Raw genomic sequence first — 288,358 nt, 5'->3', positions numbered from 1 at the left:
GTCGATAGTTGAGCCTATCGGAACACCTTTTCCACCTTCCAGCTACTTCTACCTATCAACACCATGCAAAGATGTAGCTTCGAGTAATTGTGACCATCTTGTAATAAATATAAATAGTCTAGTAATATACAATCCCAAAACAAAATTATAAATGTTTTGCACCTCTGTCTGTTGGGGAAATGTTCAATTGCGAACCTATTCACATGCAATGCGCTTCCAAAAATTTGTGAATTTTCTTTTGTGAAGTACGGTTGCATAAAACATCCATGTTAGACATGGATTTAGGATCATTTTCAATATGAAATGAATAATAAGTCTAAATGTGTTTTAGCATTGGATCCATGATTCTGGATCCAAAAAAAAGGGAAGATTTCTATGCTTCCCCTACAACATAAAACTTATATACTTCCCCTTATCCAACTGTCCATTCTGAATGGAGGGCTAAGATTGCCCCAATCACAATATCATGTCTCTACACTATTTTATTTTTAATTTTATGCTATTAACTATTTTGACATCAAATTTTGGACGTCCATTCCTCTATTAAACTGGCACTAACGAATAATAATAATAATAATAATTTTCAATAAAAATAAAATGACCAAAATACCCTTGAAAGTTTCAAGGGTATTTTGGTCGTTATATTTATCGAAATATTATTTTTAATATTTTTTTATAAATGCGTCCCAATGAGAATATGGCACGTACCAAATCTCATATTCATATAATTTTCATAAAAAAAAACTAAAAATAAAATACTTTGAGACATCAAATCTAATATCAAATGGTGAGTGGCTCGGCTGGATGGTAGGGGGAGGATAGAACTTCTATGCTATAGGAGAAGTATAGAAACCTTTCCCCTAAAAAAAATATTATCAGTTTTGTTATCTGGAAGAATTAAAAGTAACCGTCCAAAACAAAGTTCAAAATAAATTTTATTATTCCCTTTTTTTTTATATTCATGGGCCATAATTAATATTATAAACCTATGAAATTTTCAATCCAAAATTCATCTCTAAGAAAGATCTTCTCATGGAGATTGCATTTAGAAGGAGATGCACTGAAACCTCAAGTTTGCTAAAAAGTTGTTACCATGGACCATAGACCAACTTCAGCTTTACCACACAACGATATATAATTTGTGATGTACGCATGTAAGTTATTATGTCGACAACATACTAAACAATGATCACATCACCCGACACGTATGGACAAGTGCAGGGAACATCAACACAAAGCTCAATTAGGAATGTCGAGGTAATACTAGTCCAAACCGGGGCAGGTTGCAAATATAGACCTAATATTCAACTGCGGCCCAACTTAATAGACCCGACCAAGTGTATTGACTTACATGAAATTCATAAAGATAAAGGTCTGGAAGATCTTGTTTCTCAAACTTCCTTTACATTTGGTGAGAATGATTCAATTGAATCAAGCATACTAGATAGGCCTAAAAGAACTAGAGCTCCACCTACGACTTTAGAAGAGTTTTTTTTGTTTATGAATGAAGATAATTATTCTTTAATGAGTGAGAATACAATAAATGAACCTCAAAGCTATAGTGAAGCTATTAGCTCACATGACTCCGCTGATTGGACTCAAGCCATGAATGATGAACTTGATTCTATTAAAAGAAATCATGTTTGGGAGGTGGTTGATCTCCCCAAAGATAGAAAAGCCATCAGTTGCAAATGGGTCCTAAAGGAAAAGCTTAACGCCAATGAATTCATTGACAATTATAAAGCTAGGTTGGTAGTTAAAGGATTTACCCAAAGGGAGGGTATAGATTATGTACAGACCTATTATCCAGTAGCGAAATTTTCATCTATTAGGATCATCCTAACATTAATTGTATATTATGATCTAGAATTATTTTAGATGGATGTCAAAACAACTTTTTTAAATGGATAATTAAAAGAAAACATATACATAGAACAACCAGAAAGATATTTAATTAAAGGCCAAGAAGACAAGGTAGTAAAGCTTAAGAAATCTTTATATGGTCTAAAACAATCTTCTAGGCAATGGTACTTTACTTTTCATAATGCAATCACTGAAATTGATTATGTAGCCAATAGTTTAGACCATTGTGTATATGTCTAGAATAGTAGGAGCAATTTTGTTATATTATCATTGTATGTAAATGATATTTTGATAGCCGGTAATGCTATTGACATGATTAACAATACCAAATCATGGCTAATTTCCCATTTTGAGATGAAAAATATTAGAAAAGCCTCATATGTATTAGGTATTAAAATAACAAGAGATAAAAGTTCAATACTTCTATGTTTATCTTAAGAAAATTATTTAGAAAGTATTTTAAAGAGATTGAAGATGGAGATTGCAAACTCATAGATGCAACTGTTTGTAAAGGCTTTAAAATTGTAAAAGAAAATATATTCCTTAAATGATAGTGATAAAGCTGAAATGGAAAGAATTTCATATGCTCAAGCTGTAGGATGAAAAATTATGCCATGTTGTGTACAAGACCTGATTTGAGTCATGCATGTGGTCTTGTAAGTATATTTCAGAGTAATCCTGAGATGATTCATTGGCAAGCCGTAAAAATGATACTCATATATATTCAAAAAACTAAAAATTACAGCTTGTGCTTCCAAACTGACAACTTAGAGGTTATTGGGTACTCTGATGCAGACTTTGCAGGAGACCTAGATCATAGAAAATCAACCTTAGGATATGTAATCTTCTTTGGAGGTGGATGTGTTTCTTGGTCTAACAAGAAACATGGTTGTGTAGCTCGGTATACTATGGAAGGCGAGTTATATTGCTTGTAGCATTGCTACAACTTATGTCGTTTGGATTAAATGCTTCATAAATGATTTGAAGCTGGATATAGCCGACGGTCCTGTTAAATTTTTTTGTGATAATCAGGTTGCTATTGCATTTGTCTTCTTTAGATATGATTACAGACCCTTTAATAAAGGGATTGAGTGCAGAAATATTATCAAAGCATGTAGCTTTGATGGGACTTAAAAACATTTAAGTCAGGAATTCCCAAATGGGATATTTTTCTTTGATGTCTTGGTCATGAGAGGAAAAGCTGCATTAGCGTGAAAAACCCATGCTTCAGATATTTTTTTGTTATGAGATGTATAACCGCACTAGCATGAAAAGCCTCATAACAAGGATATGCTCATTAAGTAGTAATATATCATTATATCTGGCCTTCGTGGTCAAGTGGGAGATGTTGGTACGTATGGGTGGCCATAGGGCCCTCATACTTGCCATTTTTTCTCTCTTCAATCTTTATCATAAATATTATATTTATTACTAAATAAAGGCCCTTCTTAGAGAGAGAAAGTGTTGTTATTTAACGGGCAGCAAATAACCACCCACATCCCAGGATTACAGGGCCATGTTTCTCAGAGTTTTAAGGAGAAAGCCAAACGTTGGATAACAGCCTCCCCCATCAGCTATAACTAAGCATTTCATGGTCTTGGAGATGTAACACATAAAGAGTTCTCATTGTTCTGGAAAACCCTACACTCTGTGATCCTCAGTCTCACGACATTGCCAGTAATCTTGGGACAGGGTTCCATCTCTTCCCTATCAACAAAATATACAACTCATATCTAGTAAGTCTTCCTATGTATGAAAAAACACTTAAATAAACTTTATCTAATACGAAGTCTGATCCTAAAGCAGCCTTTCTTATTTTGAACCAAGCAATTTATTTCTTAATCCTTCTTATTTTGAACCAAGCAATTTATTTCTTAATCCTAATCATGCATATTTTTTTTTATCACATATTGATTTTTCTCTCATGGTGTTCTCGTACAACACCTCAATACAAGCCTAAGGAGTGCCTTGCAATGTTAAGAAGGTGGATTGCCAGAGATCCTCTATAATTCATCCATATAAACAAAAATGTATTATATTATAATTTTGATCAAGAAAGATCAAAACCCTAACATTCCTCAGCACCTAATATCAAAACACCTCAAAGAACCAAGTAGAAAATCGCAATTAGCTATTTGCCAGGGTCTAATTTGAAACCATGAATAGTTATTTGGATTTGGCCTTGCAGGCATGCAAAACAGAATCATGTTACATATATTACCTTTCTTATAATAATATTGAAATCTCTCTCTTGCATGCACAGCCAGATTCTGGCTTTTCTTTTTCCAAACACATCTAAAATATCAATTTTTCTCATTTCAACAATCAAATTTTGCCAGCTCAAGTATGTAAAGTTATCAGAGCCTACAATACACCAGTAGGTAGTGCACTCACAAATTTATCTTGTGCAGATAGACATATATATTCTATGAAATTTTTGGGTTTCTTTGTTGTTTTTCAGTTTATTATCATTTGCCATGTTATTTTCAATGTAGCTCACGTCTCCGTATACTCATTGCCATGCTTTTTCCATGGATAAGAGAAGAAGAAAAACAAAGAGTTGAGGATGACTGACTTGTGTAGGTACTTCAACCCTATACAGGTCAATGCACTAGAAAAATCAGCACCCATATTTCTAACTGATTTGAAAGTTTAATAAGAATTCTACAAGAACAACCTTAGAGGTAAGGTAACCATAATAAATGTGAAAAAAGAAAAAGTGATTCTGTTTAAATTTTCAGTTTTTGCAAGGGATTGTATACAATGAGGCAATTTACTTTTGATACAAGGTGATTACAATTACTTATAACCATCCGATTCACTGTAGGGAATTTCCAAGTCTGTGAAAAGCCCCTTTTGAACAATAATTCTTCAAGGGTTTTACATTTTTCAGTGAGTTATCGAGTGAATTAATCGATTGCAGGCTTTTTCATTGAATTATTAGGCATCAATAAGTGTATTTATCAGTGTAAAAGATACTATCAATACATTGAAATCAAGAAATCGAATTTCCGGGATCATTTTTTAAGAAACACTTCACGGCTTCCGCCTTTTTTGCCAAACTATGGATTTCAGGTGATATTTTGATCTATTTTGATTAGTATTAGAGGGGTTTTGGAGACAGGTTTTTTTTCATAAGATTGTGGAAGTTATTTGTGCGATTAAGCAAGGATTGTAGGTTGATTTTCAAGAATCTTGTTCTTCACACGTTCCCAAAAACTGTGATTTCCGATCAACTTATCTTGATTTAAAACGAATTGAGGTATGTGTTTTGATCCTCATTGTTTCAGTTCGTAGATCCAGTAGTCTCATGATTTATCACTTCGTTTTTTTGTATACGAGTTTTTCTTAAATGCTTGGAAAACCTATGCGATTTAGGTCTCGATTATGGCTTTGATTTTGATCCATTTTCTATAAATTTTGGGGCCTTTGGAAGCAACGAATTTTCTGCACAAGATTATGACGTTATTTTGTCTTATTAAACACGAATTCTAGGTCAATTTTGCAAGATACATATCGATACATTATAGGGTCCTTTGAGTAATTACTTTTAGATTATTGTGTTGATTAAAATTAGGGATTTTGATAAATATATGTTTTTGACACATAATTTTCGATTTTTCTTGTAATTATATTCATTTCTATGTTATGAATTTCTGATTTTCATGGAAAAAAAACTTGTATTTTTCAATTTCATTGTCAAATTTTTAATGCAATAAAATGTATGTTCTTGATACCTAATTAAATTATCCTGGATATGTAAATTGTATATATGTTCTTGATACATAATTTATATATATAAAGAGACCATTTACCTTTGGTACAAGGTGGTCACAATTAATCTTGACGATTGAATGTGAAATTGGGTGGCTGCATTTATTTCATTGACCAAGCTCAAAGTTCAAAGGAAATTGTCTCAAACTTTGTGATATACCCAAACTATCAGATTTCACATCGGATGGCTGTAAGTAATTGTGATCTACCTGTACCAAAGGTAAATGGTCTCATTGTATACATTCCCTTAGATTATTTTGATAAATAAAATTACAGATTTTGACAAATATATGTTATTGTTTCAAGAAATCGTGCTCTTCGCACGTTCCTAAAAACCATGATTTTCGATAAAATTAGCTTGATTCAAATCCAATTGAGGTATGTATTTTGACACCTTTTTTGTTTTAATTTGCAGATCCAATAGTATCATGAGTTATTAGTCTTTTTTAGATGATTTTGTTTTTAAATGCTTTGTAGAAAACATATGCGATTTAGGGTTCATCCACCATTCTTTCGACTATGGCCTCAATTTTGATCTATTTTCTGTAAATTTTGGGGAGTTTTGAAGTAAATAACTTTCTTACAAGATATGAACTTAATTCATCTGATTAAACACGAATTCTACGTCGATTTTGGGGAGTTAGTTTCCATTGTTTTTAGATGGACCACATACTTTCATCCATCTTTAAGATAGATGCTTACACTTCTGGACCACATATGTAGAAATGTGGTCCAGCACACATGAAACAATTTTCCCCTGTTCAATCGGCATTCTCATATTTATGATTACAATTACAGCCAAAAGAGAGGAGGGAGGTGAGAATTTGTGTATGAACACCAAGCTAGGCATGCACATGACCGTACTGGTTCGCCAACGGGACCGCAACGTTCCTAACATCGATCAGCTTTCGCTTTTTGGGACAATAATGTCATTATCATTCTTTGTAGTTGGATGGACCGTTGGGTCTCACTAACCCTCATGGACCACATGTACATGTTTCCGTATCTAAATTTTTATGCATTTAGCAATGTTTTAAAATGTCAATCTTAATCGGAATCGGCCGATTCAGATCGAGCATTATTGGACCGAACCGGTTCTCATAATATATCGGGAGTTGACCATTTGCCCTAAGGAATCCGTGATTTTCTATAGCAAATCACATTATAGGCATTTCCCAAAAAGAACCCGGTGGGGTAATATGTGTTATTCAATATTTTTATTTTTTCACTAAGCATATAGGGCCAACCTATCTCGGTCACATGGGTGGCCAACTATATTTTTTTGAAATCAATTTCTTTGACTTTTATTTACCCATTTAAAAGAAGGGAAATGTTTCCATACTTCCCCTACAACATGGATTCTATGCTTCCCCTACCATCCAGCCATCCAATTTTGATCAAGAGAGCCATTCACCTTTTGATCTTAGATTCGATGTCTCAAAGTATTTCATTTTTAGTTTTTTTTATACAAATGGTATGAATATGAAATTTGGTACGTGTTATCTTCTCATTGGGGTGCACCTATAAAAAATATTTAAAAATAAATTTTTGATAAAATATAATAACCAAAATACCCTTTGAAGATTGTAAGAGTATTTTGATCATTTTAATTTATTAGAAATATTATTTTTATATTTTTGGCTGATGCAATTTAATAGAGGATTAGACGTTCAAATTTTTTTGTCAAAATAGTTTATAAATAAATAAAGAAAATAGTATAGAGACATTACATTGTGATTGGGACAATCTTAGCCCGCCATTTAGAATGGACGGCCGAATAAGGGGAAGCATATATGTTTTATCCTGTAGGGGAAGCATAGAAAAGCTTGACCTCAAAGAATTGTAGTATCTATTTACAAAAATAAAGAAGACATACAAAATAGTATGAACTGTCAAGGGATCAAACGTTTAAGCCACACTATGGAGGTGTGGGAAAAAGTGATTGAGCTACGACTAAAGCAAGAAACGTGTGTATCAAATTCAGTTTGTTTTTATACCATAGAGGTCAACATCTGAGGTCATTTTCTTACTTTGGCAACTAATTGAAAAGTTTAAGGAGAATGGAAAAGACCTCAACATTTTTCATATTACCTTATGTACTCTTTATTTTTTGAATGAAGGTTCACGGTTAAAGTTAAAATAATAATAACAATAATAGAAAATACCTCAACGTAGTTTTATTGATTTAGAGAAAGCATAGATATGATACCTAGAGACTTAATTAGGTGCGTATTGGAAAAGAAAGAGTTGGAAAAGAAAGAGTTGGAAAAGAAAGAGAATCTCGAGGTTATATTGATATCGTGAGAGATTTGAACAAGGGAGCACTAGCTAGTGTAAGGACAATTAGTGAAGAGACAAGTTAGTTTTCAATGGCAATAAGCTTACATAAGGAGTCAACGTTGAGACCATATCTCTTTGTTTTGGTTATAGGTGCGTTATTAGGCACTTACAACATGAGGTACCATAGTGTATATTGTTCATAGATGATATAGTTTTGATTGATGAGATTAGAAGTGGCATCACCGCAAATTCATAACTTTAGAAGGACGTTCTATGATAAAAAGGTTTTAAAATTAATCGGTCTAAGACAGAACATATACAGTGCAATTTAGTAACAATAGGAGTAGAAACAAGGAAGTAGTTAAGATTGATGACCAAGAATTATCTAAACGATATTATTTTTGATATCTTGGGTCAATACTCCAGGAGAATGTAGAAATTAAGGAATATATCATGCATAGAATTAAAACTGTGTAGGCGAAGAGGAGATGTGCATCCCGAGTATGATGTGATCATCGTATACTAATGAAACTGAAGAAAAATTTCTATAAGACTAGTCATACTATGTGGGATAGAAGGTTAGGCAATCGAGAAATAATATACCCACAAGGTGTATGCAACGTAGATGAGGATGTTGAGATGGATGTGACAAGATAAAAAAAAAGGGGTGGTTTCTATAAGGTTGCAACCTTAAACAACCCAATTAAGATACACCTCCAAATTCTATCATAACATGTAATTTTAGTGTAAGAAATTATTAGGATTATCTCAAATTCTATTTTTATATCTAATTATAAAATTATAAGCTCCAAAAATAGTTAAAATCAAGTAGATCTACAAACATATTGAAAATGGATGGTCTAGATAATGTGCTGTAAGATGCACTACTTCAGGGACTCAAAATCTATTTTTGATCATATTCATACATCTCTATGTCGAGATAATCAACTAGAGGGTTTTTCAATATTAAAACAATATTTTCCAATGAATTTTTTAAGTGCATCCGTATTTCAACATTTTAAGGATGCAACCTTATATAAACTTTTTCCTAAAAAAAAAATAAAATTCATAATAAATACAATTAAGAAAATTTAAGTATGGCTTCAATAGGAAATAAGATGAGGAAAAGTAGACTTTGAAGGGTTAGTCATGTGTAATGTAGGCCTAATATAACAACAATTAGGGCAAGGGGAAGCCCCAAACAGATATAGATAGAAATAGTGAGAAAAAATATAGTGATTTATAGTCTTATTGAGGGTATGGTCCTTGATAGAATAGAATGACAGAACATGATTCTTATAGCTGCCACCAAATAATTAGGATAAAAATTAGACGATGTTGATGATTTACCCATTGGGCCCAACTGCCACCCATGCATAAGAGGGCTTTGGGCATGCTTATCACTTTCTGGGGCATGAGACTCTTTTTAAACTTGCTTGCCTCTCCTTTCGTTCTGACATTTACGATGTGGCATCATATATCTCTCTCTTTCTCTCTTTCTAATTCCTTAGTATTGAAAAACTTATATTTTACAAAACGAGGCCTATTAAGAAGATGTTACTTATGTAACTTAGTAAAATAAGAAAATTTTAAATCACATATAAAATCTAAGAAGATTTTACCACACATAAAATATTCTTTACCTATGGAACTTTGGAAAATATAATATGAAGATTTTATAGCATGAAGATTTTATAAGACGAAATAATCTTCTAATTTTATAAGGGAAAATATCTTCATACTCCCATTTTTAGGTTTCATTTCACAAAATACCTGAGGTTTTAAAAGATATCTTGGGGCATAAAAATTGTAGATTTTATTTCATCTAACCCCCAGAGCTAATTTAAACGTATTTTTTTAGGCTAAACAAATCTAAAAAGATATGCCTTTTCTAAAAGCCATCATCCCAAACTTCTAGAGAGAGAGAAAGAGAGAGAGAGAGAGAGAGAGAGAGAGAGAGAGAGAGAAGGGCTTCATGGAGGTGAAAATTATCGGAAGGAGAGAGAAGTGTTTGGAGAGATACAGGAGGAGGGAGAGTGAGAGAAACGTAGGAAGAGAGAGAAAAAAAGAAGTTTGGGGTATATAAGTGAAGAGAGAGAAAGGATTGGGTTTAGAAATAACATGTCTTTCTCACATTTGTTTAGGTTAAAAAATGGGTTTAAAGTGGCCAGGGGTTAGAAGATATTTTTTGAAACTTTGGGTTTATCAAGAAATGAAACCTAAAAATATGGGATATGGAGATATGTTCTACATATGCAATACATGAAAATAAGAGGATTTTATAGAAATTAGACTAGAAGAAGTGAAGGAATGGATTAACACTCTAATATTTCTAATTTAAATAAATAAATAAATGAAGTCTCAACCAAAATAGAAGCTATGAAAGAGAGAGAGAGTTCTCCAATATGTTTGTGAGAGAGAGGGGTAGAGAGAGATATCCAATGTGTTTTTATGTGCATTTGTGTGAGTGAGAAAGAGAGAGAGTTGCCCATTATCTTTATATGTGTACGAGAGATAGAGAGAGAGGTTGCACACTTGTGTGTGTATGTATGAGAGAGATGTCAGCCATATGTTTTGTGTATGTATGAGAGAGAGATCCAATGTATATGTGAGAGAAAAATCATGCATAAAAATTGCAATTAGTATCACAAAATTCTTATGAAAAATTACAAAAATCATTTTCTCCCTCATGTCTTCACTAAAAATCACAAAATAAGTAAAAAAGATTTTGTAAAAGGAATTTATCAAAATTAGTATAAAAATAGTATCAAAATTAATATAAATAGACACTCAGATAGGAAACGCATCTCAATTTTCACATATTTTTACAAGATAATTAAAATACATAATGCACCACCACTACTCGAAAAACCGTATTTTTAGGTATTTTTATTGATTTTTAAAATATTTTTAGTCTGGATCCAACGAGTTCTCCAATCCAGACTGCTGATTTGCCAATCTGAAGCTAGTTTTTAGATAAATGCTCTAGGTCACCAATCCATTTTCTAAAACCTTTGTATTTGTCTTAGTTGTTTATTTGTCTTTCGATTTCCATTACACTAAATTGCACGTGCGTAACTCATTCTATCGCATTAATCCAAGGTAGAATGGCAATACAAATTACTATACAGGAAGACCTCTCAATGATAAATACAGGAGGGTAGACCGCTCTTACTTCTCTTTTTCTTGGTAGAGGATCCTTAAAAACGATTGTGAAATTGATGAAATCTTGTTCATCTCTAGCACATGATATTTCTTTTATTTATAGAATTTACTATTCACAAGTTGCTATTCATGAGTTTTGTGAACTTTATTTATAGAATTTACTATTCACAAGGTGCTATTCATGAGTTTTGTTCACAAAGGTATTTATCAAATTTAAAATATTATTAAGGATCATTATTTGCCCATGGTGAGGAGGTGGTGTGAAACTTTAATGATAATCTAATTGAACTTTTGAGTTCTAGAGTAGTGATGCTAGATCAATGCATGTTACGGTCGCCCGCTTTTAAGATTTCTTCACTTTCTTTGATTATCGCTGCACCAAGTGGTATCAGAATAGGTTTCATCACACCGAACCTGAGATCCTCAAAACCTTGGTTGTGCGTAGGTTGGATCAACTGATGGATTTGATGATCTATTGAGCTGCAAACTCTGAAGGCATGTTGGGAGAGTATGAGTTGCATGAGAATCACGTTAACTACCTGACATTACATGGACATTTTCTAAAATCGTCTGAAGAGAATCCCTTTGCAGGTATCATTTCAGATTGCAAGATTGAATCACCACTTATTGACATAATTAGTGAGCTTATATACGATAAGGATCCAAATGAAGAACATAAGATCAAAGAGGTATCTGTTGAAAATCTGCTCCTTTATTGTGAGAATAATTGTAAATATTTAAAATTTATGTTTAGTAACGACCATGAAAACCCGAAGGATTTTCAAATGAATTTCAACTATTATTCATGAAGGATTTTATTCAACCTTATATGCAATATATTATTACACCGAGATCCAATGAAAGAGTGCCAATGTGGTAGGACTATACCACCAACTACCAAAGGTAAATTCAAAAGTATAAAAGGTTTAGTAATCATTAAAAAAAGGGATCTCATAAAGAACAAGAGGGCAAGTTCTTCTTCTAGCCATGGGGGATTGATGTAGTCTCACTGAAGATATCTCCAACATGTAATTTCTATTTTATTTATTTATTTTACAATTCAAAAGCTACTGTTCATGAGTACATTCACAATGATATTTCTAGAATTTTTAATATTATCTAGGTGTATTTTAGAGTTTTAAAATTATTTTGTTAGATCTCAAGTTAATTTTTTGGTTATGCTTATAGATAGACTCTTATATGTCCATTGTGAGGAGGTGGTGTGAAATTTTAGTAATATTCCATTCGAACTTTCGTGTTCTAGAGTTATGATATTGGATTAATGGTTGTTGAGATCTCCCTTTTATGAGAGATTTGTTGTTGCGCTCTCCCTCTTTTGAGAATTTTCTGGTTTCCTTCAATTCAGAAATGCATTTTTTTTGAAGTCCATATGAATCCTTTCTCTAACAGAAATATGCGAGTCACTTCCAATTCCTTATTATACATGAAACACAAAAGCCATGAACATTGTAATAAATCAACGGAGTTGGGCTGAACGTTTGTTTTGGACAAGAATCGGGGTCGCCTTGAACTTACCACCAAATGTTTCAAACATCCATGATTGCATGCATAAGTTCATGGTGAAAAGATATTCCACACTACTGACTAGAAGGAGCATGGCATTGAGAGGGAGACACATTACAAGATAACAACCCACATATAAAATAAAATTTTTGACAGATTTTTTTGAGAAAATGCTTGCTTATATTTACTATTAAGATGTTTATCAAAGTTGGAAATGGATTCCATTATAAAATGGGCAGAGAACAATAACATGGACTTTATGAATTACTAACCCAAATGGATTAAACTTTTTACATATTTATCATTTGCAAGGTGGAGTCCACTTAGAGGTTATTAGCACCGTCAATCCATCGTTGGAAGGCCACCAGTGATTCGTGAGGTGTGTATTCTGCAACAGTGTGCCCAGCACCCTGTTGAATTGGCACACCATGATTTACTTCAATATGTAAGATAACGAGCAAAATATTTATTGAAACTTTGATAGAAGTAAGAACATTGGCATTCAGATCTCATACCTTGAATGTAGCAAATAGTAGATTATGCTCATATTGAACTGTGTATCTGCAATTCAAAACATTGATCACCACCTTGGCTCTAGTTTTGCACACTATCCATCAATATCTCAAGGAAATATACTAAAATGTACGCTTGAGCTAATTTTTATATCATTAGCTCACAATCCAAAAGGGAGATTTGTTTGAGAACAAATTTTGTCAAAGTTCCATAGTCATCCCAATAAACAAGCTCCTACAAAAATGAAGGAAAAAATAAAATGGGTTCTTTGCGGAAAGAGACAATGCAGCAAATATGGGCCATCCATTTTAGGAAACATAAAAATACAATTAGATCTACACCTTAATTTATTTGACCACAATCTTGCAAATGTTATTGTAGTCACCAGATGAACAATTTGACGATTAATGAGATTTCAGTTGAGTTCATGAAAGCTTAGATCTAAAATGGATAGCAAATACTCACCCAATCCTAAAGAAATCCATTTTTTTTTTATTTTTTATTTTTTGGGTATTTTTCACTAGGGTCGAGAGTATCTATGGTCAAGGAAATCCCCCTAGATTAGTTTTGTCAATAGATAATAGATATGAGTTTAAGGGTGTATGCAAGTAGTTCCATCCTATATATATATATATATATATAGAAACATATATCCTATATATATATATATATATCTAGAAACATACTGAGATTATCCCACTAGCTCATATGAACATATGAGCCCAACTGTCCAGATTGAATCTGAGCCGATTTGACGGTCACAACCTCATTTCGTATTTGAATTTTAATTGTTTTTCTACAAAATCCAAATAACTTGAAATTTTAGGCGTTCATTATTCTCATCGAGACGCACCAAATAAAAATATTTAAAAAATAATTCGCAACAAATAAATTGACCAAAATATCCCCGAAACATTTCAAGAGAATTTTGATCAATTTATTTCTTGTAAATTATTTTTTTGATATTTTATTATATTATTCTATTTTTGAAGAATACACGCCTAAAATTTCAGTTATTTTGATTTGTAGAAAAAAATTAAAATTAAAATACGAAATGAGATCGTGATTGTCAGATCGGCCTAGATACAATCCAGGCCGTTGGGCTCATATGTTCATATGAGCTAGTAGGCTAATCTCAGCAATTTTCATATATATATATATATATATATATATATATATATATATATATATATATATATATATATATATATATATATATATATATATATATATATATATATATATATATATATATATATATGGGATGGATCCTATCAGCCTATGGGCTGACAGTCAGCCAATCTGGCGGTTACAACCTCATTTTGTATTTGAATTTTTATTTTTTTTACAGATCAAAATCACTTGAAATTTTAGGCGTACATTCTTCTCATCAAGGAGCACGTAATAAAAATATATAAAAAATAATAATTCGTAAAAATTTATATTGACCTAAATACCCCCAAAATGTTTTCTATTATGGTATTCTGTGAATTATTGTTTTCTGTTTTTATTAGGTTCTACTATTTCTTAAAAATAGACACTTAAAATTTCAAGTAATTTAAATTTGTATTAAAAACATGAAAATTCAAATACGAAATGATGTCATGACCAATGGATTGGGCCCATATTAAATCTAAGTCGTTGGCTGACACTATAGCTATCAGCTCGTGGGCAGACATGAACCTTTCTCTATATATATGGGTGCAGTTTGTATAGAGCCTAGGCCCTAAACAATCAAATTAGAGCCTACCTTCAAATAGTATAAAAAAATGTGGTTTCAATATTGGAAATCTTTGTGAGAGCCTTAAAATATATTTTTACATTTATTTATATAGTTTAAAGCTTCAAAAACAGTGTAGATCGATAGATCTATGAAAAGTTGAAAATCTTGAAAATTGACGGTCCAAAAATGTGTTACAAAGTACACTATTTTCAAAATTTGAATCCATTTTTTTCTCATGTCCATGCTCCTCTTCTAGTGAAAATTTTGAGATAGGCTGAAATTTGATTGTTTAGAGCCTCGACCCTAAATAAACTTTTCTATATATATATATATGGAAAATTATCCTATGAGCCAGAGGGCTCACAAGAAAGAATGAGTCAACGGTTTAGATTCAATCTGGGTCGATCTAACGATCACGTATGTCCGGTAGTGTTTGAATTTTATTTTATATTTTACGAATCGAAATCACTTAAAATTTTAGATGTGTCTTACCCTTATCAATCCGCACCTAATAAAAACTAATAATAATAATCCACAAAAAAACAAATTGACCAAAATACTCTAAACCATTTTTTGGGGCATTTTGGTCAATGTTTTTCATGTAAAATATTTTTTGATATTTTTTTAAGATTCATCTATTTTTTATGAACACACACCTAAAATTTCAAGTGATTTGGATTCTTAAAAAACAAATTAAAATTCAAATACTATTGGGCTTATTTTTACTTGTTAGCCCATTGGCTCACAGGATATATGGAAAAATCTTAAAAACTCCTATAGGTGAAGTACAATAGTTTTGCCCTTGTCATGGACATGTTGTGTCCTTGATCACTTTTCCTAAAAACCACTATAGATGTACGGGAGCCATGGCGGTCCCCCATTTTTTGCTTCAAATTTAGGTGAAAAAAATCTTTTTATAGACTTGCTATGTCCGTGACAAACAGCCACGGATATGCTAGGTCTGTGGCAGTCTTTAATCCTCGCCATCCAAAAAAATCGGACAGCGTTGAGGTTTTGGGCGAAAACACTGTTCATTTTCACTTATAAGCTTTGCCCGTGGCGATCAAACCATCATGGACATTGCAAGTCAGTGGCGGTCAAAAACTCGTGGAGCCATCACAGACCACGCACCGTCCATTGCAGCTCCATTTAGTAAATTGCCACGGGCATAGCATGTCTGTGGCGGGGTGAAACACTGTAGCATTTCGCCTATAGGCGTTTTTAACGCTTTTTCATATATATATATATATATATATATATATATATATATATATATATATATGTAAAAATAGAAACGATAGTTGGGTGCTCATCAAATTGTTTAAACGTATTTAGTTTGTGCAATGTGAGGATAACTATGCCTGTTAAAATGATAATAAAATAAAAATAAAAAGAACATACCCTGCTATCTTATGCCCTATAAACCATGGTCGCCAGCTCTCCAACTCTGTATAATTCAACCTTCTTATCCATTCCAAGGCTCCAATGTATGGAGCGGCCATGTCATGGTCCCCACTAGAACAACAAATGTAAAATAGTTTTTTATTACAATTTCAATCAAGTATTTCCACAACATATAAAAAGGGGATAACCTGACATTAGTGAATTCTAGAAACTTTTGAAAGCATAAAGTTTTGCTTAAATGTCCATTTAGGGAGTTCTAAAGACTTAATTGATGAGCTCTTAAAAATCTGTGACCCTTATCTTTGTGTTTTTTTGTAACTTAAGGCATATGGACTTCAAGTCATGGTTAAAACCTTATTAAAAAGTCAATGATGAATTTTATTCCCTAAGTTTGTTAAGTTTATCTTATGCCATTTTGAGTCCTGGAAACCCTAGAGTGGTGAACTTGTCAATCTTACAAGAAGATCGACATTTTAGAAGGATGAGTGGTTCAAAGATTAGAAAGTGGACAGTCATGATAGTTTTATTAAGTTGTTTCTTTTCCTATTTTACAAGTTAGTCTCTACACTTTGTTTAAAATTTTAGAAATATGCTTTACATATTTTGTGGCGGTCTAGTTTTACCAATTTTGAAAGTAGCAACAAGATAAGGGAGTTTAGAAAATTGAAGGTAGCTTGAGTTTTATGCTGTATGAAAGAAAAATTGATCGAACCTCATGGAATAGCATAATAAGTCTATGGCTGATTCAATCAATTTTACTAATACAATTTAACTTTCTATTCATTACGAGAGGCCACCTTTAACTTATATATTCCTTACGTCGTTAGGTAGAAACATTGATTCTACAACTGAAGCCTGGGTATGCGAGAGTCTCAGGCAAATGCGATCCAAACCTCAGCTAATATACATTATTACAACTAACATCCATCTAACCAAAACCTATATCACTTAGATTTTAGTTAAACCCTAATTTGTCTAATTCAACCCCTTTATGCCTCTTATTATCCACTTCTACTTATTATAGAGGATCTTGATAGGTCCAAAGCCTAGTATCCTATACTTTATAAAGAACCTAAACCCTTTTTAACACCTAAATCTTAACCTAATTAGAACTTCAAAACTTACATCAAGCCTTTTCTTATTAGCCATCCAAACATGTTGCACCCATGTAAAAGCCAAACCTCGTTGGTCGTACTGTAGTGTTGGTAACATAGTAAGTTGTCTGTTGAAACTTATCTTGAATTCATGCATGTCAACTGAATAGGCCATATGGCTCTCATTTCTTCCAGAACCAAATTGATGAGTGTTTATTGTAACTAATGGATTGAAAGAATACCATGTGAGAAATTCTTAATGTATTGGTCGAAGAAGAGCTCATACACGTAGATTGACTAACTAACAATGGGAGCAGATGAGGGCAACAACAATGAAGATAGAGAGCACTCCAATAATTCTCCTCTTATAGAAGGCAATATTTCAATCATCCAACCTTCAAGAGTTGATATCATTCTTAAGACAAATACTACTAACTTTCATAAGGTGGCAAAAGTAAAGGATGACTAAAGCCTCATAGCACTTTGTAATAGTGCATTTGTCATGCTCATGAATATGTGGTCCAAAATCAATTTATTAGTATATTTTTTAGAGTAGGAGTTTGAATTTCCCATTATTAATTTAATAAGTGATCCCATTTATTGATGACATACTTGATGCCAATTTAGTAGAGGAAGAAATTTCCAAGATCATGAAAAGAAGTAAACCTTTGGCCCACAAAGAAGTTGAGGATGTGATTTCCTTAGTGAAGAAAATGTTGAATCACAAGATGAAGATAATGTGGTAGAAAAATTAAGTGAATTAGTTCTTATTTGCTTCAACTCTTTTGTCGACATAAATAGATCATTTCTCCTGATATTTTCAAAAGTGGTAATATTTATAAATGAGGCACACTTTAAAGTGGCATGTGCAACAAAGAATATCACTGAAGGAAAATTGCTTTATGCTAGGCGCCATTTAAGATCATTTTAAAACTCAAAAACAAAATTTCTTTAATAAGTAAAGAGTGATGTAAATCACTTTTGGAAGTATAAGTTTTCATAAGAAAGAAAGTCAATTGATACAAAGCTTGAATCAATTATCCCTTTAAGATTATAAGCCTTATATGTTATATCCTTTGTAATTCATATGTTTTAAGCTTCACTTTCATGTATTCATGTTGAAAACCTTCAAGAAAAATTATTGACAAATTTTATTTTTGAGTGTGTAATAGGAGCTATGAGTGTTATGTTGAGGAAGGTAGAAGACAAAGGTCTCATTAGATATGTTAAAGTTTCAAGTACTACTCCAAGCATTTCTCACCTTCAATATACCAATGATACATTTGATTTTTTGTGGTGTAGATGTTAATTTGATTTTGTTTTTAAGAAGTTTCTTTAGATACTATGAAGTTGTTTTGGAACTCAAAGAAAATTTTGATAAGACTAACATGGTTGGAATTGATTTTAATGGGAAAATGGTTGGTAGCTTAGCTACTTATTTTGGGTGTAAAGTGGATTAATTTCCCATAAAGTACTTCGGTTTGCGCATTTCGAATTGTAGGACTCTTAGATTGGTGTGGGATCCAGTTATCTATGGGTTTTATGAAAAATTGAATTTGTGGAAGGCTAAATATTTGTTGTTGGTAGGGAGGATTACATTGTTGAAGTCTACCTTGTCTAATATGCCAACCTATTATATGTCACTTATGTGCATGCCGAATGGAGTGGTCCACCAGTTGGAGAGACTAATGAAAGTATTTCTTTAGGGAAGTAGCCAAAATAAGAGGAGACATCATTTAGTAGGTTGGAGGAAGATTTATGCTCCTAGAAATGATGCTGGTTGAGAATTGGGAAATTAGAAGTTATGAATAAAGCTCTATTGATAAGTGGTGGTGGAGTACTCTAGAGGAAGATCATTTATGGAGATAGATACTGGTGGCTAAGTATGGCTAGGATGGGAAGAAGTGGTAGGGCATGTTCATCTATACTTCATTTTGAGCCATTTTTAGAGCAGAATGTGAGGTTTGCTATTGGAAATGGGGAAAAAAAAATTGTTTTGGCATCATTGGCGGCTGAGTACAAGTGCATCGAAGTATTAGTACTTCGATCTTTTTCCATATGGGAGTAAATTACCATGTAAAAGTTAAAGATATTGCGTCAGTTAAGGGTCTCAAAGTAAATGGAAGATTAGTTGCAGGTGTAATATGTCTCTGATTTTGTCATTAACAAACTGATTCATTCGCTACAAGAGTTGAAGATGGTGTATTTATGTCCTAAAAGAGTAGATGAATTGCCATGGGACATGAACACTAGGGGTGACTTTGATATCAAATCTCTTTGTTTTTTGTTGTTCAATGATAGTTATAGGTGGAGAAAACCAGGAGTTGCAAAGATTTGGAAGTTGCAAATTCACAAAAAGTACATGCTTTCCTATGGTTATTGTTTCTTGGTAAGCTGTTAACAATGGACAATTTAAGGAAAAGGACTAAGGTTATTGTTAGTATTTGTATGTTATGTAATACGTAATGATGAAGAAACATGTGAATATATGTTCTTAAATTGTCAATGTTCAACGTGGATATGGGTTTTTCGTGTGATGGGGTTACAACTCATTCCTAAACAAGATGGTGATATTGTGGATCATCTTAATCGCCCAAATATTCTTACACTAGGAAACACTATCTAGTAACTACCACTTACACCCTCACTACAAACGTAATTATAAATATATCTGTCAACATCTTGCTATTGCATCGAAACATATAAATATTGACTAATTTGGCTCACATTGAACTTGGTAAATCAAATGGTTCTTTTTGAGCAACACCTTTTGTGGGTAATATGGAAGGAGAAGAATATAAAACTTTTTGATGGGGTGTGCTTGATTATTGATTAACAACACGTGTTCTACAATATGAAGGAGGTTGTGTTGCATAATTACAGCAGGCGGAGAAGTTATGGGGTGTGGAAACCTCCTGCTCAATGATTAACTAAACTCAATTTTAATGATAGTTCTTTAGAAAATCTTGGTCCAACTAGACTGGGAGGATTGTTGAGGAATCATATGAAAAATATTTTGATGACTTTCTATAGACCGTGTAGAGTTGCACTTGCAAAATAAGGAAAATGCTAGCTTCGCTCATGCGCTTGAAAATCATTGAAGAAAACTAGTTGGGTAATGTTATAGGGGTGAAAGGAGATTCTTTTAACATTGTTAAGTGGTGTAAAGTAGAGCAGCAAGTGCCCTAGAATCTGAAATCTTTGTGGTTCAAAGTTTTAGACTATCTTGAAAAGTTGAAAGCCTCCTTTACACATGTTTACCAAGAGTTAAATAAGGAGGCATATGATCTTGCTAAGCAGTGTACACATCTAGATTAGTAGTCAGGGGGTTTGTGTAGGATTGCTTTATACTTTCATATTTTGTTTGATGTAACTTGCTGGATATTAATAAGATTAAATATCACTTTTCAATGATAATAAGGGGGAGGAGGACTTGTCTAAGGAAAATTAAAGTGGGCCTTCAAAATTTAAACAATGGTTAAATTTCAATGCACTAGAATACACAAATTGTTGAAGAGTACCCACTTATCACCTTTTGTTTTCGAACCCCTCCCATCAATCATATACGCAAACACTTCCTAGTACAACTCTAATTGATCATTTGCTATAAGAACTCAAGTGATATATGTAAGCTTGAGTGAGAAACTATAGGCAGACAAATGAATAACCTGTAAATAAAGGCCCGGTAACCTTTCAAAGTAAGATTTAAGTGATGTTGGATCAAGCCTATCTTTTCTTGTCGATAATTGAGCCTATCGGAACACCTTTTCCACCTTCCAGCTACTTCTACCTGTCAACACCTTGCAAAGATGTTAAGTGAACCCAACAAACATCTTGTAAATATTTTATGGGAATGTGTAATGTGAGGCCATTTACTATTTCTACATGAAGGTTGCCATCTTTTCTAGCCATTAGATGTAAAATCCAACAACTTGACATGTATTACAAAGCTAAAAAATAAGCGAGACTTTTGAGTTGAGTCAGAGACACACCCCCACTGTTGAATTTTAGTTGAATTTTACATTTAACAGTTAATAGTGATTCAGGCATCCTTATTCCAAAAATAAGTAATCATATTGTATACTTTCTTATAAAAAACATATGGAAATGTTTTATGTGTGTCAATGGACAAACGAGCCCACTAACCCACAAACCACCTTTAAGATGGACATCGTGTGAAGTGCACTAGCCATAAATAGCATATGTTAAAAAAAAAAAAACCCAAAAAAAACATTTCAAATTTTATTTTATTTTTTATGTTTTAATATTCATGACCATCTTGGCCTAGATCTGGAATCCCTAAAAAATCAAATAAAAAAACATCTATCTTTAAGATTGTTGACTATGTGGCTTTTCAAGACCTTAAAACCAATAATATTACGCTCAATGGGAGTTAGAGAGAGACTGAATCTGGGTACTTGGTGCACTGGGGCCCAGGGGTCCAGATTCATATACCCTGAGTATTTGAGGCATTGAGAGTATACGTTTTGAGAGTGTGAACTCTCAGAGATGTGTGAGGGTCACCTCCGAATCAGGACTATATTGATTGGAATGCCTCATAATTGATGTGATAAGCCAGGGCTTGGAGAATCCAATGGAGAATAATAGGAACCGAGTATTTAAAAGAGCATTCGCCCTGTATGGAATGGTCGGCTCATGGGACATGAGCCCGTATCTTGACATGAGACCGTTCCATGGCATGTACACCTACACTCCTATGGGAAGCCACTCTTCTATAGTATTATCCGACCTAGAAGAGCTAGTGCGCATATGCTTTGAGAGGACCCTGTATTTGAGTAGGAACGTGTTCCACAGGGGTGCACTAGTAATCCATTGAACCCCTAACGAGGGGAAGCTCTGGCTCAACGATTTTAATGTGACCAATTATATATCCCTGCTATAGATTCTATTGGGTCAGCTTGAGACACAGTTAGAACGTCATTCAAGTTAGCCCAATGGAAAACTCCGACTAGTGTTTAAGTCTAGAGATCTCATTTACCTTTGGCCCCATATTAATATAAAATTGATGAGAAAATATTTTATATTGATGAAAAATTGTGTATTAATATTGAGAAATTATTTAGAGAATTTTTTTGATTTTTGGAGATTTTTTCAGATCTTTTTTAAACAATAAAATATGGTTTTCAAATTTGTTTAACATAAATATCAAACAAGGACATTCTATCGGGATGCCACATGGATCCCAAGTGGCCATAGGGATGCCACGTGATACTCCCTACCTCCCCACTCGTAGATGACAGCATGTTGATGTCATATCTATGTGGGGACCCATTTGTCATTAATTCTTTTGTTGGTATTATGTTATAACATGTTATCTTGTTATTTAAAGTGTTATATATTGTTATGACTTAAGTTTGATTAAGTCACATGTTTTTTTTGCTCATATGTGCCATTTTTGGCATGTGTGAAGTCATGAAATTTTGAGAATTAATTTAATTCATATTATTATCCACATATGATTTTGTAGCATGTCAGTATATATTATGTGACACCACCTTATAGGCTTGATCCATATGAAACTTTAGTGTTGGTAAAATCCTATTGGTGGTGTCATAAGATATTTTATTCACATGTGTGGATATCTCATATTACCTTTATGTCCATGTCCTTGTATTTTATTGACTCTCACAAATTATTCACAAACCATGGGCATAAGTGTAAACATGAATTTGGACTTAATGAGAAATAAAACATAGAGTTAAGGGCTTCAAGGTAAAATGATTATAAACCTAGGTTTTAAGGAGTGAAAGGTGTCAAAAGCTTATCTATAGATCTTGGTAATATGATATGGATGAGTGGCTTGGATAAAAGCCTCTCATGTGCCATTGATCTAAGGCATCAAGGATCAAGATCAAATTCATCTTTATGATCTAAGTATAAAAGTAACTTATGAGATCAATTATAACCCTAACTTGAGTATTCACTTCAAAGAGAGAGAGAGCGAGAGAGAGAGAGAGAGAGAGAGAGAGAGGGCCCTTGAAAAAAACGTGGCCCATGAGACTATCTTCTTCCTTGAGCTTTTATTTGAAACCTTTCCATGGAGTAGTCCATCATTTATGTGATCAAGCCCATATTATTACTTCATTAAGATATTGATTTCTCTTCTCATATTTTTATTTCCTACCTTAGTTCCATTTATCAAAACTTGATGTAATTCTTAATTTACAGTAGCTTTCTTCATTTTTGGTCATGAAAACTTGATATTTAAAGAGTCCCAAAGCAATAAATTTCTTAAATTTTTTTAGTTTCCTATATTTTTATGATATTTCATATTAATTTTTATTTTATATAATTTTTCTTATTGTTTTAATTTTTAAATTATGTGAAATGTTCAACTGGTGAATCGGTCAGGCCAGGCCAGGCCTGTTCTCTCACCAGTTTAGTCCTGACAACATTGATTTAAACAATTAATTTTCGTGTCCATATAGAAACTATTTCATAGAGATCGCAATTCCACATATTTTAGTTGAATATTGGTTTCCTTATTTTGGCTTCCAAGATGAGGAAATACACATAGACATCTCCAAGAGAAACCTCTCTAGGTATCCAAATAGGCCATAAAAGGTCTTTTCAATCCCAAGAAATAACAAAGGAAAAAGAAAAAAGAACCATATTTACTCCCAAAATACCTTTCACATATAAAATCACGTTTCTCAGTTTCCATTGGATATGTTACTAAAATCTTCTTTGGTCGTTATAAATTAATTCCACTCATGCATCCTTCTTTATTTTCAGTTGCAGGAAGATCACAATTCCGGCATCAGAAAATTTTAAATCGATCATCTCAGCCTTGGCCATTATGGTAAAAATTAGGATTTCAAGCCCTAAAAATAGTATATATTGTGACAAATTATCTAGACGGATTCATTTTGCCCTAAAAATAAGTGCTCATGGATCCATAAGATCTGTGTCATTTTTTGTGTTTCAAATTTCATAGTCAATATTAGAAATTTATTTTATAGCCATCATAAATATTTTCGGTGCCCAAAGTGATTTTTAGATGAAGATTTGTGGTGAGGCTATACTTTATCTTCATAATGCCTAGGCCTTACAGAAACTGCCTCCAATATATAATTTAGAACGGACTTAGAAACTTAGATTGATTAAGACTACACCTTGTATTAAGATAAAAAAAAAAAGGGCAAGCTTTCTATGCTTCCCCTACAACATAAAACTTATATGCATTCCCTTCCATTTTGAATGGAGGGCTAAGATTGTCCCAATCACAATGTCACGTTTCCACACTATTTTATTTTTACTCTTTTTATATAAATTACTTTCACACCAAATTATGGGTATCCAATCCTCTGTTAAAAACGTACTTGTAAAAAAATATATTAAAATAATGTTCCCAATAAATAAAATAACCAAAATACCCCTAAAAGATTCAAGGGGTATTTTGGTCATTATATTTTATTAAAAAATTATTTTTAATATTTTTTATAGATGCGCCCCAATGAGAAGATGACCCATACCAAATTTTATATTCATACAATTTGTATAAAAAATTAAAAATAAAATACTCCAAGGCATCAGAACTAAAGTCAAACAGAGTGGCTTACTTGATCAAAATTGAACGGCTGGATAGATCTTCTATGCCATAGGAGAAGTATAGAAACCTTTCCCAAAAAATAAAAGAAGATAAAAAATATAATGTAGTTTGAAAGTTGTCACATTTTAAAGCTCAGACATGCTTAATTGTTAAGACTCTAAACTATCAAGTTATTAGTTATTCATTTCCCTATGTTAATATTTCTAATGATATTTCAGGATCAAGTACGGTGGCATTTGTATAACTTCAGTATAGGAATGCCGGTGCCTACAAGCACTTGGAGAGAATGATATGTGAGATTAAAATCTTATGCTTAAATCAATCCCTTCGTTTTCAACATGTTGGAAGATGTCAATACTGACTTAGTAGCTAATGGAGGCATTTTTTTGTAATTTTGTTTTTTGGTAATCCGTTAATGGAGGTATTGAGTATGGTCCTTTGATTTTAGAGTAGTTTCTAATTAAGGTCGCTGAGATACCGCCTTGGCATCTTTTCGACATTGTTGTCCTTCTGTTTTATACTTATATTAATAGAACTTAGAAGAAAAAAAAAAAAAAGGCTACAAGTAGAGAGAGAAAATACCGGTTGCGCATGCAAATCCATCCTTGAAGATTTAGAGCTAAATAACACCATGGGCCGGTTATCATAGTCCTATTAATGCAACATTAAGTTTATACATTCTTAGTTTTGTATAGAATAATTCTAAAAGGACATATAGATATTAACTTGAAAAACATAAGAAGATATTGTTTGGGTAAACCTCAAAAATTTCTAAACATATTAAAAATTACACAATAAACATCTATTCTTTTAGTTAAGGGATATGATATTGTGTTCTACTAGGGCACCATAAATGCGCTTTTGCCACCCCAAAACCACTTTTGAGGTCCTAGGCACCTAAATCATTTGGGGACTCCCTTAGAATTAGGGGATTCTAAGTTTGATTTAAATTACCTTTAAATCTCCTCAAATATATTCCAATAATGGAACTGATAGTTGAAATTTCATTCAGAATTGTAAAAATTTGAGGCATTTATGGGGCTCCAATGGCATGTTTTTCATGAATCTTAAATTTTTTTTTTTTTTTTATCTATGAGAGAGTGTTTTAGAAATATTTTGGGTCCCCTACCTAGCTCAAAAGTGGTATTTGAGGTGGGCAAAGAAATAAGTTTGGTGCCCCAGATGAAACACATTATTATTTCCCTTCAACCACCCAAAAGTGGTTCAAGGAATTGCAACAAAATTTCATTTTTTTTTTGTTTGGATCAATGGGATTATAGGCTCCTATCCATTTTGGAAAGATTCAATATTTTGAAATTGTTAGTGAGAATGGGGGTCGTGACCTCTAATTGGAGGTGGTGCTACCACCCTGACCCCAACCCCATTCTCACTAGTCTACTTCATGCTTCCATCGAAAATCTCTCGTCAATCTAAATATGACTCACATAGCAGTAGATTTCTCGAATGCGATGATATCCATTTGCATTTTTCGAAACTCCGACATCATTTGTTCCAAAACAGTCAACTTTGTACCCATTCTCGTCACAACCGTAATACATTTGAACTCTTTCCTCCGCATTGCGGGTACTTCTGCTGATGCCCATCTCAAAGTGGCAATATGGGAAAAGAACATGTTCAAGATTTATCCCACCAGTATTCTACAACACAATATATGGAAGGGTAACTCCCCTAAATCATGATAAATTTGATCTAAAAATACAAAGTTAAAAATTGTACATTACCTTCTTAAAAGCTTCCATATTCCGCAGACAATCAGGCTGGATGGAGTTCCAATAACTCCCTTGACATGATATTCTTAAATCTTCATATAGTTTATCTGAAATGAGTCCCATTCGATGAGCAAATGGAACCCTAGATTCTAAAAGGATATCATAATCTGTAAGCTCGTTGCCTACAGAGTAGCCCTGGTACACCAACAAACAAGAAAATGAATTAGAACCCAAAATACACTGTAGAATGCTTATATATAACCATCTACTTTTGGTTACTGAATTCTTATTTGTGAGCATTGTAACTAGAAAGGGCGATCATAGTTTCTTTGAAAGACTTATAAATGAAATGGAAACGACACTCATAGTTTAGTTTATTTTAGTATTGCAATGAAATCAAGTGTATTCTCATTAACTTCCATTCAAATGTAAATTTGAAAATTTCAACTACATCTCCATATTGTCTTTTAGGTATCTAGATAATATCATCAACAAAGTCATATCCTTCGTTTGACTAAGGATGAAATTCACAGTTACCTTGAAATTTAAGTTTGGCTTCACCCCTTCCTCTATTCCTGCAATAATAAATTATATGTTTATACATAAATAAAAAGCATAATTTTAACTAAGGAGACATGTCATTGTACCTTGTGGGAAATACACAGAGTTAATTATTAGGCTGATAAGTTCAACTATGAATAATCAAGAATAAAACTTCTATAACGTTAGCTTGGTTTAATTAAGAAAATAATTACACTAACCCAAACTAATTATTAATATAAGTGCTACCTTTCACAATTTCTAGTGACAAAGTTGGGACATAAGCTCCAGCATATGAACATCCAGTAATGTAAAGTGGATTAGACAAGAACTCAGGGTACTCGTGAAACCACTGCATCATAAAACTGTAAGTAAACATCACAAACATATTTTAATTAGGTCCTTTAGCAGAGTATAGGGTGGCTGACCTTTAAAACAAAGTCATATAGATCTGCTATAGTTTTGGAATCATCAGTTTGGTAATCCTCACTGTTATCAGAATATGAGAATCCAGTACCAACAGGTGCATCCATAACAACAAGGCTAGACACCTACAATGCAGAGGAATTTGAAAGAGGAAATTCACTCTTACATTCATATTGTATCCATTCACATGCTAAAAGTCATCTGCTCAATAAGTCAAACTGAAGAGAGTGCATTGGAAGCTCATCATCCTCACATTCCATATATTGGCAAGTATGAAGAGTAGATATAAAACATCAACATGCAGTCACATTTGAAAGATAGAAGGTATGGAAATTTTGTTATGATCCAACCTGGAAAAGCATAGGTGAATCCACTTGATGAATATTACCTTGGTCCAACGGAAAGGATTTAGTTCTACTTTCACACCATTGATGATATAATCCGGATCCTCCTCAATCTTGAAAGGCCCTGAAATACAATAAAGAAACACTTTATATAAAACGTCAAACTTATATCATAAAAGTAAATTTCGCATAAAAAATCTACCCAAAAGGTGTTTCAATGCTAGAAAATCTTCAAATTGAGCATGTCGACCTCAAGTTGTATGGATATGAAATAGAGAAGGATTTCAAGGACTTATAAGGGTTTTAAGTACCAATACTGCACTTTTAGCAAGATTTAGTAGTACGCATGTTTATGGTTGACACCTTATATATACCGCACCAATCAAATAAACTTATAGTTTGTAAACTAAGATTCTAACCATGAAGCAAATAAAACACTCCCCTCCAATTAAGCTGACAATTAAATATAAAAGGTGTTTCAATACTAGAAAATCTTTAAATTGAGCATGTCGACCTCAACTTGTATGGTTATGAAATAGATAAGTATTTCAAGGCCTAATAAGGGTTTTAAGTACCAATACTGCACTTTTAACAAGATTTAGAAGTACACATGTTTATGGTTGACAAGTTATATATACCGCACCCATTAAATAAACTTATGGTTTGTAAACTAAGATTCTAACCATGAAGCAAATAAAAAACTCCCCTCCTATTAAGCTGGCAATTAAATATAAAAGAGACCCTATTTTCATGGTAATTTTCAGATTTAATATTAATGTTCGTGTATTTGCTTTAATCCAATTTTTGTTTGAATGATGAAGAAAATAAATGCTTTTACCATTTTGTGAGAAATCCCCATGTTTCTTTCTTATTAAGTGAGCTAGTATCAAAATGATTTGAAATCGTTACAGAAGTAAGCAAATGGCTTTAAGACAATGTTGCAACACACATGATGTGGTTTACAAGCATACATAAACATTTCACAATTTCTTGCGAAATAGTAAAATGGCTTGAACATCTGTTAGATATTTACATTAAAAATACCATAGTTTGAAGATATAAGTTCACTCTAGTTTGAAGATGTAAGTTCACTCTACGACCAAGATTCCAACAAGATTCTAACATCTTGTTGCTGAAGATCGACACTAAGAAGGAAGTTGTGAATACAATGACAAAGTTGCTTACACTACTAAATTTGAGCTATTTTTGGATTTGATTAATGTCTTTCCAAGATGAGTGCCCTTTTTTCCTTTTGAGGGTGGGAAATTGGGGCCTGTGAAGAAGGTGGTAGAAAGGTAATCTATTTTGTGCACTTGATGGAAGTCAATTAAATGTGGACATTTGTTTGGTCAACTGGCAAGAAGCCCAATGTGGGATGCTAGGTTTCTATCTTATACTTATTAGATTTCCTATTTTATAGAGAAGTGAATCCTACGTTTCTTAAAATTCTTGCTTATTTTTATGGGGATATAAACCCTTGGTTATATGAATGATTATCTCCACATAATTATCTAACTAAAGCGTAGGGTATGGGGAATTCTATCTATCTCTTATAATGAAAGATAGAGAGGAGTCCATGTGATTCTGTCTACAGGGTTTGTGTCTTTTATGAATAGTTGTTTTAGGAAGCTTGTGCAAGGTGTAGAGAGAATATGCAGAGAGCTAACTATGAGATTGAGCTTGAGTTCCCTGGTTCTCTTAGAGCTTCCATACAAAATAGGCATGTCATGGCTCTCTTACCATTCATTAACCTTTGGATGCATAGTGCTAGCTTTGCTACCATGCCAAGGGTCTGATTACCAAACATGAATTAGTCTTGGGTATAGACCTCCCCTAGTATTGCATATCTTCTTCCTCCTCCTCAAATCTAATTTTGTGAATGGTAAACATTGTAGATTGGGTTCTTATTAAGAATTTACTTTGAGTTCCCATATACTTTATTTATTTTCCTAGCAAGGTCTAAGGAAATTTTAACTTTATCTACCATTCCACATGTCTCTTCCACTCCAATTTTAAATTGATCTTTACTCATCTTCCTCATTCTTAGGGGAGGTGCAATGTCCCTATTACCTTATCTTTCAACCAGCGTTTTAAAAAACGCCGAGTCGAACCGGACTCGCCCGGTTCGACTCGGAATTCGCGAAAAGGGATCGGATCGGTTGAAAAATCAGAAATCGTCCGGTTCTAGAGAGAACCGGACGATTCCGTACAGTGACTCGTCGATTCACTGTACGGAATCGGCGAGTCCGAACAGTGAATCGGCGAGTCCGTACGGATTTATTTATTTATTTATTTTATTATTATTATTATTTTTTTTTTTTTTTGTATTCCATGATAGAGTTTTTTGTAATACTTGATCGATTTTTTTGTAATCCATGATCGAATTGTTTTTGTTTTTTTGTAATCCATGATCGAATTTTTTGGTTTTTTGTAACCCATAATAGATTTTTTTGTAATCCATGATCGAAATGTTTGTTTTCTTTTCTTGTAATCCATGATCGCTTTTTTTGTTTTTTTTTTTTTTTGTAACCCATGATAGAATTTTTTGTAATCCATGATCAAATGTTTTGTAATACATGATCGAAATGTTTGTTTTTTTTTTGTAATCCATGATCGAAATGATTGTTTTTTTTTTTGTAATCCATGATTGAATTTTTTTTTTTTTGCTTTTTTTGTAACCCATGATAGAGTTTTTTGTAATCCATGATTGAATTTTTTGTAATCCATGATCGAACTGTTTTTTTCTTTTTTTGTAATCCACGATTGAATTTTTTGTTTTTTTTTGTTTGTTTTTTTTTGTAATCCATGATCGAATTTTATGTAATCCATGATCAAATTTTATGTAATCCATGATCAAATTTTATGTAATCCATGATTGAATTTTTTGAAAATTTGTGATTTATTTTTTTTAATCCATGATCGAATTTTTTTTTGTAATCCATGATAGAATTTTTTGAAATTTTTTTTTTTTTTAATCCATGATCGATTTTTTTGAAAATTTGTTTTTTTTTTTTTTAATCCATATTATTCAAAGAGAAAATGAGAGAGATGATGATTCTGAGGCCACCCTATCCCAGCCATATTATTCACATATCGAGTCCCAACAGCAAAAGTGTAGGGATGAGCACGAAATATTGTAAATTAAATGCTGAATGGCGGTTCATGCAGGGAAAGAACATATCAATATTCGCATATTCATTCAAAAACATGAAAATTCTTAATGGAGTACCCTCATTTTTTATTGAATTCCTAAAAAACAATATTTATAATGAATTTTATTAATTTTTTCGAATTTTTTTTAAGCTTTATTCTGACCGATTCACCCGATTCTCGATCCGGATCGCCGATCCGGATCGGTTTTTTGGAAGCCCGATCCGAGTCACCAATCCGTTTTTTAAACCATTGCTTTCAACAATTAAAATCTAGAGATACTATCCAAGAATTCATGCTTGGAGTTGAGCGGTTAATGTTTTAATGATTGCATATATTCAAATCATATCATTGAACTACCATGTGAAAAGCGAAAGAAAACAAAAAGGAATATGTGCTAACTTATGCATCTATATACTACATTATTAAACCAAAAGCAAGGGATGGACACATGTCACAAACATAAAAATATAATCTATCTCTAGAGAGACGGTTAGAGTACATAAATTCCTAAAAATAATGTGTGGAATGGGAGAGGGGGGTCTTGTTTTGGAGGTAGAAAGACTCAAAGGACTCAACCATCAAATTCTAAGAGTCACTAACTCTTAGTAATTGCTTATGGGGTTAGACCCTATTATTCACATCTATTGTGACTCTTCACCAAAAAATTATGATTTAAACATAGGTGGAAAGGGGCTGGGGTCATGGTGGTAGCACCCCATGTCCTAATCACCGTGTTGTGGATTCCATTTCCACCACTAACACCACCCCACTAATACCTTCAAAAAGCTTACTTCTAATCTACTTGAAAAAACGGGTTGGGGCCTGTCTTTCCCACTGAAATACCCCAAAAAAAAAAAAACCCTTTAATAATTACAAATTTGGGTACAACCTTTTATAAGTGGTGACTCTCTATATCGATCCTGACTCTTCACTAATTACTTATAAGTGAAAATTTTGGAAAGGCATATTGTGAGGGTGCACATTTTTAATGGTTCTCTTTCATACTCTATTTATAACTATTATAATTATTATAATCAATTATTTTAATTATAATGATTATTAATATTGGAAATTATTTTAAAATTAAAAATCATGATTGATATAAATATTATTAATGAAACTCATAATATAATTGTATTATTGTAATGAATATTATAACAATTACACGATCAAGTGGAATTCTAATTATGATGTATATGTTATGTAATATAATCTTTTGATTAGATGATGATGGTGATGATGATAATAGTAATAATAAAATGATAATAAAATTATTATTAATATTATAACAAACTTAAAATATATTATTGTTATTATTATTATGTGAACAATTTTAGTCGTTGATATAATAAAATAATGAACGGAGTAATTTATAATTATAACATTTATCTATTATATGAATATTAAGTATAGTTATTATTGAATTATTATAAACTTAAAATGTTTATATACAATTTTGTTGTTATTATTGCATGAATAATTTTAGTTGTTAATAACATATTGAATCATAATAATAACAATTATTGAAATTTAATTGGACTATTATATGAATACTAAATATAGTTATAATTTAATTAACTATGATATCAAAATTTTCTTTATTTTACTTACTTTTTTATATTAAATTTTGTTTGTTATCTTTAAATAACATAAACAATTTACTCATTTCGCTAAACATATTTGCAATATTTAATTACATACCCTAACATATTCTCATTTATATTATTTCTCGTACTATTGCTACCACTATCAGTTATAGAACCTTTTAATGAGACCTGCACTGCACATGCACCTACTATTCAAAACACACTCAAGCATATAGATATAAACTTTTTGCACATGCTATAGACAGGATTTGTGTGTTGTGATGGGATAGTTTTGTCATGGTACTTCGTGTCATTGTATATGAGATGTCTTTTTGACCTTCAACAACATTCATGAATCATGAATTTAACACTACAATAATTAGTTGAAAGGGACCAAGAAAAGTTTGCAAATTCTTCTTATAATGAAACTGCACAATGATGAAAAGTGGACTTTTTATGAGTAAATTGCTAGTAGTAAATGTAATCTAGAAATACCAACCATGAAAGTACACAATGGCATTCATTCCTGAACAACCAGGACCACCAGTAGTCCAGAATACAATTGCATCTTCTGAAGGACTGCGTTCTGAATTAGCAAAATAGTAATACATGTGCCTTCCATTCCCTTCATTACCTAAAGTGATGTACCTGTAGTCTTAGAAACATTAGCATGTAATATACTTCGCAAACTTCTCTCCATAAGTACAAGAAATAATATTATAAATATAAAAAATTGAAAACTATATATCCTAGAAAGAAATACTTTTAAGTTATGCCATCTTTTTCATGTTTTTGACTTCTTCATTGACCAACATATATGGCTTATTTTCTATATTTATTGAATATTCTCAAAGAGGTGTAAAACTAATTTTTTATTCCTGAGATTTAGAAAAACAAAAATCTATTTTTTATCCCTTATGTATTTTCGAATTGCGAGATACATTAGGTATCATTTTGATAAGCTCTAATTGTAGGGTATGCTCTTCTTCGAATTTTTATCGTGCCTTGTAGGCAAAAGCTTTCCTTTTCCTATCTATTTTTTTTTTTCTTTTCTTTTCTTTTTTGTTATTTTTGTTTGAGGTGTTAATGGTGGGACTGGAGACTGAGGACGATATGTTGAGGCACCTATGTCCCTAACCGCCAATGCCCCAATCCCAATCCCACGAAATGAGAATTATGGTTTCATAGAGGTGGCGATAATAACAAGCCCATGGTTGCTTACTTCCCTTTCTATTTTCTTTCAAATATTTGGGGCTAACTTTTAAACTATTTCTAGTTTAGGGATGGTTTTGAAAAACAATATTAAATTCAAAGGTAAACCTATATTTTATTTAGTATTTTATCCAACTTTGTCTTAAAACTTTGGAGTGATTCTTTAGAGTCAAAAGGTTTCCAGACAAAGATATAGCATATGAATAGAAAGTTGAGAAATATTAAGAGTAGAAACAAGGAATTAGTTATGTTTGACGGCCAAAAAGTACCTAAATAGATTATTGTCAATATTTAGAGTCAATAAACCATTAGAATAGGGAGATTGAGGAAGATGTTGAGCATAGAATTTAAGCTCGGTGGATGAATTGGAGATGTTCTTTTGAAATCTTCTGTGATCGTTGAATACTAAAAAAGATGAAGGGGAAGTTCTACTTGATACCTATAAGACTTACCATGCTTTATGGGATGGAATATTGGGCGGTCAAGATACAATAAATCCATAGACTGAGTGTAGTTGTAATGATAATGTTGAAATGCATGAGTGGTAAGACAAGGATAAGTACATATGGAGGACCTTAGGGTTAGTCCCAATAAACCATAAGATGAGGGCAATTAGATTTGTCTTGCCATATGTAGTGTCAACTTAGAACAACATCAGTTAGGAGGGGTGATTTGGTTCAAGTGGAAGGCTCTAGAAGGGCAAAGGGAAGACCCTAAAGGACATGGATGTAAATAGTAAAAAATGACATAGTGATTTATAATTTAACTGGAGGGATGGCCATTGATAAAGCATAACAATGAAAGATGATTCATGTAGCCAACCCCAAATAGTTATAAAAAGACTCTAGTGATGATGATCATGATTTTTGTTAACTTTGCAATATGCACAAGGTGGTTCCCAAAAGACTAAATATCAAGTCTCTAGGATTATGTGGATAATCCAAGAGTGGCTTCATACATTGGACTTTCTACTAAGGCTAGCAACGGCTTGGGCCAGCCTCTGGCCCTTGCCCCCAAGCGGAACTGGGCAGAGCTACGAACAAATGAATAAAAGAGAAAAAAAAACGAGAGGGCTGGACCGAACCTGGCCCATGGCCTAAGCCCTACTTTTTAGGGCTAGGCCACCTGACTCATTGTCGGGGCACAACTTCCAACAAATGTACCCTAAAACATGTCCACAAAAATACATAACTCCTAAAACATCTCATGGTCAATTACAAAACATTAGAATAGAGGAGTTTTATAGCCAGAGTTTTGATGATTACCCACCCTGCATAATGTTTAGAAGGAAATTGGCCATCAAAGCCCGGAAAGCGCGATACCTCCGCACCATCAGGCACTGTTATCACAGAGTAAAAGCATTGGAAAGCGATGATGATGGTAAGGAAAAAGAAGTGTGATGAAAATTGAGATAGAACAGACATGGCTGTCTCAGTTGTGAAGATTAAAATCTGGCTCCAATCCCCACTTATGTATACCACATGCGCTGATTAGAATGGTGCAATAATGGGGAGTTAATTTTCCTTGGAAGCTCATTTATTATCTTTTCCATGAATAACTTTGCCATGCTTATCTCTTTATTTTCCCCTAAATAGTTTCAACTGACCTTGGATACTTATTAGCAATATTACTCAGTTGGTTCGAGACCTGATCTAGACCTGCATTGGGTCTAGGTCTATCTGGGTCTAGATAGAGAAATATTAATGAATATAAGTCAAGATCTTGGATGATACGAGTTAATTGGTTGTTTCACCGTTGGCCAAGACGAGTTACTAAGCCGAGTGTACTTGCCTGAGTAGGCCAAAACCTATAGATGTATTGAAAAGAGAAAAAAAAATTTTAAAAATAAAATGGAGATACCAAAACTTATATAAAATCAAAGAGAAACTTAAAAAATTCCAAATATTATAAAAGTGTAAAAAAATAAACTCAAACAATTAATTTGTAATTAGGGAAATTTTAAAAATCCAAAAAACAAAATTGTAAAAATAAAGATCATAACAAAAAACTCACAAATCTTTAACCAAAATTGAAAAATTATATATATAAAAAAAATTTAAACAACGTTTTTGGGATTTTTTTGAATATTTTATTTCAAATACTTGATAAACACAAATCAAGATAATACGTACTCTCCTATACTTGCATACCCTACGTCATTTCATACATCATACTCACATAAACATACAATCATCCTCCGATACACCCTAGTCTAGTCTATCTAACCTAACCCACTTAGGCTCACTCACACCCAAACCTAAACCCTACCCTCATGTTGGGGCCCACTTTCAAGAGCATTCAAGGGACTATCAAGGGTGTACCACCTAAGGGTCGACATTGAGCCAAGCCAAAGGCTCGAGCCCTCCCCTCTCTTTCTCTCTTTCTCGAGTGGGTCGACCCTAGGCCATCTCTCTCATTCTCACTCACGTCCCTTATTATTATCTCTTCCTTAATTCTCTCACTCCGGAATTTCCCTGTGTCTCTCTTTTCCCTCTCTCTAATTAATCTCTCCCTTAATCTTTTCAATCTATCTTCATCTCTGTTTTCACGGAATTCTCTGTTTCACAAAACTCTCGTTGCTATCCACGTCTCCCCCAATTCAGAGTAACGCAACTGTCCCCAAGATCTAACCTTTTCTCTTTCTCCTTTCACAGTCACGCTTCTCTCTCCCCAATCTTTCTCTCTCTCTACCTCCCCTATCATACTCCCTCACCCAATCTTTCTCTCTCTTTCTCTCATCCAATCTCTTCCTCTCCCTCACACGAAACTCTCTTTTATTCTCAGTTTCTTTCTCTATCTCCTTTGCAAAACTCTCTCTCTCTCCCTCATGAAACTCTCTTTACCCCAAGGCTATCGCTCATCCACTCATGCCCCATTTCTCATCCCTTGCTCTTCAAATCTGTTTCTTCGCTCTCTCCTATCTCTTTTTTTCTCTTTCTCCCCATCCTTATCTCCTTCCCTCTCTTTCCCTAAACTCTCTCCCCTCATGTACTTCTCTTTTCTTCCACAAATTTCTCTCTCCCCTCATGTACTTCTCTTTTCTTCCACAAATTTCTCTCTCCCCTCATGTACTTCTCTTTTCTTCCACAAATTTCTCTATCTCCCTCCGTCCCTCCCTCATCTTTATCTCTTCCCATCATTATCTCAATCTCTTTTTCTTTCCTCCATCTCGTCTCTATCTTCATCTCTTCTTTTTACCTATTTTTCCCTCGTTTTCAGGTTTTTATTTTGTTTTTCTATTAGATATTATTCGAGGAAACTCATCGATTCTCCCATTATCATTTAAATTTCTCTACCATAAAACTTCATTTTGCTTCTAAAAAGTTCTTATAGATATGCACTTTATCTCTTTTCATCTTTTTTTTAAATATCTTTATTTTACTCTTCTACTCTCTTTCTAAAAATTAGTACATCATTTCTTTATCACGTATTAGCATTCCTTCCGTTTGATTTTGACCTATCTAATATTTCTATTTGCTTTCAATGATTTCTTATCCCTTATTTCCATTCATACATCTCTCTCTCCCTTTCCCTCTCTCTATTTTCCTTTCTCTTTTATCTCTTCTTTTTCATATTTTGTCTTCCTTTCTAACTTAGGACTGCCCTTGCGAGGATCTTCAGGGTCATATTCTCTTGGGTTTATTCTCCTTGGATCCTCCTGAGTTCTCTAGACTTTGTTTGAAATCTAGGGATCTTTACGACGTTCTCGGTTACCTTCTTAGAGAGGGGACATCGGAAAGATGTCTAAAGAATGAGGCGTCTTCTTTTTGCTCTATTCGCCTCTTTCTCTCTATCTTTTTCTAGAAACTCTTGCTTCAAATTTCTTGTTACATATAATTTTTTTAACACACATTTACAATCCATCTTCCCATTTGGATTACTCATACCATTCATAACTACTCACCACTCATGCATGCATAAAATCATTTTTCATTATTATTTGATACCATGCATAAGGGGGATATTCGGAAACTATTCGCGAGGGTTCAACCCTCAAGACTCTGTTCCCCTGAATCCTTCGGGGTACTTCAATCATAAATTGAGCATCTTTCCTCTGTCATTTGGTAATACCTCTCTGGAGAGATGATGCCAGAAGGCTTCTCGTTTTTCATGAACCTCTTTTCTTTTTTAAAAAAATCTTTTTTCCATCTTTTTAGTTATTTGCTTCCCATTGTTTTTCACCATATTTCTCTTTTATCTCTCTTTTAACCTCTTAACCCAGAAACATAATGCCCACCTCTCAAACCTCTCATACCCAGTTGGAGACAAGTCTCAAAACCAATAGATACGTGTGATTCTAGTGTTGTGCAATCAAGCGACGGAGTCAAATTCAAACCACACTGCAATGACAGTCTGAGGGCTTTCTCTAATGATCTAAGAATCTACCCAGACGCGTCCCACTAATCCGTTGACAAGGTAGGCTCATAACGTTCTAATCATTGTACGAAAATTCTCCCATTATTAGTCTCTATCCGCACGCTTCGCTGGTGGTTGTTTGAGAAAGGGTTTTTGCCGAAATCGAGTCCTCGACCCCAGACTTCTTTGGGCTAACAGAAAATCCAACCCACACCGACTAGTGACTCCATTGGGGATGCGCCACCCTATAGTTGTTTCGGTTTGCTTGCAAACCTGCACAAGACTTAACCCACACTTAAAAATGGCTTTGGGATTTTCCAACTCCTATTTTCAAGTCAGGGACTTTATGGTCCCTGCATTAGCGAGCTAGTCCTTTTGAGGTAAGGTCCTTCAACCTATGTCTTCTTCTTTCTTATGCAGAGCAACCAAACTGCTCGCATTTGCATTCCGGCCTAACCGAAAGTGAGAAGGGGGCCCCTAACCCCTCACTACCCCTCTACCGGCATCAACAAAACGTATGTTGTTGCAGAGTGCATAGGTGGTTCTAAAACCATCGCCCCTCATGATCACTCAGTTGCAGGTGGACCCTCCAACAATCTCGAGTCTAATAGTGGGCCTAAAGCTGCTGCCCCTCTTATCGCAACTGGCTCCTCTACAATCGTTGCTTCTGCAAGTAACATAAAGGTTACCCCCAACTCACTCCACACGCGTGACGCCCGTCTCGGCACCGCACATCACACAGCCATCGTAGTCAAAGGGCCACAAGGCCACTCGACACACACTTACACCCAACATGACTAGGGGCTAAGCCGTTAACTCATCATTTCAGGGCAAACAAAAGGCCACCCCAAGTTGCTCACAAGCCCTGGGTCTTTTGGGACCCAAATCCACTGTTAAAAGTGACCCTCATGTCACTCCAATTGTATTGCATACTATTCACTCAGTTCGAGGCAGCTCGAAAGCCATCCCTCAAAGAGCACAAGACCAACGAGCCAGTCGTAGGTCAAGGGCGCACATATATTTGCATGTAAACAATGGTGGCCATAAGGCCACTCCTAGCACCAAGGCCGATAACCCAAGGGCTAAACCTTCTACCTCACTAAGGGTTGGCCCCCATGTCACCTCAAACACGTCTTCAGACTCTGCACATACACACAGGTCTGACATCTCCCCTAGTTTTGAGAGCAAACATGAAAGGAGTCCAGAAGATTTGCTCGCCTTCCGTTGGGGGCAGTTCTACCTGGCCATCAAGAAGGAAAATAAAGGTCAAGCCCAGATATGAGGCCAAGAGACTAAGATGCTAAAGGTCCGACTCAAGGATGAAAAAAGAACGAACATTAAAAATTTCCCTTCCAAAGATCTGAACTCCTTCTCCCCTCGTGCCCTCCTTGATGCGGATGATATTGGGGAAGCATGTCACATGGTGAATATCAAAGAGGTGGCTCGGGCATGATAAGGCTGGTCATCCATAAGGTTCAAAGTCTAGCCCAGGGCAAAGAAGAGCCTACGAATGGAGCAAAGAGCCAGTCTGATACTAACAACCCCATCGAGTCCAAACAACCTTAGCTATCACCCGTTCAAGCCCCTAAGCTAGAATTAGCTCTGCTTGAACTCATTGCAGCTCAGATCTTCAAAGCAGCTCCACCTGAGCCCATTCCAAGCCATGACACTCAAGACAAGGCATTTCTCAAGCCGAAAAGGTCTGAGCATGTCATGATACCGGAACCTAAGTGTAAGGACCAAGACTTTCCGGCATGATGAAGTGCGTTGGGAGGTCATCGGCATGAGTTACACCGCTGTGCATGTGTGGGCAGCCGTGGTGCGCAATAGAGAGTTCAAGCCATCGTGAGTGTAAGGATCAGCCGTCATGCGTGCACAGGATCAACCACCGTGCATGCACAGGATCAGCCATTGTGAGTGTAAGGATCAACCGTCGTGCATGCACAGGATCAGCCACGGTGAGTGTAAGGATCAGCCGCCGTACGTGCACAGGATCAGCCGCTGTACGTGCACAGGATCAGTCACCATGAGTGCACAGGATCAGCCGCCGTGAGTATAACGATCAACCACCATACATGCACAGGATCAGCTGCCATAAGTGTTCTGCCATGAGTGAATGCTTGATGGGAGATTTCTAATGAGTGCCTTGTGGCCCATGTTAGCCACTTGTAAGCCACTTGGGCACCAACTGTATGCCACCTGGGTGCCAAGTGGCACCTACAAGTCTTTGTGGTGACACATGGCTTTCGCATACTGCCACCTCTTCCTTTTTATGATTATAAAACCCCTCTTCTCACCTTCCACAAGCTCTGGCGCTCTCTCTCTCTCTTACTCAAGCAAATGAGGCAAATGCTAGCTTCACTCAGGGGCTTGAAAATCATTGAAGAAAATTAGTTGGGTAATGTTATAGAGGTGAAAGGAGATTCTTTTAACATTGTTAAGTAGTGTAAATTAGAACAGCAAGTGCCCTGGAATCTGAAATCTTTGTGGTTCAAATTTTTAGACTTTTGTGAAAAGTTGAAAGCCTCCTTTACTCATGTTTACCATGAGTTAAATTTTATTATATATTTTATTCTGAAGCATAGGTTGTGTATTTTCTTTGTTAATGAAAAGTGTGGTTTTGAATGGCTTCAATTTCTTGAGATCCTATTGTATTCTTTTCTTTTGTTCTATTTGAAGTTGTAATATTGTAAAAAGGACTTCTTGTGAATGATCTAGATTGTGAAGAAAAGAAAATAATTGAAAAAGAAAGAAAGAAAATTATTATATACTCTGGCTAGGTCACAGTTGTCCTTCATTTTGGAACTCAAAATCACTTTTTTTGTTCCTTTTTAACATTGTTAATCAATTGATAACAAAGCCATATATAGAATTAGAAAAAGGAAAATGTTACTTTAGAGGCTTAGATCTAAGCATCTTACGAAATAAATGGCCTATGTTAGGCGGGTTAAGAAAAATACGTTTGAGCATGCATTTTTCATTTTTATTTATTTATTTTGTGATTGTTCATCAAAATGAAAAAGCTATATATTTAAAAAGTGGGGTCAACCAAATGTCCCTAGCATAGTTTTTGAATATTTTGATGAGTGTATTTATAAAAAATTAACTATTTTTGTTTAAATCTTTTTGAAATTTTCACAAAAGTACAATTGTATTTTAGAAGTTAGTGTAAAATAATTATATTAGTCAAAACTCTTGTCCTCTAGTGAAATTTCAACTTTGCCTTTCTAAAGATCACAAAAATACCCCTTGCCTTGCAATGATAATTACATGTTCACTATTGATTGATGAGCAAACTACTATAAAAAGGTCATTTTTTAAAAAAAACAACCACATAGTAAGTAAATTTTACCATTTATAGCCCATTCTAATATTACTATTTATATTTGAAGGGTTGCAAATGGTAGATTATCTCATATATATATGTATGTGTGTGTGTAAGCAGAGAAGGCAGAACAATGGATAAATGAAAAGCAAAGTTTGCTAAATGGTTGTATATCTACTTGAGTATGCATAAAATTGCCATATAATAGCTAAAAAAGGAAATTGATGTTTGTTGAACAGTTTCAACCAGTATCAAGAAAAATAGATCAGGAGGGTAAGTCCGTCCCTTGCTTGATTGATCTAGATGACTGATCCAGGCTGGTGCATACCGATTCTCTAGTGTGGGAAATGGTAGCAAAATAATTTAATTATTGATTTCAATTTTAAAAAAATTAAAATAAATGTAATACAAAATGAAAAGGGTAGGAACAAGGTGGTTTGGCCTATCCAAAATGTGAGGCTTCCTCATAGACTCATCCAGTTCTCTCATAAAACCAGGTAATTCTATCAAATCAAAATGAGTCCCTATTTGAAATAGGAATCAGGTCAATTACTACTAATTCCTTATCCTAATTGCCGATTCCTAATCCGAATAGGTGAATTCTAGAAAATCCGAATAGGTGAATTCTAGAAAACCCTAGGAAGCAAATAACAACTTGTGTCAATCGTAATTTATACTTGATTTCTTGTCCAAAATTACCTACTCTAACAAGGGTACATTTGGATAACCATAGTTGCTTGTTTCTAGGAGATGACTCCTGGACGAGGCATATCTTGGAATATGGGTGTATGCTACTTGGATAGCATCAATAAATTGTAATCCTAAGAACTCTTTGTTTGGTAGCAACATTTCCTTTGGATCCATGAATACTAGAGAAAGATGGTGAGAGAGTTGCAGGCAGGTTCACCGGTTCTTGGCCGAGGCTAGTCCAATGATGGTAAAAAACAATTGACAATTCCTTCCTTTTTTTTTTTTTTTTTAGGTTTTTTTTTAACCTTTTTGCATGTTTTTGTATTTTCTATTTTTATTAGGGCCATTTCTGACTTTTGATGAAATTGGTAAGATTTGGGGCTTTAAAAACCCTTTTTTAGAGGGAATTGTATACAATGGGACCATTTACTTCTAATGCAAAATGGTCACAATTACTTATAATCATTTGATGAGAAATTTGATAGTTCTGATTTGTCATAAAGTTCGAAAAAATTTCTTTTAAAGTTTGAGTTTGGTCAATAAAATAAATGCAGCCACTCAGTTTCACATTCAGTGGTCAAGATTAATATGACCACTTTGTACCAAAGCTAAATCGTTTCATTCTATACATTCCCTTTTTAGAGAGAGTAAAAACCTTTTACAATTTTTCTCATGCTCTCTACATAAAAACACCCCAACCCTAGCCCTAGTTTTGGGCAACTTTCGTGGTGAATTCTGGCCATCATCCCGATTTCAGTTTTTTTTAGGGTTTTTGCCATATACATTTTTTTTTTCCTTTTTCGAATTAATGGAATTACTTCTTTTTTGGGTTCTTGTTAATGATTTTATCTTTATTAGGTTTATTATTGTATGTTTTTACCTTTTAGGAAGACCTATTAGCATTTTTTAAAACAAGTTTATTATTGTATGTTTTTATCTTATAGGAAGACCTATCAGCATTTTTTAAAACAAATGCTACGATTATAAGGTTTTTATATTCATATATTTTTTATAATTCCTTTTTCAATTTCATTAAGTATGGGAAACATTTGTACTTCATAGATGTTATTGTTTTGTTCCTAGTATATTTCTTAAATTTTTTTAGTTTCCTAGATTTTTATGATATTTCCTATTTAATTTTTATTTTATATAATTTTTCTTATTTTTTAAAATTTTAAATTATGTGAAACATTCAATTGAACTGGTCCGGCCTGGTCAGTTCTCTCACCAGTTTGATCACCAGTTCGGTCCTCACAACATTGATTTAAACAATTAATTTTCGTGTCCATATAAAAACCATTTCATAGAGACCGCAATTCCACCTATTTTAGTTGAATATTGGTTTCCTCATTTTGGCTTCCAAGATGAGAAAATACAAGTAGACATCTCCAAGAGAGGCCTCTCTAGGTATCCAAATAGGCTACAAAAGGTTTTTTCAATCCCAGGAAATAACAAAGGAAAAAGACAAACGAACCACATTTACTCTCAAAATACCTTTCACATATAAAAATCATGTTTCTCAGTTTCCATTGCATATGTTACTAGAATCTTCCTTGGTCGTTATAAATTAATTCCACTCATGCATTCGTTTTTGTTTTCAGTTGCGGGAAATTGGCAATTCCGACATCAGAAAATTTTAAATCGATCATCTCAGTCTTGGCCATTATGGTAAAATTAAGATTTCAAGCCCTAAAAATAGTATATATTGTGACAACTTATCTAGACCGATTCATTTTGCCCTAAAAATAAGTGCCCAAGGATCCATAAGATCTGTGTCATTTTTTTAGTTTCAAATTTCATAGTCAGAATTAGAAATTGATTTTAGAGCCATCATAGATATTTTCGGTGCCCAAAGTGCTTTCTAGATGAAGATTTGAGGTGAGGCTTTGCTTTATTTTCATAATGCCTAGGCCTTACAAAAACTGCCTCCAATATATAGAACAGACCTAGAAACTTAGATTGATTAGGACTTCAAGGGGTATTTTGGACATTATATTTTATTAAAAAATTATTTTTAGTACTTTTTATAGGTGCGCCCCAATGAGAAGATGACCCGTTCCGAATTTTATATTCACACAATTTGTATATAAAAAATTAAAATAAAAATACTCTAAGGCATCAGAACTAAGATTAAGCGTAGTCGCTTACTTGATCAAAATTGGATGGCTGGATAGACCTTTTATGCTATAGGCGAAGTATAGAAACATTTCTCAAAAAATAAAAACGATAAAAAAACATAATGTAGTTTGAAACTTGTCACATTTTAAAGCTCAGGCACGCTTAATTGTTAAGACTTTAAGTTATCAAGTAGTAGTTATTCATTTCCTTATGTTAAAATTTCTAATGATATTTCAGGATCCAAGTACGGTGGCATTTGTATAACTTCAGTATAGGAATGCCGGCGTACTTTAACCTCTACAAGCATTTGGAGAAAATGATATGTGAGATTAAAATCTTATGCTTAAATCAATCCCTGTGTTTTCAACATATTCGAAGATGTCAATACTGACTTACTAGGTAATGGATGTATTTTTTTGTAATTTTGTTTTTTGTAATTCGTTAATGGAGGTATTGAGTATGGTCCTTTGATTTTAGAGGAGTTTCTAATTTAGGTCGTTGAGATACCGCCTTGGTATCTCTTCGACATTGTTGTCCTTCTGTTTTATACTTAAAAAAAAAAAAAAAGCAACAAGTAAAGAGATAATTTACTGGTCGCGCATGCAAATCCTTCCTTGAGATTCTAAGCTAAATAACACCATGGGCCGGTTATCATAGTCCTATTAATACAACATTAAGTTTATACATTCTTAGTTTTTTGTAGAATAATTGTAAAATGATATATAGCTATTCTTGAAAAACATAAGAAGATATTGTTTGGGTAAACCTCAAAAATATTTCTCAGCATATTAAAAATTACACAATAAACATCCCATCTTTTAGTTAAGGGATGCGATATTGTATTCTACTGGGGCACCATAAATACGCACTTGCCACCGCAAAAACCACTTTTGAGGTTCCAGGCACTTAAAACATTTTGGGACTCCCTTAGAATTAGGGGATTCTAAGTTTGATATAGTTTACCTTCAAATCTCTTCAAATATATTCCAATAATGGAACCGATAGTTGAAATTTCATTAAGAATTGTAAAAATTTGAAGCCTTTATGGGGCTCCAAATGCATGTTTTTCAAGAATCTTAGTTTTTTTTTTTCTTCTATGAGAGTGTTTTAAATACATTTTGGGTCCCCTACCTAGCCCAAAAGTGGTATTTGAGGTGGGCAAAAAAATAAGTTTGGTGCCCCAGTTGAATTTTTCTTTTGTGTGGAACAATGGGGATTACAGGCTCCTATCCATTTTGAAAAGATTCAATATTTTGAAATTGTTAGTGAGAATGGGGCCGTGACCTCTAATCGGACATTCTCACTAGTCTACTTCATGCTTCCATTGAAAATCTCTCGTCAATCTAAATATGACTCACATAGTAGTAGATTTCCCGAATGCGTTGATATCCATTTGCATTTTCCGAAACTCCGACATCATTTGTTCCCAAGCAGTCAACTTCGTACCCAATCATAGTTTCTTTGAGAAACTTATAAATCATGTTGGTGACCTGACATGGAAACAACACTCATAGTTTAGTTTATTTTAGTATTACATTGAAATCAAGTGTATTCTAATTGACTTCCATTCAAATGTAAATTTGAAATTTTCAATTACATCTCCATAATGTCTTTTAGGAAACTAGATAATATCATCAACGAAATCATATCCTTCTTTTGAGTAAGGATGAAATTCACAGTTTCCTTGAAATTTAAGTTTGGCTTCACCCCTTCGTCTTTTCTTGCAATAATAAATTATATGTTTATACATAAATAAAAAGCATAATTTTAACTAGGGAATCATGTCATTGTACTTTGTAGGAAATACACAGAATTAATTATTAGGCTGATAAGTTCAACTATCAATAATCAAGAATAAAACTTCTATAAGGTTAGCTACGTTTAATTAAGAAAATAATTATACTAACCAAAAAGAATTATTAATATAAGTGCTACCTTTCACAATTTCTAGTGACAAAGTTTGGACATAAGCTCCAGCATATGGACATCCAGTAATGTAAAGTAGATTAGACAATAACTCAGGGTACTCGTGAAACCACTGCATCATAAAACTGTAAGTGAACATCACAAACAATTTTTAATTAGGTCCTTTAGCAGAGTATAGGGTGGCTGACCTTTAAACCAAAGTCATATAGATCTGCTATAGTTTTGGAATCATTAGTTTGGAAATAAAGTCATATAGATCAGAATATGAGAATCCAGTACCAACAGGTGCATCCATAATAACAAGGCTAGACACCTACACCGCAGAGGAATTTGAAAGAGGAAATTCACTCTTATATTCATATTGTATTCATTCACATGCTAAAAGTCATCTGCTTAACAAGTCATACAGAAGAGAGTGCCTTGGAAGGTCATCATCCTCACATTCCATATATTGGCAAGTATTAAGAGTAGATATAGAACATCAACAAGGAGTCACATTTGAAAGATAGAAGGGATGGAAATTTTATTATGATCCAACCTAGAAAAGCATAAGTGAAGCCACTTGATGAATATTACTTTGGTCCAAAGGAAAGGATTTAGTTCTACTTTCACCCCATTGATGATATAATCCGGATCCTCCTCAATCTTGAAAGGACCTAAAATACAATAAAGAAACACTTTATATAAAACATCAAACTTATATTATAAAAGTTAATTGCACCAAAAATCACCCCAAAAGTCTTTCAATGCTACAAAATCTTCAAATTGAGCATGTCAACCTCAAGTTTTATGGATATGAAATAGAGAAGGATTTCAAGGCCTAATAAGGGTTTCAAGTACCAATACTGCACTTTTAGCAAGATTTAGAAGTACGCATGTTTATGGTTGACACCTTATAAATACTGCACCCATCAAATAAACTTATAGTTTGTAAACTAAGATTCTAAACATGAAGCAAATAAAAATCTCCCTTCCAATTAAGCTGACAATTTAATATAAAAGGAACCCTATTTCCATAGTAATTTTCAAATTTAAAATTATTGTTCACATATTTGCTTGAAATCCAATTTTTGTTTGAATAATGAAGAAAATAAATGCTTTTACCATTTTGTGATAAATCCCCATGTTTCTTTCTTATTAAGTGAACTAGTGTCAAAATGATTTGAAATTGTTACTAAAGTAAGCAAATGCCTTGAAGACATTGTTGCAACACACATGATGTGGTTTACAAAGCTTACATACACATTTCACAATTACTCGCCAAATAGTAAAATGGCTTGAACATCAGTTAGATATTTACATTAAAAATACCATAGTATGAAGTTATAAGTTCACTCTACGACCAAGATTCCAACAACATTCTAACATCTTGTTGCTGAAGATCGACACTAAGAAAGAAGTTGTGAATACAATGACAAAGTTGCTTACACTACTAAATTTGAGCTATTTTTGGACTTGATTAATGTATTTCCAAGATAAGTACCCTTTTTTCCTTTTGGGGGTGGGGGATTGGGGCTTGTGAAGAAGGTGGTAGAAGGGAATCTATTTTGTGCACTTGATGGAAGTCAATTAAATGTGGACATTTGTTTGGTCAACTTGCATTTCAAGAAGCCCTATGAGGGATGTTAGGTTTCTATCATATAGTTATTAGATTTCCTATTTTATAGAGAACTGAATCCTACATTTCTTAAATTTCTTGCCTTTTTTTATTGGGATATAAGCCCTAGGTTTTATGAATGATTATCTTCACATAATTATCTGACTAAAGGGTAGGCTATGCGGGATTCTATCTATCTCTTGTAATGAAAGATAGAGAGGAGTCCATGTGATTCAGTCTACAGGGTTTGTGTCTTTTTATGAATAGTTGTTTTAGGAAGCCTGTGCAGGTGTAGAGAGACTATGTAGAGAGCCAACTATGAGATTGAGCTTAAGTTCCCTGCTTCTCTTAGAACTTCAATGCAAAATAGGCATGTCATGGCTCTGTTACCATTTATTAACCTTTGGATGCATAGTGCTAGCTGTGCTACCATGCCAAGGGTCTGATTACCAAACATGAATTAGTCTTGGGTATAGACCTTTCCTTGTATTGCATATCTTCGTCCTCCACCTTAAATCTAATTTTTTGAATGGTAAACATTTGTAGATTGGGTTCTCATCAAGAATTTCCTTTGAGGTCCCATATACTTTATTTATTTTCCTAGCAAGGTCTACGGAAATTTTAACTTTATCTACCATCCCACATGTCTCTTCCATTCCAATTTTAAATTGATCTTAACTCGTCTTCCTCATTCTTAGGGGAGGTGCAATGTCACTATTACCTTATCTTTCAACAATTAAAATCTAGAGATACTATCCAAGAATTCATGCTTGGAGTTGAGTGGTTAATGTTTTAATGATTGCATATATTCAAATCCTATCATTGAACGACCATGTGAAAAGTGAAAAAAAGCAAAAAGAAATATGTGCTAACTTATGCATCTATATAATAAATTAATAAGCCAAAAGCAACACATGTTGCAAAAATAAACATATAATCTATCTCTAGAGAGACGGTTAGAGTACATAAACTCCTAAAAATAATGTGTGGAATGGGAGAGGGGGGTCTTGTTTTGGAGACAGAAAGACTCAAAGGACTCAACCATCAATTCTAAGAGTCACTAACTCTTAGTAATTGCTAATGGGGTTAGACCCTATTATTCACATCTATTGTGACTTTTCACCAATAAATTATGATTTAAACATAGGTGGAAAGGGGCTGGGGTCATGGTGGTAGCACGCCACATCCTAATCACCATGTTGTGGTTTTCATTTCCACCACTAACACCACCCCACTAATACCTTCAAAAGCTTACTTCTAATCTACTTGAAAAAACGGGTAGGGGCCTGCCTTTCCCACTGAAATACTCCAAATAATTACTTAAAAGTGAAAATTTTGGAAAGGCATATTGCGAGGGTGCACATTTTTAATGGTTCTCTTTCATACTCTATTTACAACTATTATAATTATTATAATTAAATATTATAATTATTTTAATTATAGTGATTATTTATTATGGAAATTCTTTTTAAATTAAAAATCATGATTGATATAAATATTATTAGTGATACTAATAATGAAGTTGTATTATTGTAATGAATATTATAACAATTACACAAATAAGTGGAATTCTAATTATGATGTATATGTTATATAATATAATCTTTTCATTCGATGATGATGGTGATGATGATAATAGTAATAATGAAATGATAATAAAATTATTATTAAAATTATAATAAACTTAGAATATATTATTGTTATTATTATTATGTGACAATTTTAGTCGTTGATATAATAAAATAATGAACGTAATAATTTATAATAATAACAGTTGTCTAAATTTAAATATATTATTATATGAATATTAAGTATAGTTATAATTGAATTATAATAAACTTAAAATGTTTACATACATTATTAATGTTATTATTGCATGAATAATTTTAGTTATTAATATAATTATAAAATAATGAACATATTGAATTATAATAATAACAATTATAGAAATTTAATTGGACTATTTTATGAATACTAAATATAGTTATAATTTAATTAACTATGATATCAAAATTTTCTTTATTTTACTTAATTTTTTATATAAACTTTTGTTTGTTATCTTTAAATAACATAAACAATTTACTCAAGCATATTTGCAATATTTAATTACATACCCTAACATATTCTCATTCAATATATTATTTCTCATACAATTGCTACCACTATCAGTTATAGAACCTTTTAATGAGACCTGCAGATGCACCTACTAGTCAAAACACTCTCACGGATGTAGATATAAACTGTTGCAAATACTGTAGACAGGATTTGTGTGTTGAGATGGGATAGTTTAGTCATGGTACTTCATGTAATTATATATGAGATGTCATTTTGACCTTCAACACAACATTCATGAATTATGAATATAAGACTACAATAATTTGTTGAAAGAGGCCATGAAAATTTTGCAAATTCTTCTTATAGTGAAACTCCACAATGATAATGAGTGAACTTCTTAGGAGTAAATTACAATTAGTAAATGTAATCTAGAAATACCAACCATGAAAGTATATAATGGCATTCATTCCTGAACAACCAGGACCATCGGTAGTCCAGAATACAATTGGATCTTTTGAAGGACTGCTTTCAGAAGAAGCAAAATAGTAATTCACGTGCCTTCCATTTCCTTCATTACCCAAAGTGATGTACCTGTAATCTTAGAAAAATTAGCATGTAATATACTTCGCAAACTTCTCTCCAGTGTACAAGAAATAATACTATAAATATAAAAAATTGAAAACTATATATTTTACAAAGAAATACTTTTAGGTTATGCCATTTTTTTCATGTTTTTGACTTTTTCATTAACCAACATATGTGGCTTATTTTCTATATTTTTTGAATTATCTCAAAGAGGTGTAAAACTAATTTTTTATTCCTGAGATTTAAAAAAAAACGGAAATCTATTTTTTATTCCTTATGTGTTTTCGAATTGCGAGATACATTGGCATCATTTTGAAAAGTTCTAATTGTAGGGTATGCTCGTCTTCGAAATTTTATCGTGCCTTGTAGGCAAAAGTTTTCCTTACCCTGTAAATTTCTTTTCTTTTCTTTTCTTTTCCTTTTTGTCTTTTTTTGTTTGAGGTGTTAATGGTGAGAATGGAGCCTGAGGACGATATGTTGAGGCACCTATCTTTCTAACTGCCATTGCCCCAATCTCGATCCCAAGAAATGAGAATTATGTTTTCATAGAGGTGGCGAGAATAACAAGCCCATGGTTGCTTACTTCCCTTTCTATTTTCTTTCAAATATTTGGGGCCAACTTTTCAAATATTTCTAGTTTAGGGATGGTTATGAAAAAACAATATTAAATTCAAAAGCAAACCTACAACTTTGTCTTAAAACTTTGGACGGATTCTCTAGAGTCAAAAGGTTTCCAGACAAAGATATAACATATGAAATGTAAGTTGAGTAATAATAAAAGTAGAAACAAGGAATTAGTTAAGTTTGATGGCCAAAAAGAACCAAAAATAGATTATTGTCTATATTTAGGGTTAATAATCCATTAGAATAGGGAGATTGAGGAACATGTTGTGCTTAGACTTTGAGCTCGGTGGACGAATTGGAGATGTTCTTTTGGAGTCTTCTGCGATCACTGAATACTACAAAAGACGAAGGGGAAGTTCTATCTGATGCCTGTAAGACCTTCCATGCTTTATGGGATGGAATATTGGGTGGTCAAGAAACAATATATCCATAGACTGAGCATAGTTGTAATGATGATGTTGAAATACATGAGTGGCAAGACAAGGATAAGTACATTTGAAGGAACTTTGGGTTAGCCCCAATAAACGATATAATGAGGGCAAATAGATTTGTCTTGCCATATGTAGTGTCAACTTAGAACAACATCAATTAGGAGGGGTGATTTTGTTCAAATGGAAAGCTCTAAAAGGGAAAAGGGAAGACCCTTAAGGACATGGATGTCAATAGTAAGAAATGACATAGTGATTTATAGTTTAACTGGAGGCATGGCCATTGATAAAGCATAATAATGAAACATGATTCATGTATCCAATCCCAAATAGTTGGAAAAAGATTCTAGTGATAATGATCATGATTTTTGTTAACTTTGCAATATGCACAGAGTGGTTCCCAAAAGACTAAATATCAAGTCTAAATTAAACTCTCATAATCTTTATGTTTGAAATCTTTTATAAATGAATACAAACCCAATTGAGTTTTCTGACCTGCTCAGTGTCATGAGGAAACTCAATACACTTGGTCGGGTCTATTAAGTTGGGCCGCAGTTGATTATTAGGTCTATATTTGCAACCTGACCCGGTTTGGACCAGTATTGCCTCGACATTCCTAACTGAGCTTTGTTTTGATGTCCCCTGCACTTGTCCATACATGTCGGGTGATGTGATCATTGTTTAGTATGTTGTCGACATAATAACTTACATGCATACATCACAAATTATATACAGTTGTGTGGTAAAGCTGAAGTTGGTCTATAGTCCACGGTAACAACTTTTTAGCAAACTTGAGGTTTCAGTGCATCTCCTTCTAAATGCAATCTCCATGAGAAGATCTTTCTTAGAGATGAATTTTGGATTGAAAATTTCATAGATTGATAATATTAATTATGGCCTATGAATATAAAAAAAAAGGGAATAATAAAATTTATTTTGAACTTTGTTTAGGACGGTTCCTTTTAATTCTTTGAGATAACAAAATTGGTAATATCTTTTTTAGGGGCAATGTTTCTATACTTCTCCTACAGTATAGAAGTTTTATCCTCCCCCTACCATCTAGTCGTTCAATTTTGATCAAGAGAGCCACTCACCATTTGATATTAGATGTGATGTCTCAAAGTATTTTATTTTTAGTTTTTTTAATACAAATTGTATGAATATGAGATTTGTTACGTGCCATCTTCTCATTGGGGCGCATTTATAAAAAAATATTAAAAATAATATTTCAATAAAATATAATGACCTAAACACGCTTGAACCTTTCAAGGGTATTTTTGTTATTTTATTTCATTGAAAATTATTATTATTATTCTTTTCACTAGTTTGAGTTTAATAGAGGAATGGACGTCCAAAATTTGATGTCAAAATAGTATATAAAATAAAATTAAAAATAAAATAGTGTAGAGACGTGATATTGTGATTGAGGCAATCTTAGCCCTCCGTTCAAAATGGACAGTTGGATAAGGGGAAATATATAAGTTTTATGTTAGCGTAGAAAGCTTCCCTTTTTTTTAGATCCAGAATTATGAATCCAATGCTAAAGCACATTTAGACTTAAGATTCATTTCAAATTGAAAATGATCCTAAATCCATGTCTAACATGGATGTTTTATGCAACCGTACTTAACAAAAGAACATTTACAAATTTTTGGAAGGGCATTGCATGTGAATAGGTCCGCAAATGAACATTTCCCCAGTAGACAGAGGTGCAAAACATTTTTAATTTTTTTTTTGGATTGTATATTACGAGACTATTTATATTTATTACAAGAAGGCCACAATTACTCGTAGCTACATCTTTGCATGGTGTTGACAGGTAGAAGTAGCTGGAAGGTGGAAAAGGTGTTTCGATAGGCTCAACTATCGACAAGAAAAGATAAGCTTGATCCAACATCACTTAAATATCACCTTGAAAGGTTACCAGGCGTTTATTTACAGGTTATTCATTTGTCTACCTTTTGTTTCTCACTCAATTTTACATATATCACTTGTGATCTTATAACAAACGATCAATTAGAGATGTACTAGGAAGTGTTTGCCTAAATGATTGATGGAAGGGGTTCAAAAGTAAAAGGTGATACGTGGGTACTCTTCAACAATTTGTGTATTCTAATGCATTGAAATTTAAGCATTGTTTAACCTTTGGAGGCCCACCTTACTTTTCCTTAGACAAGTCCTCCTCCCCCTTATTGTAATTGAATAGTGATATTTAATCTTATTAATACGCAGCAAGTTACATCAAACAAAATATGAAAGTATAAAGCAGTCCTACACAAATCCCCTGACTACTAATCAAGATGTGTACCCTGCTTAGCAAGATCATCTACCTCCCCATTTAACTCATGGTAAACATGAATAAAGGAGGCTTTCAACTTTTCACAAAAGTCTAAAATTTGAACCACAAAGATTTCAGGTTTCAGGGCACTTGCTGCTCTAATTTACACCACTTAACAATTTTAAAAGAATGAACCCACCAAATGTCTTGTAAATATTTTATGGAAATGTGTGCTATGAGGCCATTTACTATTTCTACATGAAGGTTCCCATCTTTTCTAGCCATTAGATGAAAAATCTAACAACTTGACATGCATTACATAGCTCAAAAACAATCGAGACTTTTGAGTTCAGTCAGAGGAACACCCCCACTGTTGAATTTTACTTAATAGTGATTCAGGCATCATTATACCAAAAATAAGTAATCATATTATATACTTTCTTATAGAAAACATAAGGAAATGTTTTATGTGAGTCAACGGGACAAACGAGCCCACTGATCCACAAACCAACTTTAAGATGGCCATCGTGTGAAGTGCACTAGCCATAAATAGCATATGTTAAAAAAAAAAACCCCCAAAAAAACATTTCAAATTATTTGTTTTTTTATGTTTTAATATTCATGACCATCTTGGCCTAGATAATGAATCCCTAAAAAATTGAATAAAATAAAATCTATCTTTAAGATGCATTTTAGACAGGGGATGTATGTGTACATATGAGTTGGCTTACTCGTAGAAAACCTATTAAAAAATTATTCTCAAAATATTCGAACTTAAATGGAATAGTGGATTAAAAACAAAATCTATTCTCATACACAATTGACATGAAATCTCATGAGAAGAAAATCAATGATAATTTGTTTTTATTTCTAAGGGATGATTCTGATGTGCACGGAAGCTCTAAACCCAAGGAGTTATTTTTGGCAAATAAAGTACGAAAAAAATAGAACCGGCAAGAAGCAAGAAAAATAAAGCAGGAAAGAAGTAATGCAAAAAGAGAATATTTGGATTTACATGATTTGTCACAGATGTAACAACATCTAAGGGCACGGAAAATTGAAATCCCCTATACTAATGAAAGTTTCATCATAAATTTTGGGACATAGAGTTTCCTCTCTAACCCTCGACAAAATCCAGTTGACCAAACCCTTTAAGACATGGTCTCTCGACTTGCACCATTGCCAATCTCTCATCTCTTTTCCATAACTAGACCACTGTCCAGGAGAAGAACCTCGAAAACAACTGAATTTTCTCTAACTAAAAAGAAAAACGGTCCAAAATCTCCATGAGATCTGCTTCTCTACAAAAAGCAAATCTCTCAATCTATAGGACGCATCATCGCAATGTTTCTCTCGATACGAAACTCTTTTCTCTCTAAGGGGAGGCTTTGCTTCTCATGTACAGGAGGTCCCCACCTCTCCCTCTAGAGGCAGCCATATTTCCCATATGGTGACCCAAATATTCTTTTCTCTTTCATCTCATATATATATATATATATATATATATATATATATATATATATATATGTGTGTGTGTGTGTGTGTGTGTGTGTGTGTGTGTGTGTGGAAAGAAACTCAACCTGCTAATCTAATGGGGATAAGAATATCTACAAAATTTGGGATAAAATAGAGTTCCTTTAAAGCCTAGATCTAATAACACCATCAAATAGAGGATTTATATTCATTGAGTTAAAAAATTACTTTTTAAAATGATTTTTAGAATTTTTGTTTCTTGAATATTATTCATCTCAATGAAAATAGTGTATGTTTAAATATTAGGGGTCCTACAAATGGTTAAAACAAAGTTTTTGATGGTTCTTTCCATTATATTACTATTAAATTACTGCATGAAATCACCACCCACACAAATATCATCATCATCATCTAAGCTTGATTCTACTTATTTGGGATCAGCTACACGAATCTTATCCTACCATTGCACTCTATCAAGGGCCATATCCTCAGTTATACTATAAGTTACCATATTTCTTCTCACTACTTTTGTTCATATCTTTTTGGGCCTTTTGAGCATTTTCCTTACCCTTTTAGAGCCTTCTATTTGAACAAAATTGTCCTACATATCTTGTGCTATTCTAAGTTGACATTGTACCTGGCCAGACCACCTAAGTCTACTTTTCTCATTTTATTGCCTATTGGAGGCACTACTAAGTTCCCTCGAATATATTCTTTCTGAATTCCATAATGATATATTAAAAGTCATTATTAAAATATAAGTTAACAATATTTCTTTGAACTTAGTTTTTAAAATAACACTTTTTCACTTTGATGAATAAGTCCGATAATTGAGAAAGCATCTTTAAAAGTACTTTTTTTCTTTTACCCAACACATAGGGCTCTATTCGATGCATCGAGCTGTGGATTGCATCAGGTTAGGAGGACCTTGGTTTCGTCTCCAAGGGGAGGACCTAAAATCCATATAATGGGACTGCGACCCATTGCCCATTGGCAAGACTTTGGTGACCCACTAATGATCTCCTAGATGGATTGTGAGCCATGGGCAACGCTGGGACTGTTTGAGAAACCATGTGTGGCTCGTAGTTCGCAGTTGGACCTAGAGTACCCCAGTGGATATTTATTCTTAGACTATATAGATCATTTTCCTATCAAAGTATTTAATTTTATTTATTTTAATTATATTTGATTTTTAAAATTTTTATTTGAATTTTTCCAAATCTCTGGATATTTTATTTATCAAATTTGAATTTATAAAAACAGATTTATTGATTTTATAATGATTTAAAGTATAAAAATCCTTAAATTGTATGGGATGCCCAATAGGTCTTTTTAGCCTACCATTGCATATTGGGTGAGGCCCACCATTGCATATTGGGTGGGGCCCATTATGTGACCAAATAGTTGGCAAGCTCCACCTAGAGAAACCTTTTGTTTTGTGGTCAAGCTTTGAAACTTAAGACATGTAGTTATGTTGTTTTAGAAAGTTTAAGCCTTGAGGAAAATTTGAATGATATTTTGGAATGCATTAGAAAGCTCATGCATAAAATAAAAAATGATAATATTATGATATATTAATTCCATATTTGAATTAATTGATGAGAAAATGGTTTAGAAAGTGGAGGATAATGGTCTAGCACCCTCTATAGGATGTTGATGGCCCATTTATAGAATGGAGAGCTCATATCTCTCACCCCACAAGTCACACAAGATCAATTATGCATATTTAATTTTACATGAGTGGCAAGCTGTCACGCCCCAAGAATTTACAATATTGATATTCCTGAGATGTGACAATCAAAACATATATGCATCTCTTTTTAGGACAAATTTACAATGGCAATTTCTTACAAAGTAACAAAAGAAAGTTTAAGCATAATTACAATATCTTCCAGAGTTGATTCTGGCGAGCACTCAAAATGAAACCGTAGTTATCCTGAAAAAAAATGTTTACCATAATTTGATGAGTTTGGCTACTCAGTAAGTGATCATCATAATCTTTAAAATAATCATGGTTGAAAGATATCAATATTTTCAAAAAGGAGATCTATTAACAGAAATGCATCAACAGTTTCACTTTCAAAAATGCATAATTAAGTATAATTCGAATAATTGAAATGCGTATAACATTTTAACGACAGTGCATAATTTAAAAGATTTCACAAAATACCCTACTGGCGTCTCAAGTAGGTCACCTATTTACCCCATCAACGTCTTGATGGGTCCACTTAATCTCTATCGGCGTCCCAGATAGGTCCACTTAATCCCTGCATGTCTACTTATACCTTACCGACATACCGGATGAGTCCACTTGCGTACTTAAAGTGTTTCTAAATCTCTTTAAACATTCGAAAGCAGCAATATCATGTACTCAACATATCACTGAAATTATTAATATAAATTTCACTGAAACCATTAATAACAGTCACTTTCAATAGCATTTCAAAAATAACCAGTCAAATATTTTGGGCTTAAATTTAGAAAGTAGCAGTTGGTAAAGACATTCTAGCATAATTGCCAATCTAATATGTATAGAAAAACTCTTATAGAAATTCAAGAATACGAAATTATCACAATTTATGGGATGTCAATTCGCAAATAAACATTTCACAGACAATGCTATAATCAATTGCAAAAATATCAGTTTTCAAATAATAAAGCAGTCATTTGCAAATAAAATTTACAATGTCTAAATATTGAAAATCAGTAGAAAGAAATCTCACAATTTTACTAAAAGCAGAAATATCACATTTATTTCTAATAATTTTACAGTATCTAAATTTTTTTAACAATAGGCAAGAAAATAAATAAATTTATTTCTAAGAATTTACAACATTTAAAATTTTTAAGATAGATAAAATATCACAATTTTATTAAAAAGATTATTTTTCAAAATAATGAGGTCGCTTGCCCATAAAATTTATCGCGCCTAAAATTCATGATAATAAGCAGAAGTAATTATTTCATTTCATTTTTAAAAAGAACGGATTATTTTTCAAGGTAATGAAGTCACTTACCTAAAATATTTGAGAGGGAGTTTTCGAAAAAATTCTGCTAGAGAGAGAAAGAGCGCACTGCGTTTCGACTAGAAAGAGAAAGATCGCAAAAGTTTTCTACTGTGGGAGTCCTCACCTCTCCGGATTTAAATTCTTAAGACATATTATTATATTATTTTATTAAGCTCCACCTCATACATGAGGTGTGACGATAATGTTATATGTGAAGCTTTTGAGGCCCACGTCAACTAAAAGACGTAGTAAAGGAAAGGAAAAAGTTAACAAAAGTGGTGATGGCCCCTAAGGACCATAATACTTATATGGACCATCACATTATAAAGAATTATTTATTTATTTATTTATTTATTTATTTATTTATTTATTTATTTATTTTTTATTTTTTAAAAAATTTTAGGATTGTTACACAAGTCAAGAAAAACCCTAATAAACTATAATTTTGCTCAAAGTACTATAAAAAAGGATTGATCCCTATCCAAAACTCTACATCTTATCTCATGCACATAGTTTCCATCTCTCTCTCTCTCAACCTACCAAAGGGGGCATGCCCCACTTAGGATATCTCTCTCTCCTATAGAAACTCTCTCTCTCTCTTGAAAGTCATAAAGGGGGGCACACCCCACTCTCTCTCATCTTATGGTTCTCTCTCATGGTGTCTCTCATGATATCTCATCTCTCTTTGGGGTTTAGACTATAAGGTTGTGGTAGAAAAGAGAAACATCTCTCTCTCAAACTAGGTTGTTAAAGGGATTCACTTAGTATTTGAGTTTGTGAACAAAGAGGTTCATGTTCCATTAGTGTGGCTTGTCCAAACTTGCTTCCCCGATTGAGAATGAAGGTTGAAAAGTAGATCCCGCGTTATCGGTAGGTGATGACTCCGTGTGGGGTGTGATAAACCCGGTAGAGATAATCTCCGGCACCCTGTTTTATTTCTTCCATATTATTTATTATGTATTTTATTCTGAAGCATAGGTTGTGTATTTTTTTTGTTAATGAAAAGTGTGGTTTTGAATGGCTTCAAGTTCTTGAGATCCTATTGTATTCTTTTCTTATGTTTTATTTGAAGTTGTAATATTGTAAAAAGGACTTCTTGTGAATGATCTAGACTGTGAGAAAATAATTGAAAAAGAAAGAAAGAAAATTACTATATACTTTGGCTAGATCACCGTTGTCCTTTCATTTTGGAACTCAAAATCACGTTTTTTGTTCCTTTTTAACATTGTTAATCAATTGATAACAAAACCATATATAGAATTAGAAAAAGGAAAAGGTTACGACAGAGGCTTAGATCTAAGCATCTTACGAAATAAATGGCCTATGTTAGGCAGGTTAAGAAAAAAACGATTGAGCATGTATTTTTAATTTTTATTTATTTATTTTGTGATTGTTCATCAAAATAAAAAAGTTATATGTTTAAAAAGTGGGGTCAAACAAATGTCCCTAGCATAGTTTTTGAATATTTTGATGGGTGTATTTATAAAAAAATAATTATTTTTGTCTAAATCTTTTTGAAATTTTCACAAAAGTACAATTGTATTTTAGAAGTTAGTGTCCAATAATTTTATTAGTCAATACACTTGTCCTTTAGTGAAATTTCAACTTTGCCTTTCTAAAGATCACAAAAAAACCCCTTGCCTTGCATTGATAATTACATGTTCACTATTGATTGATGAGCAAACTACTATAAAAAAACAATTTTTTTTAAAAAACAACCACATAATAAGTTAATTTAATATGTATAGCCCATTCTAATAGTGCTGTTTATATTTGAATGGTTGCAAATGGTAGATTATCTCATATATATGTATGTGTGTGTGTAAGCAGAGAAGGCATGACTGATTGAAGAACAAAGGATAATGAAAAGCAAAGTTTGCTAAATGGTTGTATATGTACTTGAGTATGCATAAAATTGCCATATAATAGCTAATAATGGAAATTGATATTTGTTGAACAGTTTCAACCAGTATCTAGAAAAATAGATCAAGAGGGTAAGTTAGTCCCCTGCTTGATTGATCTAGATGACTGATCCAGGCTGGTGCATACCGATTCTCTAGTGTGGGAAATGGTAGAAAAATAATTTAATTATTGATTTTAATTTTAAAAAATTTAAAATAAATGTAATACAAAATGAAATAGGTAGGAACAAATTGATTTGGCCAATCCAAAATGTGAGGCTCCCTTATAGACTCATCCAGTTCTCTCATAAAACCAGGTAAATCTATCAAATCAAAATGAGTCCCTATTTGAAATAGGAATCAAGTCAATTACTACTAATTCCTTATCCAAATCGCCAATTCCTAATCCGGATAGGTGAATTATAGAAAACCTTAAAAAGCAAATAACAACTTGTCAATCGTAATTTGTACTTGATTTCTTGTCCAAAATGACCTATTCTAACAAGGGCACATTTTGATAACCATAGTTGCTTGCTCTTGGGAGATGACTCCTTGAAGTGCCATATCTAGGAATATGGGTGTATGCCACCTGAATAGCATCAATAAATTGTAATCCTAAAAACTTTGTTTGGTAGCAACATTTCCTTTGGATCCATTAATACTAGAGAAAGATGGTGAGAGAGTTGCAGGCAAGTTCACCGGTACTTGGCCGAGGCCAGTCGTACAATGGTAAAAAAAAATTTACATTCCCTTCCCTTCTTTTTTTGCTTTTAAGGTTTTTTTTTTCACCTTTTTGCATATTTTTGTATTTTCTATTTTTATTAGGGCCATTTCTGTCTTTTGATGAAAATAGGTAAGATTTGGGGCTTTAAAAACCATTTTTTAGAGGGAATTATATACAATGAGACCATTTACTTCTAATGCTAGGTGGTCACAATTATTTACAATCATTTGATGAGAAATTTGATAGTTCGTATGTGTCATAAAGTTCGAAAAAAATTCTTTTAAAGTTTGACCTTGGTCAATAAAATAATTGCAGCCACCCAGTTTCACATTCAATGGTCAAGATTAATATGACAACCATGTACCAAAGCTAAATGGTCTCATTCTATACTTTCTCTTTTTAGAGAGAGTAAAAACCTTTTACAATTTTTCTCATGCTCTCTACCCAAAAACACCCCAACCATAGCCCAAGTTTTGGGCAACTTTCGTGGCGAATTCTGGCCATCATCCCGATTTGAAGCCCGAAGTCTATTACACCCGATTTCAGTTTTTTTTTAGGGTTTTTGCCATATACATTTTTTTTTTTCATTTTCAAATTAATGAAATTAATTTTTTTTTGGGTACTTGTTAATGATTTTATCTTTATTAAGTTTATTAATGTATGTTTTTATCTTTTAGGAAGACCTATCAGCATTTTTTAAAACAAGTTATTATTGTATGTTTTTAACTTATAGGAAGACCTATGAGCACTTTTTGAAACAATGCTAGGATTATAAGGTTTTTATATTCATTTATTTTTATAATTCCTTTTTCAATTTCAATAAGTATGGGAAACATTTGTACTGCATAGATGTTATTATTTTGTTCCTAGTATGTTTCTTAAATTTTTTTAGTTTCCTATATTTTTATGATATTTCATATTTAATTTTTATTTTATATAATTTTTCTTATTATTTCAATTTTTAATTTATGTGAAACATTCAATTGGTGAACCAGTCCTGCCGGGCTTGTTCTCTCTCCAGTTTGATCACCAGTTGATTTAAACAATTAATTTTCGTGTCCATATAAAAACCCTTTCATAGAGACCGCAATTCCACCTATTTTAGTTGAATATTGGTTTCCTTATTTTGGCTTCCAAGATGAGAAAATACACGTAGACATCTCGAAGAGAGGCCTCTCTAGGTATCCAAATAAGCCATAAAAGGTCTTTTCAATCCCAGGAAATAACAAAGGAAAAAGAAAAACGAACCACATTTACTCTCAAAATACCTTTCACATATAAAAATCATGTTTCTCAGTTTCCGTTGCATATGTTACCAAAATCTTTGTTGGTCGTTATAAATTAATTCCACTCATGCATCCTTTTCTATTTTTTAGTTGCCGGAAAATCGCAATTCTGGCATCAGAAAATTTTAAATCGATCATCTCAGCCTTGCCCATTATGGTAAAAATTAGGTTTCAAGCCCTAAAAATAGTATATATTGTGACAACTTATCTAGACCGATTCATTTTGCCCTAAAAATAAGTGCCCATGGATCCATAAGATCTGTGTCATATTTTGAGTTTAAAAAATGGACAAGCTTTCTATGCTCCCAACAATATAAAACTTATATACATCCCCTTCCATTTTGAATGGAGGCTAAGATTGTACCAATCACAATGTCATGTTTCTACATTGTTTTGTGTTTACTCTTTTTATATAAATTACTTTAACACAAAATTTTGGGTGTCCAATCCTCTATTAAACACGCACTTAATATTCCAATAAAATAAAATGATCAAAATAAAAGATTCAAGGAGTATTTTGGTCATTATATTTTTTAAAAAAATTATTTTTAATATTTTTTATAGGTGTGCCACAATGATAGGATGACCTGTACCAAATTTTATATTCATACAATTTGTATATAAAAAGTTAAAAATAAAATGCTCCAAGGCATAAGAACTAAGATAAAACAAAGTGGCTTACTTGATCAAAATTGGATGGCTGGATAGATCTTCTATGTTATAGGAAAAGTATAGAAACGTGTCCCAAAAAAAAAAAAAAAGATAAAAAACCATAATGTAGTTTGAAACTTGTCACATTTTACAGCTCAGACACGCTTAATTGTTAAGACTCTAAGCTATCAAGTAATTAGTTATTCATTTTCCTATGTTAAAATTTCTAATGATATTTCAGGATCCAAGTATGGTGGCATTTGTATAACTTCAGTATAGGAAGGCCGGGGTACTTTAACCTCTACAAGCATTTGGAGAGAATGATATGTGAGATTAAAATCTTATGCTTAAATCAATCCCTGTGAGTTCAATATGTTGGAAGATGTCAATACTGACTTACTAGCTGATGGTTGTATTTTTTTGTAATTTTTTTTTTTGTAATTCGTTAATGGAGGTATTGAGTATGGTCCTTTGATTTTAGAGGAGTTTCTAATTTAGGTCGCTGAGATACCGCCTTGGTTGTGGTCCTTCTGTTTTATACTTAGATTAATAGAACTTAAAAAAAAAAAAAACAAAGCTACAAGTAAAGAGAGAAAATACTGGTCATGCATGCAAATCCCTCCTTGAAGATTCTGAGCTAAATAACACCATGGGCCGGTTATCATAGTCCCTATTAATACAACATTAAGTTTATACATTCCCAGTTTGGTATAGAATAATTGTAAAAAGATATATAGATATTCTTGAAAAACTTAAGAAGATATTGTTTGGGTAAACCTCAAAAATATTTCTCAACATATTAAAAATTACACAATAAATATCTCATCTTTTAGTTAAGGGATGCGATATTGTATTCTACTGGGGAACCATAAATTCGTTCTTGCCACCGCAAAAACCACTTTTGAGGTTCCAGGCACTTAAAACATTTTGGAACTCCCTTAGAATTAGGGGATTCTAAGTTTGATATAGTTTACCTCCAAATCTCCTCAAATATATTCCACTAATAGAACAGATAGTTGAAATTTCATTCAGAATTGTAAAAATTTGAGGCATTTAGGGGGTTCTAAATGCATGTTTTTCAGGAATCTTAGTGTTCTTTATTTATTTATTTATTTATTTATTTATTTCTATGAGAGAGTTTTTTAAAAATATTTTGGGTCCCCTACTTAGCCCAAAAGTGGTATTCGAGGTGCGCAAAGAAATAAGTTTGGTGCCCCAGATGAATTTTTCTTTTGTGTGTATCAATGGGGATTACAGACTCCTATCCATTTTGGAAAGATTCGAATCGAGCCGTGACCTCTAATTGGAGCTTAGGTGGTGCAACCACCCTGACCCCAACCCCATTCTCACTAGTCTACTTCATGCTTCCATTGAAAATCTCTCGTCAATCTAAATATGACTCACATAGCAGTAGATATCCCGAATGCGATGATATCCATTTGCATTTTCCGAAACTCCTACATCATTTGTTCCTAAACAATCAACTTCATACCCATTCTCGTCACAACCATAATACATTTGAACACTTTCGTCCGCATTGCGAGTACTTCTGCTGCTGCCCATCTCAAAGTGGCAATATGGGAAAAGAACATGTTCAAGATTTATCCCACCAATATTCTACAACACAATATATGGAAGGGTAACTCCCCTAAATCATGATAAATTTGATCTAAAAATACAAAGTTAAAAATTGTACAATACCTTTTTAAGAGCTTCCATATATATTCCTTAGACAATCAAGGTGGATGGAGTTCCAATAATTCCCTTGACATGATATTCTTAAATCTTCATATAGTTTATCTGAAATGAGTCCCATTCGATGAGCAAATGGAACCCTAGATTCTAAAAAGATATCATAATCTGTAATCTCATTGCCTACAGAGTTGCCCTGATACACCAACAAATAAGAAAATGAATTAGAACCCAAATTACACGATCAAATGCTTTTATATAACCATCTACTTTTGGTTACTGCATTCTTATTTGTGAGCATTGTAACTAGAAAGGAAAATCATAGTTTCTTTGAAAAATTTATAAATCATGTTGGTGACCTGACATGGAAACAACACTCCGAGTTTAGTTTATTTTAGTATTGCAATGAAATCAAGTGTATTCTCATTGACTTCCATTCAAATGTAAATTTGAAATTTCAATTACATTTCCATAATGTCTTTTAGGTAACTAGATAATATCTTCTACAAAGTCATATCCTTCTTTTGCGTAAGGATGAAATTCACAGTTACCTTGAAATTTAAGTTTGGCTTCACCCCCTCTTCTATTCCTGCAATAATAAATTATATGTTTAGACATAAATAAAAAGCATAATTTTAACTAAGGAGTCATGTCAATGTATTGAAATTTAAGTTTGGCTTCACCCCCTCTTCTATTCCTGCAATAATAAATTATATGTTTAGACATAAATAAAAAGCTTAATTTTAACTAAGGAGTCATGTCAATGTACCTTGTAGGAAATACACAGAATTAATTATTAGGCTGATAAGTTCAACTATCAATCATCAAGAGTAAAACTTCTATAAGGTTAACTTGGTTTAATTAAGAAATTAATTACACTAACCAAAAAGAATTATTAATATAAGTTCTACCTTTCACAATTTCTAGTGACAAAGTTGGGACAAAAGCTTCAGCATATGAACATCCAGTAATGTAAAGTGGATTAGACAAGAACTCAAGGTACTCATGAAACCACTATATCATAAAACTGTAAGTGAACATCACAAACAATTTTTATTTAGTTCCTTTAGCAGAGTATAGGGTGGCTGACCTTTAAAACAAAGTCATATGGATCTGCCATAGTTTTGGAATCATCAGTTTTGTAATCCCAACTGTTATCAGAATATGAGAATCCAATACCAACAGGTGCATCCATAACAACAAGGCTAGACACCTACAATGCAGAGGAATTTGAACGAGGAAATTCACTCTTACATTCATATTGTATCCATTCACATGCTAAAAGTCATCTGCTTAATAAGTCATACTGAAGAGAGTGCATTGGATACTCATCATCCTCACATTCCATATATTGGCAAGTATGAAGAGTAGATATAGAACATCAACAAGGAGTCACATTTGAAAGATAGAAGGGATGGAAATTTTATTATGATCCAACCTGGAAAAGCATAGTTGAAGCCACTTGATGAATATTACTTTGGTCCAACAGAAAGGATTTAGTTCTACTTTCACCCCACTGATGATATAATCTAGATCCTCCTCAATCTTGAAAGGACCTGAAATACAATAAAGAAACACTTTATATAAAACGTCAAACTTATATTATAAAAGTAAATTGCACCTCAAAAATCTACCCAGAAGGTGTTTCAATGCTAGAAAATCTTCAAATTGAGCATGTCGACCTCAAGTTGTATGGATATGAAATAGAGAAGGATTTCAAGGCCTAAAAAGGTTTTTAAGTACCAATAATACACTTTTAGCAAGATTTAGAAGTACGCATGTTTATGATTGACACCTTATATATGCCGCACCCATCAAATAAACTTATAGTTTGTAAACTAAGATTCTAAACATGAAGCAAATGGAAAACTCCCCTCCAATTGACAATTAAATATAAAAGAAACCCTATTTCCATAGTAATTTTCAAATTTAATATTAATGTTCACATATTTGCTTTAAATCCAATTTTTGTTTGAATGATGAAGAAAATAAATGCTTTTAACATTTTGTGAGAAATGCCCATGTTTCTTTATTATTAAGTGAACTAGTGTCAAAATGATTTCAAATTGTTACTGAAGTAAGCAAATGCCTTTAAGACATTGTTGCAACACACATGATGTGGTTTACAAAGCTTACATACACATTTCACAATTACTCGCCAAATAGTAAAATGGCTTGAACATCAGTTAGATATTTACATTAAAAATACCATAGTTTGAAGATATAAGTTCACTCTACGACCAAGATTCTAACATCTTGTTGCTGAAGATCGACACTAAGAAGGAAGTTGTGAATACAATGACAAATTTGCTTACACTACTAAATTTGACCTGTTTTTAGACTGGATTAATGTCTTTCCAAGATGAGTGCCCTTTATTCCTTTTGGGGGTGGGGGATTGGAGCTTGTGAAGAAGGTGGTAGAAGGGAATCCATTTTGTGCGCTTGATGGAAGTCAATTAAATGTGGACATTTGTTTCGTCAACTTGCATTTCAAGAAGCCCTATAAGGGATGTTAGGTTTCTATCTTACAGTTATTAGATTTCCTATTTTATAGAGAAGTGAATCCTATGTTTCTTAAAATTCTTGCCTATTTTTATGGGGATATAAACCCTTGGTTATATGAATGATTATCTTTACATAATTATCTAACTAAAGGGTAGGCTATGGGGGATTCTATCTTTCTGTTGTAATGAAAGATAGAGAGGAGTCCATGTGATTTTGTCTACAGGGTTTGTGTCTTTTTATGAATAGTTGTTTTGGGAAGCCTGTGCAAGTTGTAGAGAGAATATGCAGAGAGCTAACTATGAGATTGAGCTTGAGTTCCTTGGTTCTCTTAGAGCTTCTATGCAAAATAGGCATGTCATGGCTCTATTACCATTTAATAACCTTTGGATGCATAGTGCTAGCTGTGCTACCATGCCAAGGATTGATTGCCAAACATGAATTAGTCTTGGGTATAGACTTTTCCTAGTATTGCATATCTTCTTTCTCCTTAAATCTAATTTTGTGAATGGTAAACATTTGTAGATTGGATTCTTATCAAGAATTTCCTTTGAGTTCCCATATACTTTATTTATTTTCCTAGCAAGGTCCACTGAATCTTTAACTTTATGTACCATTCCACATGTCTCTTCCATTCCAATTTTAAATTGATCTTTACTCATCTTCTTCATTCTTAGGGGAGGAGCAATGTCCCTATTACCTTATCTTTCAACAATTAGAATCTAGAGATACTATCCCAAAATTCATGCTTGGAGTTGAGTGGTTAATGTTTTAATGAGTGCATATATTCAAATCCTATCATTGAACAACCATGTGAAAAGCAAAAAAAAGCAAAAAGGAATATGTGCTAACTTATGCATCTATATACTACACTATTAAGTCAAAAGCAAGGGATGGACACATGTCTCAAAAATAAAAATATAATCTATGTCTAGAGAGATGGATAGAGTACATAAACTCCTAAAAATAATGTGTTGAATGGGAGAGGGGGGTCTTGTTTTGGGGACAGAGAGACTCAAAGGACTCAACCATCAAATTCTAAGAGTCACTAACTCTTAGTAATTGCTTATGGGGTTGGACTCTATTATTCACATCTATTGTGACTCTTCACCAATAAATTATGATTTAAACATAGGTGGAAAGGGGCTGGGGTCATGATGGTAGCACCCCAGATCCTAGTCACCATGTTGTGGCTTCCATTTCCACCACTAACACCACCCCACTAATTACTTCGAATCTACTTGAAAAAACGGGTAGGGGCCTAACTTTCCCATAGAAATACCCACAAAAAAAAAAACTCTTTAATAATTACATATTTGGGTACAACCTTTTATAGGTGGTGACTCTCTATATCGATCTTGACTCTTCACTAATTACTTATAAGTGAAAATTTTGGAAAGGCATATTGCGAGGGTGCACTTTTTTAATGGTTCTCTTTCATACTCTATTTATAACTATTATAATTGTTATAATTAATTATTTTAATTATAATGATTATTAATATTGGAAATTATTTTAAAATTAAAAATCATGATTGATATAAATATTATTAATGATACTAATAATATAATTGTATTGTTGTAATGAATATTATAACAATTACACAAATAAGTGGAATTCTAATTCTGATGTATATGTTATATAATATAATATTTTGATTAGATGATGATGGTGATGATGATAATAGTAATAATAAAATGATAATAAAATTATTATTAAAATTATAATAAACTTAAAATATATTATTGTTATTATTTTTATGTGAACAATTTTAGCCGTTGATATAATAAAATAATGAACGTAATAATTTATAATAATAACAGTTATCTAAATTTAATTATATTATTATATGAATATTAAGTATAGTTATAATTGAATTATAATAAACTTAAAATGTTTATATACAATATTAATGTTATTATTGTATGAATAATTTTAGTTTTTTATATAATTATAAAATAATGAACATATTGAATCATAATAATAACAATTATTGAAATTTAATTGAACTATTATATGAATACTAAATATAGTTATAATTTAATTAACTATGATATCAATATTTTCTTTACTTTACTTAATTTTTTTCATAAAATTTTGTTTGTTATCTTTAAATAACATAAACAATTTACTCATTTTGCGAAGCATATTTGCAATATTTAATTACATACCCTAACATATTCTCATTCAATATATTATTTCTCATACTATTGCTACCACTATCAGTTATAGAACCTTTTAATGAGACCTGCACATTCACTTACTAGTCAAAACACACTCAAGGATGTAGATATAAACTATTGTACATGCTATAGACAGGATTTGTGTGTTGAGATGGGATAGTTTAGTCATGGTACTTCATGTCATTGTATATGAGATGTCATTTTGACCTTCAACACAACATTCATGAACTATGAATAAAAGACTACAATAATTTGTTGAAAGAGACCATGAAAAGTTTGCAAATTCTTCTTATAATGAAACTCCACAATGATAATGAGTGAACTTCTTAGGAGTCTATAATGGCATTCATTCCTGAACAACCAGGACCACCGGTAGTCCAGAATACAATTGGATCTTTTTTAGGACTGCGTTCTGAAGTAGCAAAATAGTTATTCATGTGCCTTCCATTCCCTTCATTACCCAAAGTGATGTACTTGTAGTCTTAGAAACATTAGCATGTAATATACTTCGCAAACTTCTCTCCAGAAGTCCAAGAAATAATACTATAAATATAAAAATTGAAAACTATATATCCTACAAAGAAATGCTTTTAGGTTGTGTCATCTTTTTCATGTTTTTGACTTCTTCATTGACAAACATATATGACTTACTTTCTATATTTATTGAATATTCTCAAAGAGTTGTAAAACTAATTTTTTATTCCTGAGAATACGGAAATCAAATTTTTTATCCCTTATGTGTTTTCGAATTGCAAGTTACATTGGCATCATTTTGGTAAGTTCTAATTGTAGGGTATGCTCGTCTTCAAATTTTTATTGTGCCTTGTAGGCAAAAGTTTTCCTTACCTTGTCAATTTCTTTTCTTTTTTTTTTTTTTTTTGTTTGAGGTGTTAATGGTGAGAATGGAGCCTGAGGACGATATGTTGAGGCACATATGTCCCTAACCGCCAATGCCCCAATCTCGATCCCAAGAAATGAGAATTATGGTTTCATAGAGGTGGCGAGAATAACAAGCCCATGGCTGCTTACTTCCCTTTCTATTTTCTTTCAAATATTTGGGGCCAACTTTTCAAATATTTCTAGTGTAGGGATGGTTATGAAAAAACAATATTAAATTCAAAAGCAAACCTATATTTTATTTAGTATTTTATCTAACTTTGTCTTAAAACTTTGGACGAATTCTCTAGAGTCAAAAGCTTTCCAGACAAAGATATAACATATGAAATGTAAGTTTAGTAATAATAAGAGTAGAAACAAGGAATTAGTTAAGTTTGATGGCCAAAAAGTACCTAAAATAGATTATTGTCGATATTTAGGGTTAATAATCCATTAGAATAGGGAGATTGAGGAAGATGTTGCGCATAGAATTTGAGCTCGGTGGACGAATTTGAGATGTTCTTTTGGAGTCTTCTGTGATCATTGAATACAAAAAAAGACGAAGGGGAAGTTCTACCTGATGCCTATAAGACCTTCCATGCTTTATATAATGGAATATTGTGCGGTCAAGAAACAATATATCCATAGACTGACTGTAGTTGGACCGAGTGTGGTTGTAATGATGATCCTAAATCCTTGCCTAACATGGATGTTTTATGCAACCGTACTTCACAAAAGAAAATTCACAAATTTTGGGAAGGGCATTGCATGTGAATAGATCCGCATTTGAACATTTCCCCAGCAGACAGAGGTGCAAAACATTTTTAATTTTGTTTTGGGATTGTATATTACGAGACTATTTATGTTTATTACAAGATGGTCACAATTACTCGTAGCTATTTGATGTCAAATTAGATGGGTATGTCACAAAGTTCAGAATTTTTTTTTTTTTAAAATTGGATGCAGTCAATGACACTCTTATAACCATCCAAATATATATATATATATATATATATATATATATATATATATATATATATATATATATATATATATATATAGCATTGGGTCTAGTCAATGACACTCTTATAACCATCCGAGTTGAAATTTGATAGACAAGAGTGATTATGACCTACTTCTACTAAAAGTACATGATCTCTTCATATACTTTTCCTTTTTGTTTTACACTTATGGTACTGAACGATGCAAACACTGTCACTAGAGTATGCAACCGTACTCTACATCAACGTTATTCTAGAAATATTATTCACCCAACAAAATAAGGTCTCAAGGATTCTGTGGAGAATCCAAGAGTGGCTTCATACATTGCACTTTCTACTAACGCCAGCAACCTCTGGCCCTTGCCCCCAAGTGGAACTGGGCTGAGCTATGAACAAATGAATAAAGAGAGAAAAAAAACAGAGGGCTAGTCCAAACTTGGCCCATGGCTTAGGCCCTACTTTTTAGGACTGGGCCACCTGACTCATTGCCGGGCCACAACTTCCAACAAATGTACCCTAAAACATGTCCACAAAAATACATAACTCCTAAAACATCTCATGGCCAAATACAAAACATTAGAATAGAGGAGTTTTATAGCCAGAGTTTTGATGATTACCCACCCTGCATAATGATTAGAAGGAAATTGGCCATCAAAGCCCGGAAAGCGCGACACCTCCGCAACATCAGGCACTGTTAACAAAGAGTAAAAGCATTAGAAAGCGATGATAATGGTGAGGAAAAAGAAGTGTGATGAAAATTGAGATAGAACAGACATGGATGTCTCAGTTGTGAAGATTAAAACCTGGTTATTCCAATCCCCACTTATGTATACCACATGCGCTAATTAGAATGGTGAAATAATGGGGATTTAATTTTCCTTCTAAGCTCATTTATTATCTTTTCCATGAATAACTTTTCCATGCTTATCTCTTTATTTTTCCCTAAATAGTTTCAACTAACCTTGGATATTTATTAGGAATGTTACTCAGTTGGTTCGAGACCCGATCTAGACCTGCATTGGGTCTAGCTCCATTTGGGTCTAGAAAGAGAAATATTAATGAATATAAGTCAAGGACTTGGATGATATGAGTTAATTGGTTGGGTCGCCCTTGGCCAAGACGAGTTACTAAGCCAAGTGTACTGGCCCGAGTGGCCTAAAACCTATAGATATATTGAAAAGAGAAAAACAAAATTAAAAAATAAAATGGAGATACCAAAACTTATATAAAATCAAAGAGAAACTTAAAAAACTCCAAATATTAAAAATGTGTAAAAAAATAGACTCAAACAATTAATTCGTAGTTAGAGACATTTTAAAAATCTAAAAACAAAAATGTAAAAATAAAGATTATAACAAAAAACTCACAAATATTTACCAAAAATTAAAAATTATATATAATATTTTATACACGTTATATATAAAAATATTTAAACAACGTTTTATGATTTTTTTGAATATTTTATTTCAAATACTTGATAAGCACAAATCGAGATAATATGTACTCTCTTATACTTGCATACCCTACATCATTTCATACATCCTACTCACTTAAACATACAATCATCCTCCCATACACCCTAGTCTAGTCTATCTAACCTAACCCACTTAGGCTCACTCACACCCAAACCTTGACCCTACCCTCATGTTCGGGCCCACTTTCAAGAGCATTCAAGGGACTATCAAGGGTGTACCACCTAATGGTCGACATCGAGCCAAGCCAGAGGCTTGAGCCGTCCCCTCTCTTTCTCTCTCTCTCGAGTGGGCCGACCAGAGGCCATCTCTCTCTTTCTCACTCACCGCCTGTATTATTATCTCTCCCTTAATTCTCTCACTCCGGAATTTCCCTATGTCTCTCTTTGCCCTCTCTCCAATTAATCTCTCCCTTCATCTTTTCAATCTCTCTCTCTCTGTTCTCATGGAATTATCTGTTTCACGAAACTCTCGTTGCTCTCCACCTCTCCTCCAATTCAAAATAACGCAACTGTCCCCAAAATCTCACCTTCTCTCTTTCTCCTCTCACAGTCACGCTTCTCTCTCCCCCAATCTTGCTCTCTCTCTACCTCCCCTATCATACTCCCTCACCCAATCTTTCTCTCTCTTTCTCTCACCCAATCTCTTCCTCTCCCTCACATGAAACTCTCTTTTATTCTCGGTTTCTTTCTATATCTCCTTCGCAAAACTCTCTCTCTCTCTTATTCTCGATCTCTCTCTCTCTCCCTCACGAACCTCTCTCTACCTCAAGGTTCTCTCTCATCCTCTCATGCCCCATTTCTCACCCCTTTCTCTTCAAATATGTTTCTTCTCTCTCTCCTATCTCTTTTTTTCTCTTTCTCCCCATCCTTATCTCCTTCCCTCTCTTTCCCTAAACTCTCTCCCCTCATGTACTTCTCTTTTCTTCCACAAATTTCTCTCTCCCCTAATGTACTTCTTGTTTCTTCTACAAATTTCTTTCTCTCCCTCCGTCCCTCCCTCATCTTTAGCTCTTCCTATCATTATCTCAATCTCCTTTTCTTTCCTCCATCTCGTCTCTATCTTCATCTCTTCTTTTTACCTATTTTTCCCTCTTTTTTAGGTTTCTATTTTCTTTTTCTATTAGATATTATTCAAGGAAACTCATCGATTCTCCCATTATCATTTAAATTTCTCTACCATAAAACTTTCATTTTGCTCCTTTAATAAAAAGGTTCTTATAAATATGAACATTATATCTTTTCATATTTTCTTTAAAAATCTTTATTTTACTCTTCTACTCTCTTTCCAAAAATTCTTACATCATTTCTTTATCACGTATTAGCATCCATTCTATTTGATTTTGACCTTTCTAATATTTCTATTTGCTTTCAATGATTTCTTATCACTTATTTCTATTCATACATCTCTCTCTCCCCTTTCTTCTCTCTATTCTCCTTCCACTTTTATATCTTCTTTTTAATATTTTGTCTACCTTTCTAACTTAGGACCGCCCTTGCGAGGTTCTCCAGGGTCATATTCTCTTGGGTTTATTCTCCTTAGATCGTCCTGAGTGCTCTAGACTTTGTTTGAAATCTAGGGATCTTTCCCACGTTCTCAGTTACCTTCTTAGAGATCGGAAAGATGTCTAAAGAATGAGAGGTCTTCTTTTTGCTCTATTCGTGTCTTTCTCTCTTTCTTTCTATCTTTTTCTAGAAACTCTTGCTTCAAATTTCTTGTTACACATAATTTCTTTTTAACACACATTTACAATCCATCTTCTCATTTGGATTACTCATACCATTCATAACTACTCACCACTCATGCATGCATAAAATCATTTATCATTATTATCTTATACCATGCATATGGGGGATATTCGAAAACGATTCGTGAGGGTTCAACCCTAAAGACTCAGTTCCCCAGAATCCTTCGGGGTACTTCGATCATAAATTGAGTATCTTTCCTCTGTCATTTGGTAATACCTCTCTGGAGAGATGATGCCAAAAGGCTTCCCGTTTTTCATGAACATATTTTCTTTTTTAAAAAAATATTTTTCCATATTTTTAGTTATTTGCTTTCCTTTGTTTTTCACCATATTTCTCTTTTATCTCTCTTTTAACTCTTAACCCAGAAACATAAGCCCCAACTCTCAAACCTCTCATACCCGGTTGGAGACAAGTCTCAAAAAAAATAGATACGCGTGATTCTAGTGTTGTGCAGTGAAGCGACGGAGTTGAATTCAAACCACACGGCAATGACAATCTGAGGGCTTTCTCTAGTGATCTAAGAGGGTAATCTACCCAGACACGTCCCACGAATCCAATGACAAGGTGGGCTCTAAACGTCCTAATCATTGTACTAAAATTCTCCCATTGTTAGTATCTATCCGCACGCTTCACCTGTGGTTGTTTGAGAAAGGGTTTCTGCCGAACTCGGTTCCCCGACCCGAGACTTCTTTGGGGTAACAAAAAATCCAGGCCACACCAACTAGTGACTCCACTGGGGACGTGCCACCTTATAGTTGTTTCGGTTTGCTCACAAACCTGCACAACACTTAACCCACACTAAAATTGGCTTAGGGATTTTCCAACTCCTATTTTCAAGTCAGGGACTTTATGGTGCCTGCATTAACGAGCTAGTCCTGTTGAGGTAAGGTTTTTCAACCTATGTCTTCTTCTTTTCTTCTCCAAAGCAACCAAACTGCTCGCATTTGCGATCTGCCCTAACAAAAAGTGAGAAGGGGGCCCCTAACCCCTCACTACCCCTCTACTGGCATCAACAGAATGTCTGTTGTTGCCAAGTGCATAAGTGGTTCTAAAACCATCGCCCCTCATGCTCACTCAGTTACAGGTGCACCCACCAACAATCTTGAGTCTAATAGTGGGCCTAAAGCTGCTCCCCTTCTTATCGCAACTGGCTCCTCTACGATCGTTGCTCCTGCAGGTAACAAAAAGGTTACCCCCAACTCACTCCACACGTGTGAGGCCCGTCTCGGCACCACACATCACACAGCCATCGTAGTCAGACGGCCACTAAGGCACTCGACACACACTTACACCCAACACAACTAGCGGCTAAGCCATTAACTCGTCATTTCAGGGCAAACAAATGGCCACCTCGAGTCGCTCACATGCCCTAGGTCTTTTGGGACCTGAACCCACTATTAAAAGTGACCCTCAAGTCACTCCAATTGTATTGCAAACTATTCACTCAGTTCAGGGCAACTCGAAAGCCATCCCTCAAAGAGCACACGACCAACGTGCCAGTCGTAGGTCAAGTGCGCACATATATTTGCATGCAAACAATGGTGGCCATAAGGCCACTCCAATCACCAAGGCCGATAACCCAAAGGCTAAACCTTCTACCTCACTAAGGGTTGGCCTCCAAGTCACTCCAAAGATGTCTTCAGACTCAGCACACACACATAGGTCTGACATCGCCCCTAGTTCTGAGAGCAAACGTGAAATGAGTCCAGAAGATTTGCTCGCCTTCGCTTGGGGCAGTTCTACCTGGCCATCAAGAAGGAAAATAATGGTCAAGCCTAGATATGAGGCCAAGAGACTAAGATGCTGAAGGTCCGACCCAAGGATGAAAAAAGAATGAACATTAAAAATTTCCCATCCAAAGATTTGAACTCCTTCTCCCCTCTTGCCCTCCTTAATGCGGATGATATTGGGGAAGCATGTCACATGGTGAATATCAAAGAGGTGGCTCGGGGCTTGATAAGGCCGGTCATCCATAAGGTTCAAAGTCTAGCCTGGGGAAAAGAAGAGCCTACAAATGGAGCAAAGAGCCAGTCTGATACTAACAGCCCCATCGAGTCCAAATAACCTGAGCCATCACCCGTTCAAGCCCCTAAGCAAGAATTAGCTAGGCTTGAACTAATTGCAGCTCAGATCTTCAAAGCAACTCTATCTGAGCCCATTCCAAGCCATGACGCTCAAGACAAGGCACTTCCCAAGCCGAAAAGGTCCGAGCATGTCATGATACCGGAACCTAAGTGTAAGGACCAAGACTTTCCGGCATGATGAAGTGCGCTGGGAGGTCATCGGCACGAGTTACACCACCGTGCATGTGTGGGACGCTATCGTGCACAACAGAGAGTTCAAGCCACCGTGAGTGTAAGGATCAGTTGTCGTGGGTGCACAGGATCAACTACCATGCGTGCACAGGATCAGCCGCCGTGAGTGTAAGGATCAACCGTCGTGCGTGCACAGGATCAGCCGCGGTGAGTGTAAGGATCAATCGCCGTGCGTGCACAGGATCAGCGGCCATACGTGCACAGGATCAGTCACCGTGTGTGCACAGGATCAACCACTGTCAGTGTAAGGATCAGCCGCCGTGCATGCACAGGATCAGGCGCCGTGAGTGTAAGGATCAACCGCCATACGTGCACAGGATCAGCCACCATAAGTATTCTTCCGTGAGTGAATGCTTGAAGGGGGATTTCTAATGAGTGCCTTGTGGCCCATGTTTGCCACATGTAAGCCACTTGGACACCAACTGTATGCCACCTGGGTGCCAAGTGGCACCTGCAAGTCTTTGTGGTGACACATGGCTTTTGCATGCTGCCACCTCTTCCTTTTTATGATCATAAAACCTCTCTTCTCACCTTCCACAAGCTTTGGCACTCTCTCTCACTCAAGCCAATGAGGCAAAATGCTAGCTTCGCTCAAGGGCTTGAAAATCATTGAAGAAAATTAGTTGGGTAATGTTATAGAGGTGAAAGGTGATTCTTTTAACATTGTTAAGTGGTGTTAATTAGAGCAGCAAGTGCTCTGGAATATAAAATCTTCGTGGTTCAATTTTTCAGACTTTCGTGAAAAGTTGAAATCCTCCGTTACTCATGTTTACCATGAGTTAAATGGGGAGGCTGATCTTGCTAAGCAGGGTACACATCTAGATTAGTAGTCAGGGGATTCGTGTAGGACTGCTTTATACTTTCATATTTTGTTTGATGTAACTTGTTGCTTATTAATAAGATCAAATATCACTTTTCAATGACAATAAGGGGGAGGGGGACTTGTCTTAGGAAAAGTAAGGTGGGCCTCCAAAGGTTAAACAATGGTTAAATTTCAATGCATTAGAATACACAAATTGTTGAAGAGTACCCACTTATCACCTTTTGCTTTCGAACCCCTCCCATCAATCATATAGGCAAACACTTCCTAGTACAGCTCTAATTGATCATTTGCTATAAGAGCACAAGTGATATATGTAAAATTGAGTGAGAAACAATAGGTAGACAAATGAATAACTTGTAAAAAAGGCCCGATAACCTTTCAAAGTGAGATTTAAGTGATGTTGGATCAAGCACATCTTTTCTTGTCAATAGTTGAGCCTATCGGAACACCTTTTCCACCTTCCAGCTACTTCTACCTGTCAACACCATGCAAAGATATTAAGTGAACCCACCAAACATCTTGTAAATATTTTATGGGAATGTGTGCTATGAGGCCATTTACTATTTCTACATGCAGGTTGCCATCTTTTCTAGCCATTAGATGTAAAATCCAACAACTTGACATGCATTACAAAGCTCCAAAAAATCGTGACTTTTGAGTTCAGTCGGAGGCACACCCCCGCTGTTGAATTTTACATTTAATAGTTAATAGTGATTCCGGCATCCTTATACAAAAAATAAGTAATCATATTATATACTTTCTTATAAAAAACAAATGGAAAGTCAATGGACAAACGAGCCCACTGACCCACAAACCACCTTTAAGATGGACATTGTGTGAAATGCACTAGCCATAAATAGCATATGTTAAAAAAAAAAAACCCAAAAAAAGCATTTCAAATTTAATTTTATTTTTTATGTTTTAAAATTCATGACCATCTTGGCCAAGATCATGAATCCCAATAAAATTGAATAAAATAAAATCTATCATGTTGTATTTTGGACAGTTGATGTATGTGTACATATGAGTCGGCTTACTCATAGAAAACCTATCCAAAAATTATTCTCAAAATATTCGAACTTAAATGGAATAGTGGATTAAAAAAAAAATCCATTCTCAAATTGACATGTAATCTCATGAGAAGAAAATCAATGATAATTAGTTTTTATTTCTAATGGATGATTTTGATGTGCGTGGAAGCTCTAAACACAATGAGTTGTTTTTGACAAATAAAGTACGAAAAAAGTAGAACCGGCAAGAAGCAGGAAAGAAGTAATGCAAAAAGAGAATACTTGGATTTACATGATTTGTCACAAATGCAACTACATCTAAAGGCACAAAAATTTGAAATCCACTATACTAATGAAAGTTACATCATAAATTTTGGGACATAGAGTTTTCTCTCTAACCCTCGACAAAACCCAGTTGACCAAATCCGTTAAGACATGCTCTCTCGACTTGCACCACTGTCAATCTCTCATCTCTATTCCATAACTAAACTATTATCCAAGAGGAGAACCTTAAAGGAAAAACCATCCAAAATTTCCATGAGAACTGCTTCTCTACAAAAAGCTAATCTCTCAATCTATAGGAGGCATCATCGCAGTGTTTCTCTCGCTATGAAACTCTTTTCTCTCTAAGGAGAGGCCCTGCTTCTCATGTAAAGGAGGCCCCTATGTCTCTCTCTAGAGGAAGCCATATTTCCCATATGGTGATCCAAATATTCTTTCCTCTTTCATCTTATATGTGTGTGTATTTGTGTGTGTGGGGGTGGGGGGGGGGGCAAAGAAATTCAACCACTTAATCTAATGATGATAAGAACATCTTTAAAATTTGGGATAAAATAGAGTTCCTTTAAGGCCTAGATCTAATAACCCCATCAAATAGAGGGTTTATATTCATTGAGTTAAAAAATTACTTTTTAAAGTGATTTTTAGAATTTTTGTTTTTTGAATATTATTCGCCTCAATGAAAATAGTGTATGTTTAAATATTAGGGGTCCTACAAATGGTTAAAACAAAGTTTTTGATGGTGCATTCCATTATATTACTATAAAATTACTGCATGAAATCACCACCCACACAAATATCATCATCTTCTTCATCTAAGATTTATTTTAATTATTTGGGATCAGCTACACGAATCTTGTCCTGCCATTGCACACTATCAAGGGCCATACCCTCAGTTATACCATAAGTTATCATATTTCTTCTCACTACTTTTGTCCATATCTTTTTGGGCCTTTTGAGAATTTTCCTTACCCTTTTAGAGCCTTCTACTTGAACCAAATTGTCCTACATAACTTGTGCTATTCTAAGTTGACATTGTACCTGGCCAGACCACCTAAGTCTACTTTTCTCATTTTATGGTCTATTGGAGCCCCTACCAAGTTCCCTCGGATATATTCATTCTGAATTTCATAATGATATATTAAAAGACACTATTAAAATATAAGTTAACAATATTTCTATGATCTTAGTTTTTAAAATAACACTTTTTTCACTTTGATGAATAAGTCCGATAATTGAGAAAGCATCTTTAAAAGTACCTTTTTTTTTTTTACCCAACACATAGGACTCCATTCAACGTATCGAGCTGTGGATTGCATCAGGTTAGGAGGACCTTGGTTTTGTCTCCAAGGGGAGGACCTGAAATTTATATAATGGGACTGCGACCCGTTGCCCATTGGCTAGACTTTGGTGACCCACTAATGATCCGCCGAATGGACTGTGAGCCATGGGCAACACTGAGACGGTTTGAGAAAGCATGTGTGGCTCGTAGTTCGCGGTTGGACCTGGAGTGTCCCAGTGGATATTTGGTCTTAGACTATATGGATCATTTTCCCATCAAAGTATTTAATTTTATTTATTTTAAAATATTTGATTTTTAGAATTGTTATTTTGAATTTTTCTAAATGTATGGATATTTTATTTATTAAAATTGGATTTATAAAAACAGATATATTCATTTATAATGATTTAAATATTCAAATAATAACTTTGTGTATTTTTAAAATAGAAAAAATAACTTAAATTGTACGGGATGCCCAATAGGTCTTTTAGCCCACCATTGTGTATTGGGTGGGACCCATTATGTGACCAGATAGCTGGCACGCTGCACCTAGAGAAACCGACTATTTTTGTGGTCAAGCTTTAAGTTTAGAAAGTACAAGCCTTGAAGAAAATTTGAATGATATTTTGGAATGCATTAGAAAGCTCATGCATAAAATAAAAAATGAGAGTATTATGATATATTAATTCCATATCTGTTTTAATTGATGAGAAAATGGTTTAGAAAGTGGGTGATAATAGTCTAGCACCCTCTATAGGATGTTGATGGCCCATTTATAGAATTGAGAGCTCATATCTCTCACCCCACAAGTCACACAAGATCAATGATATTTTACATGAGTGACAAGCTAAAAGAAACCCTAAGAAACCATAATATTGTTCAAAGTACTATAAAAGAGGATTGATCCCTACCCAAAACTCTACACCTTATCTCATACACATAGTTTCCATCTCTCTCTCTCTCAACCTACCAAAGGGGGCATGCCCCACTTAGGATATCTCTCTCTCCTATAGCTCTCTCCTATAGAAACTCTCTCTCTCTTAAAAGTCATAAAGGGGGGCACGCCCCCTCTGTCTCATCCTATGGTTCTCTCTCATAGTGTCTCTCATGATATCTCTTCTCTCTTTGGGGTTTAGATTATAAGGTTGTGGTAGAAAAAAGAAACATCTCTCTCTCAAACTAGGTTGTTAAAAGGATTCACTTAGTATTTGAGTTTGTAAACAAAGAGGTTCATGTTCCATTAGTGTGGCTTGTCCAAACTTGTTTTTCCAGTTGAGATTGAAGGTTAAAAATTAGATCTCGCATCATCGGAAGGTGATGACTCCGTGTGGGGTGTGATAAACCAGGTTGAGATAATCTTCGGCACCCTGTTTTATTTCTTCCATATTATTTATTACATATTTTATTCTGAAGCATAGGTTGTGTATTTTCTTTGTTAATGAAAAGCTTGGTTTTGAATGGCTTCAAGTTCTTGAGATCCTATGGTATTCTTTTCTTTTGTTTTATTTGAAATTGTAATATTGTAAAAAGGACTTCTTGTGAATGATCAAGCTATGAAGAAAAGAAAATAATTGAAAAAGAAAGAAAGAAAATTATTATATACTCTGGCTAGATCACAGTTGTCCTTTCGTTTTGGAACTCAAAAGCACGTTTTTTGTTCCTTTCTAACGTTGTTAATCAATTGATAAGAAAGCCATATAAAGAATTAGCAAAAGGAAAAGGTTACTTCAGAGGCTTAGATCTAAGCATCTTATGAAATAAATGGCCTATGTTGGGCGGGTTAAGAAAAATACGTTTGAGCGTGCATTTTTCATTTTTATTTATTTATTTTGTGATTGTTCATCAAAATGAAAAAGCTATATGTTTAAAAAGTGGGGTCAAACAAATGTCCCTAGCATAGTTTTTGAATATTTTGATATGTGTATTTATAAAAAAAATCATATTTTTGTTTAAATCTTTTTGAAATTTTTACAAAAGTACAATTGTATTTTAGAAGTTAGTGTCCAATAATCTTATTAATCAATACTCATGTCCTTTAGTGAAATTTCAACTTTGCCTTTCTAAGGATCACAAAAATACCCCTTGCCTTGTAGTGATAATTGCATGTTCACTATTGACTGATGAGCAAACTGCTATAAAAAAATAATTTTTTTAAGAAAACAACCACATAATAAGTAAATTTACCATTCTAATATTACTATTTATATTTGAATGGTTGCAAATGGTAGATTATCTCATATATATGTATGTGTGTGTGTATGCAGAGAAGGCCTGACTGATTGAAGAACAAAGGATAAATGAAAAGCAAAGTTTGCTAAATGGTTGTATATCTACTTGCGTATGCATAAAATTGCCATATAATAGCTAATAATGGAATTGAAATTTGTTGAACAGTTTCTACCAGTATCTAGAAAAATTGATCGGAAGGGTAAGTCAGTCCCTTGTTTGATTGATCTAGACTTGCATGGGAAATGGTAGAAAAATAATTTAATTATTGATTTTAATTTTAAAATTTTTAAAATAAATGTAATACAAAATGAAATGGGTAGGAACAAATTGATTTGGCCTATCCAAAATGTGAGGCTCCCTCGTAGACTCATCCATTTCACTCATAAAACCAAGTAAATCTATCAAATCAAAATGAGTCCCTATTTGAAATAGGAATCAGGTCAATTACCACTAATTCCTTATCCTAATTGCCGATTTCTAATCCTGATAGGTGAATTCTAGAAAACCTTAAGAAGCAAATAACAACTTGTGTCAATCGTAATTTATACTTTCTTTCTTATCCAAAATGACCTATTCTAACAAGGGCACATTTGGATAACCATAGTTGCTTGTTCCTGGGAGATGACTTCTGGAAGAGCCATATCTTCGAATATGGGTGTATGCCACCTGGATAGCATCAATAAATTGTAATCCTAAAAACTCTTTGTTTGGTAGCAACATTTCCTTTGGATCCATTAATACTAGAGAAAGATGGTGAGAGAGTTGCAGGCAGGTTCACCGGTTCTTGGTCGAGGCCAGTCCAATGATGGTAAAAAAAACATTACACTCCCTTCCCTTTTTTTTTTGTTTTTAAGGTTTTTTTTTTCACCTTTTTGCATATTTTTGTATTTTCTATTTTTATTAGGGCCATTTCTGTCTTTTGATGAAAATAGGTAAGATTTGGGGCTTTAAAAACCATTTTTTAGAGGGAATTATATACAATGAGACCATTTACTTCTAATGCTAGGTGGTCACAATTATTTACAATCATTTGATGAGAAATTTGATAGTTCGTATGTGTCATAAAGTTCGAGAAAAATTCTTTTAAAGTTTGACCTTGGTCAATAAAATAATTGCAGCCACCCAGTTTCACATTCAATGGTCAAGATTAATATGACAACCATGTACCAAAGCTAAATGGTCTCATTCTATACTTTCTCTTTTTAGAGAGAGTAAAAACCTTTTACAATTTTTCTCATGCTCTCTACCCAAAAACACCCCAACCATAGCCCAAGTTTTGGGCAACTTTCGTGGCGAATTCTGGCCATCATCCCGATTTGAAGCCCGAAGTCTATTACACCCGATTTCAGTTTTTTTTTAGGGTTTTTGCCATAAATATTTTTTGTTTTCTATTTCGAATTAATGAAATTAATTTTTTTTTGGGCTCTTGTTAATGATTTTATCTTTATTAAGTTTATTATTGTTTGTTTTTATCTTTTAGGAATACCTATCAACATTTTTTAAAACAAGTTATTATTGTATGTTTTATCTTATAGGAAGACCTATAAGCATTTTTTAAAACAAATGCAAGGATTATAAGGTTTTTATATTCATTTATTTTTATAATTTCTTTTTCAACTTCAATAAGTATGGGAAACATTTGTACTGCATAGATGTTATTGTTTTGTTCCTAGTATGTTTCTTAAATTTTTTTAGTTTCCTATATTTTTATGATATTTCATATTTAATTTTTATTTTATATAATTTTTCTTATTATTTTAATTTTTAAATTATGTGAAACGTTCAACTGGTGAACCGGTCCGGTCAGGCCTGTTCTGTCACTAGTTTGATCACCAGTTCGGTCCTCACAACATTGATTTAAACAATTAATTTTTGTGTCCATATAAAAACCATTTCATAGAGACCGCAATTCCACCTATTTTAGTTGAATATTGGTTTCCTTATTTTGGCTTCCAAGATGAGAAAATACACGTAGGCATCTCCAAGAGAGGCCTCTCTAGGTAGCAAAATAGGCCATAAAAGGTTTTTTCAATCCCAAGAAATAACAAAGGAAAAAGAAAAACGAACCACATTTACTCTCTAAATACCTTTCACATATAAATATCATGTTTCTCAGTTTCCTTTGCATATGTTACTAAAATCTTCTTTGGTCGTTATAAATTAATTCCACTCATGCATCCTTTTTTATTTTCAGTTGCCGGAAAATCGCAATTCCGGCATCAGAAAATTTCAAATCGATCATCTCAACCTTGCCCATTATAGTAAAAATTAGGATTTCAAGCCCTAAAAATAGTATATATTGTGACAACTTATCTAGACCGATTCATTTGCCCTAAAAATAAGTGCCCATGGATCCATAAGATCTGTGTCATTTTTTGAGTTTTAAATTTCATAGTCAGTATTAGAATTTGATTTTAGAGCCATCATAGATATTTTCGGTGCCCAAAGTGCTTTCTAGATGAAGATTTGAGGTGAGGCTTTACTTTATTTTCATAATGCCTAGGCCTTATAGAAACTGCCTCCAATATATAATTTAGAACAGACCTAGAAACGTAGATTGATTTGGACTTCACCTTGTATTAAGATAAAAAAAAAAAAACATAATGTTTATTGTAAAAAAAAAAATGGGCAACCTTTCTGTGCTTCCCCAACAATATAAAACTTATATACATCCCCTTCCATTTTTAATGGAGGGCTAAGATTGTACCAATCACAATGTCATGTTTCTACACTGTTTCATGTTTACTCTTTTTATATTCATACAATTTGTATATAAAAAATTAAAAATAAAATACTCTAAGGCATCAGAACTAAGATCAAACAAAGTGGCTTACTTGATCAAAATTGGAGGGCATGATAGATCTTTTATGCTATAGGAGAAGTATAGAAACGATTCCCAAAAAAAAAAAAAGATAAAAAAACATAATGTAGTTTGAAACTTATCACATTTTACAGCTCAGACACGCTTAATTGTTAAGACTCTAAGCTATCAAGTAATTAGTAATTCATTTCCGTATGTTAAAATTTCTAATGATATTTCAGGATCCAGGTACGATGGCATTTGTATAACTTTAGTATAGGAATGTCGGCGTCCTTTAACCTCTACAAGCATTTGGAGAGAATGATATGTGAGATTAAAATCTTATGCTTAAATCATTCCCTATGTTTTCAACATGTTGGAAGATGTCAATACTGACTTACTTGCTAATGGATGTATTTTTTTGTAATTTTGTTTTTTGTAATTCGTTAATGGAGGTATTGAGTATGGTCCTTTGATTTTAGAGGAGTTTCTAAATTAAACTCTCATAATCCTTATATTTTGAAATCTTTTATAAATGAATACAAACCCAATCGAGTTTTCTGACCTGCTCAGTGTCATGAGGAATCTCAATACACTTGGTCGGGTCTATTAAGTTGGGCCGCAGTTCGATATTAGGTCTATATTTGTAACCTGACCCGGTTTGGACCAATATTACCTCGATATTCCTAATTGAGGTTTGTGTTGATGTCCCCTTCACTTGTCCATACGTGTCGGGTGATGTGATCATTTTTTAGTATGTTGTCGACATAATAACTTACATGCGTACATCACAAATTATATAGAGTTGTGGTAAAGCTGAACTTGGTCTATAGTCCATGCTTACAAGTTTTTAGAAAACTTGAGGTTTCAGTGCGTCTCCTTCTAAATGCAATCTCTCCATGAGAAGATCTTTCTTAGAGATGAATTTTGGATTGAAAATTTCATCAGTTGATCATATTAATTATGGCCAATGAATATATAAAACAAAAAGAATAATAAAATTTATTTTGAACTTTGTTTTGGACGGTTACTTTTAATTCTTCCAGTTAACAAAATTGATAATATTTTTTTTAGGGAAAAGGTTTCTATACTTTTCCTACAACATAGAAGTTCTATCCTCCTCCTACCATCCTGCCGTCCAATTTTGATCAAGAGAGCCACCCACTATTTGATATTAGATCCGATGTCTCAAAGTATTTTTTTTTTACTATTTTTTCTACGAATTGTATGCATATAAAACTTGGTATGTGCCATCCTCTCATTGGGCCGCATTTATAAAAAAAATTTAAAATATTTTTTCTATAAAATATAATGATCAAAATACCCCTTAAAACTCTCAGGGGTATTTTGGTCATTTTATTGTATTAAAAACTTTATATTTTTCGCTAGTGCGTGTTTAATAGAGGAATCAGCGTCCAAAAATTTTTGTCAAAATAGTTTATAGAAGAAACTTAAAAATAAAATAGTGTAGAGACGTGATATTGTGATTGGGGCAATCTTAGCCCTCCATTCAGAATGGACGGTTGGATAAGGGGAAGTATACAAATTTTTTGTTGTAGGGGAAGCGTAGAACACTTCCCCTTTTTTTAGATCCAACATCATGGATCCACTGCTAAAACACATTTAGACTTATGATTCATTTCAGATTAAAATGATTCTAAATCCATGTTTAACATGGATGTTTTATGCAACCGTACTTCACAAAAGAAAATTCACAAATTTTTTGGAAGGGCATTGCATGTGAATAGGTTTGCATGTGAACATTTCCCCAGCAAACCGAAGGGCAAAACATTTTTAATTTTTTTTTGGGAATGTATATTACAAGACTATTTATGTTTATTAGAAGATGGTCAAAATTACTCATAGCTATTAGAAGTCAAATTAGATGAGTATGTCACAAAGTTCAGAATTTTTTTTTTTTATGACATTTGATCTAGTCGAGTGAAACTCTTATAACCATTCGAGTTGAAATTTGATAGACAAGAGTGATTATGACCTCCTCCTATCAAAAGTACATGATCTCTTCGTATACTTTCCTTTTTGTTTTACACTTATGGTGCCGTACGATGTAATCACTGTCACTAGAGTATGCAACCGTACTCTACATCAATATTATTCTAAAACTACAATTTACGCAACAAAATAAGGTCTCAAGGATTCTGAACAATTCGCTAAGGCTGACAACGGCCTGGGTCAGCCTCTGGCCCTTGCCCCCAAGCGGAACTGGGCTGAGCTATGAAGAAATGAATGAAAGAAAAAGAAAAAAGAAGACGGTTGGACCGAACCTGGCCCATGGCGTAGGCCCTACTTTTTAGGACTGGGCCACCTGACTCATTGCCGGGCCACAACTTCCAACAAATGTACCCTAAAACATGTCCACAAAAATACATTACTCCTAAAACATCTCATGGCCAAAAACAAAACATTAGAATAGAGGAGTTTTATAGCCAGAGTTTTGATGTTTACCCACCCTACTTAATGTTTAGAAAGAAATTGGCCATCTCGGAAAGCCCGACACCTCCGCACCATCAGGCATTGTTAACACAGAGTAAAAGCATTAGGAAGCGATGATGATCGTGAGGAAGAAGAAGTGTGATGAAAATTGAGATAGAACAGACATAGTTGTCAGTTGTGAAGATTAAAACTTGGTTATTCCAATCCCCACTAATGTATACCACATGCGCTGATTAAAATAGTGAAATAATGGGGAGTTAATTTTCCTTGGAAGCTCATTTATTATCTTTTCCATGAATAGCTTTGCTATGTTTATCTCTTTATTTTTCCCTAAATAGTTTTGATTGACCTTGGATACTTATTAGGCGTGTTACTCACTTGGTTGGGAACCCGATCTTGACCTGCATTGGGTCTAGGTCCATCTGGGTCTAGAAAGAGAAATATTAATGAATATAAGCCAAAGCCTTGGATGATATGAGTTAATTGGGTGGATCGCCCTTGGCCAAGACGAGTTACTAAGCCGAGTGTACTCGTCTGAGTGGGACAAAACCTCTAGATATATTGAAAAGAGAAAAAAAAATTAAAAAAATACAATGGAGGTACTAAAGCTTAAATAAAATCAAAGGAAACTTAAAAACTCCAAATATTAAAAATGTGTACAAAAATAGACTCAAACAATTAATTCGCAGTTAGGGACATTTTAAAAATTGAAAAAAAAATCATAAAAATAAATATTATAACGAAAAAACTCACAAATCTTTACCAAAAATTTAAAAATTGTATATAATATTTTATACACATTATATATAAAAATATTTTAGTAAAGGTTTTTGGATTTTTTGAATATTTTATTTCAAATACTTGATAAACACAACTCGAGATAACACGTACTCTCCTATACTTGCATATCCTACATCATTTCATACATCATACTCACTTAAACATACAATCATCCTCCCAAACACCCTAGTCTAGTCTATCTAACCTAACCCCCTTAGGCTCACTCACACCCAACCCTGGACCCTACCCTCATGTTCGGGCCCACCTTCAAGAGCTTTCAAGGGACTATCAAGGGTGTACCACCAAAGGGTCAACACCGAGCCAAGCTAAAGGCTCGAGCCCTCCCTCTCTTTCTCTCTCTCTCTCTCTCGAGTGGGCCTACCCGAGCCATCTCTCTCTTTCTCACTCACCTCCCTTATTATTATCTCTTCCTTAATTCTCTCGCTGCTCTCCACCTCTCCCCCAATTCAGAGTGACGCGACTGTCCCCAAGAACTCCCATCTCTTTCTCTCCTCTCACAGTCACACTTCTCTCCCCCAATCTTTCTCTCTCTCTGCCTCCCCTATCGAAATCCCTCACCCAATCTTTCTCTCATCCAATCTGTACACGAAACTCTCTTTTATTCTCGGTTTCTTTCTTTATCTCCCTTACCAAACTCTCTCTCTCTTATTCTCGGTCTCTCTCTCTCCCTCATGAAACTCTCTCTACCCTAAGGTTCTCTCTCTTCCTCTCTTGCCCCATTTCTCACCCCTTTCTCTTCAAATCTGTTTCTTCTCTCTCTCCTATCTCTTTTTTTCTCTTTCTCCCCATACTTATCTCCTTCCCTCTCTTTCCCTAAACTATGTCCCCTCATGTACTTCTATTTTCTTCCCCAAATTTCTCTCTCTCCCTCCGTCCCTCCCTCATCTTTATCTCTTTCCATCATTATCTCAATCTCCCTTTCTTTCCTCCATCTCGTCCATCTCCCTCTCTTCTTTTTACCAATTTCTCCCTCGTTTTCATGTCCTTGCTCCTCTTTCTATTTTCTTTTTCTATTAGATATTATTTAAGGAAACTCATCGATTCTCCCTTTATCTTTTAAATTTCTCTACCATAAAACTTTCATTTTGCTTTATCAATAAAAAGGTTCTTATCAATATGCACTTCATCTCTTTTCATCTTTTCTTTAAAAATCTTTATTTTACTCTTCTATCTCTTTCTAAAAATTCTTACATCATTTCTTTATTACGTATTAGCATCCCTTCCGTTTGATTTTGACCTCTCTAAGATATCTATTTGCTTTCAATGATTTCTTATCACTTATTTCCATTCATACATCTCTCTCCCTTTCCCTCTCTCTCTATTCTCCTTTCTCTTTTATTTCTTCTTTTTCCCGTTTTGTCTACCTTTCTAACTAAGGACTGCCCTTGCGAGGATCTTCAGAGTCATATTCTCTTGGGCTTATTCTCCTTGAATCCTCCTAAGTGCTCTAGACTTTGGTTGAAATCTAGGGATCTCTCCGACGTTTCTGGTTATCTTCTTAGAGAGGGGACATCGAAAAGATGTCTAAAGATTGAGAGGTCTTCTTTTTGCTCTATTCGTCTCTTTCTCTCTTTCTCTCTATCTTTTTCTAGAAACTCTTGCTTCATTTTTCTTCTTATGTATATATATATGTATTTTTAACACACATTTACAATCCATCATCTCATTTGGATTACTCATACCATTTATAACTACTCACCACTCATGCATGCATAAAATCATTTATCATTATTATTTGATACCATACATAAGGGGGCTATTCAGAAATGATTCGCGAGGGTTCAACCTTCAAGACTCTGTACTCCTGAATTCTTCGGGGTACTTCGATCATAAATCGAGTACCTTTCCTCTTTCATTCGGTAATACCTCTTGGGAGTGATGATGCCAGAAGGCTTCCCATTTTTCATGAACCTCTTCTCTTTTTTAAAAACAATCTTTTTCCATCTTTTTAGTTATTTGCTTCCCTTTGTTTTTCACCATAGTTCTCTTTTATCTCTCTTTGAACCACCTAACCCATAAACATAATCCCCACCTCTCAAACCTCTCATACCCAATTGGAGACAAGTCTCAAAACCAATAGATACGCATCATTCTAGTGTCTTGCAGTGAAGCGACGGAGTCGAATTCAAACCGCACTGCAATGACAGTCGGAGGGCTTTCTTTAATGATCTAAGAGGGTAACCTACCCAGACGCATCCCACGAATCCGATGATAAGGTAGGCTCTTAACGTTCTAATCGTCGTACTAAAATTCTCCCATTGTTGGTATCTTTCCACATGCTTCGCCTGTGGTTGTTTGAGAGAGAGTTTATGCCGAACTCAGGTCCCTGACCCGAGACTTCTTTGGGCTAACAGAAAATCCAAGCCACACCAACTAGTGGCTCCACTGGGGACGTGCCACCCTATAGTTCGTTCGGTTTGCACGCAAACCTGCAAAACATTTAACCCTCACTTAAATATGGCCTTGGGATTTTCCAACTCCTATTTTCAAGTCAGGGACTTTATGATCCCTGCAATAGCGAGCTAGTCCTTTCGAGGTAAGGTTTTTCAACCTATGTCTTCTTCTTTTCTTCTGCAAAGCAACCAAACTGCTTGCATTTGCGTTCCAGCCAAACCTAAAGTGAGAAGGGGGGGCCCCTAACCCCTCACTACCCCTCTACTGGCAACAACAAAACGTCTGTAGTTGCTAAGTGCATAGGTGGTTCTAAAACCACCGCCCCTCTTGCTCACTCAGTTACAAGTGAACCCTCCAACAATCTCGAGTCTAATAGTGGGCCTAAAGCTGCTCCCCCTCTTATACCAACTGGCTCCTCTACAATCGTTGCTCTTGCAGGTAACAGAAGGTTACCCCCAACTCACTCGACACGCATTCCGCCCGTCTCGACACCGCACATCACACAGCCATCATAGTCGGAGGGCTACAAGGCCACTCGACACACACTTACACCCAACATGACTAGTGGCTAAGCCGTTAGCTCGTCATGTCAAGGCAAACAAAAGGCCACCCCGAGTCGATCACATGCCCTGGGTCTTTTGGGACCCGTACCCACTATTAAAAGTGACCCTCAAGTCACTCCAATTGTATTGCATAGTAGTCACTCAGTTCGGGGTAGCTCGAATGCCATCCCTTAAAGAGCACACGACCAATGACCCAGTCGTAGGTCAAGTGCGCACATATATTTTTATGCAAACAATGGTGGCCATAAGGCCGCTCTAATCAGCAAGGCCGATAACCCAAAGGCTAAACCTTCTACCTCACTAAGGGTTGGCCCCCAAGTCACGCCAAACACATCTTCAGACTCTGCACACACACACAGGTCTAACATCGCCCCTAGTTCTGAGAGAAAATGTGGAAAGAGTCCGGAGGATTTGCTCGCCTTCACTTGGGGGAAGTTCTACCTAGCCATCAAGAAGGAAAATAATGGTCAACTCTAGATATGAGGCCAAGAGACTAAGATGTTGAAAGTCTGACTCAATAATGAAGAAAGAATGAATATTAAAAATTTGCCTTGCAAAGATGTGAAGTTCTTCTTCTCTCTTGCCCTCCTTGATGCGAATGATATTGGGGAAGCATGTCACATGGTGAATATCAAAGAGGCGGCTCAAGGCATGATAAGGTCGGTCATCCATAAGGTCCAAAGTCTGGCCCGGGGCAGCCTACAAATGGGGCAAAGAGCCATTCTCATACTAACAGCCCCATCGAGTCCAAACAACCTGAGCCATCACCCGTTCAAGTCCCTAAGCTAGAATTAGCTTGGCTTAAACTCGTTGCAGCTCAGATCTTCAAAGCAACTCCACCTGAGCGCATTCCAAGCCATGACACTCAATATAAGGCACTTCCCAAGCCGAAAAGGTCCGAGCATGTCAATATACCAGAACCTAAGTGTAAGGACCAAGACTTTCCAGCATATGATGATGTATGCCAGCAGGTCATCGGTACGAGTTACATCGTCGTGCGTGTGTGGGAAGCCGTTGTGTGCAATAGAGCGTTCAAGCCACTATTAGTGTAAGGATTAGTCGTCGTGCATGCACAAGATCAATCGTCGTGTGTGCACAGGATCATTCGCCGTGAGTGTAAGGATCAACCGTCGTGCGTGCATAGGATCAGCAGACGTGAGTGTAAGGATCAACCATCGTGTGTGCACAGGATCAGCCGCCGTACGTGCACAGGATCAGCCGTCGTGCATGCACAGGATCAGCCACCGTGAGTGTAAGGATCAGACACCATGCGCGCACAGGATCAGCCACCGTGAGTGTAAGGATTAACCACCGTGCGTGCACATGATCAGCCGCCGTGAGTGCTCTGACGTGAGTCAATGCTTGAAGGGGAATTTCTAATGAGTGCCTTGTGGCCCATGTTAGTCACTTGTAAGCCACTTGGACACCACCTGCATGCCACTTGGGTGGCTAGTGGGACCTATATGTCTTTGTAGTGACACATGGCTTTTGCATGCTGCCACCTCTTCCTTTTTATGATTATAAAACCCCTCTTCTCACCTTCCACAAGCTTTGGCTCTCTCTCTCTCTCACTCATGCCCACCCCTTAGCCTTAAGAACTTGAAGACACAAACCATCCTTGGAGGCCTTTGGGGTGTATTCGGAATCCTTGTAGTATTGTAAGTGGGTTCAAGATCCATGTTTCATGCTTTGTTTGGATGCATGTTCAATTTAATTGTTAAAGTATGAATTTGAGTAGAAATATGAATTCATTTGGGGAACCATGCTTCTGAAAATTGGTTATTCATGCACTCTATTTTTTAGAATTATGACTCTTCATTGGGCAATTGTTTGAGTATTGAGAGTACCTCTGTTAACCATGAAATTTTGTGAGAAAGTACGCCTTTGAGTCTACTTTCAGAGGGAAAAGACCTCATATCAATATCTCTTGTGATTGGAAATATCTCTTGTGAATGGAAAGTTATGAGACTTTTGCTAGAACATGTCAAATTTGTGACATGAAATTCCAGAAACTTTAAATGTTTTTGTAATGAACTGTTTACTGACCAAATCATGTCCAAATGAGTTCAAACAACTTTTGAATAAAATATGAATGAGTCTATTTCAAAAATGATGTTGGAACTATGCTAAAATTCTCAGTGGGTTGGAAATTATACCCCTTTTTCTATGAAGATGTCACTATTATGAATGCAGGAAATTTCCAGAACTATTACATGTTTTTTGTATTGAACTGTTTATTGGCTAAATTATGTCCAAATAAGTCCAAACCACTTTTGAATGAAATATAAATGAGTCTAATTCAAAAATTATTTTGGAACCATGCCAAAATTCTTTGTGGCTTGGAAATTATGCCACTTTTTTTATGAAGATGTCACTGCTATGAATGCAGGAAATTTCCAAAACTATTCCGTGTTGTTGTATTGAACTGTTGTTTGACTAAATTATGTCCAAATGAGTCCAAACCAATTTTGAATGTAATATAAGTAAGTCTAATTCAAAATTTATTTTGGAACCATGCCAAAATCTCTAATGGATTGGAAGTTATTCCAAATTTTCTAAGAGACTGTCATAGAATTTATGTTCTGCTATGAAATATTAAATGTGCATGGTTGTAATAGACATGCTTATGAAATAGTGAATGTTTATGAGATATCGAATGTAATAGACATGCTTATGAAATAGTAAATGTTTATGAGATATCGAATGTGCATAGATATTCTGATGAAATAGTGAATCTTTATGAAATATCGAATATGCATAGACATGTTTATAGAATAGTGAGTGTTCATGGTAGTAATAAGACATGCCACGGCTATGATGTGATAATATGTGATATGACCTGTGTGGTCAGCCATGTGATAAGTGCTATGTGATAAGATCTGAGTGGTCAGAGATTGTGCTGACAGTTGAGATATTTCCCGAACTCCCTATGATAGGAGGGGAGTTAGGATGAGTGTGTATTGGGAGGGTCACACCCGCCAAAATTTTAGTGTGAGGCACTATCCATTGGGATCCCCTTTGGTAGTGTAACGCTTTCTCGTCGGAAGGAGAAAAGAGAGGGTCGTATCTTGCAAGGCCAGTGCCTATCAAAAGCCCCAAAGTGTGCTGGGACTGTGTGTGTGCATGTAAAGGCATTACTAAATGGGTCACCCATTGTCATTGTCTTTCCTCCTGAGGGATGGTAGAAGTCTTAAACAATAGGTGTTAGACCTGATGAATAAGGCTTCTACTTCGGGAGTAGGTGAATTAGGAAGGGAGTTGGTTAATACCTGCTGATGTCATTTATATGATACTTGTGTAATTATAGTTATAATACTAGTGATGGATAGATTCGATAAGTTGCTAATTCTTATGATATCTACATTGTAATTGCTCCTCTCTTAAAAGAATCACTCTCGACACCTTGCTAGATATAATAGCGATACATGGCATCTGGATCTACTTACTTGGCTTTATAGCTCATTCCTTTAACTTCTATCCTTGTAGATTGATAGCAGCAGATCGAGGACAGGTGGCACGGGGACCGCGACTGGTGGTTGAAGCGGTGCTATTTTGCTGAAGTTCTGTCTATTGTACGTTTTGGATTGGCTGCTTGGCCATAGTTTTTGTTTAATTCTGGAAGTTATGTAATGAAATGGGCCTTTGATGCTCGGGAATCTTTTGTAATACTTTGAAAATTTATGTACAGTGTATTTACAATCGGAGGGTTGGGTTATCCAGATGTGTGTGTTATGGAAGTTTTGTTTTCTTTCATGGTTTGCTATGATTACCGTTTTTCTAAGGCTTTGAGGGCACTCCCACCTGAGTGGCATTCGCTACCCTAGATCACGGTCCCGCACTCTATTGCCCTCTGACAAGTACGGCAGGTACTTGTCGGAGGTCAGGGGGCGGGGTCATGATAGTTATGGTATCAGAGCAGCTAGGATAGGATTCTTGGCTGAAAGAGTCTTAGAAGTTCCCTTAGAATAATTTTTTGATATGCTAGTAACTGGGTGTTCCTGTTTAGGCCAAGATTACGAGGACTCGTGCCAACAATGCGAGTTCCAATATTGAAAACACCGAGGCCATTGGAGAATTCTTCAAGACACTAGGGGCCATGACTCAGATTATGAAAGACTATATGCCGGCCCCGATTACCCCTGCCCCAGACCAGAAAGATAGCGGTCTAATTGAAAGATTTAGGAGACTAGCACCTCTCGCGTTATCGGGGCATGGGGGGTGGGAAAAGCCAAAAGATGGAAGAGGCAAGTAGAGAAGATTTTAGATGTTTTGCACTGTTCGGAAGAGCAGGAAGTCAGACAGGGAACCTTTATGCTGAAAGGGGAAGTTGAACATTAGTGGAGTTCAGTGAATCAGTCCTGGAGGGAGTCAGGGACTGAGGCCACCAGGGAAAACTTCTTAGTGGAATTTGATAAGAAATATTTCGCTAATTCTATCCGGAAGAGGAAAGAAGTCGAGTTTATTGTGCCTCAACAAGAAAGATTGACGGTAGAACAATATGTAGCCAAATTTACAAAACTCTCTCGGTACGCGCCCCACATCATCAATACAGAGGCGCCTAAGACAAACAAGTTTGAAATGGGCCTCTAGCCAGATATCAAAGGGAGAGTATTATCAACCAACCTCAAGCCGTTCTCCCTGTTAGCAGACCTCGCTATCAAGATTGAGAGAGATTGCGAGGAGTTTCGGTTGAGGAAAGAAGGGAAAGTAAGGACCTCGCCTTCAGGGAATTTTGGGAGGAAGACTTGGCTGCCTCCCAGAAAAGACTTCAAGGGATGGGCAAATCAAGGAAGAGTTAAAGCCCAAAAGAACTTTCCAGACAATATGGGGGACAACCGGTGCCCGTCCTGTTCAAATTGTGGGTTGAAAAACCATTCTGCAGCTGAGTGCTACAAGAAGTTGAACACATGTCTTAAGTGTGGCATGCCTAGCTACTAGATCAAGGATTGCCCTATGATAAAGCCAGAGAAATGACCAAGGACTCAAGATCGGGTATTTGCACTCACTGAGCAGGAAGTTAAGGCGTCTACCTCAGGGATCAGAGGTATGCTATTTGTTTGTGGTAGAGAAGCAAAAATTTTGATTGACCCTGTTTTCTCTCATTCTTTTGTCGTACCTCATTTTGCATGTCATCTAAACATTGAACCTTCGTTTCTTGACTATACTTTAGTAGTGTGCACACTTGTGGGGGATTTCATGGAAACTGATAGTGTATACAATGCTAGAAAGGTGTGTCTTGCCCATAGATCTGATACTTTTAGATATTCAGGATTTTGATGTTATTTTGGGCATAGACTTGTTGTCCAAACACCGTGCTACTGTTAACTGTTATGACAAGATTGTGACCTTTAGGCACCCTAACCAACCTGAGCAGCACTTTGTTGGTATCAAGGATTCTCCCCCTCTACACTTTATTTCTGCCCTTCAAGCTTCCCGTCTTTTGACTAAAAGATTTGTTGGATACTTAGACTATGTAGTAGAGAATCGAGACTTTCAGTCTAGGTTAGAAGAGATACCAGTGGTAAGAGAATACCCAGAAGTTTTTTCTGAGGATTTGACCTCTTTACCTCCAGTAAGGGAGATAGAGTTTCAGATAAATGTGATCCCTGGTGCTACTCCCATCTCCAAAGGCCCTTATAAAATGGCCTCGGCTGAATTGAAAAAGTTGAAAGAGCAATTATAGGAGTTGTTGACAGAGGGGTTCATCCAACCCAGCGTGTCACCTTGGGGTGCGCCGGTTCTGTTTGTGAAAAAGAAGGATGGGTCCATGAGAGTTTGCATAGACTATAGGCAGTTGAATCAAATAACAATGAAAAACAAGAGCCTCTATCTAGGATTGATGATCTTCTCGACCAGCTTCACGGGGCCTAAGTGTTCTCTAAGATCGATCTCCAAACGAGCTGCCATCAACTGTGTGTCAAGGAGGAAGATATCCCCAAGACCGCATTCAGAACCTGATATGGCCATTATGAGTCTTTAGTAATGTCATTCGGACGGACTAATGCCCCAACTGTCTTCATGGACCTGATGAATAGAATTTTTAGACCCTTTTTTGGATGATTTTGTTGTGGTCTTTATTGAGCCTCGTGGAGCAAGAGCAGCAACTGAGAGTGGTCCTTCAAGCATTAAAGTTAGAAAAGTTATATGCCAAATTGAGCAAGAGTGAGTTTTGGCTTCCTAGTGTGGCTTTTCTTGGACACATTGTTTCTAAGGACAGGGTTGATGTCAACCCTTCTAAAATTGAAGTTGTACTCATGTGGGGAAGATCGACGAATGTGACAGAAGCCCGTAGTTTTCTAGGGTTAACAAGATATTATCGGCGCTTTGTAGAAGGATTTTCGAAGACAATGCTTCCTCGGACTCGTTTAACTCAGATAACTATGAGAAAAGCTTTCAAGAGCTATACTGACCTTACCCGAAGGCAATGAGGACTTTACAGTCTGCACCGACGCCTCTCGGATGTGTACTTAGGTAACGAGGGAAGGTCATTGCATATGCCTCCAGACAGTTAAAGTCATATGAACAAAATTACCCAACTCATGATTTAGAGCTTGCGACTATAGTATTCGCCTTGAAAATATAGAAACACTACCTTTATGGAGCCCAATTTAAGGTGTTTACATATCATAAGAACCTCAAGTATCTGTTTTCTCAGAAAGACTTGAATATGAGACAAAAGAGATGAATGGACCTATTGAATGATTTTGATTGTACCATTCAGTATCACTTAGACAAGACTAATGTAGTAGCCGATGCTCTAAGCAGGAAACTCGTGATAACAGTAGCTCATCTGATAGTCCGAGAAATGAAATTATTAGAGGATGTAGTAGGATGCCATCCAGCTCTGCCCCTAAGTAGTGGGGTAAGTATGACAGCTTGCAAAAGGGTAGAACCCCAGCTTTTCCAAGAAATCCGAGTGGCACAAAAGAAGGATCCCCAGCTCATGAAGATTTTTGAAGAGATGAAGCTGGGAAAGAGAGATGATTTCTTTATGAGCAATAATGACTTGTTGAGATTCAAAGATCGGGTCTGCATCGGAGAATGTGAGGAGAGCTATCTGGGAGGAAGCTCATCGCTCTCGTTGTGCTATACATCCTAAGAGTAATAAGATGTATCAAGACCTGAAAAAAACTTTCTAGTGGAATGAATGAAAAGAGAAGTAGCATTGTTTGTTTTTAAGTGTTTGACATGCCAGCAAGTGAAAGCTAAGCATCAGAAACTTGCTGGGTTATTGCAGCCCTTACCCGTGCTGGAATGGAAATGGGAACACATTGCTATGAACTTTGCCTCTGATTTGCCTAGAGCGAGTTTTGCGAATGATAGCATTTGGGTCGTTGTTGACCAGCTGACCAAAGCTGCCCACTTTCTACTGATTCGCATGACCTATACCTTGGATAAACTGACTCAATTATACATCAAGGAGAGAGTGAGGTTGCATGGAATACTTGTCAGTATCATGTTCGACAGAGACTTCACCTCTAGATTTTGGGTTAGTCTACAGTCAGCCTTGGGGAAAAGACTTACTTTTAGCACCGCCTTTTATCCCTAGACTGATGGGCAATCAGAGAGAACCATTCAGACCTTGGAAGACATGCTAAGGGCTTGTGTTACTGACTTTAAGGGATGTTGGGATGATCATTTTCCTCTGATAGAATTTGCCTACAACAACATATTCCAAGCTAATATTCAGATAGCGCCTTTTGAGGCCCAGTGTGGGAGGAAATGCAAGTTACCTATCTGTTACGACGAGATTGGAGAAAGGAGCCTTTAGGTCCAGAAATTGCTCAAGTGACCTCAGAGAAGATTGATTTGATTCGAGATAGGATCAAAACAGCTCAAAGTAGACATAAGAGTTACGCCGATAACCAAAGAAGAGACCTCGAGTTTGAGGTGGGTGATCGGGTATTCTTAAAAGTGTCGCCAACTAAAGACGTTATGAAATTCGGTAAGAAAATAAAGTTGAGTCCACGTTATATTGGACCTTTTGACATTCTGAGAAAAGTTGGAGGCGTGGCTTATCCACTTGCCCTACCACCAGAGTTGGCAAACATCTACAATCTCTTTCATGTATCTCTATTGAGGAAGAATCAGCCCGACCCATCACATGTGCTGAGATACGAACTAATTCCTATCAGAGAAGACCTAACCTTCATCGAGCGACCAATTGAGATCTTGGATAAAAAGGTACATGTGTTGCGCAGTAAAGAGATCACTCTGCTCCGAGTGTTGTGGCAATACCATTCCCTAAACGAGTCAACCTGGGAATGGGAAGATGAGAGCAGGGATAAGTACCCCCATTTGTTTGATTAACAGAGATATGATTTTGAGGACAAAATCCTTTTTAAGGGGGGATGATGTACGGACCAAGACTTTCCGGCATGATGAAGTGTGTCAGCGGGTCATCGGCAAGAGTTACACCATCGTGCGTGTGTGGAGAGCCGTCGTGAGTGTAAGGATCAGTCGCCATGCCTGCACAGGATCAACCATCGTGCGTGCACAAGATCAACTGTCGTGCATGTAGGATCAACTACCATGCATGCATAGGCCGTGAGTGTAAAGATCAACCGCCATGCATGCACTGGATCAGCCGTCGTGCATGCATAGGATCAGCCGTCGTGAGTGTAAGGATCAGCCACGTGTGTGCGAAGGATCAACCGCCGTGACTGTAAGGATCAACCATCATGCGTGCATAGGATCATCTGCAGTAAGTGTTCCGTCGTGAGTGAATGCCTGAAGAGGGATTTCTAATGAGGGCCTTGTGGCCCATGTTAGCCACTTGTAAGCCACATGGACACCACCTGCACGGCACTTGGGTGCCAAGTGGCACCTGCTTATCTTTGTGGTGACACATGTCTTTTGCATGCTTCCACCTCTTCCTTTTTATGATTATAAAACCCCTCTTCGCACCTTCCACAAGCTTTGGCTCTCTCTCTCACACCCACTCACGCCCACCCCTTAGCCTTAAAAACTTGAAGACACAAACCATCCTTGGAGCTTGGCCTTTGGGGTGCATTGGGAATCCTTGTAGTACTGTAAGTGGATTCAAGATCAATGTTTCATGCTTTGTTTTCATTCATGTTCAATTTAATTGTTAAAGTATGAATTTGAGTAGAAATATAAATGCACTTGGGGAACCATGCTTCTAAAATTTGGTTATTCATGCACTCTATTTTCCAGAATTATGACTCTCCATTGGGCAATTGTTTGAGCATTGAGAGTACCTCTGTTAACCATGAAATTTTGAGGGGAAGTATCCCTTTAAGTATAATTTCAAAGGGAAAAGACCCCACATCAATATCTCTTTTGATTGGAAAGTTATGAGACTTTTGCTAGAACATGCCAAATCTGTGACATGAAATTCTAGAAACTTTAAATGTTTTTGTAATGAGCTATTCGCTGACCAAATCATATCCAAATGAGTTCAAACAACTTTTGAATGAAATATGAATGAGTCTACTTCAAAATTATTTTGGAACTAACCTAAATTCTCTATGGGTTGGAAATTATGCCTTTTTTTCTATAAAGATGTCATTGTTATGAATGCAGGAAATTTTCAGAACTGTTACATGTTTTTGTATTGAACTGTTAATTGAACTAATTATGTGCAAATAAGTCCAAACCACTTTTGAATGAAATATGAGTGAGTCTAATTCAAAAATTATTTTGGAATCATGCCGAAATTCTCTGTGGGTTTGAAATTATGCCCATTTTTCTATGAAGATGTCACTGTTATGAATGCAGGAAATTTCCAACACTTTTATATGTTGTTGTATTGAAATGTTTATTAACTAAATTATATCCAAATGAGTCCAAACCACTTTTGAATGAACAATGAATGAGTCTAATTCAAAAATTATTTTGGAACCACTCCAAAATCTCCTATGGATTGGAAGTTATGCAAAATTTTCTAAGAGACTATCATGTTATAATTTTTGTTCTACTATGAAATATTAAATGTGCATGGTTGTATTAGACATGCTTATGAAATAGTGAATGTTTATGAGATATCGAATGTAATAAACATGCTTATGAAATAGTGAATGTTAATGAGATATCGAATGTGCATCGATATGCTTATGAAATAGTGAATGTTTATGAAATATCGAATGTGCATAGACATGTTTATGGAATAGTGAGTGTGCATGATAGTAATAAAACATGCCACAGATATGATGTGATAAGTGCTATGTGATATGACCTGTGTAGTCAGCCATGTGATAAGTGTTATGTGATAAGACTCCAGTGGTCAGAGATTGTGCCAGCAGTTGAGATATTTCCCTAATTCCCTATGATATGAGGAAAACTAACCCTAACAGTGAATGGGATGAGGCGCATTCCCTCTATTGGCAACCTCACTAAAGTGGATTCGCCATGCCCCGAAGGTGCATGCTTCATTATGAAACCAATGGCATGTTCTCTCCATGTCTCGAAAGCTTCATATATTCCCTAGATGATGATGATGTGACCTCGTTGTCTTATGAGAGTTTCAGATTCTCATTCGATAATGAGGATATCCATGCCTTGAAAAATAAAGTGGGCCAAAGGGGAAGCCCAATAACCAACATCAATAATGTTACGTTGGCGACAGCAGTCGATCCCCTGATCAAAAATTCTATTGGACAAGAAGCATATGGTGAGCAAACTCTGTTGGAGTGTATCACCCCAAATGAAGAAGAAGCTTTCAAGAAAATCAGCCCCAAAGCCTCCATTATTTGTTCGCTCTCCTTCAAGGTAAGAAGAACCTCCAAGCTTGGCCGTCGTTAATTCCATTGTGATCAATAAAATGCCAAAATCCTATGGAGACGAGATTGGGCAGTTTAAGGTCATATTAAAGCAATTTTAAGTCAAAATAATATCAAAACATGAAATGATGAAAACTATGCGCCAAAAGGTGCTGGTGTCTCATAAGGTTGAGCAAAATTTTTCAAAAAAAAACGAAAAAGAAAAGACGACTACAGTGAGAACCTGCAAGGGTGCTATGGGCAAAAGTGTCAAAATAAATGGAGTTCAGTGAAAACCCTTAGGGGCACTCATTCTCAATTGATGGACATAGTGTGCACGACAAAAGCATACATGAGAAAAATATGTCAAAAAGAAAAAAAAAAAAAAAAAAACGGTCATAGTGAAAATCCACAAGGGCACTACGGGCAAAACTGTCAAATAAAAAAAGCGTGTTGGGCCACTCACTCTCAAATGATGGACATGTTGATCCTATCCTATAGGTCATTATAATCTTACGTCCTTGTATAATGACGTTAAACTGTGCGACATACAGTCCATTTGCATGATGATAAACTGCTCACCATTCCTTAATATACACATGGGGTTACCGCATGATACCTTGCCACGTATAGCTCGTATGTTAAAGAGCACCATCACTCCAAACTCAACACTACAAGGTACTCTTCCAAATTGAGGCGTGTCACAGTTCCGACTGTGTGACTTCAAGGCATGCAATCGCCTCTCCATAAAGCCATATCCCAAATTGAGGCGCACCACAGTTTCGACTGTGTGACTTCAAAGCATGCAATTAGCTCTCCATTGACTTTTCTGATAACCACGGGTCTGCTCAGAAGTCCACAACCGACCATCACCAATAACCTATCTTACATTATTATTCAAATGAGATAACCCGAGCCAAATACCCTTCCAAGCATAAGGTGAGTATCTTTTGTATTTAGTCTCCCTTAAGGAAGAATTCATGAAGTAAAATATGCTTAAAAAATTGAGCAAATAAAGATATATGATCTATCAATATTCTCCATGCCAATTTCATCATCCCTGCAATATTGAAATCGACTATATCACGCATCCTTAGACCCTCTTCGGCTTGAGGTAGACAGATTGTGTTCGATTTAACTAGATGAATCCCCTTCTTTCCAACCATACCTGTCAAAGGAAGTTTCTTTGCAACTGTTCAATCATATTACAGATTCTTTGCCTCCATATTCTCTTTTTATGGTCCAATAGCTGTTGTAGTTTTTCAGTACACTCCTTTTCGAAAACTTAAAGTTTGAGATAGCTTCTCACGATAAAAGTTTTGAGGTAGTTTCTCTCAAACAAATTTCAGGTACTTTCTCTCTCTGAAATATGATATCGTTTCTCTATCTAAAATTTTAAGGTACTTTCTCTATCTAAAATTTAAAATTTGAGATAGTTTATTTTGAAAAATTTTGCAACAGTTTCTCTCTCTAAGGAATTTTATGTACTTTTCTCACTCTAAAATTTGATATAGTTACTCTTTCTAAAGCTTAAATTTTGAGATAGTTCATCTCTTTAAAATTTTCAGGTAGTTTTTCTCTCTAAAATTTTAATATACTTTCTCTTTCTAAAACTTAAAATTTGAGATAGTTTCTCTATCACAAAATTTTGAAATAGCTTCTCTCTACAATTTTAAGATACTTTTTCCCTCTAAAACTTAAAATTTAATATAGTTTCCCTATGTAAATATACTCAAGTAATTTTTCTATTTAAAATTTGATATAATTTCTATATCTAAAATTTTACTATACTCTCTCTAAAAAACTAAAAATTTGAGATAGTTTATCTATCTAAAAGTTTTGAGATATTTCTCTTTAAAAACTTTTAATTAGTTCCTCTCTCTAAAATTTAATGTAGTTCTCCTCTATCTAAAATTGAACATAGCTTCTCTCTCTAAAAAGTTTCATGTATTCTCTCTTTCTAAAAATTTCATGTACTTTCTCTTTTTAAAATTTTATATAGTTTCCTATCTAAAATTCTAATATGTTTTCTCTCTAAAATTTGATATAATTTTCTCTTTTAAATTTTAATATGTTTTCCCTCTCTAAAATTTGATACAGTTTGCCTTTCTAAAATTTTATATGTTTTAATGCTTCAACGGTAGATGGCAAAGGGTGATAAGTGCCGCTAAGGTTTCGTTTTTATTTACAAAATAACGGTCCTCAATTGCTAGGGTTGGAGAAGCCTACAAACCTCAAAACATTTATTCAATCTAACTTACCGCATGGCAATAACGGCCCCATAAAAAAGGGGTTGTCTTAATTAAATGTTGATTCCACTTATTTTGGTAGAATTGAAATTGCCAAAATTTAGACTTAAAATGAGCATTCAGGATTCCCACAAAAATCCCAATTCCATCAAAATTGTCAATTCTAAGTGAACCAAACACGTGTCAATTCTAAGTGAACCAAACACCAAACACGAATCCCCTAGGAAAAGTGACTCTTAAAAATATGAATCCAAAGAACCAAATGGACCCTAAGAGAAAAGAGTGAGGTCCTACTTAATCTGATCTAAACAAATGATTCCCTATCAGGATTGCGGAATTAACAATGGCATTTATTGCTGGGAGAAGAAAAACTATATTAAGTTGAAACGGTCTCATTTAAATAACGCTTGTGCATCGGTGCTATTAAAGATGTTTATCACAATTGGCAATACACTCACTTACAAAACGGGCAGATGCACTTAGAGATCATTTGAATACTTGAAAATATATTGTCAAATAAATACATTACTGGCATAATACATTACTACAAATAGTTATTATTTGGGTAGCATCTAAATACAACTTAAAAAAATACATTGCTATTGTTTGGCTATGTCAACCAATCCATAATTAATAGAGCTGCAAAAATTATGAGATCAAAAAAGAAGATGATGCTCTACTAGGACGATTTTCCCAAAAAAATCCAAAAATGGTGATGAGTTATCAAAAAACCCAAAAATGATGAAGACTTCTACTGGTGTTGGAGCATTGCTTATAGTGATAGATATATTCCTCTCTTTGTGCAAGGGAAGAGTTATCTCCTACATATTTCATGTTTTAATTTTATAGAAGGCCATTACAGTCTTCTTTCGGAACATCCCAGTTTGAGTACATATGAAATTGTGAGAGAGGCTGTTGAAATGTAATCAATCATATGACCATCGTCCTGTTGGACTGTGTAAAACAAAGAGGTATGTTAGGGGAAGGAATGGCGGGAAGAAAAAATAATGTTATGGATTAATAAAGCCATGTATAACAAAGATACCAAAGGTAAACAGGTGGGAAAAAGAAGAATCAAAGCCTACTACTGGGAGGTGAGGAACGCTCTTGTCATCCTACTCCGAACGAAATAAGCCAGAAACTGTTCTAAAAAAAACCCAAAAATCATGATGATTCTCTGTTAGGCTTATCTTCCAAGAAAAAAGAAGAGAGAAAGGGGGTGAGCAGAAGCTCATGCGAACCATTAGTTAACGCTAAAGAAGAGAGAGAAGGCTTTAGAGAGAGAGGAGTTAGGGCTTACCAGAAAAGAACGATAGTGATGAAACTCTGCTAGGTTTTGAGACGAGCTTGAGAGAGAAGTGGATGTGAAAAGTAGAGAGGGAGAACGGTTTTTATTAGAGTGGAGAAAGGCTATAAAGAGAGAGAGGAGTTAGGCTTACCAGGGAAGAGAGATGATGATAATGCTCTGCTACGTTTTGAGTCGAGCTTGAGAGACAGAAGTGGACGAGTGAGAGAGGGAGAATGGCGGGAGACGTGTATTTAGGTTACCCGTAAAAATTACTAACTCAAATGGGTTAAACTGTTACATATTTATCATTTCCAAGGTGAAGTGCATTTAGAGGTTATCAGCACCGTCAATTCATCGTTGGAAGGCCACCAGTGATTCGCGAGGTGTGAATTCTGTCGCAGTGTGCCCAGCCCCTGTTAAATAGTCACAGCATGACTTACTTCTGAATGTACAATAACAAACAAAACATTTATCGAAACTTTGATGGAAGAAAACATTGGCATTTAGATGGATCTCTCATACCTTGAATGTAGCAAAATGCAGGTTGTGCTCATATTGAACTGTGTATCTGCAATTCAAAAAACATTGATTACCCCCTTTGCTTCTAGTTATGCACACTATCCATCAATGTTTCAAGGAAATAGACTAAAACACACCCTTAAGCTAATTTTTGTATCATTAGCTCACAAGCCAAAAGGTAGATCTATTTGGCAATGAATTATGTCAATGTTCCATGGTCAACCTGATAAAAAAGCTCCCAGAAAAAAGAGGGAAAAAAGAAAATGTGTTCTTTTAGGAAAGAGAAAATGCAGTAAATACTGTCCATCCATTTCAGGAAAGACAAAATACAATTAGATGGAGACCTTAATCGATTTTTGTGACCGTAATTTTGTAGATTTTCTTGTAATCACCAGATGAACAATTTGACAATTAATAAGACTTGATTTAAGTTCATGAAGGCGTAGATCTAGAATGAATAACAATCAAAGTAAAGCGGACCTTCAAATAGTATCGAGAAATGTAGTTTCAATACTGGAAATCTTTGTGATAGCCTTAAAATATAGATTCATCTCTAATTATACAATTTCAAGCTTAAAGAATAGAAAAAGTTCATATAAGGATGCAACTTTATAATGTAGAATTACGGATGCACCTCAAAAATCCATCGGAAAAGGTAGTTTTAATGTTGAAAAAACCTTTGATTGATCATCTTGACATCCAGATGTATGACCATGAAAAATAAAAAGATTTCAAGTATCAGAATTAGTGCATTTTACAACATATTATCTACACCGTCCATTTTTAAGATTTTCATATGTTTATAAATCTACTTGATTTTGACCATTTTTTAAATTTAAAATTTTATAATTAGATATAAAAATAGCTTTTGAGATAATCCTAAGAACATTTTACATCAAAAGTATATGCCATGATAAAATTTGAAGGTGCACCTTACCTCTACTTTCAAAACTTGAAAATTGAAGATCCCAAAATGCATTACAAGATGCACTATTTTAAAAACTTGAAATGTATATTTTTCTCATGTCAATGCATCTTGATGCCAAGATAATCAATTTGAAAATATTTGGGCACCAAAACAACCTCTTCTAGTGAAATTCTTGAGTCGCGCTCTAATTTGATTGTTTAGAGCCTCGGCTCTATATAAAACTTTTCCATATATAAAAGAGGAAGTTGTAAGTTGCTTCTATCTTTAACCAATATTATGGACGATAAAAAGTTCAAAAATGATAGTGGGTTTCAAAAACTAAAAACTATGTCGTTTGTAAAATATGAGCATAAGTATGCCTATTTAACATGGTACCTTTGTTTAAAAAAAATAAATTAAAAAAAAAAAACATACCCTGCTATCTAGGGTCCTACGAACCATGGTCGCCAGCTCTCCAACTCTGTATAATTCAACCTTCTTATCCATTCCAAGATTCCAATATATGGAGCAGTCATGTCATGGTCCCCACTAGAACAACAAATGTGAAATGGTTTTTTATTACAATTCCAATCAAGTATTTCCACAACAAAAAGAAAAGGAGATAACATGAAAGTTAATGTGCTTTTGCTGAAGGGTGTAGGACACGAATGAATTAGAGCACCTTTTGAAAGCATAAATTTAGTTTAAGAGCAGTGATTTCATGCAAGAGTTGTGTCATAGTATAATGCAACCACACATCTAGAAAATCATGTTTTTGGCATTTGTAAGACTCCAAATTTTACACACACATTCTCTTCATCCTCATGATCAATCTTATGGGGAAAAAAATTCAATTTGCACCCTAGATATGGTAAAAATTAGTACCCTCCAACAATGAATCTCGACCATCCATTGGGTGAATTTCAAGATCTAGGCTTTGACAAATTCAAAATCACTTTTTTCATTTTTAGCATTGTTAATCTAATGATGATAACACTATATAAAAATTTTAGGAATAAAAAACTCCTTTTGAGGCCTATATCTAACCTTCTTACTAAAATGGACGGCTTATATTAATTAGGTTATAAGAACACTTTTTAGGGCATTTTTTTCAAAATTTTCTTTTTTGTGATTATTCTTTAGAATGAAAAGAATAGACATCTAAAAAATTGTGTCAAACAAATATCTCTAAGATGGTTTTTTAATGTGATTGCATTATCTTATGATACAACCGTTGTATGAAATCATTACTCTTCGCTTAGAGCAAATATGCATTTAGGGAGATCTAAAGATTAAAACGATGATCACTTCAAGACTTGTCATCCTTATCTTTATGTGTTTGTTGTAGCTTACACATTTGGGCTTCAAGTCATGGTTGTACTGAAGAATTAATGATGAATTTTATTTCCTAAGTGTGTCAGGTTTATGTTACTCCATTTTGAGTCCTAGAAACCCAAGAGTAGTGAACATTTCAATCTTCCCCGAAAATCAACCTTTTAGAACGATGTGTACTTGAAATATTAGAAAGTTGAGAGTCATTATAGTTTTATTAAGTTGTTTCTTTGCCTGTTTCACAAGTTAATCTCCTCACTTTGTTTATACATTTTTTGTGGTAGTCTAGTTCATCTAAGATTACAAAAGAACTATTTACGTATCACAAAAGAAGCTACACGATTAGGGAATTTAGAAATTGAAGATAGCTTGGGTTTTGCGCTGTAAGAAAGAAATATGGATCAAACCTCAACGAATACCTTAGTAATGGCTTATTCAATTAAGTTTATTAGTCCTTAGGCCTTTATGTAGAAATATTGATTCTACAACTCATGCCTAGGTACCGGAGAGTCTCAAGCAATGCGATCCATACGTCGGCTTTCTACATTATTACAACTGCCATCCATCTAACCAAACCCCATATCATTTAGATTGTAGTTTAAACACTAATTTGCAAATTCAACCACACATAATACTCTTATCTAGGTAGATGTGGAAAAATCTGGCAATGTCAACCTTAATATAAACCCTTCAACTTAAACCCTAAACTTTACCTTAACTTCTCTAAATCTTGTCCTCAGAGACCTAGCCTAGGTCTAATACCTTTATGCCTCTTATTATCCACTTCTATTCATTATAGAGGATCTTCATAAATCCACTGCCTAGTATCCTAAATCTTAACCAAATTAGAACTTCAAAACTTTTTTCTGAGTTGTCTTAACATGTTGCACCCATGTAAAAGCCAAACCCTATTAGTCATTCTGTACTCTTGCTACATAGTAAGTTGTTTGTTGAAACTTACCTTGAATTCAACCATGTCAACAGAATGAGCCATGCACTAGGGCACTCACTTCTTGCAAAACCAAATTGATGAGTGTTTATTGTAACTAATGGATTGAAAGAATACCATGTAAGAAATTCTTGAGGTATTGGTCAAAAGAAGAATTCATACATGTAGTTTGACTAAATAGCGATGGGAACAGAGGAAAGCAACAACAATGAAGATAAGGAGCACTCCAATAATTCATCTTTTATGGAAGGTAATATTTCAAGACGGATACCACTAACATTCATAAGGTGGCAAATAAAAAGGTTTGTAAAGGATGACTAAAGCCTCAGAGCACAAAACCATTTGTCATGCTCATGAGTATCTGTTAAAAATCCATTTATTACCATAGTTTTTTAAAGTAGGAGTTTGAATTGCTAGTTATTAATTTAGCAAGTGATCTCATTTATTAACGACGTAGTTGACACTAAATTTGTAGTAGAAGCAATTTCCAAGATCATGAAAATAAGTAAAACTTTACCCAATAAAGAAGTTGAGGATGTAATTTCCTTAGTGAAGAAAACCTTAAATCACAAGATGAGGATAATACAATAGAAAATTTAAGTAAATTCGATATTATTGCTTCAACTCCTTTATCAAAATAGTAGATCCTTTCTCGAGACATTTTCAAAATAGTAGGCATATTTTTAAATGAGGTACTCTGTAAAGTGGCAAGTGCAACAAAGAATAGCACTTGAGGAGAACTGCTTCATGCCAGGAGCCATTCAAGATTATTCCAAAATTCATAAACAGAAAATTCAAGAGTGATGTAAATCACTTTTTGTAAACATAAGTTTCGCTTGAAAGTATGTTCAATTGATACAAAACTTTATATATCTTGTGTAATTCACATGTTTAAAGCTTCAATTCCGCATATTCATGTTGAAAGCCTTTTGGAAACATCATTGACAAATTTTATTTTCGAGTGCAAGAAACCACATATCAAGGAACTTAAAATTTCAGGAAGTTGATTCTTTCTTTGATTGACCAGTTAATCTAGTTTCTAATGTTTGTGTAGGAGTTAAGAAAGGTTCTTTTCATGTTTTCTAAGAGTCTACTTCCTTAAACTATAAAGTAATTAATTTCCAATGTTTGTGTAGGAGTTAAGAAAGGTTCTTTTCATGTTTTGTAAGAGTCTACTTCCTTAAACTATAAAGTAATTGATTACCTAATTTTGAAGAATCTGGAATATTAAGAAGTATAAGAAAGTAGAGATATCGTAAGTTCAAATCTAAGTTTAAAAATTAGCATGATCAAACAATTTGAGTAATAAAATTTACTTTTACAATTGTGATGGGAACAAGAAATTTCTCAACTGTTTTTGCAAAAGTAGTGATTGTACAACTTTTGCCTCATATAAGAGAAGGTCCTCCAAAGATTAGGGCCCCTCTTCATCTTTTGATGGGAGATTCCCCAAAGTTGTAACATGTGCATTGGAGGTTCTCCCTTCGCCTGTAATCTTGAGCCCCCTTTCGTTCCCCTCTTGTGATGCACATTCCAATATATGATGTTCCAAGACCAAGTTCGTTTTCAACTCAAGCCATAGCATATATCTTACTTTAATCCATCTGAACATTTACTTTACCTCATTCTAACCCTTTCTACACATCCAACCTCTATAGCCTTTAAGCTTAAGATTAAACCATATATTTATCCTAATTAAATCATGGAACCTATTCCACCATTCTCTTATTTTGGTGGACCAGCTAAAATCTTGCATTTTCAACCTCCGTTAAATTTTTAACTCCAACCTTAAAAATTTAACTTAACCTTATCAAAACCTTCCCCATAGACTTGGCCTAAATTTCATGTTGAAAAGGCCTGAGATAAAGTAGATTGGGATGTTTTACAAGAAATTAGGTGGCTTAGGGGGTCTAGAGAAAAATGAAGGAGCTGGATTAGAGGTTGTGTTGTGAGTAATCATTTTTTGTGCTCATCAATGGTAGTCCCGAAGATTTTTTTAGAGCTACAACGAGATCTTGTGTGCCCCTTTTTTATTTGCGTTAGTAGGGGAAGCTATGAGTCCTATGTTAAGGAAGGTAGAAGAAGATGGTCATTACATATGTTAAAGTTTCAACTAGTGTTCCAAGCATTTCTTACCTTCAATATGCCGATGCTACATAGGATTTTTTATGGTGCAGACTCATAGCAAATTTTGAGAAAACTAATCTGGTTGGCATTGCTTTTGAAGCGTTTGGTAGCCTAGCTACTCTTTTTGGCTATAAAACGGAACAATTTCCCATAAATTACTTTGGTTTTCTTATGTGCATGCCTAATGGAGTGGTCCACTAGTTGAGGAGGCTAATGAAAGCATTTCTTTAGGGTAGTAGCCAAAATAACAGAAGTGAGATGGAAGAAGGTTTATACTCCTTAAGGATGGGGGTTTGGGAATTGGGAAATTAAAAGTTATGAATAAACATATATTTACTAAGTGATGGTGAGGAGTACTCTAGAAGAAGATCATTTATGGAGACAGATACTGGTGGCTAAGTATGGCTTGGATAGTATTCATGGTTGGTTGGGATGGTAAGAAGTGGTAGGGCATGTTCATCTATATGAAAAGGAATTCTTCATTATAAGCCCATTTTAGAGCGGAATGTGAGGTTTTCCATTGGAAATAGAGAAATTTTTTTATTTTGGCATCATACATGGCGAGGTAGAATACTTCCGTGAATTTTACCTTGCCATCGGAATGTGTGGTTCCAACTTTTTATAGTTGCAAGTGCCCTGGATTCTGAAATCTTTGTGGTTTCAAGTTTTATACTTCTCTGAGAAGTTGAATGCCTCCTTACACATGTTTACCATTAGTTAAATGGGGAGGCAGATGATCTTGCTAAGCAAGGTACACATCTAAAATAGTGGTCAGGTGGTTCGTGAATTACCATGAGTTTATAATTTCATATTTTGTTTGGTGTAATTTGCTGCTTGTTGATAAAATTAAAAAACATTTTTCAAAGACAATAATGGGGAGGGGGACTTAAAGAAAAGATAAGGTGGGCCTCCAAAGGATAAACAATGGTTAAATTTCAATGCCTTGGAAGATACAAATTGTTGAACAACAACCATTTATCACCTTTTGCTTTGGAACCCCTCCCATCAACCATTTAGGCAAACACTTCCTAGTATGGCTCTAACTGATCATTTACTAAAAGAACACAAATGATATATGTAAAATTAAATGAAAAAATAGGCAGACAAATGAATAACCTGTAAATAAAGGCTCGGTAACCTCTCAATGTGAGATTTAAGTGATGCTGGATCAAGCTTATCTTTTCTTATCGATATTTCAGCTCATCGGTGCACCTTTTCCACCTTCCAGCTACTTCTACCTGTCAACACCATCCAAAGTTGTTAAGTGAGCCAGAGAAACATCTTGTAAATACTTTTATGGGAATCTATGCTATGAGGCTTTTTACTGTTTGCACAAGGTGTCGTCATCTTTTCTAGCCCTTAGCCGTATAATTCAAAAGTTTGACACAAGTTACGAAGCTCAAATGAATGTGAAACGTTGAGTCCTACCACTGGCATAACATCAGCCATTGAATTTAAATTTAACAATTAATTGTGACACACATCATCGAAACAAAAACAAAATTCATAGTATATATTTTATCATAAAAAACTATGGAAAAAATTTATGTGAGCCAGCAGATGCAAGAGCCCACTGACCCACAAACGTCAATCTTTAAGAAGGACATTGCGTAAAGTCTGAATAAAAAATCCATCCCTAAAAATTTGAATAAAAAAATCCATCGTTAAGATGGATTTTAGAGAAGGGATGCATGCGTACATATGAATCGGCTTACTCATAGAACCATCAAAAAAAATATTCTCAAAATTATTCGAACTTAAATGAAATAGTGGATAGGAAAATCTAGTCCCATACAAATTGACATGACATATCTTGAGAAGACAATCAATAATCATTAAGATTTGTTTTTCAGGAATGATTCACCAAAAACAATTGAACAAGGCATGTTAAAAGTCATCCAATCAATTAATTTTTAATGTCTAGTCCATTTGTCATGGATACCATGATATGGAGCATAAAGTTTAAAAAAAAATATTACCAAATAATTTGTTTTTCATCTTTCTTCTTCGTAATGTGGTGGTACGAATCGACCTTGAGATGTAGTTTTAGCATTGTTAATACAAATACTAACCATTAAGCCCAAAATTTTTAATCCAAAAGTCCATGGAAAAAAATAATAAAGTTGAGTTCCTTTAATATTGAATGTTGGTTTTAATAGTCCCTCTTGGATGATTTTGGCATAGAGAAATCCTCAAACTTTCTAGGAATATAGTTGACATAAGTAGTTCTACAAAGCTAAAAATATAAATAAAGAGTCAACTTTATCGTATACAAAGCAAAAAGTTTCAGGCCAGATTTAGAGTTTCACCTTGCTTTGATCGTTGAAGTTTGATACCTCATGTAAAGTACTCCTTTCTAGGACATTATTTTCTAGGCCTGCAAATAGTGAATTTAAATTTTCTTTAATTATTTGAAATTGTTTTCTAGGTTGAATTAATACTCTCCAAGATTTGGGATTCTAAAAATGCTCCTAGACTAGGCTTCTGGGCTAGGTTTTACTAAGAGGACAAATAGAAAATCTACTCCTACCGGTCTAAGTAGGGTGAAGACTATAACTTTCTCTTAACCCGTCCCAAGCCTGGGTGAAGGAGGTTTGCGTTAAGTAGACAGCCAACGTAAAACTTTACCAAAACTCTCTATTTATCTTGTTCAAGCTGCAAGGCCAAGCGACCGTTGTATGTATCTCGAACGGTTCAAAAATTAGCACGTAGACAATCTCACTAAGAATGAATAAAGTTCAAAGTTGGAAGCACAACCCTATGAAAGAAACCTATGAAAGAAACTTGCCTAATCCTCATTATACCACATATCGTGAATCTTATATTATTGGATTTTAGTAGAAACCATTAGCATGGACCGAAATTCGTATGGATTTTTTTTGCCCTTTTTCTTCATCTTCGAAAACTTCTACTAACAAGTAATTCTTTGGGTCCAATATTTTTGTTTCTTAACCAAATTTAAAGTTTTAAAAATATTGCAAGCTGTTTTTTTTTGGGTAAGTGGGGAAGACAGGCCTCTACCCATATTTTTTCCAGATAGATTAGGGAGTTAGCTTTTTTGACAACGACTATAGGTGGTGTCAGCATGACTAAAAACTACAACATGGTAATTAGGTATGAGGGTGCTACCACCACGACCCAGCCCCTTTCCTAATATCACAAACTGTTGTTATCCAAGTGACTCTCATAATTGTCTTCCAGCTAAAATAAAGGTCCAAATGCTCTTTATCCATTGTTCAGATGCTCCACATTTGATAATCAAGTGTTGCACTAGGAGCTTTTTGGAAGCTCCAAATCAGTCCTTAATGGCGAGAATGATTTCGGAGTGGAGAAGATTAATTTTGAAAGCCTTTTGAGGTTCCTTACCCAATCAACTGACTCTTGTGGCCCAAACACCTACCATGGGATTCAATTTTCTTTTCTTTTTTTTGAAATTTTGCATAAAACTACTAAATCACTAAAAAATGAAATTCACAAGACAGAACAAAATCAATTTTGAGTTTCAAAACTCGAGGTGGCTTTTCAAACCATATATAACATGTGTTCTTAGATTTTTCTTTTTCTAGAAATTGATCCCAGGATGGCAAGATCCACAAATTTGGGGGGTTCTAAAAAGATCCCCCGAAGCATACTTTTGCTCAAGGGACTAAGTGTACTATTTTGAAAATTTGGTGAGTTTGAGTCACCCCAATCAGAACTAACACCCAGCAATTCCAGATGACCAAGACCTGGGTTGCCAAAGTCTTTATTGAGTTTATTGTAGTCTGGTTCAATCTAATAATGCGCTTAAGACTAGTTGGTCAGATGGTAGGGCACCACAACATGATATTTTGAGTTCCATATTTACCATGGGTAGATATTTTGAGTTCCATTTCTACCATGGGTAAAGAACCTAATCCCTAGTTGACCTAACTTGATCCAAAGCTCGTTCCTGATTTTAAAACATTGGTTAGTGTGAAAACAGTGGACATAAATCTTTTCCCTATGTTTGTGTAGGAGAAAGCTACAAATAGCTCTATACTCGTACAAGAAAACAACTTATTTCCCAATGTCCCAAATTTAAAATAAATAAAATACCCCTCAAAAAATGCTTTATAAATTTTATCCCAATATGACTTGTAAAACAACTAAAATAAAATTCATTAACTAACAAACAATCTCAAATATCAGGAAGAGATCCGACGATCGTGATGTAGACCATTTTTATCATGCAACTAAAATCTGGAGCACAAACACACACATAGACAAACAGAGACATGGAGGGATAATGTTGCATTATACAACATTGGAAAGGTTTTTATACTTCCCCTACAGCATAGAAGATCTATGCTTCCCCTACCATCCAGCCGTCCGATTTTGATCAAGAGAGCCACTCACCGTTTGATCTTAGATCTGACATCTTAAAGCATTTTATTTTTAGTTCTTTTATATAAATTGTATGAATATGAAATTTAGTACGTGTCATCTTCTCCTTGGGGTGCACCTATAAAAAGTATTAAAAATAATTTTTCGATAAAATATAATCACCAAAATACCCCTTGAAACTTGAAGGGGTATTTTGGTTATTTTATTTTACTGAAAATATTTGTTTTTATATTTTTCGCTAATAGAGGATTGGACGTCCAAAATTTGGTTTCAAAATAATTCATAGAAAAAAATTAAAAATAAAATAGTATAGAGACGTGACATTGTGATTGGGACAATCTTAGCCCACCATTCAGAATGGACGGTTGGATAAGGGGAAGTATATAAGTTTTATGCTGTAGGGGAAGCATAGAAAGCTCGCCCATATAACATTGTGCAAGTTTTCCTATGCCAATTTTGGTGTTAGATGTCACATTTAAGGGAAATTTTCTAGCCTAAACATCCTCTTGACTCTAGCTAATGTCCCCATGGTAAAAATTTTGGGAGAAACAGAAAAAAATAAAACCTAAAAGTTTAGAAGAGAGTGAAAATGATGCATTGTTCTTTGTCTGGTGCATGGTAGTTGACTGTTATACTTGCTCAAAATCTTTACTTATTTTGGAAATTGATCTAATATTTTTTAGGAACATAATACGAAAAGGGAAAAAGGTTACGTAGAGCCAAGGCTCTAAACAATCAAATTAGAGCGACCTTAAAAATTTTATTAGAAGAGCTTGTTTTGATGCCCAAATATCCTCAAATTGATCATCTCGACATCAAGTTGCATGGACACGAGGAAATGCCGAAAAACGGCACAAGATGAGCCCCAAATGGTGGTGCAAGGATTTTGTTCCAAAAACCCCAATTTCCAACCCCAAGATACTCTCTACTAGTTCCCTTTCTCCCTCACTCACCCACGTTTTCTCTCCCAAAAAAACCCCTTTTATAGACCTCCATTAAAAAAGCTTATTTTAGTGACAAAAGTACCTTTTAACAAGAGGGAGAATACCATGGGGTGTGATTGGCATCACATTCCAACAAAAAAAAGTTCCCAAGATAAAAAATAATTTTCATTTTCAAATTTTTAAAATAAAAAATAATGAAAAATGAAATGAACGCCAAAACCGATCCAAATTACAAGGTTCCTGATAGACTCGAAAAGATTTCTTATAAAACTAAGTGAATCTATCAAATCGGACTGAATCCTATTTCAAATAGGAATGAAATTGGTCGTTGCCGAGTCCTTATCCTAATTGTTGTTCCCTGATCCACAAGTGAATTCTGGAACAGTCATTTGAAAGAAGCCAATAACAACTTGTGTTAATCGTGCTTGAATCTTGTCCATAATTACTAATCCAACAAGGGTTTATTTGGACATAGGGAGACATCTTTTACTCTCCCGGAAGACGCGTATCCTGGAAGAAGGGTGTATGCTGTTTAGATAAAATCTATAAATTCTTATCCTAAAAACTATCTCTCTCTCTTGAAGCATCATTTCTTCTAGATTGATTCATATTGAAAAAGAGAGAGACTTCGCCTGGTTCGTAGCCGAACCAGAATCTCATGATGTTAAAGAAATTCACATTTTTCATCCCTTCATTTTTTTTCTTTAAGCATTTTCACCTTTTTACGTGTTTTTGTCCTTTTAATTTTCTTCAACATCATTTTGGTGTTTCGACGAAAATGGGTACACTTCGGGACCTTAAAAAAACTATTTTTTACAGAGAGAAAAACCTTTTTGCAATTTTTCTCACCCTCTCTACCTGAAAACAGCCTATACCTAGCCCTATTTTTGGGCAACTTTCCAGGAGGATTCTAACCATCATCCCGCCCTGATTTGAAGCCCCAACTCTATTGCACCATTTTTTCGTATTTTTTGTTTTATATTACAAAGAGAAAAAATTTCTAATTTTTTCGGTTTTTGCCATATATGTTTTTTTTTTTCCTTTTCAAATCAATGCAATATATTATTTTTTGTTTTTCATTAATGGTTGTTTCAGCTTTATTAAGTTTATTAGCATATGAATTCGACTTATAGGAAGCATTATATGTATTTGTTTTAAATAAATGCTAGGATTTTATGGTTTTTATGTTCCTTTATTTCCTTTAACAATTCAATTTCAATAAACCATGGACTATGGAAAACATTTACACTTTTGACAGATGTTAGTTTTGTTCCTAGTGTTTTTCTTAAAAAAATTTAGTTTCCCATATTATTATGATATTTCATTTTTATATTTTTTACTTTTCAAGTATTTTTCCAATTTTTTTAATTTTTAAATTCAATTCGACCGTTGAACTAGTCCGGTCGGACCTGTGCCCTCATCAATTTGGTCACTGCCTCGGTTCTAACAACATTGATTCAAACAACTAATTTTTGGGTCCACATAGAAACCATTTCATGGAGACCGCTACTCCACCTATCTCGGTGGAATATTGGTTTCCTTATTTGGCTTCCAAAACGTGGAAATACATATCTATGGAGAGACCACCCTAGGTGTCCAAACATGCCTGAATAGGTCTTTTCAGTCCGAGCACAACAAAGTGGAAATTGCTGAGCACAACAAAAAGTAGATAGGAAATAACAAAAGAAAAAAGAAAAACGAAACACATTTACTCCCAAAAACTGCAATTATTTCATGGACCAAGCTCAAAGTTCAAAAGAAATTGTCTCGAACTTTATGACACATCCAAGCTATCAAATTTCACATCAAATGGTTGTAAGGAATTGTGACCACCTTGTATCAAAAGTAAATTATCTCATAGTAAACAATCCATATTACTAAAATCTTCTTTGCTCATTACATGGTAATTCCATTTATGCATCCCTCTTTATATTATTCCTCTAAAATTCTCATTTTCGTTTTAGATTTTTAGGTCATAGATTTATTCTACCTAGAGGTCCATGCGACATATTTCCATCCTCTTGGGAATTGCCCAATCTAAGTACATGTATTTCACTTACGTAAAAATAGGAGCTGGTTGCCAACATGGTCTCCATGGTCGGTGGTCAACCTTTAAGGCCGGTTTGATAACTGGATACAAGTTCATGAACTGTAAATTGGAAGTTCCTAAATAACTGTAAATTAGATGTTACTAAAGAAGTTTTTGGTTTCTGTGTTTGATAACCTCCCTAGAAAGTTAAGAAGTTCTTGGTTTCTGTGTTTGATAACCTCTTAGGAAGTTAAAAAGTTTCTAGTTTGATAACCTCCTGGGAAAGTTAAAGAAGTTCTAGTATCTAGATTGGATTAGCTTTAAAGAGGCAAGATGTAAAATGTTAAAATTGAGACCTAAATATTACCCTAGGAAGCTAGATAGAATTATTTGGTGTTTGCAGTCGAATGGAATGTTCTTAGTTCAATCTCTATATGAGACTGTTTGCAGAGACAAATATATTAAGGAACAACCTCATCTTGCTAAATTCTAGAACAACAAGGCGCCCCTCCATGTCAAGACCTTCCGTTGAGACTTCCCATTGTGGATCAGTTGTGCAGAAAGGGAATGATCCTTACCAACATTTGCAGAAAAACATTTGTCTTTTCTGCAAAGAAGATGAAGAGACCATTGATTATATCTTTATTCATTGTTCTTATGTGGCTGCTCTTTGGGAGTGGATCGGTCAAATGTCCAATTGGCAGGAACTCAGGCCAGGAGAGGTCCCTCAACTGATGCAGCAACTTTGGACTCCATCTTTCTCGTCCCTAATGGTCAATCTGTGGTCGATTACTGTTGCTGCTTCTTTTTGGCATCTGTGGAAGGAGTGAAACTTCGAATGTTGGAGGGTAGGGTTGGGATGTTCCCACTTTGTGTGCAGCTATTCAGTGATCGATTGTCACATGGGCGTTCGCTACTCTTCCTCTAATTGTGGTACCTAAAGAACTCATTCTCTCATTTCAGAGGCATCTTGTAATTCAGGTTGCTGACCATCCGGCCTAGTAGAGTTTGGGCTAAGCTACCTGAGGGATGGATTAAGCTTAATTTTGATGGCAGCGTTAGAGGTCAGATCTCTGGTTGCGGGGGTTTGCTTAAAAATTATAGTAGAGAGATAATTTGGTCTTATCATGGCAAGCTACATCCTTGTAAAATCAATGAAGCGAGAGGTTGGGGTGCTAAAGATGGGAGTTTCTAGGCTCAATCATGCACATACATCACAAAATCACTATAGAAGGAGACTCCACAAATGTGATCAGATGGTGCTCGCTTATCTAACTCCTTGGAGACTTAGTACAGTAATGGATGAAATTCTAATTATGCTAAGTGGCAGTGATATTTCCTTTGTCCATGTTGACCAAAGCTTCAATTCAAATGCTGATCTGCTGGTTAAGATGGCTACTTCTCCCTGATGAAGTTTGTTGACTTTTGTCGGTGTATTTTTTCCTTTTTCTCTATTTTTTTGTTCTTTCTTTTCTTCCTCTACCTTTGTTTCCTTTGTTGTATTCCTTTTTCATTACTTTAATGAAATAATTGCACTTCTTAAAAAAAAAAAAAGGTACATGTAAATATTTAAGAAAAATGGTTTGATAGGGCCATAGTCCTTTTAAAATAAGTAAATTTCAAGTCGATCATCTCAACCATGACCATTTAGTAAAAATTAGGATCCCAAGCCCAAAAAATAGTATATATTGTAACAAATTATCTAGACCGTTCATTTCACCCTAAAAGTAAGTGTTCGTTGATCTGAGATCTGTCCATTTTTTAAGTTTCAAATTTCATAATCAATGTTGAAATGGATTTTAAAGCCTACATGAAGATTTTCGATGCCCAAAGTGCTTTCCAGATGAGGAATTGAAGTGAAGCTTTAGTTTGTTTTCATAAAGCCTGACTTATAAAAACCGCATCCAATATGTAATTTGGAACGAGACTGTTAAGAGTTAGATTGATTAGGGCTCCACCATGTATCAAGATTACAAACATAATGTAGTTTGAAAGCTTTGTCACATTTTAAAGCCCTTTCATTTTACTCACGCTTATACAATGTGTAATAGTTAAGACTCTAAAGTGTAAACTATCAAGTAATTAATTACTCCTTTTCTTATATTAATATTTTAAATGTTATTTCTCTAGGTGTTTAGATCCCCTGAATCAACTATGGTGATGTCTGGCCTTTGTATAACTTCAGTATAGAGATGCCGATGTACTTTAAGCACTTCAAGCATTTGGAGAGAATGATTTGTGATATTAAAATCTTATCCTTAAGTAAGTTCGTGTTTCGAACATGTTAGAAGATGCCAATACTGATTTACTAGCTAATGAAGGTATTGAGTATGGTTATTTGATTCTAGAGGAGTTCCCAATTTAGGTCATTGTGATACCACCTTGCATCTTTTTTTCTTCTCTTTTTTTTTTTTTTTGGGTAATTCAGTAGGCAAGATAGGTCCCTAACCATTTTTCATTTAAATTAGGGAGAACAAAATAAAAAACCACAACGTGGTAACTAGGTATGGGAGAGCTACCAGCCCCTTCCTAAAATAATTGATATGTTAATGGTGGGAATAGAATGTGGAACATTATGTGCATCCATCTTAAACCACCAATGCTCCAACCCCATTCCCATCACAATATAAAAATATTAGGTCGAGATCATATATTTGACTCTCTGTCTCTTCTTTATATGTTAACCATGGGAATGGAGGGTGGGACGTTATGTTGAGGCATGCAGCCCCTAATCATCGATGCCTAACCCATTCTTCTGGCAGACATTGTTGTTCTTCTGTTGTATACTTATATTAACAGAACTTAAAAAGAGAGAGAAAGAAAGGCTAAATGCAAAGATAAAAAATACCTGTTGAGCATGCAAATCCCTCCTTGAAGATTCCGAGTTAAATAACACCATGGGCCGGTTCTCATAGTCCTATCAATGCAACATTAAGTTTATACATACTTAGTTTTCTATAGAATAATTCTAAAAAGATGTATTGCTATTAACACATAAATATATATATATATATATATATATATATATATATATATATATATGGAAAATGTTGAGATTAGCCCACTAGCTCATATGAACATATGTGTTCATATGAGTCCAACGGCTCAAATTGAATTTGGACCGATTTGAAGGTCACGAACTCATTTCGTGTTTGAATTTAATGTTTTTTCTACAAATCCAAATTCTTGAAATTTTAGGTGTGTTCTTCAAAAATATCATACTCTAATAAAATTATCAAAAAAATAATTTGTAAAAAATAAATTGATCAAGAAATAATTTTGCAAATTATTGGTCAATTTATTTCACAAATTATTTTTAAAATATTTTTATTAGATGAGCATTGATGAGAAGAATGTACACCTAAAATTTCATCTTATTTGGACTCGTAGAAAAAAAATTAAAATTCAAACACGAAATGAAGTAAAGACCGTCAGATAGGCCCAGATTCCATTAGGGTCGTTTGGCTCATATGTTCAAATGAGTTAGTGGGCTAATCCCAACAAACTCATGTAAACACACACACATACACACACACACATATATATATATATATATATATATATATATATATATATATATATATATATATATATATAAGTCTTCCCAACGCCTATAGGCGAAAATGAACAGTGATTTCACCTACCCTCATCACTGTCCAGAGTTCATCACACGGTCACGATTGTCCGATAGTATTTCATTTTTCATTTTTTTTCTATAAATCGAAATGACTTGAAATTTGGAGTGTGTGTACACCTTAGTGAGGCGCACCCAATAAAAATATAAAAAATATTCATTTCCGCCTATAGGCGTTTGGTAGTATCTTCCTCTATATATATATATATATATATATATATATATATATATATATATATATATATATAGAAAAATGCTCCTGTAAATTGATTGGCTTACCTGTGAAAATACGTCAAATAGCCCAGATTGAATCTGGACCGATCTGATAATCACGGATGTCCGGTAGTGTTTGAATTTCAATTTTTTTTTTACAAATCCAAATTGCTTAAAATTTTAAGTATGGGTCTACGAAAATATCAACAAAATATTTTGCATGAAATAAATTGACCAAAATACCCGCAAAAAGTTTCAAGGGTATTTTTTATACATGAGAAGAACACATGTATAAAATTTCAAGTCATTTGGATTTATAAAAAACAAGTACAATTCAAATACTACTAAACATCCATGATCGTCAAATCGGCCCAGATTCAATCTGGACCGTTTGACGTTTAAAGTAGCAGTACGTCAACTGGTGTACCCTAACATCTTCTCCACACCTATAGGTGAAAATAAACAGTGACTTCGCCTACCCTCATCACCATCCAAAGTTCATCGCATAGTCACAATTGTCCGAAAGTGTTTTATTTTTCATTTTTTTTGAACAAATCGGAATGATCTAAAATTTGGAGTGTGTAGACATCGTAGTGAAGCGCACCTAACAAAAATATAAAAATAATAATAATTCATGCAAAAATTGACCAAAATGTCACTGAATCTTTTTTGGGGCATTTTGATCAATATTTTTCATGTAAAATATATTTTTGAAATTTTTTGTATATTCGCCTATTTCTTATGAAAAAATGCTCCAAATTTCAGGTCATATATATATATATATATATATATATATATATATATATATATATATGAATAATGGCACTATGAGACCCTCCTTCACCCATGTCAGTAAAACCCCAAAGGATCACCATTAAATTTTGACACAGATCTCTAGAAAAGTTATCACATGGATGTGAGACTTGGGTGAATAGATTTTCTAGAGATCTGCATCAAAATTTAATTGTGATCTTTTGGGGTCCTACTCACATAGGCGTGGTAAGGTCTCATAATATCATTAATATATATATATATATATATATATATATATATATGGAAAAGGTTTCTATGCTTCCCCATCAGCATAGAAGTTCTATCCTCCCCCTACCATCCAGCCGTCCAAGTTTGATCAAGAGAGCCACTCATCGTGTGAAATTTGGCACGTGTCATCTTCTCATTGGGGCGCCTCTATAAAAAATTATTAAAAATAATTTTTCAATAAAAGATAATGATCAAAATAACCCTTAAAAATTTCAGAGGGACATTGTGATCGGGGCAATCTTAGCCCTCCATTCAGAATGAAGGGTTGGATAAAGGGGAGAATAGAACTTCTATGTTGTAGGGAAAGCATAGAAAGCTTGGCCTATATATATATATATATATATATATATATATATATATATATATAAGAAAAGTCTTTCTATCGCCTATAAGTGAAAGTGAACAATGATTTCGCCTACCCTCATCACCGTCCAAAGTTCATCCCACGGTCACGATTGTCTAATTGTGTTTCATTTTTCATTTTTTTGTTTACAAATCGAAATGACCTGAAATCTGAAAAATGTGTACATCTTGGTGAGGCGCACCTAATAAAAATTTAAAAAAACTAATAATAATTCGTGAAAAACAAATTAACCAAAATACTCCCGAAACTTTTCGAAGGTATTTTAGTTAATTGTTTTTATGTAAAAAAAAATTTTATATATTTTTTGTAAATTTGCGTATTTTTTATGAACACACGCTCCAAATTTTAAGTAATAACAATTTGTAGAAAAAAATAAAAAATGAAACACTACCAGATAATCGTAACTGTGCGATGACCTTTGCACGGTGAAGAGGGTAGGCGAAATCATTGTTCATTTTCGCCTATAGGCGTTTTGTAGTATCTTTCATATATCTCTCTCTCTCTCTATATATATATATATATATATATATATATATATATATATATATATATATATATATATATATATATATAGATATATGGAAAAGGGTTCTGTGAGCCAATGGGCTTACAAGAAAAAATACGCCCAATAGCCCAGATTGAATCTGGACCAATCTAACAATCACAGATGTTTAATTTTTTTTCTACAAATCTAAATCATTTGAAATTTTAGACGTATGTTGATAAAAATTAGGTGAATATTCGAAAAATATTAAAAAAAATGTTTTACATGAAAAAAATAACCAAAATACACCTGTAAATTTTTGGGGGTATTTTGGTTATTTTTAATTTTGCAGATTATTTTTTTATGTTTTTATTAAGTGCGGCTTGATGAAAAAAATATTCTCCTAAAATTTCAAATGATTTGGATTTGTAGAAAAAAAATTAAAATTCAAACACTCTCGACCATCAAATCGGCCCAGATTCAATCTGGACCATTGGGCCTATACTATTCTGTGAGCTAGTGGGCTCACCCTAGCATCTTCTTATATATATTTGACCTAAAGCATATTTCTAAACATATTTAAAATTATACAATAAACATCTCATCTCTTAGTTAAGGGATATAATAATATGTTCTACTAGGGGCACCATAAATGGGCTCTTGGCACCGCAAAAACCACTATTGGGGTGCCATGCACCTAAAACATTTTGCGACTCCTCAAGAATTAGTTGATTCTAAGTTTAATTTGGTTGGCCTCCAAATCTCCTCAAATATATTCCATTATTAGAACCAATAGTTGAAATTTCATTCAAAATTGTAAAGATTCGAGGCATTTATGGGGCGTCTAATGCATTTTTGACATGAATCTTAGTTTTAGTTTTGTATGAGAGAGTATTTTGGAAATATTTTGGGTCCCTTATCTAGCTCCAAAGTAGTATTTGAGGTGGGCAAAACAATAAATTTGGTATCCCCGAAGAAACACGCCATGATTTCCCTTAAACCACCAAAAATGGTTCAAGGAATTGCAACCAAGATCAATAAATCTAGGAAACAAGTCTACTTGTTATATTTTTCTTTTTTCATGTGGATGTTTGGGGATTAAAAGCCACTATCCGTTTGGGAAAGATTCAATGTTTTGAAAGTGTTAATGAGAATGCGCTGTGACCTTTAATTGGGGCTTAGGTGGTGCTACCACCATGAGCCAAGCCCCATTCTCACGAGTCTAATCCATGCTTCCATTGAAAATCAAGGTTTAATCTAAATATGACTCACATTGCAGTAGATTTCTCAAATGTGATGATATGCATTTGCATTTTCTGAAACTCCTACATCATTTGTTCCTACACACTCAACTTCATGTCCATTCTCTTCACAACCATCATACATTTGAAACCTTTCCCCCGCATAGCGAGTACTTCTGCTCATACCCATATCAACATGGCAATGTGGGAACATGTTCAACATTTATCCCACCAGTATTCTACAACACAATATATAGAAGGGTAAGTCCCCTAAATCATGATCAATTTCATCTCCAAATACAAATTTAGGGATACAAATTTAGGGATTATATATTACCTACTTAAAAGCTTCCATGTTCCTCAGACAATCAGGGTGGATGGAATTCCAATAATTCCCTTGACATGATATTCTTAAATCCTCATATAGTTTATCTGAAATGAGTCCCATTCGATAAGCAAATGGAACCTTAGATTCTAAAAATATATCATAATCTGTAAGCTCATTGCCTACAGAGTAGCCCTGATATGCCATCAAACATGAGCATGAATTAGATATAACCATCTACTTTGGGCAACGACATTATTATTTGTGAGCAATAACTAGAAAGGAAAATCATAATTTCTTTGAAAGAATTATGAATCCTATCGGTGACCTGACATGGAAAACGACACTCAATAGTCTAGTTTATTCTAGCATCGCAATGAAATCAAGTGCATTGACTTCCATTTAAATATTCTTGCATCTCGACCTCAAGTTGTATGAATATAAAATAGAAATAAGATTTTAATGCCTAACCAGTACTGCACTTTTAGCAAGATTTATAACCAAAAAAATAAACTTATAGTTTGTAAAATAAGATTCTAAACATGAAGCAAATAAAAAAACTCCGCTCTAATTGAGCTGACAAATAAATATAAAAGAAATCATATTTCCATAGTAATTTTCAAATTTAATATTTATGTTCAAAGCCCATTTTTATTGAATGAAGAAGAAAACAAATGCTTTTACCAATTTGTGAGCAGTCTCCATGTTTCTTTATTATTAAGCAAATTAACATCAAAATGATTTGAAACTATTACTGAAGTAAGCAATGGTTTTAAGACAATGTTGCAGCACATGGATGTGTTTTAAAATGCTTATGCTCACTAATATGAATAAACATTTCACAATAATCCGATTCAATCATTCATGCCTATTCGAAAGCATTAACCTATGAAAGATTTTAGGTTTCTATCTTATAGCTATTAGGTTTCCTAGTTTATAGAGGAGTAAATCCTAAGTTTCTTGAAATTCTTGTCTATTTTGTGGCGATATGTACCCTTGTATCTAATTAAAAGATAGGATATGGGGATTATATTTACCTCCTGTAATGAAAGATATAGAGGAGTCCATGTGACTTTTTCTACAGGATTTGTTTCTCTTTATGAATAGTTGTTTTAGGAAGTCTGTGCAAGGTGTATAGAGTCTTTAGGTGCACAGAGAGAATATGCAAAGAGAGGCTAACTATGAGATTGAGCTTGGGTTCTCTGGGTCTCTTGGAGCTTCTATGCAAAATAGGCAAGTCATGGCTCTGTTACGGGGTTACTCAATAAGTTCATCATTATTTTTTTTTTTGGGTGAGTCAGTGATCAGGATAGCGCCCCTACCCTTGATAGGAATTGAGCCTCGGATGTAGCGTTGCAAAATCTTCAAGCTCTCACCAACTAAGCTCGGGCTATTTTCGTTAGTTATTAACCTTTGGATGCATAGTGCTAGCTGTGCTACCATGCCAAGAGTCCAATTACCAAGCATGAATTCGGCTTGGGTACAAACCTTTCCTAGTAACACATATCTTCTTCTTCTTCTTTAAATCTAATTTTGTGAGTGGTAGACTGTAGATTGGGTTTTTATCAAGAATTTCCTTTAAGTTCCCACATACTTTTTTTATTTTCCTAACAAGGTCTACAGAAAATTTAACTCTATCTACCATTCCACACGTCCCTAGCAATGTCGCTATTACCTTATCTTTCGATAATTCGTATCTAGAGATACTAACCAAGAATTCATGCTTGGAGATGAGTGGTTAATGTGTTATTTATTGCATATATTCAAATCGTATTGCTATGTGGTTATGCCCTATTATTTATATCTATTGCGACTCTTCACTAATAAATTATGATTTAAACATGGGTACATCTTTTTAATAGAAACTATTTAATAATTATATATTTGGTTACAACCTTATATAGGTAGTGACTCTATATTAATCTTGGGTGACTCTCTATATTAATCCTGACTCTTCACTAATTATTTACAAGTGAAAATTTTGGAAAGGCATATTGTGAGGGTGCACATTTTTAATGCTGCTCTTTCATACTCTTTAAATTATTATAATGAATTTTTTTTTATGTTATAATAATTATTATTGTTAGCAATTATTAAAAATTAATAATAATGATTGAAATAAATATTATTAACTAATAATATAATTGTATTATTGTAATGTATATGATAACAATTGCACAAATAAGTGGAATCCTAATTGCGATGTATATGTTATACAACTATCATCTTTTAATTAGATGATGCTGATGGATTATAATAATAACAATAAAATGATAATTAAAAAATTAAAATTCCAATAAACTGAAAATATTTGTATAATACATTACTGTTAGTATTATATTAGTAATTTTAATTATTGATATAAATATAAAATAATGAACTTATTGAATTATAATAACAAAACAATAATTATACAAATTTAAGTACATATTGAATTATAACAATGACAATTATATAAATTTATTTAGTTTATTATATGAATACTAAATGTAGTTAATTCTATATTAAATTTAGTTTGGTATCTTTAAATAGCATAAAGAATTTACTCATTTTCTAAGCATATTTCTAATACTTAATTCCATACCATAAATACGGATGTAGCCATATTCTCATTAAATATATTATTTCTCATACCGTTGCTACCACTATCAATTATAGAACCTTTTAATGGGACCTGCAAAGCACCTCCCAGTTCTACTAGTTAAAACACACACAAGGATATATATATAACCTATTGCCCATGCTGTAGATGGGAATTTTGTGTTGGGATGGAATAGTTTAGTCAGTTTAGTCATGCTACTTCATGCCATTGTATGTGATATGTCATTTTGACCTTCAATTATGCACATAAGACTATAGTAATTTGTTGAAAGAGTTCTTACAACGAAAATCCACAATAAACAACAAAAAATGGTTCTCAATCCTTCATGATGAAGAGTGAGCTTCTTCTGAGTAAATTACGAGTAGTAAATGTAAATTAGAAATACCAACCATGAAAGTATACAATGGCATTCATTCCTGAACATCCAGGACCACCATGAGTCCAAAATACAATTGGATCTTTTGAAGGATTGCGTTCTGAAGTAGCAAAATAGTAATACATGTGCCTTCTATTCCCTTCATTACCTAAAGTGATGTACCTGTAATCTTAAGAACATTAGCATGTAATATATGTGGCAAACTTCTCTCCATAAGTACCGAAAAAAAAAAATTGAAAACCATATAATCCTAAAAAGCAATATTATTTAGCTTAGGCCTTCTTTTTCATGTTTTATTTTTTTTGGGATAAGTAAAAAGAGGTAAGGGATTTGGGCCCCATGAAAACGGTCTTTTCCATGTTTTTGACTTCTTCGTTGGGAGGATTCTGGCCTCAATATCATGACAAAATTTATAAATTAATAACTTCATAAGCTTATGTGGGTTATCTTCTATATTTATTGAATTTTCTCAATCAGTTTGTGTAAAACTATTTTTTTTATTCCTGATGCAGATTGAAAAAAAAAAAAAAAAACCTAATTTTTATCCCTTGTGTGTTTTCTAATTGCGAAATATATTGGGCATTAATTTGATAAGCTCTAACTGTGTGGAACGCTCCTCTTGGCATTATATTGCGAGATATATTGGGCATTACTAGCCCTACTTTCTGCAAACAAATGTGGGAATGCAACAGTGATGGAAACCACGACTTCTAATGAACAAATGTGTCCTAAAACATGTCCACAAGAATCCATAACCCCTAATACATGTCAGGGCCAAACACAAAACATTAGAATATAAGAGTTTTATAGCGAGAGTTTTGATGATTACCCACCCTGCATAATGCTTAGAGGGAAGTTCCCCATCAAAGCCCGGAAAGTTCAACACCTTTGCACCATCAGGCGCTGTTAACACAAAGTAAAAGCACTGGCAAGCGATGATAATGGCGAGGAAGAAGAATGATGAAGATTGAGACAGAACAGACATGGCTGTAGCAGTTGTAAAGAGTAAAACATGGTTATTCCAATACCCACTATTTATACAAGAAATGGCACTGAGATGCGACGATTAAAATGGTGAATTAATGTGGAGTTGATATTTCTTGGTTGAATAAGTAAGGAATTTATTATCTTTTCCATGAATAGCATCAAGTTAATTCCAATACCCGTATACCAGAAATGGCACTGAGATGCGATTATTAAAATGCTGAATTAATGTTGAGTTGATATTTCTTGGTTGAACAAGTAGGGAATTTACTATCTTTTACAATGAATAGTATCGAGTGCCTCTTGGTTGAATAAGTAAGCATTTATTATCTTTTCCATGAAGAGTATCAATCGACTGACTTCTGGTTACTTCATTAGGGATGGTGAATTGATGTGGAGTTGATATTTCTTGGTTGAATAAGTAAGGAATTTATTATCTTTTCCATGAATAGTATCAAGTTTATTCCAATACCCGTATTCCATAAATGGCACCGAGATGCGATGATTAAAATGCTGAATTAATGTGGAGTTGATATTTCTTGGTTGAATAAGTAAGGAATTTATTATCTTTTACATGAATTGTCTGAATAGTATCAAGTGCCTCTTGGTTGAATAAGTAAGGTATTTATTATCTTTTCCATGAATAGTATCAATCGACATTTTTTACTTATTAGGGATGGTGAATTAATGTGGAGTTAATATTTCCAAAATTTCAAATCAAAAATCCCAAGTAGGTCTTCTGATTGGAAGTATATGTAAACTATGCTCCCTCGTCCTTTGGGAGGATAGTATACAGGCTGGTTCGCCGGCCTCCTTGTCTGCATCGTTGCGCTACACTCAGTCCCACCCATAGTTCGCAAATCCCGGTTTAATAGGAAATTTAAAAAAAAAATCGGTATTTTTATGAAACAGTTTTAAACGAACTTTTTGAAAAGGTCGGGAAAAAGTCGCGTACTTTTCTTAAAAACTTTTAAAACGCCGCTTTTTTCATAATACGATTTAAATCCGGCCAAAAAATCGCATCTTCTTTCACCTATAATTTTTTTTTAAAAGATTTTTTTTTTTTGTGTGTGTTTTGTGTATTGCGGCCATTGCTCCATTCATGCTTTTGAAAAAAAAATATTATTTCAAAAAAAAAAAAACCTAAAATAGAAATTTTTATCCCCACTATGTTCTTCAAAGCCTTGAAGTTATGAATTTTTTTTCCCTTTTAAAAAAAAAAAATTAAACAAATAGATGCAGATTTCATTGTTATTATGGAAAATCATTGTGTAAATGAAATACTGTTTATAGCAAATCATTTTGTAAAATAAATCATTGTGTAAAGAAAATCATATGCATGCATATTTCTGTGATTATTTGTGATAATTGTTTTTATGGAAATACTGTTTATGGCACAAATTAGAGCTCAAAACATAATATTTTAATGATGAATGAGAAGCAGAGAGTTTGACTATATGACAAAGTAATCAATATTTTGCTTTTGATCATGTGATAACAAAGATAAACAATATAGTGTAAATTGTAAACTTACAGGAGCAAGCAATTGTACACATAGGATTAGTCCCCAAACCTAATCTTTCAGCTCCGCTTGCTGTTTCCCCAAGAAAATGGAAAACCCTCCTCCATTTCTCTTTCTAAAAATCAGTTAAAGGCCTCTTGTCAAATCAGTATAGCTAATTTCTCTCAAACAACATCCAAAATCAGACAAAAAATCCCTCTTCAAACTATCCCAAATCAGCATCCCATCTTTCTTTTCTCTTTCTAAAAATAAGTTAGGGCCTCTTCCATTAGGGTTCGTGAAGCCCATGACCTCTTCCTTCTTCATTCTTCCTTCTTCTCTCTCTATAAACCCTCCCTGGATATGAGCCCAACCCTATTTACGTCTCTTCCTTCTTCCTCCTCTCTGTAAACCGCAACCTCCTTCTCTCTCTCGGCCTTCTTTTTCCTCCTCTCTCTAAACCGTAATTAAAGAAATTCATAAAACTTTAACGATAGTTATGGTGTGACCATGGTCACTATACTATAGTTAAATCCTTGTAATGAGAAAATAAAAAATCGTGTATTTTTTTTTACCTGCTAAATAAGTATGATGTTTAAGTATTTAATGAATAAATTTATATAGTATATTTGTCATCATACTATAGTTAAAATATTTAATGAATAAATTTATATAACATATTTATTTTTATATGTAATTGGTAGATTTATATGTTTTTGGTATATACTAGTTAATTGTATATTTAATATTGGATGATTGCATCAGAGTCACGAAGCATCTAAATTAATTGCCTTAATTATATTAGTCCAGTAAAGTTTTTATAGATGATTTAGTTTATTGATGCCTTTGACATAATTTTTATTTTTTAGAATTTCAAAATTTATAATATTATAAATTACTCTTATTGTTTTAGCCTAATCCGATATATTAACGATATCTTTATATGAAGTATTTTTACCGATCCGTATTTTTTATTTGATTTTTTCATCCGATTTTTTAAAATAAAAATGATATATTTTCGATTTTATGGTGAGCTGATTTACTAATATAAATATATATATATATATACCGATTTACTAATATATATATATATATATATATATATATATATATTCCGACTATTGAACATAAACTATCTAATTTTTTTTATTGTGAAATTTAAGTGATAGAAAACTCAAAATCTTATGAAAAATAATCATTTATTGATTCTTAGATGGGTGCCAAATTTTCATATTGAAACAATTCTCCCAAACACGTCTTTTGGCTGGAGAGTAGGTGTATAGTATATGCTCTTTTACTTAAATTTGGCTTTTATCATAGGGAGTAAATGGACAGTTTACTCCCCTCAAGAGCAAGAAATATATTAACATACTAGCATGTTGGACCATACATTGCAACTGCATATACATGTGATACTACGCTATATCATAATATGTCCCATGTCCGTATAATATATTGGAAAAAATACAAAGAGGCCATTTACTTGGAGCACAAGGAGGTTACAATCATCTTTGTTCTTTAGATTTCAAATCGGGTGGTTATATGCTTTTGATTGACTAGATTTTTAAATTTCAAAAATAATTTCTCGAACTTGAACACACACACCCCAACCCATCCAATTTGACATCTAATGGCTATGAGTAATTATTAATTTATGACATCTTTGTACGAAGAATAAAAAGTCTCGTAGTATATAATTCCTAATATAATACACTCTACCACATATATTCCCTCGTACAAGCCCACTGGTCAAGTCTGGGCCCTATTCTATATTTGGGGCCCAGGCCTAGCCAAAATGATTTGTTCAGGACGTGAGTTCAGTCTACATGAGCTCTACACTTGATCCTAATCTTTGTAGTCCATGTTTTCCATAGACCGGATTCTTTAGACTCTCCCTCTTGATATATATTTGTGGCAATACTAGCTCCAATTGGTTTCCCAGGTTATAAAATCCAATGAAGAAATTATCATAGGACCTCAAATTAGGGGATGTAATATCCTTAAGTTAAGGGTGGCAACGTGCTCAGCCTGGGTCGCACCAACTGCCTTTGTCGTTGTAAGACGCGGCTGGACCGACCAAAAACAAATAGGGAATAAATAAAATAAAAAAGGGAAAAAATTCTTTGTACTTGGTGTGTCATTTTTCAGTAGACCCTTTGATTAAAAATATATCTAGTGGCATTAAGTTCTTCAAGGAAGCTACATTTTAACCCTATAAACCCATTTGACCCAATTTATGACATTATTACATCTCAAATAATTTTCAAAATGATGGGCTCTCTTTCTCTTTGTCCTTTTACCAGCATAATTTCCCCCCCTCTCTCTCTCTCTCTCTCTCTCTCTCTCGATATATATATATATATATATATATAGGGGAATGATTTCATGCAATGGTTGTATAGTAATATAATACAACTATCTTCAAAATCCACATTAGAGACATTTATTTGACACAAATTTTTAAATATATACTCTTTTCATTCTGAAAAACAATCACAAAAAAAAAAAAAAACTGAACAAATTCTATGGAAAGTTTTCATTCTAGCCCAATTAGTATAAGCCATCCATTTTATTCAGATGGTTAGATGAGGGCTTTAGAAGGATTTCTTTTATTCCCAAAATTTTTATATAGTATTATCATCAATAGATTAATAATGCTAAAAAAGGAAAAAGTGATTTTGAATTTTTTAAGGCCTAGATCTTAAAATTCACCAAACGGATGGTCGAGATTCATTTTTGGAGGGGTACTAATTTTGACCATATTTAGGGTGCAAATTGAATTTTTTTTTTTCATAAGATTGATTATGAAGATGAGAAATTGTGTACAAAATTTGGGGTTATACAAATGCCAAATATATGGTTTTTTAGAAGTGTGGTTGCATTATACTACTATACAACCGTTTATATATATATATATATATATATATATATATATATATATATATATATATATATATATATATATATATATATATATATATATATATATATATAAGCCATGTTTTAGGGCATGAAAGGTGCGAAAGAGCTCACAAAGAACAGATGATAATGTTAGTGCGCCCATAATTGATGAATGATGTGCCTTACAAATGCACACATCATAATGTTAGTGAGCCCCTAATTGATATAAAAAAACAAAAAACAAAAAATGTCTATTTTCAGTCTATGATTTTCTTTCTAACATTAATGTTCATTTTTCCTTAAGAAGCATGCGATAAATACAAATCTAGGTTTGTAAGTCAAATATTAAAACCAAAGGAAATGGCAAGGTTTAGGTGTTTCTAATTACTTGCCTATTTTAGTGATGCAAGGAAATTTGTGGTAAGATAGCATCAACAAGAAACAAACCAAACACAAGCATAATTCAAAGAAATCTAAGTTTTCTTCTTTATACCTCAAGCTAGGGTCCAAACGCCTAACATTTTTTCTTTTTCAAATTTTAAAAATCATTTGGAATTACGACTCCCTTAAGGCGCCACACTCCTCTTGTATATTATAATTTAATGTTTCAAGTATAAAAAATTTCCAAACAAATAATCCTTTCACTCATATATCCTAACTTAAACTTAAAATTCGTAATGACATGTTTACCCTTGTGAACAGTTGCCATGAATAATATTTGTGAATAATACTTGTGATAGTACTCATGAAATAAATCAAAAATATATAAAAACCTTAAAATTCCTAAAAAAATTAAAAAAAAACTTAGAAATAAACTCTACAACTAAAACTATAATATACATCATTTAAAGTTGAAAAAAAATAAAAATAAGTTTTTCTTTCATCATTCTCCCTTAGTTGGAGAAAACTCGTCTTCCTTGAGTTTTGAAGTGTGCTAAGATGACTTTAGCATTAATTCGACAACATTCTTCAACTCGAATATTGTTACTATGATCATGTAACTCTTGGGTTACTTCACTAATCAAAACATAATTATTGTACATTAGAACAGAGAAACCCTCGAGGAAAGGATTATTGTATAATCACATAAATTTGTTGAATTGCATCACTTCAGTCATGTAACCTTGCTGAATTTGCCTAGACTCAGCCCTAAAACACACCACAAGTGCATCTTTGAGATTAACGACTAAATTAACAACTTCACCTATCAATTTTCCTTTGAGTCCTTCATCTTTCTCTTTGTTAAATACCAATTCAACCACAAACTCTTTATCATCATCGTAGATTGGTTATACTACAAGATCTTGTTCTTCATCTAAGTATGCATCGAAGATTGATGGCAGATATCAATCTACGTCTTGCTGATTTTCAATACGATTTGTATCAAAATCCAGAATCTCACAAAAACCCTATAGTGGCGTTCCCCATATCTAATTCCTCCATCACTATCCTTATCACTTGACTCTTTACGTAGAGCACAAAAGTGAAAATACTTGTACTCGATATCCTCTTGGGATAAAATATCACCATCTAAAATAGACCGAACGATCGATCTCTCTTGAATTTTCTCTCTCAAATGTAGAAAATATGTTTCTTTCAATGATTACTATGTCCTCTTGTTTCCGTAATTCAAAATTTTCTCTCCTTTCCAGGCCGGATCAAGATTAGCCCGATTCCGATCCTAACATACTCCTAGCCTAACCACGCTTGGTCCAAATTGAGCCCAGGCCGAATAGGACCCAACCTGAGCGGGCCAACACTTGAAAGCCCATGCGGCCCGTCAGGCCTGTTAACACCCCTATCTGTGCGATCTGGCGATCTGCCAGTACTATCTACCTTCCATATTTGGGAAGCCTATTACACTAGCTACAATTGGGTTCAGCCGTGACGTATTGAATGAGTAGTCTCTTCTAAGCTTAGTACCATTGGTTGACGAATTAATTGGGGATGAACATGTTACTCTCTCCTCAGCATTCTAACTTGGCATGTTTGACAAATTTGTTGGACTTACCACAAAAAATTTGCAAAAATTATGCCATGCTGTATCATTTTTGTGGTATTATGGTATAGTCCAATTTTTCCTATACTTTACAAGGAGGTCCTATTTTCTCATTTTTTTTTCAACTTTGCCTACAATGCTTGCAAAATCAAACCGCCTTTTTTTTATTTTCTATTTTTTTTAGTTTGTGAGGCTGTTTATCAGCATAGAGGTATGTTGGGAGTCAGTTCAATGTTTCGATTACATAACACACCTATCGTGAGCGTCCGATGTTCCAGACAGTAGTACTTTATAATTTTTCTATTTTTTAGTTTGTAAGGCTGTTTACTAGCTTGGAGGTATGTTAGGAGTCAGTCCGATGTTTCGATTATATAACACACATATAGTGAGCGGTTCGATGTTCCCGACAGTAGCAGAGACAGATGCTACAAAAAGCAAGTCCAATGGCTCAAATATCGGACCGCTCTAAACTTCAAAAAAAAAAATCGATCTCTAGAGCGTTCCAATATTAACAATATCGGCCAGCACAAAAGTGAACTTTAGAGTAGCCCGATGTTCCGAAGATCCCTAATATACCTCTAACCCCTTCAGACGGCCTAATAGACCAAAAATAAATAAAAATAAAAATTGTAAGAAATATGGAAAAAATGGACTATACCCTACCACCACAAAAGTCTAATGGTATGGACATAATTTTCCCTAGAAATTTCCAAAGACTCATGGTTGCATGCACCTCCCACGTTCAAATAATTTGCTTCACACAGTCGACTAGGAGGACTGTCTTAAGAAGGAGACAAATTTCATGATATCTAATACCGTGGAGATTGAGAAGAAAATGGATGAACATTATAGATGTGTACGGGTTTCCAGGTTTCTTTTCAATGTGTATGGAAGGCAAACGACATCGAGGATGATCTAGTAAAGAGAAGTGCCTCGATGCACTCTACTGTGATTTCTGATGTTCTCATCTCTTGAAATGTTGTATTCCATGATTGATTAATAACGTCAAGTAATGTTGTCCAAAAAAAAACAAAAAAGAACTATTGAGATAATAAAGTTTTATCATGTAATGTGGAGAAGTTTTATCATGTAATGTTTATCCACATTTATAAAACCAGCAGAAAGCTTACAATTACCAGCCCAAATGGAGTAGAATGAGGGACTTTATTTAGAGGTTCTCATCACCATCAACCCATCGTTTGAAGGCTACTAGTGCTTCGCGAGGTGTGAATTCCGCAACAGTATGCCCAGCTCCCTGTTAACCAGTGATAGCTCATGTTTTGCTTGAAAATATATGATATTGGACAAAATATTTTGGGTGCGGTTTATATAAGGTTGCAACCTTAAACAATCCAATTAAGCTGCATCTCCAAATTTTATCATAACATGTAATTTTGGAATAAAAAAATTATTAGGATTATCTGAAAATCTATTTTCATCTCTAATTATAAAATTTTAAACTCAATAAATGGTTAAAATCAAGTAGATCTATAAATATATGAAAATCTTAAAAATGGACGGTCATGAAAATGTGTTGGAAGATGCACCACTTCTAGGACATGTTTTTCTCTTTTTTCATATTCATACATCTAGATGTTGAATGATCAATTAGAGGGTTTTTCAACATTAAAACAACCTTTACCAATAGATTTTTGAGGTGCAACTTTACTTGCATAAATTTTTTCCAAATATTTTTCTATTCGTCTTCTGATGTACTAAAGAAAACTGGCTTTCTAATGTATCTTTCATACCTTGAATGTAGCAAATAGCAAATTATGCTCATATTGAACCGTATACCTGCAATTCAAAAGATAGATAATCAGCTCCCATATGCTTCCAGAACTGCAAATCCAACACATTCTCTCTCTCTCTCTCTCTCTCTCTCTCTCTCTCTCTCTCTCACATGAACGAAATAGCCTTCCTGCAGAGAAAGAAAATGGCCAACAATTGCAGGAAAGAAACAGTCAGATTGAGGCTTTAAGCGATTTATGCGACAATGTTCTGCATATGTTCTTATCAATGCCAGATGAATAATTTAAAAATAATAAGATTGCTTTTGAGTTCATAAAGAGCTAGATACAAAATAGACAACTATCATCCATCAAATTTTATATCTCCTAAAGAAGTCCATTTTCAAATTTTTTGTATTTTTATTTTTTTGAGATTTTTCAGTGGGTTCCATAAAGTATATATACCAAATTCTGGGTCAAACAAATCCTCATAGATAAGTTTATTTAGGAAATTTTGACCTGTGATCTTATGTATGTGCGTGGTTTTCCTACAGTACACTATTCTAGTAATGATGTTGGAAAACTCTTGATGTAATGGGTCTTTTTAATATTTATGTTTTATAGTTTTCTAGATTTTAGGTTCGTGGTTTTAGTTTTCTTTAGGGTTTTTTTGTTCTTTTAGTTGTAGAGATTTAAAGGTTAGTATTGAAAATTTATTTATTTAATATGAAGGGCTAGTTTTTAGGGCTTTTTAGAGAAGAAGTTAGGCTTTACGGTTGTTTTCTTTTATAAATATATAACTATTGACAGGAAAAAAAAAAGACTGAAGAGAAGAAGAGTTGACATTGGGATCTAGTCAAGAAATCTTTTTGGGTCGACTCCCTTGCCGACTGAGAGAGAGAGCATAATATCTCATTATCTATTTATTTATTTATTTATTTATTTCTTTTTCATCTTCCATCAATCTTCCGTACATCAGTTAGTATCCGATCCTTGAGATCCATATACCATGATGCCGTAACAAACAATTTCTGGTCCAGTTATTGAGCATGTGGATCAAATAATTGAGAAGCCAAAAAAGACCTGATATAAGGCCTTGGCAAAATAATGCAGCAAGTGTTACAAGATCAGCTTAATAGATTCTAATAGGAAGAAGAAGAACATGAAGAGGTAAATCTCAGCATGAAAGATGTTGACAACGCAAAAGTGCTACAAATTTTGATAACTCATTATGAAGAAGAAGAAACACTAGTAGTAATGTGTGAAAACCATCCTTTAACCTTGAAGGAGAAATCAAGATTAAATTTGGTATTCCAAAGTCTTACTGCAAATAGCACACCAAGTGTTTGACTAATTGATTCATAAAAGAAGATAAAGTACCAATGAGAATCGTATGATTTTATCACCAACTTTTGAATAGGAATCTAAAAGATATGCATTCAAAAAGCTTGAGATCGAGCTTCTTCCAACCTCAAGAGAATGATGTTATAGTTTTTTTAATACTTTTTTTTTATTGTTTTCTACACTTTAGGTTTGAGGTTCTAGTTTTCTTTAGGGTTATTTTTATTATTTTAGTTGTAGAGATTTGTGGGATTGTATTGGAAGTATATTTTTTTAAGATGAAGGGCTAGGATTTGATAGTGGTTAAGAATTCTTAGGAAAAGAGTTAGGCTGTATAATTGTTTTCATTTATAAATATATAACTATTAGATTAGGAAAAAAACGTGTGAAGATAAGAAGAACTGATTTTAGGATCTTGTGAAGAGATGTTTTAAGGGTGGACTCCCTTACAGACCCGGAGAGATGGTATATAACTCCTCATTTACTTATATCTTTTATTTTTTTTATTTCTCCATCTTCCCTTCACTTCCAATTCTACTCACAAAATGTTGACTATTTAAGTACATTTTATTTGAATAGTTCTTATTTTGAAGATAGGGGTATTAAAGATAATTTAGGAACCCATTTTGGATGGTAGGAGAAAATTATTGTTGAGAGAATCTCACTGAAAATTAAAATTCATTTCTTGAGATTATAATTACTACCTATATTGCTATTGCCCTGGAGCAATAAATCTTAGGGGGAATTTATGGTCCAAATTTATAGAGTAGGATTTTAAGGTTTTCTACATAAAGAGAGAAAGCGAGATGGCTTGCTTCTATCTTCTGATCTACTCTAAATATTTTACCTAAAAAGTATTTCAATTAGAAATAATAGTTGGGGTAGGGGACTCAGCAGGCTCTCCCAAATTTATTTAATGTGTGCAATATGCCATGAATGTGCCTATTTACCATGACACTACTTTTGCAAGAAATGAATTCATACCCTGCTATTTGGTCCCCCACAAACCATGGCCTCCAGCTTTCCAACTCTCTGTAATTCAACTTTTTTATCCATTCCAAGGTACCAATGTATGGAGCAGCCATGTCGTGATCGCCACTGAAATCACAAATGTATAATAATATTTTTTGTAAAATTTTCTTATGGAGCATTTCCGTATCAAAAGAGGGTCAACATGAAAGACATGCATTAACATTCGAGAAATTTTATTTTGGACTTTGTGCTAAATAACGATACATCTTCAACCACCATATTTCAAACCTAACAGTTAATGATGATTGTGACCTCCTTGTATCAAAAGTAAATGTTTTTATCATACAAATTTCTAAATGAATTAGAGTACCTTTCAAAGTTAAAAAAATTTTCCCTTGGATTTTTGTTCCGGATGTTCCAAATTTTAGCTTGAAGACTTCTTCAAGAAATATGATCCTAATCTTTGTAGGTTTTATGTAACTCACATGGGCTTCATGCTCTAGTTGAAACATTACTAGAAAATCTGTAGTGAACTTTATTTGTTTAAGTGTGTTGGGTTATCTTTCTTTCCATTAATGAATCCTAGCTTTCTATCTTTCCAGCCCTATAAACCCTATGGGAGGGAAACTTGGCAATCTTTTAACAAGATCAACCTCCCAAAAGATTGTGAGCATCTGGTATTAGAAGTTAGTTTCTTAATTTTGTTTCAAGGATTATAAAACTTTTTTACATGCTATTTAGGTGACTAGTTTCCTAAAGCTATGAAGGAAATGGTAAGCTAATTTGGAAGATCTAGGTAAATTAGGAAAGTAGAGATAACTTACAGCCTACACTCTCTCAAATAAAGAGGGATTCAGACCTCTACAAATACCCCAATAGGCCTATAGCTAATTCACTGAAGTTTAGCAATGAAATTTGAGTTTTTTATTATTGTGAGTAGCCACCTTAATGAAAGATATTGCACAATTCTTTGCATAGAGAGGGTGATTTTACAAAGTCTAGTTAGTTATTCTTCCCTAATGTTGAGAGTCCCTATAATTCTTTTTGTTGGGAGGAGGATTCCCAAAATGCTAGCTTGTGGATTGGAGGTTCTTTGCATGTAAACTTCATCCCCTTATTCTTTGGAATAGTCAACAAAAAGACCATTTATCTTTTGTACAAGGAGGTCACAATCACTCTTGCCCCTTAAATTTCAAAATAGGTGGTTACAAGAGCGTCATTGAATAGACACAATGTTGCAAAAAAAAAAAAAATCTCAAACTTCGTAACTCAACCTAAACCATTAAATTTGGCATCTGATGAGTGGGAATAGTTGTGACCTCCTTGTAAAAAGGTGGATGGTCTCTTTGTAGAGAATCCCTTATTCTTTTCCCTTTCTGTGCATCGTTTCAAGTCTTAACTTAAACCCTAGTTCATTTTGTCAACCTCAAATAATCTTACCTTATTATAACATCCGTCCATATATCCAAACTCCATAGCTTTTAAATTTTGTTGAAAACCCTATATTTGCTTCATTCAACCACAAATACTTCCCATCAAAATCTCATCTTGGTGCATTAACTAAATTTGAGCAACTTTAACGTCTATTATACCCTTCAGCTATTACCCTAAACATTAACTTAATCTTTCATAGCCCTTCCCATATTCCTAGTCCAAGTGACAACCCTTTTATGCCTTTATGACACTTCCACTACTTATAGGAGACCTAGATACATACAAAACCCCGTTCTCCTAAACTTTGTAAGGAACCTAAGGCCTTATGACGCCTAAAACTTAACAGAATTAGAGCTCTAAACTCTAAAGCTCATCACAAATCCTTTTTTTCTTGTACACTCATGTAAAAGCCAAGTGGTCTTGGCCCTATAGGACTTTTTGCAGAAGAACCGGTTGCTCCATTGGAGCTTGATTTGAATTTTGACATGTAAATCATATGGGTTGTACATAAGGCGTAGATGTCTCCCATAACTAAAGGGATGAACTTTTATTACCATGTCAAACATTTTCAATGTATTTGAAGAAAGATCTGCTACTCATACATGAATGAAATGCCAATTGCAGTAGAGATAAGGGCAAGAAGAAAGACGAGAGCAATCTAATGATGCTCATCTTAAAGAGAGTTATGGTTCAATTGCATACTGTCATATCATAGGATGAAGACAATATGACTGAAAAAACTAACTGAAATCAATGTATCTGTCTTGATCCCTTAGGTCAGCATTTGTAGATGCTTTTCTCAAGACGCTCTTAAAAAGGGTGGGTACAATTACAAAATCAGGTAAACTTTTTAAGTGTCAAGAGCAATACAGAATAGGATTGAAGAGGACAATTAATTCAAGGTGGGGATCCATTTAAGATGATTTTAAAACTCACAAACTTTTTCAAATCGGGCTAGATGAAGCAAATGGCTATCTAAAGAAATAATTTTCCCCAAATGTCGTTTCGAAGCTTAAATTGAAAATCTCTTCAAGATCAGTGATATATATATATATATATATATATATATATATATATATATATATATATATATATATATATATATATATATATATATATATATATATATATATATATGGGTAAACCTTACAACAGCTAGTCAGCTATAATGAATAGCATATAGGTGGAATGGGAGCCATTAGATCTTCATCATGCGGTTCAAAATGCACATCACTATTTTAATTTTAATTTTTTTTTATATAAATCTAATTAATGTGAAATTTTGGGTGTATATACCTAACACTATTGCAAACCATTTAAAAATATAAAAAAGGTATTTTCAATAATTTAAAATGACCAAAATACCCCCATCATTTTTCAAGGGGATTTCAATCATTTTATATTTTGGGAAATATTTTTTATATATATTTTATTTGTGCGCCCTATTTTTTAGTACACATGTATAAAATTTCATTATGATCCGATTCATAGAAAATAATTAAAATTAATACAGTAATATGCATTCTAAACCGCATGAAGCAGATCTGATAGCTCCTATTCCATGTATATTACTATTCATTATAGTTGGCAGCTATTGTTAGGTTTTTCCTATATATATATATATATATATATATATATATAAAAGATTCTGCAATTCAAATATTTCTTGCTTGACGTGTATATATATATATATATATACATATATATATAACCATAAAAAATATCCCTCTATTTCTCTTTCCTTTTTAAGGAATTTATTATATTTGGCCTATAATTTTTCTCTTAAATGTAATGGTACATTTGTAAGATACCATTGTCTGATATGTCTATTTTCATTTGACATAAAATCTTGCTTAATATAATTGCGATCAATTTTTTTCTTTCTTCTTTCTAATTTAGCGGCTAAATATGCTGCTATATATTCATCTGAATATTTATCATGAGGATTGTCATATTCTTCTACTTGTAAGGTTAATATTTGGAAGTCTTGTAATTCTTCTATACTAGGTTCAGTAGTATTTGTAGTACTAGATTCAGGAGTATATGTAGGAATAACAACATGATCTGTTGTTCTCCTTATTCCTTGAAATTGTAGGTCTGAACTAGGTATTGAAGAAGACTGAGTAGGAAGTGGTAGTATTATGACATTTGGATCAGTAGAATAAGATTTTCTACTTGGTATTTTATTTTTAATATCCCTTTTTCTGTTTATATTAATATCATCTTGAACTTGTAATTGTTGAAATTTAATTTCAATATTACCATCAGGATGTTCTATTATTTGATTAGGAATATGATGTTGAGGAGCCTCTTGAGGTTGATTGGCATGTTGTAATGCCCATGACTGTGGTAGTCTAATATCTGACCATTTTATTGTTTTGGGAACAATCATATTTGATTTTTCCATGTTTGTTTGGAATAAAATAGTTTGATCTTTTTGATCAATTTGCATAATATTTGGACATAAGGTGTTCATGACTTTGTAATATATTCTATAAACTATTGCTAAGTTTTGAGATCCTTGGGTCATATGAAACCCATGTGTTTTTAAATTATTTGTTAATATATCTAATATATTTGGGTCAGTCAAAGAAACAGAAAAATTTGGAAAACAGTTAAAATATATGGGACCACTACAGAGGCTGGATTCAACCATGCCAAGTAGCGAGTCTGTGAATATATTGTGTCTTGTATCTCTTAGGCATACAAGCACAGAAGTGTTCAACCCTAATCGGGTCAAAGGTTTTACGGCTATTTGAATTAATCCAATATGTAAATATTTGTAATTATGTTCCTTATGTTTTTCAATAATTTTCTTTGACAGTAGATGAAAGTCTTCTTGATTTTGAGTGACCGATAAACTTTCTTCTACAGTCTTAATGGCATAACCCATTTTGAATCTGAATGATCCTTTATTATAAATGTCATGAATTGGTACCTTAGGTATGTTCCAATTTTGAATATTATGTTCGATGTCATTTATAACTATTTGTTCTTTGTTTTTTACTCTAAGTGTTTGAGATGAAGTTGCATTTTTACTAGTTAGATTCCTTATTAAATTTGCCATCCATAGGTTGCGGATAATGACAATCTGGACATTCAGTGGCCCAGCGTTTTCCCTAAGCGGCTCTTCCTGGCCTTGGCGGTACTTTGCAATAGGCGTTCACTTGTCTCTTGTCTTAACTCTCGGACCAACTTTCTAGGATGTAAATTTAACTTAGTTTCGCTAGTCAAGAAGTAACTTTTATCTCATACAACTTATTGATGTAAAAGAACAGGTTTTCTGTTTTGACAGTTTAACTGTTTACACAGTTTCCCTGTTGAAGAGTTCTACTGTTGTAACCTTGACAGTTTTACTGTATGGCTCTGAAACCAACTTCGGCCAAGATCTACAGTACTGTCAACTCGTCGATTATTCTTATTATTTAAACTCCTTGATTCGATTATTCTTATTATTTAGAATACTTGATTCAAATTTTATAATAAATAGGTAAAAAGTATACTATTGTATTTAATTATTTCTTGTAAAATTCTATAATAGTTAAGCATGAATAGAAATATACCTAATACAGGAATTAGTGAAATATCTATGACAATCCAATGGGTATAACTATGTTCCCCAATTTTAACTATAAATAAAATCTTAAATTGCATTATCACAACTAACCATTATAACGGAAACACACATTCTATTATTAGAAACTTTTACACCCTGATATTATGGCGAGATATTTTACAGAGAACTAACAGAAACTTTACACAGAATTTTTGCACAGAACCTTTACACCCTGATATTATGGCGAGATATTTTACAGAGAAGTAAAGAGCATGACAGAGAATAGAGAGAGAATATCAGAAAGTATATTACAAAGAATAAAGAGTATATCACAGAGGAAAAGTAAAATGAGAGAGAAATACCAGAGAGTATTAGACAAAGAGAATAGCAGGATAGCAGTATAACAGAGAGACTTACTGTTTGCACAGACAATAACTGGAAAATAATTTCCAGTGATGTGGGCAGTATGAGGGAAGAGATTTGAGATTACAGTCACACATAATAAATTGAGAAAGGTAAAGATAGAACCTGGTTATTTGAGCTAAGAAGGTCAGGATAGCTCTGATTGCACTATTACTTCGGGAAGGCGGTTGTATCAGAAGAAGAGATTTGCAGATGGCAAAAAGGGTTTTGAGAAGAAGAGGTGAGAAGGTTGAAGGCTTTGAAAAGGTTGAAGGCTTTGAAGAGGTTGAAGGCTTTGAAGAGGTTGAAGGCTTTGAAAAGGTTGAAGGCTTTGAAAAGGTTGAAGGCTTTGAAGAGGTTGAAGGCTTTGAAGGCTTTGAAGCTCTTCTGGGGTAGAGAGTGAGAAAAATAGAAGAGTGTAAGAGAGAAGCGGAAGACCCTGCCTAGAATGAAGAAGGTTGGGTCCTTTTATAGAGGGAGGTTGCTTCGACCTTAAGAAAGGAATAAAGGAACCGGAGGAAGAAAACAAGAATGAGAAGACTTAAAGGAGATTCGCCACAGCGGTAAAGGGTGAGTGAGAGGACGTAAAGAGATTCGCCACAGGGGTAAGACAAAGAAGACAAAAGAAGAAAAATAAAAAAGAAAGGAAAAGGATGCTTTTAGGCATCTTTGTACAGTGTAGCTTTTGTCCGTATTGCATTATGGCTACAGTAGGGCATCTGGAACAATGTTCTTTGTCGGTGACGTGGTCACTGTTTCTTGTCGTATTTGTCGGTGCTTAGAATCTGGGAATAGTATTTTGGCTTTTATCGTTGATTGCTTTTGTCGTTTATATGCCAGCGTTGATGGAGACTTTATGGTCTTTGGCTGAATTCTTCTGGATCATCTTCTTCTGGATCTGTCTCTTCTGGATCAGTCTCTTCTGGATCAACTTGACTCAGTTGGAGATATCTATTGGTGTGAAGTGGGGAAGACTGTACTGTTTCTTTGGAAGATGTTGGTTTTCTTCCGGTTTCAGCAAAAATCTCTTTCATCTGTTTTTCTAGTTCTTCTTTTGATGCATTAGGATTGGTTTGCAACATATTTCGGAGGTAGGTTGGAAAGTCAAAAGAGGTATTTGCAGTATTTGGGTTTTCCTGGTATTTAGGTGTTTTTGGGGGTATTCGTTTTGGTGTGGTCTTGGTGAGATCCATTTGGAAGATATCCCACCATTTGACAGAAATGGTTTTTCCCAATCGAGGGATATAGGTGTAGTCATTTGTGGTATTGGATGAGATGGTGTAATCCCATTTCATAATCCATGGGATTTGATATAAGGCCATGAAATATAGGTGAGTGTCAATCAAATTATCATTATTATTATATTGCACAAATTGTTCCTGCAGGTTTTTGAAAGCAGGAGGTAGTATCAAAGAAGTTGAGCCCCACACTAAGAACCAATTTTGAAACCATGTGGGGAATCTTTCAAAAATAGGCAGCCGGAACTGAAGATACCAGCTGTGTGTGTTGTTTGGATTTTGGTAGTAAAAGAATTTGTGCCAGGCTTCTATATACTCGGCATATTTGAAATATTTGTATGAAAATTCTGGGTTGTGTAATTTCTTTCCCTGTGCGAGATTGCAACCCCACTCATCATGAAGTTTCTTTATTCGAACTTTGGAATAAGCAATTATTCTGGTATTTTGCTGGTAGTAATGGACAACAGAGATGGACCCTGTTTCCATGAGTATGGCTTCATAGTATTCTCTGGTCTTTACCCCATTGGTAGGATTAAGGTGGTTTAGTAAGTATAAAGGTGCAAGTTTGATAGGATCCATATGAACCTGATGTTCATCTATGGTGATATCCATTAAGAATGCTCTTTCGATGTATACAGATTTTGGGACATTTGAGGTATGAGCAGATTTTGATTGAGCTGGTGAGTATGTAGGAGTAGAAGCATGTGCTTCTGGATAAGTAATTTGATGTATTGGGGACTGTGAAGGTGAACGGATATTTAGAGGTGAAGGTTCTCCTTCATAAGGTACTATGTTTCTCATGGGTTGTTTATCCCTGCGAGAAGTGCCACGGGATCCCATGTGTTCAGATGAGGATAAAATATCAGTATTAATTTGGTTTTCGTTGAATAATTGGAGAGCAAGGGATAATGGGGATTCGTCGTTGACGTCAGTGTAGCCCCCCCTGCAAAAATTCACGGGTTAAAAAATCAGGCAAAGAATTAGAAGACCCGGGAAGGTGTTCGATGGAAAAATCAAAGGCGGACAAGATAGCCTGCCATCGAGCAAAGATTTGTTTAGAAACCAAATTTTGAACATCTTTTTGCAAGATATCTTTGGCTGCTTTGCAGTCAGTTCGTAGTAAGAAATGTTGATTTAAAATATCACTTTGAAATTTAGTTACACAGTGAACTATTGCTAATAGTTCCTTTTTGACCATGGAATAATTTAATTTAGTATTCCAAGCTTTGGAAGTGTAACGGAGTAATTGTTCTTTCGAATCAATTTGTTGTTTTAGAATTCCACCGAGACCTTTATCAGATGCATCACATTCAATGATTTTGAAAGCAGTTGGATGTGGAAGGGAGAGACATTCTAGTGTTTTTACCTTTCTTTTGATTACCTGTACTGCTCGAGTATGGGTATTTGTCCATGGTGGAGGATTCTTTTTTAGTCTATCATATAAAGGCTTAGAATCTAATGCAAGGTTAGGATAAAAATCACTAACATAATTTAAACAACCTAAGAATCTTTGAAGTTCCCTTTTATCAAGTATTTGATCGGGGAATTTATCAGCAAATTGTATTGATCTATCTATGGGAATAATAGTTCCATGATGAATCATATGTCCTAGAAATCTTATATTGGTTTTGAATAGTGTTATCTTTTTGGCTGAAACTACTAATCCAACATTCCTTACTGCATGTATAAATGTGTGAATGTGTTTGATATGTTGATCTATCGATTCCGAGAATATTAGTACATCATCAATATATACTATCATAAAATGATGGTAAGCATTAAACACATCATTCATTATTTTCTGAAATTCTGATGGAGCATTTTTCAAGCCAAATGGCATAACATTCCATTCGTATTGTCCAAATGGAACATTAAATGCAGTTTTGTATTTATCTTGTTCTTGGATTTGTATTTGCCAATAACCAGATTTCATGTCAAATTTGGAAAAGATACATGCTTGAGCAACCCTATCCATTAAATCTTTTTTATTGGGGATTGGATATCTTATCCATTGTAGAACTTTATTTAGTGGTTTATAGTTAATAACAAGTCTAGGAACTCCTCTTTCTTTTTCAGCATTTTTATTAACATAAAAAGCTGCACAACTCCAAGGTGAGGAGCTTGGTCTTATAAGCTTTTTGTTTTGAAGATCTTCAATCTCTTTTCGACACATATCTAATAGGATAGTATTCATTTGTATTAGTCTAGCTTTTGTAGGTATGTGTTTTTCATCAAATCGTGGTTCATAAGGTAAACTTATACTATGCTTTTTTCTTTCCCAAAAAGCATTAGGATGTTCACTACATATTGAAGTTTCTATATGTTGGTGTAATGTGTGAATCTTTTGTTGTATTGAAGAAGTTTGTAATTGTTCTTCAATAACTTTATATTTAATTTCTTGTTTTAAGGTACAAAGAAATTTTTCTTTGTTCTGTAATTGACTTTTGAAACTATTGAGTTCTTTCAATTTTGGTTTATGTATAAAATTAAAATATACTGGAATATTTTGAATAACTGAAGATATTCCTGTTTCATTTATGGTTAAAGGATATAGCAGAGTAAGAAATGGAACTCCAAGTATTACTGCTTGGCTTAGTCCTTTTACCATTATGAATGGTGTATCTATACATTGGTGATTATAACAAACAGAAGCATTAGATAATTTATATTTAATAAATAATCTACTTCCATCTGTTGTATTTAATATTTGAGTAGTTTTGTCAAAGTATTTTGAAGGTACAAGTCCTTTATTGATACAGTTTAAGTCAGCCCCGGAATCTATTAAAGCTGATGTTTCAAAACTATAATATGGAGCAACAATTATTTTAACATAAACAAACCATTTTTGGACTACTATTTTGTCTATTAGATTTACAGAAGGAAGAGGTATTATTTTGGCTTCTGATGATTCAGGGATGTCTGATGATGGATTAATTTTTATTAGGTCATCAAAATCTATTTCATCTGTGTCTGACTCTTGCTGTGACATTTGTTGTAATTCTAATGATTTAATTCTAGTTTTTAATTGAACTATTTCAGTTTTGATTTCTTTGATTTCTTGTTTAAGATCTGAAATGGTTGGTTCTTTTTGTTGAGAAGTATGTTGATCACTTACTCTTTTCATTATTGAAGCAAAATTATATTCATTAGGGGTTTTATTAATAGGACTTGGTTTTGCTTTATTTTTTGTAATATTAATGAATTGAGTAATGACATTTCTTTTTTCATTTGGATCAACTATTTTACCAATAATATCTAGAATGAAATTATCTTCTTGCGTAAATGTGTGAACATTATGTGTTGGTATTGGACAACTACAATTATCATCTTTTGAGCTGGATGAATTTGTATCTGAATCATTAGTGGAGTCAGAGGAGTCTGTCCACATGAGATCATCATCTTGGATTTGATCAATATGAGAATCAGAAGAAGTGGAAGATGAAGAATCATAATCGAATATATTATATAATTTAGTTTTTATTGATTCATCTAAATTTAATGATTCTATTTTCTTTTTAAATTTACACTGATGTTTATAATGTCCTACTTTTCCACACTTATAACAAACTGGTAATTTTCTCTTTTTCTTGATATTGGGGGAAAATTTATTAATAAGTTTCTTTTTAGATTTTTTATAGTACTTTCTGTTTTTATCTTTATTTTTATTTTTGTATTTTTCTTTTTTATATTTTTTCTTCTTGTAGAGCTTGTCAGGCATATTGTTTTTATCAAGGTAATAACCAAATTGTTCGCAAAAGTCACCAAGCTCTTTTCGCTTAGTGATTTTTTGTTTATCCAATTGTCTTTTTAGTTTCATATCTGTGCATAATGCTAAACCTTCAGCACATATTTCTGCGGAGAGTTCTCCTAATGTATATGATGAATAGACAATAATTCCAATATGTTTTTTCCTTAGTCTTTCCTTGACTTTTTCAGCGAATAAATATGGTAGACCAGCTATAAACTTTTCTTTCCAGTAGTCTAACTGACAATCTTCTCTTATTAATAATCTTGAGAAAAATACATCCTTATACCATTTGTAATGTGATAGGGTAGGACAGCGTAAATTAGATAGCAGATCTTCCGATCTTGCTGCTAATAAAGCAGTACTGCCTACAAAATGAAGTGTAATGGTATATATGAGAGTGTTGACAGCATCACTCTCTGTATATATTATTTCTTGGTTTTGTTCATTTCTGGCGGTCCATTGCCTAGTATTATTGAGGATTCTGTGTTTGGTTTCATCATCTATATAGAAATCCCACCATCCTCTTAACCAGCCAGTAAATCCGTTAACAATGGCTTTTGCCACCTCTTGATCAGGGTTGCCTGCCATTTTATTTGCAGATGCATACATAGTCATGTGTCTCATAACATCCAATATTTTTAATTCTGATAATCCATCTATTTGCCAATTTACTATTGATCTTCCTGAGTATGATACTGCCTGTTGTATGGCATCTTCTTCCATTTGTATATCAACAGGTGTGGGTCTCTTATGATATGGTAAGGCTGTTACTGGTTTCCAGTATTTTCCATAGGCTATTCTATTTATGGTTTCTGTAATGGGAGTAGTATCTATAAATGCTTTTTCATGATTTTGAATTGTATCTCCTATGATTGGTTCTTCTTCCTGAAGCATCATTGATTCATGCTCAGGTATTTTTGCTTTACCTTTATCAGAGGACTCAGGTGGTGTATTGACAATGGATGAAGGAGGAATAATTATTTTTGGAGAAGGAATTCCTTGGATATCTAGTTGGGATAATTTTGATATCAATTGATCCATAAGGGATTTATTATTATCTCTAATATGAAATTTATTCTTATTTAATTCTGGAGGTGGTTTGAGCAAAACTGATTTGGGTATTTGTGTAGCAGAAGGTTGTTCTTTGGTGACCAATCTTTCTATCCTTTCTGCTTGCTTTCCTAAAGATTGCATATACAAATTGGTATAATTATTTTGTTCCACAATATGAGGTATTAACTCTTGTTTCTTACCAAGTTCTTTATGTAAGATCTTATATGGTGTCGCAATTATATCATATAAGGATGGAGGTTGAGTAGGCTCATCCTTAACTGGGACTTTTGTTTTAAGTATAATACTTTTTTCAGGTGGATGGGTACTAGCAGTGGTAGTACCATCAGTGCTTATATAGCTTTTTACTTCTATTGTTTGAATTTCATCAAATAAAGAAGGGATATGAAGTTGATGTTGATAATTACTTATTAACCATAAAAAATATCCCTCTGTTTCTCTTTCCTTTTTAAGGAATTTATTATATTTGGCCTGTAATTTTTCTCTTAAATGTAATGGTACATTTGTAAGATACCATTGTCTGATATGTCTATTTTCATTTGACAAAATCTTGCTTAATATAATTGTGATCAATTTTTTTCTTTTTTCTTTCTAATTTAGCGGCTAAATATGCTGCTATATATTCATCTGAATATTTATCATGAGGATTGTCATATTCTTCTACTTGTAAAGTTAATATTTGGAAGTCTTGTAATTCTTCTATACTAGGTTCAGTAGTATTTGTAGTACTAAATTCATGAGTATATGTAGGAATAACAACATGATCTGTTGTTCTCCTTATTCCTTGAAATTGTAAGTCTGAACTAGGTATTGAAGAAAACTGAGTAGGAGGTGGTAGTATTATGACATTTGGATCAGTAGAATAAGATTTTCTACTTGGTATTTTATTTTTAATATCCCTTTTTCTGTTTATATTAATATCATCTTGAACTTGTAATTGTTGAAATTTAATTTCAATATTACCATCAGGATGTTCTATTATTTGATTAGGAATATGATGTTGAGGAGCCTCTTGAGGTTGATGGGCATGTTGTAATGCCCATGACTGTGGTAGTCTAATATCTGACCATTTTATTGTTTTGGGAACAATCATATTTGATTTTTCCATGTTTGTTTGGAATAAAATAGTTTGATCTTTTTGATCAATTTGCATAATATTTGGACATAAGGTGTTCATGACTTTGTAATATATTCTATAAACTATTGCTAAGTTTTGAGATCCTTGGGTCATATGAAACCCATGTGTTTTTAAATTATTTGTTAATATATCTAATATATTTGGGTCAGTCAAAGAAACAGAAAAATTTGGAAAACAGTTAAAATATATGGGACCACTACAGAGGCTGGATTCAACCATGCCAAGTAGCGAGTCTATGAATATATTGTGTCTTGTATCTCTTAGGCATACAAGCACAGAAGTGTTCAACCCTAATCGGGTCAAAGGTTTAACGGCTATTTGAATTAATCCAATATGTAAATATTTGTAATTATGTTCCTTATGTTTTTCAATACTTTTCTTTGACAGTAGATGAAAGTCTTCTTGATTTTGAGTGACCGATAAACTTTTTTCTACAGTCTTAATGGCATAACCCATTTTGCATCTGAATGATCCTTTATTATAAATGTCATGAATTGGTACCTTAAGTATGTTCCAATTTTGAATATTATGTTCGATGTCATTTATAACTATTTGTTCTTTGTTTTTTACTCTTAAGTGTTTGAGATGAAGTTGCATTTTTACTAGTTAGATTCCTTATTAAATTTGCCATCCGTAGGTTACGGATAATGACAATCTGGACATTCAGTGGCCCAGCGTTTTCCTTAAGCGGCTCTTCCTGGCCTTGGCGGTACTTTGCAATAGGCATTCACTTGTCTCTTGTCTTAACTCTCGGACCAACTTTCTAGGATGTAAATTTAACTTAGTTTCGCTAGTCAAGATGTAACTTTTATCTCATACAACCACTGATGGTACTACCACTGCTAGTACCCATCCACCTGAAAAAAGTATTATACTTAAAACAAAAGTCCCAGTTAAGGATGAGCTTACTCAACCTCCATCCTTATATGATATAATTGCGACACCATATAAGATCTTACCTAAAGAACTTGGTAAGAAACAAGAGATAATACCTCATATTGTGGAACAAAATAATTATACCAATTTGTATATGCAATCTTTAAGAAAGCAAGCAGAAAGGATAGAAAGATTGGTCACCAAAGAACAACCTTCTGCTACACAAATACCCAAATCAGTTTTGTTCAAACCACCTCCAGAATTAAATAAGAATAAATTTCATATTGGAGATAATAATAAATCCCTTATGGATCAATTGATATCAAAATTATCCCAACTAGATATCCAAGGAATTCCTTCTCCAAAAATAATTATTCCTCCTTCATCCATTGTCAATACACCACCTGAGTCCTCTGATAAAGGTAAAGCAAAAATACCTGAGCATGAATCAATGATGCTTCAGAAAGAAGAACCAATCATAGAAGATACAATTCAAAATCAAGAAAAAGCATTTATGGATACTACTCCCATTACAGAAACCATTAATAGAATAGCCTATGGAAAATACTGCAAACCAGTAACAGCCTTACCATATCATAAGAGACCCACACCTGTTGATATACAAATGGAAGAAGATGCCATACAACAGGCAGTATCATACTCAGGAAGATCAATAGTAAATTGGCAAATAGATGGATTATCAGAATTAAAAATATTGGATGTTATTAGACAAATGACTATGTATGCATCTGCAAATAAAATGACAGGCAACCCTGATCAAGAGGTGGCAAAAGCCATTGTTAACGGATTTACTGGTTGGTTAAGAGGATGGTGGGATTTCTATGTAGATGATGAAACCAAACACAGAATCCTCAATAATACTAGGCAATGGACCGCCAGAAATGAACAAAACCAAGAAATAATATATACAGAGAGTGATGCTGTCAACACTCTCATATATACCATTACACTTCACTTTGTAGGCAGTACCGCTTTATTAGCAGCAAGATCGGAAGATCTGCTATCTAATTTACGCTGTCCTACCCTATCACATTACAAATGGTATAAAGATGTATTTTTCTCAAGATTATTAATAAGAGAAGATTGTCAGTTAGACCACTGGAAAGAAAAGTTTATAGCTGGTCTACCATATTTATTCGCTGAAAAAGTCAAGGAAAGACTAAGGAAAAAACATAATGGAATTATTGTCTATTCATCATATACATTAGGAGAACTCTCCGCAGAAATATGTGCTGAAGGTTTAGCTTTATGCACAGATATGAAACTAAAAAGACAATTGGATAAACAAAAAATCACTAAGCGAAAAGAGCTTGGTGACTTTTGCGAACAATTTGGCTATTACCTTGATAAAAACAATATGCCTGACAAGCTCTACAAGAAGAAAAAATATAAAAAAGAAAAATACAAAAATAAAAATAAAGATAAAAACAGAAAGCACTATAAAAAATCTAAAAAGAAACTTATTAATAAATTTTCCCCCAATACCAAGAAAAAGAGAAAATTACCAGTTTGTTATAAGTGTGGAAAAGTAGGACATTATAAACATCAGTGTAAATTAAAAAAAAAAATAGAATCATTAAATTTAGATGAATCAATAAAAACTAAATTATATAACATATTCGATTATGATTCTTCATCTTCTACTTCTTCTGATTCTCATATTGATCAAATCCAAGATGATGATCTCATGTGGACAGACTCCTCTGACTCCACTAATGATTCAGATACAAATTCATCCAGCTCAAAAGATGATAATTGTAGTTGTCCAATACCAACACATAATGTTCACACACTTACGCAAGAAGATAATATATATATATATGTATATATATATATATATATATATATATATATATATATATATATATATATATATATATATATAACGTTCTGCAATTCAGATATTTCATGCTTGACGTGTAGGTTGAAAGCCTAGTGAATGACAAATTTCTTTTTTGTAAGTATGTTTTAGTATTATTATTATTTTTTTTTCATCATTGAGTCCTTGAATTCATAGGTTAGGAAACTTAAGCAATCTTCTAGAAAGATGAAACTTGTAGAAGATTGTGGGCTCTATTGATTAGGAAGTTGCGTATCTTTTAAGCCTCCGTAAGTTATTTCTTTCCTTATTTGACAAGTTAAGATAGTTTCCTAATTTTTTTAAGAGATGAAAGAGATTCTTTCCATGTGTTGTGAGGGTCTAGTTTTCCTAAAACTATGAAGGAATTGCTTGCCTAATTTTGAAAAATCTAGGAGACTAGGAAGTTAAGGAAAGTAGACATACCTTGAGTTCCAAACAAATTCTAATAAAGAAGGATTCTGTCCTCTATAAATACACATGTTAGTCTATGTTCAATTCCAATCAAATTGAGCACTGCAATTTAGCTTTTCAATTTTGGTGAGAAGCGACCTTTGTTTAAGATATTCCACAACTCCTTTTATAGAAAGAGTAGCTGGAAATCTCTATCCCAGGAAAGAGTAGCTGGAAATCTCTATCCCAGGTATCTTAGAATATCCCCCAAAGGTTAGGGTCCCTCTTCATATTTCCTTGAAGAGATTCTCCAAAACCTTAGCATGTGAATTTGAGGCACTTCCTACGTAAACTTGGAACCCTTCTTTCCCCCAACACATGCCAATCTCAGGTTTCGACAAACAAATTCAAGCTCAATTCAGGCCTAACCAATCCAATCTCTTGTACTTTACCTCATTACTATCCCTATCCATACACTTAATCTCCATAGTCCGTAAATCTAACTTTATCCCACTTTTTCCGAATTTAATCCAAAAACCAATCCCATCATCCCCTTATTTTGGTGGAAATGTTGAAGTGTAGCAACTTGAGCGTTCATTAAATGCTTGACTCAAAACCTAAAGCTTACCTTAACTTTACAAATCTTCCCATAGAGGCTTAGCTTATACTATAATCCCTTTATGCCTTCAACCATCCACTCCTACTTAGTATAGGAGACCTAAATAATCCAAATCTCCAAAAACCTTATCTAGTTAGTACTGAATAACCTACAGGAATCCCTTGCTTTCTAAGCCCACCTCATGTGGGAGCCAATCCCGTTTGCTACCATAAGAAGTAATAGTGAACTACTCATTTAAAAATATCACTTCTAACTTAACATGGAAGTGTTGGCCATGGAAACTACTATTGTGTGACTTCCAATTTCAATTTATGTTATAACATGCGAACACAAAGCGAATAAATAAAGGCAAACAAATAGAAGAGAGCATAACTCGTCGGACATGACATGCTTTTCATGAAAGAAAATGGAATAAACTTGAAGTTGCAAAGCCAAGTAAGGTAAAAGGCTGAATTGCATTGATATGGTTTTGTGCAATGAAAGTGGTCACATCAATGATAAATCTTGTTTAAAGGCCTTTACTTTGTTGATCCCGTCCAAATAGTTATTAAAGTGACCTACTGTAGTTAAGTTCATAGTGGTGAAAGGATTGCAACGACATCATATTATAAAAAGATAGAATTTCAAATATGTCACCATCATCATCATCATCCAAGCCTTATCCCAATTATTTGGGGTCGGCGAATCATATTCCTTCATTCTTATCCATCAAAGGCCATAGTTTCAGTAAGACCTCACTACGACTGGGTGGTGCAGCACGTCGCTTAAGGGGAGCGTCGAGCATATAACATAGGTTCAGAATTCATGATAAGAATTTCAAATACGTAAAACATAATTATCTCTATTAACAGATTGACTCCAAGCAAATACGTAAAACATAATTATCTCTATTAACAGATTGACTCCAAAAGGAGACTACCTTCACATCTGTTGAACATGCAATTGCCTTGATACTAAAAGAGTTGAATTATAGAGAATTTATTCAACAAACATATTCACAAAATCACCCTATATATTGTAAATTTACATCATAGTATCTAGATATAAAAACAGTTTTTACAAATAACAGTTTTTACATTTCCCTTTTCTGAAAGATGAATATATGAAAACCAGCAATAAAAAAATCACCATTATGGTGGAAATTTATTACGACAAATTATGGAGAAAAGGAGCTAAAATATTAAAATGTTTGGTAGAATAACTTCCCAATCCATCGTCGATGTGTTGATTCTACTTTAGGAAATAAAGTGCCATTATTTTCAGAAAGAACCTCTCTTAAAAATGTTTTGTAAAAGCAGTATTTTGAAAAACCGATAGGGTGACCGCTGGGTCGATCAATATGGTGATCGGGATTTGGAGATTCAGTAGGGAATCCATAAAAAGTAAGAACAGATTATAATAATTGTTGCCATTAGGCACTTCAAGGTCGTTCGAGAACTGGATAACCCCATCAACTATTTAGGCAAATAATGTTCTTTTCTTGCTTGGTTATTTGATCATTTACCATGAGAACTTAAATGCAAAATGGAATGTAGTAGCAACAATTACACAAAGAAATAACCTGTAAATAAAGGCTCGATAACCTTTCAATGTCAGATTCAAATGATGTTTGATCAAGCTTATCTTTTCCTTTCGATATTTGAGCTCATCAGTGCACCTTTTCCACCTTCCAGCAACTTCTACCTATCAATACCATGTAAATTTGTTAATTGAACCAAGATACATCTCACAAATATATTATTAATATTAGAATTGATCAAATTAAATAATTTAATTGGTAAAAATTTCATCCCCAGATGGCATGAAAGCTAGAGAAGGCAATAGATAATAACTCACTGTTTTCTAAAATGGTTGTTTATTCTTTTTGGGTAAATTAGAATGGTTGTTTCAACTTTCAAGTGTTCTAAGGACAAGCCAACTAATTAAAGCATCGTATAGTCATCCATTTCATGATTTTTAATGGAGTAGAATGTGACTAGACTATGTGATGTTAGAAAAGCATATTACTAGAGAAAATTTATTACGTAAAAAATCAGTGAACAACAGAGCTGATTTCTCTCCAAGTTCCAAGAATAGCTTTCTATTTTTTATGGTCCCTCTTGAATGATTTTTACGTACCTTTCCCATAACTATCGTATTCATTCTTGAGTGATTTCACTCAAAGAAATCCTCAACCTTTCTCATATCTATCATTGACAAGTAAAATTTTGCTAATGTACCGTGAAAGTGACGATAAAAAGAATTTTAATAATAATTTTTTTGTCAAAGAATTGGTCGAAAGAGAAAATAGATATGAAAAGAGAAAATAGCTATCAGCCATTGTGGATAACCAAGAAAGGGGCAGAGAACTATTTGATTTGGTTGTGTTTTGCAATGGTCTAGCTAGCATTGATGCTTATTCCCTTACTATATTGGACAGGTTTTTGCATCCAATAGTTAAGATTTCTCTCTACCCAAATCAATGGTTAAGCCTTCCATCTCTATAACTCTCTCTCTCTCTCTCCCGCTTAAAAAAATGATTATTTGGGCTTTTATTGAGATGTGGCCCAAAAAAAGAAAGAGACTGCCATATGTCATAGAAGATGGTCAAATGAATTATGGGAAATAAGACTGTTATAGTAAATAAACAGTGATATTAAATACACCAAAAAAGGGAAGAGAGAGAGACCATGAAATAAATGGTGAACATGATGCCTTTGTGGCCAAATCCCAACACCCCCACTTGGCCAAAAGGCCAAATTTATTAACGTTCCTTGGCCATAAGGTTTTTTCAATATAAGGTTTTTACTCATTTTGACATGGCTTTCTTGAAGGTTTTGTCCGTCTACAAGATTAGATCATTTATAGCATTGAGTGCCTCTTGAGAGGAAAATTTATATTTCTCTGAGTCCCATCATGGTCACATGCTTGGAGAACATTTCAATAGTCCTTAGTTAAGAGGTCTACTATTATATAACAAGAAGGCAAATAACTTATTGTGTCTCTCTTTTTTTTCCATTCTATCTTGGTTATAGTGTTAATCAACTTCTATGTGTCTCCCCTTGGAGCTGATTGCTCCACTTCTAATTAATGAAATTGCAGCTTGGTTGTCACCAAATAATTGAACTAGCTCGTTGGTTATTTCCAACTTCAAATCTATAACAAAGTAGCTTATCCAGATGACAAAAGTAGAAGCTTTGATACAAGCAATGTATTTTGCTTCCATTGTAGACCGAACAAGACATCCTTGTTTCTTGCTAACGAAGAAACATAACCTCGTTGGAAAGAGAAAATATGTCCAAAAGTGGACTTCCTATCATCAGGATCTCCTGTAAAGTCTACATTAGAGAACCCTAGAATTTCTAGGTTATTAGCTTGATAACAAAATTTATAATGTTTGGTTTCTTGGATATATTTAAGTATCCTTTTGATTGCTTGACTATGAGTGATAGTTGGGTTACTTTGAAATCTACTGACAAGTCCAATTGCAAAACAAAGTTCAAGTTTTGTACAACGCATAGCATACAAAAAGAACAAATAGCATGTTTGTATGGAATATGTCCATTTTAGCCTTATCCTCATTATTGATTGGACATTCTTTCTTTGATAACAAATATGAATTTTCAATGGTTTGCAATTTTTCATCTTAAATCTTTTAAGAATATTTTCTAGATATTTTTCTTGAGATAAGTAGAGAATCCTAGAATTTCTATCCCACATAATCTTTATTTCTAAAACATATGATGCTTCTACCATATCCTTCATTTCGAAATGTGAATTAAACCAAGATTTAGTTTTATCCATCATTTCTTTATCATTACTAGCTAATAGAATAACATCCACCCACAGAGAGAAAATTGCAAATTTACTCCCACTATTCTAAACATACACATAGTGATCCACTATGTTAGCTATATAGCCAATTTGGAAAATTGCCTAGATGATTGTTTTAGACCATACAATGATTTTTTTGAATTTTTATATTTTTCTCTTTGACTTTTAACCATGTATCCCTTTAGTTATTTCTTATAAAAATATTATTTTAATTCTCCATTTAAAAAAGTTGTCTCAACATCCGATTAAAATAATTTCAAGTAAGAATATGCTCCTAGCACTAATATTATCCTTATAGATGCGAATTTTGCTACAGGAGAATATGCCTCTACATAATCTACTTATGTTTTTAGTAAATCATTTGGCTACTAATCTAAACTTATATTTATCAAAAGTTCATTCAGCTTTGAATTTCCTTTTGAGGATGTATTTACATCCTATAGCCTTCATATCTTTAAGTAGATCTACAAGTTTCTATAGTTGATTTCTTACAATAGAGTTAATTTCATCATCCATAGAACTGATCCACTCAGATGACTCAGGTCAGTTGATTGCTTCGTTAGAGCTACACATTTCATCTATCTCATCCTCCTTAAGTATACACAATATTCATCTAAATGGAGAAGAAGAGCTCTAGATCTCTTCCCACCCTCTTTATTTTTGTTTCTCACTATTCAAGTTTTCTTAAAAATGAGCATCACAACTCTCAATCAAGCTTCTATTGTCGTGATCAAAAAACCTAACTCTTAGAGTTATCGCAATACCCTATAAATGAAGATTTAATTAATTTACGATGGAATTTGTCTCTTTATGGATATGGGATGAGCACATGCGCAAGTCATCCTCAAATTTTTAATGTACTTAGATTTGGTTTTCTTCTTGTCCATAGTTCATAGGGGTCAATTATATAGCCTTTGCTGGCATTGCTCAAAATGAACATAATTGTATTGATAGCCTCTCCAATAGAATTTAGAGCTACATTGGCATGACCCATCATAGATCTAACCATATCTATTAAAGTCCCATTATGACTCTCAGCTGCACTATTTTGCTGTGGGATATATTGTAAGGTTGTTTGATGTATTATTCTATGGTCTCCAGTAAAAATTGATTAATAAATTATGAGGTGTATTCTCCTCCCCTGTCAGTCCTTAGATTCTTTTTGTCTGTCCAATTGAATTTTCATTTCTGCATTATATTCCTTAAATGTTTCCAAGGCATTGGGTTTTTTACAAATCACGTACACATATCCATACCTAGGGTAATCATGTATAAATGTTATAAAGTATTTCATATCTCTATGTGTCTTGACATGCAATGGTTAAATAATTCTTGGGATTTTTGTCTTTTAGGGAATGGCTTCCTTATCAATTTTCCTGAAAGGCACGGTTCACAAGTTTGAAATTCAATTTCTCTAAGATTAGGAATTAATCCTCTTTTTACTAACTTTTGCATTTTATCTTTATTAATATGCCTTAATCTCAAGTGCCACATATATGAATAATTTTCAGTCACATTCATTGCCATATCGATATATAAATAAGTAACAACATTCATTCCATCAACAACATTAAGATATTATAAGTTTTCCAATTTCTCCCCCTAATCATAAATTTGACCATATCTCCTAATAGACACCTTTCTAGACTGGAAATGGACTTCATAGCCGTTTTGATATAAGCTAGGGATAGAAATAAAATTGCACCTCATATTGGGCACAACAAAGTACCAATGAGGAAGAAATTTATATTCCTAGGTAACTCTAGCTTGTAAGTGCCAACACCTAGCACATCAGAAAAGGTGTCTATTTGGTTTTGACTTCAAGTCGACAAAACCATCGCTAGTTCTTGAAACATGCTTAGTTGATGCCAAGTCCACCCACCATCCTCTGAAATCATGGTTAGCCACCATAGACTCAAAACCCACACAAACTGGGTCAAGCTTCTTGTTGTTCTTGTGGTTGCTCCTCTATTCATTGTTCATGTGGTAGGCATTATAGGAAACATTTTTATTGGGACATTTAGGTTTAATATGCTCTATCCCTCTTCACTTATAACATTTTCGCGGGTTATTGAAAACCTTTTCTCCTTGCAGTTTAAAATCTTTTCCCTTCGCTTTAATCTCTTACTGTTATTTCAATCATTATGAGACCTAGGATGGTAATTTCTAGAGGAAGTTCGGGAAAAGTGTGATTCTACATTTCCCTTTTTATTTCGTCTTTCTTCCTCTATACAATGATTACGGGTTCTCATGAAGGAGGGAAACTATTCAAATACTATTGACACTTGCATCCGAGGGGGAATGGGGTTTCATGTTGCGACAAGGTCTTTAGCAAGAACAATGATCTTGTTAGCAGGCTCTACTACACATTCATTTTCCCTCATCCTACAAGAATTATATTTTTGAAATAAAATTTGAATATATATGGGTTTATGATACAGATCTATTCCTTTCTATCAATGCTTTCGGAGGTTTTATAATATTCAAATACCCTAATCAAATCAGCCACCATAAAAGTAAGCAAGGTAGTTACCCTAATCAAATCAGCATGCATAAAAGTAAGCAACGTGGTTTTTGCCAGTTTGTCATCTTCCCATTTTTCATGTTGTCTTCTACTTTAGGCAGTGGGGTTTAAACCCAATTCAGGTTTAGTAGAGCACAAAATACAATCCATCTTGCCTTGAATTAAGATGTAGTTCATTTTTCTTTTCTATGAATTGAAGTTTGTCCTGTTAAGTTTTTCAATTTTAGATAGTTCACTTATCATCAATCTAGCAGCCTTGATACCAAAAGAGTATAGGAATATCAATGAAATTCAAAGTTTAGATCAACTGACCACTTTCTTGATAGATGATTTACTGACTTTTCGCATGATGATGATGATGGCACCTCTCTAATTGACAGTGGGTCACAATTCCCCCTTAAGTGGAACAACAGGTAGTGACCTCAAAAGAATTCCTGATGACTATGGATTGGCTACGGTTTAGATGGTTCTAGCATTTTGCCTAACAATTGGCATGGCAGGCCAAAAAAAAAGAGCCATGTGCAAGAAAAGACACAAAAAATGTTTTACATATATATATATATATATATATATAGAAGATATCTCCATAGACCCCATTTTTTAGTTTCATTTCTCCATAGAGCTAAGATTTCAAAACCTATCTTGCTGCATAGAGATCTTATCTATTATATCTTCTAACCCCTTAGACCAACTTTACCTATTTTTACCTCATCTTTTTAGCCCAAGCAAATTTAAAAAATACCATCTCTTAAACCCGTCTCTCTCTCTCTTCATGTGTTTCTCTCTCTCGTGAATATCCCAAACCCCTCTCTCTCAAAATTTGGGATAGACACGGGGAGACAGAGAGAAGGAAGAGGGACAATCAGAGAGAGAGAGGGGTTTGGGAGATTTATAAGGAGAGAAAGAAAGAGAAACCTGTGACAAGAGAGATAGAGTTTAGAAATGATGTCTTTTTAAAATTTATTTGGGCTAAAAAGATGGGGTAAAAATGGGTAAAGCTGGTCTAGGGGCTTAGAAGATATAATAGATAGGATCTCTATGCAGCAAGATAGGTTTTGAAACCTTGGGTCTATGGAGAAATGAAACCGAAAAATAAGGTCTACAAAGATACTTTCCCATATATATATATATATATATATATATATATATATATATATATATATATATATATATATATATATATAGAGAGAGAGAGAGAGACTGGTTTCCAAGCCAAAGAAAAAATGGAGGCGAAACACCAAAAAAAAAAAAAGGTGTGAATTGTAGCCTCCCATAATCAGCAGTAGGTTGAGTGAGAATGGCATGAGCATCAACCCAAAAATAGGGAATTTAGATGAGTAGCAAGGTACAACACTATTAAGTTAGGAAGAAACGAAGAAAAATAATTGCAAACCCACTAATGAACTTAACTCCAAAGATTCTTGGCTAAGAATGCACGTTGAACATTGGTCCTCCACATGATCAGCTTGAGGGAAGTGTAAGAGACAACAAGAGATTCTAAAGATAACTCCTAATCTCCTAGTCTTTATGTTGAAAGTAGTTATAACCATGATGTATACATGTAATTTTTATCCATATCATGTAATCTTATCTATAGTTACCCGAATCGCCCACTGGGGTAGCGATTCCGTTTCGGAATCTTGATTATGCGTTTCCCAGGACCAAACTCGATTCTGAAAGAAAGGAATCACATTTCAAAGTTTCTCGAAACACGATTCAATTTAGTTTATGAATCTCGGTTCCTGGAAGCCTGGAATCAAGATTCCATATCGCAAACTTTGTGATTCTTAGCTAGGAATCGAGAATCGATGTTGTTTGGAATCAAGCATCTATATCGCAGACATCGCGATTCTTAGCTACACAAAAATGCCATTCTACTTGTACGAAACGTTGATTCCAAATTTTTTAGGAATTGCAAATCCATGTTGTTGAATCCAAATTTTTAGGAATTTCTATCCTTGTATTCGAATTCCATATTACTTTTTAACAACTCTTACCAAGAATAAATATTACTAAAAAAAATTTGTTACTTCAAATTTAATAATTTTTGGTAAATGATGAAGGTACAAATGTAATATTGTTTAATATAATATATGATGGGTTACTTTTCTTCAAGTAGAATAAGAGGATAAGAATATGAGTGAAGTCCCCTATGGTGTTTTAGGTCAAATTAATCATTAAATATCAGAAATTGACTTTAAATTGAATTTTCAAAAGTCATAACTACATTTAACAAAGAAGAATTTCTATGTCATATGTTTATTCTATAATTCAAGGAAAGGAGATAGAGGGAGCTTGCCCTTGATTTCACTAGTTGTATGTCGTAGACCAGCCCTAGGCCTTGTAGGCGAAGGGTTGTTGGTAAACCGAGTCCATTGTATGAGATTGTTGACAAAGATATCATAAATGTTGACATTGGTAATTGGACTAAATATATAAAGATTAAAATTCAATCTTGTAATAATGATAAAATTTAAATATTTTCTTAGTACTTCTCTCATATGCCAGAGGGGATTAGTGCACAATTCCAGTATGGGGAGAATCTCAATTCCTAAATGGTGAGAATCTTGATTCCAAGTTGATGCGGACAATGATTCCAGAATATTAAGATTCACGATTCTCTATTTTTAGGAATCACGATTCCAGGATCCACTGAACTATGTGGGGTTAGGTGCGATTCCATATAGGTATGAAACTCGAATCCAACATGAAGGGACATCAATTCTTCCAAATAGGAAATACGATTCCTACTCTATTGAATCGCGATTCCGATATCGTACGAATCAGAATTCGCAATTCCAAATCGTACGGACAACGATTCCACGATTAGGAAACATCTGATGCATGCGATTCCACGATTCCGATTCCTGAAACGATTCGAAATCATATGTGTTTCCAACAACTATAATCTTATCTACTATAACCACTAGATATAAACCCATCTATTATAATTGTGCAATCTCCTCTATTTAATAAGAATCCAAGGGTCTACGAAAGGTGAACTAGACACTTTCTCTATTATTGTGAGTGTTCTATATGTATACTTAAAAGGTATGATTAAACAATAAACAATGAATGAGAATGAATGATGTTTAATGGAGATACTCCTATTTATTATACTTGCAACGACCATACAAATAGCTAGTTGTGGAAATTGATATTTGTTGGATAGTTATTACGAATCTGATAATAAATTGTGTCGGCGGTGGTTGTGCTTGCTTTCATGTTAGGATTAATTTATTATTTTAATAGGTTTTCTATATTACAATGATATGCTGAGGCTAACTCTTCCAACTTGAATGCATAAAATACCAGAAATTTCAAAAAGATAGAAAATAAAAAAGATGAACAAAAATGAACTACAATCATTCCTTTCAGCACCAAATTCCTTTCACGGGTAAAATTTAAGATTCACACTTTCAGTGGTATATGGCAAGAAAATACTCATTGCTTATTGTCTTAATAATTTCATTTTTGCATGTTTCTTGGATGTTGATAGCATATTTTATAGTCAATTCCTCATTTTGATTTATTAATCCCGAGTCTCACATCTCTTAAATAACTAATAAAGAGCCATAATGCGTTCTCTTCTACCTAGAGATTTATATGGACATGACTCATCATTCCACTAAAGCTTCCCCATTAAAATATGTTATGTACAACATGATTGAGAAACATAGAAGGATCACGACTCCATTGAGAAACATAGAAGGACCAGGACTCCACCATTAACCAAGAAAAGTAACATGATGCTATCATATTTGAAACTCAGATCACATCTAGCACTTTCATGCTTCATCATGCTAATTCAATGATTATTACTTGAGATCCTAAGATATTAAATGATGAATTTAATAATATTTCATTCCTTTGATATTTATAGTGTTATTTCTCAATTTTGTTAGAAACCAGAAATCAACAATTGTGATGTTTTTGGCATATGTGTAACTTCATTATAATCTACCTAACATAACCACTACAAGAATGTGGTGATGTTATGTTTAATCAACCCCTCTTTCCAACTTGTTGGAAGAGGACAATCCGTATGCAGATTTACTAGCCAATGGAGGTGTTAAGAATGCTTTCTTTTCTCATAGACAAATTGAGATAGTGTTTTGCATCTCTACAACACTGGCATTCTTTTGTTCTACAATTTTCTCACTAGCACAAAAAAGAGCAACCATTCAGATGGTCATTTTAAAGAAAAATAGTACCGGTTGTGCATGCAAATCCCTCCTTGAAGATTCCGAGTCAAATAGCACCATAGGCCGGTTCTCATAATCCTACCATCGCAACATGAAGTAATACATAACCTCAGTTCTATATAGAAAAATCTCAAAAGGATATGTACATTAACATGAAAGAACAAGAGAATATATTTTTTCCTATTATGGGTAGACCGTAGAAATGTTTCTACCTTATTACAAACTATGCAATATGCATCACTTAATTTTGTTAAGAGAAATGATATTGTTTTCTACTCGGTTTGGTGCTCCACCCACCTCAAGAAGCACTTTTAAGATTTGAGGGCTAAGACAATTTTGAAGCCCCTTAATATCAGTCGATGCAAAGTATGAATTTGTTTGGAATTCTCCTCCAAATCTCAATCCATCCCCCATTGAAATGGACAGACCAGATTTTATTTGAGAGCCACAACAAATTTAAGGCATTTTTGGTACTCCAATATTGTTTGGGGTGTGAGAGAATGATTTGCAAATATTTTTGCCTCTTCCCCACTATAAAGTAGTTTTTGAGGTGAGTGGAGCACCAAGTTTGGTGCTTCGAACGCAGCACACTATCATTTTCCTTTAGTCAAATATTTGAAGGAATAACAACCAAAATCCGTACATCTAGTGCTTCCATTAAAGATCTCTCCACATTTAAATATGACTCACATAGCAGTAGATATCCCGGATGCGATGATATGTATTTGCGTTTCTCACAGCTTTTCCAATAATCGCTCCTGGACAGTCAATTTGGTAGCCATTTTCTTCACAACCATAATTCATCCGAAGTCTTTCCTCCTCATAGCTGATACTGCTATGGATTCCCAATTCATAGTGGCAGTGGGGGAAAAGAACATGTTCAATATTAATCCCAGCAGTATTCTACAACAAATATAGAGACCGGTAATTTCTTAAACAATTACAAATTTGAATTCCAAATAGAAAGCTAGGAATAGAGTGCTACTTTGTGATAAGCTTCCATGTTCTTTAGACAATCGGGTTCGTTGGAGTTCCAATAACTCCCTTGACAAGATATTCTTAAATCTTCATATAGTTTATCTGAAATCAGTCCCATTCGATGAGCAAATGGAACCCTAGAATTGTAAAGGATATCATAATCTGTAAGCTCATTGCCTAGGGAGTAGCCCTGATATACCATCAAACACGAACATGTATTAGAACGAAAAATAGACACTCAAAAGGATACATATACCAATCTACACTTAATGACCCTTGTGATCAGATAGGGAGAACCACATATTAAATGAAAAAAAGTCATTAAATGTTGTAGGACACCAGATCTTATATACAACATTGATAGTTTAGTATACTCCAGTATCTCAAAGAAATCAGCTCTATTCTAAATAATTTAAATTGAAAAGCAAGTGCTCAAATTCCAAATACAAACATAAATATAGAATGTGATCTTCTCCCTAATTTCTTCTAGACAACTAAAAATAATCATCAACAAAGTCATAACCATGGTTTGAAAAAGAGAGGTACCTTGAAGTTTATGTTTGGCTTCACACCTGCTTCTATACCTGCACTATAAACCTACTGGTAACATATCAAGAAGAAGCCTACAGTAGATTTAGGAGTTAAGTTATAGTTCCATGCAGCAAATACGATGGCTAAATTGTAAGGATTAACATGTAGCAAGTGGAAAACCTACATAACATTATGAACATAATAAGTACCTAAAATGATTTATGAATATAACAAGGACTGGACTGAGTTACCCTTCACAATTTCTAGTGACAATGTTGGGACATAAGCTCCAGCATACGAGCATCCAGTAACGTAAAGTGGATTAGACAAGAAATCAGGGTACTCGTGAAACCACTGCATTATGACACAGTAAGAGACAATTGCCAACTATATGTTGTGAACTCGAATGGTGCATTTGTTTTATGAAGGAGAACGCAGTTTCAGAAACCGCATTTTTAGGGGGAAGTGGATACCTCGAGTACCATGGGCAACCATGGAACTCACGGTACCTATTATTTAACTTTAAATATAAAGCAAGTGGATATTGCAATGTCCACTTTTTATATAGCATTCCCCTGCTATCAAGCAAGTAACTCCTATTATACTGGAATACGAGGTTTCCAAAACCACGTCTTCTAGTTACCAAATGTGGAATAAGAAAAAAGAGGTGGATAGCTGACCTTTAAAACAAATTTATATAGATCTGAAACAGTCTTGGCATCATCTGTTTCATAATCATCATTATTATCAGCATATGAGAATCCTGTACCAGCAGGTGAATCCACAGCAACAATGTTGGACACCTATAAAGCAGAGGAATTTGAAGTGGAAATTCCCTTTTAAATGGATTCAAAGAAACATGCCCATTGGCATCTCATAGACATACTAAAAGTCATTAGCTAAATAATACATGGTAAAGAGAATCCAGGAAAAAGCTCATTGTTCTCACATTCTATAGTTTTAAAACTTTAAATGGTATGAACATGTAGCTTTAGATCATCAATAGAAAATTTCACATTTGAAAGACAAAGATAATAGAGATTTTGGTATGTTTCAACATGGACAATACCTTGGTCCAAGGGAAAGGATTTAATTTCACTTTCACCCCATTGATCAAATAATCCTTATCCTCCTCGATCTTAAAAGGACCTGCAATGAAATAACCTTTTAGTAATATAGTTTGTATACTAAGGTTCTTAATGTCAAGCAAATTAAAATTCACCTATGATCAAGTAAATGAGACAAACAAATATAAAAGGTAGATCAGGCTCTGGAAACTCTATAATTGATTACCTCGACCTCAAGATATTTACATATTGGAGAAAAAAAAGATTCTAAATCCTAAAATAGTACATCTTGTAACACATTATCTGGTCAATCCATTTTCAAGATTCCCAAATGTTTGTAGATCTGCTCGATCTGACCATTTTTAAAATTTTAAATTTTATAATTAGAGGTGAAAATAGATTCTTCGACCATCCTAAGGATTTACAACACCAAAAATTGCATCCTTCTATAAAGTTTGGAGATGCACCCTACTTTGATAGTTCAAGGTTGACACCTTATGCAAAGCACACCATAAGATAAATAGAATACCAGTTAAGGAGCTTATGATAATCAGTACATGTATAAATTATTCATACTTATCTGGCAAATAGTGAAAATTATTCAAAGATCACTAAGACATTAAACATATAAGTATTTTCTACAACCTAGTTTCCAACATCAAACAAAATTACATCGTGAATGAAATTCGATTTCAAGATGTTCTCAAAGCATACCAAGCGTTACTGAGGTTTCAGAAGACTGTTTCTAAGATGTTATCGACAATGAGAACATTATTTCTAAAATTATCAGAAAAAAATGACTTTCAATATTTAATGGGAAATGCCAAATTGGGGCACACCATTTTACGAGATTAAGAGTTATGATCAAGCTATAAAAGTAAAGCAACTTGGAAACATGTGTCGTTTATCATAGTTGTGACACAAAGTAAAACTAGCTTTGATTACCAATCATGAGATTCTACTGATTAGGAGATAAGACTATGTCATATTTTCTATATACCAATTTGGATTATAAAGGGGCAAGTAGCTCAAGAACCCAACATCTTGGATGGACCTCTCTCAATTAGAAAGAATGTTACCGGAACACATTTAAAATGGACAATTGCATGCCAGCACAAAGAGGAATGAGTCAATACATGGTGATATGATGTTTTAGGAGGCAAAATGTCCTACACACCTCTTTCCTTTTCAGTAATCATGTCATATCCTACGATCTTGTTTACACTAGGATTGGGGTCGATCTCTGAGTGAGATCAACTCAAATCTTTTGTAGAACGAGTTAATTTTAGAAATCAGTAGAGAGAGTGGAGTTGCTCAAATTATGGGCTCATAAACAGTGTAGATCTATACAGATCTAGTCATTTTCGGAGTCCAATGGTAGTGTCAGCTCCAAATCCATATATTAGACCTTAAAAAGCTTCTAAAATTTAACTAAATCTAATAATAAAGAAATTTTCAAAAAATAAAATAAAACAGAAAACAAATAACTAAATGAGAAGAAAAGAGCACATATCTGAGAAACCCAGAGTTGGGGCCCGTATCAGGACCGAGGCGTTGATTTACACCTTTTGATGCCTTCTCTTGCTTTCATGAAGCATAGCTCTAAGGTTTTGGATCTAAGAGAACTTGTTCCTAGGATATGGTCGAGATTTTGAAGGGATTTTTGGAGATTTTAGGCTCAGGATCTCTACTCGAAGTTTTTTTAGCGATTTTTCATAATTTTCTAAAGATTTTCCCCAATTTTATAGGTTTTTTGGATTTTTCTATTTCCCGGTGTTTTGGACAAATTTCATATTTTTCTAGGCCTTATATAATTTTTTCTAATTATTTAGGATTTTTCCTAATTTTCTAGGGTTTTTTTCCTAATTATCTTAATTTCTTTGAGAACTTCTTCATTATCTGGGAATTTGCCGAAGGACTTTTCAAGGTATTTTTCAGTGATTTTTTTGGGATTTTAGAAGGGGTAATTATAGGCTTTGATAGGGCTAGGGTTGAAATTTGTTGATCTAATCTCCTAATTCTAGTTTGATTAGGATTAGGCTAGTTTTTCAAAATTTTCCAAAATATTCTGGTAAAAAACCGCTTCAAATCTGGTCAAAATGGGGTTTAAAACACATTTTGGCCCATTTCTGGCCTGTTAGATCGTGCAACAAGCAGCACGTCGTGCGTTGCGACACATGTTGAGTCGTGTAGGGACCAAAATGTCATCATTCGGAACAAATTTCCCTGGGCCATAATTTTCTAACCGTAAGTGGGATTCAAGTGATTCCTAGACTGTTGGAAAGCATACAACCTCCTCTATAATGTTGAACCAAATTAGCTTAAATTTGAGGTATGTTTGAGGGGTCTACAAAACTAGGTTATCAAGGTCTCCATTTTTTATACGGCTTAAGGTTTCCAACCTACGCCCGATGCCGTTGCAGATCAGGACGACACTCGATCCTTGTTCCGTACTTTTTCTATATGGATTAAGGTTTCCAACCTACACCTGATGCCTTCGCGGCTCAGGACGAGGTTCAATCCTTGATTCCATACTTCTTTATATGGCTTAAGGTTTCCAACATACGCCGATGTCTTCGCGACTTAGGACGAGATTCGATCCTTGATTCCATGCTTCTTCTATATGGCTTAAGGTTTCCAACCTACGCTCGAAGCCTTTGCGGCTCAGGACGAGGTTCGATCCCTAAAACTCATGCAATCCGAAAACCGCAAACCAATAGTCGATGTTGGCATCAGCCCAAGGAACAAAGTTCGGAATTCGGGATTGTTTTAAGCATAAAAGGACAAGCACTTCTGACCCATCCAAGACGTAAGGTTAAAAGCCCCAAATTTATCCTAAGGTTTGAACCGCTGGGCAATGGCGTAAGACCTTACCGACGAGAGTTGAGACCCCACGTTAGTAGTGAAGATACAAGGACTGATAACCGAACGCACAAAGCATTCTATTTCAGAGCCAAGACCTGCCATGGAAGATCAAGAGAAAATAAGAATCTTTGATCTCAAGACCGACGCCTCATAAAGAGTCCAGCCAAAATTTGAAGAAACCCTAATGAATGTTTACAAAATTGGGGCATAGCTTCCGCACAAAACATTGAATCTGAGAAAAAAAAAAACACTGTGTCACACCCAAAGTTTTATATCACTAAAATTCCCGAGATGTGACGGACTATTCTTAAGGAACAAAATAAATTCGAAATTTTTACTATGTATTGCTTCAAAAAAAACTATCCATTCACAAGCTTTCAGACTTGGACACTGTACAAACGAACAATACGGCTGCAATTACTCTAAAAATTTCACAATAGCTTGATGAGTTTGGCTACTCAGTAAGTGACCATCATTATCCTTAAAAATCATGGTTAGAAAGTGTAAATATTTTCTAAACAATGCATATTAAGCAGAATTTCAACGTATTGATTTCACGCATTCTAATACATGCTATTAGACATATTCATTTCTAATCTTACCCATCTTGTATTCCTTATTGGACAAAGAAAATAAGCATGATACATAAACCATATGCACATGATTCATATCAACATCAACAATAAGCTCGGGTCCGAGGCTGAGGTTAGAACTTCTACCATCCTGTAGGGAGAAGCACCACCATCGAGTAAATCCATTGCGTAGTACCTCACACACGCATACATCCCCAACGCGCTTTGGGGCGTTTGATAGGTGATTGCCTTGCAAGACACTACTCCCTAGGCCACCATGGCTAGGAGTTTGCACTATCTGGGTGCCAATCACTATGAATGGGGGAGCGACCACCTAAACATCTCCTGCCCCTACTCCCTTCCTATCATGGGGCATCGAGAAGGTCACACTTGCCGGCACAATCAATTCAGGTCATGCAATATGCTCAAAGCATGCCAAGGAATCACATATCATCACAAGAGACATCACTGTGTCAATAGCATACAATCACATATTATCATGCCTATCAAAACACATATATATCCTCTAACAGAAACACACGGTTTAGCATAATTCATGAGATTTCACAAATACCCTACCGACGTCCCAAGTAGGTCACTTATATACCCCACCAGCATCCTGAAGGGGTCCACACAATCCCCACCGGCATCCCGGATAGGTCCACTTATACCTTACTAACGTACTAGCTAAGGCCAAATAATCCCTACCGGCATCTCAGATAGGTCTATTTGTATACTTAAAGTATTTCTGAAACTCTTTAAACATCGGGAAGCAACAATGTCATATATTCAAAATATCCTTGAAATCATTAACATGACTTCACATGAAGAGATTTATAACAATATCTTTCATTAACATTTCCATAAATAACTAGTCAAACATTTTGGGCAATAATTTCAGAAAGGTAGCAGTTATAAGAGACATTGAAATCTTTACACGATAAACCTTCTATAGACATTAGAAGAATCTTACGGAAATCCAGAGTTGAATACTGCATTTTGAGCTATCTAAAAATTCTTAATGATAAACGGAAATATCACAATTTAATTAGATGCAAAAATACCACTTTTTTTTTAAACTATTTTACAAGAAAATGAGATCACTATCATGACACAAGCATATGAACCAAACCCGAAAACATTGAAGGAGAAACTCAAGCATTCTATAGATTGAATAATGCCACAGCTCCTTTTATGTGTAGGTCACAACACGAACTTCCTCACTTTGAAAGCAAGCAGACAAAGCGAAACACAGAAAGTGTCCAAGGACTTAGAAACTCCAACTTCCTAAACCAACCAGCCCAATTCAAACTTCAACAAAGAACGCAGATAAGCATAAAGCCCCAATATCACAGCCTTCCCTTATAGACTAAAGCTCATAACCGAGCCATTTTCACAGCACTATGTTGAAGTAAAAGGCTCAAATGAATACTAATCAGGACTTTACACATGATTTCAAGGGATACCAAGCCCCGTGGTTTCTTAAACTTATCCAATTACACGAGATATTGGTCCACAAAAACAAAATTTATCCAATTAGAGATGGCATGAAACAAACTTTGAAATTGAAAGACCGATAATGCTTCCATTTGTCACCGTGATGATCTCAGCAAACAATTTATAACTCGACTCCAAGTCACCGAACCTGGAAGCCTGAGCCAAAATATGCACAGCCAGAAAACAACAAAACCTTCCACTTCGTAATCCAGCCACAACAAACCCAAATTCATAATAGTGGACTGAATCAAGGACTTCAAAAATTGCTCTTCTACAATCCCAGACTTTAACAGAGAGATGCAGAGGTAGAGGTTCAGCTAGAGAGAGAGAGACTTCACTGCTTCCTTTAAGTAGCAGGAATGTCATGGGCTTTTAACCCATAGAGAGAGAAAATGTTTATCAGAGAGAGAACGTTTTTGTAGGAGACCAAGCCCCTTTTTAAATGCTTTTTAAACTTTAGGTTTTACATGATGTGTAAAGATGGCATTTAAATGCCATCAACAAAGGCCACGTTAACTAGAAAACGTGGCACATAAAATACACGGTGATGGTCACTAAAGACGAAAATGCACATATGACAAAGATTAAAAAGTATGTTTTGAAACATTTTAAAAAAAGTTAGAAGGTATTGGCCAATAAATATTAAGGAGTTAATGCTGATAAAAAGGTGTAAAAAAAGTTATCTAGACAATTAAAAGTTACATACGTATGGTCCTCTTATAATGCTATTTTATGACATGTCCCTTCATGCTTATATTTGTTTTTTATTTAATTAATTTTTATTTTATTAATTAATTTTTATTTTATTTATTAATTTTTATTAATTTATTATTATTATTATTATTATTATTATTATTATTATTCAATTTCAGAAAGTATATGGTCATCACATTCCCCCTTACAAAAATTTAGTCCTCTAAATTTTTCGTATCGGATTGTTGAAAAAATGAGGGTATTTTTTTTTAATTTCATCTTCCTGTTCCCAGGTCGACTCCTTCCTCGAATGGTATTGCCCCAATACATGGACTAAAAGAATCTCCTTGTTACGTAACACCTGCACCCTCCTATAAAAGTCAGGTCCTCTGATCGGAAATTCAGAGTTGAATACTGTATTGTTAGCTATTTAAAAATTCTTAATGATAAACGGAAATATCGTAATTTAATTAGATACAAAAATACTACTTTTTTTAAAAACTATTTTACAGAAAAATGAGATCACTTACATGACACAAGCATATGAACCAAACACGAAAACATTGAAGAAAAAACTCAAGCATTCTATAGATTGAATAATGCCACAACTCCTTTTATGTGTAGGTCACAACACGAACTTCCTCGCTTCGAAAGCAAGGAGGCAAAGCGAAACACAGAAAGTGTCCAAGGACTTAGAAACTCCAACTTCCTAAACCAACCAGCCCTATTCAAACTTCAACAAAGAACGTAGTAAGCATAAAGCCTCAATATCACAGCTTTCCCTTATAGACTAAAGCTCATAACCGAGCCATTTTCACAGCACTATGTTGAAGTAAAAGGCTCCAATGAATACTAATCAGGACTTTACACGTGATTTCAAGGGATACCAACCCCGTGGTTTCTTAAACTTATCCAATTACACGAGATATTGGTCCACAAAAGCAAAATTTATCCAATTAGAGATGGCATGAAACAAACTTTGAAATTGAAAGACCGATAATGCTTCCATTTGTCACCGTGATGATCTCAGCAAACAATTTATAACTCGACTCCAAGTCACCGAACCTGGAAGCCTGAGCCAAAATATGCACAGCCAGAAAACAACAAAACCTTCCACTTCGTAATCCAGCCACAACAAACCCAAATTCATAACAGTGGACTGAATCAAAGACTTCAAAAATTGCTACAATCCCAGACTTTACCAGAGAGATGCAGAGGTAGAGGTTCAGCTAGAGAGAGAGACTTCACTGCTTCCTTTAATTAGCAGGAATGTCATGGGCTTTTAACCCATAGAGAGAGATAATGTTTATCAAAAGGAGAGCGCGAGTGAACGTTTTTGTCGGGAGAGAGAGGCCAAGCCCCTTTTTAACCCCCACCTCCCCCCCCGTCATGCTTTTAAACTTTATATTTTACATGATGTGTAAAGATGGCATTTGAATGGCAACAACAAAAGCCTGCGTCAACTAGGAAACGTGGCACATAAAAATAGAAGGTGTGATGTAAAAAGGAAGTAGAGGTAGTGATGGTCACTAAAGACCAAAATGCACATATAGACCAAAAATAATAAAATATTTGTTTTGAAATATTTTAAAAAAAGCTATAAATTATCGACCAATGAATATTGAGGAATCAAAGCTGATAAAGAAGGGTACAAAAACAACTATCTAGACACTTAAAAGTTAGAGACCTATGGTCCTCTTATAATGCTATCTTATGATACATTATGCATATATTTATTTTTTACTTTATTAATCTTTACTTTATTTATTAATCTTTGTTATTTTATTTCTTTTCAGTTTCAGAAAAATTAAGGTCATCACATTTGGAAAATTTGTTTTGAAGCAATACATAGTAAAATTTTTGAATTTGTTTGTTCCTTAGGAATAGACCGTTGCATCTCGGGAATTTTAGTGATATAAAACTTGAGGTGTGACAATTATGCTATTAGAGCGCCAGGATAATATTCTTGGCCTAGAATCTTAGAAGGACCCTTAGGTTGAATAGGGATAGACTAGTAACTTGTGTTTGGACGCTCCTGTTTTAGGTCAAGATGTCAAGGACTCATAGTAGCAATTCGAACAAGAATGATGGGAACATAGAGATTTTCGAGGAATTCTTTAGAATGCTCAGGGCCATGACTCAAGTCATAAAGGATTGTATGCCGACCCCGGCTGTCCCCGCCCTAGATCATGTAGATAGTGGAATGGTTGAAAGATTCAAGAGATTTGTACCACCAGCATTCTCGAAGTAAGGAAGAGCAGAAAAGACTGATAAATGGAAGTGGCTAGAATTCTGATAGGTTCTTCTCATTCTTTTGTTGCATCTCATTTTACATGCCATTTAAATGTTGAACCTTTACCTCTTGACTATACTTTAGAAGTGTGCACACCAATGGGGAACTCTTTGATAACTGATACGGTGTTCAGACAGTGTGGGGTATGGCTTGAGGGGTGTGTCCTGCCTATAGACTTAATACTCGTAGATATTCAAGACTTCAATATTATTTTGGGCATGGATTGGTTATTCACACACCATGCCATTGTTGACTGCTATGATAAGAGTGTGACTTTTAGACCCCCTACCCTACCAGAACTACACATTCTCGGCAATGGGGATGCTTCCCCTATACAATTTATTTCTGCTCTTCGAGTTCATCGTCTTCTGACTAAAAGATGTGTCGGGTGTTTAGCCTATGTAATAGAAAATCAAGATGTGTAGTCCAAGCTGGAAGAGATCCCAGTAGTAAGGGAACACCACGAGGTTTTTCCTGAGGAGTTGATTTCTTTACCGCCAGTAAGGGAGATAGAATTTGAGATAGATTTGGCCCCTGACACTGCTCCAGTCTCCAAGGCCCCATATCGGATGGGCCCACAAGAATTGAAGGAGCTGAAGTGCAATTGCAAGAACTGTTAGAGAAGGGGTTCATTCAACCCAATGTGTCTCCTTGGGGCACACCGGTACTCTTTGTAAATAAAAATGGATGGGTCCATGGAACTTTGCATCGATTATAGGCAGTTAAATCAAGTAACAATGAAAAACAAGTACCCTCTGCTTAGGATTGATGACCTCTTCGACCAACTTCAAGGGGCTCAAGTGTTCTCTAAAATTGACCTTCGAACAGGTTATCAGCAAATACGTGCCAAGGAGGTAGAAGTTCCCAAGACTGCATTCAGAACCCGATATGGTCACTATGAATTTCTGGTGATGTCGTTCGGGTTGACCAATGCTCCAACTGTTTTCATGGACATGATGAATAAGATATTCAGACCCATCTTGAATAGATTTGTGGTGGTCTTCTTTGACGATATTTTGGTGTATTCAAAGAGTCATGAGCAGCACCTGAGAGTAGTGCTTCAGACTCTCGAGTTCAGAAAAGTTATATGCCAAGTTAAGCAAGTGTGAGTTCTGGCTTTCTAGTGTGGCCTTTCTTGAGCATATTGTTTCTAAAGATGGGATCGTCGTTAACCCCTCTAAGAGTAAGCCCGTGATCAAGTGAAAAAAAAAAAAAAACCGACAAACGTTGCAGAGGTCCGTAGTTTCTTGGGGTTAGCAAGATATTACAGGCACTTCGTGGAAGGATTTTCAAAGATAGCGCTCCCTCTAACTTGACTGACCCAGAAGAATGTGAAGTTTGTATGGTGAGATGATAATGAGAAGAGCTTCTAGGAGCTAAAAGGGAGACTGACCATGGCTCCGATCCTAACCTTACTTGAAATGAGAATTTTGCAGTTTGCATCAATGCGTCTCACAAAGGACTCGGATGTGTACTTATGCAACGAGGGAAGGTCATTGCCTATGCCTCCAGAAAGTTGAAGCCGTATGAATAGACTTATGCAACACATGATTTAGAGCTTTCGGCTATAATATTCGCCCTGAAAGTCTGGAGACATTATCTCTATGGAGCCAAATTTGAGATGTTAATGGACCATAAAAGCCTCAAGTATTTGTTCTCCTTTTCTCCCAAAAGGAGTTGAACACGAGGCAAAGATGATCGACAGACCTGTTAAATGATTATGATTGTGTCAGCCAATATCACTTGGGCAAGACTCATGTTGTAGCAGATGCTTTGAGCAAGAAACCCATGGCATCAGTGGCTCATCTGATGATTCGAGAGATGAAGTTATTAAAAGAGATAATGGATTCGCATCCAGCTCCGCCCGTGAGGTAGGTATGGTTGTTAGTATAAGGGCGGAACCCCAAGTAGTTCAAAAGGTTCGACTGGCACAAAAAAGGGACCCTCAGCTCATGAAAATTGTAGAAGAGATAAAACTGGAAAAGAGAGGCGAATTCTTTATAAGTAGTGATGACTTGTTGAGATTCAAAAGTCGGATCTACTTCCTGAATGATGAGAGTGTAAAAAAAGCTATCTTGAAAGAAGCGTGTCACTCCCGTTATACTATACATCTCGAAAGTACTAAGATGTATAAGGACCTGAAGAAAACCTTCTGATGGAATGATATAAAAAAGGATGTGGTACTATTTGTGTCTAAGTGCTTAACATGCCAGCAAGTGAAAACTGAGCATCAAAAGCCCGCTAGGTTATTGCAGCCCTTACCAGTATCAGAATGAAAATGAGAGCATATTTCTATGGATTTTGTTTCAGCTGGCCTAGAATGAGTTCAGGGCATGATAGCATTTGGGTCATTATAGATCGGCTGACCAAAACTACCCACTTCTTGCCGATCCGCACGACCTATACTTTGAACCGACTGGCCCTTTTGTACATCAAAGAGATAGTGAGGTTATATGGAGTTCCGGTCAGTATCGTGTCCGACAGGAACACTCGATTTACCTTTATATTTTTCGTTAGTTTGCAGTCAGCTTTGGGGACGAGACTCACCTTTAGCACTGCCTTTCACCCCCAGACTGATGGGCAATCAGAAAGGACCATCCCGACCTTGTAAGATATGCTAAGGGCTTGTCTCACTACTTTATGAGAAGCTGGGATGACCATTTACCTCTGATTGAGTTTGCCTATAATAACAGATTCCAAGCCAATATTCAAATGGCATCATACGAAGCCCTATATAAAAAGAAATACAGGTCACACATCTGTTGGGACAAGGTTGGCGAAAAAAGGATTTTAGGGCCAGAGATCGTCCAAGTAGCCTCATATAAGATAACATTGATTTGAGAAAGGTTCAGGACAGCTCAGAGTCGGTAGAAGAGTTACGTCGATTACTGAAGGAGAGACCTTGAGTTTGAGGTGGGTGATAGGGTCTTCCTAAAGGTGACACCAACAACAGGCATTATGAGGCAAGAAAGGGAAGCTTAGCCCGTGCTACATCGGACCCTTTGAGATCCTGGAAAGGATAAGAGCGTGACATATAGACTTGCCTTACTGTTCGAATTAGCTAACATCCATAATGTGTTTCATGTACCTTTACTGTGGAAAGTATCAGCCCGACCCATCCCATGTCCAGAAATATGAGCCTATACCGATCAGAGGACCTGATTTTTATCGAGCGACCAATTCAAATACTGGATAGGAGGGTACAGGTGGTACGTAACAAGGAGATTCTTTTAGTCCATGTATTGTGGCAATACCATTTGAGGGAGGAGTCGACCTGGGAACAGGAAGATGAAATCCAAGAAAAATACCCTCATTTTTTCAACAATCAATTATGAAAAATTTAGAGGACTAAATTTCTATAAGGGGGAATGTGATGACCATATATTTTTTGAAATTGAATAATAATGATAATAATAATAATAATAATAATAATAATAATAATAATAATAATAATAATAATAATAATAATAATAATAGTAATAGTAATAAAATTAATAAAGATTAATAAATAAAGTAAAGATTAATAAATAAAGTAAAGATTAATTAAGTAAAAGATAAATATAAGCATGAAGTGACGTGCCATAAAATAGCATTATAAGCGGACCATAGGTATGTAACTTTTAAGTGTCTAGATAGCTGTTTTTGTACCTTTCTTATCAGCTTTGACTCCCCAATATTTATTGATCAAATAACTTATAGTTTTTCTTAAAATGTTTCAAAACAAACTTTCCAATCTTTGCTGGTCCATATGTGCATTTTGGTCCTTAGAGACCATCACCACTTCTGTTCCCTTTTTACACCTCACTTTCTATTTTTATGTGCCACGTTTTCTAGTTAACGTGGGCTTTTGTTGATGGCATTTAAATGCCATCTTTACACATTATGTAAAACCTAAAGTTTAAAAGCCAGGAGGTGGGGTTTTAAAAAGGGTCTTGGACTCTCTCCTCCTACAAAAGCGTTCTCTCTCTGATAAACATTTTCTCTCTCTATGGGTTAAAAGCCCATGAGATTCCTGCTAATTAAAGGAAACAGTGAAGTCTCTCTCTCTAGCTGTACCTCTACCTCTGTATCTCTCAGTTAAATTCTGAATTTTGGAAGAGCAATTTTTAAAGTTCTTGATTCGGTTGACTATTATGAATTTGGGTTTGTTGTGGATGGATTACCATGTGGAAGGTTTTGTGGTATTTTGGCTGTGCTTATTTTGGCTCAGGCTTATAGGTTCAGTGACCTTGGAATCTAGTTATAAACTGTTTGCTGAGATCATCATGGTGACATATGGAAGCATTATCGGCTTTCAATTTCAAAGTTTGTTTCATGCCATCTTGAATTGGATGACTGTGGTTTTTGTGGACCAATATCTCGTGTAATTAGATAAGTTTAAGAAAGCACGAGGCTTGGTATCCCTTGAAATCATGTGTAAAGCACTAATTAGTATTCATTGGAGCCTTTTACTTTAACATGGTGCTGTGAAGTTGGCTCGGTTATAAGCTTTAGTCTATAAGGGAAAGCTGTGATATTTGGGCTTTGTGCTTATCTACATTCTTTGCTGAAGTTTGAATTGGGATGGTTGTTTTAGGAAGATGGGAGTTTCCAAATCTTTGTATTCTTGGACACTTTCTGTGTTTCGCTTTGTCTCCTTGCTTTCAAAGTGAGGAAGTTCGTGCTGTGACCTACAAATAAAAAGAGCTGTGGCATTATTCAATCTTTAGAATGCTTGAGTTTTCCTTCATTGTTTTCGGGTTTGGTTCATATGCTTGTGCCATGTAAGTGATCTCATTTTCTTCTAAAATGGTTATAAAAAAAAACTTGTAGTTTTGCATCTAATTAAATTGTGATATTTACGTTTATCATTAAGAATTTTTAGATAGCTGAAAATATAGTATTCAATTCTGGATTTCCATAAGATTCTTCTATTGTCTATAGAATGTTTATCATGTAAAGATTTGAATCTCTCTCATAACTACTACCTTTATGAAATTATTGTCCAAAATATTTAATTAGTTATTTATGGAAATATGAGGAAAAACGATTACTATAAATTGCTTCATGTGAAGTCATATTAATTCAAGGATATTTTGAATGTATGATATTGTTGCTTCTTGATGTTTAAAGAGTTTCAGAAATACTTTAAGTACATAAGTGGACCTATCCAAGATGCCAGTAGGGATTAAGTGGACTCAGCTGGTACGCCAGTAAGGTATAAGTGGACCTATCCCGGATGCCGGTAGGGATTGTATGGACCCATCCAGGATGTTGTTGGGGTATATAAGTGACCTACTTGAGAAATTGATAGGGTATTTGTGAAATCTCATGAATTATGTTAAACCGTGTATTTTCGTTAAAGGATATATATGTGTTTGATAGGCATGATAATATGTAATTATGTACTATTGATATAGTGATGTTTCTTGTGATGATATATGATTCCTTGGCATGCTTTGAGCATACTGCATGACCTAACTTGATTGTGCCAGCAAGTGTGACCTTCTCGACTCCCCATGATAGGAAGGGAGTAGGGGTAGGAGATGTTTAGGTGGTCACTCCCCCATTCATAGTGATTGGCACCCAAATAGTGCAAACTCCTAGCCAAGGTGGCATAGAGAGTAGTGTCTTGCAAGGTAATCGCCTAACAAAAGCCTCAAAGCGCGTTGGGGATGTATGCGTGTGTGAGACACTATGATTGCACGAGTTTTAGATAGAGAAAGTAAAGAAATTAAAAAGAGCCGCACTCCTGAAAATTTACCGACCGCCACTACTCGGTAAATACAATGGCGTTTTAGAGAGAGAAAATAAAAATTGAAAAAAAATTAGCCAAAAGAAAAAAACGAACATGGGGATCCAAGATCTCCGTCACACCCTACAAGAAAACAAAAAGGGAAAATTACAAAAAAAAAAAAAAAACCCCAATACCACACTTTCTATGCCCAACCTAACTTTTTCTCTCACTTTTTTCCCCAACACAAACATTCTATGCAAATACCCCCAAGGAAAAAAGTTCATTTTTTTTTTAGAACGAAATGCCCTTCTTGTACACAAAAATCATTTTCACCAGATTTCACGTTGACTTTCGGACCCTAGTAGCACATTGCCAAAGCGCACCATCGTATTGCTAGGCCCATTATTCCATAAACTTAAGTGCCGGACCGCTTTAAGACAACTACCGAACCGAAACTAAGTACTGCCCGACCACCTTTTACATAGTGCTGGAGCCCTGGAATCCAATAACATCTACTGCCGGACCACCCTTTGTAACTGCCAGATCACTGTAACTCTAGATTTTTTACTGTGTCGAACCATACTTACATAGTGTCGGAGCCCTATAACTTCAGAAGTATCTACTGCCAGACCGCCTTTTGCAACTACCGGAGCCATATAACTCCAAAAGCTTTACTGCTATACAGCATTTACATAATACCGGAGCCCTGTGACTCCATAATGTTCTACTATCGTACCGCACTTACACAGTGTCGGAGCACTAATTTGGTGGGATAGAGGAGAAGCCCTATTTTGGTGGGATAGAGGAGAAGCCCTATTTTGGTGGGATAGAGGGAGGTGGGGGGCCGCCATCAGACCAGGCTGGCCCAAGGCCCAGCAAAGCCCAAAAATACTATGGCTTGGCCCTGTAAGGCCCAGCCCAAGAAAGTACCCAAAAGGCCCACCCCGCTCGAATATGTAATATTAAAGCCCAGCCAATGTCCCATTAAGAAAATATAAGACAAAAAATTTATTTTAAAAAAATTGGTTCTCTAAAGAGAGAAAGAGAGATTGGATTTTTAGAGAGAGAAAGAGAGATTGGTTTTCAATAGAGAGAATGTTTTTTTAGACAGAAAAAAAAGATTGATTTGTAGAGAGAGAAAGAGAGCTTGGGTTTCTAGAGAGAAATAGAGACTGGATTTTTAGAGGAAAAAAAGAAAGATTTGCTAGATAGAGAAAGAGGAATTGGGTTGAGATAAAAAGACAGATTAGGGTTTCTAGAGAGAAAATGGATATTTAGAGAGAGAAAGAGAGATTGGATTTCTAGAGAGAAAGATATATTAGATTTCTAGAGAGAATGGGTTTTAGAGAGAGGAAAAGAGATTGAGAATGTATTTTTAGTTTCTATAGAGAGAATGTATTTTTAGAGGAAAAGAGATTGAGTTTCTAGAGGGAGAATGGATTTGTAGAGAGAGAGAGAGAGAGAGAGAGAGAGAGAGAGAGAGAGAGTGAGCTTCTAAAGAGAAAATAGGTTTTAGAGAGAGCAAGAAAGATTGAATTTTTAGAGAATGGATTTTTAGTGAGAGATTGGATTTCCAGAGAGAATATGTTTTTAAAAAGAGAGATTTTATTTTTAGAGAGATTGGGTTTTTAAGAGAGAAAGAGAGATTGGGTTTCCAGAGAGGATGAGTTTTAAGACAGAGAGAGAATGGGTTTCTAGTTAGCGTGGATTTTAGAGAGAAAGACATATAGAGTTTTTAGAAAGAGAAAGAGAGATTAAGTTTCTAGAGAGAGAATATGGGCTTTTAGAGAGAAAAGGAGAGATTGAATTTTTAGAGAGAGAATGGATTTTTAGGGAGAAAGAGAGATTGGGTTTAAGAGAAAGAAAATGGGTTTTTAGAGAGAAAAAGAGAATTGATTTTTAGAAAAAGAGAGATTGGGTTTCTAGAGAGTGAGTGAATAGGTTTTTAGAGAGATAAAAAGATAGATTTTTTAAAGAGAGGAAGGATTTTTTGAGAGAGAAAGATACATTAGGTTTCTAGAGAGAATGAGTTTATAAAGAGAGAGATTGGGTTTTTAGATAGAGAGAATGGGCTTTTAGAGAGAGAAAGAGATTTGATTTCTTAAGAGAGAATGGACTTTTAGAGAAACAAATAATGGGTTTTTAGAAAGAGAAAGAGAGATTCGGTTTTTGGAGAGAGAATGAGTTTTTAGAGAGATCGAGTTTATAGAGAGACGATGGGTTTTAGAGAGAAAAAGAGATTGACTTTTTAGTGAGATAATGGATTTTTTGAGAGATAGAGAGATAGGATTTTTAGAGCAAGAGTTTGGATTTTAGAGTGGGATTGAGTTTCTAGAGTGAGAGACAACGGGTTTTTAGAGAGAGAAAGAGATTGGGATTTATAGAAAGAGAATGTGTTTTTACAAAGAAAAAAAGAATGGATTTTAGAAAGAGAAAGAGAGATTGGGTTTCTAGAAAAAGATTCGGTTTTTAGATAGAGAAAGAAGGAGAATGGGTTTTTAGAGAGAGAAAGATATTGGATTTCTAGAGAAAGAATGAGTTTTTAGAGAGAGGAAGCGATATTGGGTTTCTAGAGAGAGATTGTGTTTTTGAAAAACCCTAGAAGAATGGGTCACTTAAAATATAACAAGGGGATATCTTCGAGATGAGAATTTTCAATGAATGAACCAACTTTAACCAGTTGATTCTTATTTGAGTCCTTCATCTTTTTCTTCCTCGAATATCTCCATAGGCTCGAGCTCCTATAGGTTCAAATCAAATCTGACTTGTCCGCCTCTCCATTTGATGAGAAAGTCACGTATCCTTGATGCCTTTAGGCCGACTTCTTTCATTTCTTCTTGTTCCTTATGAAATATAGGATTTTCATTAAAAATAAAGTCACTTTTGCCATCAAGGAATTATGATTCCAACTAAAGATCCAAACTAACTTGTTCTTCACCTTCAACTGGTTCTTTATCAAACATAGGTTGATCACTTTCCCTACTATAGCCTCTCGACACGGAGTGTCCGCATTGAATGGATTCTTGAAAACAACATCCTACTCATTATTGTTGTCATAGTGTGTGGGGGTTGGGTTTTGTGCCAAACGCTGGGTCAGCTCTTCAACTTTCATTCTCAAATCTTCTTTCGTAATATCTAGGAGGTCTCGTTCTCGTTGGATTGGCTCATTTCTAGTACCTAGCTATCGCGCACGTCTACGAGCCATGATGCCTTACTGAGCACTACAATCCTATAAGAATCGACACCCTGATACTTCCTAACGTCGCTAAAAATTCACTAGCGGCCAGTGCTCAATAAATACAATCGCGTTTTAGAAAGAAAAAATAAAAATTGAGAAGAAATCAACAAGAAGAAAGAATGAATGGTATAGTGCCAGGCCCCACAAGAATCAAAAGAAGAAAAAAGAGAAATTACAAAAAGCCCCCAAAACTAAACTTATTATGCAATTTACCCCCAAGTAATCTTTTCCTCTCAATTTTTTCTCCAAAATAATGTTTCCTAGCAAATACCCCCAACCACCCCAAATTTTTTTTAAAAAGACAAAACTACCCTTACTTTTACCCTTTACCCATGCCTTTTCTCCTCTCATACTTTACCCTTTACCCACGCCTTCTCTCCTCCCATACTTTACCCTTTACCCATGCCTCTCTCTCTCTCTTTCCTCTTTCCCACGAGACCTAATTTTTTACTGCAAGAGGATCCGCAGTCCACAGACTCACTCATGGCTCGAGCTCCATCCCTCTTTCTTGTGCTCTCTCCCGGCTCGAGCTCTCTCCCTCTCCCTCTTTGAAGGAGTTTTTGACCCGAATCCATCCCTCTCCCTCTCTCTATCTTCTATTGTCTCCTTGAATCCAGGGCCAATCTTTATTTGTGAAACAACTATCAATTTCTGCAGCCCAGCCCAAGCCACTTAAAAACAGTGTCACTAGCACCTAAAAGCAACACGGAACTCCAGTTCTCCTTATTATTAACTAATATGTAACACCACCCTAAAGCAAATAAAAAATATAAAATGATAGTTACAGTAATGGATCAAGCGCTTCGACACTGTGTAAGTGTGCTCCGGCAGTGGATCAGGCGCTCCGGCATTGCGTAAGTGCACTCTGGCAGTTGAACACTCTGGAGTCACAATGCTTCGGCATTGTGTATGTGCGCTCCGGCAGTGGATCAGGCGCCCCAGCATTGCGTAAGTACGCTCTGGCAGTGGAACACTGTGGAGTCACAGTGCTTTGGCACTGTGTAAGTGCGGTCAGGCAGTGGAGCACTCTAGAATCACAGCGCTCCGACACTGTGTAAGTGCGGTCTGGCAGTGGAACACTCTAGAGTCCCAGGGCTCCAACATTGTGTATGTGCGCTCCGACACTGCGTAAGTGCGCTCTAGCAGTGGAACACTCTGGAATCACAACACTCCGGCACTGTGTAAGTGCGATCTGGCAATGGAACACCCTGGAATCCCAGAGCTCCGACAATGTGTAAGTGCGATCCGACAGTGGATGATGCACTTCGGCATTGTGTAAGTACGTTATAGCAGTAGAACACTTTGGAGTCACAGCACTCCGACACTGTGTATGTGCGTTCCGGCATTGCGATGGTTCGCTCCAGCAATGTGCTCCGAAAGTTAATGTGAAATCTGGCCAAATTGATTTTTGTATAGAGGAAAAGCATTTCCATCTAAAACAAATGAATTTTTTCTCTTGGAGGGTATTTGCATTAGAAAGTTTGTTTTTGGAAAAAAAGTTAGGTTGAGGGTAAGTTGCGTAGAAAGTGTAGTATTGGGGTTTCTTTTTGTAATTTTCCTAAGAAAAAACCCACAAGGCTCTCGCTCTCTTTAACTCATTGTTGTTTTTTTAACAAAAAAAAAATTTACTGTTTATGTTGTTTCTCTCACTTTCCTTTTGACTAAGGATTAGCACACCCATAAAAAATAAATAATAAATAAAAGGAGGAAAGTCAGCTATCTTCTAAGGATGGAAGGTTTCCATAAAGGTCACCTTCTATAAGATAAACCTTGCTAACTCATACAAAAAGAGAGAATAAAATAGACATACCAAATAAAGTTACCGCCCCTAAGAAAAAAATGATAGACTATTTAAAATAAATAAATAAAAGTAACAAAAACAAGAAGAAAAATTAACATCATCTGTATTTATTATTCTATCGATCACAATCTAACTACTACAAAAAAAAAATCTGGCAAGATAATTTCAACTGTATCAGAAACCTGACATAAAAAGTTCCGTTGAAATGAGAAATTGAAACCACATTAATAAGGTTGAGAAAGTGAATGTTAACTTGAGAGTTGTGACTTCTCATTTGGATTGTTATGATGCCCCTAATAGTCACTAACTATTGTAACGGAATGCCCAACATATACTATGAATACAGAGATTGTTTACATATAAATAAGGGAAAAGCTTATATAAAGCCGAGGCTCTAAACAATAAAATTAGAGCCTATCTCAAATATTTCAATAGAAGAGGTTGTTTTGATACTTAAATATCCTCAAAGTGATCATTACTGGACATGAGAAAAAAATGGATTTCAAGTTTTAAAAATATGCATCTTGTAATGCATTTTTGGACAGTCAATTTTCAAGATTTTCAAGTTTTTATAGATTTGCTTGATCTACATTATTTTTTAAGCTTTAAATTTTATAATTAAATATAAAAATATATTTTAAGGCTATCACAAAGATTTTCGATATCGAAACCACAATTCTCGACCCTATTTGAAGGTGGGCTCCAATTTGATTGTTTTGAGCCTCGGCTCTATACAAACCACACCCTATAAATAAATCATTTTCTATTTTCCATTCTCCAATGCAGCACAAAAATCTCACTGCTTCTCTCCATTTACAAAACTATAATTTAAAATGATATTATTTTGACATAACACCTAATATTTCTCAAACAAAATATAACAGAATATTTTTATCCACCAATTACATTTACATTTAGGAGAAAAAAAAACAAGACAATTACATTGCTCATCCATCTATTAAGTAGTTGTGATTTATAACACACATTTGATGAGCAGATGAAAGGATGAAATATAGACTTCTTCTGTAAATCACAAATAGAAAACATAAATAAAAAAATACCAACCGTGGAAGTATACAATCGCATTCATTCCTGAACAACCAGGACCACCATTAATCCAAAATACAATTGGATCTTTTGAAGGAATACGCTCTGATGTTGCAAAGTAGTAATACAGGTACCGTCTATTCCCTTCATTACCCAAGGTGATATACCTGCAAGATCAGTGCCATCAGCATATAGCATAATTGGCAAACTTGTAGCTATGGTTACTGAAAGAAAATAAAAACAAATTAATTCTAGATTGTAATACTGGCAGATAAAGGATGCATCAAAGAAATGGAATCTAAAAGATCTTTTGTTATCTATTCATCAAACACATCCCCACCCAATTCTATCACTTTCCCATAATTATGAAGTATGGTCAGGTATACATGAACTTCTTCTTTTTTTTGGGGTTTGTACCAATGTGATCAGATTTGTTTCGCTTTGGCAGAAGAGGCCTAAGTCTTTGGAGTTTTGGCCTAGACCAAAGTAGAGCAAAGCTCCAGTGCATCCGTTTCAGCGCTTTGGGCCCCTTCAGCCTATTTCAGTCTGATTCAGCATCTTCGGAACAAAGCACCAAATCATTTTTTTTTAAAAAAAAATTATTTTTAAAATAGTTATTATTCTAATATATTTTTATATATAAATATATAAATTTATTTTTAATGATTTTTTTTTTTAATTTCTGAAGTCTTCTTCTGAATCCCTCAAAACACCAAATTACTTTGTTTTTCCGACCAAACTAAAGAAGGGTCTAACAAAACTAGTTCATACATGGTTAGTTCTTGGTATTAAGACATGAATATAGTCTCACAAGCTCTGAGGGAACAAATGGGGTTCAATCTCCTAGACATCGAAATGCTGGAGAGACGAATCCGTAAGCGAAGGAAACTAACGACAAGTTTTGTAACATGGGTGCTATGTTAAGAAGGACTTTGGGTTTAGGGCTGAGAATTTACCCGGTTTGGATCCAAAATCTGAATTTCAAACCCTATGCAAATTCAGGTATGGATCCAAGATTTGGATCCGACGGGTTAGATTTGGATCCAAAATTTGGATTTGAGTGGTAATTTAGATCAGAGCTATGTACAGGAGGATCCGATCTAGATCCGACCTATTTATTAAAATATTATATATTGTCTTTTATATATACATATATTTTATATAATATGTTTTTGTTATATATATATATATTGGATCCGATCGGATCCAGACCCAATCCGACTGAATCCAGACCCAATCCGACCCATTATCAGCTCCATTTGGGTTCCTCTCATAAAAGTGCCACCATTCCCAATTATTAGTTTGTATTAGGCCCGATCAGAATTAAGAAGCAAGAAGCACTGATTCAAATTGAATCTACAAGTAACTAGGCATGTCTCATTACAGAAACGGGAATCAACCTCCTCCTATCTGAATCGCCCGAATCAATGAGAAAATACTACAATTCTTTCAACGAATTGCCAACTTGGATTAGGATTCCCATGTTTCCATTTTCTTTTTTATATTTGCTTTTTTGAAAATAAAAAGAAGAAGAAAAACCATGGATCAATCTTTACTTGGAAGCAGAGTGGGCAAGGAGGCTTTTGTTCAATATTTATGCAAGCAACCAATATTATGAATATCATTATCATCATCATAGTCTTTTCCCAATTAATTGGGATCGGCTAATGAATCCTGATACGCCATTATGCTTTATTAATGGCCAATATTATGAATATAATAAACTGAAATTTCACTCCTTTCTTCACAAAAACAGAGTACATGTATGTAAAGACCTTTGAGGACTTTAAACACTGTACCCTTACAACTACTTTTTTCCTCTCTGAATTCATAAATCTTATACGAATTTCGCATGAAATGCTCTGGAAACATATATACCAAGCATGCATGTTATGCACGCATGCTTTGGACCACACCCTCTCGTCCAAGGAAATTATCACCGAAGATCTACACAAATTTAAACTTCAACCTTCTAGGGAATTTTTCAAATTTCCTACACTTAAGATTCCAAAAACTAACGATCACATATTTTTAAAATACCAAAAATGATCCCAAAATCAATTATTTTTATGAACCCCCCCTTATAAGTTTGATATTCCATGTTTCTCATACCCTGCAAAATCTGAAATACTTCATTTTTGAGGGGAGAAATGTGGGGAACTTGGTTTTTGAGTCCTCGTGCAAACGAGCTCTACCTTATTTTTCCTTTACTTGATCTTGAATGAAATGAAACCAGTATTGTTGTACTCACCCTTTTAGTGAGAGAGGGTTCTTTGCCAAGGCAATTGCCAACTTGTGGTCAACATCGATCCGTATCCGTATTAGAAATTCTTGAGGATTTTGCAATTCTTTAAGAAGGGTTTTGCGGCCACAATGCACGACAAATTCTTCCATACTCGTCTTCAATAGTAGAGAGTGTTACAATCAATTGATTTTTGATAACTATGTAAATGTTGTACACCCCTTGTTGAAAGCATAAACAGAAGGTAATTTTCTCTCAATTGAGTCTCCATCCCGATTACTATCCCTAAACCCTAAAAGATCAAAATTATTAACCCAAGAATAAAATATCAATGATTAACCAGAGAATTCTCTTTTTGCACCTTCATTTGGACCTTGCATACCATATAAAATACCTGCCTTGTACATGTTAAGTACCAAAGGCTTCCCATAATACTCCTAAATAAGGTTTTAAAATGAGCATCATCACAACATAATTACCCATTTTCAAAGGTTCTTTGATGAATCCAACAGTAGTCTCACATATTACTAGTAGAAATAACAAACACACACAATGAAATAATCGATGGATTACAATATCATGATAAGACATTGATGCATGTCCACAACAATTCAAAACCCCTAAAGCATTCGATGATCAACAACAGTTAACAGTAAAAAGCAAGAGTTCTATTGTGAGAATCTTGATGATTACCCTGCATAATGCTTAGAAGGGAGCTGGCCATCAAAACCAGGAAAATGCAGCACCTCTGCACCATCAGGCGCTGACATCACAAAGTAAAAGCATAGGAGAGCTGCAGTAGTTAGGAAGAAGAAGAATGATGAAACTTGAGTGAGAGGAGCCATGGCCGCTGCAACTGTGAAGAGTGTGTGAGTAAAAGGGATTATTCAAAGCCCCATTCTTGCATAACAGCTGCCATTGCCATACAATATATCAAATAGTAGACTAATGGTGAATTAATTTTGTTTGTTCGAATACGAGAAAGGTTAGACACTAGTCCATCATCTTCTCTCTTGTACCGAAAAGTTTAGAGTGATGATATTGGACACTTGTTGATTTGATAATTGGTGAATAGAAAGTCATAAAATCAATGAGAAAAACAAACTAGAGTTATTTATGCATGACACAAAAACAAAAGGGAAAATTTTATAAAGAGCCGAGGCTCTAAATAATCAAATTAGAGCCTATCTCAAAAATTTCATGAGGTTATTTTGATGTTCAAATATCCTCAAATTGATCATCTCAACATCAAGATGCATGGATATGAGAAAAAAATAATTTTAAGGTTTAAAAATAATGTATTTTGTAATATATTTTTGAACCGTCAATTTTTAAAAACTTGAGTGAGAGGAGCCATGGCCGCTGCAACTGTGAAGAGTGTGTGAGTAAAAGGGATTATTCAAAGCCCCATTCTTGCATAACAGCTGCCATTGCCATACAATATATCAAATAGTAGATTAATGGTGAATTAATTTTGTTTGTTCGAATACGAGAAAGGTTAGACACTAGTCCATCATCTTCTCTCTTGTACCGAAAAGTTTAGAGTGATGATATTGGACACTTGTTGATTTGATAATTGGTGAATAGAAAGTCATAAAATCAATGAGAAAAACAAACTAGAGTTATTTATGCATGACAGAAACAAAAGGGAAAATTTTATAAAGAGCCGAGGCTCTAAATAGTCAAATTAGAGCCTATCTCAAAAATTTCATGAGGTTATTTTGATGTTCAAATATCCTCAAATTGATCATCTCAACATCAAGATGCATGGATATGAGAAAAAAATAATTTTAAGGTTTAAAAATAATGTATTTTGTAATATATTTTTGAACCGTCAATTTTTAAGCTTTTCAAGTTTCCATAGATCTGTCGATCTACACTATTTTTAACTTTAAACTTTATAAATAAAAATAAAAATATATTTTAAGGCTATCACAAAGATTTCCAATATTGAAACCACAGTTCTCGATACTATTTGGAAATAGGCTCTAATTTGATTGTTTAGAGCCTAGGCTCTATACAAACCACACCCAATACAAAAAGTTTTATTTTTGATAATTATTAGGTGAAAGGTTCGATGACTCGTGTCTTGTCTTTCTTTTCTAGTTTGTCCATTAGTCCAATGTTACTGATATGGTTTTAAATTTCTATTTTTTATTTTTACTCAGTGGCCAGTTCGATATCCCAAACCTTGGACCGCTTGTCTAGTAAGCGAGCTCTAATCGCTATACTGTAGCAATAAGGCACATAAGTACTGGTCCACGTCCTGAACCTCATAACCCTTAAACCTTGCCGGTCCAAGTTTTGGGACATCACACCACCACAACCTCACGCATTGTTTTTTAAAAAAGATGAACTTAAACTGGATATTTGCTAAAAGTGCCTCCACACCACCCACCTGGTCATCTTTTCGTGACCAAAGTGCCTCCTCCCCGTAGCACCATTTTTCTCTCTGTATGCCCCCTCTTTCACTCGTTCCACCATCTCTCTCTCCTCCCTCTTATCACTATTTTTCTATCTACACCACCTCTCTTCCCACATACCACCATTTTTCTATCTCTACACCCTTGACAATAGAATACAGATGAAGAATACAACAAAGAGGCCAATCCTTGGAATTTATTAATTTAAATCCTTGTCACAAGACAAGAAGGTTACTTCTTATATTACAAGAAATCTGGTTATACAAAAAAAGATTGTTATGATTTAAAAAATAAGCAGATGGCTAAGAGAAATGATAGCCATGATGAAGTAAGTGCTATTTATGATGGGGTTACTTTAGTGTTGTATCCACAACATTATCTATTGAAGATACTTGGGTTTTGTACTCTGGTGCTTCATTTAATGTTTATCTTGAAAGATCATATTTTTTTTCATTATATACAAGTGTAGATAGGCATTTTTGTCTATCTTAGCGATAAACGTGCACGTAAGATTTTGGCCAGTGGAAACACATATAAAAAAAAAGTATGATGTTATTGTTTGGATATTTAAAAATGTGAAACATGTGTTGAATTTGAAGAAGAGCTTATTTAACTTCCTATCTCAATATGTGGCCTCCATCAGGTAAGGTGGAGTACTCAAAGTTTCAAATGGGGCTCTATTGATGATGAAGGAAGTCCAGGAAGAAAACATATATATTGTTAGGAAATACAACTGGAAATGAAAATGTAAATTTAGTTGTAAAAGAAGAAGTTCGGCAAGAGGTACATGGTTTGGCAATGGAAAAACTTGATGGGGCAAAGCAAGTTCTATATTCGGCAAAGTAGACAAATTAAGAATTTGGAGTTTCACAAGAGGATATAAAGCCAGAAGCACCTCTTCTAAGTTTTCTTCAAAGTAATAATCTAAATTAGGTGATGAAAGGGTTGATGTTGCCATGATTTGTATTAAAATTATCATTTCATTTGTTTGTTATTCTCTTGATTGACTTGTATTTAGCTTAGGAAGAAAATATTGGAATGGTGGGATGGGTACTTGGAAATTTAAGAAGTATAGGTAAGTATTGCCAAAGTTTTGATCTTATGTGAGACTTTATCGGAATGACTTATGCAAATGATATCGATGATATGAGATCAAGAATCGATTGTGCTCATAGGTGTAGAAGAAATAAATCACCAAACGCATATGCGAAGGCAAGATGGCCCCAAGAATAGAAGGATAAGTGTGTTAAAGTAGGTGGAGTTTGCATGAGAACCACAAGCACAAAGCAGGGTGAGCAAGGCATTCTCATTGATGTTTTTTTTTCTAGAGAGCTTGCAGTGTTGGCTATGTTCTCTAGTTTTTTTAAGAAAAAAATAACCTGATATGGATGGATAATAGTGCATTTGTAGTGATTTTAGAGACTTGGTGATTTATCTTCAAGTATAAGATTGTTATTTTTTAAACCAAATCACATATGTAAAACTTAAGTTTTCTTATACCAAAACTTAAGTTTTCTTATACCCTGTTTTGTGCCTTGTTGTTACCCAGTTTTCAAACAAAAAAAGAGGTAGCTTATGTTCTATTTTATTGTGTTATAATGAGTAAAAAGGGTAATTTACATAAAAAAGAGGTAATTCGTGAAAAAGAGGTAATTCAGGAGGTAGTTCGTAAATGGGAGGGAGTTCACAAAAATGAGGTAATTCGTGAAAAGGAAGTAATTCATTTATATTTCTTTTTTACTTTTCTCTCATATTTTCTAGACCATTGAATTAGATCTATCCAAGGGCTGTGGTGCTTTGATAGTCCTATATATAACGGACTTGTTTCTATTTTATTTGAGAGAGAGAGTAAGAGGACGACTGTGAGAAATGAAGGAGAGAAGGAGAGCTCACGTTAGAGATTTTGAGGCCCTACTTTTACCCAGTTTTGAAGAGAGAGTGGGTAATATGAGAGAGTGCTGTTGTGGGTTTGAAGTAAAACCAGTTCTAGTGTAAGGAAGTCATATGGAGGAAGCCTGTCAGTGTTGTAAAGGGACTTTGTAGAGAGAAACCCCTTTTGTTGAAGGTTTTTGGGTATGCTTCACCTTGTAATCTTTTTGACTTAGTATTTAAAGTCTCGCACCATTATCTAATAGATGTAGATCGTTATTTGTGGCTAAACAACATTGAAGCTTGTGTCATTTCATAGGTGATTGTTTTCCCATTATTTTCATTGTACGAGATTTCATATAGCTTCTATTGTATGTTTATGTAGACTGGATGCACAATAGTTATTCATGTTTCACACCCTTGCTGTTTGCACCACTTCCGAAAAACACTACTGGTATCAGAGCTTACGCTCAACTCAATACCCTCCTTCATATCCTATGTCAGAGGAAATAACTTCAGATCAAATCAAGGGACCCTTATTTGCATACTGTGACTTGATGTTCAAACAATATTTAAATAAGAAAAAAAAGTCTAGTTTCATACTTTCTCTTATCTACATAGAGCCTCAAAGGGTTTGGCTTTAGGATGACCGGATGCTTGGGTTTGGCCTCAATTGTGATATTGCACGGCTTATGTCTGTCCTCATAAACAACATTAGGGTTTCGTCATTGTTATGGTTTCTACCTTATAACCAAAGAAGAGGTCCGAACAAATGGGCTCCAGGAAAGTTCAAGAGAGAGAGAGGAGAGAATCCAAGCCCTCCCGGTCGGCTCTGGGACCTCACATGGTTGGATCTAGGTAGTGAGTTCTTAAAGCCAGTAGGAACTGATCCATTACCTTACTAGATCCATTCATATGCCTGGTCCTACAAAGGCTAGATGAGTCTTTGTAATAGGAAATATGGAATGTAAATCCAAGTTGTTATGAAAAAGAACAATGGAGATGTAGTTAGGATTTTTCATTATTTTACTATTTTATTTTTGAAAAGAGTAACATACAGGCATGGAGGTTTGAGGAGTTTTTAGTTTGGAAAAAGTCCAAGTTTACAACCTAATTTATAGAGTAAGGTTGTAGTAATGTCGTCTATTATTTGGATGGCGTAGGTATGACATTATCTTAAAAAAAGTGTCATTTTCGATGTTATATTAAAAGATGTGTCAAATCTACATCATCTCACTAAAATAAACAATATAATTGTTACTGTATAAAAACTGTAGATATATCAAATTTACATCATCTAATTAAAATGAATAATGTAGTTGTTACATATAAAAACTGTACCTTTTATCTTAGCTTACTAGTTCCCTCCATTTTAAAAAAAATTTCTCGAGCGACCGAGGCATATATGTTCCTGCATGATAGACTCTCCCAAGGCCAGTGAGCTTTTTATAACAATATTATTATTGAAATAGAACATTGTTTTTCTATTTGAATATTATTATTTTCTCTAAACCGTTTCTTCTCATTTTTCATTTTCCCATTTCTCTCTTACTTCCACATAGTATATGCACTTTTCTGAGCTTTCTAATTTCCCTCCCTATTGTCGTTTTTCTTGGTTTTTAACTTTCCCTTCTCCTTAAAAACATTGGGAATCCCAATCATTCAAAGGTCTCATTCTTATATTTATTCATTAATGATACAAGGTAATGTTTGGCATGTCCCACTATTCATGAGTAATTTCCGTTCCCCCCTCATTACATGAAAAACAGAGACATTCTCTTGTCCTCCTGCTAAAATGTTTTCCCGAATTAAGGTTACAGTCAGCAAGCTCCAAACACCGGACTTTCAGTCTACAGAATGATTGAGTTTGGGCTGAAATTAATTTCATATTTAAAGAGAACTCAATATCATGTGTGAAACTAAGGTCCAGTTTGGATCGGTGTCTCAGTTATTGCACTAAACAACCTTTTCCATTCAAGCAGGGCAATCTTCGATAGCTATCGGCTCCACACCAAACACGAAATTCAGTGGCCCTGAGCATAAGAGGTTTTATGTAACTTCAAAGCTATCCAAATGACACTTTGGTTTCGGTTTCGGTTTCTCATTTCTTTATACTGCGTAACATCACTTTGTATTACAAGTGCATTTTAGCAAATATTTGTTGCAGTGAAGATGTCACCATGGTTATGACTTTCCATGATCACTTTTGAATTCATTGAATATGTACTATTTTCTTAAAAAACAATGCAGCCTATCAAAATCAAAGGACAGTCACCTAAACTTTCATCATTGGGAAAAACTTCCATTACTTGTGATATGATCGAAAAGGTGAAAACACATCCATTCTATGGATTTGGTTGGGCACTACTTTTATCATTCTACACAGCAAGGACAAGGGCATCATTTACATAGAAATTCTACTAGAGTTGTTGTTTATAAGAAAAATTTAAGTATTATCTTGAGTAGTACAAGTTCACACTACTGGCAAGAAAATATTACTTGTGCAAATAATATGTATATCACATACTTCTCACAAGGTTAAAGGCATCAATTATGTGTCCTAATTGTGATGTCTCCCATTAAGAACATCAGACATCATCTGACCACATACCATGAAACTCAGCATCTGAAATCATCTGGAATTTCCAGAAATGAATGAACACTTATTTCATAGGGAATCACTGCCATCAATCCATCGTCTGTAGGCCTCCAAACCCTCGATAGGTGTGTATTCTGGGACAGTATGGCCTGATCCCTGTCAATTGTCACACCAATCATTTTCTGTCGAACTCACATAGTAGCAAGTGGTTCTGAGAAAATCTTAGTTGAAATAAAGAAGAAAAGGCAGTTTCCAGGGTTATGAACATCATCACAAACCACAAGGCTGTATGTTTGAAATCCACTTATTTAAGAAGAAAAATAAATAAAAGATATTGATGACGTTCAATGGGATAAACAGTATGAGTAACAAGATACCCTGAATGTGGCGTATAGTAAATTATGCTCATATTGAATTGCGTACCTGAAAACCAAACACAAATTTGTCACTGCCAGTCATTTTTCAGTAACCAAATTTCCTCTACGAGTATGATAAGAATAACCATCTACTGAACATATATAAAAATTTCATTTTTCCTTTGTTGCTTTGTATGAATAACCATGATTCACTGGCCTCATAAATGACAATGGAAACCATCAGCCTAACCCATCTAGTGTCGCAGACTCATGTCCACATAGATGACCCTGTCTTATCCAAGATCACGAAAATAAAAAGCTGAAAATGAAATGGTCAGCATGCTCTTCAAGATCATGTTACCATGTTTGTTTAGTTAATAGATTAAGACTATATACCCTGCTATTTGGTCGCCTACAAACCATGGTTGCCATTTCTCGATCTCTGTATAATTCAACAATTTTATCCATTCCATGGTTGCGAGATATGAAACAACCATGTCATGGTCTCCACTGAAAAAAAATATAGAAAGCAACTTGTTAGAAAATACCCGCATGGAGTTTCCAGGAAATCACATAAGATGGAATACATAGAAGCTTTTTAAATTTTCACTCAACTGTTAAGAAACAAGGCAGCTGTCTATAGTACAGTCTGGGAGATCTAGTAACAAGCTCATTGAGAAGAGGGTGTGCCAATAATGTATAAAATGGCCATCCAAAATCCAATATACTAGAGGCCCAACTAACAAATAAATGAACACTATACAAAGCACATGAGTTCTATACTAAGCAAGACAAATGAATCAAGGCCAATGCATATTTGGAAATAGGCATCAACAAATTTAAAGAATGAAAAGCAATCAGGCAATAAATGCTCATATCAGGCAACACATTAGGCAGCAGTGGCAGGAGCGGTGAGCCACTATCCGCAATCAATGCAATGATGGGAAAACACTTCAAAACTAAATAAAAATGCGATAAAGCATTCAGTCATCACATATTACAATAACACTGTCCGGGAAGGAATATACTTACAATGATCATCACTATTTGGAGAAAAACATTGTGATGAAAATATCACAATAAAAAACAGATTTAAACATCAAAGATGATCAGAATTTTACAACCAAGCAAGGCTCAATAATTTCACCCATGATAGACACAAGCTCTCTATATTACAGTGTCAGACAGAAGGGTAATTCTGAGATAGTACTACAATTGCATAGCCAATTGATTTAGCAGCAATAAAAGATTCTTTAATCATTCAAAAAGTATGATGTGGAACCCATAAAATGAGCAGATACTTCCTTCTTTTTTTTGAATGAGAAGATACTTCCTTTTAGCACTAATTCAGATAAAAACATGAATCTCATCCATTCATTCACTAATCAAGGATATAAGTACGTAGAAACTCAAACAAAATTTCCTCTTTTCCTTTACATGTTAAAATCCATGCGCACCACTTTTTCAAAATAATAATTGACTAGTAGTCAACTCTCAAATTTTAAAATCCAATAGCAATTTGCAAATTTAACTACAAGACTTAACAAAAACGGGAAAAAAAAAATCTTAGATGCAAGAAGTGAATTTTGAAATTCATATCAAATGCATACAAGGTAGACCTTTTTTGTCTTAACAGACCAGGGATATCTAAAGCTAACCAATGACTACCCTCGATGAACTTTGCAAACGCCAGAACTAACCTGCGGAATTCCTAAACAGACTTTTTCGACCATCCTATCCCTATACAAGAAAATGCAGTGCACATGCTCTCTCCCTGAAATTACATTTTTTCACTAAAATTCTAAATAAATAAAACCTTAAGCAATGGAAAAGTAAGTGAAACGCTAAAGTATTAAAATAAAGCTGTACGTACATGCAAAAAACACATTAATCATCTTCTCTTATTTGAGATGCTCCTTTTTCAACATGAAAATAAGTATAGAGCCATCTAATTATCCATTTAGGTAAACATTCGATCTCAATTACTACAAAGCAACAAAACATACTCAAATACTACAAACCAACAAAACGGTAAACACTCGATCTCAAATACTACAAACCAATAAAACATACTCAAATACTACAAACCAAGGTACTCGAGACCTGGCCGAGTTGAGTTACTCGGGCGAGTCCGAGTAACTCGCCCGAGTCCAGCTCATTTTTCTTTAAAGAAGATGAACAAAAAAAATTATTATATAAAATATGAGTGCCACTTTTACCAATGAAGTTGTAGACTGGCATGCTGATTGGTCCCCCTTACATAAATGGACCTCTTTACAAGGGCAAAATTTATTCATTGAGCTAGTCAGTACCCCATTCAAGCATATCTGACATAAAATTAAGCTAGTAATATATTTAAAGTTTAAAAACATGTACAACCTACTCAGCCAAAACTCGTGCCGAGTTACTAGGCCGACTCTCAGAACAGTGAGAAAGCTATTTAGGCAAACACTAGATCTCAAATACAACAAACCAACAAACTATACTTCAAAGATAGAGAAACAAAATTACTTGTATATAAACGCCCGATAACCTTTCGTGGTGAGGTTTAAGTGGTACTCAACCAAGCTTCTTTCTTCCACACGATGTGTGAGACGTTTTGTGCACCTTTCCCAAATTCCAGATACTTCTATCTGTGAATATAAAGAAAAGAAAATTTACCTTCACTGAAGAGGATAGACATAAGTATAGATTAATCATAGATTATAACATTGTCACAAAGTATTTATGGGTTGCAATAATTTGCTAAGGCCAATGATTCACAAAAAGTGAAAACATAAACAATTTGCTAAAGGTCATGAAACCCAAAGAGAATCTTAGATCACGTGTTATATTAAAACAAAATAAATGTGCACTTCATTGTAGAGGATATAAACAAACTTCACAATATAATAGAATGAGATTTTCTTCATAGTTAAGGGTTTCTCTAAATAGATGGAACTCCAAGACAGCCAATTTCAGAAACAAATGAAATTTGGACTTCCTTGAAAAGGGATGACACACATCCAAAGTGGGCCACATACCAAATGGTAGGAAATCTAGGGTTTTCTTGTGGAATGATAGCGTTGAAGAAAACAAGAGGTTCAACTTGTTCTGTTGTAAGGGCATGAGTATTCTAGATGGTCGTATGGTTAGAAAAAATCTGATTTAAAAGCATCTAAAGGTTGCTAGTTCATAGGTTAGGCTTTCATAGTAGGTGGTCATAACCAAATACAAAAAATGATGCAAATCGCATCTAGGAGTTTTTGGCTCACAAGACATGTTTGTTATTTTTAAGTTCTTTTTGGTCACTGGAACTAGATTTTCATTTTCATATTTTTTTTTTGTCGCAGGGATGTATTTGTTATTGTCTCTTTGTTTTCAGCCCTAGGATGCATTTGTCATTTTGGTATTTGTTAAGGCCTAGGGAATTTGAAGCAGAGACAAGTTATTTATTGTGTAAAAGTTTTCATGAGTCCAAAAGTCAAAATTGTAGTTTCAATGTATAGGAATTTGGCTTCATGCATGGGAACTTTGGTGCAAGAAGATTGCATGCAAGTATGGGAAATAGGGCACAGGGGTAATCTAGTCAATTTCATATTTTGTTAGGGGTATTTGGATCATTTCTAATTCCAGCAAATTAGTTTATATGTATGGAACATTATTGTAATAGTTAGTTACTTTTGTTGATAATTTGATAATGAAATATTCTTCCTCCTGGGTGTAGAGAGAAAGTTCCCATCCTTGCGTACCAAGAGTACCTTGAGTTGGAAGGTCATCCCTGTGTACTGCAAGAACCTTGAGTTTGACAAGATTAGGGATCGAAAATCCCCTTTCTCTACACTCCCTTGTTCAAGATCAAGGAAACCGGGTCGTTGTTGCACAATCGGCCTTAGATCTATACTTTATGTTGCCGGTTTTGCACCATTTGGTATCAAAGCATATTCGTGGGTATGGCTGCTTCTGGTAGAGGTCGTGGTCAAAGTAATGTAGGTCATGAACTCAATAGGTAGGTGGCGACTGTGCACAATTTAAAGGAGTTGGTGTCTGTACTTTTGGAAGATAGAAATCAGCGAAATGCAAGAAGATCCCCGGCCGTAGATTCCATCCATGAGAGCTTGTTTGGAGAGCACTGTGAATTGGAGATGGAGACAACTTCACTTATTTCAGAAGCAGGGACTGATTCAAGTGAAAGAGTGGGTTCACAAAGGTATCAACAAAAGCATGAGTTGGATAGTGAGTCAAGTGTCCAAATTGAGAGGAGTAGGCGAGCACGATGCCATGAAGACGACTCAGGTATTAAAGACGACTTACTTGAATTTTCTTATTCTTTATCACCAGAAACGTTTTTAGGTTGGTTGAGCACAGTAGAAAGATTCATTGAATGGAAGGATTTGTCAAATACAAAGAAAGCAAAATTAGTTGCGATTAAGCTTCTGGGACTTGCATCCCCTTGGTAGGATTAATTTCAAGAGGCAAGACTTTTTTTTGTGAGTAAAGTTAACTTTGTATTGCTGTAGAGTGTTAGAGTACAGAAGAGGGATCCGAGAGTATCACAAGTTGGGTCTCTCGGTGAAAAAATAGTTCAAGAGACCTTGTACAAAAATTGGGCTTATAGACCTGTCCTATTATAATAGGTATACTTGTGAGTTACAAAAAATGGCGCTTATAGATTTGCCCGATTACAAGATCTGTACTAGGTGTAACTAAACTCCTGTATGCCCTCTGTGGTCTAGAGAAAAAAAGGAAATGGACCGCGCGGGGTCTTCTGCTTGGGCCCTAGCTTCATCTTTCATCAGAAGATCAACGACCTCATTGGATGTCCTCTAGGTATGCTTCCCTAAGACGACCATATCCCTGCAAGTGTAAGCAATCTCATCAAAATTCGAAGATAGGTACCATGGAGGTGGTAAAGGGCCTCCTGCCCAGGAGATGACATTTTGGGCATCTCCTTCCACCAGCAAGTGTGATCCCCATGAATGGTTGAAGCTTTTAAGACCCAAGAGCAGAGCCATGGCTTCAGCATACTGAGAGTCTTCATACCCTAAGTGTTCGAAATAAGTGAACAGGATATTGCGATGATGGTCTCGGAAGACACCTCCGGCTTCAACAGGGCTAGGGTTCCCTAAAGAGCAACCATCGAAATTAAGCTTAATGATGCCTTCTGGAGGTGGCAGCCAGTTGTTGGGTCTTTGGAGCTTCTGAGGTTGGAGATAGAGGATGTTTTCACATTGGCTGAGAAAAGTGTTCGCTGAAATCCCTGAGAAGGCCTTGTAGAGAAGTGACCTTGTGGAAGAGAACTAAGACTACGTTTTTGTGGCATTTAAGACCCTGGCATTCCTTTCTAACCAGATGACCCAGATAGTAGCTGTGATGGCATCCTTCCACAATATTCTACCGGCCTTCGTCCAATGACAAGTATATTACGAGGAGATAAGAGCCTTGACCGAGGGTGGAGTGACCCATTGAAGGTGGAATAGCTGTAGCACTTGGCTCCACAAGTCATAAGCAAGACTGCAGTGAATGAAGAGGTGTGGATTCGATTCCTCCTCACTCAGGCATATAACGCATCAGTTGGGGATTGGATTCCCTTTCTTTTGGAGCTGGTCAACTGTGAGAGCCTGTTGAGAACAAGCAATGCAATTGAAGGTCTGCACTTTGGGAGGAGCAATGGTGGACCAGACCTTGGAAAGGACAAAGATAGGATTGAGTGCGAAGGAGGGGGGTTGAATAAGTCTTTTGTAAAACGAGGCCATTGAGAAGGTACCAGAGGGAGCAAGGGTCAAGACTAGAGAGTCCCTCCCAAGTGGACCTATGAAGATGGGATCCAAAGCAGCCGAAAGTGAGAGGAAAATTCTAGTTTCCTCTTCAGTTACTGAAAGTGAGAGGAAAATTCTAGTTTCCTCTTCAGTTACGGAAAGAGGTCCCTTAAAGGAGTGTGTCCTATCCAAAGGTTTGACCAAAAGCGCACTCTTGTACCTTCTCTAGAATGAAATCGGATGGATTGTTTGAACAGTGAGAGGGAGGAGGAGCAGGACTTCCACACTCTTGAGGCCCTACTCGGGGATTTTCTCTCAAGCACCCAAGTTTCTTCCGAAATCCTGTATTTGCTGTGCATGACCTGAACCCAGAGGGAGTTAGTCTGGGTGGCTAAGCGCCACCACCATTTCCCTAGTAGGGTTAGGTTGTATTTTCTTAGGTCCCTAATCCTTAGCCCTCCCTGGAGTTTGGGTAGTGGGACCTTGTCCCAAGAGATGAGGAGGCATTTGGTTTTCTCGGCCTATCCTGACTTCCTCATTAGTTGGTCTAGACGGTTGGCCATCGAGGCTAGCATGTGGAAGATAGACATTAGGTACACCGGAGCATTTGCCAATGTTGCTTTGACCAGTGTAGTGTGGCCTGCCAGAGAGCGGTATCACCCTTTCGAACCTGCTAAACGCTTGTCAAATTTGTCTATGACTTGGGACCGCTGTCTCTTTTTAGGTTTTCCTAGTCCCAAGGGTAGACCCAGGTAGGTGGTTGGAAAGTCCTCCACATAGCATTCCCAATTTGGAATTAGTGCCCTGGTTTCGGCGTTTGTGAGTGCCACCCCCATCATCTTTGATTTATCCATATTGACTTTGAAGCTTGTAGTTGCCACAAAGCATTGAGAAAAGGCCACATATTTTCAATTTCTTGTGGAGAAGCATCTAAGAACACCAAGGTGTCATCTGTGTATTGCATATGAGACTATTGGGCCTTGAGGACTACAATTGAAGCTAGTGAGGAGACCTTCCTTGTACATACGAACGATTGAGCGACTAAAGACTTCTCTGTGATGGCAAAAAGAAAAGAGGATAGTGGGTCCCCTTAGCGGAGCCCCCTCGAGGAAGGAAAGAACCCTTTTCGAGTTCTGTTAATGAGGATCGAGAAGTGGGGATGAGAACATCAGCCTCTCATCCACTTTCTCCAGAGGTTCTCGAATCCCGTTCTTGCCATTGTCTCGTCCAGCAATGACCAGTCTACGTGGTCATATGCTTTTTTCCAATCAATTTTGAAAATAAGATCAGGCTTCTTGGAAATGTGCTTAGAGTGTACGCACTCGTGTGCCACTAAAGCCCCATCTAGGATTTGCCTATCTTTGATAACGGCTGATTGAGACGACGATATGATTAGGGGAAGTAGTTATTTTAGCATTGAGGCAAGAACATTGGGTAGAATTTTGTAGGATGAGTTGAGCAGGCTAATTGGACGAAAGTCCTTTCATTCCTCTGCCCTTCGACCTTAGGAACTAAAGCAATAAAGGTGGCATTGATTGCTTTATGAAGAATTCCCCGTTGGAATAATTCCTCAAACAAGCTTTTGAAGTCTGGTTGGAATGCTTCCGAAAAGATTTTGAAAGGGGCAATGGGGAATCCGTCTGGACCCGATGCTTTGTCTTTGGCTAAGTTGTCAATAGCCTTGGAAATTTCCTCTTCTGAGAAAGGGCGTTCTCGCCAGAATGCCTAGTGGTCCAGAAGGATTAAGAAATCGAGGTTGGTCATCCTTGGTCTGTGACCCAGAGGGGTAGTGTAGAGGGTCTTGAAAAATCCAAGGATGGTCGACTCAATTTTCACTAGCTGAACCAAATAGCAGTTATCCATCTTGAGGGAAAATATAAGATTCGAACTTGAGCAAAAATGAGGGAAAAGTTGTGTAAGCAATTTCATCCTCCAAACTTTGTAGAAGTTGTGTATAAATAGTTTCATCAATTGCATTAAGGATCGAAGTCAATATGTGAGTATATGAAAGACTTCCATCGCTTGTCCTTGCGCATGGGGTTGGATGAGATGGAGGACCAACAAGTGGCAAGGTATATCTCGGGTTTGCGGCTTCAAATCCAAGATGAACACTCCTTGAAAATACCTGCTCCGAGTAAAAATGGCATATTAGGCTGCATTGCAAGCCGAGGAGAGGCAAAGAAGGGGTACTAGTTGGAGGCCTAGAGTAGGTATGCCACAACCCAAAAGGGTGACACCTCCAAACCAAGGAGTTGTTGGCCCTAGTAAGTTAACATAAATTTTCTGGTAGTTTATCACTGGAAGAGTTTTTAGATTGGTTGAGCAAGGTAGAAAGAAACTTTGAAGGGAAGGATTTGTCGGATTCAAAGAAAGTAAAATTAATTGCAATTAAGCTTCAAGGACTTGCATCCGTTTGGTGGGATGAAGTTTAGGAAGCAAGATTGAGAAAGGAAAAAGATAAGATTTGAACTTGGGCAAAAATGAGGGCAAAGTTGTGTGAGCAATTTCTTCATCCAAAGATTGCACAAACCGTGTATAAACAGTTTCATCATTTGCATTAAGGATCGAAGTCAGTCCGTGAGTATATAGAAGACTTCTATTGCTTGTCCTTGTGCACGGGGTTGGATGAGATGAAGACCAACGAGTGGCAAGGTATATCTTGGGTTTGTGGCTTCAAATCCAAGATGAACTCTCCTTGCAACACCTGCCCCAATTAGAAATGGCATATCAGGCTGCATTGCGAGCCCAAGAGAGAAAAATAAGGGGTACTATTTGGAGGCCTAGAGTAGGTACGCCACAACCTAAAAGGGTGACGCCTCCAACCTGGGGAGTTGCTAGCCCAGTCAGGAAAGGACATCGGGTAATCGATTGGGGGCTGTACCACCATACAACACTCAATTGAAAGCCCGAAAAACTGAGGTAAAGTGGTGTATGGTGTTTTCAAGGTAATAAAATGGGTCATAGGGCAGTAGAGTGCCCATTGGCTGCTGCCCAACGGCATGCTAATCTAGATGAAGCCGAGGAAAGTAGTGAAAAGGAAAAGGTGGCAGTTGCTGATTTTGGGGAGCCGTTGTATGATGAGGAGTTTGGTAAAGATAAACAAGGTGAGGAGGTGCCTGCAAACCAAGGAGACATGTTGCTGGTCCGAAGGGTTTTCTCTCTTCCTAAAGCCCCACAAGATGATAGTTAGTTCAAATCAAATATATTTTGCACCCGATGTACTTGTGATGGGGAGTGTGCAACCTAATCATCAATAGTGCCAGTTGTGAGAACATGGTGTCAGAGGAGGCCGTAGACAAGTTGCAGCTAAAGGAGGTAAAGCACCCACTACCCTACAAGATTGCTTAGTTCAAAAGAGGAGTTGAGGTACCCATTAATTCCCATTGTCTTGTTATTTTGATTTTTTAAAATTTTTATAAAGATGATGTGTGGTGTGATGTTGCTCCAATGGATGCATGCCATATATTGCTTGGTCGCCCATGACAATATCATCGCAAGACATTCTATAATGGTGAGCGTAACACTAATACATTTTGGAAAGATGCATGAAAGATTGTTTCATTGCTGTTGCGAGAAGAAGTTTCACCTAAATCCATCAAGGAAGAGGGTGTGGCCTTGCTCTCAATTTATTGAAGCTAGTGAAGAAGTAGGCAAAGTTTTCATGGTGGTCAAAAAAAAAAAGTTAGGACAATGTTCTATGGCGCCCAAAACCCTTTAAGTGTCTAATAGATGAATTTGTTGACTTTATGCCGAAAGAATTACCAGATGGATTACCGCCAATAAGGAGTATATAGCATTGTATTGACCTTATTCTGGGATATAATGTGCCAAATTTACCAGCACATTAAATGAGTCCTAAGGAGTATGAGGAGTTACAACACTAAGTTAATGAATTGCTGTCTAACGGATTGATTCGACCAAGTTTGAGGCCATGTGTTATCTCGGCACTGCTCACACCTAAGGAAGATGGGTCATGACGCATGTGTGTTGATAGTCGAGCCATAAACAAGATTACTATTAAGTACATGTTTCCAATTCCGAGACTTGACAAATGTTAGACATATTGGCTAATTCTTCGGTGTTCTTGAAAATAGATTTGAGAAGTGGGTATCATCAAATTCAAATTCGAGAAAGGGATGACTGAAAAACAATCTTTAAGAAAAACAAAGACTTGTATGAGTGGTTTGGCATGCCAGTAGGATTGTCCAATGTACCTAGCACTTTCATGCACTTGATTACTCAAGTCTTTCAAGATTTCATTCGCAAGTTTGTAGTCGAGTATTTTGATGATATCTTGATATATAATACTGATCCAGAGGCACACTTTAATCATTTGTGCCAAGAGCTTATTGTTTTGAGGGCTGAGAAATTGCATGTTAACCTTAAGAAGTGCAATTTCATGATGAATTTGGTGTTCTTGGATTTTGTGGTTTCTTCGGATGGTGTTAAGGTATATCCCGAGAAGGTTTCTTCAGAGGCACACTTTAATCATTTGTGCCAAGAGCTCACTATTTTGAGGGCTGAGAAATTGTACGTTAACCTTAAGACGTGCAGTTTCATGATGAACAGTTTGGTGTTCATAGGTTTTGTGGTTTCTTTGGATGGTGTTAAGATGGATTACGAGAAGGCTAAGGCAATACTTGATTGACCAATACCTGAAACAGTGACTGAAGTGCGAAGTTTCAATGGACCTGTCACATTCTATAGGCGGTTCATTCGAAATTTCCGTACCATCATGGCACCAAGCACCGAGTGTTTAAGTGGACTCCCATAGCTACAAAGGATTTTAAGGAGATTAAGGAGAGGATGACACCTGCACCAGTCCTTGCTTGCCTGACTTCAATAAGGCATTTGAGGTAGAGTGTGATGCCTCTCATGTAGGAAATGGAGCTGTATTGAGTCAAGAGAAGAGACCTATGTATTTTTCAGAGAGAAACTCAATGACATGAAGCAACGATATTCGACTTATGACATTGAGTTCTATGCTGTCATCCAAGCTCTTCACCATTAGAGACATTATTTGATTCATCGGGAGTTTGTTCTCTACACTGACCATGACGAACTCAAGCACAATAATAGCCAAAAGAAGTTGAGTGCAAGACATGCTAAGTGGATGGCTTAGTTGCAAGAGTATACATTCACTATAAGTCACCAATCAGGAGAGCAAAAAAAATTGGTCTATGCTCTTAGTCGGCAAGTTCATTTGGTGAGGACATTAGCACTTGAAGTGGTGGGTTTAGAAGCAGTGCGAGAAGCCTATTAAGATTAACCATACTTCAAGGACATAACAGAGAGGTGCCGAACAAGCAACAGTAACTCTTATTACCAATTGCTTTTATCCAATGGCTATTTGTTCTATGGTGTCCATATACGTGTCCCTAGTACCTCTTTGAGGGGGCATTTAATTGCTGATTTGCATTTCGGTCGTCTTGGTGGACATTTTGGAAGGGATTAGACATTTTCCTTAATGAAGGAGAGGTATTTTTAGCCTTCCATGTAGAGAGATGTGTATAGATTTGTCGACCGGTGTATAAACTGTAAAGAGGCAAAGGGACATTTTCAAGCCACAGGATCATACACTCCATTGCCAGTTCCAAATAGGCTGGGTTGATTTATCAACGGATTTCATAGTGGGTTTGCCAAGGACAGCAAGAGGCCATGATTCAATTATGGTGGTAGTGGATAGGTTTTAAAAAATGGCACACCTTACCGTGTAGACAAACCAGTGATGGCACTATGGTAGCCAATCTCTGCTTCAACGAGATCGTACACTTGCATGGTTTTCCTAAAACCATCACATTCCACCGAGACACTAGGTTCCTGAGCCACTTTTGGAGAACTTTGAGGGGTAAAATGAAAAACAAATTGCAGTTTACTAGTGCATATTACCCACAGACTGAGGTGGTTAATAGGAGTGTTAGGAATATGTTAAGAAGCTTGGTTGGAGAGAATTTGAAAGTATGGGACTTGGTGTTACCACAGGTTGAGTTTGCATATGATAATTCTCTAAATCAATCTCTAAATCAACCAACCAAGAAAGCTCCATTTAATGTGGTCTATGGGCTATTACCTTTAAATTTTCATGATCTAACATCTCTACCGATGCGTGAGCAAGTTGATCAAGATGCTTCAAACATGGCTGACTACGTGAAGGAGTTACATGAAAAGGTTCGAAAGAAGTTGGAGAAAGTTACACTAAGTATCAAGATGCTGTGAATCGACACCAATGGCTACTGTTGTTCAAAATTGGAGAACTTATTATGGTGTATCGCAGGCTAGAGCGATTTTCTGTTGGTACCTATGGCAAGCTAAAAGCAAAGAAGATTAGCCCTTGTAAAATCAAAAAGAAAATCAATGGCAATGCCTATGAAGTAGAGCTGCCAAGAGGATAGAATATCTCCCCAGTCTTCAACGTGAAAGACCTATTCAAGTATCATGGTGATGGCAACTCGACGGAGTTGAGCCTTCTCCAACTCGGGGAGAATGATACAAATCGCATCTAGGAGTTTTTGGCTCCCGAGACGTGTTTGTCATTTTCAAGTTCTGTTTGGTTACCAAGACTAGATTGTCATTTTCATAGTCTTTTTTTTTAATCGCCAGGAAGTATTTGTCATTGTATCTTTCTTTTCAGCCCCAAGATGAGTTTGTCATTTTCTCTTTGTTAGTTGGTCATTTTGGGATTTGCTAAGGTCTAGGGAATTTGGTGTAGACACTAGAGACAGTAATTTCTTATATGAAAATTTTTATGAGTCCGAAAGTCAAAATTATGTAGTTTCAATGAATAGGAATTTAGCTTCATGCCCGGGAACTTGGGTGCAAGAAGGTTGCATGCAAGTATGGGAAATAAGTCATAACGGTAATCTAGTCAATTTCACACTTTGTTAGGGGCGTTTTGATTATTTTCTAGTTCTAGCCATAGTTAGCAAGTGGGGGAATAATAAAATATCAGCAGACCAAAACATAGGTAATAAATCATTTTTATTTCAAAAAGTCGGAGAAAAAATTGAGTAAAAAAATGGATCACCAAAAAAAAAAAGATAGGTTATGGAATCGTGAACATTTCAGATTTGTTTCAAAAAACATAGTGAAAAAATCAGGTACATAACGATGACACAATATAGGATTATGATTTAAAGCTGTATAGATATATTAAAGCCATGAAACAATAATTTTATATCCTTACGTCATTAAGTAATACTTGACAATTTTTTGTTGAAACTTTAAATAAATCCAGCGACAATGCTTGCTATGTTGTCACAACACCAAGCATATCGTAGATTTATTGGGAGCATAAAATGAAACGACAACAACAATACTAAAAAACAGAACTAATTAGAAAATAACAAGAACTGTGAACTGAGGTATGGGACTATTTTTCAAGAAAAAAAACAAAAAACACCCTCAATATATGATTGTAGTTAATTAAAAGAACATGGAACGACCCAAATATATAAAATAGTAGTCCATCCAAAATGCTATGTTGTATACGCCAATGAAATAAAAAATATAAAATAAAACATGTAATTAATCAACTCTATGCTTAAAAACAACAAAATGCTTAAGCAAATTCGAATCTCGCATTGAATTCCTAGCTACGTAAGTCTTTAGTATCATTGAATCTTTCGCTTGCTCTTTACAAATATGCTATGAGTTAAAAGGGAAAAAAATAAAATAAATATATATATATATATATATATATATATATATATATATATATATATATATATATATATATATATATATATATGTGTGTGTGTGTATATATATATATATTCCATTGGGTTACTCTTCTTCTAATTCTACATATTATTTTGAGATATACGATTGTTTTGGGAACTCAATGGTGAAATTGTTTTATGAAATTTTTTGTTATATCAAAATTTTTAACACTCCCACTGTTAATGTATTTATCTTTAAACCAAAATTCAATAATATTAATTTAATGAAGAAACAAAGTTATAAAGGAAGAATTTTTCTAAAAAAAGATAAAATACAAATTTATATCGATTTCCATTAAAATACGTGATTTTTTGAAGATCTTTTGAAAAACTCGGAGTTCTTAACAGATCTCAAAAAATCGGAGATTTTTTAAAAAAATCGTGTTTTAAATATAGACTTGCTAACTATGGTTCCAGCAAACTAACATAGCTGTAATCGCTAGTTACTTTTGTTGATAATTTGATAATGAAATCTTCTTCCTCCTCCTTGGTGTAGAGAGAGAATTCCCATCCTTGTGTACCGAGAATACATTGAGTTGGAAGGTCATCCTTGTGTATTGCAAGTACCATGAGTTTGGTAAGAGTTGTGGACCAAAAATACGTTTTCTCTTCATTCCCTTGATTGAGATCAAAGAAGCCAGGTTGTTGCACAATTACCCTCAGATCTATACTTTTTAGTATCGGTTTTGCACCAAGAAAGGAGACAAGAATTTGAATCAGTGAATTATGAAATTGTAAGAGGAAGAATGGTTTCTAGATGTGTGGGGACCTATTAGAAACACAATTGACAAAGTGAAGAGAATTCAAGGAAAGGATTATCAAAGATATTTAAGATGATTCTAGCTCTGACAAGAAATTTGTATGATATAAATCTTCCATGCCAAATACTTCATTGATCAATCTGAAGCTTCAACCTTGATAAATTTATCTTTCATTATCTTGAGTATCAAATAAAAGTCAGAGCTTTCTATTGAAATAGTCCGGTCTTGATTTGTAGAATCATTTCTGCTTGTTAGGAAAAAAGAAATGAATTAATGTCCTTCTGGGGAAATGTAGAATAATACACCTACCGAGACAAAAGCCAAAGGTTTGTCTCGTAGGTCAACACATCGAAGCGACATAAGAACTCAGATTTACATATTGATGCACTGATTTACCATAATAATAAATAGAGCTTTTATTCATTTTTATTTCCATTTCCAACTCTAATGTTCACTGAATTCTTCCACCATATTGATTACACCATAACTTTCATCGAACAAAGAGATTTCACTTTGATATACTCCCCATCCATACCAAAGTGACTTACATAAAAGACAGTCTTGCTTCTAATATGATAAGAATAATAAAACAGTGGAACAGGAGGAGTTTTGAATGTGAATGCCGCTATAGCTACTCTTTTGTTTGTTTTTTTTTTTTCCTTTTTCTTTTTTTTTGGACAAAGCTGCTATAGCAACTCATATTTTGTTGCCTACATTTTCTTTCACATTTCATCAGATGCATGCAAAATGTACTAGCCTAATGTAGACGAATTCTAATTTTAAACTTCATCAAGTATATATGAAATGAAAAAGCTAGGGAATTTAGGCAAATAATAAAAGATGTTTTAATGGTTGCATGCAGGCAGTGCAATCATAAGACTACCAAACTGCAAATGAGAATATATAAACCAATGGAAACACCAGCAAAACTACCATGACAATGAAAAATTATAAGAAGTCAAAAATACCGGTTGTGCATGCATATCCCTCCTTCCTGACTCCGAGTTAAAAAGCATGCTAGGCCGGTGATTGTAATCCTGCAACCAAAGCATTATGATAAGGAATTCACAGTTTTACACATGATATGTAGTGAAATAATATGAAGAATCAGACCAGAACTAGACATCCTAAATTAGTTCAGGTATACATGACAACTAACTGGAAAGGGAATGAAAGGTCAACATATAAAAAAGCTACTTACTGATTCCAAGTTACATTCAAAGCCAATGTTGAAGAAAAAGATATAATTACCTATCCTTTAAGGGGGAAGCCCTTACGATCAATTAGCGGTATTGGTCGATAAATCGGGAAAATTAGGCGTAGAGTTTTTATTTTCTGAGAATTCTTCAATATCTCTTAGAAATAATGGATTCATATTTAATACATCAATATATTATAAAAGTAGATAAATTTAAAACAAGCACAACTTTAGTCTATATGACCTGATATTCACCAAATACCCCATGATGGTCATCGTATCATGATTGGCTGGACCTCACAACAATATGTATCTGATATGATCACAATTTCTTGAATCTTGACTAAAATCCTGCTCCCAAAAAATATACAAGCACTCACACAACAATAGATACTATCAGGAGGATGTTGCCTTTCTGGGAGGCGACGACGCCCATGTGCATGTTCAGCAACTGCACCACCACAATCAGTTTCATACACCATTTCCCCATATGTAGAGTTCCTCTGAGTTATTTTGTTGTTGAGGTTTGTCGTGGTGGTGATGCCCATCACAAAGTGGCAGGGGAGACAAAGGACGTGGTATTTATTGATCGCGCCCGCAGTCTGCACAATCAATGTGGGAATAATGACTGCTTAGAACATAATAACAGAATGGATGACCTCACAAAGTAAAGTAGAAAAACCAGCTTACTTTCATATAATCTTCCATGTTCTTTTCACAGTCAGGGATGCTTGAATTCCAGTAGTTTCCATGGCAAGATTTTTTCAATGCCTTATATTGTTCATCTGAAATGAGTCCCATGCGATGGGCATATGGAATCTCGGCATTGTTATCTATTCTGATGTCTGTAAATGCATTTCCTATTGAGTAACCCTGATATAATAGGAAAAAAGAAAATGTATTATAACCAAATAAAGCAACATGTGGAAGACTGCATTCATCCTATCAATTCACAACCTTGTGAAAATATTACAACCTTGTACCCGATCAATGGTCATTGTTCCCAGATAATTGGCTATTCTAGGCATCTATGATGACCAAATCCATTCTTTACGTGACGATTTCTCATTTATTATACAAAGTCTTTGTGTTATCAGGAAAACACCACCAATTTCTTTGAAAAGCTTAGCAGAACCAAATGAACGGCTGATCACCTTAAAGTTTATCCTTGGTTTAGTTCCTGCCTCAAGTCCTGAATAAAGACATGAAGTAAATATGTATTAATCAAAAGTAGTGTAGTTCGTACCAAAGCATATATTCAATGTACAATGGGAAAGGTCAGAAAGATAAATGACAATGTATACTAAAGGGTACATAAATTTTTAGAACATAAAAAAATACAATAAAATTATCAGATAATTGAAGAAAATAACATTGGAGAATCAATTCTACCTTCATCTATTAGTAGTGAGACTACTGGTACAAGCATTCCACCATATGAGCTTCCAATAACATAAAATGGATTCGGCAGAAATTCAGGATACTCAAGAAACCACTGTATCAGAACATCATCAGATACAATTAATGTACAGCTCTTTGGGTTACTTACATATTAATACTTTCTGACCTTTAAAATAAATTCATATATATCTGCATTGATCTCAGGGTCATCAACTATGTAGTCATCTGTGTTATCAGCATATGAGAATCCAGTCCCAGCGGGTGCATCAATATATATCATGTTGGACACCTACAAAGTAAATTAAACTAAAAAGTTAAGTTTCAATCATAGATGAGACAGAGAGAGGCAATATCAGTATTGGAGAATGAAAGAACTAATCATGAACTACAATAAAATCTCCCTTAAGAACCATTAAAGAAAGGGTCACAAGAACAACAATCCAGTTAAATCATGTTGGACACCAATATAAATTAAACTAAAAAATAAGTTTCAACCGTACATGCAACAGAGAGAAAAGTTTCAAACCATACCTACAACAGAGAGAAAGTATTAATCATGAAATATGATAAAATTCCCTCAACGAAAATTAAATAAAGGGTCACAAGGACAACAATCCATCAAGGGAAAACGACAATAAGTAAATGGTATCTCTAAAATAATACATTTCAGAGCTAAGAGAATACCAATAAAATAAAAGAATGTAAAGCCATATAAATATATCTGATCCACACCCCTTCCGGTGATAACAGCTCTGGGAACATCAGAATAGCAGGATGGATACCCAAACATTCTCAAACTATGTCATTAATAATTAAATTACTTAAACAATCTTGTGCAATCGCTGGATTTCAGAACAGCCACTTCTAATTTTGTTGCAATCATAAAGTACATCAGGGACACATCATTTCAAATGAGAGAAAAGACATTTTGAAAATCCTAGCTCATGGGATTTACATGATTCTTTGCCATGATATCAGGTTCCAATTGATACAAGAGGCTTCATTTGACAGAGTAACCTTTTTGAGGTGATCGTACTTTCATTGGCCACAGAAACAAGATGAGATTCGTAGTAATGCTAACTTCCAATGAACTGAACATCTATAAAGCAATCCTATTTTCTCTGACATCCCATTGAGCTACTGCCTTTTTGCTCTGTAGGCATTGTGATAGATCCAGCAACATAGCTCAAGATATCTCACCCTTTCAGAAAACATATAAGGAGGATTGACAACAGATAATAATTAAGAGTGTAAACTACTTTATCTTGTCAAGCTTGTGGGGCTGACAGCAATAAAAAGGGATCCCAATTGCCAAGCCATTACTCAAGAAGACTAGTTATGGTAGCAAAAGATCACAAGATTACGACTATATGGGATCCATATATAATGACAGAGTTGAAAGAGAACAATAAACAAGCGTCAAAGTGGATTTAAGATAGCAATTTTGAATTTTTTTATGTGTCAAAGTATCTGAATCTCAAAACAAAATATTCAAAGATTTCTCCTGAAAAAAACACCCAATCATAACAAAATTTAAAGATGGAGGCCAAGACCCACTCCGGCAGTTCCTTGTGCATATGGTTAACCAATTGAAGGAACCCATAGAAACCCAAACCAAGAGGGATAACAATCAAACTATATTTATGAATCAATTGAAACTGCAATTAATTATCGCCAAAAAGAAAATTTTAAGGGCATGGTAAATTTTGAATTAAAAATTGAAAATGCCTACATCCTATGAGGCTTTGTGGTAATGAGGTATAACCAGGAAGCAATTTACAAAGATCTTCTTTGCATACTGGTCCAAATAGTTAATTATGAGAGATATAACCTAAAGAATACCTACTAATTAAGATGCAAACAAGTAATGTTCAAATACAGACATGCCTATTATGATTACGTACCATAGGAAATGATTCCTTATATTTGATCAAATGTGCAAGCATGTTTATAGCACATTAACTCAATCAACACCAACTTGATATTCAAATCAAAGAGACTGAAATAATGTCTCTTGTTATTAAGTATTCACATTCTACATGTTGATTCGCAAAGTCTTCCTTAGACGAATAGATAATAAATTGCGATGATTAAACCGTAAGTAATGCACATAGAAACCATTCAATTAAGTGCTACCTTACTCCAAGAATATGGATTCAGCTTGACCCTTGCCCCATTTATAAGGTAATCTTCATTGTCATCAACCTTGAAAGGGCCTGCAATCAGATGGAATCAGGAACTAGAAACATATCCAGTGGCTTCTGCAGTTTGAAGAGTATCTTTCTTCATAATGCCGTTTGAAGAGAATTTAAATGCAGCAAATATTAGCCTTCAGGTAAGTAACAGTCTTAAGAACAACAGCAGTTCAAATTCCATTTACTTTTGACACTAGTTCAATCAATGTGTAAGTGTACTAAAGTCAATACTACATACTTTTTCATTTCATAGTCAAGTCAATTTTGGTTGGCTGGAAAATGTGATTCATTGGCATTTTCTCATTTGTTAATGTGGTATTTTCAGTTCAGATGACGATGAGTGCAGTTATCCAAACACTTTAAAGCTAGGAGATATCCTATAGTAGGGAGTTATGCTCTTTTTCAGATCGATTCACATCGGCAGGTATTGTTACATGCCTCTCTAATCTCTATAGCATCATGTAAGTGCTTTGAAATTTATTTACTCTTATTATCATAGAATTGAACCAGAGAAAAACGAAGTAAAAAAATAAAGGATTTGACACAAAACTAAGTTTTCTGGTTATTTGGAACAGCAATATGCATAGGCATTGATAATCTGTTTAATCAAAACAAAATGTTCTGATAATATGTATTGCAAAATTCAGTTTTAAGAGGTTTCCATAGTTGAGATGAGCATTGTTTGGTTTACATTGACTAGTGTAATTCATTGTTTGAACAAAAGTAAACATGTTTCTAGCTCATCTTCATCCATGTTATTGATTGAATTGATCATATTCATGTACTCTTTTAATAGATGACTCAAAGCAACAACTTATCAGAAATGATCTTGGTGCGTTTGCCCATGAGGGCCTTACGCTCCCTACCTATTTTCATGGGAGGAATCCCATGGCAGTATTTTTCACAAGAGAGAGACGCAGCTTTCTAAATGCACCAAACCTATGTAATTTTCACCGTGTTTTTTCTGCCCTCGATGTTGGGTGTCCTATCGATGGTCACCAATGAAAATATCCCAATAATTGGGTATATGATTTTAACAATATTAAATGACTTGATGCTAAGTCATAAAGTTATTAGCAAGAGATAACCTCACGTGAAGAAGTTGTGCGCTTTTTAAAAGAGTATCTTCATGTGGTCCCTACATGAGGGACCACATGAGAAGATAAAAGGTCAAATAAAGTTGTCAAAAATTCCACCTAGAACATTATAAAAACCTCATATTGGTGGTTGGGAGCACTCTATGGGTGGGTGTTTTTAACCAAAACCTCTTCTTGCTGCATTAAGAAAACGTAAAGCCTTCTCTTAGAGAAATAAGAAAAGAGAGAAAGTTACTCACAAAAAGACTTCTCTTAGAGAGAATAAGAAGAGAGAGAAAATAACCCTTCTTTTTCTCTCCCTTAGAGAGAATAAGAAGAGAGAGAAAGTAACCCTTAAAGTTACCCCAAAAAAGACTTCTCTTAAAGTGAATATGAAGAGAGAGAAAGTAACCGTTCTTCTTCTCTCTCTTAGAGAGAATAAGAAGAAAGAGAAAATAACCTTTCTTTTTAAAGAGAGAAGCTTGTTAGAGAGAAAATAAGAAACAGAGAAAGTAATCCACAAAAAGACTTCTCTTAGAGAGAATAAGAAGAGAGTGAGAGTAATCTTTCTTCTTAGAGAGAGAAGAAGAAGAGAGAGAAGTCTCTAGAGAGAAAAAGAGAATATTTTCTTTTAGAGAGAGAAAACCTCTAAAAAAAAAAAAAGCCTCTGAGATAGAGAAGAACCTCAGAGAGGGAAAACCTAGAGAGAAAAAAACCCTCTAGAAGAAATCAAGGTGTCCAAAAAAGTTTGTTTCTTGAAAGAATATTGTAACCTTTATTTTAATTGTGAATTTGTCTCTTTTTCCCGTGAATGTAGCGTGAAAATAGCTTTATTGCATGTTTCCCACTCACACACATCATTTTGGTATATTTTATGTCCCATATCCGGGTCCCGCTGTGCATATCGGCATTCGTGCGAGAGGGCTCAACTGGGTGAGCCCAACACCTTATATATAGAAAAATACCAAAGCTATATGGTTTTTTCTTTGTTTTGACATGTTCTCTAACCTCCCTTATATATATAATAGGATATAGAAAAGTATCAAAGCTGGATGGTTTTTTCTTTGTTTTTTCATGTTCTCTAACCTCCCTTACATATATAATAGGAAAGAGGAGGAAGACCAATGTTCCTTTCTTGGTCCAACATTTCTGTTTGAAAACTATTTAAAAACTAATTATTTATTTTTATATATATATATATATATATTATATTTGCAAAAAAGGTTTTAAACATGAGGAAAAAAAATATTTCCATGGGATTCCTGCCATGAAAATAGGTCGGGAGCCCTCGCGAGCACATGCACCAACATATGAGTCATGCTGGCTCAGCCACCATTGATAAAAGCTTAAAGTTTTTGTAACTCAATTGAACCCCAATTAGTGAAGTAAAGCTGAAGTGGTTGAATTTTCAACAAGGAATCCAGTTAAGCATCCCCTTTAATACTCTTACCCAGAAATAAAATACTAAAAGAAATACTCTTAACCAGAAAAAAAATACTCAAAGAACAATAGTGGCATATTATTCACCGTTTGATATTCTCCCTCACAAGTTTCAATATTACTCCCCCTTATTTTCCATCAACAAGCAAAGAAAGTGCAGCAAGCTTCCATCCATTTTCGCTGTTTGTTTCTAAACAATGTTTTGGCAGCCATAGAATCGAACACGCAAATGTTGTTTCAGTATAAAAAATCTTTGTAATTGCGTGAAAATTTATTATCATCTCTAATTATAAAATTTAAAGCTTCAAAAGCAATGTAGAGCAAGCAAATCTATGAACAGTTGAAAATCTTGAAAACTGATGCTCTAGATAATGCATATTATATGAGGTACCATTTCCAAAACTTGAAATCCTTCTTTTTTGTTTTTTTTACGTCCATGTATTTGGAGATCAAGATGATCGGATCTGAGGTCTTTCCGCATCGGAACAACTTCTTCTGGTGAATTTTTGAGTTGTGCCTTAGTTTGATTGTTTAGGGCCTCAACTTTATACAAACCTTTTCCTTATATATAACATATATTAGAAAACTTTCTTATACCTAAATAAGGCTCACCCTAGACCTGCCATTTATTCGCTCTCAAACCGGCTCAGGCCTTGTCATCATGAATTCAAGCCAATCCTAAAACTAAATTTTTGGGTTTAGGCTGGCCTAAGCCTACCTTCCACCTTTTCGGGGTCGAAGGAGGCTAGTTAGCACCCTTACCCATTGGTGGCATTAAGCTTCATCTACTGTTTTATGTCTACAGGTCTCGTATACAAGGGGTTTAACAAGAAGTGTAACATTAAATAATCAAATTAAGGCGTAGCTCCAAACTTGTTATAAATTTTTACGATGGCCCTAAAATCTATTTGCATTTCTAATTATAAAATTTTGAACTCCAAAATTAGTTTGATTCAAGTAGATATATAAAAGCATGAAAGTCTTGAAAATAGACAGTCTAGATAATGTGTTGCAAGATGTACTATTTTTCAGACTTGGAGTCTTTTTCTTTTTCCATATCCATACATTTAGATATCAAGATGATCTATTAAATGGTTTTCCAATGTCAAACAACATTTTCCAATGGATTCTTGAGCACTTTTGTATATATATTAAACCCTTGTTTATACTATAGTGTATATATTGATCCAGCCCAAGAGGCCGAAGACATCCTCCAAATCGGCCAAAAAATCCAAATGGTTCCCCAGAAGATGATTCCTCCAAAGCAGATTAATGCTATTGCTTTCTAGTATAATCAACAATATACACTAAAAAATCCATTTGAGAAAGCTATTTTGACATTGGAGAACTATCTAATTGATCATCTCAACATCAAGATGTATGGATATAAAAAAAAAAAATTGGTTTCAAGTTGCAAACAAGGTTTTGTTAGGGTACTCCTATACATAGAATATTTCTTTAATGCACTCAACATTTTTAGACACTTGATACTCACTTCACAATGGAGTAGTTTTTTTGTCTAGAGGTATTTTAGGTAATTAATCACAGGTAAAGTAGAAGTTCTTTATGAAAAGAAAAATATTTATTAATTATAGTAGCCAATGACATCATCCCCATGAAGTGTGACATCACCCATATAGAATATTAATTGCTTTTAAACAGCTCATAGAGTGCAACCAATTTCTTAAAGAAATATCTATTCTACTACTCTAAATGATGATAAACACCCGGTTTCAAAAACATTTTACATTACAAAGCAATGATATTGAGTGTCCCAATAATGTCGAGTACATTAAATAAATATTGTATATATAGGAGTACCCTAATAAAACCGAGACGTGGGTTTTGGTAATTAGAGCTATAAACACTATAAACAAAGCCCATTAAAGTGATGATGGTTATAGCGCTTGAACCTTCCGGTGAGGTTGCCAACTTATTTTTAAATTGAGAAACTTATATAAATATTTTATTTTAAACATAAAAATTAAGGGAAAGAAGAACTTCATCACATATTATAATTTCCATTCTCTTTTTTTCTTTTTTTTAATTTGGTTGGATCACCAGTTTTGCTGATTTGAGCAGAATCGGTGGTGAAGGATTCACCACACCAATCTGATTTTTAGAACACTGATAAGAAACATTTTCCAAGGCTGTTGCTTTTTGATAGAATGTCTTAATTACATATCCCAATGCCTTTGCAACTTTTATCATCATTGTCGTCGTCGTCAAAGCCTTTTCCCAACTAATCACGGTTGGTTACATGAATCCTGGTTTGTCATTCTGCTCTATTAAGGATCATGCCCTTAGTGAGATCGTAAGTCATCATATCTTTTCTCACTACTTCCAACCATATTCTTTTGGGCCTATCCCTTTCCTTTTTCTTAACGTTCCAATTGAACTAACTCGCATCTCCTAATAGGTGTTATACTGGATCTGCACTGCACATGACCAGCCCACCTAACTCTACTATCTCTCATCTTATCATCTATTGGTGTCATACCTAAAATTTTTATAATATATTCATTTCGAACTCTATCCCTTCTTATCTTGCCACCCATCCATCTCAACATCCTCATCTCCACTACACTCATTCTATGGGTAAATTATGTTTTGACTACCCGACATTCCAGCTCATAGAGCTAAGTTGGTCTTATAGCTGTCCTATAGAACTTGCTTCTCAGCTTCATTGGTATGCAGCAATCACATAAAATTCAGGTTACACATCTCCACTTTTCTCACCAAGCTCTAATTCTATGTGTGTCATCTTCCTCAATCTCTTCATTTTCCTGGATTATCAACCCAAGATATCGAAAATATACTATTTTCGGCAATTCATGGTTGTCAATCTTAACAACTTCCTTGTCTCTACTCCTATTATTACTAAAATTGCATTCTATTTACTCTGTCTTAGTCCGGTTAATTTTTAAACCTTTAGATTCTAAAACATCCATCCAAAGTTGTAACTTTGTATTGACGTTGTTTCGAATCTCATCGAACAAAACTATGTCAGTTGTGAACAACATGCACCACGGTACCTCATCTTGTGGGTGCCTAGTTAAGCCGTCCATAACTAAGACAGAGTTATTTACTCATTGTTGACCACTAATGTAGACCTATTGTCACTGAAAACTCGCACATCTCTCCACTAGTTGTTCGTACACTAGTTAGCCCAGTATCATACATATCTCTCACTAAATCGATGTAGTATCTAGAGACTCCTATATTTTTTAACAACCACCAAATCAAAATATCGAGGTACTTTATCATAAGCTTTCTCTAGATCAATAAAGACCATGTGGAGACCTTTAGCCTTTGCCCTAAACTTCTCAATCAGCTGCCTAAGTAGGAAAATAGCCTCAGTTGTTCACCTCCCTGACGCTAGTTTCATATCTTAGGCGTTGCTCAATCACTCTCTGCCAGAGCTTCATAGTGTGGCTCATAAGTTTAATTCCTCGATATTTCGCACAATTTTATATGTCTCCTTTGTTCTTGTAAATAGGTACCTGAACAATTCGGTATTTTTCCTCCATTCGTCAAACATTTTCTTTGTTCTCACCACCTTGTTGAATAGCTTGGTCAGCCAATCAATACCAACCTCCCCATGTACTTCTAAACCTCTATCGAGATACCATCTGGTCCTAATGCATTTCCTTAAGCTTCTTTCACTTCTGATATCCTTATCATTGACTAAACTCAAAGTTCAAAACATAATTCCTCAACTTCGGGACACACCCCACGCCATCCAATTTGATATCTAATAGTTAGGAGTAATTATGACCTCCTTGTAACAAAAATAAATGGTCTTGTATTATACAATCCTTTTATTGTAAGTATGATGAAAAAAGTATATAAAGAATGGAATATGGAAAAAATCGATAAATAAATTGAAACAATTCAGAAAATTTTAAAAAAAGAAAAAAAGAATAGAAAAATAAGGCAAATAATTAGAAAAATCCACAAATCATTGGAAAAACATCAAAAATTATATTTATTGTAAGCTAATGAACAATTACTAACTAACAAAAAAGAGTATTTTGCTACCAACCCAATAAGTACACAACTGCATTGAGTCCAGAACAACCAGGACCACCATTAAGCCAGATTGCAACTGGATCATTCTCAGGATCTCGCTCTGAAGTAGCAAAATAGTAATACAAATGCCTTTTATTAAGTTGATTCCCCACAGTTATATACCTGTTAGAACAAAAAAATCAGAATGCAAGCTAGGCAACTTCTTCTCAATGAAATCATCAATGACAAATCAAGTAAATGAGAAGTAACATTAGACCAGGGAAATCATAAAATTATTTTTTTACATAAAACTAGTGCAATGACGAATATGATAAAATGTGTAATCCTTTATTAAAAATTCATAGCAATTGCAACAAGAAGTGCCACCTTCCACATGAAGAGCTACTTTGTGTTTAAAATTCACAAGCAATTATTTGAGAAACTATTCTGATCTTTAGGTTGGTCATCCTTTGAGATATGTGAATCCCTTCTCCTAAGTCCTAACATTTGTATTCATGCATAAGGAAAAATTATGGATTTCATTTAGAATAATTTACGTATGACCATGAAAACAAATCTGAAAAAATACAAAATGAGCCTTTATTTACCTGAAAATTACATGCAAGTTCGGTCCTCACTTGGCTCTTTTATTTTGTTATTTTTGTCATTTAGTCCGATATTAGCAACATTGGACTGGTTTCAATTTTTTTGTTTTCGTGCCTGTATGTAAATTACTCTTTCATTTATGGGATAATCTATAATTCACAATACTTCAAATTACAAATGGTGAAGTTAGAGTGAGTTGTGATGGATGGATTTACTAAATATGAGGTGTATTTTTTTAAAATTTTTTTTTTTTTACTTTTTATGATATCTCGTTCATCAAGTAAGGGTATTTGTGTAAATATCACTTAAAGACAAAACCTAATTTTTTTTCACAACTATAATGTTCAAGCTGAGAGGATCGATGTAAAAGATTTCCGATACTTGAATTGCAATATTCAATGAGTTACAAGGTAAGGCTTTACTTGTTTTGATAGGGCTGCAGTCCTATCAAACCATTTTCCTTTTTTAAAACCCTTCGGTTACTCAGTTTCGTGTAAGCAATCAATCCCAGCATAATCCATTAGTATGTGATCCTCCCGCCTCTTCTCTCTCTCTCTCTCTCTCTATCTCCATATATATATATATATAGAGGGATATTCTAAACTTCACAACCCAATTATAAAGGTTCAAGATAGAGAGAGTTGTGATGGGCGGATTTATTAATTTTGTAGTTTATTTTTTTAAAAAAGTTATTTTTATGGGTTAATTTTGTAAATATTACTACAAGACAAAAGGTACTTTTGTCATATCCATAAGGGGTAAAATTGAAATTTTAACTAAAGGACAAGGACACTCTACAAATAAAGTTCCAGGACATTAACTTCCAAAATGCCATTGTACTTTTGTGAAAATTTCAAATTTTCCCTTACTTAATGGTAAAGTTACCTATTTAAATAATTTTTTAATAAAAAATAATGATTGTTTTGATAAATACACCTATCACAACCCCTTCTAACTTGAACCTTTGTATTTTAAGAGGTTGTTAACTCTAGACAAACCCATATATTTATATATATATATATATATATATATATATATAGAAAGAGAGAGAGAGAGAGAAGTTTTAGGGTGCTTACACTATGGAGTCATTTTAGGGTACTTACAATATGGAGTTATTTTAGGGTGCTTCATTATGAAGTAATTTATCATTATACTCAACAAAATTTGGACACTTGTATACCATTGTTTTATATATAGAGCTCTTTTTTAATAAAAGTATTTTTCGACACGTATATACCCTTGTTTTGTAAATGCCACTAATGTGCTCCATATGGGTGATGTCACACCCCATGTAGACTTCTTCTAATTAAAAAAATACAATATGTACAAAAAAAGGTAAAGAAATGTCCAAAATTTGTTGAGTACAATGATAAATTATTCCATAGTGTAAGCACCCTAATATATATATACATATATACATATATACATATATATATATATAGGAGGATGCTACGGTGCACCGATTAACGTATCGCCACAGTACAAGCCGAACAACCCAGATCGAATCTGGGCCTATCTGACAATCATGGATATCTGATAGTGTTTTATTTTTCATTTTGTTTATACAAATCGAAATGGTTTGAAATTTGGAAAGTGTATTCATAAAAAATAGACAAATCTTTGAAAAATATCAAAAAAATATTTTACATGAATATAATTAACCAAAATACCCTTGAAAAGTTTTGAAGGTATTTTGGTAAATTTATTTTTTACGAAATATGTTTTTTATATTTTTAGTAAGTGCGGATAACTAAGATGTACATACACTCCAAATTTCAAGACATTCCGATTTATATAAAAAAAATAAAAAATGAAACACTACAGGACAATCGTGACCGTGCGATGACTTTTGGATGGTGATGAGGGTAGGCACAATCACTGTTCATTTCGCCTATGAGCGTTGGGAAGACGTTTCCATATATATATATATATATATATATATATATATAGGGAAAGTATGGGGTTAGCCCGCCCGCACACCCCGTTCGTTATGCCCAACGGTTATGATGAAGAGATAAAAAACGACGGGTAGGATCATATCCAAAGAGGTTGACTTTTTTCCAAAAAAAATAGCGCATTTTTTAAAATCCTATTCTTGAGCAAATATCAGCATAAATATAAATTAACAAATAAATATTTTGAGCAAAATCCTATTCTTAAGCAAAAACCTATTATTGAACAAAAACCTACAGCACGCTAAAATAACCCATTCTGAGAAAAATCAGAGGTGATTGCACACTAAAATAAACAATGAGAAAAATCTTTCATAGTGAGATGATTGCTCACAATCCTCTGTTTCAGAGGTGCCCATGTTCAGAGAGACGAGGAAGAGGTGGGAAAATTACGGCTCTATTGTTGGTTAGAGCTCCATTGGAGCAATGGGGATTTTACAACATTCTACAAATCTTAGACAAATACAGGGACAAAGAATACCTTTACAGATCTCAGCGAGCTTTTCTGAGAGAGCAGCGAGCTTTTCCCTGAGAAGGCGAGAGGTTTCCCTCAGACAGCAAGAGGTTTTTTGAGAAAGCAATGAGCTTTTCACTTATTTATGTGAGAGGTTTTCGTTTCCATGAGAGGGCTTTTCCCTTTTTGCGAGAGCGAGAGGCAAAGAGAGAGAGAGAGAGAGAGAGAGAGAGAGAGAGAGAGAGAGAGAGAGAGATAGTGTGTCTGGTTTGTTTGGGAAGAAGGAAGAACGACCCAGGAGAGAGAGAGAGAGAGTGCTTCCCAGAGTGTTGTAAATGCTACAGACGCGTCAGTACAGCGTCTTGTTAGTCGGCATTTTTTAAAAAAGGTGCTCTTTTTTTTGGAAAAATGTTGACTTTGGATACGATCCTGCCCGTCGCTTTTTTATCTCTTCATCATAACCGTTGGGCGTAACCCACAAGGTGCGCGAGCGGGCTAACCCCATACTTTCCCAGGCTATTCTCTCTGCCTTCGACTTCTCTATTGAACATCTTCCCGGGTCTTCTAATTCTTTACCCGATTTTCTAACCCGTGAATTTTTGCAGGGGGGGCAACACTGACGCCAACGAAGACGAATCACCACTTTCACTTGCACTTCAATTATTCCAAGATAACCTATCTGATAAGGATCTTTCATCCTTAAATATGGGCTCCCGAGGCAATACTCGCCGGGAAAAACAACCCATGCATTCTTTAGTTCCATATGAAGGGGAACCTTCACCCCTGAATATTCGTTCACCATCTCTATCCCCAGTTCATCAAATTACATACCCAGAATCACGAACTTCAATTCCTTCATTTTCACCAGCCCAGTCAAAATCCACTCTTCCTACCAACACTCCAAGATCAGAATACATTGAAAGAGCCTTTCTAATGGACATTACCATTGATGAACATCAGGTTCACATGGATCCAAGCAAGCTTGCACCATTATACCTACTAAATCATCTTAATCCTATCAATGGGGTTAAGACCCGAGAGTATTATGAAGCCATTCTAATGGAAACAGGGTCCATCTCTGTTGTCCACTATTTCCAACAAAATACCCGAATCATAGATTATTCAAAAGTACAGATAAAGAAACTTCTTTCTTATACTGAGTGGGGTTCTAATCCCGCACAAGGAAAGAAATTACAAAATCCTGAATTTTCTTATAAGTATTTCAAATATGCTGAGTACATCGAAGCTTGGCACAAATTTTTCTATTATCAAAATCCTAACAATACTCATAGCTGGTATTTACAGTTCCGGCTACCAATTTTTGAACGGTTCCCCACTTGGTTTCAAAACTGGTATTTCGTGTGGGGATCAACTGCTATGATTTTACCTCCTGCTTTTAAGGAGTTGCAGGAGCAATTTATACAATACAATAATATCAATAATTCAGTTGACACTCACCTTTACTTTATGGCCTTGTATCAAATCCCTTGGTTTATGAAATGGGATTATACCATATCACCCAATACTTCCAATGATTATACATACATCCCTCGTTTGGGAAAAACCATCTCTGTAAAATGGTGGGATATCTTTCAAATGGATCTCACCAAAGCCACTCCAAAAAGGATACCACCTAAAGCACCTATATACCAGGAAAACCCAAATACTCCAAACACTTCTTTTGACTTTCCAACCTACCTTCGAAATATGCTTCAAACCAACCCACATGCCTCTAAGGAAGAACTGGAGAAACAAATGAAAGAAATCTTTGCAGAAGCAGGAAGAAAACCTACATCTTCCGAAGAAACAGTTCAGTCTTCTCCACTGCATACCAATAGGTACCTCCAACTCAGCCAGAAGGATCCAGAAGAAACAGATCCAGAAGAAACAGATCCGGAAGAGGATGATCCCGAAGAATTCAGCCAAAGACCATGAATTCATCATCCATGACATCACCATCCAGAAACAATAAGCGACAATAGCAAGACATCATATGGGACAAACAAGGGTCCCACCAAACACTGTACTCCAATTGTAATAAGGCCAAAAGAGCCACTGTGCATAGATGCTTTTACTTTTTTGTTTTTTGTCCTTTTGTACAAAGAGCATCCCCCTATGCTCGTAGTTTTGTCCACTAGCACCTCTCTCTTCTCTGTCGCCTTCTGCCGACATTTTGTCCTCTCTCTCTTCTGTCGCATCCTGCCGACACTCTGTCCTCTCTCCTTTGTCGCATCCTGCCGACAATCTGTCCTCTCTCCTTTGTCGCATTCTGCCGACACTCTCTCTCTCTTTTGTCCTCTCTCGCCCACTAGGCGTTGCCAGCTGTTCCATCTGAGCCCAAAAGATTCCCTTCGAGCCTTATAAGAAGGAAGCCCCTCCTCATCCGAGAGATAGGGCCTAACCTCTCACCTCTTCTCTTATCTTCAAGCCTAAGCCTCCTGAAACCTCGGAGTCCTCGACAACCTCTGAGCCTCCTGGAACCTCTTCCTCAACCTTAAAGCCTCAGCAGCCTTTACTGAATCTTTACACCTAAGCTTCAGCAACCTAACCCTGTTACCTTACCTTTTGAACCATTACCTTCAAACCTCTCAGTCCTCTGGACCGTTACAAACATCTGAACCGTTACAGACCTCTGAACCCTGAACCAGACCTCTGAACCTTGAACCTCAACAACCAATGTTCTCACAATCGAACCTCTGCAACAGTTCATACCGTTCTTATCTGAAGCTATCTTCGCCCTCATAGCTAGACCAGGTTCTCTCTTACCCTACTCTTACTTATGTGTGATTGTAATATCAAAGATTTACCTTCGTACTGCCCTCATCCCTGGAAACTATTTTCCAGTTACTGTTTATGTACTCAGTAAGTCTCTTACTCTAAATTTCCCTCTGTCTTCTTCCGCTCTGCTTTATCCCTCTCTGTTTTATTTTTCTGATTCTCATGTAATATCTTTATTTCTCTTCTCAAACTCTTATTTCCCTGTTATCTTTCTTTCTCTTTTCTGTATTACTTTCTCTGTTTTCATCTTGTAAGAAGGTGTGAATATTAATAAAGATGCTAGTGTAATTTTCTATATCTGCCTGATTAGTGTGAATGTATGACTGCCTGTTATGCAGTTTAAAATTTTATTCAATATTAAGATAGGTAACACTAGTTACGCCCAGTGGATAGTACTTGATATCTCAATAATTCCCTTCATCGGAATCATATTATTCTGTTTAAATTATTATAGAATTTTACAATCCTTAATAACTTACAACAGCTTGCTGTTCACATACCTGTTATAATTTCTTGAAAACCGCTTCCAAATAAACTTGAAAACCTGAAACATAAAAACCAATAAATAAAACTTCGTCAAACCAAAACACTGACAGTGCTGTAGATCCTGGCGCAAAGTGGTATCAGAGCCATACAGTGATACACTGTCACAAACAAATTACAACAGTAGAACTATTCCACAGTGGAACTGTGCAAACAGTTACAACTGAAGAATTTGTAAAACTGTTCTTTTCACTCCATAGGTTAAAGAGGAAAATACATTTTCTATAAGAAACCAAGTGAGATTGACCACCAAGAAAGTTGGTCCGAGAGTTAAGACAAGAGACAAGTGAACGCCGATGCGAAAAGTACCGCCAAGGCCAGGAGAGCCGCTTAGAGAAAAAAGCTAAGGCCACTGAATGTCCAGATTGTCATTATCCGCAACCTACGGATGGCAAATCTCATAAAGAATCTTACTAGTAAAACTGTATCTTCATCTTCAAAACTGAGAGTTAAAAATAAAGAACAAATTATTATAAATGATATTGAGGAAAATATTCAAAATTGGAATATTCCTAAGGTACCAATTCATGATGTCTATAATAAAGGATCATTTAAACTCAAGATGGGTTATGCCATCAAGACTGTAGAAGAAAGTCTATCAGTAACACAACATCAAGAAGACTTTCACCTACTCTCTAAAAAAATAATAGAAAAACATAAAGAAAATAATTACAAATATTTACACATTGGCCTCATTCAAATAGCCGTAAAACCTTTGACCCGACTAGGGTTGAACACTTCTGTGCTTGTATGCCTAAGAGATACAAGACACAATATATTCACTGACTCTCTACTAGGCATGGTTGAATCCAGCCTCTGTAACAGTCCATTCTATTTTAACTGTTTTCCTAATTTTTCTGTTTCTTTAACCGACCCAAATATCTTAGATATATTGACAATAAATCTCAAAACACATGGATTCAATATGGTCCATGGTTCACAAAATCTTGCTATAGTCTATAGAATATACTATAAGGTCATGAATACATTAAGTCCCAATATCTTAAAACTTGATCAAAAAGATCAAACAATTCTGTTCCAAACAAATATAGAAAAATCTAATATGATAGTTCCAAAAACCATAAAATGGTCAGATATAATTCTACCCCAATCATGGGCATTACAAAATGCCAATCAACCACAAGAAATTCCTCAACATCATATTCCCAATCATATAATAGAACATACCGATGGAAATGTAGAAATACAATTTCAAAATACAAATTTACAAGTACAAGATGATATTGACATTAATAGGAAGAGAAATAGTAAACAGAACATACCAAGTAGGAAATCAATTTCTCACAACCCAAATGTTATCATATTACCTCCTCCTCCTAGTCATCCTTCTTCATCCAATTCAAACATACAATTTCAAGGAACACACAAGACTAGAGATAATATTGTAATTCCAACATATACATCAAAATCTCATCCCACAACTTCTAATACTGAACCCAGTATAGAAGAATTACAAGATTTCCAAGTTTGTACATTACAACTTGAGGATGATATAAATAATAATCAATATTCAGAAGAATATATAGCAGCCTATCTAGCAGCCAAGCTAGAAAGGAAACAAAGAAAATTAAATAAAGCTTTTATTACAAAAGATTATTTATCAGAAGAAAACAAAAATATCCGAGAATGGTATTTAAAAAGATTTCAGCCACCTAGACTACTGGAATTACTACATAAAAAATATAATAAGTTCTTACACAAAGAAAGATTAAATATAGGATTTTTTCACTGGCTAAAGGATATGTGTTTAGAGAAAAACATTACTATTCCCTCATTCAATAAAATTCAAACAATAGAGGAGAAAATATATATAAGTACTGATGGTACTACAACAGCTAGTACACATCCACCTGAGAAAAGTATTATACTTAAAGCAGGCATTCCAAAGAAGAATGAACCTGTACACTCCTCATCCTTCTATGATATAGTGGCTACACCATACAAAGCCATACCTAAAGAAATAAATAAAAAACAGGAATACATACCTCATATTGTAGAGCAGAATAATTATACAAACCTATATTTACAATCTCTTGGAAAGCAAACTGAAAGGATAGAGAGAATAGTATCCAAAAAAACACCTACTATATCTCCCATTCCTAAATCAGTATTATTTAAACCACCTCCTGAGTTAAATAAGAATAAATTCCACTTTGGAGAAAATAATAAATCCCTTATGGATCAATTAATTTCAAAATTATCCCAACTAGATCTGAAAGGAGTACCTTCATCTCAAATCAATATTCCTCCACCAACCATCACTTCCCAAATACCTGAGTCATCTGACAAAGGTAAAGCTGTCATACCTGAGCATGAAACAATGATGCTCACAGAGGAAGAACCTATAATAGAAGATACAATCCAAAATCAGGAAAAAGCATTTATGGATACTACACCTCTAATGGATACCATCAACAAAATAGCTTATGGAAAATATTGGAAACCCATTACAGCCTTACCCTATCATAAGAGACCTACTCCTGTTGACATTCAAATGGAAGAAGATTCAATACAACAGGCAGTATCTTATTCCGGAAGATCTATAGTCAATTGGCAAATCGATGGTCTATCAGAACTAAAAATATTAGATGTCATGAGACATATGACCATGTATGCCTCTGCAAATAAAATGGCAGGCAACCATGATCAAGAAGTTGCCAACGCACTAGTAAATGGATTTTTAGGATGGTTAAGGGGATGGTGGGATTTTTATGTGGACGATGATACTAAACAAAGAATATTGAATAATACCAGACAATGGACTGGAAGAAATGAACAAAATCAAGAAGTAATATATACAGAAAGTGACGCTGTCAATACCTTGATATATACGATCACTCTACATTTTGTAGGCAGTACCTCATTACTAGCAGCAAGATCAGAAGATCTGCTCTCTAACCTACGCTGTCCTACTTTATCTCATTATAAATGGTATAAAGATGTATTTTTCTCAAGACTTCTAATACGAGAAGATTGCCAGCTAGATCATTGGAAGGAAAAATTTATAGCTGGCCTACCATATCTATTTGCAGAAAAAGTCAAAGAAAGACTTTTTCATAGCCTTATGCACTGATATGAAATCAGTGCATAAGGCTAAACCTTCTGCACATATTTCTGCGGAGAGTTCTCCGAGTGTATATGATGAATATACTATTATTCCATTGTGTTTCTTGCGAAGTCTTTCTTTGACTTTTTCTGCAAATAGATATGGAAGGCCAGCTATAAATTTTTCCTTCCAATGATCTAGCTGGCAATCTTCTCGTATTAGAAGTCTTGAGAAAAATACATCTTTATACCATTTATAATGAGATAAAGTAGGACAGCGTAGGTTAGAGAGCAGATCTTCTGATCTTGCTGCTAGTAATGAGGTACTGCCTACAAAATGTATAGTGATCGTATATATCAAGGTATTGACAGCGTCACTTTCTGTATATATTACTTCTTGATTTTGTTCATTTCTTCCAGTCCATTGTCTGGTATTATTCAATATTCTTTGTTTAGTATCATCGTCCACATAAAAATCCCACCATCCCCTTAACCATCCTGTAAATCCATTTACTATTGCTTTGGCAACTTCTTGATCATGGTTGCCTGCCATTTTATTTGCAGAGGCATACATGGTCATATGTCTCATGACATCTAATATTTTTAGTTCTGATAGACCATCGATTTGCCAATTGACTATAGATCTTCCGGAATAAGATACTGCTTGTTGTATTGAATCTTCTTCCATTTGAATGTCAACAGGAGTAGGTCTCTTATGATAGGGTAAGGCTGTAATGGGTTTCCAATATTTTCCATAAGCTATTTTGTTGATGGTATCCATTAGAGGTGTAGTATCCATAAATGCTTTTTCCTGATTTTGGATTGTATCTTCTATTATAGGTTATTCCTCTGTGAGCATCATTGTTTCATGCTCAGGTATGACAGCTTTACCTTTGTCAGATGACTCAGGTATTTGGGAAGTGATGGTTGGTGGAGGAATATTGATTTGAGATGAAGGTACTCCTTTCAGATCTAGTTGGGATAATTTTGAAATTAATTGATCCATAAGGGATTTATTATTTTCTCCAATGTGGAATTTATTCTTATTTAACTCAGGAGGTGGTTTAAATAATACTGATTTAGGAATGGGAGATATAGTAGGTGTTTCTTTGGATACTATTCTCTCTATCCTTTCAGTTTGCTTTCCAAGAGATTGTAAATATAGGTTTGTATAATTATTCTGCTCTACAATATGAGGTATGTATTCCTGTTTTTTATTTATTTCTTTAGGTATGGCTTTGTATGGTGTAGCCACTATATCATAGAAGGATGAGGAGTGTACAGGTTCATTCTTCTTTGGAATGCCTGCTTTAAGTATAATACTTTTCTCAGGTGGATGTGTACTAGCTATTGTAGTACCATCAGTACTTATATATGTTTTCTCCTCTATTGTTTGAATTTTATTGAATGAGGGAATAGTAATGTTTTTCTTTAAACACATATCCTTTAGCCAGTGAAAAAATCCTATATTTAATCTTTCTTTGTGTAAGAACTTATTATATTTTTTATGTAGTAATTCCAGTAGTCTAGGTGGCTGAAATCTTTTTAAATACCATTCTCGGATATTTTTGTTTTCTTCTGATAAATAATCTTTTGTAATAAAAGCTTTATTTAATTTTCTTTGTTTCCTTTCTAGCTTGGCTGCTAGATAGGCTGCTATATATTCTTTTGAATATTGATTATTATTTATATCATCCTCAAGTTGTAATGTACAAACTTAGAAATCTTGTAATTCTTCTATACTGGGTTCAGTATTAGAAGTTGTGGAATGAGATTTTGATGTATATGTTGGAATTACAATATTATCTCTAGTCCTGTGTGTTCCTTGAAATTGTATGTTTGAATTGGATGAAGAAGGATGACTAGGAGGAGGAGGTAATATGATAACATTTGGGTTGTGAGAAATTGATTTCCTACTTGGTATGTTCTGTTTACTATTTCTCTTCCTATTAATGTCAATATCATCTTGTACTTGTAAATTTGTATTTTGAAATTGTATTTCTACATTTCCATCGGTATGTTCTATTATATGATTGGGAATATGATGTTGAGGAATTTCTTGTGGTTGATTGGCATTTTGTAATGCCCATGATTGGGGTAGAATTATATCTGACCATTTTATGGTTTTTGGAACTATCATATTAGATTTTTCTATATTTGTTTGGAACAGAATTGTTTGATCTTTTTGATCAAGTTTTAAGATATTGGGACTTAATGTATTCATGACCTTATAGTATATTCTATAGACTATAGCAAGATTTTGTGAACCATATTGAATCCATGTGTTTTGAGATTTATTGTCAATATATCTAGGATATTTGGGTCGGTTAAAGAAACAGAAAAATTAGGAAAACAGTTAAAATAGATTGGACCGCTACAGAGGCTGGATTCAACCATGCCTAGTAGAGAGTCAGTGAATATATTGTGTCTTATATCTCTTAGGCATACAAGCACAGAAGTGTTCAACCCTAGTCGGGTCAAAGGTTTTACGGCTATTTGAATGAGGCCAATGTGTAAATATTTGTAATTATTTTCTTTATGTTTTTCTATTATTTTTTTCGAGAGTAGGTGAAAGTCTTCTTGATGTTGTGTTACTGATAGACTTTCTTCTACAGTCTTGATGGCATAACCCATCTTGAGTTTAAATGATCCTTTATTATAGACATCATGAATTGGTACCTTAGGAATATTCCAATTTTGAATATTTTCCTCAATATCATTTATAATAATTTGTTCTTTATTTTTAACTCTCAGTTTTGAAGATGAAGATACAGTTTTACTAGTAAGATTCTTTATGAGATTTGCCATCGTAGGTTGCGGATAATGACAATCTGGACATTCAATGGCCTTAGCTTTTTTCCCTAAGCGGCTCTCCTGGCCTTGGCGGTACTTTTCGCATCGGCGTTCACTTGTCTCTTGTCTTAACTCTCGGACCAACTTTCTTGGTGGTCAATCTCACTTGGTTTCTTATAGAAAATGTATTTTCCTCTTTAACCTATGGAGTGAAAAGAACAGTTTTACAAATTCTTCAGTTGTAACTGTTTGCACAGTTCCACTGTGGAATAGTTCTACTGTTGTAATTTGTTTGTGACAGTGTATCACTATATATATATATATATATATATAGGGAAAAATTTATATAGAGCCAAGGCTCTAAACAATCAAATTTGAGCCTATCTCAAAACTTTCACTAGAAGAGGTTCTTTTGACGCTCAAATATCTTCAAATTGATCATCTCGACATTAAGATGCATGGACATGATAAAAAAATGGATTTCAAGTTTTGGAAATAGTGTATTTTGTAACTTATTTTTGGACTGTCGATTTTGAAGATTTTCAAGTTTTCATAGATCTGTCGATCTGCACTATTTTTGAAGCTTTAAACTTTATAAATAAAATATAAAAATATATTTTAAGGCTATCACAAAAATTCTCAGTATTAATATAAAATTTTGGGTATATATACCTAACACTATTGCGCACCATATGAAATATAAAAAATTATTTTCAATAATTTAAAATGACCAAAATACCCCCATCAATTTTCAGGGGTATTTCAATCATTTTATATTATGAGAAATATTTTTTATTTGTGCGCCTTATTTTTTAGTACACATGTCCAAAATTTCATTATGATTCAATTTATAGAAAAATAATTAAAATTAAAACAGTGATATGTATTTTGAACTGTATAATGATGATCAGACGATTCCCATTCCACCTATAGGACTATTCATTATACCTGACCAGCTATTGTTAGTTTTTTCCATATATATATATATATATATATATATATATATATATATATATATATATATATGGAAAAAGATATGGTGTGCAGCCTAGTGTAGATAAGCTAAATGTGCCAACGGCCTAGATTGAATTTAAGCCGATCCGAAGATCATGGGTGCCCAGTAGTATCCAGTAGTGTTTGAATTTTATTTTTTTTCTACAAATCCAAATCACTTGAAATTTTAAAAGTGTGTTCTTCAAAAATAGGTTAATCTAGGGAAAATATTAAAAAAATATTTTATTGAAAACAATTGACCAAAATACCCCTGCAAAGTTTTGAATTTGGGTCGCCAACTTCATAAGACGAAACGAGTTATAAGAGAAACCAACAAAACCATTGTTAAACAATACTTGCCCTTTGTTAAAAATATAATAACAAGTGATTTACATACGAACCCTAAAACATTTTTTTTATAATACAAAATGTTATGTTATTGGTAGAAATTATTAAGATGGTCGGTCAACGTGCCCTTTTGTATTTTTTCCAAATTACTCTTTGGTCTACGGATGGAATTCTCAATCTGAATTTTAATATATTTTTGTAGTATTTTTGTTAGCAGGGCAGGGCAATGCCCAAGCTTTAAGGTAGTGCCCTACGAATGAAAACACTTGCAAATAAAAATTTCGGGCAAATTACATATAGACACTATTGAGGAGAGTAAATTAATGGTGTCCGCTATCTTTTTCCGAAGTTGCCCCTGACAATGCATACACCGGACGGGGGTTATCGTTTGCGCCTTCACCAAAGCTGTCTGTCGGCATTTGCATTGCCGGACAGCTAGCTTTGCCCTTTAAATTTTAACAATCAACAACAAATCACTCTACTAACCCAACCTCACCTCTACGAACCCAGTCCACGCCAATGGCGACTCCTCCCTTTTGCCCTTTCAACCCACCCCACCCATATTTTCCATTGCCGGTTTCCTTTATTCTTTCAATGGCTCCTCCTTTCTTCTCTGCAACCCCATTGTCTTGATTGATCCCGTGCCCAAACCCCAATTTCCTTTCTCTTACCATGATCCCAGGCCAAACCCCAAACTCTTATCGGATTTTCATGGGGTCTGGTTCATTGGATTGCTGGCTCTATGATTCAACAGTAACTAGGTGGAAGAAAACAGAGATTTTTTATAAGAAAACCGCAATGGATTTGCAGATATCAGGTGGAGTTTTCTCTGATGGCCTCCTAGTTCTTTCAAGGTCCAATCCCTTCTCTGTAACTGGTTTTCGTTTAGAGACTGAAGAATGGGAAGAACACACTAGAGACTATGTTGACAAACTTGAGAGAAGAGATGGACCCACTCCTAGGATTAGGGGCAGTGTCGTGAGACTATTGATTGCAAAGATCAGGCTTTTACCAAAACTGTGAGAACTCTGTAAATTTCTGTGTAACTCTCCATGGCCATGAAACCCTTCTTAAAGAGGGATAGAGGAGGTCGTTCTCCAACGTTCGGCTTCCTCCTTAAATCTCTGAGAAAACGTGGCCCTGTAATCTTGGAAAGTGGGTGGTTACTTTCAAGCCGTTAGATAGCGGCACTTTCTCTCTCTAAGAAGCCTTCCTTTTTTAGTGAGAAGCATTAAATTATAAGAGAAGGAAATATTGCACGTTTAAAGGCCCTATGGCCACACACACGTACCAACATCTCCCACTTGGCCATGAGGGCCAGATATATTGAAATATCATAAAGTCTTTACGACTTAATGAATTTAACATTTGTGTGCATATTTTTGTCATGAAGCTTTCACGCAAGTGCGGTTATACATCGCATAACAAAAAATATCCAAAGTCATATAATGGTTTTTCACGCTAATGCGGTTTTTTCTCTCATGACCAAGACATTAAAAAAATCCCATTTGGAAGTTCCTGACTTAAATATTTCTAAGTCCCATCAAAGCTACATGCTTTGATAATATTTCTGCACTCAATCCCTTTGTTAAAAGGTCTGCAATCATATCTGAAGATGGCAGATAACTTACAGTTATTTCATTCTGTCCAATAATATCATAAATATAATGATAATCAATTTCAATGTGCTTACCCTTGGAACTATAAGTAGCTCTATTTCTAATTGATGAAATAGCAGCCTGATTATCACAAAAAAATTTAACCGATTCGTCGGCTATATCCAGCTTCAAATCATTTATGAAGCGTTTAATCCAAACGCCATAAGTTGTAGCAATGATACAAGCAATATACTCGGCCTCCATAGTATACCGAGCTACACAACCTTATTTCTTACTAGACCAAGAAACACATCCACCTCCAAAGAGGAATACAAGTCCTGAGGTTGATTTTCTATCATCTGGGTCTCCTGCAAAATCTGCATCAGAGTACCCAATAACCTCTAAGTTGTCAGCTTGGAAGCACAACTTGTAATTTTTAGTTTTCTGAATATATCTGAGTATCCTTTTTACAGCTTGCCAATGAGCCATCCTAGGATTACTCTGAAATCTACTTACAAGACCATATGCATGACTCAAATCAGGTCTTGTACACAACATGACATAATTTATGCATCCTACAGCTTGAGTATATGGAATTCTTTCCATTTCAATTTTGTCACTATCATTTAATGGATACATTTTCTTTGATAATTTCAAGCCTTTACAAACAGGTGTATTTATGGGCTTGCAATTTTTCATCTTAATCTCTTTAAAACACTTTCTAAATAATTTTCTTGAGATAAATATAGAAGTCTTGAACTTCTATCTCTTGTTATCTTAATGCCCAATACATATGAGGCTTCTCCCATATCTTTCATCTCAAAATGGGAACTTAGCCATGATTTGGTATGGTTAATCATGCCAATATCATTACCGGCTATCAAAATATCATCCATATATAGTGACAATATAACAAAATTGCTTCTACTATTCTAAATATATACACAATGGTCTAACCTATTGGCTATATAACCAATTTTAGTGATTGCATTATGAAAAGTAAAGTACCATTGCCTAGAAGACTGTTTTAGACCATATAAAGATTTCTTAAGTTTATATATTTTGTCTTCTTGACTTTTAATTACATATCTTTCTGGTTGTTTCATGTATATATCTTCTTTTAATCCATTTAAGAAAATTGTTTTGACATCCATCTGAAATAATTCTAGATCATAATATGCAACTAATGCAAGAATGATCTTAATAATGAAAATTTGGCTATTGGAGAATAAGTTTATGCATAATAGCTACCAACCTAACTTTATATTTATCAATGGATCCATTTGCATTAAGCTTTTTCTTTAGGACCCATTTGCAAGCGATGGCTTTTCCATCTTTAGGGAGGTCAACCAACTCTCAGACTTGATTTCTTTTAATAGAATCAAGTTCATCATCCATGGCTTGAGTCCACTCAGCTGAGTCATGTGAGCTAATAGCTTCATTGTAGCTTCGAGGTTCATCTATTGTATCTTCAATCATTGAAGAGTAATTATCTTCATTCATAAATACATAAAATTCTTCTAAAGTCGTAGGTGGGGCTCTAGTTCTTTTAGGCCTATCTGGTATACTTGATTCAATTGAATCATTCTCAGCAAATGTAGGAGTCTGAGAAACAGGATCTTCCATACCCTTATCTTTATCAATTTCATGTAAATCAATATGCTCATTTAAAATATTTTCATCATCTATGTTTTCTAAGAAATGAGCATCACGACTCTCTACTAATGAATTAGTATCATAGTTATAGAATCTTATACCCTTTAGAATTTTTTGAATAGCCTATAAAAAAGCATTTTATAGTTTTACTTCGTAATTTATCTCAATTTTGTGGTGGTATAAATACATATGCCCAAGAACCCCAAACTTTCAAGCTAGTAAGGTCAGGTTTCCTACCTGTCCATAATTCATATGGGGTGAAGTCTATAGATTTAATTGAAACACGATTAATGATATATATTGCAGTGTTGAGAGCTTCACCCAAAAAATGAGGTGATAAATTTGAATGGCTCATCATGAACCTAACCATGTCCATTAGAGTTCTATTTCTCCTTTCAGCTAAACCATTTTGTTGTGGTGTATATGGCATAGTTGTTTGGTGAATTATACCATGCTCCTTACAAAATTCAGAAAATAAAGCGAAACAATATTCACCTCCCCTATCTGTTCGAAGAATTTTAATAAGTCTACCTAACTGATTTTCTACCTCAGCTTTATATTCTTTAAATGTTTCTAATGCATTTGATTTCTTGCTAATTAGGTATACATATCCATAACGTGAATAATCGTCTATAAATGTTATGAAATATTCCATACCTCTATGTGTTTTTACATTTAATGGGCCACATATATCAGAGTGAACAATACTAAGTAGTTCACTAGACCTTTTCCCTTTAGGGAAAGGCTTCTTCGTTAATTTACCAGAAATACATGGCTCGCATGTTTTGAACACAATTTCTCTTAAATTGGGGAGCAAGCCTCTTTTAACCATTTGATTCATTTTGTCTTTATTTATATGTCCTAATCTTAAGTGCCATAAATATGGATCATCCATACACACAAAAACATCAAAAGAAGCATCAATATAACCAGAAAATGATGAACTTTCATTAATATTCAGTCGGTACAAATTGTTAACTTTAGTATCATACACCAAAGCTCTAAAATGCTTCCCAATAGTAACCCGACCACACCTAAACCTTATTTCATAACCCTTGTCGTCTAGCCTAGGGACAGAAATCAAATTGCGCCTTATATTGGGCGCAATTAATGTATCAGTCAATAAGAAATTTGTTCCTCATGGTAAAAATAGCTTGAAAGTACCAACACCTAGTACATCGTAATAGGTGTCATTTCCCATATAAATCCACTGGTTACCAGCTGCAATCTCTTCCAATTATGTGAATCCGTCCGTGGTCCTCGATACATGTAGAGTGGAGGCTGAGTCGACCCACCAATTTCTCAGGTCATGATCGACAACTATTGATTCTAGGACTACGTAGATCAAGTCCTTTATCTTATTTTGATTATTTCGAGCTGGGTTGTTATTTTGGTTCCTATTTTTATTTTTCAGCTTAGGACAATTAAACTTGATGTGCCCAATTTCTTTACAATAAAAACAGGTCTTCTCAACCTTATTCTTTTGATTTTTAAAATTTCTCCCATTTCCCTTATACCTATTATTTTTTTGATAATTGAACGGTTTCTTGGGGATTTGAAAATTTGAACTTTGGACAAGGTGGAGCTCAGTTGACTTCTTCCTCATTCTTCTCTCAACTTCAATACTAAGATGCATGGGAAGATTTAACATGGTTATTCCTTGTGCAGAATGGTTCAATGCAATTACAACAGATTCCCAAGATGGAGGGAGACTGTTAAGGACAATGGACACTTGAATGCGATCGGGGACTGGATTACCAACTGCAGCAACGTCCTTTGCGAGCACTGTCATTTTATTGAAATGCTCGGTCACTGAATCCGTTTCTTTCATTCTGCAAGAATTGTACTTTTCTAACAACAATTATACATGGGTTTCAGAAGTGGTCCTATACTTTTCAGATAGGGCGCCCATCATACTTTGAGCTGCGGTGTAATCCTCAAAGAATCTAATTAAATCATCTTCCATAAAGCTCAACATAGTAATCCTAGCTACTTTGTCATCTTCTAACCATTTTTCAAGTCGCTTTCTGGCTTAACCAATGGCATTAGGCTCTAAAACTGATGGTTCGATTTCTAGGACATAATCTACACTATCTTGAAAAAGAATAAATCCAATTTTTCTTTTCCACATAGAAAAATTGGTCCCATTGAGTTTTTCAAGTTTGGATAGTTCTGACATGACTAGCCTAGATGCCATTTTAAATTTTTAGATAATACCTAAAAGTTCCCAAAAAAAAAAAAAAATTTAATTGTGTTTAAGAAAGGGTTGTTTGCCAGTTAACTCAATAGGTTTGCTGACTCTCAGTGAGCTGGGACCTCAAAAAAAAAAAAATTTCTCGAACAGTTTATGTTCGAACTGCTGTGATGCAACAAAAAATTAATAAAGTAAGGCAACAACTACTTTATGTCAAATCTTGCATAAAAATAAGTTTCATAAATATATGAATATGTTTTAGCACAAAAGAGAGAGTCTCCAATGGTATTTTGATATTTTCAACAAAAATATGGCATTGCATAATCATAGAAATAATGTATTCACAAAATCAAGATCATGAAATTTTATAACTTAAAAAGACCGAAACATAGGATAATTATGCAATGTAATGACAATTATTATGCAAATAAAATATGTAGTAAATCCCTAAATTATAAGTCGTAAAAAAAAATGCATGCAATTAGTATAAGAACCTTTACTTGAATAGTTGTTGTGTGCACAACAATTTTCAATAATCCAATAAAATTATGCACAAATTTTCAGCTATAAAATATGGAAGAAAGAAAGGTGCAAGCCAACCGATTTTCAGCAATTATGTGTGTCTTTATCTTTCTCTCTAAAATTTCAGCAACCTTTTCTTTATTTATTTTTTTTTTATTTTTTTATTTATAACCATCAACAACGATTTCTATTGAAAAAGTTCGCCTCAAAAAAAAAAAATTTGGTTACACAGCGGCATACAAAAAAAAATTACAAAAAATCAGCATTAAAAAAAAATGTTACCTTGATAGAAATGTTACCTTGATAAAAAATGAGCAAGAAATAAAGGCCAAGAGAGAGTAAAAAATATGTGATTTGTTTCTCTCTACCTTTCGATAGAAATGTCCTATTTACAAAGTGCGTATATCAAAAGTGCAAATGGTTTAAATCAAAGTGCGTCTACTTTTGTTGCTTTAACAAAGTACGCCTATTAACTTATGAAAGGTATAATAATTTATGAGAGAAAATAGCAACAGATTGATATCAAAGGATTTCAGCTAATTTTTACAACAATAAGATAAACCCAACAAGGGAACAATTATCTTAGAGATAATAACGAATAAATAATAAATTGACTCATGGCTTATGAAATCAACTTTATCAGAGATGACAAATTTCAGCAACGTAAATAGAGAACTGATAAAAAAAAAAATTAAGAGAGATATTGTTCAATAAAATACAAACTCACAAGAAACCAAATAATCGATTTCGATCCTGGGACCTATGGGTTATGAGCAAGAATTAAATAAAAAATAAATAAATAAATAATGGAACCTGGGAACGGTAGGTTACGAGCCCACCATGCTTCCACAAACGGCTCTAGTACCAATGTTGAAAAACTTGAGGAAAGAAATGGACCCACTCCTAGGATTAGGGGCAGTATCGTAAAACTATCGATTGCAAAGATTAGGCTGCAGTGTCGTGAGACTATCGATTGCAAAGATCAGGCTTTTACCAAAACTATGAGAACTCTGTAAATTTCAATGTACCGAGGGATGGAAAACTATGAGAACTCTGTAAATTTCAATGTACCGAGGGATGGAGGAAGCCATTCTCCAACATTCGGATTCCTCCTCAAATCTCTCAAAAAAAATATAGCCTGGTAATCTTGTAATCTTAAGAAGTGGGTGATTACTTTTTAGCCGTGAGATAACGGTACTTTCTCTCTCTAAGAAGTCATTCTTTTTATAGTGATAAACATTAAATTAAAAGATAGAGAAATATTGTACCATTTAAAGGCCCATGGCCACACACATGCCCATGGCCACACACATGTACTAACTGACTGGTGGGTGGAATTGGTGGAAATGGGGTATCAAGAAAAGTAGTTTTATGGGGTTTTATAGAGAGAAGGATTTCAGTGGCTCTCATTCCAGCCTGATTTCTTTGCTCTGCCATGACATTAACAGGTGAGGCTTCTGTGGATTTCGATTGAGAGAGAGGGAGGCCAAAGAAGTTAAATTTTGGTTCCAATCTTCGAATCTGCTGGCATCTGTCAGAGACAGAGAGATATTGGTTCCTGATCTTCTCCATGAGCATGTCGCCCAAGGTGAGGGAGAAGATCTCCGGCGAGGTGGACACCTGAAAATGTCTCGGTGCTGCCAAAATCGCCCAAAACTTTGCTTCTCACTGGAAATCGGCAGGTTTTCCGGCGACTTTCGGGAGTTTGCTTGTGTAAACGGAGGTGGGCCTGGGATTCAGCGGTCTGGTTAGGCTGTGCATTAGTTGTCCCAGAGCTTTACGAGCTGCCATTTCTAGAGACAGAAGCTAGTTGTCTCAGATCTCTACGAGCTGCCATTTCTAGAGAGAGAGAGGCGAGAGAAATGCAAAGAGATCGAAAGGGAAGAGAGAGAGAGGCGAGAGAAATGCAAAGAGATCGAAAGGGAAGAGAGAGAGAGGCGAGAGAAATGCAAAGAGATCGAAAGGGAAGAGAGAGAGAGGCGAGAGAAATGCAAAGAGATCGAAAGGGAAGAGAGAGAGAAAGAGAGTGGAAATATGGAGTTCAATGCGTGAACGAATCCAATAAAGGAACTCTTTTGAAAATATAGGGGAAATGTATGTGAGAGCTGTCAGGTACTAAAAAAACACAACATTTTTTTTTTAGAAACAGGTCATCAAAGAAGGTCTGAATGTAATTTGTTAACTTTCTCTGTGATTTCCACTTATAATTTCTTATTTTAGAATTATAAATAGAGTATTTCATATTTTAGAAAAAAAATTTAGAGTAATTCACTCTATAATAATATCATGATTGAAAGGGAAGACTTTCCCATTACAATTGTATATGCAAAGAGAGAGAGAGAGAAAGGTTACATGGAAATTCAATTAAGGGTAGAGAGAGAGAGGCTCATCACAAGTCAAGAAGCCAAACGAAAAAAAAGGGAGAGAAGAACCAACCCTGCATAATGCTTGGAAGGGAGATCGCCATCAAAGCCAGGAAATCGAAGCACCTCTGCACCATCAGGAGCACATTCAACAATACACACAAGAAGAAGATGAAGAGCACATAACAGAATTGTTGCAGCTCCATCTACCACCACTCCATTCATGGCGCCTCAATCTTACAATAAAATCACTTATTTCTCTTGTTCTTATCCTCTCTTTCTTATAGTCCTTTGTTTTATTTTGTTTTATCTTCAATTATTGTTTTTTTGCTTGCCTTATTTGACTTCATTATTGCTGCAATAGCAGTACGATATTTAATGCCCTTTTTCTTCATACATTTTGTGGTGGTTTTAGAAGTTGCGTCACTTGTCAGGAGACAGGCCGCCTCACACAAATTAATTTTCAAAATGTTTTTATAGGGTGGCGCTCAAATCAAAATAAGTTGAGCGTCACCTCAAAAAATTACCAAAAACTGTAATTTTGGTGGCAAATATCATCCCTACCTAGACGATTATGTTTGTGAAAAAAAAAAAAAATGTCAAATGCTAAATATAATAGATAATGTAACAGAGTACTGTCGAATTTGCGTTAAAAATGATTGTTCGTAGATTGTAAAAATTTCATTAGTTTTTGAACTTCAAATTTCAATTTTTGTGAATTGATTTTAAGCTACTATAGAGATTTCTGATGCTTAAATTATTTTCAAATGATGACTCGCAATGAGGCTTTACTTTGTTTTATAAAACTTAGTCCGTTGTTTGTTCTAGTATTTGGTGGGTTATCCTGCAGTCAAGACCAGCCTTAAGTGACTCACCCTATTGGTGAGGTTGAGTAGGGGGCAAGTTCTAAAGCAACTCGCCCCTGCCCCATCCTTATAAATGGGGTAAAAACATATAAAAAAGAAAATATTAAAAATTGAGAAAACAATATTAGTTAGAAATAAGATTTTAGATGATTTTGGTAGTTTTCAAGATGATTTGTTTTCTTTTTTTCATATTTTTCTTGAAATCTTCAAATCAAAATTAAAATTTTAAATAATCCAATGTTTCGAGACTCATCTAGGTATACTTGGACTCGTCCTATGGATGTGGCAGTTTGCCCCGGGTACACTCTACATATATGCTCGATGGTTATATATATAAGGATGTGATTTCTATGCAGCCAAGCTCGCATATGTAGAAATGTGGGCCTCTTAATAAATTTATTTTTGAGATGGATTTTAAGACTTAATTTTTAAAGATATGTAATCTTTAACATGAAGATCATGAAATGAAAAAATTAAAAAATTAAAAATTAAAAGTCAAAATAATAATTCTAGTAAAAAAACATCTGAACCCTTAGTTTCTTTTGTTTTTAGATGGAACACCGATGCTTTACACTTTATGGACCTTATATGTAGAAATACGGTCCAGACCATGAAACAATTTTCTATATAATAATGTTCCATTTTTAAAGAGAAAAACTCGGCTTCTTGTCTTGTATAGGTAGGGTTTGAATCCCACTCTTCTTTAATTTTTTTTCTTAAAGAGAAAACATAAGTGACAAAAAAAAAAAAAAAAAACAAGAAAAGAGGATTTGATACCAAAAACTCTTGTGAACATTGGATGAGTGTGCTCCCAACCCAACACACCACTAAATAATTTGTCAATGGAAGTCCAAAGAAGAGGAGGTGAAGATCGGAACTGCATTATCTTGAGAGCAGAGGTTCGCCATGATAAGTTTTATTCAGAGCTACGTAGATGTTTTCGCTTAGTCACACCAAGACATGCCAGGCCTAGACATAGATCCGGTTGTTCATCGTTTACCGTTGCGTCCGAATTGGTCAGATAAATAAAAGAAGCGGTGATTCAGGGCTAGACATAGATCTGGTTGTTCTTCCGTCGCGTCCAAATTGGTCAAATAAAATAAAGGAAGTGGTGATTCAGGCCTAGGCATAGAGTTGTTCATCGTCTACCATTGCGTCTGAAATGCTGAAGTGGTTCAGCAAACATTGCCCTCATAAAGAACATTGAATGAGCGTCAAATAATTGTCAATGAAAGTCCAATGCTTCATATATCTATCGTTATATTATCTTATTTTTTTAACATAAAGAAGAGTTCGAACCCAAGAAGTATCACACATTCAGCGTTTAATGTTATGCAGTTGAAGGATATATCATATATTCTAATTTATGCGTTAATTTTTATTTTTTAAACTCGAACTCTACTCGGACGAGTTAATCAGACTCGTCCAAGTAGATCAGCTCGGCCAAGGGCCGAGTACTTTTGAGTTGATTTTTTGAACAAATAATTTACTTTTTATAGATCTTTTTCATTTATTTAGTCTTCTAATGCTATTATCTTTAACCATTTAAAAAAAAATCCCATTTTTTAAAGTTGTTTTTATCATATGTGAGTCGACTGAGTCCATTTTCTAACCAAATTTTCTAATGAATTCATTTAATAAATGTAGATTGTATACATGAGATTATGTATTAGCCATTAAAGATATTTTAAAGATAGAGAGAGGAACTTTTTGATAAAATAATTATGCACCACACTAACATCGTATTAATACACCGGCGTATACATAAATTAATACATTGTATTAACACTATTGAAAAGGTCAGACCGTGTTATGATGATATATTGAAGTGCACCAACAATATTCTAATAAAGAAATGGATCAACTAAGAAAGACTTGGTTTAAACAAACGTGAGAAATAATATGGATTAATGACATATATTAGTTAGGGCTTGGAAAAATCTCAGAGAAGAAGAGATAACCTATCTATCTATCTTTATCTAAGATAGCTTAAAAGGTAGAGAGAATGGTATTGGATGTCTTGAGAAAAGAAAAAGATGGAAAGGAGGGAAGAAGAAGGGAATGATGCTATGGTTTAAAAGGATATAGAAATGGGTTTCATGACATGGATTTATGAGAATTGGGATGAATAAAAAGGAGAATAAATCTTTTAAAGAGATGTGAAGACGATGGCTAAGTGAAAAACAGGAGCTAGAGAAAAGAATTTGCACGAAATTTCCATGACAATTTTCAAAACTACACATGTAATGAAAGGAGAGTGAGAGACTTAACTTTCGATTGAGAAACATCTTACAACAAGAAAAACTCAGATCGGGATCGATGTTTGCTTTGATACCATAAAAGAAATTTTAGAGAGAGAGAGAGAGAGGAACTTTTTGATAAAATAATTGTGCCCTCTTTTATTGTGTATATAATAATGATATAATGGTATAATGGACACTTTTTTATCTTATTATATGTAATATACACTTTTCTATTTTGCTACATTCTCTCAAAATGAAAGAGTAATATTTCTATGATTGTCTTTCTAAAACTAGGATGAATAATATTTCTATTGTTGCCTTTCTAAAACTATGATTCTTGAATTTTATTTTTATTAGCCGTTAGACGTCAAATTGGATGGTTTGGAATGTAATACAAAGTTTGAGATTTTTTTTTTAAATTTTGAGTCTAGTCAATGATACATTGACAACCACTCAAATTGAAATCAGACGGACAAGAGTGATTGTGACCTCTTTGTATTAAAAGCAAATGGTCTCTTTATATAATTTTCTTAACAAATGAACCCTGCCTGATTGCTTGCATAAAAAAAAAAAAAAGTTATATAAGAATGTAACCTTAAGTTGAAGTAAGATGCACATAAAAAATCCTTTAGAAGAGAGTGTTCCAAAATTAGAAAATACTCCAATCAGTCATCTTAGCTTTACGATGTGTGGATATAAATCAAAAAAGAATTTGAACTCCTAAAAAATAGTGCATCTTATAACGATTTTTTCAGACAGTCTATTTTTTAGATTTTCAAGTGTTTATAGATCTTCTTGATCGGTACTATTTTTTAAATTTTAATTTTATAACTAGAGATAAAAAGAGATTTTCAAGCACTCTGTAAGATTTTCAACACCGAAACTATGTCTCTAAACAAATTTTAGAGGTGCACCACGACAGTACCATAAACAAATCTGACCCCGGAAAAAAAAAGCCAGAAGATTTCATGCTCCCATGGGAGCACACCATACATTTGCTTCCTCGGGTAAAACCCAATCTAAAATTAAGTTTAGGATTCTAAAATTTAGGGAAATAACATCGTCAACCCATAAACAATCCTTGAAAAAGAAAAATTACAAATCATAATTTCTATATACTTAAAAATAATAATGTATTAGAAAACTCAAAAACCAGATTTTCTCTTTCGAAAATAATGATCTAGTGCTTCTTATTTAATTTCAAAAGTTTTGAATTAAAAAAAGCCTCCCAAGTGGGTTTTCTGTCCAAAGGAGTAGATGAATAGTTTTACACCCACGGGAGCGTAGCACAGCCACTCAAAAAAAGAACATTTTCGTGTTTTTCTCCATCAATCGTCCTTGTCATTGTTCCGCCACGATCACTATAGAACAATTGTTTCGTGCGCGCTTGATCACATTTTTCCAATATGCGGTTTAGAGGTATAAAGCATCCATCTTAAAACATAGATGCAAATAGATGATCTATTTAAAAACAATTATAACTAACAGCCCAAGTGTATTTTTAATATAATTATTATTTCTATTTTTCAAATTTTATTTTATTTTTCATATTCATAATCTATATGTTAAACAATATATATTCTCTAAAAATTATGATCAAATTATATTTTAAAAAATAAAAAGTATTGAATGAGACCATTTACCTTTGATACGAGGAGGTCACAATAATCTTGACTATTGGCTATGAAGTTGGGTAGCCGTAATTATGCAATTGACTAAGCTCAAACTTCAAAATAAATTTTTTTCAACTTTGTGACACATCCAAACTATCAAATTTCACATCAAATAGTTGTAAATAATTGCGACCACCTTGTATTAAAAGTAAATTATTTCATTATATATACTTCTTTCAAAAAATTTATTTATTGTCAAAACCTGCATTACTACAATATACGGGCCGGCTGCATGCTAACCGTGTCCATGAATCTAACAGAGATCGGGATGCTATTTTACTTTACCCCAGTCGTGGTTAAGCATAATTTGGCCAGCCAAAAGCATTGGGTGCATTATTTATGAAGGATGCGAATGTTTAACGTGCCCATTTTGAACTAGGCTTTGCCCTAAGTTGTCTTCATTTTTTATATATTATTAATATTATTATCATTATTATTTTTTAAATTACACTTCTTACTTGCACTTTCCAGTCTTAGGGGTTATTTGGTTCATGTGAAATAGTTTTGATAGAAAAATGTTTACTAGAAAAATATTTACATGTGCAAACAATCTAGTGGCAAAAATTATCCAAGCATGTTTTTTTCCATGTTTGATAGAAACAGTTGGAAACACTCAAAGAGATAAAGAAAGAGAGACAACACTGCAAACTTGAAATTTTGAGATAGTTTGTCTTTTTAAAAATTTTAGTTTCTCTCACTAAAATTTGAAAGTTGATAGTCTCACTCTAAAATTTTTGAAATAGTTCCTCTCTCTAAAACTTAAATTTTTGGATAGTTTCTCTCTCTAAAAATTTTTAGATTCATAAACTGCTCAATCAAAAAATTTGAAATTTGAAATAGCTTCTCTCTCTAAAAACTTTTAAGAAAATTTCCCTCTCCAAAAATTTTAATATAGTTTCTCTCTCTAAATTTTTGATATAGTTTCTCTTTCTAAAAATTTTAATATAGTTTCTCTTTCTCAAATTTTTGATATAGTTTCTCTCTCTAAAAATTAAAATTTGAGTTAGTTGATCTCGCTCTCTTTAAAAGTTTGAAATTCGATATACTTTCTCTTTCTAAAAACTTTTAGATAGTTTCTCTCTCTAAATTTTTTTAATGCAGTTTCTCTCTCTAAAACTCTTGAGATAGTTTCGCTATCTAAAAATTGAAATTTTGAGATAGTTTCTATCTCTAAAACCAGACGAATCTGCATAATTCAGTGGAATCGACACGGGTGACCCATTCCCGTGTCGACTCGAACGAGTTCGACTCGCCTGGGTTTGAGCTATTCAAAGGAGTGGCTTTAGAGAACATCATGACTCACCAAACGCCTAGAACAAAAATAAATAGAGAACATCAAGACTCACCAAATGCCTACAAGAGAACATCAAGACTCACCAAATGCGTACAACAAAGATAAATAGAGAACATAAGACTCACTAAATGCGTACAACAAAAATAAATAGAGAACATCAAGACTTACCAAATGCTAACAAAAATAAATGTAGCACCTGCAAAACTAGGGTGCAAGTCAAGTCATTTCTATCATGCTTATATTTTTTATTAGTTTATAAAAAGTTATAAATATTAAAAAAATTATCGGCAATATTGGGGTCAATTTCAAAATAGGAACACATTTGTCCCAATCTACGGGCGTCCCCCTCGGCATTTTTTTTTCCAAGTTACCCCCTGTCCCGTAAACCTAACGTGGGGTTTTTGTGTTTTTCTAGTTTTTTGCTGTCTAGTACAGTTATCTAATATCCCTAAATTTCCCAATTGATTTCTCTTCTCAATATACTGGGCCACCATTAATAACTTCCTTTTGCTATTGTTAAGGTTTGAACCCGAAGTCCCCAAAACGTAAACAAGAAGCGGGGGCACATCCAAAGTATCAAAGATAGAGGAATAATATTCCTGAACAAGTTCATCACAGTTAATGGCGACATATTCCTGAACTTATTAGTTTGTCCTTCATCGCATCAACCAAGAATGGTTTTGCACAAACAAATCCTCTACCAACTAAAATAGATCTTGACAAATCAAAGAATTTCGAGAAGAAAAAAAAAAACTTGCTTCATTAACCATCAGCCTATGAAATAAATACAAGAAGGAACTAACAAAATTGTTCCCTGAATAGTTGGGATTCTAACAATACAGTTGCAACAAAAAATACAGCACAAGAGGAGCCTTCCTCATTTGAATTTGAATTTGGATTTGAATTTGAATGGGACAAGGTGCTGAGTTGTATATATCGTAACACTCCCCCTCAAGCTGAAGTGTTAGTGTTAAGAACACCCAGCTTGTTAAGTAGAAAATGAAATTGATATTCGCCCAGAGCCTTAGTTAAAATATCTGCAAGTTGAAGCTTGGTGGAGACATGTGAAGTGCGAATAAGCCCAACTTGGATAGTTTCTCTATTGAAATGACAATCAATCTCAATATGTTTTGTCCTCTCGTGAAAAACTCGATTATCGGTGATGTGGAGATGCATTGGTTGTGGGTGAAGAATTCCCAAATCGGAAGATAGTATTTTTAGCCATGTCAACTCACAGGCAGTGGTGGCCATGGAACGATACTCAGCATCTGCTAATGAATGAGATATAGTGGATTGTTTCTTTGTTCGCCAGGATAGTGGGCTGGATCCTTGGAAAGTGATGTATCCCGTGGTGAAGCGCTGTGTAGTTGGACAGTTGGCCCAATCTGAGTCATAGTAGGTCGATATTTGGAAGGAGTTGATTAAGGATAAGACAAGTCCTTGGCTAGGTGACCATTTAAGGTACCATAGAACTCTTTGGGCAGTAGCAAGGTGAGGCTCTTGTTGATCATGCATATATTGACTGAGAATGTGAATAGAAAATTTGATGTCGGAATGGGTAATGGTGAGATAAATTAATCGCCCAACAAGTCTTCTGTAAGTTTCTGGATTAGAGAGTAACTTTCTATCCTTAGAAGAGAGTTTTAGATTATGCTCCATAGGAAAAGAAACAGGTTTTGAGCCTAGGAAACCTGTTTCTTTTAAAATATCAAGAGTATATTTTTGTTGAGTGAGCAGAATTCCTTGGGGTGACCTTCCTACTTCAATTCCAAGGAAGTACTTGAGCTTGCCAAGATCTTTGACGTGAAACTTTTATTTGAGAAATTGTTTGACCTTTTGAATATGGTCCTCGTTGTTTCCTGTAACAACAATGTCATTAACGTACACTAACACGACGGTGATAAATATACCAGATTTGAAAGTGAATAAAGAATAATCTGCAGATGATTGCTTGAAACCAGCGTCAAGGAGAGCATATGAGAACTTTTCGAACCAATTCCTGGAGGCTTGTTTCAGCCCATATAGGGATTTACAGAGACGACATACTTTGTTTTCTCCCTCTCTAGCAAATCCTAGAGGTATTGACATATACACTTATTCATCTAAATCTCCATGCAAGAATGCATTGTTGACATCAAGCTGATAGAGGTTCCAATTCTTGGAGGTTGCAACAGCAAGTAGACACTTGACTGTGACCAACTTGGCAACAGGTGCGAAGGTTTTATGATAGTCTAAACCCGCCTTTTGAGTAAACTCCTTTGCAACCAAACGTGTTTTATATCGTTCTATTGTCCCATCGGCTTAGCATTTTATTTTGAATACCCATTTGCAACCAATGGGTCATTTTTCAGGAGGCAGTGATTCAGTAGTCCAGGTCTTGTTTAATTCAAGAGCCGTTATTTCTGCTTGCATAGCTTCACGCCAAAGAGGATTTTTAACTGCTTGAGAGAAACTTTTGGGTTCTTCATGTGAACATATGGTGGAAACAAAAGCAAGGTAAGTTTTGGAAAAATTAAACAGAGTGAGAAATGGTTAGATAGGGTAAGCTTTACCAGAGGATGCCGTGATAGAGAAGGGTTCTTGTCGTGATGAATTGTAATCAACAACGGAGCATATGTAGTCCTGGAGTTTATGTGGCTTGACATGCGGTCAAGTGAACCGACATGGCATGGGTGGTGATGATGTTCCATTCGAAAGTGGTGATGATGGGGCAATATTGTGAGATGGTGGCTGAGTATGAGAGATTTGAGGTGAGTTGGGAATTTGAGAAAAATATTCATGACATGCTTCAAAATTTAAAGGCGGGGTATCAACAATGTATTTCACTGGATTTGGTATAACAACATGTGTATGAGTTGGGATTGATGATGGGTTTTTGAATGGAAACTCTTCCTCTCGAAAAATAACATCTCTACTAGTGTAAATGGTTATGGTTTCAAGATCAAATACTTTGTACCCTCGTTGACCAAGTGGGTATCCAACAAAGATGGATCTTCTAGAACGTGGAGCAAACTTATGGCGTTGAGTATCATTGTTATGTACATAACAAAGGCACGCAAATACGCGAAGGTGGTTATAGGTGGGTTGTTTTTGCATGAGGATTTCATAAGGTGTTTTCTTAGAGAGAATTTGTGTTGGCATTCAGTTAATGAGATAACATGCTGTTAGAATACATTCACGGCCTAACTTTATATGAAGATTTGCTTGGAATCGCAATGCCCATGCAACTTCAAATAGATGCCGGTGTTTGCGTTTAGCAATACCATTTTGTTGTGGGGTATGGACACAGGTCTTTTGATGCATAATTCCAAACTCATTGAATAGGCTTTGCATGGCATAAGACAAAAATTCAGTTCCATTATCTGTTCTAATTTGTCGAATAGAATATTTGAAATGAGTTTTGATCATGTTAAAGAAATGAGATAAAAATTTGTATGTTTTAGATTTAAATATCATCAAATATGTCCAAGTGCAACGTGAGCAATCATCAACAATGGTGAGGAAATAGTGTGAGCCAAAATAAGAAGCAGTGGCATATGGGCCCCATATATCACAATGAATTAATTCAAAAGGGGCATCACATTTATTTGAACTAGAATGAAAAGGTAAATGGGATTGTTTGGCAATAGTGCAAATGTCACAAAAAGGAGTGGAACATGAAATTTTAGCATTATTCAATTTGAAACTAGATGATTTATTTCCAGACGGGTGACCAAGCCTTTTGTGCCATATTTCAGTTGAGGTGGTGGTTGAATTGGTTATCGCAGCTGCAACAGGTGAATGAGCGAAATGGTACAATCCATCACGTATTTCCCCAACTCCAATCACTTTCCTCGTGGTCAAGTCCTGAAAGACACAAAAAGTGGGAAAGAAGATAACTGCACCTTTAAGAGAGTTGGTAAATTTACTCACAGACAACAAGTTGAAAGAGAAACTAGGTACACATAGAACATTGACTAGAGAAATGGAGAAAGACAAAATGTTTTTACCAATGCGTGTGACATTTGTGTTGCTTCCATCTGGTAAACAAACTGGTTTATCATGATTCTTGGTGATTGGTTTCATGACGGGTGATAGATAGGGCGTAAAATGGTGGGAAGCTCTCGAATCTATCACCCATGAAATTTTGGATGGTTGAGAAATTGAAAAACATGTTTTCATACCTGCAAAGTTGGCATTTGAAGGTTGAGAATCTGTGTTTAATAAGGAAGGAAGCTGCTAATACTGATTTGTAGTGAGGGGGTGGCAAGGATGGTAGTCCTCCTTGTTCGGAAGCATCAAGAGATAGGCTAGCAGCAGAGTTGGCATTGGAATTGACATTGTTAGCACGTTTGCCTTCTTTTTTACGGTTGAAATGCCCATTAGGAGTTCGTTTTGGAATGCCCTCAGGGTAGCTGTGTAGATCATAGCATGTCTCTTGAGTGTGACCATGTTTGCGGTAATGAGTGCAATATGGTCTCCCTGTTGGACGTGAAGCATCTTGTTGCATGTGCCCTTCTTGCTTGTTAACGATGAGTGCTGCAGCATCATAAGAAACTAGCTGATTTACTTGCAACCCTTTGTGCTTCTCTTCTTGAAGAACAAGTGAGTACACTTTCCTAATATTTGGCAAAGGCTCATTGCTAAGATTTGGGTACGAATGGTTCCAAAGGATTCATTCAAACCCATGAGAAATTGATAAACTTTCTCTGTTTGTTGACACTCTTGAAGTTGTTTGAAGGAGCCACAGGTACATGTGGGTATTTTGGAGTATGAGCCTAGCTCATCTCACATTATTTTGAGAGTAGAAAAATAAGTAGCAATAGACATACGTTTAATTTGAACCTTAGATATGGTGAAAGTGTGTTCCCTCCTCCGCTTGCGCTTGTATTTTTCTCAAACGCTTTCGATGCGACTTGCTAATGTTAGTGCCTTTGAGTTCCTTGTTCAAGGCCTTGAAGTCTGGGCACTACCGAGTTGTACCTGCGAGAGAGGTAAAAGAGGAGGGAGAAGAAGAGTTAGAGGGTTTTGGGTAGCTTTTTACGTCGTCACAAGAGTTGGACGTATGTAGGGGGTATTTTAGGTCCTGCCCCATCTCTGCCCATTGAGAGGTGCTTTTAGCGTCGTCACCATTATCGGATGCATGCATGGAGTATTTTAGGCCTTGCCCCGTCTCTAACTATTGAGGGATGCTTTTAATGTTGTCACCCTTGTTGAGCATACCCTGGGCAGTTGATGGCTTAGGGATGTCGTCTTGATTGGATGAAGAAGTAAGGCGGGATGCGCCTGGGATGAAGTCCTATAGGGTTGGAAATGGAGGGAGAGGCCTTAGGAGTTCTTCCTCTAGTGGGGGCTGAGGAATATGATTCCCTCGACGAGCTGACCTGGGAGCTCGTCTCCTTCTGACGAGCGGGATTTGGTCTGTCCTATCGGGCCAATGAGTAGCCCTAGCCTGGCGGACTGCCTCACGCTTTAGGGACTTGAGCCTGCTTTGCCCATGGTAAACTTCCCATGGCTGAGAAGTCGATGGCTCAGACGGGCCTAACGTGTACTCATAGGGGCCTTGTGCTGGATCTTCTTCCTGGACGGGGGTGTTGGTTTGGAAGCATTCCGGGAGGACGACACAAACGATCTGGCCCTTCCGTACCTTTTCTACGAGTACTGCTTCGAAGCCAGAGCACTCGCTCAACTCATGGCCTCATTCCTGGTGGTATGGGCACCAGAGATTTTCTGTTCCCTGGGCAAGGCGCTTGGGTTGCCTGGTGGGCTTGGGAGTGATGAGTCCTTGCTGGAGCAAACCTTCGAACAAGACCTAGAATTGGGCTAAATCATTATGACTCGGCTCTTGCAGCGAGGGGTCTACTTTCCCCGGTTGCGCAAGGACTTGGGGGTTCCCCTTGTGTTTTCATGAACTTTCTGGCATTCTTTCATCTTCTTTACAAGGAGTGTATGAAACCCAGTGCACTCACTCAGGTCATAGCCTCGTATCCCGTAGTACGGACACCAAAGGTTTTTAGTCCAGGGAGCCAAGAGCTTGGGCTGCCTTGTCGGCTTGGGGTGATGAGACCCTCTTCGAGCATCACAGCGAACACTGTGTGAAGGACAGAGGGTGCCTCATCATCTGCTTGGATTGTCACCACATGGGAAGCCTCAGTTGCCCTGAATGCTTTATTTAGCTCTTCGAGCTTTATCTTACCCTTATTAATGAGTGCCTCGATAATTTCTTTGAGCACAAAGCAGTCTTCGATGGGATGGTTTACCCTTATGTGATAGGCACAGTACTTCTTATGGGTCTCTTGAGTGGGTTGCTCAAGAGACTTAACCTTAGGTACCTGAATCATACCCTGCTCCAAGAGTAATCAGAGTAGCGCAGGAACCCACTCTTTCTCAAAGGGGTACACCTTGTTTCGATGCCGGGCCCAGTAGTCATTTCGACTGGAGTTCTTGGGAGGTGGGATCTAGTTGTAGGTCTGCTTCTGCTCGTCTCCAGTCTGAGGTGTTGTTTGTGCTTTAGTAGTGACTACCCCTATGGAGAGGTCCGAGGTCCAAGGTCTGAAGGGCACTTTCTTAGTGTCCATGACAGTGACAGTTGCACTAATCACCCCTTTTTGCTGGTTACCCCGATTACTGGAGTGAGAATTGCCATTGTCCCTGCCGTTTCCCGAGCTAGAGGACTGTTGACGGGAATTATCATGGTGCTTGGATAGACCCTCAATAGGCACTTCTTTAGAGATGAGCTCCTACATGGAGGAAGGGTTGAAAGCCTCAACATGCAGGGCTATCTCCAGCAGCTAGTGCCGAATACAGGTTTGAACTACTTCCCATTTCGTCATGCGAGTAGCGTGGTAGGTTGCCAATTCTCTCCACTGGGCTATAAACTTGTCGATCGACTCGCCAGGTTCCTACATCAGAGTGAGGAGCTCGGTGGTTTAAACGTTTTTTTGCACTTCATAAAAATGCTGATAGAAGAGCTGCTTCATTTCCTGTCAGGTGTGTATCGAGCTTGAAGGTAACCGATCATACCACTGGAAAGCTAGTTCTTTAAGGGTCTCGACAAACTGACGGAGGAGGAGCTATCTGTCAGCTGCTGACTCTCGACAGGCTACTTTGAAATGGGCAATGTGCTGGTGCAGTGATGTCGTACCATTGAACAAGGGCAGCTTCCCCTTTTGGTAGCTTGGGGGAAACGATACCTGATCAATATGAGAGGGGTATGGCTTTTGGTAAAGCAGTGCCCCTTGCATACCTGGGATCTTGTTCTTGAGGCTATGGGTCACCATGGCGTCTATGTCACCTTGGGAGTATACCCGAGAAGCAGAACCATCTTGAGAGGCTATTAGAGGAGTTTTCCTAGGAGTTGTGTCCTCAGCAGGAGGGGAGTTGGCCTCAAGGTGGGAAGAAGAGGGAGGAGACCAAGCGGGTTCTAGGCGCTCCATCTTTTTGATGATAGACTGCATTATGGCTTCAAACCTGTTCATGCGCTCCTCTTGGGCGTCATTAGGATCGTTAATGACCATGACGCTGACCGTTTCCTCTGGAGAATCAAAGCCGAGAGGAGTATAGGGCTTCCGATGATGGGCATCCTTGATCTAGCCCATGCTGCCGGGCGAATTGATGAGGGAAGTATCCCTCAAGCTTTTTGCGTTATGGATTATGGCTGGTGAAATCACCGTCTAGGTGGTGGCCCAGCTCGTCAACGAATGCATGCTCTATAAGGCCCCCAACTGAGAATGCAACTCGGATCATGTGAAGATGGCCATTATAGAACAAGCTGTTTGCATGACCAGGTGTGTAGAAAATTGCTTTATGCCCGGTAATCTTCAAAAGGAATGGGCACATGGTATCTTCCAACAACCTATTTTTGAGGTAGGTGTTAGGGAAGTAAGCCCCAAGCCAGCCATAAACATAATGGATTGGGAAAGGAGTCTTGAAATCCCTTCGGAAGGCCTCATCATCTACTATGTCGTTCCCTCCTTCCTCTCCATTATGTAGTCTCCCCCAAGAAATGGCTCCCAGGCCATAATAGATGCTGCACAGGACTGGCTGTGCTAGTGCATACTCTTTGCCCCGTGCCATGTCACATACCACATAGAAGTTCCTGGACGAATGGTGTATGCCTCACCTGGCAGAGCAAACTTGCATAAGAAAAGTACCAGGTAAGCTGACAGGAAGATATACCCATTCTCCTTCCGCAGCTTAAAAACTGATGGGGCCTCCTTTAGGGGTGCCTTCCCCTTCTTCCTTTTCCTCGATGCTGGCCGTAGAAAAATGCTATCCATTCGATGAAGGAGATCCGTCCACTTTTGGACTCACCGCATAGTAGCTAGTAGATCCCAAACAGTTTCTGAAGCCCAGTCGGTGGGGCTTTTTTCCCTACTCTTTCCCCTTCAACGATGTCTGAGTTCGGGGGGTACAAACTCGTCATACATAGCGCCGAGGAGCGGAAGCCCCCTAATGAAGTGCAGGTCCATCAATAATATCCTTGCCTCCCCATGACCAAGTAGCCACGTATTGCTGACATGGCCCTAAGTTTTGAGCAATACTTTGACCGTGTTTGAGCAATGATCATAATAGCCCGCCGAGCATTGGATGGCGGCCAGTAGGGAAGACCATCTCATAATAGCTCTGAAACGACTCAGTACTCTCATGGTCCATGATAAGTAAACCCTTAAAAATACTGGTGCTGCTCCCCTTGCACTCGCAGGCTAGCAGAGGACCATTTCATGCCTGGGGTTTTTACCATCCTCTTGCCTAGAGTCGGCAAGTCCCGGCTCGAGGCTATATTTCGGTGCAGGCAATGTAGGAGGCCTACCCCTTTCTCTACCCTCACATTGTCGTCGCTATCTTCTCTCACCCCAAACTAGATGGGGTCACTCACAAAAGTAACACTCAAAGGCCACGTGGGTTCACATAAGTTTCGGTGAGCCAGATTGGCTCACCTCACACCAAGCTCTCGTTGGTGAATGTATCGGTACCCAGGTGCCCTACTTTTGGGAGGTTCTTGACATCGGTGATAACGCCTGATGGTTGGGCCATGAAGGTTCACTATCCCCTTTGTAAAATGTTGAGGGACGGTACTATCGCGTACTCCCCACCAAAAGGTGTAGCGCGGTCCACCCTTGAAGTGGCTATCGCCATCTGATTACTAAGACGGTAATGCCGTGTGACAGCTCAAGAGTGGCTATCACCGTCTCACCACTAAGGGGTTATTGCCGTCTCACCACTATGGGGTTATCACCGCCTCACCACTAGCAGGTTATCGTTGTTTCCTGACCAAAAGGGGCTATCATCGTTTCTTCCGCCTGCAGAGCTTTCACCCTCCATCCCTCCAGCTTGTTGGCGATGCTGTCAAAGTAAGGGAGGAGGGCTCATTCCCTAAGGTGATCCCCCTTAGCTGTTGGATCGATGTTCCAAGCTCTTCGAGGGGCACCTCCTTCAGCTTATGGAGGCCCATTCGAAGCATCTCAAAGATGACGCCCGAGATCCAACTGAAAGTGGGTATGGGTCCTGCAGCCCTGAAAGTGAGCCTTCAAAGTCTAGAGTTTTCAAAACTAAAAGGAAAATATTTACATTCACTAAACAAATGGATTGGAATGGATAATTATTTACTTTTGAAAAAATCTATACATTTTTTAAAGTGGCCATCTCATAGATATCAATCTAATGAGCCTATCTTCGAAAAAATAAAAAGGATATATGTCTGTATGAGAAGGCAACAACTGTCCTGCCCCATGAGATTTTTGAAAAGATTTCCAAAATAGTAGAAGATGAGCAATACTTCAAAATCCCAAATCTATTAGAACAAATTTTCATGCAAGGAGATACCTTATGTGGTGATCACAAACATATTCGTCGAGTTGTCTACAAAATTCTTCTTTTAAAATATTTGTGAAATTCTTTAAGACATTTTCCAAATTTTTATTATTATCTGAAAGTAAGGTACCTTTTCTACTGGCCTTTTTGTGAAATTTTCCCATTTTTTTAGGCATTGTAAGGTATCTCCCTACAATGTTCCAGCTATATAATCAAGGAATTTTTCTTTGGTCCAGAAATGTTTATTATTGACAATGACTAGAGTCATAGATGAGCCCAATCATTAGTGGCTTGATTATATTCCCCAAATGGAATATTTTTTAAATCAAGATATGTGCCATTAGCATTTTATGTTTTGTTTATTAAGATCATCTTTCCTTGCAATAAAATAGTTTGGTTTTATTTTAAACCAGACTTTTCCAGTTACAAGATTTGATTGTAATCCTCCTATTATTGTCTTAATAGGGTCACTAAATCTTTTATCCAGGGCTACTACCAGTATGGGAGTATTATTTCGATCATGCATATTCCAATATACAAATCTCTAAGTTTTGAGTATTGCTTGATCATTTTTGCTATTTTGCTGTATAAAAAATTGCTATTTTTGTTTTATAAAAAATTGCAATTTCAACCAAACCATTTTTTGAAGCGTTAGCATTTAGATGTGTTACCGCTAAAATGCTCAAAATGTCTTGCATTCCAAAATTGAAAGTTAGACCATTTGTATATTTCTTCTTTTTTAAGAATATTTGATATTTCTATTTTGGATTCATCAATTGTGAATTCTTCTTTAATCACATATCCAAGTTTAAGAACTTGTTGTTCTTCTATAGAGATTTCTGATAGTGCTTCTTCATTCATCATAAAAACTAATTCCAAATCACTGCCTTCTGTTTCAAGCTCAGTTTCTATCTCGAATATTATCGATTCCCTATCAGAAATTTATTTTCCAAAACAAATTTTAAAATTGTTTTCTTCAAGAATTTTTATCATTTTTTTGATATTTTTCTTTTTGCATTATTGTTACTTAACAATAAACTATTTGATTTTATTTTAAACCAAATTTTTCCAGTAACAAGATTTGATTGTAATCCTCCTATTATTGTTTTAATAGGGTTAATAAATCTTTTATCCAGGGCTACTACCAGTATTGGAGAAATATTTCGATCATGAATATTCCAATATCCAAATATCTAAGTTTTGAGTATTGCTTGATCATTTTTGCTATTTTGTTTTATAAAAAATTGCTATTTTTGTTTTATAAAAAATTGCAATTTCAACCGAACCATTTTCTGAAGCTTTAGCATCTAGATGTGTTACCGCTAAAATTCTCAAAATGTCTTGCATTCCAAAATTGAAATTTAGACCATTTGTATATTTCTTCTTTTTTAAGAATTTTTATTTTTCTATTTTGGATTCATCAATTGTGAATTCTTCTTTAATCACATATCCAAGTTTAAGAACTTGTTGTTCTTATATAGAGATTTCTGATAGTGCTTCTTCATTCATCATAAAAACTAATTCCGAATCATTGTCTTCTATTTCGAGCTCAGTTTCTATCTCGAATATTATCGATTCCCTATCAGAAATTTCTTGTCCAAAACAAATTTTAAATTGTTTTTTTCAAGGATTTTTATCATTTTCTTAATATTTTTCTTTTTGGATTATTGTTATTTTTCTTAACAACATACTGTTTTTTGTTTATTAAATTTTTTTCTTTTATTCCATTTTTTCCATTTAAATTTTTTCTTCTTGAAAGATTTCTTTCGATAATTCTTTTCACATCCAAATTCGAAAATTGTTTTTAAGAATTCAGTTACAATCTTTCATCCCAAGTTCTTTCTTGACTTGTTTTGCTGCTTTTAGATTTTTTCAATGTTTTTGAAAAAAACAAACCTTATCCTATTTCCTAGGGTATCTTTCGGAAACATTTACCACATACATATTTGTCGTAATCAGTTTCACAAATCTCGTCCCAAGGAACTGGCAATTTATGGAAAAATTGTCTTCTTTTCCAGAAATCTGTTTTCATATCATCTAGCATTTGATACCATTTATGGTATTCTTTTTGCAAACAAATTAAATTATTTGATTTTGCATAATTTTAATTTTTACAAAGTAATTTGCATCTGATTTTCAGGTTATATGCATCTATTTGTCCACAAAATTCTTCTTTTAAGATATTTGTGAAATTCTTTTAGACATCTTCGAAGTTTCTATTATTATCTGAAAGTAAGATAGCCTTTTTCTACCTGTCTTTTTGTGAAATTTTCCCATTTTCTCAAGGTAAGGTATCCTTGCAATGTTCCAACAATACTTCAAAATTAATGGCGTCATGGCACCATTCTTCTCATAATCTACATATATTTTTGGGATTGTGAAGTATTGCTCATCATCTATTATTATGGAAATCTTTTCGAAAATCGCATGAGGCAGGAAAGTTTTTGCCTTCTCATACAGACATATCCTTTTTATGTTTTCAAAGATAGGTTATTTTGGAAATCTTTTCGAAAATCGCATGAGGCAGGAAAGTTTTTGCCTTCTCATACAGACATATCCTTTTTATTTTTTTGAAGATAGGCTCATTAGATTGATTATCTATAAGAAGCTACTTCCAAAAATGCATTGATTTTTTCAAAAGTAAATTCTTCATTCCAATTCATTTGTTTAATGGTTGTAAATATTTTTTCTTTTAGTTTTGAAAACTCTAGACTTTGATTTGCTATCAAGTCTGATAATTTTCCTATATGTATTTAGATCTGTTTTCGAGTATAAGGTTTTTCCATACCTCGTTCAATTCATTGTAAATATGATTGGAAATATTGGGATTTTTATAAAAACTGGACACCTACATGCTGAATGAGACTATTGTATTTGTTTCTGCATCTTTATGATGTCCCTATATGAGATTGGTTTAAGAATATTGGGTTGATCAAATTGAGAGTATAGAGTTGTTTCTCTATGTCCAGTCGGGTTCCAATACAATTTCCATCTCTTGTAGGAATCCTTCTTTCTTCTCCTTGTGTAGGAGTGGCTGTTTTTATCCGGTAGACCTACTAAGAAAGTCAGCAAGAACACTTTTTTATTGAGAAAATTTTGAAGTACTCAAAATCTACAAGGAGAAGTATTGCTGGAAAAAGAATCTAAAACTCTTCTTTTGAAAAAAATGAGCTTTTCCCTAATCACAGACTCGAAAAATCCATATAAACCTAGAAAAATGTTATTTTATGGAGCTGAAATGCGTTTTAGAAGAAAATGAATCTCAAAAATTTGAAGTCATCAAAGAAATTATCGAATATTAGAAATCAAGATACATAAAGGAAAAAGACTTTGAAACAAGAAAAACCATCTTATTTCCAGCATACAAAGGTTATTAGCAGAACATAAAGAACCCATGTTAAGAAATAATTATCATCTAACAATCAGCTTTGATGATAGTGACGTAGAATCATAAAATATTACTGCAAATGAAGTAAATGACACTTAGAAAAGTCATCTGAAAAGATAATTTGAAAAACCGGATCATTTGGATTCTAACCCAGACTCTAAACCCTTGATAGTTTCGAAAATTATTTAAAAAATCTTAAGCAGAAAGATTTTTTCCAAATGAAGAAGAAAAACCTTCACCTTCATTTTCAAAACCATACTAGAAACAAATATGAACTCTAAACCGGAGTTGCGCATGAGATATAGTTAAAATAATTATCTAGACAAAAATGTCGGGATGAAAGAAGATAGCTTCGATTTTGCTATCGAATGGAAAGTCATCCATGAATGTTAGTATAACTGAACGATTTAAATAATCAAATTGTAGAAAGTTTTGAACCTCGCAATTTTGATACAGAGATGCAACCAAAACTAAATTGGCGAGATTTGGAAATACCTGCAAACCGGTTAACAGAAAATTCTACAGATAAAACTTCTAAAAAAGAAGTACATCTTTTAACTTTCTAAGCATCAGGAAATAATATATATTTTTCGATCAAAGATTCTTTAACAGAAGGTTAAGTCTTGACAAACCAGTAAATCTTTTTGCAGATAAGAGTTAAATTTTGATCAACTAGATCCAAAACAAAAATCTATTATAACACCCAAACCATTATTAGGATATAAAACAATTTAATTACTTGGGGATTTTGAGCAAATACTTCAAAATCCGTATAATCTGCATCAGAGAACAAACTTTTTATTAAGAAAATGTCGTTGCTACATATGTAACGAAGAAGGACACATAGAGCTCCAAATTGTCCTCAAAAAGGAAAAAATGTCAAGAAAATGATGCAGAAGCCAAACAACAATGCCCGCAAAATCCGGAATGCCCAACAGCTGAGATTTCTGGCAATTATCAGCTCGATAGGAGCTTTTTTTGGCAGCTTTAGAGGACAGTTTCCTTGACGAGTTCCTGCAAACAGCAATGGACAAGTTCTAGAGAGGGAGGGAGAGAGCAGATGGTTATGGCTTCAAGAGTAACACCCCTTTTTGCTCGTGTGCAGCAAGCTTTATCCACATTTTAATTGTTGAAGTTCAGCGCGGCATGGGTATGGGCATTGGCATGAGAGAGAGAGAGAGAAAAAAGATCAATTACAGACATGCATTTAGGTAAATATAATGGAGCATAAAATATTACAAGTGTAATAAAAAGCAACCGAAAAGACAATGTAGTCCCTCAACAAACTCAACAACCCCATTCAAGATGTCTTGGGGACCACCAAACTGTTGTCATGGGAGAGAGTTGCACGGAGTTTTAAGGTTCTTTTTCTTGCCAGTAAGCTTGGCTGAGAGAGACCCCGCTTCTTCTTACCGCACATCTCCCCATTCCTCTCTCATCACCATAAAAATCCAAAGAAACAGGGTGGGTTTGTAGCATATATACTCACCATCAAACAATCTCTATCACTTGGAAAAAAGGCATGCAGCCTCCCACTACTGCCATAACTCATAATCTTTTTACCGTAAATCATAAAAATGTGGCCTCCACATACAAGCACGGGTGAGGGATGCCTATCACCTTTCTTCAGCACATTTTCACCATCATATTCGAACCCCAACTCGGGCAAGATGTACGTTGATTATCTCCTCCCACTTTGTCTTCAGTTTTGCAAAACCACACCATTAACTTTTTAGATCAAGCCCTATTACAGCCACAAGAGAAACATGGCCATTCCAATCCAAGAGCAACATGGCCAACCCACACCGAGGGTGCACTATCTCAACTGCCTCTCTCACCATGTCGAAGCTGATCAACCTGCTGTCCATCCTAGCATGTATGGCCAATCGATATAAGATTCTTCATGCCAAAGATTAGAGGTTTTTTTGGCATGCAAGCCTCCATTGTCCAATCAATGAGTCAAACAGCTAGTATTCCGGAATGGGCTTCCTCCATGCCAACACATTCGATACTGTAGTCAAAACCCTGAATTTGCAATGCTGGGGGTCGAAATAGAATCCGAAATAGTATGCTGAGGATCAGGGAACAGCAGGAAGGCAGGCGGATTGGCCTGTCAAAAACCCGGATTGACACCCCTACCTATCCCACCAATCAGGGTACAAAGGATGCCATTGCTGCATCCCACCCTCATGTCTGGTTTTCTGGGCATCCAAGAAGAGCATAATTCATTATGGGAGAGATAATGAAGTTGCATGATGCTATCATGTTTGAGGGAGATGATGAAAATTGGAGATTTTTCGTGGTGGGAGAATGGGAGGAAGAAGGCACAAGATTGAGAGGGAGAATAAGGGGCGAGAGAGTGGGAGACTAAGGGGCGAGAGAGTGGACCCGTGCAAAATAAGGAAGGGGAGGATAAGAGTTCATTCCAAGATCTTGAGACAATCTTGAGACCTTACAAGGGGGACAAGCCACTTGAGTAGGATTTCTTCTACTAAGTTATCAAGCAAAATGCTCCCATCGTGAGAGAGAATAGAAATTACCAGGTCAAAGAGAGTGGATGAAAGAGAGAGAATGAAAGGTATAGCTTTTAGAGAGAGAGAGAGTTTGTCAAGAGAGAGAGAGTGGTAACTGGTTAACAAGAGATTAGGTGAGAGAAAACAGAGGTGCGAGAGGGGGAGAAGAGACAATGAGAGAAAAGCAAAGTCACCTTCGATGAGAGAGAGAGTGATACTTAGTAAATAGAAGTCAAGTACACGAATTATAAAAACTCTAGGTTGTGCTTTTCAAAACTTAAAAACATGACTATGTAAAATCATTAAAATACTTCACAAACGTTATATGCTGGTTGTTGCTATAAATGAAGCAGAAACATAGCTAACGACCTAAAACCAAGTAGATTTACGCCCGACCCTGGTGTGTAATTTGAATTCAAAAAAATTTGAATAGAATGACATGGAATTCCACCAAGAAACACTATATAAACGGTAAGAAGACGATGCGGCAATGAAGCTAGGAGAAGTTTTCATTTCCTACCATCGTCGCGGAGGAACCTAAAGGTCTTTATATACAATGCCAACGGCACCAACAGGATTTCACATTAATGCCAAAGCCATTTTCATAACTTATGCGCGTTATCCTCTACCGCATTAGTAGTACTTGAACGGCTCAAATTCATCCACAATAATTCTACATCATCAGGAGAACATCATCAGGATGGAACGCCCCATCTCCACTGTCTCCTTCAATTTTCCAAAGTTATCAACATATACGATCCCAAAAGATGGGAGATCACTCATGAGTCCACCACCTATGGTCCAAACGTCCAAACAGCAAAGGATCCTGCCGCAGTGCGTGCTTACATCTCTAAAGAGGGATCTTTCGTTGATTATGGAGAATTCCATGAACGATACAGATCAAACAACACAACAAAGGACATATAGGCATACTATCATCATCTACGTCCGCGGAGGATTTCTTGTCCCGATGTGAACAACAACCTATGATTTTTGCAACACAACTAGAATTCCCTAATCTTCCAGATGAATTATTCAATTGGATGAATGTGTTGCTTGCGCAAGCAACACCTGACAGACCTATAAGCATTGTCATAGAAGGTCTGAGTCGGACTGGGAACTCAACAGGCACGGAGCTTAGCCCCGCACAATTATTTCAGTGGATGGATGGACTTCAGTGGTTATTTGAATGATGCAATACACTGTCATTGACGATTTCGAATTTCGCCATTTATCAAGCAACACCTGACAGACCTATGAGCATTGCCATAGAGGGTCTGAGTCGGACTGGGAACTCAACAGGCACGGAGCTTAGCCCCGCACAATTATTTCAGTGGATGGATGGACTTCAATGGTTATTTGAATGATGCTATACACTGTCATTGACGATATCGAATTTCGCCATTTATCAACAAGAAAGAATTAATTGGCGCACAACATAAGTTTGAGGCGAATATCAAATATGGACGTCCTGTTTCTATTAAGGGTGGGATACCATCGATTATTTTATGTAATTCTGATATGTCATGGGAGCTTGACTTCACGCCTTTCTTTATAGAACGGTTTTGATTGTAGCGCCATATACTTTCATCTATACCATTATTCTTAAATAAAATTTTTATTACGTTCGAAAATGCATTCTACAATTTCAGTGTGAAAATTCACGATGCAACAGACAAACTAGACGCACTAAACTATCAATATAGCATTCTGCGTCATATTCGCATATTCTCCACTAGCATTCTTGACCATTTGATATTTTGCGTGTGGGGGGCCCACACGCAAATTCCATCTATTTTCTTTTTTTTTTTTGAATTCAACTATTTATTATTTTTGCTGAAAGGAAATAGAACGCACTATGGATGGGGTAATGATTAATATGCGTACTAATGGTTATTTAAATAAAAGAAGAGTCAATATGCATACTAATTCAGATATTAATACGCATATTGATCCTATAGCATTTAGAAATATGCGTACTAATGGTTATTATCAGGGTGTTTTTTTTAGCATTTGGAGACATATAGCCCATTTGAAATATGCGTACTAATTATTATCAGGGTGTTTTTTTTAGCATTTGGAGACATATAGCCCATTTGAAATATGCGTACTAATAATGGTTATTATTCAGTTTTTTTTTTTTTTTTTTAACAAAGGTTAGCCTATTTGAAACATATAGCCCATTTGAAATATGCGTACTATAATAATAATGGTTATTATTATCAGGGTTTTTTTTTTTTTTTTAACAAAGGTATATAGCCCATTTGAAATATGCGTACTAATTGGTTATTATCAGGGTTTTTTTATTTTTATTTTTATTTTTCTATTTTTTATTTTTTTTAACAAAGGTATCACTTCATTCATTCACAAAATATCATCAGTACTTACAAAAAACCCTACTTTTTTATTTAAGAATGGTAACATTTTATTTTTTCATTCATTCACAAAAATAACACAAGTAAGTACTTTTCCAAAAAAAAAAAAAACATAATGCAGCAGCAATGCAATTTATAAAAATTGCCATCACACAACACAATATACAACATTGAAAAACTCCAACTATTTACATTCAATCTCTCCCCCTAACTCTGGGCCCATCTTTATATCACAGTTAACACATCTAGACTGCATCTTTAGCCAAAGCATCTGCTGCTGCTGAGTTTTTCTCTCTATATACATGCCATATGAACCAAACATATCAGGCCAATGAACCATAACATCTGCTGCTGCTGAGTTTTTCTCTCTATATACATGCCATATGAACCACAACCAAAGCATCAAAGGAACCTCCATTTTCTTCTTACACCAACGGATCACATTCATGGAGTCCCCCAATGATCAATTTACCACCAAATTGCTCAGCCACTTTAATCCCTTGCTCCATTTGCTATAAAATAAATACACAAAGGCCCACAATATCTCTATAAAATTGTCACATTTCCTTCGTTCACCAATGAGTTTTTCTCTCTATATACATGCATATGAACCTAACATATCAGGACAATGAACCATAACCTCCTCCCAAAGCATCAAAGGAACCTCCATTTTCTTCTTATTTCCAACGAATCACATTAATCCCTTGCAGCACTGATCATATCTCAGCTCTATATACACAAAGGCCCACAATATCTTTTTAAAATTGTCCCAATATGATCCCTAGCTAGCCCTCCAATACCACAATATCTCTATAAAATTGTCACATTTCCTTCGTACACCAATGAGTTTTTCTCTCTATATACATGCATATGAACCGTTAACCATAACCTCCTCCCAAAGTATCAAAGGAACCTCTATTTTCTTCTTACACCAATGAATCACGTTCATGGAATCACCCACAATGATCCATTATCACCAATCTGCTACTCTAATCCCTTGCAACACTGACATCATTTCAGCCTCATCCCTTGCAACACTGACACCCAGGCCCACGATATTTTTTTTTATGATCCTTACTGCACCTCCAATACCACCTCTGCCAGGATTTCCCATGGAGATTCCATAAAAATTTATCTGGGGTGGAGGTCTCATACGCCCCACCTCCAATACCACCTCTGCCAGGATTTCCCATGGAGATTCCATAAAAATTTATCTGGGGGTTCCCATACGGCTTCTTGATCAATCATGTCATCCTTATCAAGTGATGCAACTGATACATTTGATCAATCAGTGCCATTGCCAAAAATTCTACTAGATGGCACACAGGCCCTTTAGTGATCTTCCAAAGTGAACTACCTCAATGTGAAAATATTTGTAACATGTCCCACTTTCATATATATCCAATTCCATATCTTTCCTTGTATACCCACAATACAAAAACAGAAAGATGGTCATGTTTCTCTTCAACCTTTACACATGTATTCGTTAAAAACTTTTCCCCCTTTTTCTAAGCACATCAATGGTCAACAGCTTGTTCATGCTGAGCAACCAATAAAACATTTACTTTCATTGGGTACAAAGGATACCATTGCTGCATCCCACCCTCATGTCTGGTTTTCTGGACATCCAAGAAGAGCATAATTCATTATGGGAGGAGATCATGAATTTGCATGATGCTATCATGTTTGAGGGAGATGGTGAAAATTGGAGATTTTTTGGGTGGGAGAATGGGAGGAAGATGACACATGATTGAGAGGGAGAATAAGGGGCGAGAGACATGTCCGGTTTTCTGAGCATCCAAGAAGAGCATAATTCATTATGGGAGACATCATGAAGTTGCATGATGCATCATGGTTGGGGGAGATGGTGGAAAATTGGAGATTTTTCGTGGTGGGAGAATGGGAGGAAGATGGCACAGGTTTGAGGGGAGAATAAGGGGTGAGAGAGTGGACCCGTGCAAAATAAGGGGTCATCAAGCAAACTGCCTGATAGAGAACCCATCGTGAGACAGAATAGAAATTACCAGGTCAAAGAGAGTGGATGAGAGAGAGAATAAAAGGTATAGCTTTTAGAGAGAGAGAGAGAGCGAGTTTGTCAAGAGAGGGATGTACTTACAATGAAATCACCCCAATTTGTCAAGAAGAGCATCATTATGGGAGAGGTCACGAAGTTGTGTGATGCTATCATGTTTGAGGGAGATGGTGGAAAATTGGAGATTTTTCGTGGTGGGAGAATGGAAGGAAGATGGCACAGGATTGAGAGGGAGAATAAGGGGCGAGAGAGTGGGCCCGTGCAAAATAAGGGGTCATCAAGCAAACTGCCTGACAAAGAACTCATCGTGAGAGAGAATAGAAATTACTGTCAAAGAGAGTGGATGAGAGAGAGAATGAAAGGTATAGCTTTTAGAGAGAGAATTTGTCAAGAGAGGGGATGTACTTACAATGAAATCACCCAAGTCAATAGAAGTTAAGTACACGAATCATAAAAACTCTAGGTTGTGCTTTTCAAAACTCAAAAGCATGACTATGTAAAATCATTACATATACTTCACAAACGTTATATGCAAATGGATTTCAGACATTACCTTTTTATTTATTTTGTTGACATGAATTCGATATTACCTTATTGAGAATATAGAACGCACTATGGACGGGGGTAATGATTAAAAAAATTCTCTACAAAGTAATAGCCCATTTTGTTCAATATGTACTAATGGTTATTTAAAATAAAAGAAGAGCCAAACATACTTTGTTCAATATGTACTAATGGTTATTTAAAATAAAAGAAGAGTCGAACATACTTTGTTAGCATACCAGATACTTTGTCAAATTAACCTTATATATTATCAGGGTTTTTTTTTTTTTTAAACAAAGGTAGCATTTACTTCTTCATTCATTCATTTATTCACAAAATAACACAAGTACTTTCCCAAAAAAAAAAATGAAAATAACATAAGTACATCAACAAAATGCAGCAGTAATGCAATTTATAAAAATTGCCATCACACAATATACAACATTACCAAAAAACTCCAACTATTTACATTCAATCGTTCCCCCTAACTCTGGGCCCATCTTTATATCACAGTTTACACTTGCATCTAGACTGCATCTTTAAGCCAAAGCATCTGCTGCTGAGTTTTTCTCTCTATATACATTAAATCTTTCCCCCTAACTTTGGGCCCATCTTTAATATCACAGTTAACACTAGCATCTAGACTGCAAAGCATCTGCTGCAAGTTTTTCTCTCTATATACATTCAATCTTTCGCCCTAACACTTGCATCTAGACTAAATCTTTATCCAAAGCATCTGCTGATGAGCTTTTCTCTCTATATACATTCAATCTTTACCCCTAACTCTAGGCCCATCTTTAATATCACAGTTAACACTTGCATCTAGACTGCATCTTGAGCCAAAACATTTGCTGCTGAATTTTTCTCTCTATATATACATTGAATCTTTCCCACTAACTCTGGGCCCATCATTAATATCACAATTAACACTTGCATCTAGACTGCATCTTTATCCAAAGCATCTGCTGCTGAGTTTTTCTCTCTATATACATTCAATCTTTCCCCCTAACACTTCCATCTAGACATTATCTTTATCCAAAGCAACTGCTGCTGAGTTTTTCTCTCTATATGCATATGAACCAATTATCAGGAAATGAACCATAACCTCCTCCCAAAGCATCAAAGGCACCTCCATTTTCTTCTTACACCAATGAATCACATTCATGGGGTGTCATACTCAATGATCCACCAAATTGCTAAGCCACCTTAATCCCTTGCAACACTGATCTCAGCTCCATTTGCTATTAATAATACACAAAGCCCACAAGATCTCTTTAAAATTGTCCCAATATGATCCCTAACCGGCTCTCCAATATACCACAATTATCTCTATAAAATTGTCACATTTCCTTCGTACACTAATGAGTCACGTTCATAGAATCACCTACAATGATCCATTATCACCAATCTGCTACTCTAATCCCTTGCAGCACTGATCTTATCTCAGCTCCATTTGCTATATTAATAATAATACACAAAGCCCACAATATCTCTTTAAAATTGTCCCAATATGATCCCTAACCAGCCCTCTAATATACCACAATTATCTCTACAAAATTGTCACATTTCCTTCGTACACCAATGAGTCACGTTCATGGAATCACCCACAATGATCCATTATCACCAATCTACTATTCTAATCCCTTGCAACACTGATATCATTTCAGCCTCATTTTCGGTTAACACCCCACAGGCCCACAATATCTTTTTTTATGATCCTTAACTGCACCTCCAATACCACCTCTGCCAGGATTTCCCATGGAGATTCCATAAAATTTATCAGGGGGTTCCCATACGCCTGCTTGATGGGTACTACATGTCATACTTATCAAGTGATGCAACTGATACATTCGATCAATCATTGCCATTGCCAAAAATTATTTTCTAGTAGATGCCCCACGCAACCCCTTTAGTGATCTTCCAAAGTGAACTTTCATCAACCTAACATTTGACAACTCCCACAATGTGAAAATATCACACACATGTTTTGTAACATGTACTGCACCCGCTTCCACAATGCAAAAACAGATGGTCAACCTTTACACAGAATACATGTATTTGCTAAAAACTTTTCCCCCTTTTTCTAAGCACATCAATGGTCAACAGCTTGTTCATGCTAAGCAACCAAATAAAATATTTTACTTTCATTGGTACTGGGCAACTTCCAAATTCTGACCCACCTCATCTCTTGCCATTGTCTTCTATCATTAAAGAGCAAGTCATATATGCCTAACAATAAAAGCCCCTTGAGAATTTGGTTCCAAATGATATCTTTTCCTTAGATAGTAATAATAGAACCTTTCACCACCTCTTCACCAATCCAAGTAATATTCCAGATGGCATTATACCCATATGCATTGACCATCTCTTTCATATTTGAATTTATGAAGTCACTTTTGCAAACGAAGTTGGGAACTGTACCTTTAGAGATCTGTCCCCACCCAATTCTATTGCTAGAATCTGGTTTGTTCCATCTCCCGCCGATACTCTCATATTTCTTAAAATACTTCATTTTGTGCAACAACCCCATCCAAATCTGAGTAAAGCCTTTCTTGTTTAAGCTCTCATATGCCATCGGTATTTCCCACATTTCTCTAAGAATATCCTTTTCCATAACTGATCATCTTTCATTCAGCACTAGTCAACCTTTTCACATCCATTCTTCATAGGTAGGTACAAACCTTATCCCAAGCTACCAAACAGAAATTCTTTTTTATCTTCATTTTCTTCCCACAAAAACCTCTCTTGGTATTCTAAACAAGGACACAAAAGTAAACTAGAGTTTGACAAAGTTAACCTAATTAAAGTCAATCTCCTTACCAAGATAAAAATCTCCCTATAAAGTCAATTTCCATAAGTCAAGCTTAAACTGCACATTTTGGATCACAGGGTCCCATATAGATCTAGAAGCCATTGAACCTATAACAGGAAACTTCCCTACACCACATCTAAGAACTACAAGAAACCCTATAATAAGGTTGGTCTTGTTCCAATTCACTCTAAGACTAGTAACCACCTCAAAACAACACAAGAAACTCCTCAACGTTATTATTTCACACTATTTGTGCACTACGAAAAGTTAGTGTGTCATCTGCATACCAAAAATGTAATATCTGACTTCTTCTATCACTCACTTTAAATCTCTTCAATAGTCCAGCCTCCACTAAGTCTGCAACACACTGCATCTAATTAAAGTCGACCTAATTAAAGTCAATCTCCCTCCCAAGGATTAAAAATTTAGCTTTCCAACAGTCAAGCTTAAACTGCACATCTAATTAAGGTCGACCTAATTAAAGTTAATATCCCTCACAAGGATTAAAAAAACTTAACTTTCCATAAGTCAAGCTTAAACTGCACACTTTGGATCACACGGTCCCCTATAAGGTTGGTCTTGTTCCAATTCACTCTAAGACCAGTAACCTCCACTAAGTCTGCATCACATTACATCTAATTAAAGTCGACCTAATTAAAGTTAATCTCCCTCCCAAAGATTAAAAATTTGGCTTTCCAACAGTCAAGCTTAAACTGCACATCTAATTAAGGTCGACCTAATTAAAGTTAATCTCCCTCACAAGGATTAAAAAAACTTAACTTTCCATAAGTCAAGCTTAAACTGCACACTTTGGATCACAGGGAGGTTGGTCTTGTTCCAATTCACTCTAAGACCAGTAACCACCTCAAAACAACACAAGAATCTCCTCAAAGTTATTATTTTACACTCTTGTGCACTACAAAAAGTTAGTGTGTCATCTGCATACCAAAAATGTAATATCTGGCTTCCTCTATCACTCACTTTAAATCTCTTCAACAGTCCAAACCTCCACTAAGTCTCTAAGCATCACACTATATCCAATTAAAGTTGACCTAATTAAAGTCAATGCACTACGAAAAGTTAGTGTGTCATCTGCATACCAAAAAAGTAATATCTGGCTTCCTCTATCACTCACTTTAAATCTCTTCAACAGTCCAAACCTCCAGTAAGTCTCTAAGCATCACACTACATTCAATTAAAGTTAGGCCTAATTAAAGTCAATCTTCCTCCCAAGGATTAAAAATTCAGGTTTCCATAAGTCAAGCTTAAACTGCACATCTAATTAAAGTCGACCTAATTAAAGTCAATCTCCTCCCAAGGATTAAAAATTTAGCTTTTCATAAGTCAGGCTTAAAACTGCACACTTTGGATCATAGGGTCCCATACAGATCTAGAAGCCCTTGACCCTATTAACAGGAAACATCCATACACCATATCTGCAGCAATTTTTCCCGCTCTTCATCATTTCAACACACCCATATAAGGTTGGTCTTGTTCCAATTCACTCTAAGATAACACAAGAATCTCCTCAAAGTTATTATTTCACACTCTTGTAAACTACAAAAAGTTAGTGTGTCATCTACATACCAAAAATGTAATATCTGGCTTCCTCTATCACTCACTTTAAATCCCTTAAATAGTCCAACCTCCACTAAGTCTCTAAGCATCACACTACATGTCTCAACCATTAAGGTAAACAAAAAGGCGACAGTGGATCACCTTGTCTTACACGCTTGTTGCTTTGAAAAGGCCCTTGGGTCGTCCGTTTATCAAAATTGATAAAACAGACAGAACTCAAACACTCCTCAATCCAACTTATCCATTTAACCACAAAACCCATTTGCATCCATCACTTTCATAAGAACACCCCAGTCCACCTTGACATGGGCCTTTTCCAAATTGATTTTACACATTAAGCCGGTGCCCCTAGCTTTACTTGAGCTAATACACTCATGAGCACACAAAATATAATCCGTAATTTGTCTCCCTTTTAAAATGCAGACTGTGGCCCATTACAGGGCTTATGCTTCTCTATATAAAATTAGTAGTCAATTCAAATCGTATCTCAAGTAATACTGGAGCAATTCAAGTCATGCGTTTTCATGGGGATTGACCCAATGCAAGACTGCCCCTCCCATTTCACCTTCCGTTCTCCTTGTACTTTGTGCCTTGCTTTCCTTTGTCTGCACCTCCAGAAGCAACTTGATCCATTTCCTTGAATTTATTCTCAAAAACATAAAACTAAAAGAAAATGAATAATAATTCCTAGCTTTAATAATATTTAGGAATGTGATGCAGCCATGAAAGAATCAACCCTAATTTGCATCAGAATGATACCCCAACTTTTGCCTATATAAAAGTGATTCAGCCATGAAAGAATCAACCCTAATTTGCATCAGAATGATACCCCAACTTTTGCCTATATAAAAGTGATTCAGCCATGAAAGAATCAACCCTAATTTGCATCAGAATGATACCCCAACTTTTGCCTATAAAGTGGCAGTTTAATCGTAACAGTCAGCTAAATAAATCGAATTTGTCTCCCAAAAGAATATTCCCATGAGATGTTCATGAGTTCCTAACATGACCGCAGAACCTAAAAGAAAAGGATAATAATTCCTAGCTTAATATACTTAAGAATGTAGCCATAAAAGAATCGACCCTAATTTTCATCAGAATGATACCCCTACTTTTCCCTGTATAAAAGCGATGCAGCCATGAAAGAATCAACCCTAATTTGCATCATCAGAATGATACCCCAACTTTTGCCTATATAAAAGTGGCAGTTTAATTGCAACATTCAGCTAAAGAAATCAAATTTGTCTCCCAAAAGGATATTCCCATGAGATGTTTCATGAGTTCCTAACATGATTGCAGAAACCATCAACAATAAAAAGTTCACATGCAACACTAATAAAGAAATAAGACACTCCTAGGTAACTTACCTTGGTTTTCAAGGCTTGCAGAACACGGTTGGCCGGCGTTACAGAGAGAGAGCGAGTAAACTTAGAGAGAGAGAGAGACTGAGAGAGAGAGAGGTAAGCCGAGAGAAAGCATACAGGAATGAAAGAAAGATTCGAAAGGGCATTTTAGAGGCCCCGATCTATCGACTATGATCCAACGGTCATATCGTCCAATGGTCATATCCTCTAACAGTCATAATCCAACGGTCATATCCTTCTAACGGCCATATCCTTCTAACGGTCATAATCCAACGGTCATTTTTGAGGTGAGCATCGCTGCTAGTTATCCTAAAGATTTCATGCTCACTAGGGAGCATTCTGTTCATTACTTTCTTGGGCAAAACTTAGGTAGATAATGAAAGTGAGCAGACCCAAGATGAGAAGCTCTCTTTTCCTGCCTTCCTTTTTTGGAGTTGATTCAACCCAATGACTTAGTAGTAAGACAAAAAGGCATAGGAAATATAAATAAATGAAACTCAAGTTTTATACGAGCACATGCAACAAAAGTAACAAAATAAAGAGCGGTTAAAGAGCAAAAATAAATTAATAATGTATTTTAACATAAAATATGGGCAGATGAAAAACAAAAAATAAATTAAAAAATAAAGAAAATAAAGTACCTGCTAATATCATTTACTTTCAGGATGTGCCACCCTAAGTGGTACTTCATGGGCCCCACTTGCATGCAATAGTGTGCCCATTAACATATTAGGCCTCCCATGCAATATTACAATTATTAAAATTAATTATATGATTTTTAAAAATCCATAAAATCAATTTGGAATATTTAAATCTATCTAAAATCAATATCTATGTTTTTATAAATCCAAATTTAATAAATTAAATATCCAGAGAACTAGAAAAATTCAAATAGTAATTCTAAAAATCATATATCATTAAAAAAAATATAATTAAATTCATTAGATGAAAAAATGATCCATATGGTCTACGAATTAAATAAATAAATGTTTAGGCAGTCCACCTTCAACTGTAGGCTACGGTCTACACTTGCTTTATCAAACCAACTCAGTATTTTACATGAACCACAGTCTATGCAGGGGTTCATTAGTGGGTCACTAAAGTCAGGCCAATAAGCCAAGGGGTCGTAATCTCGATTTGTGGATTTCAAGTTCTCCCCTAGAGACGTACCAATGTCACATATATCTTATGTGACTACAACGCCTATGAAGCATAGAAATATCTCTTGCACACATATAAGCTTTTATCTTGAAATGATTATCATATGTACATGCCGTGTAATAGTTCGCGAATGAGGCTTTGGCCCCCGTTTTTTAAGGCCACCATCACACACAAGGGTCATACAGTCCCTCAGCTCACTCATCCGGGTGTACTCCGGCCTCATCAATGCATGACTTATTAGAACCCTTATTGGATAGTTTTCTATACCTAGATAATATAGGTTTTTCTCAACCGATTGGCCTAGCTCGTCAAGTTCAGTCTGGTATCAGCAAACATCGTTTGCTTAGTGTGATCCAAGAGGGACCACACTCGCATTGAGTCCCTGTTCTACTATATCATTTCATTTTACAAGCACTCATAAGGACTTTTATGACCACACTCACCCAATCCCACTTGGCCTTTGAGGCCTTACATTCTCTCTTCTTCACTTTCTCTCATCTCCATCTTTCTCTCCTAATTATAATCTCTTTCTCAAGCATTTTTCACTTATTCTCTCTCAATATATTAATCATGGCTTTTGCCTTCAATGCTTTCATAATAGGACTTTTTGAGGCAATTCCTTTTTTCTCTTTGCTACTCGGATCTCATCCCAAAAGTGGTCATGGTTCATATTTAATATCGCATCGCGAATCATAAACCTATTGTCACTGAAGATCATTATGTACCTTCATCGCATGGGGGCCATATGTTCATGGGCTCAAAAGAGTTCTTCAAACAAGTGGTTCCCTTCTATAGCTATACAACCAGTGCCATACATCTGGGTTCTATGGGTGAACAACATTATAGTATGTTGTTCCAATTGACCTGTCAAATATTAGCGGGTGCTCCTACTGGAATATTTAGTTTATCTGAATCTTTCTCAATCTCACATCATTCTTTAGATGATAGAAACACGATTTTATATGTTTGGAGTCCTATGGAATCGTGGCTCATTTGACACGTATATCGCCGCCATGTTGTGAAAGAAAATTCTTACTGCCTCATAACGTATAGGATGAAAATCAAGTCGATTAAGAAATTTCTTAATCCATACGGCTTCTTTGGCTGCCAAACAGTATGCCACGTACTCTGCCTCCATGGTGGACAATTCCACCATATCATGTTTCTTTGATTTCTAAGAAACTGTACCCCCTACAAGCATGAACACATATCCAGATGTAGACTTTACATTATTTGGATACATGAAATAGTTTGCATCTGTACATCTAAATATCCAAACAGCTAACAAAAATGTGGGACTGTAGCAGCTCCACTCAATTATTGCACATATAACATATACATTCTCAACATTCTTATACCTATATCATAAGGTAGCATAACAAGTCTCATGCAATATGTAATTCAATGCCCGTTGGTTTCACAATATGGAAAAAAACAGGTTTTGGTGTGAAAATGAAATCGTGGAAAAGTCAGGTTATTTTCCAAGAGTTATTTTCCATGAAAATTTAGTATTCTAGTCCTTGAGCAAACCAAAATCCCAAAATCCATGTGAGCGGATGATTGACCCAACTCTTCATCAATTAAAATCAAATAAGTGCTCGCTCGACAGATCAATAAAAGATCGAAGTGCTTTCAATTAACACATATAGTACAATAGGGATAACTTAAGACCGACCCAATCTCGAAGTATTGATGAATATCATCCAGTTCCTATAGAACCTATCTGTCAAATAGCCCTATAAGAGGATTGGGCATGATGAACCAAAACTCGTTCACTCATCGGGATATCTATCCAAAACAAATTGAATATCTCAAGATATTGAAAGATCGAGGAACTCTCCAAAACTTGTTCAAACTTTTGGAAAGTTTATGTTTTGTGATTCTATCTCAATTGTGCCTGCTATGTTTGTGATATTTTCTTCAAGAATCCTCTTCTGACATCATTCCATGCCTTCTTTGAGCAAGAATGTCCCCTTTTTCCTCGACTTTTTAAATTTCAGTTGCAAAAATAACAATGGTTTCCACCCTCCGCCATTCTCTTGATTCTGAAATCTTCAGCCATCAAGAATTTAGTGAATCACCACTACAAGCTTCCCTATAGCTCATTGAAGCTTGAATTTATCATTCACTTCTTGGAACTCATCATAATTGAAAGCATGCAAATCCTCAATTCATCATCTTAATGCTTCTCCATGCCTTGGGATAACTGCATATAGTTTCTCACTAGATTACCAAACTATTTCCTCATCAAAGGCTCCCCCTCGTCAGGATAACCACGTGACTTTATGCTCACACGAACTTAATTTTAACAGTAAAATATGATCCAAATACCATGAATTTTACTTTGGTCACTTAACCACTCAGTACAAACCCTTAACGCAAGTTTAATTGCTTTTGGACCACATCTGGATCCAAATTGCAAGTTCACCTGGGGAGGCAACATGCCAATGTACTGCTCATGGTGAACTTGCCTCCATCACTGTATGCATGTCCAAATTTCACAATATTATGGGATGTTACCATATCATTTAGAAGATCTCTCTATAGGCACCTCTAAATCCCCTGAGATCAAGGAAAACATTGTAAAATGGTAATTCAAACATCTTCACCAAAGATTAGACCATTTGGACACCTTTGGTCCAACATGTCATGTCCACTGCAAGGCACTATCTCTGGCACCTCAGCTTAACCCTTAATTTTACACATCAAATGTCTTGATTTTTAACACAACCATATTTGATCCTATAAACAACATTGCTAAGATTTTGGCCCATTTGGAAACAATCATCGCATATTCCTGGGCTAGGGACTATATGGCCATTTCACAATTTTTGTTCAGTGTGTTAGGAAACACCCCTGAACATGTAGTATGTGCTCTTGGTCTGCTTTATGTCTTGCACTTGGTTTATGGTTGTATTCGCATCGCATCGTATCTAGCCAATGATCTTGGATGGAATCCTAGTATTTGGGATTTCTAGTTCTACAATCAAGGTGCTCATAAATCACATATAATCGAGGTTATACAAGAATAGATGTTTATTTCCACTTTAATGAAAAAGAAACAGCGTTTAGTTTTCTCCAAATGTTCGTGGGCCTTAATTTAAAGGGATAATTCTCACACTCCATCAGCTTTTCACATATATGATACTTTTTTTTTTTATAAACTTCACATTTGTCATGAAGAGTCTGAGCTAACATTCTTGATTACTGCTCACTATGCAGTTCAGGCTAGTACAGTCATGTTAGCAAAGGTACTTGCACTTAGACATAAGTGGTATCCTGAAGTTTATAATTATGTTAACAACGTGTTTGAAATGTTATCTAAGTTTGTGCATGTGGACATAGATGATATAGAAGTCTGGAAGGAACATTTACAACATCAAGTTAATGATGAAGTTGCATATGACCAGCCTAGAAGTGGTGTAGCGAGTGAAAGTAGTCATGCTGCAGAAGATCTGGCTCCATCCACACAACCTGCAATTGAGAAGCCCAGAAGGCATAATGCGCTAAAGAAGTAGTATCAGCCCAAGAAAAGACGAGTAACGTAATGGTCTTTCTGGCAATGTAATGGTCTTTTTGGCCATTGTAATGTTATCATATGTAATGAACTCTCGAGCAATGTAATGGTTTTTTTGGCAATATTTGAGTGTTTTGAGTTTGTGTACATGCATTTTATTTTATTTATTTATTTAATTAGGCCTCTGTTAAAAAGGTTATTGTAATGGCTTAGATGATAATGATGATGATGGATAGACACAAAATTGGATTTGTATAAATCAATTTATAAATTTTGATGCCAATATTCAATTTATAAATGAATGTGTTGTGAATAACACTACTCATGAATCGAACTCATTATATTAAGGAAAAAGTTTATATAAGGATGTAACCTTATAATGTAGAACTACGGATGCACCTCAAAAATCCATCGAAAAAAGTAGTTTTAATGTTGAAAAACCCTCTTCTCGACATTGAGATGTATGACCATAAAAAATAAAAAGATTTTTAAGTCTAAAAAAATAATACATTTTACAACATATTATCTACACAGTCTATTTTCAAGATTTTTCATATGTTTATAGATCTACTAGATTTTAACCATTTTTGAAATGTAAAATTTTAATAATTAGATATAAAAATAGATTTTGAGATAATCCTAAGAACCTTTTTATATCAAAATTATATACCATGATAAAATTTGAAGGTGCACCTTACCTCTACAGCTACAGATGCATCTGTATGCCAATTAAACTAAAGGCATTAAGACTGCATATTCCAGAAGCTGAGTTTTCAGTAGTGAATTGAACTCATTATATTAAATCAATTTGTTGTGAACAATACTACTAATGAATTGAACTCATTATATTAAACTCATGTTGTATTTTCGGTTGTTGCACAACCGAAAATAAGATTGCATATTCCAAAAGCTTGCTGGAATATGCAGTCCTATTTTCGGTGTTCAACAACCGAAAATTATGCATTTCCAGTTGTTCAATAACAAAAAATAAGACTGCATATTCCAGAATTGCAGCCGAGTTTTCGGTTGTTATAACTTTTGGTTGTTAAACAACCGAAAATAGGACTGCATATTTTTGCAAGCTTCTGGAATATGCAGTCCTATTTTTTATTGTTCAACAACTGAAAATGCATATTTTTCTGTTGTTCAACAACAGAAAATTGCGGTTGATGAACAATCGAAAATTGGAATATTATTGTTTTTTAACACCGTTACAAAATGGGTTAGAAAATTTCATATTTCTGCAGTTTGTTAAGTCATTCCCTTTGATTGATTAATATTAGGCAAGGTGTAGAATGAGACCATCGACTTATGTACTCGGAAGGGCATGTCATCTACAATTAGCACCAAAGTATGATCTCCACCTATTTTAACAAATATGTCACATTTTCTATTACGTATAATGCATGTAATGATGTGTAGATAACACCAAGTACAAAAACACAAGATTGAAAAATACATAACACCACTAGATCGACTTGTGTTGTAGTACATAATAGTCAATTTGTTTTTGGACTACACGATGTTAAATTTCCAAAATGGCTTTTTACTTCATCCAAGAAACTATTTTCATTATACTTCGTGACCTTCAATTTTTTCCTTTTATAAACAACAGGTCCGTCATCTGGATTCGTCTCAAAGGACCTACCATATCGAGATACCAGTTGCACTCCTTCGGTAACCATCGTCAATGCTACTTTATTAAATGAATACCAAAATTCGTATTGCAAAAAGCCAATACAATAAGGAATACAAAAAAATTTGGATATATCTAACTAATTTAAGGTTCATAAAATGTGAGTTTTACATAATAGATCAAAATAGTGTACTACTAAACAAATCAATTATTCAATAAACAACAAATATTAATACAAGCAAAAAATAAACAACAAATATTAATACAAGCAAAAAATAAACAACAAATATTAATACAAACAAAAAAGTTGAACAATATTTACCCAAAACAAAAAATACAATATAGTGTACTACTATATATATATTAACTAAATAAATCGATTGTTCAATAAACTACCCAAAACAACAAATATTAATACGGACAACAAATAATTATACAAATAAACAACTTCAACAATATTTACCAAAAAATATTTATTAGTCAACAATGTACAACAAATAGTAATACAAAAATAGAATATTACATTAATTGTGACAAAATTAATCAACAGTATAAGACAAGAGTAAGAAATGTACCAATCACGACCAGAGAGAGAGCTAATATCTTCAACTTTGTGGGATATTATATTGGGGGACCGAAAAGTTCGTAGGATACGTATTGGGGGACAGAAAAGTTCGTAGGATACTATATTGGGAGACACAAATTTTTTATAACCCTAAAATATCAAGAAAAAGGCTCCTTTATGCTCGTAGGTTTTGTTTTTCAAGGGAAACTTATCGGTTATCCAGAAATCAAAATGTTTTAATTTTTGGTTTTTGAACAACTGAAATTCCAGCCTTTTCGGTTGTTTAAAAACTGAAAAAGGGTAAAAATGATTTTTTTTTTTTTAAAAAATCGTTAAGAAATGAAAAAAACGGATATTTAAGTAATAATGGAAACATTTGATATTTTGGTAATAACATAAACTATAACGGATATATATGTAATTTTCGTGATTTTATTGGGATTGTATGTTATAATACTGTTATATTTTTAGAATTAGGAGGTCATAATTAATCCTAGCTATCAAATGTCAAATCGGTCAACTTAAAGTATGTAATGGAATTCGAAAAAAAAGATTTTGAACTTTGAACTTGATCAATCATACACTCCCAACCTTTCGATTTCAAATCTAACGGTCATCATGTGACTTCACTGTATAAAATTTACTATATATTTTCCAATTTTATTTTGTCTTGTCATTCATGTTAGCAACATGACAGAGAAGATTTGGATCAGATCCGGATTTTTTTTGGATTGGGTCTCAGTTCTTTCTGATCCTCATTCTTTCTACATCAATGTAGGCGATTCCCTTGAGTTAATGTCAATACAAAAACTTTCAAGCTTTTTAGTTGAAAGCCATGTGATTTCCCCTTGATTTCCACTTCTTCCCTGCTAGAGTTTTGTGGTCCCGATTTTTATATAAAATTCCACTAAATTTTCAGTTTTGGAATTGGGGAGAGGGCAAGAGTGTAGATGGTGGAAGTAAAGGGCTGTGTATGGATATTACAGATGTCGTTGTCTTTTCTAATTGGTTTTGTTTTTTTTTTCATTTTGCTAGAGAGAGAAAGAGAGTTCATTTATATTTGTTTTTTTTTTTTTTCACTTTGCTAGAGAGAGAAAGAGAGTTCAAACATGTAATATTTTTATCACTGAGTTTTTTCTTATTTTCCAAGAAGGGGTTTTGTGTCAAATTCAAACAGCGCTTTGCATCAAATTCAAACACTCTTTTGGTTTCCCTCATTGACTTTTGTCATTTATCATTTTTTTTCGTATTTTAGGCTCCTAAGCGATGATACCTCAAGTTTGGATAAATTTTGATTTTTTGAGGTCTTCTTTTTGGGTTTGGATATTTTTTCCTCAAGTTTGGATAAATTTTGATTTTTTGAGGTCTTTAGGGGTTTGGATATTTTTGGGGAGATTGGATTCCCGTCACTAGTCAAAATTTAGTGATAGCCAACTGTTTGTTTGTTCATTCAGGAGCCATAATAAAATTCAAATGGAATAAAAATGGAATTCAAATGGAACAAATTAGGGATTCGAGTTGGATCTTGATCTTTATAAAATTTTCGATTCAGATCCAGATCCAAATAGTCAAGATTGGATGTATACTATTCGGATCCCGATTTAGATATGGGTGGATACGAACCTGATTCGGAAAATTCTCATCTCTACAATACTTCATGGTTTAAAATTTTTGGTGGCTAGGAATCTGAGTCATTACTATACATTAAAAGGGATTATTTAAACGTCATCAATTGGTACTAAACGTTATCAATTGGTTTAACATGAGTCTTCTTGGGAGTTGAGATCGGTGTTGCTACAAATTTGGGGCATTGTTAGTTCCTTTGTGCATGTTTATGGGTTGGCAGAGTTTCTTGCAAAAGGGAGTACCTTTTTATCTGAAACTTTGGTCTCTGACTCTGTAATATCTTTTTAGATTTTTAATATAATATCCAATTTCTGTCTAAAAAAAAAACTACAAAGTTTTTTTTGAAACTCAAAGAACACTATTTTTAGGAATTTTTAGTGATTTTTTTTTTAAAATTTTTGAAGCCAAATCCGGCCTATTCTTCGATCCAAATTGTCGATCCACCAATCCAACATAATTTTTGAAATGGCCAATCCAGATCATCAATCTATTTTTTTTTAGACCTTCCTTTTTAAACCTTCCTTAAAATAGATCTTGACATGTGAGGCGATTAGATATAACTGCTCCAAGTCCCAAATACACATTTTGTACTAGATCATAAAAAATAAAAAAAAATTAAAAGAAGAGAAAATATCTCCATATCCCCTTTCATTTCACAATAGACCCAAGGTTTTAAAAGATATCTTGGGGCATAAGTAGATTTTTATTTCTTCTGAGCTAATTTAAACTTGTTTTTTTAGGCCAACAAATCTAAAAAGACATGTTTTTTTTTGGAAAAATATCTTATTATCCCCTATTTTTA

The 288,358-nt window shown here is 34.9% G+C and overlaps 5 protein-coding genes and 2 long non-coding RNA genes across 87 annotated transcripts; 1 reads left to right on the top strand and 6 right to left on the bottom strand.

Moving 5' to 3' along the window:
* Positions 1-12,929: 12,929 nt before the first annotated feature.
* LOC110006882 (putative serine carboxypeptidase-like 52) lies at positions 12,930-26,517 on the bottom strand. Its single transcript, XM_088870893.1, has 5 exons — positions 26,359-26,517; positions 21,009-21,130; positions 16,244-16,357; positions 13,122-13,167; positions 12,930-13,016 (listed from the first exon to the last, which is right to left on the bottom strand). The coding sequence occupies exons 1-5, from the start codon at positions 26,515-26,517 to the stop codon at positions 12,930-12,932; spliced, it is 528 nt and encodes a 175-aa protein (XP_088727019.1).
* LOC148781752 (uncharacterized) lies at positions 26,043-66,401 on the bottom strand. The gene is made up of 17 exons (XM_088870892.1): positions 66,398-66,401; positions 66,098-66,177; positions 65,712-65,834; positions 65,533-65,635; positions 65,173-65,210; positions 64,764-64,817; positions 64,334-64,546; positions 63,904-63,929; positions 50,414-50,562; positions 46,896-46,975; positions 46,301-46,431; positions 33,192-33,340; positions 27,998-28,077; positions 27,612-27,734; positions 27,411-27,535; positions 27,291-27,322; positions 26,043-26,948 (listed from the first exon to the last, which is right to left on the bottom strand). Exons 1-17 carry the CDS (start codon positions 66,399-66,401, stop codon positions 26,638-26,640), a joined length of 1,821 nt encoding a protein of 606 aa, XP_088727018.1. The 3' UTR covers positions 26,043-26,637.
* A 38,411-nt stretch (positions 66,402-104,812) lies between these two features.
* Positions 104,813-131,989, bottom strand: LOC110006883 (serine carboxypeptidase 1-like). 43 transcript variants are annotated; one of them, XM_088870699.1, is made up of 12 exons: positions 131,582-131,989; positions 129,897-130,050; positions 129,077-129,225; positions 126,098-126,280; positions 125,792-125,999; positions 121,632-121,700; positions 112,562-112,683; positions 107,473-107,586; positions 106,134-106,179; positions 105,763-106,024; positions 105,409-105,464; positions 104,813-105,277 (listed from the first exon to the last, which is right to left on the bottom strand). In XM_088870699.1, the coding sequence occupies exons 1-4, from the start codon at positions 131,601-131,603 to the stop codon at positions 126,261-126,263; spliced, it is 345 nt and encodes a 114-aa protein (XP_088726825.1). In that variant the 5' UTR covers positions 131,604-131,989; the 3' UTR covers positions 104,813-105,277; positions 105,409-105,464; positions 105,763-106,024; positions 106,134-106,179; positions 107,473-107,586; positions 112,562-112,683; positions 121,632-121,700; positions 125,792-125,999; positions 126,098-126,260. The 43 variants fall into 43 exon arrangements, 42 of the variants coding, with proteins under 42 accessions (XP_088726825.1, XP_088726824.1, XP_088726828.1 ...); XM_088870698.1 differs by having other exon boundaries at positions 105,409-106,024; XM_088870702.1 differs by lacking the exon at positions 105,409-105,464.
* Positions 131,990-137,400: 5,411 nt separating this feature from the next.
* LOC18429999 (serine carboxypeptidase 1) lies at positions 137,401-193,397 on the bottom strand. 12 transcript variants are annotated; one of them, XR_016058479.1, is made up of 13 exons: positions 192,621-193,397; positions 189,704-189,852; positions 169,966-170,045; positions 169,577-169,699; positions 169,148-169,250; positions 168,912-168,949; positions 168,373-168,555; positions 168,078-168,290; positions 167,397-167,465; positions 158,429-158,528; positions 140,504-140,617; positions 138,200-138,245; positions 137,401-137,703 (listed from the first exon to the last, which is right to left on the bottom strand). XR_016058479.1 is itself a non-coding variant. In XM_011623536.3 (13 exons), exons 1-13 carry the CDS (start codon positions 192,770-192,772, stop codon positions 137,617-137,619), a joined length of 1,479 nt encoding a protein of 492 aa, XP_011621838.1. In that variant the 5' UTR covers positions 192,773-193,397; the 3' UTR covers positions 137,401-137,616. The 12 variants fall into 12 exon arrangements, 7 of the variants coding, with proteins under 7 accessions (XP_011621838.1, XP_020520333.1, XP_088726806.1 ...); XR_016058480.1 differs by having other exon boundaries at positions 158,407-158,528; positions 168,078-168,222; XR_016058482.1 differs by having other exon boundaries at positions 158,407-158,528; positions 168,078-168,219.
* Positions 193,398-198,622: 5,225 nt separating this feature from the next.
* LOC18430000 (serine carboxypeptidase 1) lies at positions 198,623-246,817 on the bottom strand. Of its 27 annotated transcripts, none has more exons than XM_088870666.1 (15): positions 246,652-246,817; positions 245,484-246,008; positions 231,003-231,046; positions 224,747-224,895; positions 218,127-218,206; positions 216,157-216,279; positions 215,982-216,084; positions 215,744-215,781; positions 215,280-215,462; positions 214,970-215,191; positions 214,360-214,428; positions 201,686-201,807; positions 199,571-199,684; positions 199,196-199,241; positions 198,623-198,974 (listed from the first exon to the last, which is right to left on the bottom strand). In XM_088870666.1, exons 2-15 carry the CDS (start codon positions 245,484-245,486, stop codon positions 198,888-198,890), a joined length of 1,383 nt encoding a protein of 460 aa, XP_088726792.1. In that variant the 5' UTR covers positions 245,487-246,008; positions 246,652-246,817; the 3' UTR covers positions 198,623-198,887. The 27 variants fall into 27 exon arrangements, 16 of the variants coding, with proteins under 16 accessions (XP_088726792.1, XP_088726793.1, XP_088726795.1 ...); XM_088870667.1 differs by having other exon boundaries at positions 245,484-245,944; XR_016058476.1 differs by lacking the exon at positions 231,003-231,046 and having other exon boundaries at positions 214,834-215,191.
* Positions 218,175-218,873, top strand: LOC148781751 (uncharacterized). The gene is made up of 2 exons (XR_016058478.1): positions 218,175-218,325; positions 218,511-218,873. It is a non-coding gene; the product is annotated as an uncharacterized LOC148781751 (long non-coding RNA).
* A 19,795-nt stretch (positions 246,818-266,612) lies between the features above and the next one.
* Positions 266,613-279,453, bottom strand: LOC110006888 (uncharacterized). Of its 2 annotated transcripts, none has more exons than XR_016058466.1 (2): positions 279,055-279,453; positions 266,613-266,943 (listed from the first exon to the last, which is right to left on the bottom strand). It is a non-coding gene; the product is annotated as an uncharacterized LOC110006888 (long non-coding RNA). The 2 variants fall into 2 exon arrangements; XR_002280234.2 differs by having other exon boundaries at positions 266,613-268,035; positions 279,055-279,223.
* Between the last annotated feature and the right edge of the window lie 8,905 nt (positions 279,454-288,358).

Source organism: Amborella trichopoda, chromosome 6, assembly GCF_054954075.1.
Source record: "Amborella trichopoda isolate Santa Cruz 75 chromosome 6, AtrichopodaSantaCruz75HAP2 v2.0, whole genome shotgun sequence".
In the NCBI taxonomy this organism is placed as follows: Eukaryota; Viridiplantae; Streptophyta; class Magnoliopsida; order Amborellales; family Amborellaceae; genus Amborella; species Amborella trichopoda.
The sequence above is the reverse complement of the archived record's forward strand: the minus strand, read 5'-3'. Positions and strand labels throughout refer to the sequence as shown.

Excerpts from the sequence above, each read along its gene's own strand:
- LOC110006882 (XM_088870893.1), bottom strand. The coding sequence starts at position 26,517 with ATGGGCATCAGCAGAAGTACCCGCAATGCGGAGGAAAGAGTTCAAATG. Across the intron at positions 13,168-16,243 it reads ATAGGGCATAAGATAGCAGG|ATACACAGTTCAATATGAGC; the intron begins GTATGTTCTTTT and ends TTTGAATTGCAG. Across the intron at positions 13,017-13,121 it reads TACTATTTGCTACATTCAAG|GGTGCTGGGCACACTGTTGC; the intron begins GTATGAGATCTG and ends CCAATTCAACAG.
- LOC148781752 (XM_088870892.1), bottom strand. Across the intron at positions 63,930-64,333 it reads TTCGGGATATCTACTGCTAT|TGGAATATATTTGAGGAGAT; the intron begins GTGAGTCATATT and ends CTGTTCTATTAG. Across the intron at positions 27,323-27,410 it reads AGCACTTATATTAATAATTA|CCTAATAATTAACTCTGTGT; the intron begins GTTTGGGTTAGT and ends TGAACTTATCAG.
- LOC110006883 (XM_088870683.1), bottom strand. The coding sequence starts at position 131,603 with ATGTGTACAATTGCTTGCTCCT. Across the intron at positions 130,051-131,581 it reads GTGTACAATTGCTTGCTCCT|CCATGTCTGTTCTGTCTCAA; the intron begins GTAAGTTTACAA and ends CAACTGCTACAG. Across the intron at positions 129,226-129,896 it reads CCCTCTAAGCATTATGCAGG|GTACATCACTTTAGGTAATG; the intron begins GTGGGTAATCAT and ends TTAAGATTACAG.
- LOC18429999 (XM_011623536.3), bottom strand. The coding sequence starts at position 192,772 with ATGGCTCCTCTCACTCAAGTTTCATCATTCTTCTTCTTCCTAACTACT. Across the intron at positions 189,853-192,620 it reads CCTTCTAAGCATTATGCAGG|GTATATCACCTTGGGTAATG; the intron begins GTAATCATCAAG and ends CTGATCTTGCAG. Across the intron at positions 168,556-168,911 it reads AGCCAAACATAAACTTCAAG|GGCTACTCCCTAGGCAATGA; the intron begins GTACCTCTCTTT and ends ATGGTATATCAG.
- LOC18430000 (XM_006840164.4), bottom strand. The coding sequence starts at position 246,803 with ATGAATGGAGTGGTGGTAGATGGAGCTGCAACAATTCTGTTATGTGCT. Across the intron at positions 224,896-246,651 it reads CCTTCCAAGCATTATGCAGG|GTATATAACTGTGGGGAATC; the intron begins GTTGGTTCTTCT and ends TTGTTCTAACAG. Across the intron at positions 215,782-215,981 it reads CTCACTACTAATAGATGAAG|GACTTGAGGCAGGAACTAAA; the intron begins GTAGAATTGATT and ends GTCTTTATTCAG.